This window comes from Zootoca vivipara, chromosome 15 (genome assembly GCF_965207765.1).
Source record: "Zootoca vivipara chromosome 15, rZooViv2.hap1.1, whole genome shotgun sequence".
In the NCBI taxonomy this organism is placed as follows: Eukaryota; Metazoa; Chordata; class Lepidosauria; order Squamata; family Lacertidae; genus Zootoca; species Zootoca vivipara.
The window spans coordinates 9,798,506-10,067,532 of record NC_142598.1 but is presented as its reverse complement, the minus strand read 5'-3'; the positions used below and the strand labels follow the sequence as shown (position 1 = coordinate 10,067,532).

The 269,027-nt window shown below is 46.6% G+C and overlaps 4 protein-coding genes, 2 long non-coding RNA genes, 1 other non-coding gene and 1 pseudogene across 16 annotated transcripts in view; 2 read left to right on the top strand and 6 right to left on the bottom strand.

Annotated features, from left to right (window-relative positions):
* Positions 1 to 5,268: 5,268 nt before the first annotated feature.
* On the bottom strand, positions 5,269 to 46,652 carry RGL3 (ral guanine nucleotide dissociation stimulator like 3). 5 transcript variants are annotated; one of them, XM_060268685.2, is made up of 17 exons: positions 46,370 to 46,652; positions 37,708 to 38,196; positions 36,566 to 36,780; positions 34,070 to 34,278; positions 31,802 to 31,935; positions 27,674 to 27,889; positions 25,401 to 25,504; positions 24,614 to 24,698; positions 23,534 to 23,602; positions 20,265 to 20,342; positions 19,292 to 19,324; positions 18,937 to 19,058; positions 17,054 to 17,143; positions 15,637 to 15,781; positions 7,881 to 8,030; positions 6,710 to 6,824; positions 5,269 to 6,619 (listed from the first exon to the last, which is right to left on the bottom strand). In XM_060268685.2, the coding sequence occupies exons 1-17, from the start codon at positions 46,391 to 46,393 to the stop codon at positions 6,018 to 6,020; spliced, it is 2,880 nt and encodes a 959-aa protein (XP_060124668.2). In that variant the 5' UTR covers positions 46,394 to 46,652; the 3' UTR covers positions 5,269 to 6,017. The 5 variants fall into 5 exon arrangements, with proteins under 5 accessions (XP_060124668.2, XP_060124669.2, XP_034997181.2 ...); XM_060268686.2 differs by having other exon boundaries at positions 7,881 to 8,012; positions 46,370 to 46,544; XM_035141290.3 differs by having other exon boundaries at positions 38,092 to 38,196; positions 46,370 to 46,544.
* Positions 46,653 to 50,004: 3,352 nt separating this feature from the next.
* Positions 50,005 to 82,590, bottom strand: ODAD3 (outer dynein arm docking complex subunit 3). Of its 2 annotated transcripts, XM_035140838.3 has the most exons (13): positions 82,067 to 82,590; positions 77,774 to 77,895; positions 71,427 to 71,504; positions 70,718 to 70,897; positions 62,372 to 62,473; positions 61,846 to 61,971; positions 60,640 to 60,762; positions 57,412 to 57,564; positions 53,984 to 54,144; positions 53,638 to 53,794; positions 52,883 to 53,038; positions 52,151 to 52,235; positions 50,005 to 50,702 (listed from the first exon to the last, which is right to left on the bottom strand). In XM_035140838.3, the coding sequence occupies exons 1-13, from the start codon at positions 82,149 to 82,151 to the stop codon at positions 50,563 to 50,565; spliced, it is 1,668 nt and encodes a 555-aa protein (XP_034996729.1). In that variant the 5' UTR covers positions 82,152 to 82,590; the 3' UTR covers positions 50,005 to 50,562. The 2 variants fall into 2 exon arrangements, with proteins under 2 accessions (XP_034996729.1, XP_034996728.2); XM_035140837.3 differs by lacking the exons at positions 77,774 to 77,895; positions 82,067 to 82,590 and adding an exon at positions 73,906 to 74,647.
* A 122-nt stretch (positions 82,591 to 82,712) lies between these two features.
* On the top strand, positions 82,713 to 114,264 carry PRKCSH (PRKCSH beta subunit of glucosidase II). 4 transcript variants are annotated; one of them, XM_088658686.1, is made up of 18 exons: positions 82,713 to 82,801; positions 85,215 to 85,331; positions 87,117 to 87,233; positions 88,310 to 88,405; positions 88,506 to 88,563; positions 89,890 to 90,007; positions 90,279 to 90,408; positions 91,459 to 91,543; positions 92,010 to 92,088; positions 94,404 to 94,490; positions 95,199 to 95,354; positions 96,837 to 96,933; positions 103,946 to 104,015; positions 108,820 to 108,909; positions 110,499 to 110,573; positions 111,704 to 111,803; positions 112,999 to 113,139; positions 113,890 to 114,264. In XM_088658686.1, the coding sequence occupies exons 2-17, from the start codon at positions 85,244 to 85,246 to the stop codon at positions 113,128 to 113,130; spliced, it is 1,578 nt and encodes a 525-aa protein (XP_088514812.1). In that variant the 5' UTR covers positions 82,713 to 82,801; positions 85,215 to 85,243; the 3' UTR covers positions 113,131 to 113,139; positions 113,890 to 114,264. The 4 variants fall into 4 exon arrangements, with proteins under 4 accessions (XP_088514812.1, XP_034996727.1, XP_034996726.1 ...); XM_035140836.3 differs by having other exon boundaries at positions 113,666 to 114,264; XM_035140835.3 differs by having other exon boundaries at positions 95,199 to 95,360.
* Positions 114,265 to 124,663: 10,399 nt separating this feature from the next.
* On the bottom strand, positions 124,664 to 202,110 carry ELAVL3 (ELAV like RNA binding protein 3). Of its 2 annotated transcripts, XM_088658688.1 has the most exons (7): positions 201,286 to 201,636; positions 157,635 to 157,857; positions 139,775 to 139,878; positions 138,211 to 138,364; positions 136,768 to 136,993; positions 129,787 to 129,825; positions 124,671 to 126,679 (listed from the first exon to the last, which is right to left on the bottom strand). In XM_088658688.1, the coding sequence occupies exons 1-7, from the start codon at positions 201,292 to 201,294 to the stop codon at positions 126,331 to 126,333; spliced, it is 1,104 nt and encodes a 367-aa protein (XP_088514814.1). In that variant the 5' UTR covers positions 201,295 to 201,636; the 3' UTR covers positions 124,671 to 126,330. The 2 variants fall into 2 exon arrangements, with proteins under 2 accessions (XP_088514813.1, XP_088514814.1); XM_088658687.1 differs by lacking the exon at positions 129,787 to 129,825 and having other exon boundaries at positions 124,664 to 126,679; positions 201,286 to 202,110.
* Positions 202,111 to 232,856: 30,746 nt separating this feature from the next.
* On the top strand, positions 232,857 to 233,701 carry LOC118097815 (large ribosomal subunit protein eL6 pseudogene; annotated as a pseudogene).
* A 6,064-nt stretch (positions 233,702 to 239,765) lies between these two features.
* On the bottom strand, positions 239,766 to 244,682 carry LOC118075330 (uncharacterized). The gene is made up of 5 exons (XR_015947287.1): positions 244,565 to 244,682; positions 244,068 to 244,182; positions 242,779 to 242,913; positions 242,487 to 242,631; positions 239,766 to 240,304 (listed from the first exon to the last, which is right to left on the bottom strand). It is a non-coding gene; the product is annotated as an uncharacterized LOC118075330 (transcript).
* Positions 244,683 to 255,104: 10,422 nt separating this feature from the next.
* On the bottom strand, positions 255,105 to 258,808 carry LOC148683372 (uncharacterized). The gene is made up of 2 exons (XR_015947286.1): positions 258,528 to 258,808; positions 255,105 to 257,339 (listed from the first exon to the last, which is right to left on the bottom strand). It is a non-coding gene; the product is annotated as an uncharacterized LOC148683372 (long non-coding RNA).
* Positions 258,809 to 258,892: 84 nt separating this feature from the next.
* The window catches only part of LOC148683371 (uncharacterized), a 14,909-nt gene continuing 4,774 nt past the window's right edge, over positions 258,893 to 269,027 (bottom strand). Inside the window, exons 9-13 of the long non-coding RNA XR_015947285.1 lie at positions 268,923 to 269,027; positions 260,936 to 261,034; positions 260,717 to 260,779; positions 259,313 to 259,525; positions 258,893 to 259,111 (exon numbers count right to left, since the gene is read on the bottom strand). The exon at positions 268,923 to 269,027 is cut by the window's right edge and continues 33 nt beyond it. This is a non-coding gene — a long non-coding RNA (uncharacterized LOC148683371). The remainder of the gene's footprint in view (positions 259,112 to 259,312; positions 259,526 to 260,716; positions 260,780 to 260,935; positions 261,035 to 268,922) is intronic.

Genomic DNA, 269,027 nt, shown 5'->3' with positions numbered 1-269,027 from the left:
GGCTAAGCCCTGGAATACAGCCATACCTCAGTTTAAGTACGCTTCGGTTTGAGTACTTTCAGTTTAAGTACTCTGCGGACCGTCTGGAACGGATTAATCCACTTTCCATTACTTTCAGTGGGAAAGTTCGCTTCAGGTTTAGTACGCTTCAGGTTAAGTACAGACTTCCGGAACCAATTGTGTACTTAAACCAAGGTACCACTGTACAGTATTTGATGTGGCGCTGTGGTTAAACCACTGAGCCTAGGGCTTGCTGATCAGAAGGTCGGCGGTTCGAATCCCTGTGACGGGGTGAGCTCCCGTTGCTTGGTCCCAGCTCCTGCCAACCTAGCAGTTCGAAAGCACGTCAAAATGCAAGTAGATAAATAGGAACCGCTACAGCGGGAAGGTAAACGGTGTTTCCATGTGCTGCTCTGGTTTGCCAGAAGCGGCTTTGTCATGCTGGCCACATGACCCGGAAGCTATACGCCGGCTCCCTCGGCCAATAATGCGAGATGAGCGCGCAACCCCAGAGTCGGTCACGACTGGACCTAATGGTCAGGGGTACCTTTACCTTTAACATGCGTAAGTGCCTCTAATCATGTGCAAAGGGCGCACCCTTGTCGCTATTAAGTGTGCATTGCAGGCCTGCCAGAACAGAAGGGTGACTTCCAGGTAGGCAGCCTCTGTGGGACATTACAGTACTTACATGGAGAATTGGATGGAAAGAAGTCACGGCCAGCTCAAGGCATTTTGTTGCCTGCGGTGGAGGGCAAGATGGCCTCTTTGGTCTACGTATAGGGCAGCTGAATCCTTCAGTGCCCTCCACTGTGCCTGAGGGCAGCAGGAAAGTGCACCCACCTCTTCCAACACTCTGTGCCAGTCCCCCAGCATCTGCCGCCTGAGGTAGGCTAAGGGTAGGCTAAGGGTAGGGCCGGCCCTGGAAGAGGGAGGGAGGGAAAAGCTGTTTTCCAATGAACTGTGGGTAGGGTGCCCAGGTTGAGAGAAGAAAAACGACAGGGCTGGTGCATTTGCTTTGCTTTGGGTAGCGCAATTGGAAGGCCTGTGTTCGGATGGCTGTACGACAGCCATTTCTTCATCTCCTTCCTTAAGGTGTAGACATGAGAAGTATGGAGAAATGGCTGCCATACAGCCATCCATTTTTTCTGTTAATAGCAGTTCATTTGACCCTACCATTGGGCAGGAAGGAGTCCCTGGGTTTTTATTTAAATGCTACGTTCCATAAAATGATGGTCTTATTTCTGAAAAAAATGACTTATAAGTGAAGGGTCTCTTGGGGTGCAGCTAAACCTATGGATTTTGTCTCCATTTGTTAAATACAGTGGTACCTCGAGTTAAGAACTTAATTAGTTCTGGAGGTCCGTTCTTAACCTGAAACTGTTCTTCACCTGAGGTACCACTTTAGCTAATGGGGCCTCCCACCGCCACCGAGCGATTTCTGTTCTCATCCTGAAGCAAAGTTCTAAACCCGAGGTACTATTTCTGGATTAGCGGAGTCTGTAACCTGAAGCGTCTGTAACCTGAAGCGTCTGTAACCCGAGGTACCACTGTATAGGATAGCCCAATCATGGGGGGTGGCAATTGTTCATAATATTCATTTTGTGCACGCTTCTGTTAATCAGGTTGGTTTTGTTGTAACATGGACGTTATGTGTAGTCACTTGCGAGGGTCTTGTGGTTTTTTTTAAGCCATTCTCCTTGGTTTCCAAAGAAAAACACAGGGATGTGGGTCATTTGAGAAGTGAAAGTTCAGCAACCAGAGGTGAAGGGGCTCTGCTGGAATCATAGAGCTGGAAGGGACCATCTAGTCCAACCACCTGCAATGAAGGAATCTTTTGTCCAAAAATGCCTGGGATGGGGGGATGGGGAGCAGAGAGGGGGCTCCCTGCTCATACAGCTACTCTGCCTGTTATTTCGGAAAAGCCCAGTCATTCTGCCTACTTGCAGCCCCAGGTTTGCGCGACTGCATTCTACAAACGCATGGCGACATTTTCAGGGAGTAGAAAACAGGGAATGGCAAGGCACATGGGCTTGTCTCACATTTCCAGAGACCACTCCCTGTGCATGTGCGTGAGCGAAACCCCAAAGCAGGTCACTAGAGCAAGCAGCCTCTGTGCCAGCGCTAGATTTGGGAGGTGTGGGGCTGGGGGAGAAAAGTAGGCACAAACAAAAAGTGTTTGGCTGTGATAAGCTTCTAGCAGCTCTGTGCTCTCCTGCACAGCGGTTGTTTATCCCAGCCACTCTGTACTTTTTGAAAACATCCTCACGAAGTTATTCAAGCCGTAGCTTCTTATCTGATTCCCCTCCTCATTGGGTTGTTATATACGGTAGCTGCTGCTGCTGCTGCTTCCACCCCAAAAAAGAACTTTCCCCCCCGACCCAATTTAGTTTTTTAAAAGCCGGAACAACAACAAAAAAACCCTATTCTATTTTCTCTAAAGTATATGTGATATATTATAGGTCTAATGAGTTCAGAGCTCTGCTAGATTGGGTCAAATCTGTTTCTAGTCAACTCTCTGGTCTACCCAATGCCTCCATCCGCTCTCTCAACATCATGAGTAATTTTATATTTTATAAACTTCTATCTCGGCCCCCAGTCCTCATCCCCGAATCAAAAGCCCTTGAACAATTTAGACTTCCCCAGTGGTCTGATCGCTTGATCATTTTGCTGGCGCTCTTCTGCTCCCTTTTCTGTACCTACAGCACCTTTCTTCAGAAGAGGTGCCAAAAAACTGCACACAAAATATTCTAAATGCAGCAACACCATACAAAGGCATGACAGTACTGTCTGATTCTCCCCCCTCCACATCCCTCAGCAACCCCTCCCCCCCATTTTTTAAATTTATTTAATCCTAATTCTTAGCCTCATCACCACCACCACAAACTGAATTGATGTTTTCATTTATGTGTTGACTTGATTAGTACTGTATTGCACTCCTACACTGTTGGTCATACATAAACCCCATGTATATGCAAAGCTAGAAAATAAATAAATGCAACAATGTAAGTTGCTCCACCAGGCATCGCCTTGTTTATTTCGCAAATCGATTTGTTGTTTTGTTGCCTAGTAATCCATTCTAACAAAAGCTCTTTGCCGTATCCTTGAGTTTTCACCACCTGGTAAACGTAAGATTTGGGCTAAGTCGGTGCCCCTCACTTGGCTGATGTAGTTACATTGCTAGTATACAGCCTGATTTTACATTCAGTTGTACTTAAATGAAACATTTAATATTTTATTGTATTCTGATGCTGTTCCCTCTTCTGGGATTGTGTGAACAATGAAGCCCGAGTTATGAATAATTTAATTAATCAAGTTACAGGTAGGTAGCCGTGTTGGTCTGACGGAGTCGAAACAAAATAAAAAAAATTCCTTCCAGCAGCACCTTGGAGACAAACCTATGACAAACTTAGTTGGTCTCTAAGGTGCTGCAGGAAGGAATTTTTTTAATTAATCAATTAATCAAAACTTGACTATTTTGGTATCATTGCAAATTTGGCTCCTCACTGCTTACAAGAATATTTGTGAATAATATCAATCGTTATAATAACTCACAATTCACTTTCCTCCATTGTGAAAACTGTCTATTTATTCTTTCTTGTCCTGTTGCTTCCTATCCTTTAACACAGGCATCCCCAGACTTGGCCCTCCAGATGTTTTGGGACTACAACTCCCATCATCCCTGACCACTGGTCCTGTTAGCTAGGAATGATGGGAGTTGTAGTCCCAAAACTTCTGGAGGGCCGAGTTTGGGGATGCCTACTTTAACATATCTCACTGCCTTCCAGTGATTGGCTGGAAATTTATAGTTAATTATATTAAACCATAGCTAGGGATTTCGGGACCAGGGGTTGATTATATGCTCATTAACTCAAAACTGTAACAGGGAAACCTGAACTGTATGGCAGTCATAGTTGAATAGCCCCTTGATATTGCTAAGGCTGAACAAAGAACTTACCGTATTGGCCCAAATATAAGTCGCATTATTATTTTTTCCAAATTCTGACTGTGAAAAGTTAAAGTGCGGCTTAAATTCGTGACCTTACAAAAATGGGCTTTTACGATATCGCTGCTGAAACAGACATACAGTAAAACGGAACAAAAAATGTTTTATTGCCGATTTGCGAGCTTGAGACTGTTCGTTTGCCATTTACGGGTGTGAGTGCTTGCGGCATTATAGCAATTGAATAGCGAGTTGCAATTTGAGCGATTGTACGGTAACTTTGTGGGCTTGCAAGATCAAAGGCTTAAATTGGCTCGGAGTTACAATCCTACCAACCGCAGCGATTTTCAGCCTGTAACCCAATTTTAAGGGAGTGGCTTAAATTTGGGTATTGTCTCCCCCCACCCTGAATTTTAAAGGTGCGGCTTATTTGCGGGTGTGGCTTGTATTCAGGCCAATACGGTAAGTATTTCCTTGACTGCTTTGCAAATTCCAGTGTCAGGGGCTGCTGCAGAGGAGGAGGAGTGGTGGTGGAGACTGCTTCCCCATCCTGACCCTTCCAGGGAAGAGGAAGAGGAAGACTGTATAGATTTACAACAGTGGTTTGCGGGAGGTCACAACCATACCAGCCAAGTTGCTGTCAGAGAAATAAGGGACCAGGCCGGAAATAGCAGACCGGAAGTAGCGCTGCTGCCATTTTGGAACTGGGCGGAGCATGCTCAGAAGTGACTTTTGATGCTGCTTTGCCCAGTTCCAAAATGGCCGCCGCGCCAGAAGTCGCACTGCAGCCATTTTGGAACTGGGCAGAGCAGCATCAAAGTCGCTTCTGAGCATGCTCCGCCCAGTTCCAAAATGGCCGCCGCGCCAGAATAAACCGGGGGAAAACAAAAAAATCAGTTTTTTCAGCTAGGAACAGCTGGGAAAACGGGGATTTCCCAGGGAAAACGGGAGACTTGGCAGCTATGGTCACAACTCAGGGGCAGATGAGTGGAAAAGTAGGGAAATCATGGGAGAGTAGGAGCAGGCAGAGCCACAGCAGCAGCTGGCTGGCACATTGTCATTGGAAGGATTCCAGACCCTCCATCTCCCAGAACCCGGCAAGCCTTAAAAGTAGGAGAGCAAAGAGCTCAAAGGCAGAGGGCATGTAGCAGCACCCATAGAGGTGATGCATGAGGAAGTGGGAGAGATTGGGGGGGGGGGTGGAAATTCAAGAGGCTGGGTTCTATAGCCTCTCTCTGTCAATACTGAAATAAAAAAAATGATGGACTATGCCGAAATGGCGAAATGAACTGGGTAGCTCAGAAATCAAGAAGACAAGAACTTTAAGAAAGAATGAGAAAAGTTTATAATTTATTTACGAGACCACTGTAAGCAGGTTATTTTAACCACACTTGTAAAGTAATGGAAAGTATGGATAATTTAGAACAGGCATCCCCAAAACTTCGGCCCTCCAGATGTTTTGGACTACAATTCCCATCTTCCCCGACCAGTGGTCCTGTTAGCTAGGGATCATGGGAGTTGTAGGCCAAAACATCTGGAGGGCCGTAGTTTGGGGGATGCCTGATTTAGAAGGATTAAAAATTTGGATAAGTACTGATTTGCAGTTGTTATTACTAGGACCCCTGGAAGCGATGGGGGGAAGTCAGGAGATTCAGTGTAATCTCAATATTTGGATTTGGAATTGTTTTCTGTTACATGTTTATACTTAAAAACAAAAAACAAAATTAAAAAATATATTTTAAAAAATAAAGTCACTGATGGCAAATGTCATAAATCAAAAAGAGAAGAAACAAAACACCAGGACACTGGCATCGTGTGGCACCTCTGATCTCCGCTGGCAAGACTCTGCATACCTGGATACCTGCACATCAGCTGTGTTTTGTACTGGATGGCCTGTAAGCCCATCTCTCTTGGCTCTACAGTTCTAGGATTACTGAGGGGAGGCCGGGGAAGGCACAGCTATGGAACCTCACAGTGGCCAATCCATTAACGTCATAGCTTCCTCGTGGGGCACTCAGTTATCCTGGCCATTTGCCTGTGGTCTCATGGAGGGGGGGAGTCTCTATTCGTGACTATATTAGCTGTGGCCCTGAGTGCCCAGTTTTAGGTCAGGACTGCTCAGAGCGTCTAGAGTTTGGGAAGCTGAAAGGCGAGGGATGTCACAGTGACTAAAAGACCCTGACCAACGGGATGCCCCTGAGGAGTAGCAAAGGGGCGACTGGCATGAAGAAGCAGGAGTCTTTGGCCTCTGCGAGGAGGAGGGCAGAACAACATGGGATAGAGCTGGACCGAAGGGTGAGTGGTGAGAAAGAGGCAGGGGGGAAGGAGGAGAGCTCGGAGCGTCACTTGGCGGCTGCTGTGTCCCTGTGGGTCTGGAGGAAGGTGATGGAAATGGGGGTGCCAGGAGACACGAAGCTAGCCAGAGCTGTGGGGATGTTGGGCCATGTGGGGACAGGCTAGAAGGGCCTAGGTGTGGAGAGCTGCAAGAAGATGAAGAGGCAGCGAGAGCTCCGGCGCCACGGTCCTTGCGTGTGTGGGTGCCGTGGAGCGTGGTTTTGCTACCAGGCTGCATTGTCCCAATGGAGTTGGGGGCTCCTTCCTTGTGGCAGAGGAGGAAGTCGTGGGGGCCAGCGGGGTTCATAGCGTAGAAGGCATTGGCGCCGTCGGGGATCAGTAGCTCTTGAAGGATAAAGAGAGAGAGAGAGAACATGAGTGATGCCAACAATGTTGCGCCCTCCACCCGGCTCCCTTGCATCCCCCTCTCCTCACCTTGGCCATCTCCCAACAGCTGCAGGAGCCGGTAGTTGTGCAGCGAGTGCCCTTCCAAGTTGTGCTTCTGCAGTGCGCGCTGAACTACAGCCGTGGTCTTATCCTGGCTGGTGATCTGCGGGGGAAAGTCATCCGCTTATGAGCCGCAGGGGAGGGCACAGGGGAGGCCCAGCAACGTGGCAACACAACGTAGAAGGTGTTCAGAGAGGGGCAGGGGAGAATATTAACGGAAGTAGTGAAAACCTACTTCATACCTAATGCTAGCCGAATCAAAAAAGTGTCGGGCTAAACCAGGGATGGGGGGAGGGTTACCTGTGGCTTTCTTGGCATTTGTTGGGCTCCAACCCGCATGAGGTGGGATGAAGCCAATTGTAATGGGCCAGGAGTTGGCTTCACCTGCTGAGCAGCAGCCTGAAGGAGCAGAAGGAGAAGTGACTCCACCTGCTGCTGATCAGCCTTCTTGCTCCTGATGAGAACCAGCTTGGCTCCAGCTTTCTTAAGCAGGGTTTCCAGCCTCAGGCAGTTGCTGGAAACAACATTTGTCATTCCTGGCCAGATCTAGCTGCTTCTTGCTTCTTGTGACCTCGGCTTTCTTGACTCCCGGACCGTCTGACTACACGAACTGAGATACTCCTTGTTATGTATTCAATTGTTTGTGTCTGCCTGAGCTTGAGTCTGGACTAAGGATTCTGAGCTCCTGTGTTCTGATTCAATACAGGATGTCCAATCATAGAACGTTTCAAGATTTGGGCCTTTGCCAGTGGCCCTTGAACTATGAGTCGTGATTCGCAGCTTGGAAGTTTAGACAGCCAATCACGTTAGGAGCGGGAATGGCCCAGGCTTTCAGGAATGTATATAAGCAGTTGCTATGCCCCTGTTTCCCAGTTAAGTAGTTCAATAAAGGTTCTTGCTGTTATCACTGCGTCCTGCTTCATGGGCTTCTCCCTCTTCATGGGCTTCTCCCTGGCTGGCAGCACAGGACTATGACACTGTTTGCCTCAGGTGGTGGATCTGACCCTTGCCCTGCCCCGCCATTGTGTCGCTACCTGTTCCTCTGGGACTTTGCCCATGCTGCTGAAGCAGTGTTGTTGCCCTCACTGTGCAGGGCCTCTATACGCTCCCCCCCCCCGGCTGGCCGGAAATCTTCACCCCCAAAGGCGGACAAACTCACCACAATGCTGCGGTAAAGGTTGCCATTTCCATGCACATCATCCATGCTGACGCGGATAATGCGTGACTCTGTCCCTCTTTGCTTGGAGATGGGAGATGGCGGGGGCTGCTCGAGCGGAAGGCAGGGCCTTAGCTGCGATAAAGACAGATTCTGGTGAGGGGAAGACAATCAAAAAGGGACCAGGAGATGAATCTGTGAGTTGTGACTCCCTCCATCACTTTCCGTCCCACATTTCCATTACCTCTCTGGCCAACAACACCATCAAAACATCTCGCTCAGGGACTTCTGGTCTGTCGCGCTGGCAATGAGGTGCAGAAACCTCGACCTCCGAGGTTTCTGGCTTCGTGGGGGGGGGGGGGAATCCCGTGAGGGCCACACAGATTCCCACAAGAACCCCGGGTAGAGCGTCCCGGGGGCGAAGTAGCCCGGCAGAGCCCCAAGGCGACTCCTCCGCTGCCTGGTAAGCTCGTGAGAGCCTCGAGAGTCAGCGGAGTGGCAGTTGCGGGAGCCATTTTGGGCGCCATTGTTACCTCCACGCAGCAAAGCTCCGTGCCTCCAGCCTGCAAGCGGTGGATTCTTCCTTTAAAAAGATCAGATCTGGAATAAGTAAGTCAAATTTTCGATTTGGATTAAGAAATTTGGCGCTGGGAGGAGGCGTAAAAGGGAAGTCACCCCCCCCCCAACTGAGTAATGGACGATGCAGTAAAGCCATGGAAAGCTCAGAAATTTTGCTTTAAAAAACCTTTTCCTGATGCAGAGTAAGGAAAAAGGAAAAAAAGTGCTTAAGAACTCTGCAAAAGACTGTGATCTGTTAAGGGGAAACCCCCCTGTGAACTTGGAGTCGGGTCAAAGGAAGGACCGGCTAGCCGTCTTTATGACGTCACTATGGGAAAGAATGTGCCTGTCTGTATGAGACTGAGACTGAGAGCTACAGACAAGCAAAATAAGAAGTTTTAAAAAACAGATTTTAAAGGCTACTCAGTGTTGAATTTGAGACTGAATAACAAGAAAAAAGTAAAGAAAGAGGTTGGATCCAGTTCAGATGGGACCTTAATCTTTTTATATTTGGGAAATATAAAATAAGGACAATAACAACACCACCTCCTGCTCTGCAACAAGTATGGAGGCGGAAAGCATCAACAGGAAGGAAGAGAAGGTTCTGGACTGTGAGAACAACAGCACAAAGTGGGACTTGATTTTGACAACAATTTTGGAAATGACAGAGGAGATGCGTAAGCGTAATCGCAAAGGTGTTCTAACAAGTTTGGATGGAAAGACTGGTGAACTAACAGAAAAGAATTTTCTTTTTCTTTTTTTAACATACTTTTTATTAATTTTACAAAATACAAAAAAACAAAAAAACGGTACATACTTAAACCCCTTTTCCACCTCCTTCCTACCCACCCACATGGGTCCTCCCCTGCCACAGAAGTATCCCATGTTTGTGAACAGTCAGAAATGGTCCATTTTATGCTTGGATTTCTGTCCTCCTCCCCCTCCCCTGACCCCAAAGCCCCCCCCTGCCACCAGGGAGCTCCAGCAAACCAGGGCAGTACGCAGGAGGACATCCATCCAACCATCTATTGTTATACCAAAAAAAGAGAAAAATAGAAATAGGAAAAAAAGGGGAAAAAGAAAGGGCGAAGAAAAAAAAGAAAAAGAAAAAAACAATACAAAACAGAAAAATTTTTCTTGCATTCATAGTTGAAAAACCATATTTTATGGGCTTCCCCTCCCCCCCTTCCCCGGTTTTCATCCCTTTTTTATCATCTGCAACAGTTTCTTACTTTATAAAAATACACCTTTGTATCTTATACAACTTATAAATCAATTGTTAACATTTTCATCTAATATTCAAATCACTGAAAATTCAAACTCCCATTTTCTCTTCCCGTGCCTAATTTTTTTTTTCTCCCTCTATAAGCCTCCATATTTTCACATTTTCCAAAATCCATTCACTTTTAAAACTATAACTATTCTCAATTTAACCTTACATCCCCGATTACCGGCTCCACCCCCCCCAATCCAGCAAATTCCAAAATCAGCAGACCAGTTATAAACCTGTTAATCCATCCTTATAATCACAACATCACTTTCCCTTCACCCCACCCCCTGTTTACAGTCTCTTGCCATCCAGGTCACCATACAGGACCCCTGAATTTCTTCTCTTCTCTGCATATTTTTTCCTTCTTCCCTGTGGGCGTTCTGGAGTTCCAATAATACCAATCGTGCCCCCCTCAAAGGCAGGGCACTCCATCCAACTTTTTGTAGAGTAGAGTCATCATTTTTTTCATGGTGTGTTTCATTTTGTGTTGAATCATCACAGTCCTCATCTTCATCTTTTCCTTCCCCATCATTGTCATTCTCACATTGCTCTTTTTCAGTGTCAAAAGCTTCATCTCCTAGAAAATCATATTCCGCCATCACCTCCTGAAATTTCTGCTGTAACTCCTGTCGTCGTGTCTCCTCTTGACATAACTCTATTCTTGTTTCCCACATTAAGGTCAAAACAGACCGCTGGAACTCAGGGGAACACTTTTTTGTTGACATATTTCAGTCCTGCCAAGGTCAAAACTTATCACGTGGGGTGGAATATGATCACAGTTTATTTTCTCGACTCCATTTTAACAAGCTGGCTGCATTCTTCAAGTCTTGTTGACAATAAAGTTCGAACTCACATTTCACAAGCACTTAAGCCAAAAAAGAAATTCCACAAAGTCCAGAAATACAAAGTGAAGTAAAAATTGACTTATAAATCCTGATCAACTCACTGGATTGCCTGGGCTGCCGGCTCCCGAGGGAAAGAAAGGTTTTTCTTAGGCTTTACCTCATTGCTGCAGGGCAGTCATAAACCACAGTCTCTCTCCCCTTTTCACCCTGCATCAAAGGGGATATTCTCTTTGATGCCTTTGAGGGATCCTTTTGAATTACAAATCTTCTGTTTATGGCTTCGGGTTTCTATTTACTGTCTCTTTGTTGCCGTGGGGGGGGGGTGGCTTCCTCTTTTCTCCCCTCTCTCCCAGACCAAATTGTTTTATAATCCAAATCGTGAGGTTACTTACAGTCTTTTCCAATCGTTTTATTTTCGGAAGAATCCAGCGCTCTCCGCCTTCGGCTTGAAGCTTCTCCCTGCTAGAATAACGTTGCCGCTCAAAATGGCCCCCGCGACTTCTACCCTCCTCGCTCCGGAGCTCTTATTAGAGCTAACCGAAGAGTTGGGGAGTCCGGATTGGGTCTGTGCCGAGCAAATTGCCCTCGGGACGCCCTTCCCGAGGTTCTAAGGGGCGCAGCGTTGCTCTCGCTGCCCTCCCCACTCCTAGCAGAGACGGGCCGTCTCGGAGACGAGACGAAACCCCGCCGATCGACGCTGGCGCTGAACCCGGAAGCTAGAAAAGAATTTTCAACTAGATGATTCACATGAACTTAGAGAGGAAGAAGAGGGAGAAGATGAAGAAAGACCAGGGGATGGACTAGAAGAAGACACATGCTGTGACTTGACTATGGGGAAAACTCCGGAAATGACAGAGGACAACCGCAATCCTGAAGGAGAGAAGTTTGCTGACTCAAAAGAACTGATTTATGAGACAGAAGAGGAAGAAATCACTGTTCCACTGGTGGGAGGGGTGGAACAGGGAAGGGATGGAGAAGAAATCATTGTTTCACCAGTGGGAGGGGTAGAACAGCAAAGGGACTCGATTCAAAAGCCCCCCCAAAAGGGGAAAAATAAAAAGGTTGTTACCCCAGTGAGAGAGGGGGAGAAGGAAGTAGGTGGGGGGCTGAAAGAGATTGAGGATAAAATGTTGGGAATACAGCAGGGGAGAGAAAGGGGTGAGCAAAATTTAGAATGTGACAGAACAGGAGTGGGGTGAGGAGGAATTGAGATGATTTTTATGGGTGGATTAAACACGGTCTGAACTCAGAATGCAATAAGGTGCTGGCTGTAATCTCTGGAGACACCGATTCCAAGGAAAGGGGGGAGATCTAGTTTTTAGGGTGGCATGAAAGGGAAGAAGATTTTGGAAATTAATTATGAATATTTTTGGGTAAAAGGTTAAAGAATATTAGGTAATAAAGGTAAAGAGAAGTAAGTTTGGGTAAATGATTAAGAAAAAAAGAGTTATAAATTGGAAGAAATAAGGTAATTTTAGATTTAGAAACTGCAATAATTAGTAACTGGTAAGGAACTCAAGAAGGGGAAATGAGGAAGTCCGAAATATTTAGATCAGAAATGGGAGAATAGGATAATGCTATATGCCTTTTTATTTTTAATATGGGTTTTTTCTTTCTTTGTATTTTTTCTTCACATTCCTATATGTAATGAATAAGAATGATTCAAGAATAAGGCTACGAAATGAGATATAAGATGTAATTTTATGATGTCTAGATGAGATGTAGAAATGATAAGAGTAAATTATAAACAAGGATTGTAAGAAGGGGAAGTGAAGATATTAGAAGAAGTAAGAGGTGATATACATTGTCTTTTTTGTATTTTGTATTTTCGTATCTTTTTTATATCCTTTTATATTTTTTTCCTTGTTTTTCTCTTTTTTTGTATTATTTTTTCTTTTCTTTTTTTTCCTATGTAAAATCTAATAAAAAAACACCATCTCGCTCAGAATGTATCGCTTGCTGATACAACGCTGATATGTGCATCGATGCTAAATGAAAGCTGGCTCTCCCCTGGGTTCCCAGATGTTGTTGGATGACAACTCCCATCAACCCTGACCACTACCGTAGCTCTGTGGCTAAGTACCCCATGGAGAAATCCAGGATCGGCAGCCGCGCGACACTGGAAGTTGCATGGACGCAACTTCCGGTGTTGCTTTGCCCATCTATGGGCACCGAAAATGGCCGGCGCCGGAAGTTGCACCTACGCATGTCCGGAAGTGCGTAGACACGACTTCTGGTGCCAGCGTCGGCCATTTTCGGTGCCCATAGATGGGCAAAGTGACACCGGAAGGTGCGTCTATGCACTTCCGTAGATGCGACTTCCGGCGCCGGCCATTTTCTGGTACCCATAGATGGGCAAAGCGGCACCAGAAAAATGGCCGACGACAGGAACAAAAATAAGGGAAATTAACGGGAGAGGAGCTGGAACGGGAGACCTCCAGGAAACGGTAATCAAAACCTGGGGTTTCCCGGGAAATACAGGATACTTGGCAGCTGTGGGAGTTGTGGGTCAACAACTTTTGGTGACCAAAGGTGAAAGCATGGCTGCTCTTCAGGGCCGGCCTATCCAACAATATCAAAATAAGCTCCCATAAACAAGAGGGGAAGACTCAAGAATAAAAACAGACCTCAGAACACTCCAAGCAGCCTTTGGAAGGCACAGCCTATAGAATGATTCCTGCTACTCCCCGGAGGTGGAGGAGATGAGTGGGGGTGATAGGTGTGGAGGAAACAGAATGTCATGGGAGGTGTGCTGTCTTCCGGGCTCCCTATCTATCTGTCTGTCTATCTATCCATTAAAATTGTACACTGCCTTTCATCCTAAGATCCACAGGGCGGTTCACAGCATAAAAATACAAATCGAACATGCAAAACAAACCAATACCCGCCCCCCACGACACATTGAAAAGGTATTTATTTACAAAATACATATATCTAGAGATCTGCTTTTCCCAGGTGTCAGAGATGAGAATCTCACTATGTCTGTTTAGATTCTAAACACCCTAGAAGTGAAGTACTGTACTGTACTAATCAGTGGCTCCTTCAAGGGCATTTGATGCAAGCTTGAATACCTACCAAGTGCCCTGGACATCCCATTTTTTGCACGAGAGCACAGAGGCCGTTTTGGGTGCTGCGCTCTCACTCCTCCCCCCCTCAAAGAAAACAACAACACTTTATCTGGGCGAGAGTGAAGCACGGGTCATATGACTTGCCTGGGAGCACATCCCAGAAGATGCACACCCTAGTTTCAGCTCTCAAAAGTTGGGTGGCGTGAACTTGCACCAGGATGCACCCTAACATTTTATATTGCTGAAGTGGGGGTGGGGGTGGGAGAGTGGGACGGAGACTTCCCTAAATATTGTCTTTATTGGTCAAGCATACCATTTTTTCAGCCACAGGTGTAAAAAATGACTGGTAAATCATTACAGTCGTACCTCATGTTGCGCCCACTTCAGGTGGCATGCTTTCGTCATGCGTCCCGCAGCAAGCCAGAAGTACTGGAATGGATTACTTCTGGGTTTCGCTGCTCGTGCCTGCGCAGAAGTACCAAACCGCGCCGCGCACCTGCGCAGACACGATGCTTTTCACGTTGCGGGCTTTTCCCGTTATGGACGGGCCTCCGGAACGGATCCCGTCCGTAACACAAGGTACACCATTCTTGTATTATAATGATAGCTTTTAATATCTTTTCCTTTGACATGTGTTGTTTTGATAGGCTCATTTTTGGCTAGAAATGAAATCAGCCTACCACACCGATGTCGTCTCTTTGCACTCTTTGTGGCGACTGCATTACGAATCCCCAAGAGAATTTGCCTTCTGCCGCTGCCCCTTGCTCTCCTCTATATTTCACCACCATCACGGGTGCAACTGGCAGTAACACAAGTGCAGGCCTTTTGGGTGTGGGCACCCAGGCCGTGGAGCCCCCTCCCCAAAGAGGCTCTGCTGCCCCCTTTCCAGATGCTCTGTCACGGCTGTTTTATTTTGACAAGCATTTGGTTTATGATGTTTTTTTGCTCCCCTTCTGTTTTATAGCAACATACAGATTTCTGCATTTTATGTTACACCCTGCTTAGTTGTCTCGGTCACATAACGAGATATTCTAAGATTGTGAGTTGTTTCAGGGACCAAAAGAATGGGCCAGAGTGGTGCATGCTCTGGTTATCTCTCGCTTGGACTACTGCAATGCGCTCTACGTGGGGCTACCCTTGAAGGTGACCCAGAAACTACAACTAATCCAGAATGCGGCAGCTAGACTGGTGACTGGGAGTGGCCACCGAGACAACATAACACCGGTCTTGAAAGATCTACATTGGCTCCCAGTACGTACAATTCAAAGTGTTGGTGCTGACCTTTAAAGCCCTAAACGGCCTTGTCTCAGTATACCTGAAGGAGCGTCTCCACCCCCATCGTTCTGCCCGGACACTGAGGCCCAGTGCCGAGGGCCTTCTGGCGGTTCCCTCACTGCGAGAAGCAAAGCTACAGGGAACCAGGCAGAGGGCCTTCTCAGTAGTGGCACCCGCCCTGTGGAACACCCTCCCATCAGAGGTCAGAGAGATAAACAACTACCTGACATTTAGAAAATACCTAAAGGCATCCCTGTTTAGGGAAGTTTTTAATCTGTGATATTTGATGTATTTTAATGTTTGTTGGAAGCCGCCCAGAGTGGCAGGGGAAGCCCAGCCAGATGGGCAGGGTATAAATAATAAATTATTATTAGTAGTAGTAGCATAACTGAAGGAGCATCTCCACCCCCATTGTTCTGCCCGGATACTGAGGTCCAGCGCCGAGGGTCTTCTGGCGGTTCCCTCGCTACGAGAAGCCAAGTTACAGGGAACCAGGCAGAGGGCCTTCTCGGTAGTGGCGCCCACCCTGTGGAATGCCCTCCCACCAGAGGTCAAAGAGAACAACAATTACCAGACCTTTAGAAGGCATCTCAAGGCAGCCCTGTTTAGGGAAGCTTTTAATGTTTGATTTCTGTATTTTAATGTTTTGTTGGAAGCCGCCCAGAGTTGTTGTTGTTGTTGTTGTTGTTGTTGTTGTTGTTGTTGTTGTTGTTGTTGTTATTATATAAAGAAAAATAAGCTACCTTGCTAGTGGGGAGTCCCCGAGTTGGTGAACAAGGGGTGCTAGGCATATCTTCAGAGGAAAGGCTGCTGTAGGAGCCCAGCGGTGAGATTCCGGGCTTCTCAGGGCTTGGAGCAGCAGCAGAAGCTTCTGAGCCTAGAAGAAGTCTGCAAAGGAAGAACAGAGGCAGTTACTCGGGTGTGGGGGCATCATTGTCACCAAGACACATGACACTGGGCATAATAATAATAATAATAATAATAATAATAATAATAATAATAATAATGCAAATCTTGGGCTGGCATGGAGACCAGCAGATCCATCCATTGCCATACACTCACGGTGCGGCTTCAGCCATTGCACTGCCTCTCAACTTGAGTACTCCGAACTCTTGGGAAAAATCAGGTTGCCAACTTTTATTTTTCTTTTTACGTGGGACTCCTAGGACATGCAGTGAAGGGGAATTGAGCAGGCGATGCTTTCTCCAACAGCATACCCCTCCAACGTTCCTCAGATGAAAATAGGGACAGTTCTCACTGCCCGCAACAGACCGTTCTCGATTCCCCATTTTTAGTCGTCTCCCCCACACCAAAAGCATTTCTTATGAGAAGAAGGGCAAGTGCTATCAATACCACACCAACAGGGCACACACTATCTGCTGCCCTGGGAAAACTCATTAATCTCTATTTTATTTTACTTTATTTTATTCTTTGGAAGATTTACAAAAAGAAAATGTAGGATCAAATCAGAAGTCATGATGGCTTTCATAATTATAGGACTGTTCCTGGAAAATCAGGACACTTGGAGGGAATGCAGCGGTGTACCTGTAGGCCAGGCAAAGATTTGTCTGCCTGACAGCTGTTTTTGAAGATGCAATAACCTTGTCAGAAAAACATAGCTACTATGAGGAGGGAGGTGAGTAATCCCTTCCCTTAGGTAAAGCAGCCATTCTTCTAGATCAGGAATGGGGAACCTCAGCCAAGAACGCTGGCAAGCTGGTTTTTAATCCAAGGGTGGCCCAACTGCAAAAGTGTAATCATGCCAGGGCATGTGATTTTTTCGGAGGCAGACCAGGCCTAGTGGGAGGCAATGCCCAACCTCTCCATCTTCACTTGCTCTGCCTCAAATAAACAGCACAGGGTTCTCCAGGAGGCCGGAGGTCATTGGACAGAAGGGAAGCTTGTCCCAAGCATGGCAGGGGAGGAGCAGGGGGGCACGCAAGAGAAAAAGGCAGGGAAAGAGCAGAGGGGCCAGCCCGCCCATGAGGTGGACTGAAGCACCTGCCTCGGGCAGTAGAATCCCATGTGACCCTGGCAAGCGAGGCTTCGGCAGGAGGGAGCACCTTCCCATCTTGCCTTGGGTGGCAAAATGGGACGGGGCGTCCCCAAGGAGCAGGCACAGGAAATGTGCCCCCTCACGGAACCAGAAGGCTGACTTACGAACTGAAGCGCTTGGTCAGGCTGCGGTGCAGCTTCGGCGAGTTGGGACAGGAGTCAGCTGGTGGCTCAATCACACGGGAAATCCGGTAGCTGCAGAGGGAGGAGAGTAGAAGCATGGGGTATATATCCACCCAAGCATGGCCTCCCATTCTTCTCTGTTGGTGTTTCTCTGTTCCACTGTCCCTTCTGACACCCTGCTGCCCTGTAATTTCTCAAAAAGGACCTGCTTGGCTCTTTCCCTTGGCATATGCCTTGTGCCACCCTCACAGTTACACAGCCTGGTTTTTTTTTGGGGGGGGGACGACTGCAGGAAGGCCAGAAAAAAAGTTGTCTTCCTCTCTTCCTATCCTTTTAGCTTCTCTTGGTCCCGCCACCCTCTCAGGCACGCTTGGTGGGGACATGGGAGAGGGCCTTCTCGGTGGTGGCTGCCTCCAGACAACTCCCTCCCTGGAAAAGCCAGGCTGGCTCCCTCCTTGTCATCCTCCTGTCAGCTGGTGAAGACCTTTGTTGGGAGCTGAGTGCTTTTAAGGAAAGGATTGTTGCCATGCTGTTTATAATTGTAATTATTGGTATGCGAGGTGTGTGTGTGTGTGTGTGTGTAGTTTTTTTTCTTTGTTCTTAGTCAGGCATCCCCAAACTTCGGCCCTCCAGATGTTTTGGACTACAATTCCCATCTTCCCCGACCACTGGTCCTGTTAGCTAGGGATCATGGGAGTTGTAGGCCAAAACATTTGGAGGGCCGCAGTTTGGGGATGCCTGTTCTTAGTGGTTCTTATTTTTATCTGTAAGCTGCCTTGAGTCCCATCAGGGAAGAAGGCAGGGCATAAATAAATGCATAATAATAAATGAATAATTAGCTGTGTAGCCCACAGTGTGAACTTTCGGGGAATGGATTTAGATGGGAGATTGTTCTTGCTCTTGAGCTTGGGCGCCTAGGGAGGGCAGGACGGGTGCACATTCCCTGTGCATTTTTAGGTATCTGAGAAGTGAAGAGTTGCTATCCTGGTGGGAAAACAGTTTTGCTATAGGTCGGAGATATGTGACATTCCCTATCCCACTCTGTCACCATGGAGATACCAGGAGCCAGTGTGGTGCAGTGGTTAGAGTGTCTGACTAGGATATGGGAGACCAGGGTTCAAATCCCCACTCGGCTTTGAAGCTCACCAGTCACTACCTCTTGGAGAAAAAGGTGAGATATAAATGCAATCAATCAATCAATCAATCAATAATTTAGCTCCCCATATAAAACCCACAGGACCAAATAGACTCTATGTTAAATACACGTTTTTACAAACTTGCTTAGAACTGGAAACTTTCTTTTCCAGTAGAAGCAGCTGCACTGTGGCTCTGGTCTGGACTGGGAACACAGTGTGTGGAGATGAGGGAGTTAACCCTTCCTTCCTCATAGCGTTTTCCCATTAAAAAACACACCTCCTCTGCCCAAAGATGCTATTTACAGTAAACAGCGAAATGGTCCAGGGAGGAAACAATTAACTCAATCTCCACATACAGTGGTCATGATCCAGCAAAGGGCTGCGCAAAGTTACTTTTAATGGAATGGGGGAGGAGAAAGGGATCAACTCCAAGTACACTCGTAATGTGGACTTTTGGCTTTAGCTTAAGATGCTCCGATTGAACTCTGAAGTGGTACAAGTGATAATACTCCTAACTATAGACTTTCAACAACAAGAGCCCCTAGGTTGTATTCACTGTAGGAGTAAGTAGCACTTTGTACAACTGGAACAACTTGTGCAATCCTCCAGAGCAGATCAGCAAGAGGGAAATAGGGAAAGTCCTATTGCACAAGCAGTAGTCATTTAGTTGGCTGCCACCCACTATCAATCATTCTCTTCCTTGGCAGAGAACCCAACACCTTTGCCTACCTCTGCTCCTCAGAGAGCTGCTGCTGGTGGTGAAAGGCAAGACGGAAGGATGGGTTTGGGCAAAGATTGTACTCTTGACATGAATCCTGCAGCTGGCAGATCCAGGAGAGGATCACTGCTTCCTGGGGGGGGGGGGGGGGGAGAGAGAGAGAGAGAGAGAGAGAGAGAGAGAGAGAGAGAGAGAGAGAGAGAGAGAGAGAGAGAGAGACATTTCGCAGTTCCTGTGGTTTGAAAGGCAGTGATCTTCAGCCCAGTTCCCCATCCGATCATTCCCTTCCATTCCCAGCTCTGGGCACTGAGCTAAGAAATGCAGAATCCCACCCACCCACCCCCAGCATTCCCATCTTGGATTTACCTTGCGCCTCTTCTCAAAGTTAATGAGGTTGCTCTGTGGGATTGAAAAATAAGACAGGGATTGTGAGCAACACTAGGACACACCAACCATACTGCGGCGCTGTTTGAACCACCCTACCTCAGTGGTTTTCAAACAGGGGTGCCTTGAATGATGGTCGAGGGTGCAGCTGGCAACACTGACCTCCGTAGCTCTTTCCTTCCCTCCCTCCTCTGATGCCCTCTCGCTTCTCTGCCTCCCAAAGGCTTGCACAGTTGTTTGTTGCAGCGGCCCTGGCTACAAGCTCCCCAGGCGAATGGTCCCTCTAGGGCTGGCCAGGAGGTGCTTCCCAGGCCCCTATGGGGCAGGGTAAAGAGACACCTCTCTTTGGGGCAAGGGGCACAGCTCAGAGACCAGGGGCGGAAGCAGCAGCTGCCCTGAGGACTCCCAAGGAGAGAGGCGAGGAGGATGAAGGAACACTCCACAAGGGAGGGTGTTTGAAAAGGGGTGAGAGGCTGCCAGCTCTGCAGGTAAGGGGTGGCAGAACTGGGCTCCTGAGCCCCACAGGGGTGCCGCAGAAAGAATGGAGTTGGTCAAGGGAGCCGCGGACTCAAAAAGGTTGAAAACTTCTGCCCCATGTGGCTGCCAGCATTTGAAAAGCCTTTTGAAAAAAAGGTGCCGGTACGCACCATGAAGTTGTTACAGTAAGTGTCACACACTTTTAATGGAGGGGGAGTGGCAGTACTCCCTTACCCTTGAGTACCCCCAGGTAAAAAGTACTGGAAACCCCAAAGGAGGAGACAAAGGCTTCATTCACTGAACAAACTGAGTTATGTGACTCCCGAACCACCCCAAAGAGGTGGATCTGAAACACCTGCCCAACCCAAATGGCCAGGGATCTACAGGAAGTCATTTGCATTTCGTCAGAGGATGCTCAGCCACCCCAAAGAGGACAAGGGATGTTCTCGTGCCACTTCTTATTCCCCAAGATGCTCACCTCCACAAAATCTGGTAGTGCTGTGTCCAGCATGATTAGGTCCGTTAAAAAGGTGCCCAGATATGGGATGGTGGGAGCCTGCAACAAAGCACAATGGGACTCATGCCATCAGCCCTTTGATTGCCCAGTGCACCACCACCCCTTATGAATTGAAAACATTTAGTGACACTTCATTAGCAAGATGAAGTGTTTCCCTTCTTACTAGCAATGTCACTGCAAGGGATTGCAAAAGAGGTGGATGTGTTCAAATCTCTCTCTCTCTCTCTCTCTCTCTCTCTCTCTCTCTCTCTCTCTCTCTCTCTCTCTCTCTCTCTCTGTGTGTGTGTGTGTGTGTGTGTGTGTGTGTGTGAAAACAAAGCTGAAATTGGCAGATGTGTGCATTATCAGATGTAATGTAAAATCTCAAATATTTATAATTGTGGAGAGGAGAGAAGGTTAGGAGCAGTTGCAAACCCTTTAGCTGACAACTACTCTTGCTAAACTACTCTCCACATCCTGGAGAGTAGTGACTAGTGGGGTGCCACAGGGTTCAGACCTGGGCCCAGTCTTATTCAACAATGACTTGGATGATGGGCTTGAGGGCATCCTGAGCAAGTTTGCAGATGACATCAAATTGGGAGGGGTGGCTAATACCCCAGAGGACAGGATCAGACTTCAAAATGACCTTAACAGATTAGACAACTGGGCCAAAGCAAACAAGATAAATTTTAACAAGGAGAAATGTAAAGCACTACACTTGGGCCAAAAAAAAATGAAAGGCACAAATACAGGATGGGAGACACCTGGCTTGAGAGCAGTACATGTGAAAAGGATCTAACAGTCTTGGTAGACCACAAACTTGACATGAGTCAACAGTGTGATGCAGCAGCTAAAAAAGCCAATGCAATTCTGGGTTGCATCAACAGGAGTATAGCATCTAGATCAAGGGAAGTAATAGTACCACTGTATTCTGCTCTGGTCAGACCTCACCTGGAATACTGTGCCCAGATCTGGGCACCACAGTTCAAGAAGGATACTGACAAGCTGGAACGTGTCCAGAAGAGGGCAACCAAAATGGTCAAAGGCCTGGAAATGATGCCTTATGAGAAACGGCTTAGGGAGCTGGGCATGTTTAGCCTGGAGAAGAGAAGGTTAAGGGGTGATATGATAACCATGTTCGAATATATAAAAGGATGCCATATAGAGGAGGGAGAAAGGTTTTCTGCTGCTCCAGAGAAGCAGACACAGAGCAATGGATTCAAACTACAAGAAAGAAGATTCCACCTAAACATTAGGAAGAACTTCCTGACAGTAAGGGCTGTTCAGCAGTGGAATTTGCTACCAAGGAGTGTGGTGGAGTCTTCATCTTTGGAGGTCTTTAAGCAGAGGCTTGGCAGCCATCTGTCAAGAATGCTTTGGTGGTGTTTCCTGCTTGGCAGGGGGTTGGACTGGATGGCCCTTGTGGTCTCTTCCAACTCTATGATTCTATGATTCTAAAAACAAAAACAAAAGAGCACTATGTGGGACAGCTGCATAGTCTGGCATTGCAGAGAGTTGGACTATAGATGATCCTCATGGTCCCTTCCAACTCTAGTTTTCTAAGAGAAAGGGGAATACCAAAGGGTAGATGCCGCCACGCTGAAAGATGGATTTCTTGTGGGTGCATGATGAATATTATGTGGCACTCGCAACACGGCCAGTTCTACAGATCAAAGCTGTCAAGTGGCATATGTGAGAGAAGGTGATTCTCTCAAGTAAAAAAGTTTCCCTTTCTCTTCTATCCCACTTCTTCAAAGTCATCTTTGATGACATGTCATGGGCAGACTTTCATAGAACTGCACAATCAGAGAATTGTATATTTGGAAAGGATTCTGAGGATCGTCAAGTCCAATGCCCTACAATGCAGGAATCTCAACACGCAGTTCCCGATCCAATTTGAAACCATACCTTTGACTAATCTTAAGTAGTATTTTCACACAAGAGGGAGAATGTGGACACCCTGGTGGAAGTAAAGTGGTACCTCTACTTACGAATAACTCTATCTAAACCGCCATCTTGGATGCGGTTTAGATAGGATTTTTTCTACTTACAAATTTTTAGATAGGGTTGCTTCGACTTACGAATTTTTTCTCCCAATGCATTCCTATAGGATTCGACTTACAATTTTTTTTGACTTACGAATGTGCGTTCGGAACACATTAAATTCGTAAGTAGAGGTACCACTGTAATTCTTTGGTGAGAGTCTGGTTTTCAGGAACTAAAGTGTGAGGGAGGTTACATTAAACATGTATTTCTTACCACCCCTTTATGTATATTTTGTGGGATGGGATCCATGAGAGGCAGTCAAGTACAACATTCCTTGTAATGCTAGAGAAGGCATGCGAGGGAATGTTTGGTCCAGCTAGTTGAAACTTCCTGTTCCTCCTGGCTGGAGCATCCTTCCATTTGCATGTGATAGAAGATGGGCACGACCTAACCTGTCCAGGTAACAAAAGGACAAGTCACGCAGCACACCTCCCTTCTTTATTTTACTTCCTTCTTTGTTTGACCAGCTTCTAGCTAGGACTGATCTGCTAGCTCTCAGCTAGCAGAAGCACTGGGATTATTCCCCCATATGGGGTAGATCCACATGTACATATTTGTAACTAAGTCTGCCTTCAGGAATCCAACTGTGAACTGGTTTGAGAAAACTTATTGACTTTGAATAAGATTGCCGCATCTTTATTCTTTTAAAAGGGATTCAAGGGGACTTACCAGGAACGTACAATTCAATCGGAGACAGTGGTAATAGTGAGAGGCTCACACGAGCCTGCAACCAGCTATCTGCTGTGCATATAAAAAAGGGGGAATGTAACTCTGCTACATAAAGGAACTTGCTAGTGCAAGTTAGGAAAGATATCAATAAACAATACAGTGGTACCTCGACTTACGAACGACTCGACAACTGAATTTTTCGACTTACGAATGGGGCAAATGGCCGCACATCCGAACGGAAACCGCGGCGGTTTTAGATAGGGTTTTTTTGACTTATGAATTTTTAGATGGGACTTACAAATTTTTCCGTTTCCAATGCATTCCTATGGGAAATCGTGTTTCCAATGGCGCTTTTTGACTTCTGAATTTTTCGACCTACGGAGGTGCCTTCGGAACGGATTAAATTCGTTAGTCGAGGCACCAGTGTATATCCTCTCCTGCCACCCTGAACATTCCCACATAGTTCCTTCAGAGTGGGTGGACAGCTGGCTGTGTGTGTGTGTGGCTCTCACCACTACCCTGGTCTGATGTTTCACCTTCGGAGATGCCCCGGCTGGGGGTTGTGTGCTGTTCCGTCCATCACTGGAGCCCTGGATACCTCCTTCCTGCGAGAGACACAGAGACAGGCTGCAGGATAAGCTCAGCTGATGTCAGATGTGCCTTGATCCAACTGTACAGAACTGACCCTCCTAACAGGGGCTAGTCGAAGAACTCAAAGGCTTCGGGGCATTTCAGCAGGTGCCTCTCGTTGCTGCACCCAGAGGCTGCACCCAGCTCACACTGAACAGAGCACAACACTTTCCCTGCTCCAAACATGGTGACTGAATGCCATGGGTAACACTTAACACAGCACGGCAACTATCCTCAAGTCCAGCGGCGGAGCAAGCTGATTGGGCGCCTGGGGCAGCGCCTGGGGGCGGAGCCGGCTGCCCATGGGGGCACCGTGGGTCCTCCAAGGAGTCTGCCTGCCTCCTCCCACTCAGCCGCCCTACAGCTGAGGGGAAGGCAACGGGTCGGCTGTTTGGGGCAGCGCGGAGCCTGCGGGCGCCCAAGCCACCGCGTCAGTCCCAGGAGAGACACATAGCTTGGACACGCTGCAGGCCCCGCGGTGAGTGCCGCCCACCATTTTGTCAACCCCCCCCTTGCTACGCCACTGCTCAAGTCCCCACCCCACCTCAGAGACATCACAAATACTTCATTGCAGGGGGGGGGAGGGACCTCGGCCCCAAGGAGTTGGCTCCTACCGTGTTTCTCCGAAAATAAGCCATACCCCGAAAATAAGCCATAGTGATGGGCAGTTTAACCTTGTAGGTTAAACTGTACCATACTTAATAAAAAAAATAAGACATCCCCTGAAAATAAGCCACCGTGTGTTTTTTGAGGAAAAATAAATATAAGATGGTGTCATATTTTTGGAGAAACACGGTATGCCCCGGGCTATTGAACCCTGTCCTGATCCCGACAATGCTGGACAAAAAAAAATACATTCTTCTGGGCACATTATCCTGCATAAAAAGACACAGACACACACAACAACAACAACAACAACAACAACAACAACAACAACAACAACACCGTTGCTCTCCTCTTCCTCTCAAACGACACAGTTCTGCTACCTGCAGCAAGATTTCTCGGCACTTCAGGTAATTGTTGTCTTCGGAGAAGATCTGCAAGAGCTTTCGGAAGGAGCCCCTGGTGTCCCTGGGAGAGAAGTCGCGCTCAGTTTATGCAGCTCCCTTGGCCAACTTCCAAGAGACTGTGATCTACTCACAGAATTAAAAACTGGCAGTGATCTACCCCCTTTGGGGGGATTCAGGTCAAAATTGTTGAGCTTTTTTTGGGAAGGAAAGCCCTGTTTTGGGGGGGTTCACGTAAAAGTTGTTGAGCTTCTTTAGGGAAGAGGAAAGCAACATTGAGCTTTTTTTTCCTAGGAAGGAAAGCCCTGTTTTTGGTGGTTCAGATCATTTTAGGGGTACAGGGCAAAGATGTTGAGCTTTTTTTTAGCGGAGCCAAAGCTTTTTTGCTTCTTTGGGGGGAGCCAGTGATCTACCACTGATCTACCAGAGACGTCCAGTGATCTACCGGTAGATCACGATCTACCTGTTGGACGTGCCTGGTATACAGCTTTGGGTTTTCCCCCCTCCCCCCTTTATTTCCCCTTCTACACAGGTTCTGTTTCTCTTTTTCCTTTTCTCTCTTTCATTTACGTCTCACCGTGTTTAGTGCACATATCATTATGTACTTTTTGAGCTTTCCATAAAGTTGGTTAAAAAGAAAAAAAGCGCCACACTTTTAACCAGGGCTTTTCTTCTAGGGAAAAATGGTGCCAGTACTGTCTACCATTGAGCACCCCCGGAAAAAAAGCTCTGCCCTTTTCTCAAAGGCTCCCACCAAAGACCTCACCTGTGTACAGCAGCCCAAGTCCGCTTCAGTCGGTAGATGGAGTTAGACTGCAGGGCAGAGAGGATGGCATGCAGCGAGGAGAAATTCCGGAGGGCCCGACATCGCTGGAGGGCAGGCATGCCATTTGGGGAATTGGGAGTGGGGTAATGACAAATATTTCAGTAAGAAAGGGGTAGGCTTTAACACCAGGCATTGGATCGATTAAAGATTTAACTGCAAATGTGCATTTTGAGTATGGCTGCAAGCTTTCAGTTGATAATCAAACCATTTTTGACGTGTGGACTGTGACTCAAGAGAAAACATGGCCATTGTGCTGTAAAAATTGCAGAAAGGGTAATTGGTGCTAGCATGCCTACAATAGAGACAATCTATGCTACCAGAGTTAAGAAGAGAGCAGAGAGAATTGCAGCAGATCCTTTACACCCCTGCCATCATCTGCCAGATTTACTCCCATCTGGACGTCGCTACAGGTCTTCATAGGGACCCAGGTGGCGCTGTGGTTAAACCACTGAGCCTAGGGCTTGCTGATCAGAAGGTCGGCGGTTCGAATCCCTGCGACAGGGTGAGCTCCCGTTGCTCGGTCCCAGCTCCTGCCAACCTCGCAGTTCGAAAGCATGTCAAAATGCAAGTAGATAAATAGGAACCGCTACAGCGGGAAGGTAAACGGCGTTTCCATGTGCTGCTCTGGTTTGCCAGAAGCGGCTTTGTCATGCTGGCCACATGACCTGGAAGCTATACGCCGGCTCCCTCGGCCAATAATGCGAGATGAGCGCGCAACCCCAGAGTCGGTCACGACTGGACCTAATGGTCAGGGGTCCCTTTACCTTTACAGGTCTTCATATACAAAATCGGCCAGGCACAGGAACAGCTTTATCCCTTGTGCTGTTAAATTGTTAAATTTGTAGATGTGTAGCTGAAGGGGAGGTCAATTATGGGTGGGTTTCTTTGCTTATTTGTATTGTGAGTGGAACAGTGTGTGTGTGTGTGTGTGTGTGTTTACATTGCAATGTAGCCAAAACAAATTCCAAGTATGTTGGAAAATGTACTTGGCCAATAATAAATTATTCTTATTCCTATTCTTATTCTTATTGTGCAGGCTATTACCATAATTATACATAAGAAAGAAGACCTTATCTTCTAACAATAGCTGGCAGTTTTTATTTAGTAAAAGAAAGTCAAATAATCTTGCATTTGTCAGTATCTCAACCCTCAACCCCCACCAGGGCCGTCTCAAGCAGGTCGGGCGCCATGGCGCTGAGGCGCGGAGATCGCTCCGCCGCCCCCGCAGCGTGCAGCATGGCTTCCACGCAGCTTAGCCGCGCAGCGCCGCCCCTGCCAGCCCGGTGCCCTGGCGCCCCACGCCACTGGGACTACGCCTAGAGCCGGGCCTGACCCCCACAGTACTGAGGTTTTGATAAGGTACACGATTATTTACATTCAATTAAACTGACAGATCAGTTAGAAGGCAGATGATAATTAAGCATTCTTCAAATCAATTAGCATCCCTCACTTTAATGCCAATTGTTTTGGCTATATTTTGATATGTCATCATAAGTTTACATTGTCAGCCTGTCTGTTACTTTGGCAATGAAAAGTTGAGGGGGTCTGTGCCTTTGGCTTGGGCAGCTATTATATAGGCTCATTTTTGTAATAGTCACAAATTGTGGTGAACCGGTGAGCTGGCTGGAGGTACAATCCCATATCGTGGTTTGTGTGCTGCCTTGGTTCTCAAACGCCTTGATACTCAAACAACTTGGAACCCAAACACTGCAAACCAGGAAGTAAGTGTTCCGGTTTGTGAACTTTTTTCGAAAGCTGAACATGCTTCATTTTGAGTACCACACTTCCATTTTGAGTGTTACGCTGAGGTCTGTCTGTTTTTGCTATTTATTTTGAGTTTTTGTTTTTGCGGCTCTTTGTTTTTCTTTTTGAGACTGTGCGGAACCCAGTTCAGCTACTGATTGATTGATTGATTGATTGTGTGACTGCAGTACATTGTTTACTGCTTTCATTTTATGGATCAGTGGTCTCATTAGACAGTAAAATTCATGTTAAATGGCTGTTTTAGGGGTTGTTTTTGAAAGTCTGGAACGGATTAATCCATTTTGCATTACTTTCTATGGGAAAGCGTGCCTTAGTTTTGGAACACTTCGGATTGGGAACGGACTTCCGGAACCGATTAAGTTTGAGAACCAAGGTACCACAGTATAGGCAGGGCTAAGGAAACAAGGAAAACTAAGACCAGCTAGCTCACTGGACACAGAAGCTCTTACCTGGGCAATGTCGATCCATTTCTCTAGCAGGTGTGCCCGCTGGGGAAAGCGCAGAGTCAGGTCTCCCAGTACAGATGCAATGACACTGCTAGTGACTGCATTGAACTGGGCCACAGTGGCTCGGACACTGGGAGCCACGTGCTGATTCTCCTTCTTGTCTCGTTGCGACCACACGCAGCCCAGGCAATGGAAGGGCCGCACTGCTCGGAAGAGCTCCTGGAGAAGGAGAAGGAGGATGAGAGAGAAGACCACCCCAATGCCACTCATTGCAACCACTGCAGAAGTAGGGTAGGATTTTGGATCTTGGATCAGGTCTCCAAGATCCAAAGTCAACTCTCTGCCATTGAAACATAAACATTATACAGGGTAAAAGGTAAAGGTAAAGGACCCTGGGACGGTTAAGTCCAGTCATTGGCTCCCAGTACGTTTGCGAGCACAATTCAAAGTGTTTTTGCTGACCTGTGGTTAAACCACAGAGCCTAGGGCTTGCTGATCAGAAGGTCGGCGGTTCGAATCCCTGTGACGGGGTGAGCTCCTGTTGCTCGGTCCCAGCTCCTGCCAACCTAGCAGTTCGAAAGCACGTCAAAATGCAAGTAGATAAATAGGAACCGCTGCAGCGGGAAGGTAAACGGCGTTTCCATGTGCTGCTCTGGTTCGCCAGAAGCAGCTTTGTCATGCTGGCCACATGACCTGGAAGCTGTCTTCGGACAAACGCCGGCTCCCTCGGCCAATAATGCGAGATGAGCGCCGCAACCCCAGAGTCGGTCACGACTGGACCTAATGGTCAGGGGTCCCTTTACCTTTACCTTTTAAAGCCCTAAATGGCCTCGGTCCAGTATACCTGAAGGAGCGTTTCCACCCCCATCGTTCTGCCCGGACACTGAGGTCCAGTGCTGAGGGCCTTCTGGCGGTTCCCTCGTTGCAAGAAGCCAAGTGGCAGGGAACCAGGCAGAGGGCCTTCTCAGTAGTGGCGCCCGCCCTGTGGAACGCCCTCCCATCAGATGTCAAAGAGGAAAACAGCTACCAGATTTTTAGAAGACATCTGAAGGCAGCCCTGTTTAGAGAGGCTTTTAATCTTTAATCGATTATTTTATTCTTCTGTTGGAAGCTGCCCAGAGTGGCTGGGGAAACCGAGCCAGATGGGCAGGGTATAAATAAATAAATAAATAAATAAATAAATATTATTATTATTATTATTATTATTATTATTATTATTATTATTATTATTATTATGGTGATTATGGGGTTGCGGTGCTCATCTCACTTTCAGGCCGAGGGAGCCGGCGTTTGTCCACAGACAGCTTTCCGGGTCACGTGGCCAGCATGACTAAAACGCTTCTGGCGCAAGAGGACACTGTGATGGAAACCAGAGCGCACGGAAATGGCGTTTACCTTCCCGCTACAGTGGTACCTGTTTATCTACTTGCACTGGCGTGCTTTTAAACTGCTAGGTTGACAGGAGCTGGGACAGAGCAACGGGAGCTCACCCCATTGTGGGGATTTGAACTGCCAACCTTCTGATCGGCAAGCCCAAAAGGCTCAGTAGTTTAGACCACACTCCCACCCATGTCACAATATACAGGGAAGTGATATACTGGCACTGTTAGGAAGGCTAGCAAATAGAAGGCGGCATAGCCTGTGTCTATGGAAGAAATCACAGAGGGACAGATTTGTTCATTTCTCTAAACCAGTGGTTCCCAACAGGTGGTCCGCGGACCCCCAGGGGTCCGCGAGCTATGCCAGAGGGGTCCGCAAGATGCTATTAGAATAAAAAATATATTTTGTATGATAACAGATTTTTTGTTTTGGCCGCTTCCTGCATGAGCAGAGTCTAGCGCAAAACTAGAATTAGATAGAGGCAGTAGTTCTGCTGTATGCTGTTAGGTGGTACTTTACAAACACTACTGTTTTGCAAAGAGGCAGCGCACACATTCTACTAACGCTCACCTCCCCAAGATGCTTTGTGCGCATCGGCTTCATTTGTGCACTACTGCGCAGGTACCCTGTCTTCTCCATTCCCCTCCCTCCTCCCTGGCGCGCGCTGCCTCTTTGCAAAACAGTAGCGTTTGTAAACAAAGCGTTGTTTTTCGCGGAAGCTACAGTTCGCGTAGTTAAAAATGGACCGTTGGTTAAAAAGTGGTTCGTTAAAACGACAAAGGCCTACAGATGAAGAGGAAGATAATGCATTTGATGTTCAAGCAAGTAAGTCAGTGACTCTCGAACCGATCTTGTCAGTGTCCATTGAACCTAAATCATCGGCGTCCCTTGAACCTAACCCTTCCAAGATCAGTGTTAAGCTTACTGGAAAAATTAGATTAGGAATTAGGAATTAGATTTAGGATTAGGAATTAATGGGGGTCCTTGTCACAATAGCGGCTCGTTGAGGGGTCCTCGAGAAAATTTTGTTGGGAACCCCTGCTCTAAACTATCAATTGTACATTGTCTAGACTCTATTGTACAGCTCGATGATTAAACCCCTTGTGGGAAGAAACGCTGGTTATACCGGAACAGCGTCCAGATGTTGTTTTACGAGTTGTTGTTGCTTCTGCTAATACACGATTGACTGAAGTGTTGGTACTGACTTTTAAAGCCCTAAACGGCCTGAACCCAGGATTCCTGAAGGATCAACACCACCCCCATCGTTCAGCCTGGACACTGAGGTCCTCCTCTGAGAGTTTTCTGGCATTTCCCTCCCTGTGAGAAGTGAGGTTACAGGAAACCGAGCAGAGGGCCTTCTCGGTGGTGGCGCCCGCCCTGTGGAGTGCCCTCCCATCAGATGTCAAGAAAATAATGAATTATACAACTTTTAGAAGACATCTGAAGGCAGCCCTGTATTCAGAAGTTTTTAATGTTTGATGTTTTATTGTATTTTTAATATTCTGTTGGGAGCCGCCCAGAGTGGCTAGGGAAACCCGGCCAGATGGGCGGGGTATAAATAAATTATTATTATTATTATTAAGAAAAAGACTGAAAGAAAAAAGACTTCTTCTGTGATTTATTTCTATGATGTATTTGTTTGCTTCTCCACACTCCTTTCTCTGGAGTAGTTGCTTTGGTGATATATTTTTGCACAACATTGAACCATAAAGGCTGACCCAGTCACTGTTTCCTTTCACCAGAGACCAATAACAAATGGCATGGCTTCGGAAAGGGCAGAGTGTGGAATCCAGATGTAGACATATTTAGTTGTGACTGAAATCCCATTGACTACAATGGGTTTGTTCTTAGCAGAACTAAGTCTAGATCTAAGTCACAGACTCCTGGCTTCTATCACCCACCTCTCTGAGCCATTACCTTTCAACTCCTATAGCTGGAAACAGGGTGGATGAAAATCAATATATATATATATATATATATATATATATATATATATATATATATATCTGATATATATATCAGATTTTAAAATTTTAAATTGGAATTTTAAAATTTTTAAAATCGGATTCTTTTGATTTAAATTGGATTTTTTTAAAATAAAATGCTTTTGGAGGAAAAATCTTTCTAAAGATAGTTTTCTATTTAAGTTACATTATAGTCCAAAGGCTATTCATCAGGAAATAAGGATTTGTTTTAAGTTTTTCACGTGTGCTAAAACTCAGTCTAAGTTGCTTTTTTTAATTGTTTAACTGCATCAGTTAACAAACATGGATACATATGCTATAATGTTATTGTTTTAGTTAAATAAATTGTTTGAATTGTTATTAAGGAAATGATGATATTTCTCCTTCCAATAAAGTACAGCAGAAAAGTTGTCCAAATATAAACAGTTAACTTATTAAACCTCACAATCATTTCATAAGCATCTGTCTATGTATTTCTAATAGTATAACTAAGTCAGTAATTTTTGATATAACTGTAAAAACTACTCTGAACATTTATTATTCCAAAAATGAAACCTTCATCTGGTTGCCAAAATTAAGATTATACCAGCAAGAATGAGTCTTTCTGCTTTAAAAAAATGATTTAAATAAAGTATTGATGACTAGTGATTTAAATTGATTTGATTTAAATCAAATCCCCCCCCCAGCTGGAAATAAAATTCAAGAGCCTGAGAGCCACCCCCCACCCCCATTAATGCTGTTTTCTTCTTCCCAAAGCTATTTGCCGTCCCTGACCCCTCTTACTCACTGCATCAATCAGGGTCAGCTGCTCAGCTACTTCATCCACCGAGAAGGAAAGGAGGGCTGGTGTCTCCTCGCGGTCACCTGTCCCAGCTGCTTCTCCGATCACCTGTGGCAGCCCCATCCCTGTGGGCTCCCCTCCTGCAGGGCAGTGAGACAAGGGCCACTTGATTGACTGTGCGCAAGGCAAGCCCAACCCTGACAAAGGAAGAAGAGGGCCACACACTTGTGTGCAAGGAGGTCCTTTCACTGGACCAAGAGATGTGCTTCCCCCAGGATCTCCTAAAACGTTTTGCAGAATTCAGGGACAACTCATACGACATGTGCTAGCTTTGCATCCTCTGAGTGCTGAGTCCCAGAATTGCAAGAGATCCTTAGGTGCCCCTCGGTGCCCCTAAAGAGATCATCCCCCTGCCAGGTGACTGCTTGTCTTGCTTCTACAATCAAATCCGTACCAGAAAGTGTATCACTGACAGATTTCAGAACCTGCAGCAAAATCTGGTGTGGCCTACGAAACATCCTTGCCCTCCCGAAAAAGTCTATAAATACCACATTATCAAGGGGAGGCATGATCCAATGCATGCAGAAAATTCTGATGACAACAACAATAACTATATTATTATTATTATTATTATTAATATTAATATGCCACTCATCTGACTGCGTTGCCCCAGCAACTCTGGGCATCTCTCAACAAAATATTGAAGACACAATACAACATCTTCTGGGCAGCTGTTTATCAGCTCCATCTGGTACGCAGGCTGAGACCCTACCTGCCCGCGGACTGTCTCACCAGAGTAGTGCATGCTCTGGTTATCTCCCGCTTGGACTACTGCAATGCGCTCTACGTGGGGCTACCTTTGAAGGTGACCCGGAAACTGCAATTAATCCAGAATGCGGCAGCTAGACTGGTGACTGGGAGTGGCCGCCGAGACCACATAACACCGGTCCTGAAAGACCTACATTGGCTCCCAGTACGTTTCCGAGCACAATTCAAAGTGTTGGTGCTGACCTTTAAAGCCCTAAACGGCCTCGGTCCAGTATACCTGAAGGAGCATCTCCTTCCCCATCGTTCTACCCGGACACTGAGATCCAGCGCCGAGGGCCTTCTGGCGGTTCCCTCGCTACGAGAAGCCAAGTTACAGGGAACCAGGCAGAGGGCCTTCTCGGTAGTGGCGCCCACCCTGTGGAATGCCCTCCCACCAGAGGTCAAAGAGAATAACAATTACCAGACCTTTAGAAGGCATCTTAAGACAGCCCTGTTTAGGGAAGCTTTTAATGTTTGATGGATTTCTGTATTTTAATATTTTGTTGGAAGCCGCCCAGAGTGGCTGGGGGAACCCCGCCAGATGGGCGGAGTATAAATAATAATTATTATTATTATTATTATTATTATTATTATTATTATTATTATTATTATTATATTATGTTCAGAAGATATTAAACCCAATGGAGCAAGCTATCCTAAGGAACGTGACAATATTTGGAGCATCCCTCTTGGGCATGGGTAGGCAAACTAAGGCCCGGGGGCCAGTATACCTGAAGGAGCGTCTCCTTCCCCATCGTTCTGCCCGGACACTGAGGTCCAGCGCCGAGGGCCTTCTGGCGATTCCCTCCCTACGAGAAGCAAAGCTACAGGGAACCAGGCAGAGGGCCTTTCGGTAGTGGCGCCCACCCTGTGGAATGCCCTCCCATCAGATGTCAAAGAGATAAATAACTACCTGACATTCAGAAGACATCTGAAGGCAGCCCTGTTTAGGGAAGCATTTAATGTTTAATAGACTGTTGTACAGTGGTACCTCGACATCTGAATGCCTCGACTTACGAAGGTTTTTACTTATGAAGTCGGCTAACCTGCAAGTATTTTCTCTGCGCATGTGCAAAGCGCAAATTCGCGCTTCGCGCATGCACAAAATGGACGTTTCGACATCCAAAGGTTTCGACTTACGAAGAGAGCCGCGGAACGGATCACCTTCGTAAGTCAAGGTACCACTGTATTTTAATGTTTTGTTGGAAGCCGCCCAGAGTGGCTGGGGAAACCCAGCCAGATGGGCAGGGTATAAATAAATTATTATTATTATTATCATTATTATTATGATTATAATTATTATGCAGACATGCCATCGAATAGGCTGAATAGGATGGCCCTGAGGACAATTGCATGTGGCTGAGGAGCTGAGGTCACAGGTGGGGACGGGGGCTGGACCTGAGCCACAAACTTTGGGAGGTCGGTTGCTCTCGGCCCTTGTGCCCCCAGGGCGAGAGAGATCCTTACCGTCTGCCTCAGCTGCACCTGCCCTCCTGTGCTGCTCCTCGTCGTCTTTGTGGGACTGCCACAGCCCCTCTGCCAGAGTACACGCTGGGGAGTCACGAGCAGATTGGCGCAAGAAGCTCAAGGTTCTCTGCAGGCTGGGGTGCTGGGGGGGCTCCCAGAAATCTCCAGGGTGATGCTGTAGCCAGAGTTCCAATACGTGCAGCACTGCCCTGCAACCGGAAGGGAAACAGAGTCAGGCACCAACCATACACATACGTATACTCACAGACTGCTTAGTCTCTTATCCAGGGGTAAGCAACCTAAGGCCCGGGGGCTGGATGCGGCCTAATCGCCTTCTCAATCCGGCCCACAGACGGTCCAGGAATCAGCGTGTTTTTAAATGAGTAGAATGTCTCCTTTTATTTAAAATGCATCTCTGGGTTAATTGTGGGGCATAGGAATTCGTTCATTTCCCCCCAAAATATATATATAGTCTGGCCCACCACAAGGTCTGAAGGACAGCGGACCGGCCCATGGCTGAAAAAGGTTGCTGACCCCTGTCTCTCCCCCCCTCCCCCGGTGCCCCTAACCCAGGGGTCCCCATTTTTCCCCCCCAAATCATAGTCCGGCCCCAAACAAGGTCTGAGGGACAGTGGACCGGCCCCCTGCTGAAAAAGTTTGCTGACCCCTGCCCTAACCTCTCCTGTCCCGAATAAGCTGCCTGCTGTTCAACAGCAGAACGGACTCCCTCGGAAGTCCTTAAGCAGAGGTTGGATAGCCATCTGTCCTGGATGCTTGAGTTGAGATTCCTGCACTGCAGGGGGTTGGACTAGAGGACCCCTGGAGGTCCCTTCCAACTCTACGGGTGGATGACTCCATGCTGCCTTCACCAGGATTTCTTCCTGAGGGTGCCCCCTCCTTAAGCGTCCTGCCAGATTATGCTGCTCGGACTTCACCAAGCTTCACTGCCCATCAGGCATCTCATTGCAGACAACTCCCTCTTTGTGCAGAGGCCACGTTCCAAGGCACCGTGCGCTTAAGTGAAATCACATACATTTGAAACCCCCTTTTGGGGGGTCATTCCTGGGTTCGGCACGATGCCCGTGTGCTCAGTTGCACACATATTAGACACACCTAAAACCGTCACTGCCTGTACAGTGGAACCTCAGTTTTCGAGCATCTCGGAAGCCGAATGTATTGGAACCCAAATGCTGAAAACCCAGAAGTAATTGCTTCCGTTTTCGAATACACCTCGGAAGTCGAATGGCTTCCGAGGCACGTTTCTCAATTTTTTCAACTGAATTCTCCGACCGCCCATTTGGCCCCAGTTGTCAAACATTTCGGAAGTCGAACAGTCTTCCGGAACGGATTACATTCAACAACCTAGGCTCCACTGTATTTTCTTCCTATATCCAGTGCTTCTTTTTCTGGGGGTACGCATACACCTAAACATGTTGTGAATCTTTGTACTTTTGTCCATTTATTTGTCTTTATTTTTCCAAATTTGAACTATAAAATGGTGGTTTTCTTGAGTCAAAATGAGAGTACCCCTAAACATTTTTTGAGGGGGGGGGGAAGCACTGCCTATATCCGTCAGTCTGCATTTCTTAGTACAGAAAGTATTGATCTGATGTGTAGAGATCTTTCCTATTCTACTGAATTTAAGAGGGTTCTGGAAGCTTCTCTGTGTGAAAGAAACAAGCAGAGGTTCATGATGTTTGGGTTATTCCTTCAGAGAGAAGCAGAGCACAGCTGGCTTAAACTGGTTCTGTTATCTCTTCTGTCAAGGTCATGCAGACTATAAAAATAGGCTAGACAGTGATGGCCAAACTTGGCCCTCCAGCTGTTTTGGGAATACAATTCCCATCATCCCTGACCACTGGTCCTGTTAGCTAGGGATAATGGGAGTTGTAGTCCCAAAACAGCTGGAGGGCCAAGTTCGGCCATCACTGGGCTAGAAGGAGCCTGGGTTTCACTTTCGCTTTCTATCTCTTTTCCTTCTGGTGTGGTGTTGTGTACATAGTATACTTAGTGTTAAGGTTTAGACTTATTATACGTTATTGTAAGTTTAAATCAAGTCTGCTGCAACTGGATTTCTTATGGACAGTGCCAATCCTGGATGTATTGGATTTGTGACCACTGCTAATTGGATTTTCACTCTGCTAAGCTAACTATATGTTGGGAGTTCTGCTCTGGATCAATATTGAGTAGAATTTCAATGACGATATCACCTTCCCATACTACTGCACCCATGTCTATACAGTATATTCCCTTTCCCAAAGAACACTTATTTGCATGAAACAAATAATTTCGCCCTGAACATACACGTCTACAGGGCGAAAAGCAAGGCGGGCATCTCTCTGATACCCTGCCAGTTTAGAATTGCTTTTCCCACCCCAATTTACCGCACTGCTAGAATCAAGAAACAGCCCTTCTCCAGCTTCCTTATTCTGGAGCACACATTGTCCGGCATTTTCCTCCTGCCCAAACCACCCACCTCCTACCCCCGTGCCTCACTTGTCCGGTCCCCGTGGCAGCAGCAGCTCCAGCACCTGCGCAGGGTTGGCGAAGGCCCGGTAGGTGGCCAGGAAGCTGGGCACGTAGCCAAGGTCACCCTCCACATTGGCAGACACCAGCCACTCCACCAGCCTGGGGAGTGTAGCAGCCCGCAACAGGCGCTTCTTCAACGTGCGGTACTGTACAAAGGGACATTCTGGTGTGCCGGGGACATCCTGTTGGAAAAGGGACAGGCACGATGAGGTGGGGGAAACTCACATAGCTGACACACAGGGGAATCTTCCAACAGTACCTATTGAAGAGGTGCTTATCGTTGTCTAATACACAAGGTAGAGTTGCCACTGCCCTTCAGTAAGAACTGCACAGTTAAAAAAAAACCCTATTTGTGAAAAATCAGATTAGTTAACATGGAAAATCTGATACTTGTGGAGTTATCTTGCCTTTGATACAGGAGATTCCAATGATTCCCATCACTTCTGAAAAAATCTTGGTTGCTGCTTGCGAGTTACTTATCCATGGCACTCTTCCACCATCAAATTATTATTTTTTAAAAAAAAAACACTAATTGGAATGTGCTTAAATATCTATTGAGCAACCTAAACATACTGCTTCTGTATTTGTTAAGCAACGTTCTGAGGTCAACGTAGAACTGGCGAACATAAGTTAATAGTTCTCTAATATAATCTCATGGCTAAACAAACATTCTGTCTAAGTCAGGCCTCTGAAACAAATTTGCAATAATAATAATTTACTATTTATACCCCGCCCAGCTGGGCAGGTTTCCCCAGTCACTCTGGGTGGCTCCCAACAGAACATTAAAAACACGATAAAACATCAAACATTAAAAACTTCCCTAAAGAGGGCTGCCTTCAGGTGTCTTCTAAAAGTCATATAGTTGTTTATTTCCTTGACATCTGATGGGAGGGCGTTCCACAGGGCGGGTGCCACTACTGAGAAGGTCCTCTGCCTGGTTCCCTGTAACCTCACTTCTCGCAGTGAGGGAACCAGCAGAAGGCCCTCAGAGCTGGACCTCAGTGAATGATGGAGGTGGAGACGCTCCTTCAAGTACTGTATACTGGACCGAGGCTGTTTAGGGCTTTAAAGGTCTGCGCCAAAACTTTGAATTGTGCTCGGAAACGTACTGGGACCCAATGTAGGTCTTTCAGGATCGGTGTTATGTAGTCTCGGCGGCCGCTCCCAGTCACCAGTCCAGCTGCCGCGTTCTGGATTAGTTGTAGTTTCTGGGTCACCTTCAAAGGCAGCCCCACGTAGAGTGCATTGCAGTAGTCCAAGCAGGAGATAACTAGAGCATGCACCACTCTGGCGAGACAGTCCGCGGGCAGGTAGGGTCTCAGCCTCCGGACCAGATGGAGCAAGGGAAAGAGAGGAGAACTCCCTGTCATGCTTGCACACATGAGGCAGACATGACTTTCCGCGCATGTGTCCCCTCTGCTGTCCAATAATAAAAACCAGTTTAGCATAGAAGGAGGGATCCAGTATTTCCTATAAGGGAAGCTGCCACATACCAGCTGACGGGATCTGTTGGCGATGGGCTCTGCCCTCACTCGGTGAAGGACGATGCTGTAGATGGCCCCATCTTCTGCCTCTTCACCCCACTGCTGAAGGGGTGTCTGGGGAAAGGCAGAGAAGAAACAGGAGCAGAACTAAGACACAGCTTTTTGGTTTCTTGGAACCATATGCATACAGCAATGTAGAGCAGGAGTTCCCAATTGGTGGTCTGCGGAACCCAGGCGGTCCATATAACCTACCTAGGTGGGGCCGTGGCACCATTCACATATCAAAAGCTATTCCTTCCAGCAGCACCTTAGAGACCAACTAAGTTTGTCATTGGTGTGAGCTTTCGTGTGCATGCACACTTCTTCAGATACACTGAAAGAGAAGTCACCAGACCCTACGCCAAACTCTACGCCAAAGGATAAATGGACATAAATCGGATATCAGGAATCACAAGACAGAGAAACCAGTAGGAGAACACTTCAGCCTCCAAGGACATTCTATACAAGATCTCAAAGTAGCTGTCTTATTACAGAAAAATTTCAGAAACAGACTGGAAAGAGAAGTTGCTGAATTGCAACTCATCACCAAGCTTAAAACCATGGAGAGACCTGGTCTGAATAAAGACATTGGATCCTTATCTCATTATACATGATAAAGCTTTCCTTAGTCTTTAGCCATCTCACCCCTTGCTTTTTCCTGCAAGACCAATTGCAGTCGTTAACAGTCGTCAACAGGTTTACTACTCCTATCAGCCAATCACCCATTCCCACCACCCTTCTGAGTAATACCCCTCCCCACCCTCTGACTATACATAAGGGTCTGGTGACATCTGTTTCAGTGTATCTGAAGAAGTGTGCATGCACACGAAAGCTCATACCTATGACAAACTTAGTTGGTCTCTAAGGTGCTACTGGAAGGATTTTATTATTATTTTTTGTTTCGACTACGTCAGACCAACACGGCTACCTACCTGTATCAAAAGCTATGTTAGAGATATCAAAATTTTCAAAAGTAGGGGGTCCAGGGCTTGGCTCCTGAAAAACAGGGGGTCTGCAGTACTTAGCTAATTGAGGACCAGTGGTGTAGAGCAGGGATGGCCAACTCCCAAGAGACTGCGATCTACTCACAGAGTTAAAAACCGGCAGTGATCTACCCCCTTTTTTAGGAGTTCAGGTCAAGGTTGTTGACCTTTTTTAGGGAGGGGGAAAGCCATGCTTTTTTTTTGGCATGCAGGGCAAAAATGTTGATCTTTTTTTAGGGGAGCCAAACTTGTTGAGCTTCTTTGGGGGGAGCCAGCAATCTACCAGTGATCTACCACAGACGTCCAGTGATCTACCGGTAGATCATGATCAACCTGTTGGACGTGCCTGGTGTAGAGCAAGGTCTAAACTGAGCTGGATAGAGTTGAGCTGGGAGCCAGGAAAATGTTACTGTAAGGTAAAGGGAGGCTTCCACCAGTAGATGTTGGGGAGCAGAGAGCAGTAGTGAGACGCTGGAGCTGTGTGTACCATGTGGTTGTTCTTGTACCCCCTAAACTAGCCCCAGGTGTGATGATGGCAGCCAGAACTGAAGTACTATTCAACAGCCAGTCTAGTCACATTCCCGCGCATGGAATTGCAAGAGGTGCCATCTTGCCTCAGGCAGCAAAATATATTGAGCTGGCCCTGGTCTTATTTTGTTGTACGGTGTGGCATTTATGTTGTTTTGTTAGTATTAGCTGCTTTGAACACCCAATATGGAAACCTGGGGTATACGTTTTGAAAATAAATAACAAATAAACTTGAGCAAAGTACGCAAGGGAATGGAGTCTAATGGTTTAAGAGAGAGAGAGAGAGAGAGAGAGAGAGAGAGAGAGAGAGAGAGAGAGAGAGAGAGAGAGAGAGAGATCCCCGGTAGGTGTGTATCACTATCAGAGAAGGAAGACTGGTAGGTTTTCTTTTCCATCTCCAAAACAAATGAAAAGACTCAGGGCACAGCTGCACAGGAGATTTCTGGGGGTGAGAAAAGAGACTTACGCATGGAAGAGGGGCATACCTCTGTCCTGATTCCTATTTAGTGCTGAGCCAGCAAGTATGGCCATTATTGTTTATCACACTGATTCAGGCATCATACTCAGTGGCTCAGAGAGAGGGCACTGTCTGGGTTTCTGCAATGTTTTCACCTTTCCATAGGCTGCTGGTGTCACGGGTGGTGCTTGCGAACTCAAGGCCGTTATTAATTGACCAAGGTTCAACAGTCAGTCAAAGAGAAGAAGGCTTCGTCTCCTTCACTTTGATTACCCGTCCTTTCCCAACTCAACCCTCAGCATGAAAGGCCAGCCTAAACCAGGGGTAGGCAACCTAAGGCCCGTGGGCCACAAGTGGCCCACAGGGGTCATTTAGCTGGCTCACGAGCCGCCCCCAAACCGAGCTGCCTGTTTGGCGAGTTTCCGCATGCTGTGCTAAACTGGCACAGCACGACATGGGGACTCGCTTCCGTGGCGCTGGAAATCGCGTCTGCGCAGGCACAAATGCTGGAAATCGTGTCTGTGCAGACGCACACGCTGGAAATTGCAGGCGCTCACGTTTATGCGCGTGCACAATCCAGCCCACGGAGGGATCTCCGCTGGTGTGAACCAGCCCAGGCAAAGTAAACTTTGCGGACCCTGGCCTAAACCAACCACACACAGTGTAGCTGCAGGGAGCTGCTATTCTGGCTGGGGCTACCCAGCTCTTGCCACCTAGTCATACCTCGGTTTAAGTACGCTTCGGTTTGAGTACTTTCAGTTTAAGTACTCCGCGGAACGTCTGGAATGGATTAATCCACTTTCCATTACTTTCAATGGGAAAGTTCGCTTCAGGTTAAATACGCGTCAGGTTAAGTACAGACTTCCGGAACCAATTGCGTACTTAAACCGAGGTACCACTGTATTTGCAAAACAAAGATCCGCTACAACAGGGGTCAGCAACCTTTTTCAGCTGTGGGCCGGTCCAGCACACATTCTACTCATGTAAAACGCCAGTCAGGCCCCACAAAAAACCCAGAGATGCATTTTAAATAAAAGGACACATTCTACTCATGTAAAAACACGCTGATTCCCGGACCGTCCGTGGGCCGGATTGAGAAGGCGATTGGGCCGCATCTGGCCCATGGGCCTTAGGTTGCCTACCCCTGAGCAAGTCACTTTTAGTCTGGCCCTGATTTAACACTGCTAAGAAACTTGTGTTGGCATCACGGGTTACTGCTGTTGTGAATGGTCATGGTGCTTGTTTTGCATACATTTTAAGCTGCAATCGTTGCACACTGTACTTTTGGCATTTCTCGATCATTTAGCCCCATCGTAAGCTTTCCATTTCCCCCTCTGCACCCATGTGAATATACACTTTATAAGGGTGACACCTCATACATCTGATGAAATGGATTCTAGTCCGCAAAAGCTTATGCCATATGAAATCTGTTGGGTCTTTTTTTTTTACCCGCTTATGATCCTTAATAGCACAAGGGGTATCAGAGGAAGTGAGGAGAGGGACTCCTATCTGAGTAACTTGCCCCCATCTGTCCACCTATTGCTGGCCCCTTGAAGCAAAGGCACTTTTCATATATTTACTGCCCTCCCCTCACTGCTCTTTGCCCTTTCTGTGTGCCCCCCCCCATTTTATTCTATCAGGGGTCCCCAGACTTACCGGCGTTTGGGCCGGTTCCCACCGCGCCGACCGCGCGGCGGGCCGGAGGACGGGGGCGCTTACTGGCGCGGCGGCGCACTTCCAAGGTAGAAAAAGCGCCGAAAATCCGTTGTGCGCATGCGTATGGGCCTCCCCCGACCCGGAAGTGCACCAGAAATGACCTCTTCCGGGTCGGGAGAGGCCCATACGCATGCGCACAAAGGATTTTCGGCACTTTTTTCCTGACCCGGAAGAGCACTGCCACGCTGCGCGCCGTAAGAGCGGGCAGCGGCGGGCGTCGTTGCGGGCCGGATTGGCAGGCCAATTGGGCCGCATCCGGCCCCCGGGCCGTAGTTTGGGGACCCTGTTCTATCCTATCTTTTTGGTGCCATCATAGCTGGAAAGCTACATATTTTCTCCCCTCCTTTGAAATATGTCCAGTGCAGCTAGGAAAGAAACTAGAGCTGAAATGCAATTTCAGATAAAAAATTTAAATCACTTAAATTCATAACCACAGTTTCATTTTTAGCACTTTCAAATTTGAGGCATTTGAAAAATAAATCTATGGTAAGCTACATTTAGTACTTTTCCAGCCCAGTTCCATTCACAATTACTTTGTAGTTCAGTGGGATATACTCCCTAATAAGTGTGTTTAGGATTGCATCTTACTCTCTTAAAATATTTAAACACTACCGAGGGAGAAATGTTTCAATCAATATTGCACAAATCTAGGCTGGTTGGAGGGTGTTGCATGCAAATTTGAGCTGGGAGAAAGGTTCTTCCCCAAATTTGGTTTTTTTTTTTAATGATTGATTATTTTTATTAATAGTCTCAGCCAGAGTACAGGAAACCAATTATATGTTAATATTGCCTTATACAAAGTTAGCCCTTTGGTTTTGAAATTTATTTTTTTGATTGAGTATCTTAAGAGTTTTTTTTTGGGGGGGAAATGTCAGTTGGCTTAAAAACAGTCACCCGTCTACTACAGAACTTGAGAATCCACTTCTTTAATAAAAGCAGCAAAAATGGTTACAATTTCAGCAGTGTCTGATTACTGATTGATTTTTCCAAAATATCTGAATATATTTAAAGACTCTGCAGGGCTGTGCTCTTCCACGTCACTTCAATGGGGTTTCCAGGGGGAAACTGTCCACTGGGTTGTGCTCAATGGCTTTGCTCCTAGGATTCACTCCCTGAATTTGTGCCTATGGAGCGGCCTCTTTTTCTGTCCTTGCTCTTGTGCTTTTGTTTTGCTTTCTTTAACACAGTGATGGGCAACCTTTTGAGCTTGGTGTGTCAATATTCGCCAAAAAACCGAGCATAACTCGGGTGGTGTGTCACTTCGAGAAAAAAACCATAATTTCGTGATATTTATAGTTTAAATAACAAAAATGTATAATTGTAACATATAACTGTATTTAATAAACCAAAAACTAATTATTTAAGCAAACCAAACCAAAAACCCCTTATTTATCACAAAGTGCCCAGAGTTGTTGAGCTTTTGGGGGGGAGCTGCTAGCCAAATTTTTGGAGGTTTTTTGGGGGGTGCAAAGGTTGCTTTGCTTTTAGGGGGAGGATGCCCCAAAGCTGCTGCGCTTTTTTGGGGGGAGGGGGAAAGAGAACAGAAATAAAAGACGAATAATACCTTCGCTGGAACTAACACTCAGCACCGACATAGTCTGCCAAAGCGCAAAAAAAACCAGCACAGAAAGGGTTAAAAAACCAGTCTCTTGCTACCAGCAACAGTGGAGACAAGCTCTAGCGGAGGCAAGCTGTAGGAGGAGCGGGAAAACAAATGGGGGGAACCAACAACAACAACAGTGCGATGGGCCGATGGGGCAGTGAGGGCTCTGTGTGTCACGTATGACACGCGTGTCATAGGTTCGACATCACTGCTTTAATAGCAACCTGACATAGCACCTTTCCCCACTGCCTGTCAGAAGCTTTACCTGAAACATTATCCTTAATGCTTGCTGCTGTGGGCTTAGAAAAGCACATAGGCGACTGCAATCATGCTACCAATGTTGTCTGTACACAGGAGAAAAATACTCTTCCTCTCCTGGAGTGATGATATCTGGATTCTGGACTCAGAGTGGAATCGAGGAGTTCCATGCCCTGCCACCAAGCTGAACCCCCTTCTATCCAGGTAAGGTAAGATGGGGGAGACCCACTAAAGCAGGCATGTGCAACAGGTCGATCGTGATCTACTGGTTTATCATGGGATGCCCCTTGTCGATTCTTGGACCCCCTGATAAATCTCAACAACTTTGGCTCCCTAAAAAAAAGCTCAACAAATCACTGCTAGTTCTGCCGTTTCCTGGGAGTCGGACGTGACTGCGCTAAAGGATGAAAGTAGCCCTGCCTGGGGACAAGAATTCCGCCCGCTTGGTCTCTGCACCCCATCCAGTTGCTCCAGCTTCGTTCCTGTGACCTTCCTTGACATTTCCTGCTCAGCAGAGCCACCGGACCGGTCCTGCAAGAGGTGGAAATGTAACACCACAACCATCTGAACTGCTCTGTGCCAGGTACCAGTGGCTGAAGGCAAAGGCAGCAACAAGTGCCCTTCACCAGCTCTCACTAGAAGGGGCACAAAAGGGAAAAAGGGGCATCTCTCTTTCTTATAATAATAAAGAAAACCCACCCTTTATCTCTCCCCACCCCTAAATACTGTGGCTATACTTGGAATACTTGGAAATATCATTTATACTTGGAAACATCATAAATACGAAATACTTGGAATAAATAAATACTAAATACTAAAATAGGGACCCAGGTGGCGCTGTGGTTAAACCACTGAGCCTAGGGCTTGCTGATCAGAAGGTCGGCGGTTCGAATCCCTGTGACGGGGTGAGCTCCCGTTGCTTGGTCCCAGCTCCTGCCAACCTAGCAGTTCGAAAGCACGTCAAAATGCAAGTAGATAAATAGGAACCGCTACAGCGGGAAGGTAAACAGCGTTTCCATGTGCTGCTCTGGTTTGCCAGAAGCAGCTTTGTCATCCTGGCCACATGACCTGGAAGCTGTACGCTGGCTCCCTTGGCCAATAATGCGAGATGAGCGCGCAACCCCAGAGTCGGTCACGACTGGAGCTAATGGTCAGGGGTCCCTTTACCTTTACCTTTAAATACTAAAATAAATACTGAATACTAAAAACTTGGAAACATCATTTATAACTGAGAGAGTTGAACTAGGAAAATAATAAATATATCAAAATCAGTGACTAATAGCAACATTATTGATGCACAAAATGCATGATTGCCAACTAGCTTTAAGCGTTTCGCAAAGCCACAATGTGTGTGTGTGTGTGTGTGTACACATGCATGTGCTGTGGATCCTGTTTTCAAACTTTATAAGAAGTATGAATTCCATATTATAAATATTAGGATATTTAGAAATCCATCTGCAAAGTCCCAAAATGTGTTCCTCTTTTTAAACATGCAGTAATATTGTTTCCCTCTTTGTATATCTTTTTCCTATTCTGCATTATTTAAAGATACACATGTCTAGCCTATCTCCAGTGAAGAGGTGGTGTTATGAACAGCGGAGGGTCTGGATTCGGATCCTGAATTTCACTCTACAGGAGAAGCATCGTGAGAAGCAGGGCTGTGTGTGTGTGTGTGTGAATTAAAAGAATGTGAGAGCAAGGGATTAGATGAAGCTTGGCCTCTGGAGTTAGTTCTTTTGCTTTTCAGTTCGTTCGTATGCTACGCACTTTCCTGTTTCTCATAGAGCAGGCACGTCCAACAGGTAGATCGTGATCTACTGGTAGATCACACTGGACGTCTGTGGTAGATCACTGGAAGATCACTGGCTTTTCTCCTCCCTAAAAAAAAGCTACACAATTTAGACCTGAACCCCTAAAAAATGGGCCTTCCTCTTCCCTAAAAGAAGTTCAACAACTTTGACCTGGAGCCCCCAAAAGGGGGTAAATCATTGCCAGTTTTTAACACTGAGAGTAGATCGCAGTCTCTTGGGAGTTGGCCACCCCTGTCATAGAGAGACGCTTTCAATATCCGAACCTCACCACAACCCTACATAAAACCCCTCCCTCCCTCCCTCCCACCCTGAGCCACAGCTGCGCCGTGCAACACTTTCTCTGCAGTTTGCATTGGGGGGGGGATGGCGAGAGGGTACCAGCCTTTGCTGTTACTTCCAGAGCAGTCCTAGATTTGTGCTTTTCCGGGAGGAAGCCGCGTTGACTTCAATGGGTGTAGGGTCTTGCAGCCCCTCCCGTCTAAGGTCGCAGCCCCTGGAGGCTTCCCTCCGCTGCAAAGTCCCATTCATCAGCTCCAACTCGCCGCAAAACCCGAAAACCCGCGGGCACGCGCCCCTGGCTCCCTTAAGCGAACTTTGCGACGGCTTAGCTGCCTTGCGGATCGGCTGCTTCTCAGGCAGCCTTTTAAACCCCGACGATTAAAGCGTGATAAGAGGGGGGGAGTGTCTATTTGGAGAACAGTCGAAGGAGGAGAATGCAGCAGGGCTTGGGTTCAAGAGCTGGGGGGGGGCAGGGAGGAAATTCTGCACACAGGAGTGGGAAAAAGTGCCCTTTACAAAATTCCCTCTTCGTCCAGGAGCAAGCAGCTCTCTTTTGTACATCTGCGCGGCACCCCTTGCACCCCCAGTCTCCCTGCCCCGCCTCCCTACCTACCATTGCAATCTCCGCTTTGCCCATCCTCGTCGGGTCTCCTCGGAAGCAGCAGCCTCGGCCGGTCCCTCTCGGAGCTTTGCATGGGGCAGGCGATGTGGGCAGGCGCCTGGCCCGGCCCTGTTGCGAGGAGGGGCTGAGAGCTCCTGCCCGGGCTGGGGACTCCTCCTCGGGAACCGTCCGGTTTGCCAGCGAGCTCAGATGCAGCAGGAGGCGGAGCCGCCGTGCAAATCTCCTCCGGCCCGGCCCGGATCCGGCAGCCTTGCAGTGCTGGCTTCTTGCGCCTGGTGCCCGGCCGGGGACCTCTTCGTTTGAATCTTAAGGATGGAGGGGAGAATCCCAAGGGAGCCACGCAATAGAGGTTTCTTGAAAGATTCCCAAAGCGCCTCCTCTCCTCCCTCAGCATTTCTACTTACTTTTCATTTCTTAACACAAGGCTCCTCCCCTTTTTCCTAGGAAGTTTTATTAGGTCAAATAATAATAATAATAATAATAATAATAATAATAATAATAATAATAATAATAATAATAATAATAATAATATATTTACAGTATACCCCGCCCATCTGCCTGGGTTTCCCCAGCTACTCTGGGCAGCTCCCAACAGAATATTAAAAACATGATAAAACATCAAACATTAAAAACTTCCCTAAACAGGGCTGCCTTCAGATGTCTTTTAAAAGTCAGAGTTGTTTATTTCCTTGACATCTGATGGGAGGGCGTTCCACAGGGAGGGCGCCACTACCGAGAAAACCCTCTGCCTGGTTTAACTGAACTAAGGCTTTGATCTAGATAACAATAAGAACATAAAGAAAGAAAGAAAAAGGGGGGGGAGTAGAAAAAGAGAGAAATAAAGAAAAAGAGAGTGTAGAAAATAGGCCGAAAGAGACAGAAAAAATAAAATTCTGAAAGTAAATAACTTCCAGTTCTTCATTTGTCTCATATATATAAACAATATTCATTTTGTCCAATCCAATATTACACAGAACTCTAGATAGTAATTCTTAATACTTGGCAAGGTGGGAACCGTAGTTCTGCAATGCTGACTATTCCTGTGGTGGGGCTTTTGAATATTAGCTGGGATTTACAGATGTTATTGCAAGCATTTTTCACACAAACCCTGCAAAGTATCACACACACACACACACACACACACACACACACAGTAGCTGACGGGAAGAGCTGAGAGTACCAGTAGTTGCTTGTCTAAACCTATTTAGGTTGCCTGTGGCAGAGGCAAGATTTGAACCAGGGCTTCCTTGCTTACAACAGTAGTTTCTCAGCTGCTTTGCTAAACTGGCTGTCTTCAGGGAGTGTGTGCATTTGCCATTTTGGGGTGTTGGATTTAGGGCAGTGTGGGGGCTTCCGATCCCCACCCCTCACAGAATGCTGAGCTGAGTGGGCGCAAAACTGTGAAGACCCATTTGGGGGTGCCAAATTTTGGCCTCGTCAAATAACAAACGATTACCAAAGTCCACCCCGGGCATTCCCTTGTTGCCAGCTGATCTGTGTCCCCGGAAAGCAGAGAATATTTGTTTTTCACAATTCTATGCTGCCCAGGAGTGTTTCCAGGGCAGCTTCTGAATAGGCATCATGACAATAAAACTGTAATATGACAAAATGCAAACAGGAGTCGTAAAATGAGCTGAACACCTGCTGGTGGCTTAGCAACTCACCAAGGCACTTCACCTGCCTATTCCCTCCCTGCTCTTGGCCAATGGGGAACATTTGCTGTGTCCAAGAGAAGGTCAGTGAGAGTCAATAAGAAGAGCCACAACGATTTACAGCGCAATCTACTCCAAATTTGTCCCACCGAGTTCACTGGGGCTTGTAAAGAAGGCTGTGTACACATTGCTCCAGTGTGCTCCCACCACTGATGTCTGAAGTGCACATGATATTAGCCAAAATCCATAGGTACCCTGTAGTTTCTTGAGAAACCATCTTCCTTCATTCCTTCTCCCCTTCCATCCAACTTGAAAATGCAAGATGCAGTTAAGCTGAGCTGTGTTCAGTTCAGACAGCATCTGTGCATGTGCAGATGGTAGATTCCTCGAACAGGAGCTGGGGAGGAGGGTGGAATTGCAAGTCAGGTAATGTGCACCAGGTGGGCACCCCCATCTCCTCTATGGCGTGTCCAGCCACCTGCAAATGTGACTTGAAACACAGTAGAGGGGAACACCCTTGCTTTGTTTTAAGCCACTAATATGCACACAGCCCGAGTGAATATTGCAGCCTTAATGAAGAGGGGGTGGGGGGGTGGGGACATGCTACCATGGAGCAAGGCGAGTATCCCGAGTGATTGGATAAATCTGATTTGTTTTTAATGGAAGACCCAAGGGTCTTTGTAGACTGAAAGGAAGAATAGAAATCAAAATTGACCAGAGATATTTGACAGTGGAAAGGGACTCCCTCGGGAGGTTGTGGACTCTCCTTCATTTGAGGTTTTTAAGCAGAGGTTGTCTGGCCACCTGCCATGGATGCTGTACTTGAGATTCCTCCATTGCAGGGGGTTGACCGTTGGTGTCCCTTCCAACTCTACAGTTCTATGATTCTGCGAGTGCATGATTCTGCCACACAGGACAGAAACAAATACTGTACAAAGAAAATGTATATGGTATCAGTTACTGGAGCAGTTGCTGAACTGTTGCCCATGAGACCACACGACTTTATCTGAGCACACCCACTACCACCTCCTTCTGCATTTTTGTTCAGGGTGTTGCAGCCCACTCCCTCCCCCCACCTCTGCTCTATCAGAGCCTTTTCTCCCCCCCCCATGGGGAAATTCTTAGCCTTCGCAGCAGCATCCCAGCCAATCAGGGATACATAACACGGGATCTAAACAACCAAGGAAGGCTGCCTGCTCTTCTCTATTCGTTTGCAATACAAACAAACCTGGAGCAAGCCCAGTTAGGAGGAGTGCACCATGTGGATTAGAGATACGTGAGATCCCAGAATACAGTTTCTGGTCCTTTAATTCACCATTTTTCAGTGGGTGTCGTTGTCTGAAATGACAGCCACACACTGTGGATCTGGCATCACCACTGATGGTCAGACAGCAGAGAAGCTGAGGGACACCTGTCTGGCTAACATCAACCAATCAGGTTATGCTTCTTTTTAAAAAACCTGTATCCAGGAGATTTACACCAAAAAGCCAACCCTAACCCAGGTGACGCAAAGGGACCCAGGTGGCGCAGTGGGTTAAACCACTGAGCCTAGGGCTTGCTGATCAGAAGGTCGGCGGTTCGAATCCCTGCGACGGGGTGAGCTCCCGTTGCTTGGTCCCAGCTCCTGCCAACCTAGCAGTTCGAAAGCACGGCAAAGTGCAAGTAAATAAATAGGAACCGCTACAGACAGCGGGAAGGTAAACAGTTTCCTTGTGCTGCTCTGGTTTGCCAGAAGCGGCTTTGTCATGCTGGCCACATCACCTGGAAGCTATACGCCGGCTTCCTCGGCCAATAATGCGAGATGAGCGCCGCAACCCCAGAGTCGGTCACAACTGGACCTAATGGTCAGGGGTCCCTTGACCTTATGAACAGCTTAGCCTCCCAACCATCTGCTTCCTTAGCCTTTGCAATCCCAGCCTGATCTCTGTTTACAGTCCACCCCATCTCTGACAAAAGCACAGACAAGGAGGCAACTCAGCCTGAACAGGGTTTATTGCATCATACACAGCAAACACAGCACATAGGAACCCCATTCCGCAACCAGAGTGTAACCGACTCTGAGCCCCAACCTCCATCCAGATATACCAGGGGGGGTGATTGTGGCTGGAGCAAGGGGGGAAATCAGTCAAACTAAGGGCACGGTGGGGAATATCTCTGCTCAGGGTTGAGAGATTCTGGAAAAAAGAGTCTGAATTAGCTGGGAGGTGGGCTAGGTGCATCCTTCCTGACAAACACCAGGGCCAAGCCACCCCACCCCACCCCACCCATGGAAGACCCCCATGCTTTTCACACAGGTGAGAGCTGAAAGGCAGGGAGAGCAGGAGCTACGCACTGGCTGCAGCTCACTGTAGGTCCCTGCCTGCTCTCTTCCGGCATGGGAAACAGATCCACAAAGCGGTCATGTTTCTCCTTTCCTGGGGCCTGCAGACTTGGCGGGAGTGAAGTGTGGGACTGGCTCAGTGGCTGGGAGGCACCTTTAATAGCCAAGGACTCTGGAGCACTGCAGGACCAGGGGACGTTATGGGGTGGGGGCTACATAGGATGCAGCTTCCCATCCTTCTTTCTGTAGCGGGTGCGGCGTTTGGTCTTCGATTCTATTATCTGCTGGGACTGGCGCTTCAGGGCTGCACGGGTCACCACATCCGCATCATCCTCTCCGCTCTCCTCCTCATCTGCAAAGAGACCAAAGAGTTTGTGGCAACACGAGAACGGGTCTCCCCTGCAGTGGCTCCCCGTCTGTGGAATGCTCTCCCCAGGGAAGTTCACCTGGCGCCTTCATTAGACACCTTTAGGCACCAGGCGAAAACATTCCTTTTTAACCAGGTGGTTGATTTGATTGACATCCTATGACCTTGTGGTTGGTGTGTGTGTTTTTTTGGGGGGGTATTGTTTTTATTTTGAGTATATATTTTGTGGTTTTCTATTTTGTTTTTGTTTTGTGAACCTCCCTGAGACCTCCGGGTATAGGGCGGTATATAAATTCAAATCAAATCAAAAGTTTATTGTGAGAACTAAGCCTTTACACAAATATCTACGTGATAATGTTAACATTTATTGCATGTAGCCTTAACAATAACATCAGCCCATAAAATAAAAATAAAATACAATAAAAACAAATTATGAAGACGATAGGGGAATCTTTTCCTTGTCAGCCAAAAATCTTTCCCTAGCTTTCATGGCCTTCATGACAACCAGTATATAAATTCAATAAATAAAATCATCATCATCATCATCATCATCATGCAGGAGGCCACAAGGCTAAGGCTCCTGCACTATGACATGGGACTAGCATCATAACCAAGTCCACAGCCACGGAGAAAGGCTGCCCCTCAACAAAGCCCATAGCCCAAAGGCCAAGAAAGCTAAGTTGTCTATACCTGTGATATCACAAAGGGTGTGCCAATGCCCCATAGCCATGTGTTCAAGGCCAATGATGTCATAGGCAGAGAAGACCTGTGCTACACAGCTGCCACCTACACAGAACCTGTAACTTAAAACTACCAAAGAGCCCGGTGTGCTACGACAGGGGCTGCGTGAACTCTGTGCAATGAAGGAGAGAAATTCTGTGCCCAGGTAGTCCAAATTCCAGATTTTTTTAAAAAAATCTGTAAAGTATGCAAACATGCATATTTACTCTGGTTTTGTGTAACGTCCAGCATTTTGTAAAATACATTATCATTTTGCTCATCTCCCCTCTCCGCTGAAAATCCCATTAAGCCATTTATCCGGTTTCAGAAATTTTAGCAGGCATTAAAACTGACCTGCACACCCACAAGTTACAAATTCTCTTTTCAAAACAACTTTTTTAAAAAATCCAGGAAGCTGAATTCTATGCCCACAAACACATTCTATGCTCCCATGAAATTGTGGCACGGCTAACACGACAAACAGTCCACAGCCACAGTCCACTAAGCTTCTTGTGCATTGCTTTGCATTGTACCCACCTGCAGAAGTTAGCCCGGTACATGGAACCCAAAACTATCAGCTATAGAAGCTACAGAGCACAGAAGTAGACAGGAGTCAACAGAATTTGCCTTCAGGGAAGGCTCTTGCTGTGCAATGTAGCTTTCATCCAATGGCCATGTTTTAGAAAACTTGGATACCTGTTGCTGAGACTCACCATAATACATGTCTGGCTTCTGTGAGGTGGGTAGTTTGACCCTCGTATTGTAGGTAGGCAGCCTTCTCTCAAGTTTAGAATGGAACTGCAACAACACAGGATAGAGGTTAGACTGGGACCATGGGAAATAAGGAGGGGCAACTCATTTCCTTGTGTATTAGGGCAAAGCCCAGCAGACCTCGTAGCCCAGCAATTCTGGCCTGACTTGAAATGTATTGTCTTTGCCTAAGTGTCACCTGATCGGGTCGGGGATTAAATAGAAGAATCTTAATAACTGGAATGCAGCCATAATGGCTGAGCAATTTATGTTCTCAGAATTCAGAACCTAGCAGAGTTTGAAAATGGAGGGCTAAAGAGAAGTGCAAAGAGTTTGGAGCCAGTCTGAATTTAGGCAGGGCAAGGATAGAGCAGAGCGTGCTCAGCTGAAATAGGATTGTGCCTGGGAAGCACAAGTTGCTCCCTTTGGAGAACCGAGGCAGAATTAGCAACTGCACTGACTGCTTTAGGTGTCTGCTCCCCAAATGCTCTGCTTGCATATTCGGAAATAAAGCAAATAGAAAAACAACAACACAGGTCTCCGTGCCCTCTTATCCCAAAGGAAGCTAAACCCCATAATTCCATGTGGATTATCACTTGCCTGGTGAATTGGGAAATATGTCATTGTGAAGAATCCCAACAAAGGTGACTGAGAAGACAAACTAGTCTGGCCCTCTCAACCTTATCTGAACCCACCTCTATGTCTTCAATTCTCTGGAGAAGTTCCTTCTTGTCTCGATCCTTGAGAGAATCCATAAGGAACAGCAGCTTCTCCTCTGTCTGGGCCAGGAGGTCAAGGACATAATCACTGGCTTTCTCGTTCAGTTTGGTAGAAGCAAAGCGGCTATCTTCCTAGGGAGAAGAAGAGATGTTCACTAGCTTCTGCCCAACAGAGCACAGCAGGGAAACCTATGGACTTGCTGGAACAGCTACTTGATCAGGGCCACACAGGGAGAGAACAAGGGCAAAATCCAGTTACCCTACTATAAGCATATCTTTGAGTGAGGTGAACAGAACCCAGGAGTTCTGCCTCACAGCTCCTGCTGTAACCATTAGCCCCTGCTTTCTTCCTCCAAAACTTCTGTTCCTCTCCTTCTCAGTGGAGAGCCTCAATAAAAAAGTTAAAAAATTTAACTCTGTGCCGCCCTATATTATAATTATGACTGTAAGAAACACTTGCCAAATATTGCTTTCCGGCGGGTCAGTGCTATGTATTGGCGGCCGCCAGGCTCGTTTGCACTGAGCTTTGGGAAAGAGGAGGAGAAATATTGCTTTCTGGCGGGGCAGTGTTTTATATTGGCGGCCGCCAGGCACGTGACAATGCAAATCGCCCTTCCAGTCGCCGCACGTCGCGGCACACCAGCCAGCGTCTCGCGGCACACTAGTGTGCCACGGAACAGTGGTTGAGAAACGCTGCCGTAGAGCCAGGACATGCTCAGCTGTGCACTCACCAGCTTGATGTGCTGCACTTTGGAGGCCAAATGCTCCACTCCAGTTTTGGCATTGAGCAGAACCTTGTTCACCTTGGACAGCTCTTCCCGGGTTGCATCACGCCTCTTCTCTTCTTTTTGCAGGTGCGCACGTAACTCCTTCATGAGGTTCTGGGCCCTGGGGGTGGGAGAGGGGGTGGGGTGGTTCACAGAAGAGAACCCTTGAGTCCCCCAGCTCCTAACCCTCATGTGCTCCTACAAAGTGGGTGGGGCGGGAAGCAAAGACGGGCACACTCTCTGCATGGCAGATCGCCAACATGTGCTCTTGCCTGTAAGCTAAGTGATACAACTGGAGGAACCAACTTACCCCACCTTCCGTGCCTCTCCCGAGTACTTGGTGTGCTCAAGTTCACGTTGCAATACATCCCTCTCCTCTTTTAGTCGGACCAGGGACTCTTCATTCACATTCTTCATTTCCTCCAGGTGCCTGAAGGTTTCTTCTTGAGCCGCGAAGCAGGCCATAACGTCCTGTCAAGATTTCATAGGGATGAATGGAAATATCAGAGCTGTATCTATCTGGCCCCTGCCCGCTCGGCATGCAAATATGAGGCAGATGGGGAGCGATAGGATCCACCACAGCTCTGAGGCAACCCTGCAGATCTTATTGGTCATGTCTGGCCCTTTTGTCTCCTACAGTACAGTGGTACCTCCAGTTACGAACTTAATTTGTTCTGGAGGTCCGTTTGTAACCGGAAACCATTCTTATCCTGAAGCGTGCTTTCACGAATGGGGCCTCCCGCTGCACGTGCGCTTCTAGCACGCGATTTCTGCTCGCACCCCAGGGCAAAGTTCACTTCCGGGAGCAGCTACTTCTGGGTTAGCGGAGCTCGTAACCCAAAGAGTTCACAAGGAGGACGGTTCGCAACCAGAGGTATCACTGTACATATCAAAAGGAGTCTCAATAGGGAAACCACTGTTGCCAGCAAAGTCTCCTGTCTCTGCTGGAGCCAACTGCTGGTATCCAAGCTCCCAAAAAGATGAATTCTTACCGTTCAAGCAGACCAAGTTAAGGGGAGAGCAACCAGCAGCACAGGGGCATGAGACAAGACAATGCAAACTTAGTACAAAGAAGCTGGACCTGCCAGCACACCATCAAAGTGTGGCCATCTCAGAATGGGGTATCCCTCTGGCTTAGAAGTTAAGAGAAGCACAGAGAAGTCTGGAGCACAGAGAAGTCTTGCAAAAGACAGTTGTCCCAGTTCTAGAACCAACCTGAAGCTTTCCTGTCTAGTTTGGGTGCCTTTGTGATCCTCGCTAGATCAAATGGATTTGCAATGGGTCCAAAAGGCAGCTTGAGAGCAAATGCAAATGCTCTGTGTCATTCATGGGACAGTCATGCTTACAGGCAAGTGCTGCTTACAGGACAAGACACAGCTCTGAAATTTCAGGCATGGAGGAAGCGGGTCAAAATTTTCCAGCTGGGTGGGCAGATTTTGTGGAAGGAAGGCTGGAGGTGGATATGGGAAAAGGTGGAAGTGGGATGATTATGTAAAGATTAATTTTAATGGTTGGATATGTATGGTTTGAACTGGGTACGATAAATGGAATTCATTAAACTGCCCTGAGGATTCGGCTTTAGAAGTAGGGGGGATTGTTTTTAAATTTAAAAGGAAAAAAAACCAAAAATAAGATAGATTATTTATGATTCAAAATATATTGCATTCCTGATAAAAAATAATAAGTTAAGAGAAGAAGTATGATATATAATTATGATGAATTAGATTTTAATTAAGGTGAGGATTTGGAATGAATAGAAATTGATTAAACAAATATATAATCATATGTATAAGGTAGTAAAATTGGGAATATGTAAATGGATATATGACGTATGAAAATAATTATGAAAACTGCTGTAAGGATAATTAATAGGGAACCCAGAAGGGGAGGGAACAGGGGAAGTCTAAAGATTTATGGTAATGGTTAGAATTAAGAGATTTTTCTTTTTTGTGTGTATTTTTCTTTTTTCTTTTTCTTTTTTAATTTTTCTTTTTTGTTTTTTTATGCTATTTCTTTTTTCTTGTTATTAATGGAAAATGAATAAAAATTACTTTTAAAAAAACAACAACAAAATTTTCCAGATGGAGCAGACAACAGGAGGGGCATCCAATGATTTTCATCAACATGCCAGGCTTTATGGGCTCAATTAATCCAGCCCTGCCACAAGCACATCCTCTCCAATGCCTCAGCTTTACTGGAAAAGATCCAGATTCCATGTCCTTGGCCTTTTGCCCCCCAGGAACCTGCAGCACAAGTGCCTCTAAACTACGTCAGTGGGTGGCTGTCTGCAGGTCTGGCTCCTGCCAAAAAGCAACAATTGATTGTGCATAGATAGCTTGGCTGCAAGCCTGAGCCTCCTACGGGCACAGCAGCATTCCTGTTGGGTTCACAGTGTGGAAGACCTGAATGGGGATGGACATCCGGTTTTCCTAGAAATGCTTCCCCCCCCCTCTTTTTTTAACCAGGGCGTCTTTGGAATATTTAAGTAGAGGCCAAGGTCATGAGAAAAATCAACTAAGGGCAAGGAATAAATTTATGAATGGAATTTGCCCAGAATGGCATAAGAGCACAGCCTGCGATAACTAAGGATAACTAAGTTTTGATTGGCTGGCAGCAGCTGGTACATGGAGAGCAGAGAATGTTTTGCCGTCACACATGAATAACTAGTGCCCCGAGCAACAATTGGACTTGTGGCGTCAACTGCATATCAGCAGGGAACAGTCATGGGATGTGCTGGAGCTGCTGCGAAATGGGGGCGAGAAAAGATGCAGATCAATTCTGAGTTTTATTATTTGGTCCTCTGCCTGAAAGAAGGGAGAGTAGTAGCCAGGAAGCTGTTCTTCCAATCTGAGAAGGGCGGCTAAATTCACTTCTGTTTGCAGTTCGTCTGGGGGCAACAAAATTAACAGCGTCACCCCCCCACCCCCCAGGAACTCCTTCTTTTTGAAAGAAAATTAAGCAGTAATTGCACGGTGGCGTGTCCTGCACTTGCTTTGTTTCTGCTTCATTGGACAAGCTAGAGGTTGAATTTGGGCTACTTTGCAAATTAAATTTGGGTTACTTTGCAAATTAAAGGTAAAGGCAAAGGGACCCCTGACCATTAGGTCCAGTCGTGACCGACTCTGGGGTTGCGCGCTCATCTCGCATTATTGGCCGAGGGAGCCGGCGTATAGCTTCCAGGTCATGTGGCCAGCATGACAAAGCCGCTTCTGGCAAACCAGAGCAGCACATGGAAACGCCGTTTACCTTCCCGCTGTAGCGGTCCCTATTTATCTACTTGCATTTTGACGTGCTTTCGAACTGCTAGGTTGGCAGGAGCTGGGACCAAGCAACGGGAGCTCACCCCATCACAGGGATTCGAACCGCCAACCTTCTGATCAGCAAGCCCTGGGCTCAGTGGTTTAACCACAGCGACCCCACCGCCTCACAACAAGCTGCCTATTTCTCGTTCTGAATCTTGGGGTGCAAACCCTGACAGTGTCGGAACACTGGCTGGGCTTCCTGAATACGTTGCCAGTGAATGTGAGGCAGGTCAAACACATTTAGAGCAGCCTCAGGTCCGACCTGATCCGCACCAAAACAACTAATGCTGTTGACTGGATTAATCTCAGACTGGGGAGCTAGAAATAATAAGCATCTTAAGTCTTGAAAGGGACTGGGAGGGTGGCTGATCTAATGTTGCCCTCTCTCAGCTAAGGAAGGAGTCTGGGAGGAGGCAGCAGCGGGCAAAGTTCTTACATTTGCATTTGTGACGCCAGTGGCTACTCGGATCTTCTCAAAGGCCTCTGCTGCAGTGAACATGGCTTGTTTGCTTTTCAGGATAGTTGCTTTCTTGGCCTGGGGCTCCTTGAGTACGTCCTCACTTCCAAATGGCAAACGATCCTTCTGAGACTGCTTGAAACAAATAGAGTGCATGCATGTGGACAAGGTACAGTACACGTAGCCCAACAAACAATCCCAAAATGGCTTCTGTTATGCTAAGGCCTTGCCAGTTGATTGTTGATTTGCTTTTAATTCCTCTCCTGCCTCATTTTATTGTATGCTGAACTGACTAGATTTCTTTCTATCCCCCCCCCATTTCCCCTTCTTTTTTCCCTTTGTTTGTTTGTTTATACTTTTCAAGTTTATACATTTCACTAATTTTACAATCATTTTGACATTTCAAAACTTGACTTCCTTCCCCCTCTTTCTGCGGTTCCTTAAATTTGTTTTCAATATCTTAATTTTGATAAGATATTGTTTTCAATATCTTAATTTTGTTTTCAATATCTTCTGCATATCCAAATTAACTTAATTTTCTCATTTACTCATCTTCTTTAAATATAAAGGTAAAGGGACCCCTGACCATTAGGTCCAGTCATGGACGACTCTGGGGTTGTGGCGCTCATCTCGCTCTAAAGGCCGAGGGAGCCGGTGTACAGCTTCTGGCGAAGCAGAGCAGCACACGGAAACGCCGTTTACCTTCCTGCTGGAGTGGTACCTATTTATCTACTTGCACTTTGATGTACTTTCAAACTGTTAGGTTGGCAGGAGCAGGGATTGAGCAACAGGAACTCACCCCGTCGCGGGGATTCGAACTGCCGACCTTCAGGTTATTACAATAATCCTGCCAATGTTTTCATCTGTTTAATGATTTGCCCTCCTTTACTGCCTCTCCCCTTTACAATTGTGTCAAGGCCCTGGACAGCTGGTGGCGACCAGAAGACCTTTGATCACCTTCCCTGGAGGATAAATGAGATCACCCAGCCAATGAGATGTTAAATAAAAAAGGGCCCGAGAACTCCCTTGGAACGCAGTCCAGGTGGCAGTATGTGAAAGGGCCTCTGGGTAATCAAGGCACACATCTTCAAGATAATCTTATCCTGCTCTTTCCCCTGGCAGGATCTTCTAAATCAGGGGTGGCCAACTTCCAAGAGACTGCGATCTACTCACAGAGTTAAAAACTGGCAGTGATCTACCCCCTTTGGGGGGTTCAGGTCAAAGTTGTTGGGGTGTTTTTAGGCAGGAAAGCCCTGTTTTTGGGGTTCACGTAAAAGTTGTTGAGCTTCTTTAGGAAGGAGGAAAGCGACATTAAGCTTTTTTTTAGGAAGGAAAGCCCTGGTTTTGGTGGTTCAGGTCATTTTAGGGGTACAGGACAAAGGTGTTGAGTTTTTTTAGGGGAGACAAAGTTTTTTAGCTTCTTGGGGGGGGGGGAGCCACTGATCTACCGGTGATCTATCACAGACGTCCAGTGATCTACTGGTAGATCACGATCTACCTGTTGGACATGCCTGTTCTAAATCACTGGTCACATCCACATTAGCCCACCCTCAGATTAGTCAGGACACCCTGATTAAAGCCTTTCATAAGAGGGAATAAACAAAGCAGCCACACTTCATAAAGGAGGATATTATTGCTCAGCTGCTACATAAACTAATTATTTCTTAACTGGATGCAGAGATCAACCGGGTGCTCAGAAAAATCACCCACGGAGCCTCTTCGCAAGAAACTTTTTTTATTTATTTAACTATCATCAGCCCCAGCCAGCATGGGACGATACAAATTGTAATACAGTAACATCTGGCAAGCCACAAAGTTCACCAGTCCTGGGTTAAAATCCCTTTTGTTATTGTCCTGTTAAAGCTAAATAGGACTGATGTCAGATTTTTTAAATTTTGCTATAGAATCCCACTGACAGTTCACAGACAGTGTTATGATTTCTGTATTTTCACACAGATGCAGCAAAACCACAGAATTGGCTAGCGGGGGCAGATTTATAGTAATAAGACCTAACTCCTCTTTTCCCGTTAGGTAAAGGTAAAGGGACCCCTGACCATTAGGTCCAGTCGTGACCGACTCTGAGGTTGCGGCGCTCATCTCACGTTATTGGCCAAGGGAGCCGGCGTACAGCTTCCAGTTCATGTGGCCAGCATGACAAAGCCGCTTCTGGCGAACCAGAGCAGCACATGGAAACGCCATGTAGGTACCTATTTATCTACTTGCACTTTTGACGTGCTTTCGAACTGTTAGGTTGGCAGGAGCTGGGACCAAGCAACGGGAGCTCACCCCGTCACGGGGATTCGAACCGCCGACCTTCTGATCAGCAAGCCCTAGGCCAGGCATCCCCAAACTGCAGCCCTCCAGATGTTTTGGCCTACAACTCCCAAGATCCCTAGCTAAGAGGACCAGTTGTCAGGGATGATGGGAATTGTAGTCCAAAACATCTGGAAGTTTGGGGGTGCCTGTCCTAGGCTCAGTGGTTTAACCCACAGCGCCACCCGCGTTTTTCTCGTTACAGAAGATTTAAAGCACATTCAGGCCTGTTCAGAGTCAGAGAGTGGCTGCTTGCCCATTTCAGACATTTGTGATCTTTAGTCCACTTCTGAGATTTACGGTAAGTTCTTGCTGTTAGCACCAGGAAAAGCAGAAGCTATCTGTAAGGGGCAAAACGTACAGAGAGCCCCCTCCCATCCTGAGGAGCAGCTCCTCCACCAGCAGTAGTGCCAGCGGGGAGGGGAAAGTCAAGTGAGGAAAGAGGAAGGAGGAGACGGGGCTCTGGCAGCATAGGAGAGCCCCTGCTGCACGTGGGAGAGGAAGAGAGCGAGGTGGAAAAGGGGGAGAAGGAAAACAGGGAAAGGAGGCCCTTTTTGCCTCCGGTTCCGGAAATACGCAGGAGAAAACGCAGAAGGCGATTTGGCGTGCCCAGACTCTTATGCTGGAAGAAAACGCGGAGCGCACCATTCCAGGGTTCTGGTTCGGACTAGACAGATGTATCCTGTATAGCTCTAACACTGTAAATAGACTGCACATAATAAAAGCATGAAAAGGCCAGAACGTGCAGCGTCGTTACTCTAGAGTAGTCGCAACGCACACCCTGTGACACTATCTGACAGGCAAAATATCATTTTGGCCAATAGTCAGTCTAAAGATGGGACAGACCTGGGGAGTGTCAGTCACGTAATGGAGAGAAGAAAAATCCTACAGTACCCGCCTGTCTGTACGCTCATTCTGCGCTCTCTTTTCCTCAGTCAGCTTCTTCAGATCCTTCATCTTCTTATCACGAACTTTCCGTTCTCGGTAGATGACATCTTCTTGGTTCAGGAGCTCTGCCTGCATTTTGGCGGGAAGAGAAGGTGAGCTACTGTCCTGTCCTTGTAATCTCTAAATAGGATGCCCTGTGAACATCTCTGCACCTCTTAGGCCTGTTTTTGGACAGACCAATACACCCACTGACGTGGTAATCTTGGGGAGCTCTGGATTGTGATGTTCCCTGAGGACCACTTCCTGGTGCTCTCTCCTAACCTACTCAACACTAGATCATAATTAGAGTTGTGTGGTTAATCCAATGGCACCCGACTCTTATTTTATTTGTTTTAAATAAGAGTTCTAGGCTAATATGTTTGCTTAAAAAGCCTTAAAAGTCTCCAGAACAAACCCCAAGTTACTTGAAAGTATGACTCTTAAGATCGGAATAAAATATGTGAAATGAAGAATATGTGTGAAATAAAATTAATTATAACTGCAAACATGCAGCCCCTAGTGAGAATCTCCTTACAGTGGGAGGTCTTGTATTATTTAATTATTATACTGGTTCAACATGCATATACAACCATACCTTGCTTCTTGAACGCCTTGTGACTCAAACGTTTTGGCTCCCGATTGCTGCAAATCCGGAAGTGTTCCGGTTTGCAAACTTTTCTTGAAAGCTGAACATCTGACGTGGCTTCCGATTGAGTGCAGGAAGCTCCTGCAGCCAATCAGAAGCCGTGCCGTGGTTTTTGAATGGTTTGGGGAGTCAAACGGACTACTGAAACAGGTTCTGTTCAAGAACCAAGGTACGCAGGGCCGGCTCTAGGTAGACCCCCGGTGACGCAGGGCACCACGTCGCCGGCCCGCCAGGAGGGCGCCGCAAGCTGCGCCCGCCCGGTCTGCCGGTTCGACAACCGCGCTGTGCTTGCCCGTCCGCCGCGGCGCAGCGCAGCAGCGCCTGTGGCAGCCACGCTGCGCGCTGCGCCCGCCCGCCCACCGCGCTGGGAAACGGGGCGGGGGGGTGCCAGAGGGATCCGTCGCTCCACGGCGCCAGGGGCGCTTAAGACGGCCCTGAAGGTACGACTGTATTGCTCCTCACCACACAGTAGCCACAAACCATAACTGCTACTTCATCCTGTATCCAACACTGTGCTGACTCCCTACCCTGGTTGTATCACGAGCAAGTTGGGCTTCCGTGTGCACGCTCTCCAGGTCCTTAAGCTCATTGCGCAGGCGTAAGATCTCAGCTTCCATGGCATCCAGCTTGTTCTGGAAGTGCAGGCTCTGCTCCTAGAAAAGGGATGAAGCATTCCAGGGTGGTTGTGGAGCAAACAGCCTTGATGCCGCATTAATCTTTGCAGAACACAAATCATTGAAGACACATAACTCCCTCAGTGGCTCCTAACCCACTTAACTCAGCGCAAATAGGACCTGGGAGATCAGGGTTCAAATCCCCACTCAGCCACGAAGCTTACTTTGTGACCGTGGGCAAGTACAGTCTATCTAACCTACCTACCTACCTGTCCTTTGGATGGGCAGGAGGCAAATGTGCAGGTGGATGGATTGCATAAGAAGCTCTGGTCCACCCATACCTGCCATTTAGCCCCCCGGAACATTACTGATGAAGAAACTTGGTTCTTGGGCTGGAAAAGGTTCCCCACCCCTATCTTAGAATGTGTCTGTGTCTCACCTGCATGTGCGATTTTAACTTCTGGTACATGCCGGTGATGCGTTGGGCCTCATCAGTCTTGAATCGGGCCTTTTCCAGTCGGTTCTCCAGCGTCCGCAGTGTCTGGATATAAAGAACAGCAACCTGAGCTAGCAGCCAGTAGGGATGAAGAGTCTCCAAAACCCCATCTAGTTCAAAGATGTCCTTTCCCCAAATTACAGCTTCAGGGATGCAGGCAACTTCCAGGGTGTATAGTTTAATCCAGGCATCCCCAAACTGCGGCCCTCCAGATGTTTTGGCCTACAACTCCCATGATCCCTAGCTAACAGGACCAGCGGTCGGGGAAGATGGGAATTGTAGTCCAAAACATCTGGAGGGCCGAAGTTTGGGGGTGCCTGGTCTAATCTTTCCATTCCCACGCCCTTCAGATTGCACACGGTAGACTGACAACCATCCTACGTGCTTTATGAGTCAGTGGAATTTTTTTTTACAATGACGTCATTGACTTGTAGGGAATCTTCAAGGTGAGCAAACATGGTGATTGCTCCATGGTGACATAACAAGGGGAAAAATGGACCTGGCACATTGCCAGCTTGGAAGGGAAAACAAAATGCTGGTATAGTTCAGCCAGCAAGTGGAGCATAGTCCCCAGCACAAGACCTCAGGATCTGGCAGGATGGGTGGTGGGTGAGAAAAGCCATGTTTGGCATGTGGGGGTCTTCTCCTCTAATAACATTCATGCACAGACAGGATCGAGGGAACAAGAACTTGGTTGAATACGACCACCACCATCCTACTTCCTGTACTCAAACAAGTTTTATTTAAGTAATCGGAATACGTTAGAAACCCCCAATTTCTGAGGCAAGATCCAAGAATCTCTTCTGCTTGTTATACAAGTGGTAGATATTGCAAATTTGGGTGATACCTTTATTCAGATTCCTGTGATCGGCTGGTTGCAACTGTTTGTTTTTCAATTGGTTTAGCTACAGTCAGTGCTTTTTCTGGGGGGATGCAGGGGGACGCATACCCTAAAATATTTTGTGAATCTTTGTACTTTTGTCCCCATTTACTGTATTTATTTTTCCTGATGCAAACTATTAAAATGGTGATTTTATTGAGTCAAAATGAGAGTACGCCTAAACATTTTTAAACAAACAAAGCACTGGGTACAGTAGGTGCTAAGCCAGGCATCCCCAAACTGCGGCCCTCCAGATGTTTTGGCCTACAACTCCCATGATCCCTAGCTAACAGGACCAGTGGTCAGGGATGATGGGAATTGTAGTCCAAAACATCTGGAGGGCCGAAGTTTGGGGATGCCTGTGCTAAGCATTAGGTTTTGTATAACTGGATGTGCAAAACAGTGCTTGAATCTCTCTCTTAGAAAAATAATGAGATATTGAGAAACCAGTATCTCTTAGAAAGCTATCAAACACCAATATAAGTACCTACGGGTGTTTAAACAAAGATACTCTAGTATTTGAAAAATTAGAGCACAGCGATGTTGTGTCATTATACAGCAACCAAGTTATGTGCTCTTACCATCTAATAAAATAATCCTTTCAATACTTCAATCTGATAACACATTCGTGCATTTGCACACGGTTAATATATTACAATAATTGCATCTGATAGAGGACGTTTGCCTACATTTTCAAGAATGCTTATTTTTTGAAGCTACAGTGGTACCTTGCAAGACGAATGCCCTGCAAGACGAATTTTTTGCAAGACGAATGTGTCTTGCGATCTGATGGTGACTCGCAAGACGAATTCGTTTTGCGAAAAATTCGTCTTGCAAATCGCGGTTTCCCATGGGAATGCATTGAAATTTAATTAATGCGTTCCTATGGGCAAAACAAGAAATTTCAATGCATTCCTATGGAAAACTGTGATTCGCAAGACGAATTTTTCGCAAAACGAATTGACTCGTGGAACGAATTAAATTCGTCTTGTGAGGCACCACTGTACCACACAATTTTCCTCTTGTAGATAAAAACATCCCACACATGTGCACATACAGTTAGCTGCAGGACATGCTAAGCTTTGATTTGAACCTTCATATGAACATGTGAAGCTCCCATGCCAACCCAGACAACTGTTTTGTACCCCAGTACTGTCTGCTCTGAATTGCAGAGGGTCTACAGCCTTGTTATCCAAAGACCTCTTGTGTCAGATAATGCCAGGAATCGAACCTGAGAGCTCTTGCTCATTCACAGCCAAAATGTACTGAGTATATTAATCACAGGGTGGCAGATACATACTTTGTTCATGGGTTTGTGAAGGTGTGTATCAGTGTAGCTCCTGCCTGTATATTCAAGTTCAGAAATCATTCATATCAGTGGAAGAGCATCCCTATCATATCACTAACAGGAGCAGTAAAGAGGTCTGGTGGATGAATTAAGGCTTGGGAGCTCAGGCACTGAGCTTTTGTCCTCAGTATCTCAGGGAGCTACTCCTTTCCCCTTCTCTCTGCCTTGATGTCCTCATCTGAGAATAGGGCATGTACGGCAATTTCTCAGTTTCGGGCAGCTCCATTTCCAAGACAGAATCAAGACCTTAGGAGGCTCCAAGCCCCCCATATGTCATTCAAAATAAAATCAATAGTAAACCGTAAAACAAAATTTCAAAACAAAAGAAATCAAAATATAGAGATATTGCACCAGAAGACAGGATCTGATTTCCTTGCATTATTTTGAACTACATTAGTAGGATGCCTCCTAGTTAGGTGGGGATCAGTAATAGAGAACAGAAACATGAGGGAAGGTGTGTAGTGGAGTGTAAGTCTAACCAACTTCTGATTTCCCTCCGCGGTGACTACTTCAATTGGTCGTTTTTTTGTTTTGCTTTTTACTTTTTACAAAAAAAAAACCCACAGTATTTTTCGCTCCATAAGACGCACCTGACCATAGGACACGCCTAGTTTTTAGAGGAGGAAAACAAGAGAAAAAATGCTTTCTTGAATTGTCATAGGCATAGCAGCCAATTCCTAGAGACCTAAGTGCCTTTGCCCCCCATTAAATAGTCGTCGTCGTCGTCCCCATGTCGATTGGCACTGACATTCATATAGTGTGCATGTACTTTGTCTTGAGATCAATTGCAGTGGTTCTCAACCTGTGGGTCCCCAGATGTTGTTGGACTACAACTCCCATCATCCCTCAACTCCCATCATCCCTGAGCTCTGGGCTTGCTAGCTAGGGGCGATGGGAGTTGTAGTTCAGCAACATCTGGGGACCCACAGGTTGAGAACCACTGCAACTGATCTCAATTGAGAAAGGTTGATACAGTATGTGAGGTGGGGCTTACCTGCCCCCCCAATATTTTATTCAAGTTGGAAGAGGGAGGGAGGGAGGGAGGGAGGGAAGGGAGGGGTGAAAGAGAGAGAGAGAGAGAGAGAGGAAGAGAGGGAAGGAAGGAGGCAGGGCCGTCTCTAGGCCTGGGGTGGGTGGTGCAATGCGCCAGGGCACCTGGCCACCAGGGGGCACTGCCACCGGGGTTGGGATGGAGGAGGAGGAGGCGGCCGCCGATGCTGCTGGTTTCACCTCCGGAGGGCGGGGAGCGGGAGACAAGCCCAGGGGCTGCTGCGGGTGCCTGCTCTGCAAGGCCGCTCCGCCCCCACAGGTGCCACGTGATGGTGGGGGAAGGAGCCCGTGCCTGCTGCCTTTGGTCCCAGAATTTCTTCGGCCGAGGGGCGTGCGCCTCTTCAGGGGGTGCAGAGTGGAGGCGCCCACCGTGCGGGCAGCGAGAAATTGCTGCAATTATAGTAGTGGGTGGGAGGAAAGGGGCCAGAGGAGCCACTCCGCTACGAGGAAAGGTTTTGGGCTCTTTTGGTTTGGGGAAAAGGCGCAAGAAAAGTGACACAATCATGGGGAAAGTGGGTAGAGGAAAGTGTTTTCCTCCCTCTCTCACCTAACACTCGAACTCGCAGACATCCTGCGAAGCTGAATATTGGGAGATTCAAGACAGAGATAAGTGGAAAAGGCACTTCTTCACACAGCACAAAGGTCAGCAACTTTGGGAAATGGGGGGGGGGGCAAAGGGATCTTTGAACCATGGCGCTGGATAGGCTTAAGACGGCCCTGGAAGGAGGGAAGGAAGGGGTGAAAGAGAGAAAGAAAGAAGGAGAGGGAGGGAGGGAGGAAGGAAGGAAGGAGAGAGAGAGAGAAAGGGAGGGAGGGGAGAGAGAGAGAAGGAAGGAAAGAAAGAAGGGGTGAGAGAGAGTGAAAGAAAGAGAAGGAAGGAAGGAAGGAAGGAAGGAAGGAAGGAAGGAAGGAAGGAAGGGGTGAGGGGGGGGAAGATGGAAGGAAGGAAGGAAGGAAGGAAGGAAGGAAGGAAGGAAGGAAGGAAGGAAGCTGTCACGGAAGCAGCCCGAGAGCCGGTTTTCTGCTGTGCTCTGGCTCCTGCGTTGGCTCTGGCTCTGGCATTTGCTCCATAGGACGCAGGGACTTTCCCCCTTCCTTTTTGGGAGGGAAAAAGTGTGTCTTATGGAGCGAAAAATACGGTATTATTGGTTTTCTTGCTTTAAAAAATACACACACACACAAAATAAAAGTTAACATAAAAAATAAAAGAAAAGCAAAAGAAAAGAATAACATATATACAAATTCCCCCTCTGGCTTCCCTCCTCCAAAACTCAACATTCTTTATTTTTACAGACTTTTTACCATTGCATCTTTCATATATTATCCCTGATATTCCTAATATATCAATTCTATCTATTTCAGCTGTACATACTTAATCTATGCATATTAACATGTTATCTTTAGACCAATTTTTTTCATATAGTCTTCAAAACATTGCCATTTGCTCCTTAATTTCTGATTTGTCTGATGTCTTATGGCAGCTGTTAACTTTGCCAGTTCTATATATTCACATAGTTTATTTAACCAGTCTTTTTTTGTGGGGATAGTACCTCCTTTCCAGTTTTTTGCCAGGACTACGGTAGTTTGGCTGCAGCTGTAGCATATAATAATAATATTTTCTTATCCTGTGGGGTATCTTTTCCTAAAATGCCCAGCAAATATGCCTCTGACTTTTCTTCAGTATAGAGATTTTGAACATCTTTTTAATCTCTTCTTGAATGCATCCCCAGAATCTTTTAATTTTGTTTTGTTTTTTAATATTGAATGTCTAATACTTCCCAAAAACATTTTCTTCTTGTTGTTGTTTTTTGTTTTTGTTCCCCTGTTTTGCTAATGCCCAAAGCACGTGTTTAGTCTGCCTATTGGGCAACCCACTGCTTTCCATTACAGCTAAGTAGCTAGAATGGGGACAATTAAGGAAAATAATGCAGTGGTTCTTTGCCTCCCTCTTGCGGCGTGTTCACATAAGCTGCCAGAAAGAAATGGGGAGTCAAATTACACATTACATTATATGTTAGCAACTGGTTGTTTTTTCTTTGATAAAGAGCAGCAACAGGAGGAGGAGGGGCTCATCAAGATTGCTACCGCAGCCTAGGAGGAGAGGGATAGAAATTCAGTGCTTTATTCCTGTTCTAGTTCTGGTACAGATCAGTCCTGCTCTCCCACAGCTGCTGCTTGCCTTGGAAGGAAAGCTGCCATTCTTAGATGACATCTGATTTAGGATAACCAGATCTAAAATGTCCTGCACTATAAATGTCAGTTAACGTATTATTATTATTATTATTATTATTTCTATTTTCAATGCTCTATTCTGCCTTGGTCAGACTCCACTTGAGTACCAAGTCCAGTTCTAGGCACTACAATTTAGGAAGGATATCGACAAGCTGGAAAATGTGCAGAGGAGGTCAACAAAGATGATAAAGGGTTTGGAAACCAAGCCTTATGAGGAATGGTTGAAGGAGCTGGGCATGTTTAGTCTGGAGGAGACTGAGAGATGCTAGATGGCCCTTAGGGTCCCTTCCAACTCTACAGTTCTATGATTATGAGAAAATGGCGCAAACCCCAAGAACTGTCAGTCGTGGGTTCTAGGAAGAAAAAGTATTTTTCCAAAGAGAGCTTCAGCATGCCAAGGACATGCAAACATCACACTGATGCCTCCACACTGAGAGCCAGTGTGGTGTAGTGGTTAAGAGCGGTAGACTCATAATCTGGTGAACCAGGTTCACGTCTCCGCTCCTCCACATGCAGCTGCTGGGTGACCTTGGGCTAGTCACACTTCTCTGAAGTCTCTCAACCTCCCTCACTTCACAGAGTGTTTGTTGTGGGGGAGGAAGGGAAAGGAGAATGTTAGCCGCTTTGAGACTCCTTAGGGTAGTGATAAAGCGGGATATCAAATCCAAACTCTTCTTCTTCTTCTTCTTCTTCTTCTTCTTCTTCTTCTTCTTCTTCTTCTTCTTCTTCTTCTTCTTCTTCTTCTTCTTCCTCCTCCTCCTCCTCCTCTTCCTCTTCCTTACCTGTCAGGGGCCTCCCTACAGGGAGCCTCCCCCCGTCATGCTGACCAGCACTTCGCCCAGCGAGAGCGGTAGCAGCGGGTCAGGCGGGGGGAATGAGGAGGGAAGCGGAATGGAGGGAACGCTCAGCGAGGTATCAGAGCCCCTGCACCGCCCTAGCCCACAGCTGGAGGAGGGAGCACAGCCGCTTCCGGCGCCCGAATTGAGGCGTGCGCCCAAATGTAGGGTGAGAGGGAGGCGTTTTGGGGTGCCCAAGCTATTATGCTGGCCCTGAAGCAGACAGGCGCCATTGCCGGATTCTGCGAGTGACTAGGAGGTCATCTCTGCTATCTCTGCCCTGTAAATAGTATGCACAATAAAACCCTCAAAAACAGAACAGACTGGAGCGTCTTTACTCGGGAGTAGCTGCAACAATCCCCTGACATTACCAATTAGTAACAATCAGAGAGCAAAAGAGACCAAACATGAGAGATCCTGAATTCATCCTTGCATCTCAGGGAGAGAAGCTGCAGGAGCAGATATGACACATCAACCTAGCCCCTGTGATAAGAACTTGCTCTCTGTGTTACCTGAGAGAGCCATTTGCAAAACCATCAGTTCTTCTTCTCAAGAGATCTGAGGACTCACGGAATCCAGGCATTTTGGCTTCCCCACTCCACTGCACTAATCTGTTACTATAGAGAGGAGAACCTAGGACACCTTCAGGCACAAATGAACTTAACATTCTTCTCAAGTTTTGTGACAATTGATCTGCTTTCTTTTTAGTTAAAACCAGGACTCTGGTAGAAGGAAAGACTCCACTTGGAATACGACAACTAACAATACCTGCAGGAGTCCAACTTCTGCAGAATGCAATCAATGATTGCATATATAAAAGGTGAGATGAAATATAAAAGGTGAGGTGCCCATGACAAGAGTCCTTTTCAAGCATTCAAAGAAAGAGAGAGAGAAGTTTCAACAGCATTGCAGCAATGATTTGTGTTTGTTCTTATTTTTATTATGCACTAGCTGCACCCGGCCACGCGTTGCTGTGGTTCAGTCTGTTGAAAGTATAGAATGCCCCTCCCCCCCAGTTTCAGAGTCCCCCTTCATTTTGCAGACATTAATTCCCCCCCCAAAAAAGACTCACCCACCCACGCGCGTTATGGTAAATCCCCCCACCCCATCCCCACTCAGAGTCCCCGTTTCCCACCCCAGCCATGTGACATCGTGACACCCGTCTCTGGTCCCCCGCCACGTGACGTCATCTTCCTCCCGCATGACAGCACCCGGCACCCCGACCTCTCTCTCTCTCCCCCTTGCACACCGCATGCACATCTTGGGGTGGGGGGCTGGCCGGTTCTCCCAGCGGGTCCTGGTGAGCGAAGGGGCAGGATCCAGCCCCTGCCCTCGGAGGAGCCACCAGACAGCCACTCCCAGCAGCCTCTGCGCACTCACGCATTTAGTATAGCGTGTGTTGCTTTGATGTCCAACAGATGGTGCTGTTTAATAGAAAATCATGTTTTTACCTGTCACAGGTGTGACATCTATAGAATCTAATTATATAAAAACACTCCCGTATTAGAATGCAACGTTGTGTCAAAATTTCAAAGCAATCGGTGAAGGGCTTTCAGAGATTTGAGGTTATGAACAAACGAACGTGTAGATTTTTATTTATACAGATTATGTATTGCAGGCTTCCTCAACCTCGGCCCTCTAGATGTTCTTGGCCTACAACTCCCATGATCCCTAGCTCGCAGGACCAGTGGTCAGGGATGCTGGGAACTGTAGTCTCAAAACATCTGGAGGGCCGAGGTTGAGAAAGCCTGATGTATTACGTATTTGTATTATATCTTACATATTGCAATTTTCTATTGTGAACCACCCTGAGATCTACAGATAAAAGATGGTATACAAATTTAACAACAACAACAACAACAGGTAGATTCTAGCCCAGTGAGAGGGAACCAAAGGTGGAGCTTTTCAGCCACCTCCTTCCAAAGGATTCAGATTTGACTCACCTTAGCTGCCTCTATATTCCGTTCTTCCATTTCTTGCATTTCAGTGATCTCTTTTGTTTTAACTCCATACTGAAGCTGTAGGTCTTCGAGCCTGCGTTTCCGCATCTCCACCTGATGCTTCAGGTTGTTTAACTGATTGATTTTCTCACATAGCCGGTGATTGATGATCTGAATAGCACCCTTTGGAACAGAGAGAAGAGGAGAAGAATTAAAGAAGCCTAAATGATTGTGCAGACAGTCATCCAGGTGAGGGGGAATTAGACTGGAGGCAAAGAATAGGTTTTAATAAAGCTGAAACTGATCTGAATTGAGGAAGGCTTTAAAATTTGTAAATATATTTGAACTGGATATGCAGTAATAAAAAATATATGAAATAAATAACCACAGAAAGGAAGGGAGGGAATTCGAAGGGAAGGTAAACTAGATTTGTAAAGTTTTTGTTTTTCTTGTCAAAATATTTGTATAAGCTGAAAATGAATAATAAAATTATAAAAAAACCAAATTGAGGAAAGCTTTTCATGTTGTGGAAATGTTTTCCCCTGTATTATTTCCTCTGAGCAAACAGATACTGCAGGTTTTTGAAATAATGCACAAACCTGAAAAACTTGTTGCCCAATAGACACATTGTTTTTCCTTTGTGTTGCAGGGTTTTGTTTTTTTGCATTTTCATTCTGTGCAATGATGTAATGGGACAGGGATCACCACCTACCTCTCCAGTTTTATTTTTCACAGACCCTTGCTCAGCTGGATGATTGTGGAATGCAGCCTTGATGACTTTTTCTTCTCCCTGAAAAAACCCCCAAATAACTGTTTTCATTTTCGGAAAGTCTGACATAAATCCAAGATGCATACAAGATGGGAGCATATTTCTTGGAACAGAGCTTGCCTTCTACAAGTCAGAAGGTAGGGCATGTTAGGAAAGGCATGTGCGACACCCCCTCTTCCCCACCAAAAGCCAAAGTCCCTTCTTCCATCTTTTTAAAAATGCAGAGGAAACACTGGGAATGCTTTAAATGCAAACATGCAAGAAATAAGGCAACATTTTATTGGACCAACTCTGAAGAAGCACGCAGATCTCCAGGTGACAAACACCTCTAGTAGATAGAATAGAATAGGGAACTGATTATCAGCAGTGTTGCATGAGTCCAAATTTTTTTTGGAAGTTCAGATAATGGTCTAATCAAAAATCACTCATATACAAGCAGAAGAATAAAGAAGAAGAAGAGGAGGAGGAGGAGTTTGGATATCCCGCTTTATCACTACCCTAAGGAGTCTCAAACTGGCTAACAACCTCCTTTCCCTTCCTCCCCCACAACAAACACTCTGTGAGGTGAGTGGGGCTGAGAGATTTCAGAGAAATGTGACTAGCCCAAGGTCACCCAGCAGCTACATGTGGAGGAGTGGAGACGCGACCCCCAGATTACGAGTCTACTGCTCTTAACCACTACACCACACTGGCTCAACAAAGGTTGATAATGTCCCAAGTTATGTATCCAGCCCACTCTTTGTATACAATAACAAAATAAGAACTGAGGGTGTATAAGGGCCTTTCCCATCTTGCTATTGGTGGGCACATTATTAAATCTGGTGCGACAAACTCAGTGTGACGTCAGGTAGACCCTCATCTTTCTCTAGACTTGGGAGATGGGAAGGGGTTGTTCCTCCAAGGCTTAGCAGAATGATAGTTACATTTGATGAGTTCTAGCATTTGTACATTTGATGACACAACCTTGATGGCAGAAAGTGAAGAGGAATTCAAGAACCTTTTAATGAGGGTGAAAGAAGAGAGCGCAAAATATGGTCTGAAGCTCAACATTAAAAAAACCTAAGATCATGGCCACTGATCCCATCACCTCCTGGCAAATAGAAGGGGAAGAATTGGAGGCAGTGAGAGATTTTACTTACTTGGGTTCCATGATCACCGCAGATGGTGACAGCAGTCACGAAATTAAAAGACGCCTGCTTCTTGGGAGAAAAGCAATGACAAACCTAGACAGCATCTTAAAAAGCAGACACATCACCTTGCCGACAAAGGTCTGTATAGTTAAAGCTATGGTTTTCCCAGTACAGTAGTGATGTATGGAAGTGAGAGCTGGACCATAAAGAAGGCTGGTCGCCGAAGAATTGATGCTTTTGAATTATGGTGCTGGAGGAGACTCTTGAGAGTCCCATGGACTGCAAGAAGATCAAACCTATCCATTCTGAAGGAAATCAGCCCTGAGTGCTCACTGGAAGGACTCAGTGAAGCTGAGGCTCCAATACTTTGGCCACCTCATGAGAAGAGAAGACTCCCTGGAAAAGACCCTGACGTTGGGAAAGATTGAGGCCACAAGGAGAAGGGGACGACAGAGGACGAGATGGTTGGACAGTGTTCTCAAAGTTCTCAGTGTTCTCAAAGTTACCAACATGAGTCTGACCAAACTGCGGGAGGCAGTGGAAGACAGGAGTGCCTGGCGTGCCCTGGTCCATGGGGTCATAAAGAGTCGGACACGACTAAACAACTAAACAACAACAGCAAAACAAAACAAGCATCTGTTTTGGAACAGGACATACATTTAGTGGGAATTCAATTGGAACCGAACATTTTGTTTTCTCCTTGTGTGTCCAACCAAAGCTTAGTTGGGTGGTGGATCAGAGTTGGCAGATAAATACCATACCATGACTTGGGAATGAGCAGGTCTGACATTTCCCCAATGGTTACGTGGTGATAGTGAAGCAAGCTTTGGTGCACATGAACGGATAGCTGTTGGTAGAGCATGAGACTCTTAACCTCAAGGATGTGGGTTGGGCAAAAAGATTCCTGCATTGCAGGGGTTTGGATTAGATGATCCTCGTGATCCCTTCCAACTCTACGATTCTGTGAAAATATTCCTACTAATTATGCGTTTGAAGTTTTCAGCCACCACACTTGTTGCTTACATGTCTGCAATAATGTGACCAGGGATGGGGAACCTCAGACCTCTCCCATGGGACATGCCCTAACCCATGCCTCTTACTAGTCCAACTTTGCACACTCCTTGTGTGTGTTTGCTTGGCTGGAGTCAGGCTAGTTAGGGGTGTGCAAGTGTGTGTCAAAACTGCCTACTGTACAAAGGTATAATTCACATTTGTTGGTCTGCCTACATTTGCCTCTGCCCCGGAAAGGGAATGTGGACTTCAGGCTGAAAAAGGTGATAACAGCTACTAACCAGTGTTACAGCCTCACTGAGAACATCTTCAGTGCTTCCTTCGTTCATTCTTATGCTTGACAGCCGTTCCAACGTCTTAATCAGAGTTCCTTCCTTACTACTTTGACAGCGTCCCAGAGTGTCACAGCAAGATTCAGAATGGGCTGCTAACAGACTTTGAGCAATACTTTTGGGTTTCTTTGCAGTTTGCCGTAGGTCAATGACTTGTGTTCCATGGCTTGTCACTTTCATGCTTACTTTCCCTGACATATTAAACTTCCAGTAATAGTTTACTAGCAAAACAAACACATCACTGTCATCTGAAACAGCCCTGATGCATTTGTGATGACACACAATGACAACATAGATTACTGGCTGTAACAAAACAGTGTATGCTTCCTCATGTGTTTTCAGGTCTCTGTGCTAAGAGACAATATTGCATAGGACTTGAGCTGGTATACTTGAACTTCAGGTTAGCACAAGTATATCTTCCATGCATTTTCTTTGACACACTGTACACATTTTGAACATATCAAATTAATCATGTGCTTTTTCTTCTCAATATTTGTAAATACAATTTGTTTTGCCGGTAGCAGAACCATTTTTGAAAGTCTGAGGCAGGGATGTCCAACCGGTCGATCGCGATTGACAGGTCGATATTCTGGGTCATCCTGGTAGACCGCGGGCTCCTTGTCAATCACGTTCAATCAAGCTCCCTGCCCATGGCAGTCTCTCGCTGTGCCGTTGCTGCAGCTGCCGCGAACTATTTGGAATGCGGAAAACGAAAGTAATTTTTGCTCTCACGTTGCGTGCAATTTGCAGTGCTGCAGTTTTTTGCGATTTTTATTTCCCCTCTAAAAAAGGCTCAACAACTCTGCCCCCCAAAAGCTCAGCAACTCTGGCCTCCCCCCCTCCAATGACAATGGGTAGATCGCTGCCAGTTATTTTATACTGAGAGTAGATCACAGTCTCTTGGGAGTTGGACGTCCCTTGTCTAAGGTATCCAGCTTTACCTTGTTATCAGGCAGCAAAATCAGTATCACATACAGTCACATCTGCAATCGTTATCTGAAAGTTCAGAAACTGAAATAAAGATGTTGATTTGCTTGAATTCTAACCATTCATGATTTTGTTTTTAAAGAACAATATTTGCTGCATGACACTTTCCAGCTTTCTTGGTAACTCGAACATTGGGAGTCAAATATCTCAAATTGCCCAAAGGTTATAGAATGTCATTGTCTGGTTTCAGCATGTGCACATAAAGGTGATATAAAAACATCTAAAAATCCATGTTGACTGCTTTGGCCCCTGGACAAAATGTCCAGAATTCCTAAGAAGAATCCCTTTTTATAAATGATTTTTATTAATTTTTCATTAATAATATTCCAATTGATACAATGCCAAATCTTGCCACACCATAATACAAATAATAAAGCCAATTATACATTCCAAATTATATATTTTAAAAAGACTTCCCATGTTCTGGCCAGTCGGAGAAAGTTTTTGCTTCTTGTTCCTGCTTTTTCTCTCTCGTTTATTCCCAATATCATAGTTCTGATCTTAACCCTTTATCTTATCTTGACAGTCACTGGTTTGAGACTTCCAATCATATTTAACAAATCTATATACAGTGGTACCTTGGTTTATGAACTTAATCCGTTCTGGAAGTTTGTTCTTAAACTGAAACCGTTCTTAAACTGAGGTGCACTTTCCCTAATGAGGCTTCCCGCTGCTGGTGCCCTTCCACCATTCGGATTCCGTTCTTAGACCGAGGTAAAGTTTGCAAACCAAGACACTACTTCAGGTTTTGCAAAGTTCATAAACAGGACTGTTCTTAAACCGAGGTACCACTGTATATATTAGCATGCAAGAGGAATTTTGCTCTTCCTGTTGTTGTCCGTCAATTATTTTCGGCGCAGTTCCCCTCAGAGGGCCCCTTTTCATTCCACCATCTTATCTTCCAGAACTCTGGGCAGTCTTTTCTTTGTTTAATTAAAATTAAGACACACAATCCTTCAAGTATTTTAACAAACTGATGTTTTTCCAATCTGAATAAGGGTCTTCCGTGGGAGGCAGTTCCATAAGGTATATTTCACAGCTCGAAATTGTTTGTGTCAGAGATGTGAGGGACAGGGGATACCGAGAGGTCCCTCCCAGTTTGGTTCCTCTACAATCCAAGCTTTGCTTCCCCCGCCCCCCACCGGGCCTAGGGGAAGCTTACAAAGATCAAAGATTCACCTTCACTTTTATATTCATCCATATACTGTACGACAAAAGTCCATTCAAACAGATGTAGTTTCTTGAGTGAAATATTCCCCAGTTGTAATCCATCGGTTGTTTTCAGCCCCCCTGGGAGGGCCCCCTTTTTTCCCTACTGCGCCATCATTTACGCCATTTTATCACCCCACGCAGAAAACATATCTAATAATGTCTTGCCAGTTCTAATTAGAGCCTTCCACAAAGGGCAGCACCATAAAGCATCAAATTCTCAAGTTTTTGTAGTGTTCCTTTTGCATTCTGTTTAATTAATTAAATCTTTCTCAGTGAGGCTTGCCAGATCATGAAGTAGCAAGTGTAAGAGAGAATGAGACGCTCACCTCACAAATGCCATAGCAGAACGACAAAAGTCCTTTCCGGATCAAAACCTTGGCACTCAGTGACTGAATTATTTAGCAGGTCCTTTTTTTGTCTCCTTCTTTCCAGAACACGCCTGTTTCCAAGTCTGAATTCAAGTACAGTGGTACCTCTACCTACGAATTTAATGCGTTCCGAACGCACATATGTAAGTCGAAAAAATTTGTAAGTCGAATCCCATAGGAATGCATTGGGAGAAAAAAATTGTAAGCAGAAGCAACCCTATCTAAAAATTCGTAAGTAGAAAAAAATCCTATCTAAACCACATCCAAGATGGCGGACAGAGCTCCATTCGTAAGTAGAAACATTCGTAAGTAGAGTTATTCGTAAGTAGAGGTACCACTGTATTTGTTGAAAAACAGGGATACTCCCGCTCATAGCGATGGGATTGGAAAGTTTCAATTTGTGCAGTGCTAAGCACCCAGCATCCCTGCCCACACATTCCATTGTAGCGGACGGCAGATATTGCACGACCCTTGGGTGAAGGCGTCCCCCCCAGCCCTGGGGGGTCGTCAGGGATAATTACCCCCATATTACCCCTGACTGGAGTCCGGTGCCATGGGAAAGCTGCCATGGAGGTCACACCGGACGTCACCTGAGAAGCATCCCTGATAGACTGTGCAGTGACTGCTAACAGATTAAAAGTACAGTGGTACCTCGGGTTACAAACGCTTCAGGTTACAAACGCTTCAGGTTACAAACGCTTCAGGTTACAGACTCCGCTAACCCAGAAATAGTACCTCAGGTTAAGAACTTTGCTTCAGGATGAGAACAGAAATCGTGCTCTGGCGGCACGGCGGCAGCAGGAGGCCCCATTAGCTAAAGTGGTGCATCAGGTTAAGAACAGTTTCAGGTTAAGAACGGACCTCCGGAACGAATTAAGTTCTTAACCAGAGGTACCACTGTATGGACGGTATGTGCTTTTATACCTTTCCACCCAAAAACACTCGTGCCTAAGCAGTGCTTTTTTTCTGGGGATACGCAGGGGTACGCATACCCCTAAACATTTTGTGACTCTGAGTGTGGCATAATTGAGGGGCAGTATTTCAATATGAGAAGGAAAATGAGAGTACCCCTAAACATATTTATAGAAAAAAATCACTGTGCCTAAGTAGGAACTGTAGAGCTGGGGCCCTTATCTGAGAGTGAAAAGAGATCTTGGTCTGGGACGAGTGCCAGCATGAGCTGATATCATAAATTCTGCTCATTATTTCTGCTTCCTAGAAACAGGGGGAAACATAGCTATGAGGCTCACCATTAGGAGATCTGCCAACGTTTTGTGCAACTTCTTATTCTCCTTTCTCAGTAGCAAAATTGACTCCTTGTTCTTCTTAATGTTCCATTGGGTGCTCTCATAGTAACCTTTCCGATCACCTTCTGTAATGAGTACAAATAAAACCGCTCTGCTTATTGCTCATCCAAACAAAGAAGCAGCAGCAAAGCCAAATTGGTTGAAGTAGTTGCCAATTTGGGTAACTTTTTGTCATCTTCATATCCTCTCATAGATATGTGATTATGGCAGCTACATTAGGCTATATAGTTAATTAAATGACAGAAATTATGCTTAACTACATGGCATACTTTGAGAGTTGAATTTAGTATTTCTCTAAAATCAGGTGTAACGAAGGACAAAAAGGGCTTAATACAAGGCCTCTTTTTATAGGAAATCCAATCTCCTTTTAGAGGTTTCAAGCATTTTGCGTTGCTCTATAACTCTAGTCTGAAAAGAACAGCGTTTTTTAATATTTCCCAGTAGTTCCTCCCCATCTACAGTGGTGCCTCGACCTATGAAGATGATCCATTCCGCAGTCGTCTTTGTAAGTTGAGGTTTTCGGTTCTCGAGGGGCCGTTACGGCGCAGGCGCAGAACGCGCGCACCAGGAGGACTTCCGGAGGCTTCGACTTCGTAAGTCGAAAACTTTGGAAGTCGAAGCCTTCGGAAGTCAAGGTATGACTGTACAATGGGTTATATCCAATGCTGCCGTTCTGCTTGCACAACAGATAACTTGCTTGAGCCAATAAACTTGCCTCTCCTTTGCAGCCCCGTGGCCCCCCAAAATCTGCTCTAGAGGACTGGGGGGACCATGTGGAACAGATTTTAGGGGGTGCGTGGAGAAAGGAAGTCCTGTTGTATGAGTGGAACTCAGAACATGCTGTGCTAAATACAACCCAATGAAACTAGCACTTCTTACCTAGCATCTAACTAGACTTTGCAGTAGCACATGTGAGGAGTAACAAGTAACCGAAGGGGTTAACTGTGTACTGTGTAGCACCTGACCACTGAGGAAGATATCATGTTACAGAATGTGCTAGAAGTGTTTCTGTGTGTATCAGTTGGTTTCGTTTTTGCCTGGGAGACGGTCGCAAGATGTCTGCGCTCTCACCAGGTTGTTTGTTATTTTCTCTGTAGAATAAACTCCAGTAGTTATTAGAACACTTTGGACTCTGTGTGTTCTTAAGAGGCTTTTTATCCAACGGCTATACAAGCTTCCGATGTGTGTGAGAAGAAGAAGAACTCTGCTGTGTGTTTTACTGCCAGCCCGGGTCTACGGAGCAGAGGCGCTAGAGAAAGCGTGCCGGGCGGTAATTAGTGGCTCCTAATTGAGTCATAAACAACTCAAAGGAGTCCTATATTTGTCACAGCTACAGTATGCTCTCACATTCTCCCTCTCTGCTGCTCCTAAGAGGCAACACCTTGGCTGTGTGTCCTGGAAGACTCTGCTTGCTAACTACAAAAGCTGAGGCTGCTGAACAGACTATTGGGCTGGGGTATTTTTTAGGAAGGTTTATTTGCTATTACTGATATTATTATTATTTTGTATCTTTATTTTTATATATTACGATTTATGTGGAAATTGTTCAATTTGGCTGTGTACTTTTTCATATGTTTTATTTATTGTTTATGACTACTTTATGTTTGTAATTATGTAACATCTTTTCATGTTGTAAGCCACCTTGAGCATGGTTTCAACTTTGGAAAGGTGCCATACAATATTTATTTTTAAGAGTGTTTCTCCCAAACCACATCAGTGGCTGAACTGTGCCAGTTTCTCACGGTTCCCTCACTGCGAGAAGCGAAGTTACAGGGAACCAGGCAGAGGGCCTTCTTGGTAGTGGCGCCCGCCCTGTGGAATGCCCTCCCCATCAGATGACAAGAAAATAAAAAACTATCTGACTTTTAGAAGACATCTGAAGGCAGCCCTGATTAGGGAAGTTTTTAATGTTTGATGTTTTATTGCATTTTTAATATTTTGTTGGAAGCCACCCAGAGTGCCTGGGGAAACGCAGCCAGATGGGTGAAGTATAAATAATAATAATAATAATAATAATAATAATAACAACAACAACAACAACATGCAACTGGTTAGTTAGAAATCCAAGTGGGAAAGCTCTGAAATGCAACAGCAGGAGTCTGGTCATCTGCAGTGTATAAGAATTAGCCTGAAGCCTTCAAACAGGGAAGCTTGACAAACATTCATGTTCCCACACCCCTTTATAATTTATACCACAAATGAGTAGATAAAAGTGAGTGGGCTACTACCATGTTTCCCCCTTTTTAAGACACCGTCTTATTACTTTTTTTTCTCAAAAAACCACAGGGTGGCTTATTTTTGGTGGGATGTCTTACTGGTATTTTTATTACGAGTCTGAGGGAAGGGAGGTGTGTGCGTCCCTGGTGCAGCCCTCTCTCCCCGGCCCTGGGATGTTCGCGAAGGGCTGCTCTCTCTCTCCTCCAAGGTGGGGACTCACTTAATAGCAATCTGCTACACTGGAGCTTCTTAAATCTAAACCAGTATAATGGAATCTATCTGTGTGATACAGTCCTAGCAGTAGCCTATACCTAAAGCAAGTAAGGATCTCTACCAGCCAGCTGCCCAAGACTGCAAGACTGTCTGAAGTTCCAACAACATAGCACTTTGCAGTGCTATCACTGATAGCAAAGAAGCTACCTGCTGAGAACAAAGAAGCCAGCTAAGCAGCATTTAAGATTGCTGACTTGGTAAATGGTAGCAATTGAGAAGCAATTGAGCCAGCGAGGTGAGGAAGCACGTGTTGTTAGGACCGGCAGTTTAACTTTTGTGTAAAGCAGCGTTTAGCAGCTCCTTTTAGCAGCTTGCAAACAGCGAAGGAAAAAGTCCTTAATAAATAAAAAAAGTCCCCAAGGCAAGGACTGCGATCCAGACTACTTACAAATCCTTAAAGGGGCAGCTCCACAGACAACCAAGCAGCATAAGGTAGAAAGAAAACTGCAGCAGGATTTTTAAAAGGCTGCTTTATGCCCGGTAAAAGCAATGAGACAACAATCAGACACTGGAGATTCCCGTTAAGAGGAAATCAACGTGCATTGAATGGAAGGGAATTTAGGGAAAGGTGGGGGGAAGCGAGAGGTGGGCTGTGTGTGTGTGTGTGTGAGAGAGAGAGAGAGAGAGAGAGAGAGAGAGACGCAGGGGGGGGAGAGAGACAGACGCGCGCACGGAGGTCTCTCCCTAAAAGGGAAAACAGCCTTTGCATTCTTCAATCGCCCCTCTTTTCTTCCTCGTGCCTTCATCTCCTCCCCACCCCACTTTTCTCCCCTTCACCAAGTAGAGCTTACACAGCTTGGCTAAAAAAATTATTTTTGGATCTTTTTATTTAAAAAAATGCTCTCAGAAACGGGGAAGGGAAATCACAAGGCTTCGGCAGCCAGCAGCTACGGCTGTCCGGTGCATTTTTACAAGCTTTTAAAGGAAATACGTGTCTGTGGAGCGACAGCAAAATGGGGAGAGATTTTTAAGGGGGGAGTTGGCTGGCGGGAGGGGGGTTATTGCTAGTGGGTGAAGGGTCTATCAGTATGTCTTATTTTCGGGGTATGGCTTGTATCGCGCAATTGCTTAGAAATCCTGCTATGGCTTATATAATGACTACGTCTTAAAAAAGGGGAAACACGGTAGTAATGTTCCACTCCCCCCATGGGCAGCTTTAGGAGGGAGCCCTTCCCTTTTTGCCTTCCCACTAACAAAATAGTTGTAATGACATAATTTACAGGTTGTTGCAAAAAGGAACGAGGCAATGGAATATTTCCCCTGAGGATTTTGCTGAGTGATTGCAACATCACAGGGTATAAGGCAACTTCCTATCTTCCCAAGTCAGACCATTGGTCCATCTTGCTCACCATTATCTACTTGGACTGGAAATGGCTTTATCTGGTTTCAGGAAGCTTCTATTCCCAGCCCTACCTGGAGACCCCGTGGGTTGAACACAGGGCTTTTTGCACAAAAGGCAGGTGCTATGATCCTTCTCCAATACAAAGCACACCACAGTTGTTGCTTTTGTAAAAATAAAAAAAATTGCTGTGACGAACAGAAAAACACTTTCCGGGTCAACCTAGCACCTATCTCGTGGTGGCCCTGCATGACAATTTGCAATCAGTTCAATATTATGCGCACTTACTTATAAGTAAATGTTTACTCCCAAGTAAGTGTGCATAGAAAAGCAGCCTTACTCAATACGGGATGCCTCCTGGCCCACTTCCGAACGCTTTCTCCCCTCGGCAGACAGGCATCCCTTACCTAGGAGTTGTATCTTGTTCTGCAGCTCTGTAATCTGGTCGTGGACGGGGGGCTTAATCCCCTGCAGGGCTTGTGTCACTGGCATGGCGGAGTATCTCTCCTACCACCTCAAGCAGGGGCTGCTCGTCCTTTCCCCACCTTCACACGACCGCCGCCCCCGTCCCCAAGCCTCCCTGTCTTCCCCGCTGCTTCCCCCTCACTCGACCATCAGCTGCATCCTTTCGCCTGCATCCGTCTCCATGGCGACCAGCTCCTCCGATGCAAAGCGCCCATTGGCCGAGGGAAGCGGCCTGCGAAAGGCATGGCGGGAGGAAGGTCAAGTTGTCTCGCTTTTCCTAGGCCGCAGCTGAAATCGATCCGTAGCCAGCCTCGCCGTCGCCGTGCGGGGAAACGCGAGCAAAGGTATTGGTGTCGTCCCTTTGGAGGGAAAAAGGGAACGAGGTCATTTATGATAGAGGTAAACCCATGAGGCAATGCCATTGAAGGGCGGAACAAGCAAAGCGCACTTCCGCCACTCTCGCGATGGGCACCTCAAGGAAGGGGAAGTCCTCGAGACAGCGCTTGAGGGAAAAGGGACAGGGGCCGCTTCCGCCATACACGCCCCCACACGCGCGCGCGCTTCGAAGCGGATGTTCCCGTCATCCCCTTCCGCTTCCTCGGACGGTTGGACTTGGGACCCTTTTTCCGCGAGGATTCCCGCGCCCCGTCGGTGAGGGAGACTGTTGGGCTTGTGAGGTGAGTGCGGGTTCCTGGAGGGAGAGCGCCGGAGGCTGCTCTTGAGGGGCGCTGGAGGACGAGCCGGGGAAAGGCGAGTTCCAGGGCCGCTGCGCGGGGTGGGAGGTGGGGCGGGCAGGTCGCGCTGCACCTGCCTTTGGGAGCGGGGCTGATCCTGCCTTGGCTTCTCGGAGACTTGCCACGTTGCAGAACCTTGTCTCCTTTCAAATGGGGGTGCGGAGTGCCGTGCTGTTTTTGTCGTGGTTCTGTGTTTTTAAATATTGCTTATCATTTTGAATTAAAGGTCGGCAATAGGAAAACGCAAAAATATTCACCATAGTAACAAACGGAAACAAACAAACAAACAAAAAAACCCATCCTAATTTAAAAGGCCACAGATGGTTTCCAGTGAAGACACCTCCTTGTATTATTGTCATTATTTATTAGATTTGTATGTTGCCCTTTGTTCCAAGATCCCAGGTTCAGTGAGAACATAAAATGCATAATAAAGCAAACAAGTGGAACCCCCCCCCCAACATAACCGCATTTGGAAGACCATAGATTGTGAATCAGCCCAAGGCTTGGTTGAAGAGAAACGTTTGTTCCTGGTGAAGGCACCAGGCGAGACACCCTCATTCTACAGTCAGGGAGCCACAGGCTTTGGTTGCCACCTTCCATACTTCTCAAAGGATGGACATGAAGAAGGGCCTCGTATGGTGATCCGCAGAGTCTGGGGTGGTTCACATGGAGAGAGGTGGTCCTTGACGTATTGTGGTCCTGAGCAGGGCTTTAGGAAAATGGACCAGGGCAGTTTTATATTAGGTGGGCTTTCCATTTTTCATAATAATGAAGGTTGGTTTGAGTTTAGCACTCCAAATGCTGGAACGCTAGTTTGTTCAGAAAGGGCAGACTTCCTAATTTATACCTCTCTGAGATTATCTTGGACAGAAATTGGGAAATTCGATTTCAGGCTATAAAATTGGCCAGTTGTTAGGTAGGTGGAAAGTGGTATGCTGTGATAAAGAAATGCACACATTCAATAGAATTAAAAGCTTTGCTACCTGGTTCCCAAGATGGAGTTTCACCTTTTAAAAATGGCCGTTGTAGCATGGTGGACAAAATGTTGACTGCCTCAAGTCCTTTGACAGGCACAGAGAAAGACCAATGCAGGATAGGAGGCAAGTTACTCATTTGTGCTATGATTTGGCAAACGAGAGAACATCTCTTCCAAAGCACTGGGATAAAGTGCTGCTTTTCTTTATTCAGATCCCAACCCAATTATTTTCTCAAGCCCACAACTGATTGGACAATGATGTTCTCTGAAGACCAGAGCATGTAGTTTCCATAGAGATGCCACCTGGGACTTTCCTACAGATGGTGCTATGTGCTAGCTGTAGCATAGATAATAGCAGGCAGTGGCGATGTAGACTTCCATTGCAAGTACAGTGGTCCCTCGACTTACGAAATTTTGAGTTAGGAATGAAAAAAATGGCCGCACGCTTTCGTGGGAAACTGCTTTTTTCGACATACAAACTTTTCAACCTACGAATGTGCATTCGGAACAAATTAAATTCATAAGTCGAGGGACCACTGTAGTTGTATATGTTATTGCCAGAACAGGTGGCCTATTCTAAAGAGAAGCCTTTATTTACTTTATGTATTAAATTTCTATAAAAACACAAACAGACATAACATAGTAACAAACTGAAACAATTCCTCCATGGGGTTATTAGCCCCACCCATGGCAACTATAACAAATGCTCTCATGTTTGTGGAGACTCAGAGTAGGTGCCTGTTGATTCCCACCCAGAATCCTGTTTCATGTTTTGACAGTCCCCAGTGACCCAGGTCTTGGGGTGTGGCCCCTTTGGAAAATGGGAAGCATTTTTTGGGTGGGGGGGGGTGCACCAAAATAAAAACAACTGGAGTAGTTTTTAAAAACCAGTGATGGAAAAATACAATTTCTAGTAAGGTGTGCAAAATGTTTTATGCACCCGTCTTGTGTGGAGTTGAAAAGAATTCACTACAGCATCACCTTTTAAGGTACTTAAAAGATTGCGGGAGGCAGTGCAAGACAGGAGTGCCTGGCGTGCTATGGTCCATGGGGTCACGAAGAGTCGGACACGACTAAACGACTGAACAACAACAACAACAACAAAAGATTGCCTTAATATCACCTCCTGAGTTTTGAGCCCTGAGAAAGATGATAAAATGTGTTTAAATTTCTTTTTGAAACTGGAATATTTTCTAAATTGTAGAGCATGCTTTGTCAAATAAAATATCTGAATTCAAATTAAGTTCTTGAGATGTGAAAGGAATTGTGTTTTGGGTTGCGGGTGGAGGGGACAGAATCCTGCATCTTTGCCCCTTCACCTATTTCTGCTAGCATGGAAACTTCTGTAGCAACAGTCCTTTGTTTTTCCCTTTCCTTCAGGAGCTGCTGCTGCCTTTTGCCTGTGGATCATGCTGCTGCTTACCCTGTCGTTGTACTTGCTTTTGGGCCTAGCATCTCCTGTGGAGGTGAAGCGCCCACGGGGTGTCTCCTTAACAAGTGAGTTCCCAGCAGATAAAATGCCAAGCATTGTTCCACCAGCAAGCAACTCCTTCTGTTGATGTGGAGAATGGAAACAAGATGTCTGTATTATAAATTTTATGAATCCACTTTCATTTCTTAGCAAAACCCTACATTTGGTATATTCACTGTTTGGTTTTTCCTGGTTGAAAAATGGAGGAATGAGGGAGGACTCCAAGGGTTAGGGCTGCCATTGCTTCCTGCTCTTAGTTCTGCACTTCATTCGGTCCCAGAGTCCTGGCATTTGCAACTATGCACACATTTACACAGTTACTTCCTGTAGAGAAGGGTTGTCTTCTTCACGACTTGCTGTTCCTTTCTGGTAAAACTGTTAAACTTGGAAGCATTTCCTAATTTTCATAATTCTTTGAGTAGACTCAATTCTTTTGCCTGGCAGTGGCAGCGGCCCCAGCGACTTGATCTTGAGGTCTGTAATCACATTCTCATTCTTCAGATTCCACAGTTCTTCCCCTCTCCCCATTGGAACTGTTTTGCATAAAATGCTGAGACTTTCATTACATGAAACATTGAAGTGTATTTAAGCCTCCCTTGTGCTGTTTCTTCCTCATGTGGTGGAAAAGAGACTGTGCATCTGAATGTGTAGCTATTCTGGACTAGTTTAACTATGAAGTGAATTCATCTTATTAGCAGGTGCCCTGATTGAAGGGCAAAGCACTACACTACTGGTTGCATTTTCTAGGACAGTGTTTCTCAACCTTTTTTGGGCCAAGGCACACTTGTTCCATGAAAAAAATCACGAGGCACACCACCATTAAAAAAGTTAAAAAATTTAACTCTGTGCCGCCCTATATTGACTATATAATTATGACTGTAAGAAACACTTGCCAATTGCTGTGTTGGTTGCAATCTCCTGTAATAAGGCTTCACAAGCCGCTTATTTCTCTGCCAGCACAATCCTTTGCTCAGCAAGTTTCAGGTTGAGCTCATCCAGCCAGCTTCTTTAAGTTTGTCTAAAACCACCCTCCCGCTGTTGAGAGCTGCGCTCGCCCCGCGTCGTGACCCAGCCGGCTTCTTTTCCGGCGGGTCAGTGTTGCGTATTGGCGGCCGCCAGGCACGTGACAATGCAAATCGCCCTTCTCGTCGCCGCACGTCGCGGCACACCAGCCAGCGTCTCGCGGCACACTAGTGTGCCGCGGAACAGCGGTTGAGAAACGCTGTTCTAGGAGTTGGATTGCCAGAATGTGTCAAATCGTTATCCAGTAGTGGCTTTGGGGAGAAGATGGTGTTTTAGTGTCTGCTTGTGAAAGGTCAGTCATGCTTCATGAATGGCTCCTGAGCCTCAGATGATTACAAATCTTCCTAGCACCTAATACAGCCTTCTTTGTGTAGAACAGTGACAAGGTTGTATAAAGTCGAAACTACTGTTCACAGCTAAACATTATTTCAGAGGCTTTGAATACACAGTTCCTTGAAGCTTTCTAAAAAGCAAACTCATCCTATAATGTTGCAGTTTCCCTCAGTTCAAATGTCAATCTTCCCCTCTCCACCACATCACTATGGTTATCCATGGGTGATTTAGAGAGAGTGAGTGTGTTTAAGGATTTGGTATTGTATACGTGGCTGGGGATGTTACAAGACTATGCCATGATATTGCTATTGGTGTTCTGTTTTTCTCCATCACCCCAAATTTGTGTTGTTTGGCTTGTGCCTTGAATGTTGGCATTGAATGCCTTTCTAGATTGGTGTATTTGCATTCTGCAATTTTTGTTCTTGGAACCAAGTGTCTCTTGCTGTCCTTCTCAGGCCATCACTTCTATGATGAATCAAAGCCATTTACTTGTCTAGATGGCTCAGCAACAATAGCCTTTGATAGAGTCAATGATGATTACTGTGACTGCAAAGATGGATCAGATGAGCCAGGTAAGCCCCACTCTCACACCTTGCCTCTGCTAATGAACCTTGCTGCTTATTTAATTAGATACTTGCTAATACTGTACTTCATGGGGTTACCCGTTCCCTGAATGTATGAAAACGTACAAGGCATGAAATGCACAAAGTTGCAAAAGCAGAATAGGTTTAGCCCGGATTAAAAGCAAGCATATTAGTTGAAGAGAGGGACAGCACAAGCCATAGCTGGGTGGGAGCTTTTAGATTAGACATCAGGACAGATTAGACGTTCCTAACTCAATAGAGGGACAAGCACTTGCCCATGGGGGCTCTGGAATCTGCATCTGGATTTTGGGGGGAGGGTGTTGGTTCTTTTGCCTTACAACAATACCACTTAATAGAATCATAGAATTGTAGAGTTGGAAGGGACCACAACAGTCATCTAGTCCAGCGCCCTGCAATGTAGGAATCTTTTGCCCAATGTGGGACTTGAGCCCATGGCCCTGAGATTAAAGAGTCTCACGCTCTACCAACTGAGCTATCAGCAATGCCTGAATGATAGGCAGGCCCTGGTCCAGCTGAGGTGCAAAGTTGCTAGTGGGAAATGAGACAGAGATGGATCTGTATTGTCTTCCTGCTTGCAACTTTGGCAAGAATCTGCATTGAAAGTTGAGAGCGGGAGAGATGAAATTGATACATTAAATTTGTTAGTCAAGAGTGAAAATGATATGTCCTAATGCCACTTTTGAGTAAGGCTTTTTGGACCAGATGTTATGTCTGAATATGTTACATAGGTTTGCTGCAATCTGTTTAGAATTAATGGGAGAAGCTGAAGCATGAGGAAGATTGGGTGTGAATATTATGTTTGTGTATGACTGAAAGTGACCTTTGGATAATCTTTTTATTGTTGCAAATTCAACTCTTCATAATGGTAAAACAAGACAAAGTGGTCATAGTGACTAACTTCATAGCATGGGGAAATCCAACATTGCCAGTTTATCCCTAAATCACAAAATTTGCGGGAGGGAAGGGTAACATTGGGATCTTGTAGATAGCTGTAAGCATCTAATTTGTTATGGTATCCGCTAGTATCTTATCTCTCTGCCCAGGAACTGCTGCATGCCCTAGTGGCCGTTTCCACTGCTCCAATGCTGGCTACCGACCTCAGTACATCCCCTCCTCCCGTGTCAATGATGGCATTTGTGGTAAGCTTTGCTAGCTCATGCGGGTGGGAGACTTCGGGCTGTGGGCAGCCAAGCCCAAGTGAGTGAATGTTAATGGCTCGCCTTGTCTTTTGCCTTTCAGACTGCTGTGATGCAACAGATGAGTACAACAGCGGCATCGTGTGTGAAAACACGTGCAAGTAAGGCATGGCCTATATCCTTTCAGGAAGCTTTTCCTCTCCTTGGACTGTTGATTTAAAGGCAGCTCCAGACTGGGTTTGGGCTAGTTCAGGAAAGGAAAGAGGATAAATGTACACTTGGTCCCAGGCAGCAGCAGCTCCCCAAATAATTTTGCACAGCCTCTGGGAAACTTGGATGCTCCCCATCTTCAAAAAAATAAATCCACTTAACAGTTCTGTTGTTTAATTACAGGACGCTACAATAATAAATCTCAATATTAAAAACAGAACACCAACTCAGCCTTAATCAATTGGAGACATTTTAAAAGGCAAATTTTATTGATAGTTCACTGTATTATCTTGCATAATAGAATGTCTCAGCTTTTCGGTGGCTACAGCCAATTGCTGTGCTGTAGGTTGTAGGTGTTTGGGTTTTTTAAGTATGTTCCTGGCCTGTCTGTGCCATATTTGGGTCCAGTACAGCTCACAACAGAACATTTCAAACATGACCACCAGAAAAATATGCAGCTGCAAAATAATGATGCCAGCTAAAACCAAACTCCAAAATATAAATTAATTTAAAATTTTTTAAAAATGCATGAAAGCACCAGAAACTTTATCTTCTTGTGCAATGCAAGTTTTCACTTTTAAAGACAGAGAGAGAGGTAACAATTCTTCATTCCCCTGATAACTTCTTTTCATGTGTTTGTCATCGGTGCTGGCTAAACATAATGCGGTCCTACATTCTGTATTGTATTATATTGATCTTGATGTTTGTAAATATCATGAAAGAAAAAAGGGGGCGGTAGCTGTATGGGTTTGCAGGGGTAGAGATTCTGAAATACTTTGATGCAGTATTTTCCAATGATTATTTTAATGCTATTTTTAGTTTATTTTGATATATTTGTTATTTTAGGGTTTCTTTTTAACCTTTTACTGTAAGCTGTCCTGAAAATGTATTTGAAGACTAATAACTCTGTAATAAATTCACAAAATAAATGGGGCAGAGTAGTCATATTTGTAGTCATACTAATAGCTCTTGTCCTGCTGTCACATCATTCTGCAAACTTTTATGAATATGGAGTTATTCAGACTAAGAGGACCTGCATTGTGTGTCTTAATGTGAGCACTGCCTCTGGCTGCACAGCCCAAGTTGGTCATCATTGACATTGCCTGGGTTGTAGCTTGCTGCTGTGCTGCCATTTCCTGCCATATACTCCGTGCCTGAAAAAAGCTTGCTCCCCACCTCTTCTAGATTAGGGTCTCTCTTGCTGCACTGGCTGGTGCTGTGGGTGGAAGGTGTCTTTGGGGCTCAGCTCCAGCTGTCTCTTTCCTTCCCCTGTGCAGAGAAATGGGCCGAAAGGAGCGGGAGGCACTAAAGCAGATGGCTGAAGTGGCCAGAGAAGGCTTCGAAATCAAGCAGGCCCTGATGAAGGAAGCAAGTAAGAGGAAGGAAGAGAAACAGGTGAGGATGCTGGCCTAGGAAGTGGAAACACTGTGCTGACAATACAGGCAAAGAGTGCCCATTGCCACAAGTGCTCGTGAGCCCGGGCATCGTTCCTCTCACAGGAGCATTTTGGAGTCACTTGAAGAAGCCAAACTATGGCTCTTTTCAGGTAGGCATTAGAAGTGAGCTCTAGTGGGTGGGGGAGCCAAGGAGATTCTGTGCACATCTTGGGCTTGGACTGTTGAGAGGACCTCTTCTCTCTCCTCCCCACCCCCCCAAACACGTATAGATAAAGCTCACTGAGCTACAGGAGAGCAAGAAGTCGGTGGAGGAGCAAGTGGAGACTCTGAGGTCGCTAAAAGAAGCTGCCGAGAAGCCTGAAAAAGAAGCCAAGGATATCCATCAGAAAGCCTGGGAAGGTGAGTGCACTTCTACCATACGAGGGGATTTCATGGCACTGAAAGCCTCTGTGTCACCCAATAGCCTCGTTTTTAAAGCAGGAGAACTTGTGGCCCTCCAGATGTTGTTGAATTACAGCTTCCAGAATCCCTGATCCTTGGCCATGCTGCTTGAGATGGATGGGAGTTGGGAGTCCCTTAGCAAACGGGTGGACACAGATTCCCCAGCCCTACCTTAATAGGTGGTTAGACAATTTTATGTTGGGTGGGTTTTCAGCAGCTATAAGCTCTGAACCAGAGCCTCTGTGTTCAGATACATAGTGTCTAATACCCTCATGTCCAGGAATGGCTTCCTGGAAGTATCTGCCTTGCCGCTGATGGGGAGATGGGGTGCTAGAGTTGCAGCCGGATGTGCCTTTGTCTGTGCTGCTCGCATTCTTAGTTCCAAGCCCAGCTTTTGCAGGGGCTCGGGGTGTTTGCCACGTTAACAGTTCAGCATGGTAAAAGCAGCACAATGAAATGGTTGGGTGAAATACTCAGTGCTGCATCCAGAAACGGATTGAAATTATCCTGCACCTCCTTAACGCCGGCAATTAAAAACAGACCAATATCAAGCTGTTGCAAGACTTCTGGAAGATGTTTGGCAGGCCTTCAGGAAGAGGGAGCTGCACAGTTCTCGGGTAGTCATCAAGCCACTTAAATTGTTTTTCATCTTTGTACGTTGCCATGTGTTGAGAATGAATTTGAAATGAAAAATAAGCAGAATATACGTTGGGCATGACTATTCCTTTTTTCTGTTAGGGCATGGATAGGATGTGTTTTCTTGGCGGTTCTCAAAGACTGTATTTAGCAGGGAAATAAGTCTGCAGGGTTCTAGCTTTTAATACATGTGTGTCCACCTTATTGTTTCTTTGGAATGCGGGCTTTGGGGGCAGGATTTGAGGTGCACAGAAATCCTAAAGCTGTTCTCCTAGTTATAGAGAGAATATGACTTTAGAAGTTATGCAGGGAAGTTATTTTGGTTTTTTTGAATAAATGAATGGAACTTGTTATTTGCCCTCTTTGCAACAGAACAGAAAGCGGCTGAAAGAGCAGTGCGGGATCAAGCCAAAGCAGAAGAAGCCTTTCAGGAGCTGGATGATGATGGAGATGGAGTGTGAGTCTGAAATTATTCCCCCTTTCAGTAGCTTGTTCACAGACACTCTGATCTGTGGTCAAAGGCATGTGGCAGGACAGATGTTGATCCAGCTGCTGATCCCTTTGTGTCCCGACGTCAAATTCTCGCACTTCACTATTCCTGTATTTATTTGGAGTAGAGGAGCACTTATTGCTACCATCTCAAGGGCCATGTTGGGCTCAGGAAGCATTAATTGTCTGTAAGATGTTTCAAACTGGTGAGAGGGCACAAACCCAATCCCAAGATACCCTGTTAATTAAAAGCATCCCTAAGTGATCCTTTAAGTCTTCTAGCAATAATGAGGGCTAAAAACGTGCTCTTTCCCCTAAAATGAAAGCTAGGAACCTGGGAGTGCACATGCCACAGGGACTGCTATATCAGTTTTTGTGTATGCAGAGTTGTGAAAGGCATGGCTAGTACCCTAATTGCCCTCCTGTGCCTTCAGGATATCTGTTGCTGAGCTCCAGACGCACCCTGAGCTAGATGCAGATGGCGATGGGATCCTTTCAGAATCGGAAGCCCAGGTATGGTGGGGAATGTGCACTTGTAAAGGGGGGCTTTTCTTCTCATGCAAGCAAAAACAGCTGTTCATGGTTATCCTTCATTCTTTCTGGTAGGCCTTCTGCTTTCATGCACTTCCTGTGCTTTGCGGTTCTTTCCCCTCTCCCACCAAAAGCTAGGTTAAGATGAGACCACTTGACACTTGGAGTAGGGCTGGAGTCTGGGAGCAGACAAAGTTGTAGATCAAACCAGAGTGTCCAAATACTGCCAGGCTATGAACCCCCCCAACCCCCGGGTATTGGTTCAAAGTCACTTGCTGGGGTGGGGGAAGATTTCAATAGGCATTCTACCGAAGACACACTGCTTTATTTTACCGTTTTCCAGCCATTCCCAATATGTCCTATGTGTGCTCAATAGCTCACTTCCTTTGTCAGATTTTTCTTGGATCTTTTCTTAACAGTACTGGCCCAAGACCTCCGGGTATAGGGCAGTATATAAATTCAATAAATAATAATACTTGAACCTTTATTGCAGTGGTGTCTATCCAAAGTCTTACTTTTTGACTTCTGTTTCTCTCTTCTTGTACAGTGGTACCTCGGGTTACAGACGCTTCAGGTTACGCGTTTTCAGGTTACGGACCGCGGGAAACCCGGAAGTACCGGAAAGGGTTACTTCCAGGTTTCCCACATGCGCAGAAGCCCCAAATTGTGTTGCGCGCAGACGCAGCGCTGCAGGTTACAAACGCTGCGGGTTGCGGACGTGCCTCCGTCACGGATTACGCCCACAACCCGAGGTTCCACTGTACACTGTAAAGTGCAATCTTCATTTTCCTTCCACCTTTTTAGCCCCAGTGACGAGAGGTGCACACTTTTAAGCGAAAGCTAGAATCCTTTGTAAAAAGATATCCCATAAGTGCCTTAGAAGCTCCATTTTCTCTCCCTCCTGACATGAAAACTCAGTTGCTTTACAGTGCAATGCTACAAGGGGGTCTTCTGTGCCATTTTGGCTGGGGGGGGGGGATGACTAAGTCTGCTAGAGAAGAAGGGAGTTTCCTAGTTATGCAGCAATCACTAAGCACTTGCCCCTTTCCAATATATCACTTTTCCTCAGCCCTGCCAGACCAGTTTTCACATATCTCAACCTTTTGGAATATTTATAGTACTTGCAAAAGGAGAAAAGTACTAATCACAAATCCATGTGTATTTATCCCATTTGCCGAATTAGAAGCTTGAAGTTGTAGAATCCTGTCTTCCCATTGCTATCAGATTCGGACAGTTTACATGTAGGTTTCAAACAGATTCAAATTTAAAGTGCATCAAGAAAAACAAATCTAAGGCATGTATGTTTAAGGAAATTAGCCCATGGGATAAAATCTTTCTATTTGAACTTTAGTCTTTTTCTTTTTTACTAGTGTGTGATTTATTTATTTGCGCGAAGGTGTCCACAAGGTGGCAGTAACACTGAACCTGCTCTACTTCGAGAGTGTGCTTTTTAGGCTCTTCTTGCTGGCTGCTGAACTATTATTTTACATCATTTCTTCATCCCAAGGGAGCTCATCAAGGCTATGGAAGAGACTGTGGAAATCCTCCCAATCTGTGTTCTTAGTTCTGTAGAGCTGCATGGTTGAGAGCATCACAAATGAGGTTCTTCCCCCAAAAGTGATTGGCAGAGAGAAGGGTACCTCTTCACACAATTCATAGTTAACTTAGGGAACTCACTGTTTCATTGGTTTAGATCAGGAGTGAGCAGATCTCCGGCTTGCAGAATCTTGTTTCGTTGTCATTTTTACCAAAATCCCGTAAGCCCCCAGCTGAAGCCAGGTGCAAAAGACATACACTTAAACAAATTCCTGGGCTCAGAATTTTTGTTCTTTCATACTAAAGTTGAATGGTGCGTACAGTCTTTTCATACTCACTTTTGGTTATTCTAAGCTTTCTTAATTTCAGCAGCATTATTTAGGGCAGAGCGGCGGGGTATGTGTATGTCATTTTGTTGCTGGGACTCAGAAATCCTTGCCCATCTACTGCAAATCACCCAGCAATCTACCAGTACTGTGGATGCAAATACAGCTTCTGCCCACCCCTTGTTTAAGGGGTGTCACTTGCTGAAAGAGCAGGGTCTGTTTTTTTTTAAAATGTTTCTTAGAAAAAATGATCTTGCACCGTCTGGCTTGCTTGAAAGAAATGCTACCCTCTTGCCTTTTCAAAATCTATCACCATTGTGTGGAGCAGGAGGGTGACTACTTGACTGATAAAGTGCATTGCTAATTAATTTGAACTATGGGTTAGCCCTGGGACATATGCAGCTGTGTATAAATACAGTTTTCCTGTTCTTTCAGACTTTACTGGACAATTCCTTGCAGGCGGATGTGGCCAGATTCCAGGACACTGTGTGGGCCGCGATCAAGGAGAAGTACAGACCAGAGGTCAGTGTGCCAACCTTGTCTTTCTCTACCACAGATCCAAGTACAGTAGTTTGAATGACCTTTTCTGGGGAATTGATATCTGAAACAGTTTTTTTCCATGCTTGGCTTGATGCCATTGCTGTACTTCTTAAATGTATTTTAATCTTTGTTGGAAGCCGCCCAGAGTGGCTGGGAAGACCCAGCCAGATGGGCAGGGTACAAATAATAAAATTATTATATTATTATTACATCAACTCTTAATTTTGTACATTACTTTTCCGGACTAGTCAATATGTTCTGAAAAAATTCTGTGGTGGTTTCACATTTATTATGTATTCAATTTATATGCCACCCATCCTTCCTGAAGGAGCCTAGGTTACACAGTATAAATTATGCCGTATTGGTATATTATATGCGGCTTTGAATTCTTAGTTGGTTAGAAAGGCATGACATGAATGGTAAGCATAAGTAGACTGGCGCATTTGGCAGAACTGTTTGGGCTGCAGAATTAGAAGCATCTTGGCAGGCATTAATCATGGCTCCATCTGCAGCTACTGGAGACGTGGATCTTTCATGGAAAGGCAGGCCATTTTGCTCTGGGAGTTTCTGAGTGACATCCATGGGATCCACTCTCCCTTGCTCCTCAAGAATTTCAAAAAAAAAAAAGGTTGCTAACTAAGGGTAGCAGTGAGTTACAAGATGGGCTAACCCCAACTTTTCCCACTCCAGAGCTTGGTTGATGCACAACCCCCACCAAAAGGCCCATCAGATGAAGAGCCAGGTACTCAGCCCGATGCCCACGTGGACCCGTTACCTCCTGATGAGGATTATGACGAGGAGGAGGATGAAGATGAAGAACCTGAGGAAGACGGCATTGATGAGGAGGTGAAGGTACTAAACTGAGTTTCAGGAGTCTACAACTGAAATACAGTATACAGGGATATTCTCCTCCCCTGACCCCCTCTCCTAACTTAAATTTTGCATTCAAGATCACACACACCATAGGAAAATATATTCAGATGTGTTTTTATTTTTAGCACACTTTATTCTGAACACAATATTTGCATGTATGTTTCACTTGAGAGGAGCTGCTCATGGAGCAAGGTGTTGAGGGAGTGGCGTTGAGTAAAGAATTTTGACGCAAAGAGCAGTGTTCGGAACTCCCATTGTTCCAGGCACATTTTGAGACAGGGGATTTCATTAGCGTGAGCAGTTTCTGAGCTCTGGGCGCAGTACTGCTAAGATTTCGGATTAAAACTGCAGTGTTGGAAGGAAAGGAGGACCTTTTTCTGCCTCCCCACTTCCAGCTACTCTCTGAAGACTGGAGAAGATACCCTCTTAAGAATATTAAGGGGTGGGTCAGCAGGGGATGGACTATACCAGGCACGTCCAACAGGTAGATTGTGATCTACCAGTAGATCACTGGATGTCTGTGGTAGATCACTGCTAGATCATTGGCACCCCTAAAAAAAGCTCACCCAAAATTTTCCTCCTCCCTAAAAAAAAGCTGAACTATGACCTGAAGCCCTAAACAAAAATGGGCCTCCCTCCCTCCTAAAAGAAGCTCAACAAGTTTGACCTAAACCCCAAAAAACAGGGCTTCCCTTCCTTAAAAAAACTCAACAGCTTTGACCTGAACCCCCCAAAAGGGGGTAGATCACTCCCAGTTTTTAACTCTGTGAGTAGATCAGAGTCTCTTGGGAGGTGGCCACCCCTGGACTATACCATGTGGGAAATGAACATAATATTTTAGCTGCAGTTTGTTCATTTTCAGCTTTGCATTCTTGTTATAAGAAAAGCGTGGCTAGACATTCCATTGTTGTGCCCATAACAAGGTTTAAGGTGCCATTTAGCCCAGGTTTAAGGTGCCATTTAGCTCCTGGCTTTCATATCTCAGTTTCTAACACTGCTATAGAGGGTGAGTGGAAAAGTAGCCATGCTGCTAGCAGGGGCTCGTCCCCTCCAGAGCTTTTTGCTGATCTTGGGATAGGGTGGAATATTCAAGCCTGACAAATTGCTATGCCTGGTGTAATAAGAATGGCAAGTTGCTAATTCTACAGTTTCACACATGCTGTTGCTTAACATTAGGAAGCACATGAGAGTTCAACGCGGGTCCTCTGTTTGTCTCGCTCCCTCTGAGCCCCTCTTATCCTCCAAAGCAGAGATGGAGAACCTTCCTCAGCCTTAGGGCTGCATTCCCTTCTGGGCGCATTTCAGTCACACAAAATCATTCAGGGTGTGAAGCATGGCCAGTCCCTGCTTGTCAGTTTCTCCCAGGCTCCTCTTCCCCTCTAGTTTATGGTCTATGCGGGCTGCTTTTTGAACTGAAAGTGACGATGGGCACCTGCTGCCTCAATGTCTTCGCAGGCCCCTTCCCCCAAGCCATCGTCAGATGTCAAGGCGTCAGAAGATGAACTGGAGAAGATGCCCCCTTATGATGAAGCCACACAAGCTCTCATTGAAGGTAAGCTATTCTTTAGAGAGCATCCTTTCAAATGCAGGAAACACCATGATTGTCTTTAGTACGTGCAGGCCTGTCTGTGAACTTTGCTGTGTAGAAAATGGAGAGCTATTTTCCGAAAGGGGTCAAGTCCAAGTGGAGTCATCTAGCAATGGTACAAAAGAAAGTTACTGCTTTCTTGCTTGCTTTCTGTTCAAATAAATGCCATAAAGAGGCTTATGAGCTTCAAGCAAGATCGATGTTCTACCGGGTCAGAAAACAAAAGCCATTTGCTCCAAGAGGAGGTGAGCTGCAGCTTTTAACACATGGCTGAAAAGCGGAGCTGCCTTGTTTTGAGAAAGTTCTGGGGAAAAATCAGAGCTGTTCAATATTTCTTTTTATCATGCAAGGAAGGTAATTGATCCAGTTGACCTTGTCCCATGAACACTTGATGCTGATAACTGGTCATGTCCTGATTGCTTAGAGCATTCTTCCCACACAGTAGTCAGTGAGGCAAGCAGGAGTTTATAGGTAGCTGCTCGCTTTAACAAGTATCTGAACATGAGAAGGAGAGGTGTGAAGTCAAGATGGGGCAACAAGCTCCTCTTAGAACGTGAGAGCCCTGCTGGATCAGTCTAGCATCCTGTTCCTGCAGTGGCCAACCAGATGCCCATGAGAAAACCTGCATGCAGGACCAGAGCACAAGAGCAACTCTCCGCACTTGCAATACCAAGCACCTGGTATTCAGAAGAATACTCTCTCCAACAGTGGAAGCGGCGTATAGCCATCATGGCTTTTAGCCACTGATAGCCTTATTTCTCTACATTGGGGGTGAGATGAGTGGTTTAATCCTGTCATGGAACCATCTAGTGCCTCGTGGGTGAGAAATGGGCACCATACAAACTTTCTGCATGGCACCAAAGAAAGGGAGAGGGACAGACCCAGATGTGAACATGTAGTTATGTGTTTCGTTTGCTGTACTCAAGAATTTCCACAGCGCACCCTTTTGGCTACTCTCCATGCTGTATATTCAGTGTGTATTGATTTTTCAAAAAAAAAAAGTCTGTATTTGAACGTTGGAGTAGAATCTTTTTAAATTGTTGCATCGCTTGACCATTTTTGCTCTGTTGGGAAAAGTTGAGTCACGTCGATGGAAAGGGCAAAGACACTTTAGCATCACCTTGAGTCTAAATATAGCACGGGGCAGCGGGGGGAGGAGGATGTTTGTGTTTAGTGTTCCAGTAAGTTCTTTCCAGATAGATGCCATGTAGCCACACCTCCAGTTTCTACTCCTGAATTCATGTGGCTTTCCAAGCCTTTGGTACCCCAGTGAGGTGATCTAACTTCTTCAGCAGCGGTGCGATGACCTCCGGCCCTCCAAGGCCTCTTTATCTGGCCCTTAGGATTCTCTGCAGGCCACTCCTCCTCCCAAGGCCCCTCTTCTCTGCCTAAACAGAATGTGACCTTGTACTGTTCAGAATACCTCTTGCCTGCTTGGATGGAGAGATGGAGATTCCCCCCCCCCCCAAAAAAAAGAACCCACAAGGTTGTTCAGGTGGCTCTGGCTGAAAAAGGTTCACCAACCTGCACTTCAGCATCATATTTTACTTTAATGTGAAGCTCTCTTTTCCAAGTGACCCAGGTGTGCTTGGTCTTTTGGAAGATTGAGTTTACCCAAAGCTATGCAGTGGCACCTTTTTCAATAAGCCTGGGAAGGTGGAGCTTTGTTTTTTTGTTTTTTGTACTGTTGCTGAAATGTAGGCTGGGGCTTAAAGGAACAGCAGACCAAGTTGACCCAGGGTGCTTGAGAGATTCTTCCAAGTCCGCCCAGTTTCCAAGCAGGATCTGTCGATGCTGTAGAATGGAGCTTGTCAAAATGTACCAGACGTAGCCAAAAGCTGTTTTTATAGCTGTAATGAAATGAACTGGGCAGCCAAAGGCATGTCTGCACTTTGTGTTCTGGGAACGTGCGCCATCCGAATAGATCACCGCCATTAGCATTGCTAAGCAGGCACCATTTCTCAGATATCTAATGTCCATGAAGCAAAAGGCAATCAATAGGCCGGACTTGCTATTTGAAGCGGCTCGTGTGGGCTAAAGGGGGGGGGGCGCTCTGTTTGTGGTTTTCTCCTTGCAGCAGTGGAGAGCCATCAGAACGCACAGTATGGGTATGGGATTATGACATGTTTGTTTGCCTAACTTCTGATTTGCCTTTCCTCCCCTTTGCATTAGTTATAGGTACTGAAACGATTCCATCCTGCTTTTCAGTAATTCCAGCTAGTTGGGGAGTGGACAGTGACATATACCTGAGATGTATGGGCAGTTTTCAGTTGATAGCCACTAGGTGGTAGTGGTGGTGCATCCCAGATTCCCATTATTTTGTATAAATTCTTCCAGAGAGGTGTGCTAAATTTGTTGTTGTTGTTTTAGTTAATTTTAATTAAATTTGTATAGCGCCCCTCCTTTGAAGATCACAGGGCAGTTCACAACAAAAATACAAAACGAGAACGCATTTTTCTCCTTATCCTCCCAACCCTTGTAAGGAGCTACTCGGGGTTGAAACTCTGGGGCAACTTTTACAGATATATGGGCATATTTTATTCTAAACTGAAAGATTAAAAAAAATGTTGGTGCAATCGAGGGGAGATCTTAGCCATGAGATGGGATTCCAGAGCCAGCAAGCTTTTCCCCCAGTAGAGGAAGAGTAGCTTTTTGAACAGAAGGGAGTCACTGATGCATGGTGCAGTCCAGGCATATAAACAGCAACAGTTTGGGTTGCTCTTTTCTTCTCCCTCTTTTGTTTAATAGACAAAAGCAATTTTCTGGTGGATGCACATTGGTATTATTGGAGAGAAGTGGATTGAATAGCTCTGCTCTTGAGAGGCTGGATTAAGAAAAAGGAGTGAGACCGTTTGAAAGCCTTGATCTGGATAAGCAATCCTAGTTTCTGATTAAAAACCTGCTGAAAACAAAAATTAAAGTCCACAGCCTAGGAATTGACTGGCTGTTTCAAATCCGTATGTGTTATTGACCACCTATTCTCTGCTCCCACCACAGTTTAATGGACCTTGTAGCAATGTTGCAGTGACTGTAAGAAGCTGCAGCTGGCAGAATTCAACTAGCTCTAGATCATAGGTAGCCAATACAGTGCTTTCCAGATGTTGGACTACAACTCCCATCAGGCCTAGAAGTGTCAGCTCTGTAACTTGCCCAGCAACATCTGGAGGGCACCATGTTGGCCACCCCTGGCGCAGGCATTCTCTCCAGCTCTAGCAACCCAGTGTCTCCTGTTCCCTGGACGCCGCTCCTCTGGCTCTCCCATTTTCTTCCTGCGCAATCTCAGTCCTAATACCCCCTTGGTTTTTCCTTTCAACTCCATGTCTCTCCACCACTTACCATTGTTCCCCCAGGTTCCTGTCTTTTATTTTGTCTCACTTCCTGTAGCTGCTCTGTCTCTTGACCAGCCTGCTTGGTATTCTTTTTCCTCTTCCCTTCTTCCCCTCCGTCCCGTCATACAGGCCTCCCTGGACATGAGATACTATAGAGTTGTTCTCTCAGTGCCTTTTCTCCCCAGCCCTTTTCCTCAGCTCATTGTCATACGCTCTGGGGTGGCTTCTTGGTTCTTGGCATGACAAACTCCAATTCCAGACAAACAAATAGCTTGGGAGAGCATGCTGAATCCCCTGAGCAACTGGGCATTCTTCTTTTTTCACCACACCAGCTCAGTCAGTCAGTGGTGAAGACTTCACAGCCGCAAATGAGATACTGTAAAAAAAAAAACAATTAAAAATTGCAGGAGACTCTGAGTAGTTTGTTCCACTGCCAAACTACTCGTGAGTGAGCATGTCCTTTCCTAATGATTAGGACCCCTTCTCCCTGATGAAACTGCTCCTTGTGTTAAGATCTGTCTTGCAGGACCTTTTCTAGGTCTCCCATCAGAGGTGAGGAAGCAGGCATCTTCCCTCCCCCCCCCAAAAAAATTTTTTTTATAGATTGGATTGTGGTTCTTTTTTCCTCTGTTCTTTGCTGGGTTATGCTGTTGGTGTGCATTGTTGATATCCATTGTTGCTGCTACCGGTATTTATCACTAAGGTGCTGTATAGTGATTAAAATATAAGCTAGTATGCACCTGCAGGCTCTCAGATAGGCACAATAGATAAAAAGAAATGTGCACTGGATTTTTAAAAATAGTTTTGGATTTTTATTTTGTTATGAACCATCCCAAGAATCATGTCGATTGAAATGCTGGGTAGAAAATCTTAATAATTATAATACCTTGGTTTACAACCATAATCCGTTCCGCGGGTCCGTTTGTAAACCAAAATAGGTTGTAACCCAGGGCGCGCTTTCACAAATGGTGCCTCCAAAAAAGAAAATTGTTCGTAAACAAAAAATGGGGGGTTGTAATAATTTTTAAAAAAGGTGGCAAACCGGGACACACACTTCTGGGTTTGACATGTTTGTAATCCAAAACGTATGCAAACCAAGGCACCACTATAATAATAATAATATAAAGAAAATTCCTGGGTAGCAAGGTCACTACAAATTCTTGTGCTCCATGGCTTCATTCCTCTCTGCAGAGGGCAGATATGAGTGGCATCTCCTGCACTGCTCTTAAGCTGTGTCCCGGAAGGCCAGTGGTTAGCTCGTGGTCTGCAGTAAGAAGGAAATGGCCCTTTTAGGTAGCTATTAATAGACTGAATTTGAGCCACAGATCCATCATTTCTTGCGTTCTCCCCTTCCTTTGGACAGGGCCCAGTGTTGAAGTCAGTCGCTTTTTCGCCATTTATTGCTGCTGCTGTTGAATTTCCAGAGCATCTCCCATTTCATATATGTGAAAGGCTTCTCTGTGCTGGTTACTTGCAAGCCAACTAGATTCCCTAGGCGAAGAGCTAATGTCCTTGCAAGGGGAAAGCCATGCAGTGCAGCTGGTAGAAATCTGGGCCTCACTGGTGCAGTTCAGATCTCTTAAGTCCTGCTCTCAGTCTGGGTTCTCCTATAAAATGGAATGAATACTAGCCAACTTGGTATTAATTTGATACCAAGCAATCACTTACCTGGCCAATTTCCAGTCACCCACAATAAGATGTATAGACAAGCAGACAAATATAGAAGTACTGTAGTCTCTTTCTTTACAATCACTCGTGTATTTGATAGAAGTAACATCAACTCATAAGTCAACACCTGTCTCGGGCATCACATAACTAGTTAGCGTGCCAGAGTCTCGTTCGTTATTGGAATTAACCAGACAAATCTCTCCACCAACTAAGAGCAGCCATGCACCAGCACCCGCAGAATCGAGAAAGAACTATCGATCTGTCAATCCTTTCTGTGTCTGGGCCAGGCAAGCTTTCCCATGTGCATGGCCATTCTTAGTTGGATGGAGCGATTTGTCTGGTTAATTCAGATAACAAACGAGACTTTGGCATGCTAACTAGTTATGCAACCCCCGAGCCAGGTGTTGACTTACGAATTGATGCTACTTCTATCAAATATGTGTGTGATTGTAAAGAAAAAGACTTACTTCTATATTTGTCTGCTTGTCTATGCTCCTTATTGTGGAGCATTTGTCCTTGGCGATATATTTTACTGTGCCTTTGCATTGTGCTATTCTGTTACCCTCCTCTGCATTGTCTGTTCAATTTCTAGTCATGGCACAGTTAACTGGGCCCTCTAATCTGGGTTCATACTTACCAGTATTCAATAGCCGCTCAGTAAAGCACAGCTAGTGATGAAAGGCCTTAAACTCAAGATTGTAGCTGAAATGCATCTTAATTGGTTTATTGGTGCACAGTGCTTCATGTAAGCCGTATTATCTTCATACGGAAGATAATATTTTCCAGAAGGAAAGAAAATAACCCTGAAACAGTACAACATGGCAATTTAGAATACATTATAGATTGCAAATTGTATAGGAATAGCATTATCCATCAGAGTTCTATTTACCCTCCTTCTGATTTCCCCCAAATCATCTAGTTGTTGAACAGAATTTCTGATCTCCCCAAGCATGTTGGCATTCTGATATAAAGGTCATAGTTAGCCATCCAAAGCTATGGGCCAGGATCCTGTGGCCTTCAGCTGAGCACATGAGGTAGAGTTTGGATAGAGAGATTCCTTGGAACACCTTTTATATTGATCAGTAGCCGGGTCAGGAGGATGGGTCAGTTTCATGACATACTTAGGGGAACCAATATAAGAGAGAAAGCATGGATTACCATGTGGGGGAAAGTTTTAAAAGGCAAATGGCATCCTATTTATGCTGATAGTATGACCTCGTATTTCATCTAACTGTCATGCAAGATGCCAGGGACTCATATGTCTGCCACTGAGAATCAGCTGAACAGCTCCCAGCAGCTTGCACATGAGTGGCCCAGAGTTGAATCTTTCCATTCTCTTCATCCACTTTTGTCCATCATGGCTGCTGTACAGTTTGCTGAAGCTTGCTGTAGTGGGTTGTTTACAGGCCTTGTAGGGTCCTAATTTACACCTTGCAGAATTGCTATGGGGTTAAAAAGGTAAACGTAAAGGACCCCTCACAGTTAAGTCCAGTCGCGAACGACTCTGGGGTTGTGGCGCTCATCTCGCTTTACAGGCCAAGGGAGCTGGCGTTTGTCCGCTCCGCAGACACTTTTTCCTGGTCAAGTGGCCAGGATGACTAAGCCTCTTCTGGCGCAACGGAACACCGAAACCAGAGCAGCGCACGGAAACAGCATTTACCTTCCCGCCGGAGCAGTACCTGTTTATCTACCTACTTGCACTTTTTGGAGTGCTTTCGAATTGCTAGGTTGGCAGGAGCTGGGACAGAGCAACAGGAGCTCACCCCGTCGCGGGGATTCAAACCGCCGACCTTCTGATCAACAAGCCCAAGAGGCTCCGTGGTTTAGACCACAGCAACACCCACGTCCCTGTGGGGTTAGATTGGTTTAATTAAGCAGGGCTGTTTTAATTAAGAAGCGAACTCTGCAGAAAAGTTGGCGGGAGTTACGTTTTTTCATTCAATTTTGCAGCCAGGCTTACTTTCCTGTATGTCTTCCAGCTGCCCAGAAGGCCCGAGAGCAGTTTGAAGAGGTAGAGAAGTCCCTGAAAGAAATGGAGGAGTCTATCAGGTATGGCTTTGGGCTGGCAGCCGCAGCCCCTCAAGGGTGGGGTGGGCTTCCCTCTGGAGGAGGGGCAGGGCGGAGAGGAACAGAATCCATGTCACTTGCAAGGGTAAGTTAAGCCCTTAGATCAGAGTTAGGGGGACCAGGTCTTGCTGGCAGAGCCAAGCTTGACAGGCTGGGAAGGCCTCTCACCTTTCAGTCACAGTGACATGTTTTTGCCCCCCATCCCGTTTGAAATCAAGCCATGTGTGCAAAGGCATAACCTGGGTGGAGCATGGAGCAAGGGCTTCACTATACATAACGCTTTACAAGGACTGTTTGACATCAAACACCCTCCCCTTTTTTTTTTAGTTCAGCTTTGTCCTTACCTGCCTCATGCCTGATGTCATATATGTGATGTCAGGCGTAGGGTATGGGGAGATGGCTTGGCCAAAAGAGCCTGGCATGCCAAATGGGGAGGATTGATGGGCCTAATTAAGCTCTGAAGGCTGGAGGTTCCCTCACCCCTGCCTTGGATGAATTCTCCTCGAGGTCTGCAATATTTCTTTCTGCTTGACACTGACCCTTCCCCGTTGGCTTCCAGCAATGGCAATTTGTACCCCTTAGCCAGCTCTGTTTGTATGATTTCCCCAGACACCTAATGGTTTGGATGGGTTCAGTAGGCAAAGTTCTTTTTTGGGGGGGGGTGATGACAGGGAGATCCTTTCTTCTGGACCATTTTCATTGTCATGGATCTTCTCTATATGGCTCCTCCTCCTCCTTCTCTATCTCCTCCACCTCGCTACCCACCCTTTAAAGAAGAATGTGTGCCATTCTCCCCCCCCACCCTTTAGTTAGGGGATCTCAGCAAGCTGGTGTTTGAGGACCCATGTGCTAAAAGCGAGGGGGGGGGTGTCCATAGGAATTCTGTTGAGAACCACAAGGGTGATTTTTAAAGCGTTAAAAGGGCTGGTTTTTAAAATCCTATCCTATGCCTGGTCTTTCCTGCTGCTTCTTACTTTGTTGATGCATCCTTAGCTAGGATGTTAGGAGAGGTTACTGTTCATTATTTTACTGTGAAGATAAGAGTGCTTTGTACAGTTTCGCTTTAGGGTTTTGGGCATTGCTTTGATGCCACTTGCCATTTAAATCGCATCTCCCCTCCTTTTCCCGGTCCCAGGTGGGGGAGGGGGAGAAGTATAGAAGCCAAAAATAAACTTCAAGCTGTCTCCTATTGATTGCATACATAATTATTGCCGTAATCACGCCACTCCTGGGTTCTTAGGCTGGGAGGGCTGATGCAGGGAGCAGATGGGAGACCTCAGCATGCTTAGCTTGGCTGACCTTGGTGACAGACACTTCATTTAGCTATTGGGGGAGGATATATTTGCTGGTTTCTGCCGCCTTCTCAGTGGAAGGGGATGTACAGTGGCAGAGGCACTAAACGGACCCTGTGGCTTGGTGATTTCTGGCCGCATCTTCAGAGTCTCTTCGCATACCCATTGTGGCATGGTGGCATTTTTTGACATGCTCTGTTACTTGACTCCCAGTCTGATAAGTATTATCAGCTGTTCCATCCTTTCTCCACTTCATCTTCGCAATGGCTATAGTCACTTGCAAGTGGTTAGAATGTGATACAGCACATTGTTCAAGTCAACCAGCCAGTTCTTTCCAGCCAAAGGTTTTTGCTCAATTTCCATGCTCTGTCCCTGAGACCGTTTACCCTGTTGCTTCTGACAAATCTTCCCCTAGCTTGCTTGGAAGTGCAGCAGGAGCTTCTCTGTCCGAGAGGAGTGTGCTAAAATAAATCTTATTCCGCAAACTAGCTATGAAGGGCTTGTCTGAATGAACCTCTTGTTACATCTGTTACTCTTGCCTATAAACATGTTGTTGTTTTTAAAGGAATCAGAATAAATTATACAGATTAAATCTATGAAAATGTAATTTATTCCGGGCATAGTATTGCAGCTTCCTGTGCACTGACTTTAACATCTTCTTAAGTGGAGAGTCTACAGATTTATTTCCCCCTCCCCCCCAATCAAGGGCAGTCCCTGCAAGGAGAGGCTGTGAGCTGCCCATGGGGTGCCCTAGTCTGACCAAGACCTCTGAACAAGCTCAGGGACAATGCAGTAGCTTCTCATTTATTTATTTATTTGCTCAGATTTATATGCTGTTTAATCATAGAAGAATATGAAAGCGGTACGCATCAGGGAATACAATACATCAAATACTTAAAATATAGGCATCAGTGAGTAATAAACTGCTAAGATATATCAGGGAAAGCCTGATGTTTAGTGTGTTACTGTTGCTGCTTTCCCAATATCAATATTCCTTGATGGGTAGGTCTAGGATAGTGTTGGTGAACCTGGTCCAGGTGTGGGGTTCCAACTTCCATAGCTCTAGCCAGAGTTAGGGATGATGGGAGTTGTAGTCCAGAAACATCTGGCGGGTGCCCAGGTTCCTCACCCCTGACTTGCAGAGACTTTATGCCTCTGGAGCAACTTTCGGTCCAGAACTTTGAAAGGCATAGAAGTTGCAAGCCTTGACAGCAGGCTCTGATTCCCAGAGAGTGTGTGCAGGCAGAGCAATTAAGCTGCTTCTGTTGTGAGCTAGAGTCCTTAGAAAGTACAAAATTATGGCCACTCAGACCTAGGGGTTTTTTTTTCTGAGTTTGTAAGTGTGTGCCATGCCTGCAGCACTTCGGCTGGCAGGAAGAGGCTTGCATGACCAACAGTTTGCCCAAGCAACCTCCCCCAAACCCCCGTCTCCGCAGATAGGCAGCAAGCATGTCCAAGGAGCTATGGGCTAGTAGAGCCCTTCTTTCCAATATGCTGGTTTCCTCTGCTCAGGAAAGGGTGTGTTTTGCGGGGGCAGGGGGGACATAGAGGAACATTTAGTCATACGAGCCACCCCCCCACCCCCCCAGCCATCTGAAGTGATACAGCCAAAACACATGTTTATCCCCTCAGGGAGAGCTAGGCCTAAAACAGCAGGTGCAAAACAAGAGCTTTAATTGAAGTCCCTCTTCAGAATTAGCTCCACATGGGGCATTTCCCACCCAGCCGTAACTCTGCTGCGCTTGCAGTGCAAACTGCCCCTCCCCACCCCAGGGAGATCTCTGGCTTGTCCCATTAGGAAGGCTTTTAAGGGGGGTAGGGGTTGGAGAAAATGTGTCAGCTAAGTAAGCAGCTAATGGAAGTCTGGAGTCACAGCTGGGACCTGTTTTTGTTGGTGTCATCTTTCCATGCTCTCTTTTTTTAAGTAATGAAAGGCATCTTTCCTTTCTAAAGGAAGGAGGGTGTTTCACGGTCCCTTTCATTTAGGGCTACTACCTGCCCTCCCCTCAAAAGTTTCAGCATGGCCGAACATACTTGCTCACCTCTATCCTTAAGAGTCTCACAGCCGTGAGTTGCTGCTACCCCACTTTTCCCAGGTTGCAGACAGGGCTTAAGGCTCTGGGGGGAAGTCTGGGTTAGGACCCATGTGCCCACCTTGGCATGTCCTGCCACAACAGACCGAGGGAGGGAGGAGAGGACAGGAGAACAGGAAGAACGACAAGGGTGGGGTTGAGAAGGAGAGGGTTTTCCTTCTTCCTAAAAGCTACGTTGATCAAACCAGGGCAAAGTGGCTGCTAAGGCAGGTCCTTTATTAAACAAAGAGCTTTGCATCTCTCTGTGCTCATGGGAGAGAGAGAGCCGTAATTAGGAGTAGCCTTGGTGACAGGGTGGTAACCATTGGTGACAGCCTCCCCAACCAGTCCCTTTGCTGCTCCGTGGGGTCCCCTGGGAGGACAGGCAGATAAGGGCAAGGAACAAAGACAGCCACTTAGCAAAGAGCTTGGGCAAAGGCCATTGACCCCTGACACAGGCTGGACTTGCCTTCTACCAGCAGGAGAGGGCGGAGGAAACTTGACTCCTGGTGGTCAGTGAAGCAAAAGGGACATGCTGCCAGGAGGAGCTATAACTCAAGAGCGGGTAACACGGCCCTCTGCCTCTTCGCTGCAGAATCCCGAAAGCTCTTGCCCACCAGGGGAGGCCATGCTTCACTTAGATTGACCATTGAGCTGGCTCAGCAATATGGCGGCGTTAGTTCCTCTTCTTTTAAAAAATTCATTTTTCATAAAAATGAGACCGTTTGTGAGAAGCATGAAATGTTTTTGCCATCTTTGTCTCACGCCAGTCTCCTGCTGGCCTTTCTGGGATAACGTGTGTTCCGAGATGAGGTTTCACCTCCACAGAATGCATGTATCCCGCAAAACCTTTCCTTGATTGCAACAGCTTCTTGCTCTTTGTCCTTATCAACTGCACAGCCTCCCACCCCTGGAAATACCCCTTAATGTTAGGAGCCTGCTGTCTAGAGAAAGTCACTAAGAGGCTGCCAGGAGGTCCGCCTGCTCGTTTTAAATTTCTATCCATGCTTCTTGTCGCTTATGTGCAACTCGGAGCAGCCTTCAAATTTTTCAAATCACAATATCCCATGTGATAAAATGTTCCGTTAAAAATACAATAAACACTTATTTCCTTCTCTTCTGGTCTTGGAGCTAAAAGCCACATTTTTCCCCCTCTTACGCTTTCTCTGTATTTTGCTGTATATGTGAAATAGTAGGAATTTAAATGTATGGAGACAGATTTAGTGGTCAGAAACTCTCAGCCTTTGTTTGACTGGATTACTTCTGCCTTCTGAGCAAAGCGTCCCTCCTGTATCTCTGTTAAAATTGACCCAGGAATATTCCAGTAACCCTAGCCCCATTCTTATTCCATCAAATGTCCTGTTAGCCCACGTGCAGTTCTTTTCTTTTTAACAATGTTGCCTTCTTCCTTCCCTCACCCAGGAGCCTGGAGAAAGAGATCTCCTTTGATTTTGGACCTCATGGTGAATTTTCTTACCTCTACGGCCAGTGCTATGAACTCACCACCAATGAGTAGGTACCTGTGTCTCTTGCTTGACTATTTTGTTTCCTCTGGGAGGGAGTGGCTCTCTTCTCTCTGCTCAGCCCTATGATATCTGGAGTGCTCTCTTTGAACTGTATGTCTTACAAGCTGTCACTCCAGAGGTGCCAAGATGTAGGTGGGTGGCCTGCTGCCCACCCGCCAGGGTGAGCCTGTGAAGCGGCAGGAGATGGAGATCTGGCCAAAAAGGTTCTTCGCTCCTGTTCTTGACTATAAGGCGAGCATTATTAATGGGAAGGAAGCTGGATTTTTACTCCCCCAAACTGTAGCTTGGTAGTATGCCATAGCCCAGGCACCCCCAAACTTCGGCCCTCCAGATGTTTTGGACTACAGTTCCCATCTTCCCCGACCACTGGTCCTGTTAGCTAGGGATCATGGGAGTTGTAGGCCAAAACATCTGGAGGGCCGCAGTTTGGGGATGCCTGGCATAGCCCTCTAGAGCAGGGGTCCCCAGACTTACCCGGCTTTGGGCGGCGGGCCGGAGGGCAGGGGAGGGCACACGCAGTGGGCCGGAGGGCGGGGGAGTGCGTGCCCGTGCGCATGCACACACTTACTGGCGTGGTGGCACGCTTCCAGGTCGGAAAAATCGTCGGAAATCGTTTGTGCGCATGCGTATGGGCCTCCCCCGACCCGGAAGTGCACCGGAAATGACCTCTTCTGGGTCGGGAGAGGCCCATACGCATGCGCAGAAACTATTTTTGGCGCTTTTTTTCGATATGGAAGTGCGCCGCCGCGCTGCGCGCCGTAAGAGCAGGCAGCGGGCGGCGGGGGTCGTCGCGGGCCGGATTGGGAGGCCAATTGGGCCGCATCTGGCCCACGGGCCGTAGTCTAGGGACCCCTGCTCTAGAGCAAGGTGGCTAGCTTTTGGAAGCTTGCTGGGGCAGCTCAGGGTGAGAAGAAAAGCACCCCCTTCAAAATTGAAGATGGAGCCAGGCACTCAAAATTTAGGCAGCTAAGGCTCCCTCAGAATTCATTCTTTACTAGTTCTTGGGGAAGTGAGGTTCTCCACTCAGTCAGCAGAAGAGAGGTGCTATTCTTTGATCTAGATAGACAGTCGTACCTTGGAAGTTGAATGGAATCCGTTCCGGAAGTTCGTTCAGCTTCCAAAACGTTTGAAGACCAAAGCACGGCTTCTGATTGGCTTATAATCTGCCTACAAGGAAAAATACTGAGCATCCAGAATAGAAGTCTTTGACACAGAGAGAGAAAGAGACACAGACTTCTATTCTGGGTGCTCAGTATTTTTCCTTGTAAGCAGATCATTTTTAAAAGGTTGCACATAGTTGTGTTCTGCGTGTTTTCATGGGAAGCTCACCTCGTACATTCTTAAATCTGGTGTTGATAGCAAAATAATCTTGGAAGCAAGGGATAGATCAGGGGCCTAATCTTCTTCCTGCCATGCTTTCCCATTCCATCTAACCCCGAGCAGAATCCTTTCCAAATATATTTTGCCTTGGGTGCCATCGTTTTAGGAGCCAGGTCTAATGGTCTAATTATTGGCACTTCAAAACATATGGCCCAGGGATCTCATGTATTTCTCTTATGTTCTTTCCCTCCTCAGATATATTTATCGCCTCTGTCCCTTCAGCAGAGTGTCTCAGAAACCCAAACATGGTGGCTCGGAGACCAGCCTTGGGTAAGAGACAACAGTGCTCCAGGATTTGACATGTTTCATAACAGTCTGAGGTCACTAGCCTCCCAAGCTAAGCAGGGAGATTTCGCGGTGTTTTAGTGGCTAAGCAGAGGCTGAGCTACAGATCAGGAAGTGCATAGTTTGAACTTTGGCTTTGCTCTTCAACATGCTAGGAGGCATTATGCCAGCCAAATTCTTAGCCTTAGGACGCCTTGTAACAATCCTCATCTTGGGGGTGATGATACTGACCTACCTTACAGGTCTGTAAGGATTAGGATTACAACTATGATTATGTACATTGGGCACTTTGGATAAACACACACCTCTTTGTCCTGGCTTTTAACACTTGAGATGCATATTTTTAGGAGCCACCTTATTATACCTGAAGGAGCGTCTCCACCCCCATCGTTCTGCCCGGACACTGAGGTCCAGCACTGAGGGCCTTCTGGCGGTTCCCTCGCTGCGAGAAGCCAAGTTACAGGGAACCAGGCAGAGGGCCTTCTCGGTAGTGGCTCCCGCCCTGTGGAACGCCCTCCCACCAGATGTCAAAGAGAAAAACAACTACCAGACTTTTAGAGGACATCTGAAGGCAGCCCTGTTTAGGGAAGCTTTTAATATTTAATAAATTATTGTATTTTAATATTTCTGTTGGAAGCCGCCTAGAGTGGCTGGGGAGGCCTGGCCAGATGGGCGGGGTATAAATAATAAATTATTATTATTATTGTAACTGTAAGTTGTTTTTACGTTGTGACCCGCCCTGAGACCTTAGGATGGAGGGCAGGTAATATATAAGGAATAAAATAATAATCACTACTATCAGTATGAATAATAAAACCCTGCCCCTTAGCCTCAGTCAGTGTAAGAATACCTACCCAATTAGAAACGGGGAAGAAAACTTTATGTGTGTGGTGTGCAGTTTTTAAAATACCTTTGCTGCATATTTTAACTTCCTGGAAATGGCCAGCTGCGCTGATAGGACCTCACTTGGTGGCTATATCCTTGGCCCCGAGACCAGCCAACCCTGGAGCAGATTCATCCTGTGGAGAAGTGGCTCCATCTGGTTCTAAATGTTCCCTGAGTTTATGATTAGCAGGGGCTTCTTGGGGTGTTCTGAGTTGTTGCTTCCTTTCCAGCACGTGGGGCTCCTGGAGCGGTCCAGATGATAACAAATTTGGTGTCATGAAGTATGAACACGGGACAGGCTGCTGGCAAGGCCCCAACCGATCCACCACAGTAAGTGATTCACGTAGTCCCGAGAGACCAGCAAGCTTGGTCGGGTGACCAGCAAGATACAGCTGCCTTTTCAAGGCCCAGCAGCAGCATGAAGTGGCCTGTCACCCAGCTGACAGTATGCCTCCCTGTCTGCAGGCTGGGAGAAGCAGTTTGGTTTCCAGCACACCCGAGTTCTGGCTCAAAAAATCACAAACCTTTATTTTCTACTCCCAAGTGTGCCCATTAATGTGGACTCCCTGATCCCAGTTAGTGAAGGAAACCTGCTTGAGAGTGGGAAGAGGGCAGTTCAGCAGAAGAGTTGCACTTTTTAAGAAGTAAGTAGGAAGTAGAGTTGGCTACCTGTAGGAACATCTGAAAGATTGGGGCTGGGCTGCCAGTTTTAGCAGACCAGCTTGAGGGGATGGGGCAGTGGCCGTGGTTGTTATTCATTCATTCATTCATTCCTTGCCTCAGTGATGTCCTAGGATTTCCCTTAGTACTTTTAAAATTTTTATTAGAGTTTATAAATACAAAACTTAATCTCAAATATCTTTTTTGCTCAACATTAAGATAAAAACATGACAAAAGAGAGATAGATAAGGAAAAAAGATAGGAAAGAACCTTCAAGAGAAAATAGAAAAGTTCAGAGATTAAAGAACTTCTGATTCTTCATCTGTCCGCTATATATAAACAACAATCACTTCATCCACTCCAACATAATATTAAGATTTCCCTTGGGAAAATTTGATGGATGAGGGATGTTTGTGCGAGTTTAGGATCAGGCTGATCTGCCATGCTTGGATCAGAGTAGGAATTATCCCATGCCACACGTAACAGGCCCGTGAATTGCGGTGGCAGTGATTTGTCTCACCTGGCAGAAACTTGAGTTGGCTATCGTGGTTGGCTGACACTGTTGCTAGTATGTTGTAAAGCTGGTGTGGGGAACCTTTGGCCCTCCAGGTGTTGCTGAACTACAACTCATCCATGTCTGAAAGCATGGCCAATAACCAGGGATGATGGGAGTTGTAGTTCAGCAGCATTCCCCAAGGAGTGACCAAAGAGGTTCCCCATGCCTGTTGCAAAGAAATGACAGTGGGTAAGGGAGGGTTTATTCCACAGTCAACGGTAAGAGTGATGGGCTCCTGCACAACAGCTGCAGTCCTAAGCCACAGACTCCATAGTGGGTAGCCAATGCCCTGTTTTCTCTCCTACCAAGGTGAAACTTACATGTGGCAAGGAGACAGTGGTCACATCGACGACAGAGCCCAGCCGCTGCGAGTACTTGATGGAGTTTATCACCCCAGCGGCCTGCCATGAGCCAAAAGACCTCGGCCACGATGAACTCTGAGGCTGGCAGGTGAGTTCCTTTGTCAAGTCTCAAGATGACACAGTAGCCATGGGCGCTGGCAAACGTGGAAGGAAAGCCATGTTCTAAGTTGTACAGACTAAAACTTTTAGTTTGGCAGCAGTTACACATTGGAACCCCCTGCCTGTTGACACCGGGAAGGTGTCCTTTAATCTCTTACTTTTCCTTTTAATTATTACCGAAACGTTTTTAATTGTGCTTACTGTTTTCATTGATAATTTTAATATTTCTTGTAAACTACTTAGGTTTTTTAATACAATCAAGTGGTGTATAAATTTAGCGTATGTAAAGAATGTAAATAAAGCCCCACTGGGAAAGGGGAGCAGAGTTTTTTGAGAAGGTTCCACCACTTGGCAACTACCCAAGATCAGGCCATTTGGGAAGTCGTTTGCCTCTCTTGCCCCTTCTGATTAATCAGAACTTCTTTTTTAAATGTATTGAACGAAGACCAGTATCTCTTCTCAGTTCTGTTCCCTTGGCTGATTTGTCCTGTCTGCGATTTCCCCCCCCCCTGCAGATTTGCAGAAGAGCTGTTGTCAGTGGGACCAGGTTCTAATCGACATGATTCAAAGAAGCACTGCAAAATTTACTTCTCTTCCCCCCCTGGGGCTCCCCCACATGGACCCCCGACACCTCCACTGTTTGTGCTGCTCTTCCGCAGTGGACTCTGGAGCTTTTGAATAATTATGTTTACCCTGTGAAACACTGGGGATTGAGTGTGCCCCCCCTTTTTCCTTCCAGGGCACCATCTGCCCAGATCATGCACATCACACAGGACTGCTCAGCTGCTTGGGCCATTTTCTTGCTGGGGAAAAGGCTTTCTCCACCTCTTAATGGTTGCTTCTTTGTGGAGGAAGAGCCCTTACTTTTCAGCCATGCAGGGACTTCAGGTCTTTCCCCCTGAAGCCCTCTCTCCTGCCAGCATTTTCCTGTTCCGAGCCAGATTTCCACTCTGAGACTTTGCACAGCTGAAGGAAGAAGACTGGAAAAAGAACCTGCTCTTTAGCTTGCCCCCTGCACTGCCAATCACAGCCTGGTTGTTGTTGTTTTTTAAATCTGCTGTCTGATGTTGAACTATTATTAAAAAAAAACACCACCACATTCCCTTCCAATAAACGTCTCTGCTCTCTTCTGTCTGTGGCCTCAAAGGTGAGATTCGGAGAGTTGTTTGGAAGGGCTTGTATAAAAGGGGGATGGCATAACATGGCCAGTTTTATGTCTGCCTTCCGTTCATGCAGCTGTTATCAGTGGCCTCCGCATGTGTCATTTCTCCTCTCTCCAGGAGGGGCTGGCAGAAACTTTGACAGGATGCATTAGACCTAACAGATCCTCCTCTTCCTTCCTCCTCCCCCCCCTCCACCTTTGAGGAACTGGGCCTCCCAGGGCTGCTATGCTCCTCTTGATAAAGGTTTTGGGGGAGGGCAGCTCTGGTGCCTTTCACCTGCTCCCCTTGATTGCTGTCAAAGCCGGAGCATTTCCATAACAAAAAGGGAGGCTACTTCCCTCCCAGCCACCATTGTTTCCCATCTGAGCTCCCATCCCAAAAGGCGCCTGGTGCTGGGAAGAGGGGGTTGGGGGGTAGGTCTGACAAAAGGCCCTTCTGGTGACTGGGGGACATGTTTACTGTATGGGTTCAGCCTCCCCTGGGCAAAGAAGTGGGGAAGCATGTGCTGTTGGTTATCGATGGGGGAGGGGCACACCACCTCATCCCTCCTCCAATCTTTCCAGAGGGGGGAAGGAGGTGTTTCTCCCACACCCATGGGGTGACGTAGGCGTTTTTCGCTGGCGAAACAAGACTTTAAATGGAAGCATCTGTTCTCCAACCAGATCTCAATTGGTATGTGTGTATGTGCACCCCTCAGTTCCCTTCCTTTGAATCATATCCTCCGATTGGTGAAGGGTGGATGGGCAAGACTCTTGTACCCCACCTCCCACAAGCACCATTCATTTCCCCCCCCCCTTTCCGGCCGAAACACACTTCAAGTAGAGTAAGCTTGACTCTCATGCACAGGGCAAAACTTGAGTTATCACCTCTTCTACCAACCCCATTCATTTGTTTCCATGCTTGGTTGTCATAGCGTGACAAATGGACCTTTTTGATTTATGCTAATAAAAAATGTCCCTTCCTAAGGGGCCTTTTCATTGTTGCTGAAAGAGTGACTTAAATGTGCAGTGAGTATCTGTTAGTGGGGACAGACCATCCGCTGCTACATCTCTCAGGTGTCAGTGTTCAGCTTCCCTCGACATAAGTGAATTGTAATCACTATAGAAGAAAGTAAAAGACAGAGTTTGGGCAAACCGCTGGGAATTGAGATTAAAACAGGCTTCAGTTTCTGGACGAAGGATCCTTTGCTGTATGTTAACTGCTTCCTGTTTACTTTTTCTCATAGAACTCAAATGGGATTCACTGCAGGTAGAGCCCCACCAGCTGCAGAGCCCGTCTCATGTTGTTTCTTTTCAGTTGCATGACAGACCACAGGTACCACCTAGTTACTGCTGCCGACTCCCCCAGTACGTATGAGTAGCCCAGAGTAAGTGGAGCATCTGCTTCAGTAAATGTACAAGCCTGTATCTTCTGTGTGTCTGCCCCAACAGTTAACAGCCATGAGAACATGCATAGCTTAGTCCTTTGATTGCATGAGCCAGCTAACATATACTTTCTCCTCCCTGGCTAACACAAAATTTACAAGCATTCTGGGACTTTCCCCGTCATGTTATGCAAACCAGCCTTCAATCCAAAACAGGCTTTTTGTGCTATGTTCATATTACATGTGTAAAAGGTAAGGTAAAGGACCCCTGGACGGTTAAGCCTAGTCAGATGTAACTATGGGGTGTGGCGCATGGATATTAACACTGGGCTATGTCCCAGTACATCAAAATACTTCTGATTTTTTGGGGTGTTGGTTAATCTGCTTCTCAGCCCTTTTTCTCGCCTGAAAAAGTTGCTTTGCTTCTGAAGCAACTGTGGGCATTTGCTCTGATGTAGATAGGTAAATTAAACACACTGCCAAAATATTTGTTGGCAAGAGGAAAGAGATGTTTCCTTGCAAAGGGCATGGGACTTTTTTCCTATTCCGAACAACACGCAACAGTTCCTATGGATAATGTGTGCTTGTTGGTGCCTTCCGGGTAGAAGGGAGGACAACTTTTATCATCCCCTGTCCTGCCTTGCTAGAATTATCACGTAGACAAACAGACGGACACGTCATAAGATTCTGAACTTTTTATTTTCTGGCATGAAAAGTACAAATAATTAAACAATTCCATGTAAAAGATTCATACAGCCGCCGTGCCTGAAATCCCAGTAATAAATATTCTAAACTAAATGCAAAGTGTCATTTTTTTCTTTTTTTTAACAGCAGTTTTTTAAACCCTTCCCACATCAACAGACTCTCTCATGATTTATTTTTTTAAATATTGTTTTTAAAAACTGTCCCAATACACATGTGAAGCTTAAAGAGGCTCTGGGGGCCAGGTTCTCCAGGCCTGTCATCTTTTCCCCTGAGCCCCACCATGCCCCAGGACTAAATACATTGGTGGGGAGGGTGGAGGGCATGTAAAAAGGTTATTAGGATCTCGCCATTACAACAGACAGACAATTCTTTAACCCTCTGCTCCCTTCAATGTTGCACCCTGACCCATCATTTGGAAGCAAATTTGCCTAGCAAACATAAGGAAATGCCACGAGCCCTGCTCACTCACTCGCTCGCTCGCTCGCTCTCTGGTGTCTGCCTTCGTCGGCATGCAGAATTCTCTCTTCCTCCCCACCCCTGCTCCAACCCCCATTTCAATCCACTTCGCTTTTTTTTTAGTAAACTCAAACTGGCACTTATTGCTACTTGAAAAAATATAGTCGAGAAGAGGCTAGATTGCTTGTGACCATTTTAGAAGCAACAGATCACAAAAGAGAATTTCGTTTTGCCACTAAATGCCCTCGTCGAGATGCAGGGGAGGGAGTCAGATGCAGGGGTGTGGTTGCGGGAGAAGAAATTAATCAGGATCTGAGCCGGGTAGCCAAAGGAAAAGTGTCTTGACCAAATTAGCTGGAACTGGAGGCAGAGCTCCCTAAAGTAGCTGTGCTTTCCAATTTGCAGCTTAACTCAGTGGCTCTTGTTTCAGAACAGTTCTTTAAGCACGCAAGTTATTTCAGTGGCTGCATAGTCTGCGAAGGGAGCCAGACTCTAGGCTGTGTTGTGGGTAGCTCTGAGCAAAAGAATTTTAGTGGGTTTCCATTTCCCACCCACCAAGAGAACTTTGTAAGGGAGGGGGGGAGAGTTTCCTCTACCTTTTCCACTCCCACTATCACGCACACATGTGCTTCTCCCTGCATATATTGAGTGGTATTGAGAAGAGAGGACTTGCTACAACTACAGGGCTGTGCTATTTTTGCTGCTTTTTGAGCTCCAAGGCATGGGTAGGCAAACTAAGGCCCGGGGGCTGGATGCGGTCCAATCACCTTCTAAATCCGGGCCGGGGAACGGTCCGGGAATCAGCTTGTTTTACACGAGTAGAATGCATCCTTTTATTTAAAATGCATCTCTGGGTTATTTGTGGGGCATAGGAATTCGTTCATTATCCCCCCCCCCAATAGCTGCCAAGTTTTCCCTTTTCTCGCGAGGAAGCCTATTCAGCATAAGGGAAAATCCCTTTAAAAAAGGGATAACTTGGCAGCTATGCCCCCCCCCTATATATATATATATGACTCTCCCGATCAGCACTTCCCAGACTCATGTACAGTTCGGAGCAGGGGTCCACTTTGGAATCCACAGTCCAGCAGATTTTGTGGCTAGCTAGTGTAAAGAGTTTGCAGCATGACCTCTTTTCTAAGATTATTAAAGGCTAATCCCAATGATAGAAGTTCTTCAGCTGCTGCAGTGGTTTCTTAAGGAGGCCACATGGCAGGGCACAAATCAAAGGAAGCAAGCCACTTGACAATGGAAGATATGGGGGTGGGTGGCTCCTAGCCTTCATCTAATCTGTGGTTTCCCAAACTTGGGTCTCCAGCTGTTGTTGGACTACAACTCCCATCACCTCTAGCTAGCAGGACCAGTGGTCAGGGATGATGGGAGTTGTAGTACAAAAAACATCAGGAGACCCAAGTTTCGGGAATCCCCCAAGATGAATTTTGAGGAACAGTCCTCTCAAGGCCTGTGTTGCTGTGCTGGAGAAAAGGCCACCCTGACCCCTCTTGGATTCGAAGCAGCTTCATTCAGTAGCCAAGAATGCAAGTTTTTTTTAGTTCAGTGGGCTTTTCGAAAAGAAAATGCTTCAAAAGAGTAGCATGAGCTCAATTTTTTTTTTACATTTGTTCCATCAGCACATAGATCTATAGCTCCCAGCAGTCCCAGTCTAAAACATCTGGAAAGCACCAGCTTTGAGAAAGCTGACCTAATGCCATCCTGCGTATTTAAATTTCAGAATTTATTTTCAAATGTGTTACTCGCATCTAAGCTTTCATATATATATATATATATATATATATATATATATATATATATATATATATATATACCTTTTAGATTTTGTATACTTTGCCTGATTTCAGTTTCCTTTATTGGTGTCTCTCAAAGTCCACTCCCTTTACCACTACTAACCCGAGCCTCTCCTCCCCTTTCTGCAATGTTGCCAGGGGTTTGGTGAATTGTATTTGAAATTCTTCCTGAGTTGGGAGATTCCCGCTTCCCAGCCATCCAGCAGGTTATTTGTCGTGACTAGAGATCTCCCCTTGTGCTTAAAGATCTCGATGAATCAGAGCCAGAGTGGGTAAAAAACATCCTTTATGCCAGCCCGTCTCAGTTGCCTGTGGTGCCTGCTCAAATATTTAAAATAAAAGAAGCAAACTCTCACTGAAATAACTTTTTTTAACATGTGGGAGGGATGCTGAGTGGCAGCATGTAAAGGGCAGAGGGTACAAAACACAAGAATAAATAGAGAAAATGACAAGCTACATGTTTCCCCCTCCCGCCCTCCCCTTTACTTTCTATTAGGATGAAGACTCAAATGTATTTTTCCCAACAAGACAAAAGTAGATGATGTAACATCGAACCCCACAAACAAACTTGCCTATAAAGTTTTTTTGTTCTAAATGCCACATTTGTAGGTTGTTGGTTTTTTTAAAAGAAGAAAAAATTACCTCTGTGCACTTTGCCCTGTTGGAGAGCCTGTCATTTAAGCTTTTATTATTATTATTATTGTTGTTTCAATTTTTGTTTGCTATTTAATAAATAAATTAGGAATAATCACTTCTCAGCAAATTAAAAAATATTTCCCTTTTAACTTGCAACTCTGATGAGAACATAAATATACACAAATGTACTTTTACAAGGCAGTAATAAATATTTAAGTTAACAATAAGTTAAAAACTACAAGAAGCTAAAATTCGCAAAAAGATACAAGAGTTAATGGTGCCAGGTTTTTTTGTTCTTTTTTTTCTCATTTTATCGCAAACAGAAGCTGCCACAGACTCTTACAAAACACAAGTGAACACATTTATTGTCAAAAAATCAAGAAATCCTAAACTAATTTCTAAATCATTAAACAATTAAAACTCGAACTAATGCTAAAATGTTTTAATTATCATTAAGTTCGTCTTTTAAATGTTGTTCATTTTGTTTCCTTTTTTTTTTGCTTGAGAGCAAAAGAAAATTAAAAAGTCCCTTGCTCCACAAGTGCCAACGATGACTTCATTGTTTTCAGCAAACCAAAATAAATAAATAAATAAATTTTTTAAAAAGAAGGAACGGAAAATAGCCGATGTGCATTTTCAGGGTGTGATTTGTGAACACAGATCCAAAGAGATGCCTCGGGAAAAGGCGGTAGCAGGTGCGTCCCCTTTTAAAAGTTAAGGTTTTTTTAAAGAGAAACTTCCCTTCTCGTTCCCTTTGAAGTATGTGGAGGGGGGAAATAAAAAAAGCAACATGGACATGGATGTTAGTGTAGTACAACCCTTACAAACAGATTAATCCCACTTGAAGGCTCCATTCTGAAGGGAGACAACCATAAAATAATTTAAAAAAAAAAAAAGCAGCAGCCCTATAGAGCAAGATTCAGATGTTTTTAAAAAGTCTTCCTGACTCTTTTGGCTTTAATTTGAGAAACTGGACAGTGCCTCCACGGAAATGGCTAAAACTCCAAAGGTATTTGGCTTCTGTGGCTGCCGGATGAGTGAAAAACTTGAGTAGATTTCTCTCCACCATCACCCCCCCCCTACCCCAATTTCTTGCTTTTATACCAAATAAATAAAAAACAAGCTGGGCAGTGCTGTGGAGGAACTGTCCCAAGTGAATGTTTTGGCCTGTCCCCACTCAACAAACATGCACACTCGAAAGGGATGAAGGCTCCCTCTGGAGGGCCATGGAGCAAGAGGTGTCTTGGTCCAAAGGTGGAACACTCACCTGTGCCAAGAACCTCATCTCTGCCCCTCTACCCACTCCATGATAGCACCTCCTATATCGCAGGAAACTTACATACAGTAACAGAGATGACACCCTCAGGCGTGTTAATCCCGTTGTTTAAGAAAAACGTGGGGGGGAATTACAATGGGCAACGGTCAATGGGAAGAGTTTGGGTATTAAGAACTGTCAGGGAAACTTCCACCAAGCCTTCGAATCGAGCCCTACGTGACAAAGGTGTGAGATATTGGAGCAGCAAGTTCCTTCCCTTCAAGGGTTGCGTTTCGTACGGTGTTGTTTTAGCTTTCCGCAAACTAAGCATGGCCTCGGACACACAAGGTCTATTTGGTTGAAGATTGGTGGTGGGTGGGGTTATTTCGCCCTTAAATTTGCCAACATGTTTAGGACATTTAATCGGATAGAGATGGAATCGAGGAGGGCCGGGTGGGATAGGTGGCTGGGTACACAGTCCCTGCAGGGTTTGCTCAGGGCATAGCCCTAAGCATTGTTCCATCCTCCTATCATGGTTAACAGGCAGAGATGATGCTTATGATAGTAACAGAAGCGGAAGTTGCCTGAAAGGTCTACACTCCACAGTGGGGTGATTCCTAGTTTTACGCTGCCTTCTGTTTTGAGCAAGAGAGCACACTTGTCCTTTTTCTTAAGCATGTGCAGAGGCACTCTGGCTACGTCAAACAAGCACTTGCTGCCTGCAGTTTTTGCAGATGACCCAAGAACATTATTGGGAGCTGCGGGTGCCTTGACCGAAGGAGGTGTCTCTGTTTAGCCTCAAAGGGCAATTTAACTGGAACTTGCTGTTGTCTTTCACCAAACTGGCATCCAAATCTCTGCTGGGGAACCTAGTTAAGTACCTTTTCCTTCCAAACATGGACAAGGGGTTTCCCCCCATCCCTCCCCCCCCCCATGATGGATCAGATACCACAAGACGTCGGGTGGAGGGGAAACATGCCATCAGCTCAGAATCAGAGCGGGGTTGTCGTGCTGAAAGCTAGATGTCCAGCAGACAAGAAGCGTCTTTGGCAAGGATCCAGAAAGGTGGGCTGTGAGGCGCTCACCGTCCTGCAAGATGAGCACAAAGCAATCATACTGGCCCATGCCGTGACCACTGGCCCATGCTGCCCCGGGCTGCAGAAGAGACCAAGAACCCAAGCAGGAGTGTGCATCTCAAAAGACTGGAAGGTTTATTGCTGCCAAGAGGAAAAGAGAAGCCCCCTGAGAGAAATCTTAAAGCATGGGAATTGCAAGGCCTTCCTACGGGTCAGATTGCGCCACAAGTGCCTCGCAGCATTGGGGGGGGGGGAGAGCTCCGATCCCTTCCCCTACAGCCCAGCGCACCAGAGAGCTTCTGCTGGAAAGTCAGAAGACACCCTCGGTTGCTGGAGTCCACTGTGGCAAAGTGCAGTGTTGCTTTACAGAGGTGATTGGCTTTGTGGGGGACGTATTCTCTCTCGGGGGGGATGGATCAGCCACAGCAGAGCAGGCACTAAATCTAGCAGAATGGCTGAGGGTGAAAAGGTTGTGCCGTTTCAGAGCTGCCAAGGCATGTGGCTAATTCAGAGTGAGGGCAGGTGGGAAGCGGAACTGTCTTGAGTGAGCCGCGAGAAAGAATGAACACGGAGTTATCAAATGCCCAGATGGACACTTGACTGTTGGGTCTTGCCAGTGCAAGGAAAGCGGAGGAGGAACATAAAACTGTGCCCCTTATTAAAAAGGAAGGCGTGGCACAGCCATCCCTTGTGGCATCACCATTTTGCCCAACCCCCCCACCCCGTGGATAGCAACCACCAGGGATCATGTTGGACTCCTCCGCCCCACAAGCCGGGCCATGCAGTTCCCCTGGTCGAGTGTGACTCGCACTCAGCTGTTTTAGGGAGCCACATGGACAAAGCGGAGTAAAGGCATTGCCAAAACAGCCCCGAGATCTCCATTCAACAGTGAAGGGGGTCAAAGAGCTGACCTATTTGGTTGCATTCAGCTGCCTGGAAAGGGCAAGTGGCAAATGTTCTGCCTCACGTCCACTCAAATTGTAGGGGAAAGAGAAGAATTGGTGCCTCCCTAGCAAGTGCTTGCTGCTCCCTATCTAGTCCTTCCTCAGAAAATGCCAGGACCCAAGTCAGCCTGTCTCCACTTCTGTTGTACTCTTCTGAAGTATGAGGCCAGGTTGGTGGGGGGGGGCATTTGCAAATTCTCCAGCTGCATGACCTCCTTTGGACCAGTTTTCCCTACCCCCCCCCCCACCTACCCGACTTATCCTTTGTCTCTTAGCGAACCGGCTGGGTCCAAAATTAAAGGGTTCTCTTTATGTTAAGACTATTGGAGCTGTGGACTCGTTACAGTATATGGATGTGGAATACTACCAAAAGTCAGTGTCAAACAAGAAACACCCCTCAAAATGAGAGGGTCCCCGCTTTTCCTTCATGATCCTCCTGATTGCCCCTGCACTTAGCCCATCATTAGCACTACGCTGAATGGACTGCCTGGGAGCCTCCCAAATTGGATCAAGCTGCCTTGCCTTTGGGAAACTGAATGTTAAATCTACTTTCCGTAATTGATGTCCACTCTGCGGATCTAACTCTTCCTCTTCTTTCAAAGATGTTTTGCAGCATCATGCATAACAAGCCTTGGAGCGGCAGCAGTGGGCACTGACACCTGAGACAGTTCAGGCTTTGCATCCTCAGCAACGGCTAGAGGAGTTGCTTGCTACCGTGCTCCCATTGAGGACCAGGTTGTCTCTTTGCTAAGGGTACATATCAGGCATACATTGAGAGGTGGGTGAATAGAGCCCCTCTTTCCCCACCTAGCAGTAGCAGGATTTTCCTGCAGAACCAAACCTATCTGGCACAAATCAGCTCCCATACTCTAGCAGCACTAACTGTTTTGGGGTGCTTCTTTTTTTAAAATTTCACTCGATGGCTTTTCCGATGAAAAAGCCATAAGAAATCTTAGCGGGGAAACAACTCCGAAAATGGACGCGTGTAAAACTAATGCTGGTATTAAGCACACGGCCTAAACCATTGTTGTTTTTTAAAGAAATAAATGGTTTCCTAGGCTTTTTGTCCCTTTGGCAGGGGCTGGGTGGGTAGGAGAGAAGTCTGGTGGGGATGTTGCAAAAAGCCATAAGGTGACTGCGGCCCCTTCTGCCCTGTTCCCAGCCCCTAACAAGGCACACAAAGACAAGAAAAGCAATAAAATTAAATTTAAAAGGATGGGGAGGGGGGAAAAGAATTCTGAAAGCAATTTGCTTCTTCCTTTGCCCAGCTAAGGGAGGGACAGAACAATCCAAAACCCTTGGGATCTGAGGCACTAAGTGCTGCTTCTGCACAAGACTCTCAAAGACTTTCCAGGCAACTGGGGATGGGGGCAGGAAAAAGACGATAGGTCAAGAAAAGCAGATACCTTCCCGGCATGCTTCTGGTGTAGAGAAAGCACATGGGCCTTACTCACTGCTGTTTGGGGTGCTATGCAACTGGCAACAGCTGGCACCTGTTGGGACACCTTTTGCAAAAAAGCCACGCCTTTTCTCTCCTGCTCCCAGCACCTCTCTATACCAGGCATCCCCAAACTGCGGCCCTCCAGATGTTTTGGCCTACAACTCCCATGATCCCTAGCTACCAGGACCAGTGGTCGGGGAAGATGGGAATTGTAGTCCAAAACATCTGGAGGGCCGAAGTTTGGGGATGCCTGCTCTATACTTTCCTTTCGCGCTTTTAAAGCTTTTAAAAATGCCTTCAGTCACTGAGAGCCGCCACGGCCGTGCTGGTGGGCTCAGTTGCTTTTCCTGGCATTTAAACCCTCCCTGCAACAAAGCCAGGCTCAACCCCAACTGCTGCACTACAAACCTGGGTGGAATTAGCAAAGGGAAGGAACCGTACTGGCTCAGAACTAATGGCTATCCCCCAACTCAATCCCATAGGAAAGCTGATGCCACCATCCCAGTTCATTTCTATGGAGACTCTTGGGTGGCTCCAAGCTACCTGTATATGTGAAATTTGATACAATACGGACATCCCCATCACTTGTCTGGAAAGGCCATTGGGAATGAATGACTGGTGTGTGTAGAGCAGTAGCACTTAGTGACTTGCTTTCTTTTTCTCCCTTTGAATTGTGTGTGTGTGTGTGTGTGTGTGTGTGTGTGTGTGTGTGTGAAGTTCAAGAATCCCAGTAAAAATTTCCAACAAGCTCTCTCTTCCTTTTTTATAAAAATAGATTTTTTTAAAATCTTTCTAAACGTTTGCTGTTGTTTTCATTTTGTTTCCCATCTCAGCCTTTTTAATGTATCATTCCCCACCCCACCCCTTTCGTTCAGTCATTAGATTGATCCAACATTGAAAAAAAGAGAAAGGGAAAACTTACCCACCAGCCCGTTCCCACTCCTGCACCTCCCCCTTTAATTAAAAACAACTTTCTAGCTTATCAGATAGTCAACTAACACAGTTTGGGGGTGGGGGTGGGGGTTGGCTCCCTCCTCTCTCTCTCTCAGATGGCCCCATGCTTGGTCTTAACAAATTCTTCGCCTAAAAATTTATAAAGAAAGAAGGAAAGAATGAAAGGCTTGATTTTTTTGGAGAGGAGGCAAAACAGCAGGTTTAAATTGTACCACCACCTGATTCAAGTCCATATTTCCGACCCGAAAAGAAACTTGACCCATTCTAGTCCACACAACCTGATTAATCGACTAGGAATCTTGGACACTGTGCCAAGGTCCCTGGCCTCTCTCGCTTGCTTATCTCCATGACCCACGCTCTTACTTTAATCCCAAATTATTCCAGGACGTAAGCAAATTATCAAACCTGATATGCAAACTTACAAAACAGAGCAGAAAAAAAAATACATATGGGGCCTTTGCTTTTTCCCCAGGGAATGAATGAGGCTTCTCTGGGGACAGGCAGGAAGGACCCCTGTTCAGGACATATGGGGTTGGGTTTATTTCCCAAATACAACATCATTCTAATTAAGGGCCAGGCAAGGTGGTAGGATTAACAAACAATATCGCTAACATTTTAGACCAAGGGATGAGATGAGAGCATTGTCCGCCCACCACATTTATCCTTTTTTTTTTTTTGCTTGCATCCAAGGAGGACAAAAGTGGTGAGCTGGATTGTTGTAACTCCCCCCCCCCCCCCAAGGCTAGCTCAGAAAAGCAGTCGTGACAATTCTTGGATTTCCTGATCCGCAATATTGGAGGTGGGGGGGGTCCCCGGGAGTGTTTCTATATCACACCTTACAGGAGAGAGAGTGGTTTTTCGTCCCCCCCGGGGCCAGGAAACCTGCCCATCCAAAGGAACAATATAAAGGGTCAGAATTCAAAGAGGGAAGAGGAAGGATGGGAGATTGGGGAAAGCTTCTGACTTGGGTAAAGTATGTTAGAAAAGCCTAGGACAAGGGACCGGGGGACGGGGTGGGGGGGGCGCAGTAGGGTCACAAAAACAGAGAGGTGTTCTATTCTGAGTGGATGTCTCCCCTGCAGGTTGCCAAGAGCAGGGATCGGTTTAAAAAAGGTGGCTGACATGTTGCCACGTCCGTGCTCCCCGCTGGGCTGTCGGGCACAGGGGAGGGAGAGCGGGAGAAGCCTCCTGCTTCCCAGAGAAGATCACGGTGTCTGGCGGTTTTTGTTTTGTTTTGTTTTAAATATTCTGCAACATTGAGTCAATGAACATTTCCGTTCTCGTGGCGAGTCGGGGAAGAGGGCTGTTTTCCAGCATCCTTGCCGCTCCCCCCCCACACACCCCCAAGCCCCTCCCGCCATCTCTCTCTCGCCCCGCTCGCTCGCTCATGCCTTGTGTTGCTTACTGGTCTTGAAGGAAACCTGGAGGATTCGGTCGCCCAGTCGGTAGCCGTTGAGGCTGGCGATGGCCATGGCTGCTTCGTCGTAGTTGGTCATGGTGACAAAGCCAAAGCCCTTGCACTTGTTGGTGGTGAAGTCGCGGATCACCTTGACGTTGGTCACTGCTCCGAAAGGCCCAAAGAGCTGCCACAGGACACTCTCATCGGCCTCTGGGGAGAGGTTGTACACAAAGATGCACCAGCCGGCACTGGAGGCCCCTGTCAGGTTGACTCCCGCCAGGCTGGTCATGCTGTCGATCGTGATGGGAGAGAACCTGGAGATCAAGGAGAGAGGACTACTTTGGGTGTAAGGCTGGCATTCTACCAGCATGAGCTCACTGCAATATGGACAGGTGAAGAACAGTGCCGCCTACTTCTCCGTTCACTCCTACAAGCCTTGGCTCCAAGGGGCAGGAGAGAAAGGGCACAGCCAGTTCCTACTCAAAGCCCCGGATCCTTCAGGTTGAATTTGATGTACAGTCGTATCTTGGTTGTCGAACTTGGATCTGTTCTGGGAGTCGTGAAACAGCTCAAAAACCAAGGCATGGCTTCCAATTGGCTGCAGGAGCTCCCTGCACTCAATTGGAAGCTGCGGAAGCCGCGTCGGACGTTCGGCTTCCGAAAAACATTCGCAAACCGGAACACTCACTTCCGGGTTTGCGGCGTTCGGGAGCCAAAACGTCCGAGTACCAAGGCGTTCGACAACCAAGGTACCTCTGTACAAGCCTACCTTTGTAATTTCCCCCCTAGATTTTGGTGAGGTGACATTTTAATTCACACTCCTTCAAGGGTATTTCTGCCTGTGCTAGATGTTTGCCCAGTTTGAATCAGCCTGCCAGTGTTCCACGAGCCTCCCTGTTTGACCTTAAGGTTTCTTGGCTCTAACAAGAAAGTAACTTCAAGGGTAAAACAGAAGGGCTCCTAACGAAGGAGGTTGTGACTTTTCCTGTGCATGAATGAGTTCATCGTGCAAGTCCTGAAATTGGAATCCCATGCAGAATCTGGCACAATGGGAATCTCAGTTTCCATTTAAAGAAAAACAAACAAAGGAAAACCCCGCACCAAGTTATAAACTTCATGGCAGCAAATAACATCTTAGAAATGATTCTAATGAAACAGAGGAATTCAACGCCGTGCTCTTCCGATTGTTCCGTCAGCTCAAGCATTTCAGCTTGCCAGACGAAATGACCCCACCTCTCCTCCCCTGAGCACTGTTATGGGGGTTCTCCCAAGCCCCCCAAAGCCAATTTTGGCACAGGGAAGGGAGAGAGAAGGAGGGAAAAGCCCATTGCACAAGGGATTCCAGTGATGGGACCCATTAGGTGAATCCTGCCCAGGATGAGGGGCAGAACTTGCTGTGAGATGGGTGAGGAACAGGTATAGTACAAACTTCCCTATGTCATCCCCCCCCCCCCGGCCACCTATTATTTTCTGACACGTTGCTGGTCTCCACCTGTGCTCCAGTTATTTCCTTCCCTTTCCTTGTCCACCCCAGTTTTGGGGGAGAAGAAGGAAGAAAGAAAACTGAAATGTTTGGATAACCTGGATCTGTGGGTTGATAAAGGTAAAGGACCCCTGGACAGTTAAGTCCAGTCAAAGGCAACTATGGGGTTGTGGCGCTCATCTCACTTTCAGGCTGAGGGAGCCGGCGTTTGTCTACAGACAGCTTTCCAGGTCATGTGGCCAGCATGACTAAATTGCTTCTGCTGCAATGGGACATCGTGACGGAAACCAGAGCGCATGGAAACGCCGTTTACCTTCCCGCTGCAGCAGTGCCTATTTACTTGCGACTGGGATGCTTTCGAACTGCTAGGTTGGCAAGAGCTGGGACAGAGCAACGGGAGCTCACCCCGTCGTGGGGATTCGAACCGCCAACCTTCTGATCGGCAAGCCCAAGAGGCTCTGTGGTTTAGACCACAGCGCCACCCGTGTCCCTCTGGGTTGTTTCACACCACAACTCTATATGGATGTGTAATTTTTGTTGTTGATCCAGAACACACTGTTATTCGTGGCTGAACGGCTCACCAACGCTACCTGCCTGCTGCAACTAAGCTTTCCAAATACAGGTGGAAGTGAATGTCTTGGAGGTGGTTCTGGGCAGAGAATATCTTCAACCTCCAGCCCGCTGCAGTAGAGCAGTCGTGCAAGTGTCTGCTAATTTACTTGACTTCAGCGGCAATCATTCTATGCTCATTTACTTGGGAGGAAGCCCCGTTGACTTCAGAATAAACACATGCACACGACTGTCCTATTGCATAGAAAATTCTCTGTTTGTGAACAACAACGCTCCCCTCTCATCTTGTTGGGAACAGGAGGAGTGAAGGAAGGTAGTTCTGCAGAAGAGTCAAGCTTCTCCTCCTTGCTGAATCTGAGGAAACGGCTGGGCATTGCCAGGAATCTCCAGGGCAGACTGGACCACGCATGAAGGATGCTGGCATAGCAACCAGTTAAAACGACACAGGCTCAATTTGGGGCCTAGGAATGTTGGCCTGAGAAGCTAAGGAGGAATGGGGAACTACAGAGAGCTCCATTTAAGCTCCTCTGAACTTTCTAAGGAAGATTGGGACGTGAAATATTAACAGTAATTGTTGTAACAAGTTTGACTGCCTTCTAGCTCTCAGAGGGTTGCCCATATATATGTCTTTGGTAAAAAAAAAAAGTTTGTCTGCCCAGTGGTTTTCCGCCTTCCCAATTCACCTTTGGAGCAACCGTCTACTTTCTGTCCTTCAAGCAACGCAACTAAATGAAACCAAGAAGCACCCAACACAGTGACAACAGATAAACACAAGACCAAAAAAAAAATTATATAAGGAACAGCCAGTCATCTGAGCAAAACAGCAAACCTTTCTCTCGAACCAAACCCAAAACAGAACAAAAAGAGAGGCACGAAAGGTCTATAGTGTGTCCCCCGAGACACACAAACCCAAATTCTACAGGCCTAAGGCAGAAGATGGAGGGATTCTATTGTTTAAACTTTTATAGTACTTTTAAATTCCCATGCTCACTGAGGGAGGTGGGGGGGGGGGTAAGAAAAAAGAGGGGAAATGATTACAAATTAAAAAAATAGTATTTTGGGGTGGGGGTGGGGGTATTGAACCAAGCAACCACAAATAAAGTTGTCTACTTCTTTTTTCTTTTAAGATTAAGAAAAACAGTCAGATACCTTAGGAGACTCTACCAATATTATGTCTAATATTGACGCCCACCTTTGCTTTCTAAAAGGATGAGCGCGGCTGCACTGTTAAGGCCGAGGTGGGGTGGGGTGGGGTGGGGGGGCTTTCTCGCCTCTGGGGCTGTGTTGACAATCACCTTTTTAAAATCCAGCCTTGTGCTGTGGGCCAAGGTGGGGAGGGAGAGGGGGGGGGAAGTGGCGAGGAGCGTAGGCTTTTGGAAGGCTATTTACCTCTTGACGCCGTATGCCATGTTTAGCAAATTGTCGAGCCTGTGGGAGGAAGAGGAAGACGAGGAGAGGCCATTGTTAGTAGACGATCTCGTAACAAGAGGGTCCTGCGGTGCCATCTGGCTTGGCTATTAGTGCCGCAGCAAGGCAGCGCTTGCATCCTGAGACTAAGCACAGGTTGCTGTTTGTATATGTGCACTCGGAGGCCCTGGAGGAATTTAAATGTCTTAGGTTTGGAAATATAGGTGTGCGTATATATATATATATGCTGAACAGCAATGGGAAAGGATCTCCATCTATTTTGTTTGTTTATCATCTGTTTTTCACATACTGAGATGCATGGGTAATGGGCAGGCACTAATTAATTAAGGGCAACGGTGTCTGCATTTCAAAAATGATGATGATGATTATGGTAATAATCAATCATTTTTTTTAAAAGAAAGAGAGAGAGAGAGAACACCTAGAACAGAACATGGCAAACATATTTACAGTTACAACTTTGCCACCCCCTCTTGTTAGGACTTACTTTCCTCTGCAGAGCTGTGTCCAGATTTCATGCAGCAACTCTGAATTTTCTTCAATTCATTTGCTTAAGAATCTGCATGGTTACCATTGTGCCATGGAATCTCGGCAGCTTGCCTTGCTCTTTATTTTTTTAAAGGCAAGAGTTTAGTCTTAATAGTTGCTAGCAAAGATTTGAAAACCTGCAGGTTGCCTGAGCTTCCAGTGGTCAAAGCTACCAGCATTAGTACTTTCCCCTATTGGCCTTCCTGCCTCTATTGTCCTTTAAAATGGTCCCTCATCTCATCAGCTACACATATCTGGATTCCCAGAATCTCACCTTTTCAAAGAATGTGGTGTAGAAAGGCAAAATCTTGCTCAAACTCCCCCAAATGGTGCAATTGCATAGAATACAGTATACACATGTAAGCAGCACAATTTTTATAACTTAGGAATAGGACTCTGGAGTATTTTTCCTAGTGCAGATATCCAGGCCTTACTTATGAGGTCCATTTCTAATAAACTAGACCTTTTGCCTGTTTGCACATGTGGGAGAGAGCATTTAATGGGTGAAACATAACACCTCCCAGATCCATGGGTGTGTTTATTAGCATGTATGTTGTGGCTCCATCATAAGCGGATGTTTAATGAGCCAAGACACAGAAAATATCTAGGTCCGCATGTTCCATGAATATGTATGACTTTTGCATGTGTGTCATGTCGTACGCCATGCAGACTACATGCCTATGAACATCATCTGCGTATGGGTTCACTGGATATGTATGAGCAGGGAGTTCAAACACAAGTTATTCAAACCACAATTCAGTCCGTCATTACTTCACCAAACCGAACCAAAATCTATCCTGCCTGTCGGGACCTGAATTGGCTTTTGGACCAAAAGAAGAAGTGGGTTATAAGAAAAGCCTTCCAGCAGCACAAAATTCCTCGTCTAGTAGGCAGAGGGGCTATTTTAATTTTCATAGTGTATTATAATTGCTTTCTTTCTGATAAAAGTATGTTTTAGATACTATAGATAAAAGTTGACCTGGATTGTGGGGAAAGTAGCTGGGTTGATGATGCCACTTTTTGGGAAGGGCTTAGACACATGGCCTTCTGGAAACATTGTGTTCCTCACTTCTACGCAGTACAGTGGTACCTTGGTTCTCAAACGCCTTGGTACTCAAACAACCTGGAACCCAAACACTGCAAAGTGTTCCAGTTTGCGAACTTTTTTGGGAAGCCAAACATGCTCCGTTTTGAGTGTTACGCTTCCAATTTGAGTGCCAAAACTTCAGTTTTGAGTGCCACGCTTCCATTTTGGGTGCCACGCTTCAGTTTTGATTGTTACGCAGAGCTCTGTCTGTTTTTGGTATTTCTTTTGCATTTTTGTTTTTGAGGCTCTTTTCTGTGTGTTACTGTGTGGAACCCAGTTCAGCTACTGATGGATTGACTGTGTGACCGCAGTACATTGCTTTCATTTTATGGATCAAGGTCTCATTAGATAGTAAAATTCATGTTAAATTGCTGTTTTAGGGGTTGTTTTTAAAAGTCTGGAATGGATCAATCCATTTTACATTACAGTGGGTGCTCAGGTTGCAAACGTGATCCGTGCGGGAGGCACGTTCACAACCCGCAGCGGCGCATTTGCACACGCGTGGGTCCCGATTCGGCGCTTATGCGCATGCGCCGAAACCCAGAAGTAACCCATTCTGGTCCTTCTGGGTTTGGCGCGGTGCACAACCTGAAGTGTCTATAACCCAAGGTACGGCTGTATTTTCTATGGTAAAGTGTGCCTTGGTTTTGGAACGCTCTGGTTTTGGAGCGGACTTCTGGAATGGATTAAGTTTGAGAACCAAGGTACCACTGTAATTCCATTTGGTGGTTTCTCTCTACCTGAAGGGTTGGAACATACCTGCATTAGCTGATGGGGTTAAAAGGGAAATTCACCACAGGCATCTCTGAGAAAGGAGAAGGAATCACCAGGTTCTAAACCTGGATGTGGCAGCTTACATTAGAATCTGAACTAGTCTACTAGCAACCCAAGGCCATTTTGCTCTCCATGGGAGAAGGCAAATGGAACAATAAAAGAGCACTCAGTGGCTCCATAGAACGTGCCTGGAAGCCAAAAAACCACTCCTTTAAATTCTTCACAACTTCAACCAAAACAGGGTAGGGTTCTAGCCTTGCTTTGGGATACAAGAAACCCTTTGAGCTTTGAACAGCCCATTTACCCCAAGGAGTTCTCCCGGGGCCCTGCCACACTTTAGGCCCAAAAAATAGACAATATGTAAAACTTTCATATGACCCGTAGCGTGGCATAGCATGTGTGTGTTTGTGTGTGCATGGTTAACCCTGCCCTACTTCCACCATCCTGGAAAAAAATGAATTCCTCCCCACTGCAAAGGTGCTATTTGCTCCAGGCCAGGAAGAGAAGTTGCCATTGATGCATGTGCAAAAAAGCAGGTGGGGGGTGGGGGGGTGGGATGGTTTTTGTTGGGGCGAGGCACATTCAGTGCAATACACAGGTGTACCCTCTGGTCCAAGTCGGTTCTTCTCAGACCCAGCCCAAAATCCTTTGAGCTTCCATCCCAGCTAGAAGTGGACGCAGAGTATGGCCAAGGTGGTTGGGTGGAGGAAATAAATATGAAGAACTCCTTCCACCTCAAGGACATGGGATGTTGAGAGGCAACAGAAGGTAAAAAGGTAAAGGTAAAGGGACCCCTGACCATTAGGTCCAGTCGTGACCGACTCTGGGGTTGCGCGCTCATCTCTCATTATTGGCCGAGGGAGCCGGCCTATAGCTTCCAGGTCATGTGGCCAGCATGACAAAGCCGCTTCTGGCAAACCAGAGCAGCACATGGAAACGCCGTTTACCTTCCCGCTGTAGTGGTTCCTATTTATCTACTTGCATTCTGACATGCTTCCGAACTGCTAGGTTGGCAGGAGCTGGGACCGAGCAACGGGAGCTCACCCCGTCACAGGGATTCGAACCGCCAACCTTCTGATCAGCAAGCCCTAGGCTCAGTGGTTTAACCACAGCGCCACCTGTCCTTCCACCTCAAGGACATGGGATGTCGAGAGGCAACAGAAGGTAGGATGGTGCAAGATACTGTTCGAAATACTCAGTTTCCTGTTCTCCAACACCAAAGTGGCAACTAACCTCTATATATAGATTTTAAAACCCAGTGTTTTTAGGCTCCGGTTACAATATTGATCGATCTAAACCTATGGCCTTTTTGGTTTTGAAGCAACCCTACAGAGTGACAGAGGGGCGCATGAGTGCAACAGAAATGTCTTCTGGTCAGATGATAAGAGAGCAACAGGAGATTATCCACCGGTTCAGCCTCATGGAGACGGGCAACAGAATAGTTCAGGAAGTCCACCTCCCAATCACAGCACTTTCCTTCTCCAAGAAACAAAGGAAACACCTATAACAGTCCTCTGGGGAAGCAAGGCTAGGAGAATCTCTCTTCCCTGCTGGCACTCAAAATGTTTTTAAGTCCAAAAGGCACAGCTGCTCACTTGCTCTACCACAAGCTTCCTCCACAAACCCCGATATGCTTCTAGTATCCAAACCACCTTTCCTACTGGGTCGAATATGCACAGCCTATGCCCAAATCCATCCTGATTAGCACCACTGCCTAATACAAGCCTCAATGCATTTCTCCTTGCCCCTGCTCTTTGCCCACCTGTGCCAGTTGGCCACCTCATTCTACAGCCCCTTCCTGCAGCAAGTGCTCTAATCTTGCTATTTAGCATGAGATGCACAAGACGACAACTCCTGCTTAGTGAGCAACATGAAGAGCTCAAGACCCAGGTTAAGTTCCACATTAGCTATGAACCAAATGTGTTATCAAAGCCTGGACATTTCCAGTGTTCAAAACTCCCATTGTTCTAGGAGCGTTTTGCGGTGGGATTTCATTAGCGCAAGCAGTTTCCAAGCTCTGGGCACCGTACTGCACCTAAGATTTCAGATTAAAAACGCAGTGTGGACAGAAAGGAGGACCTTTTTCTGCCTCCCCACTTTCAGCTACTCTCTGAAGCCCGGAGAAGAGACCCTCTTAAGAATATTAGGGGGGCAGGGGAAGGACTAGACCAGGCATCCCCAAACTGCGGCCCTCCAGATGTTTTGGCCTACAACTCCCATGATCCCTAGCTAGCAGGACCAGTGGTCGGGGAAGATGGGAATTGTAGTCCAAAACATCTGGAGGGCCGAAGTTTGGGGATGCCTGGACTAGACCATATGCAAAGTGAACATAATATTTTAGCTGCAGTTCATTTTCAGCTTTGCACTCTCGTTATAAAAAGGGGCTCCTAGACATTCCGTTGATGCGCCCATAACCTTCCTGACAGTAAGAGCTGTTCAGCAGTGGAATTTGCTACCAAGGAGTGTGGTGGAGTCTCCTCCTTTGGAGGTCTTTAAGCAGAGGCTTGACAGGCATATGTCAAGAATGCTTTGATGGTGTTTCCTGCTTGGCAGGGGGTTGGACTGGATGGCCCTTGTGGTCTCTTCCAACTCTATGATTCTATGATTCTAACCTAGGTTTAAGGTGCCATTGAGCTCCTAGCTTTCACATCTCAGTTTCTAACCCTGGCCATTTCTCCCTCTCAGCTCTCCAGCTGTTAGGTGGGACTACCAGCCATCCTAGAGAGTTAGGAAGATGAACAACTTCGGAGATTTGGGGACAGTATGAAGCTGAGTAAATATGTGATGAGTAGGTACCACATAATGAGCATTATTTTTCCTGCTTGGGCATGAAGATAAATCTGTGTTCATCGATGGATGCTGCCACACATGAAAGAAGTCACATCGAAAGCAGACATATGCACCATCTTCACACCCAGCAGGTGTACACAGGATGTTTTTTGATGCCATGTGGGGAAAATACAACGTGTGAAGCAGCAGGTAACAAAAAAAAATCCATGAAAAACGGAGAAAACATACATGTGATACTGATCGGGAGTTCAGGTGCAACCAGGCATTCGACACCAAATGATGGGGAGTGGGGGTTTAACAGCCTCATGGCTTTGCAGTGGAACCTTGGTTTATGAACACCTCGGTTTACGAATTTTCGGTTTACGAACGCCGCGGACCCATCTGGAACGGATTAATTCACTTTCCATTACTTTCAATGGGAAAGTTCGCTTCAGTTTATGCACGCTTCAGTTTATGAACAGACTTCCGGAACCAATTACACCCATGCTTTGGGTTAAGTACGCTTCAGGTTGAGTACTCCGTGGACCCGTCTGGAACGGATTAATCCACTTTCGATTACTTTCAATGGGAAAGTTCGCTTCAGTTTATGAACAGACTTCCGCAACCAATTGTGTTCATAAACCGAGGTACCACTGTATTTCAGTTTGCCTAAGACTTTTCAAATCCAAACGGGCTAAGGGGCTGCTGTGGGATTGCTGCAGACCTTCAGGTGACCCTCATAATCTGCCCCTCCCCATCTTACCTACAAATTGAAGAAAAAAGAAAATGGGGTATATGAGAATTCATGGATCACGATTCCCAAAACAACGTACAAAAAGAACTTCCTGTTTCATACAGGATCTGTCCCACACAAAAGGAATCTGTACGCTCATCTGTCCCGACCCTGCCCCCTGCGGAACACAATGCAACTGGCAAATGGCACACATTGGTACTTAGGAAAATAGCACTACCTCTGCTTACACCGGATGGAAATGTGGCTGCCCTCTAGATCCAGCAGAACCTCCAGCTATATAGACAACCGTCCCTTTACTGAATACTGAGATGCGGCTATTTCTGGGGTGGAGCGGCAGGGTCAGCTGCTGCTATAACTGCTAGGGGGAAATGCAGCTAGGCACAAAGAGGCCCACTCACATTGGACGTGCCTGGCCACACCACCACTAATCCTAGCAGTTTTCAGGTGAGCATTACTGGAGCACACAGACTGCTTCTAACCATCTGGTACACCAGACGCCCTGTCATCTTTTCCAATTCAGCACAGCAACCATCTGAAAGATACTCATAACTTGGTCCCTTCCTGCCTCAAAGAGCTCAGCATGAGGTAGCCACTGAATGGTACTGTTCCTGTCTGTCTCGTTATTAAGACCCAAATGTGAGGCATGGGCTCAAGAGAAGGAGGGAGTCCAGGAGCCCCCCAAGGTGCACTGATCCACGGTATATTAAGGAAGTGCACAGAGCAGTACCAGAACAAGGCTCAAGCCCAATGGGTCAGCTTTACAGAAGGCAATCTCTTAAGGAACAGCCAGTGAGATTGTGCTAAAGGGACACTGGAAGGAGGCAGGGGATTCGACCGCACATCTTCGCCTTGTGTTTACTTAGGGACTAGCAGCACCCATGGACACTCAGATCTAACATACAGGCAAATGATGAGGCTGGGTATCTGAGTCCTAGGTTTCCCCCAAGCATAGGGTGGCAGCTGCCAGGGACCTGGCGAGGAGAACAAGCTGAACTCTCAGCCCTCCGGCAGAGGAGAGGGGAAGGTGTCTCACCTGAATCGCTGAGTCTGGTGGTGCAAAGGTCCCGTGTACCGCCGAGCTGTGGTCTGGTACAGATGCGTGAGCAAAGCTTGTCCTGTCTTCTGGCTGGGGTTGTTGGCAAACTTGACTGTGATGGGTTCGCTGGCTCCCAGGGGCTTCTGCCCGTTCAGCCCCTTGATGGCCTCCTCAGCTTCTATCCTCTTGTCGAAGCGGATGAAGCCGACTCCTCTAGAGACACCTGGAAGAGCAGGAGTCAGAATGGCACGGGGGTTGTATGAATGCTGGCGGGGGCATCTGCTGAGTTGAGAATGCAGGGCTACAATAGGGTACAGTCAAACCTCAGTTGTCAAACGTAATCCATTCTGGAAGCCCGTTCGGCTTCCGAAATATTTGACAACCGAGGCGCGGCTTCCGATTGGTTGCAAAAGCTTCCTGCACTCAAGCGGAAGCAGTGTCGGACATTCAGCTTCCGAAAAACATTCGGAAACCGGAGCATTTACTTCCGGGTGTTCAGTGTTCGGGAGCCAAAATGTTCCAAAACGGAGCCGTTCAGGAACCGAGCTTTGACTGTATCTCTTATCTGAAGACAGACACTTATTGAAATGTGGTTTTTTTTTTGCACCTTGTATTCTTTTTAGACATCTGTTTAATTTTCCTTTTTTGTACCCCTGAATGTTTGAAACACATATAATATATAAAAGACTGGATAGCCACCATTGGATAAATCAGACAACTTTAGCTTTAGCTTTAAAGATCTGGGCTAAGTACCCCAAAACAATCTTGGTAGTTTTGAGAGTATCATCCCTCAACAAATATTGGATTACAGACTCTTTGCAAGTCAATATTTTGAGCTGTAATGGAACCTTGGTTCTCAAACGGCTTAGTTGACAAACAAATCGGCTCCTGGATGCCAAAAACCCGGAATAAGTGTCCCGCTTTTCAAATGTTTTTCGGAAGCCGAACGTCCGGCGCGGCTTCCGCTTGAGTGCAGGAAGCTCCTGCAGCCAATCGGAAGCCACACCTTGGTTTTCGAAGGGTTTTGGGAGTCAAACGGACTTCCAGAGTGGATTAAGTCTGAGAACCAAGGTTCCACTGTAGAGGCAGGAGTGTTTCTGGGTATGCAGATGCAGAATGCATATGAAATCAGGGTGAAACTCCACTGATCCTCAACGTGAGAATCAACCTTTGTTTGCCTGTGTGGACAAGGCCTGAGCCCATGTACAGGTAGTGCGATAGAAAGGATATGCAAATCAGAACATGAGCCCATGCAAAGGCACATGATGTGCTACACTGATAGCATTATAGGCACATGCCTAATTAGGCACAACCCTTCCTGCTCTGATTGAAGGACCCCTAGGACTATGATAAATCCTCTCCTCCCTCTGCTCGAGTCCCTTTGGCAATCTTTTTCCACCAGTGGCGCTGGTGGCAGGGTACTTATGCGCCTCTTGTTACCTGTGACCTGATCAACAAGGATGCGGGAGGTGATGATGCGCCCATACTGCGAGAACAGCTGCTCCATCTCTTTCTGGCTCATCGTCTTGGGGAGGCCGCTCACGTAGAGATTGGCATCACGGATGGAGGCTGAGCTAGGCCGGGCGTAGGACACCTGGTGGAAGAGAGGGCAGAATTGCAAACACTCTCGAGAAAGAGCTTTCTGTTTCAACCTCCCACTTCAACCCCAACAGCTCCAACTTTCTTGTGGGAGTAGGATACCTACTTTATTCCTCCCCTGCCTACTTTCGCATCCATCTCCCATCCTCTTCCTCTGTTAGCTGGGCCAAGATTCCAGCTGTAAGCAATCTGAGATAGGAACCTCTCTTTCCACAGTGCCATGCATATTAATTGTGTGGTAACAATAATAATTAACAGCACTAACAATATTGCCACCCAGACTCTGCCTTTACACCCCTTCATAGACTCTGGCCTCCTTCCATCTTTTGCACTGATTCGTTGAGGTCAGGGTTTCCCAAACTTGGGTCTCCAGTTGTTTGCGAACTACAGTTCCCATCATCCCTGACCACTGGTCCTGCTAGCTAGGGATAATGGGGACTGTAGTCCAAAAACAGCTGGAGACCCACGTTTGGGAAACCCTGATTAGTTGTACGGCTTAGACTCATTGACATCCTTTCATGCAACTTTTCTAGGCACGTCCAAGTTTTAAAGCTCTGCGTCTGAGCAGTTTGTTTGTCCCAGCGCTTTCCCTGGGAACAGCAATGTCTTACTGCAAACGTCAATCTGCAAAAGAACCTGTTTGCCGTTTGCCCGGATTCAGTGGTAAAATGTGAGGTCTCCCGGGGAAAGCGCCTGGAACAACAACAAAAAGGATGTCTGGATGACCCCTTATTTTGTGCTGAAGGCCCTGAGTGGGTGGATATCAGGCTTCAGGGACTCGGCTTCCCCCCCCCCCCCGGCCGCTGCCGCTGCCCGGCAGTGGATAAACAGAGCAAAGTGAAAGGAGTCTCTTACCAGTTAGAATTTTTAACAATCATAGCGAAAGAACAAAGAATCTGTTCCTCAGATTGAAGGTGCTCCCAATTAAGGTTTCCACCTACTTCCTCCCTAGTCAACCACGTCACTACCGCGTCTTGCAACCTGATCTCGCAACCACTGTACTTTCTGAGCAGCCACCTTATCTGATCTCCTTGACCTTAGGCTGAGCAGATGGATGCTTTCCAGTGAAAGAAAGTCTGTTAACTCTCTCACTCTTCCAGTTCTTCTTCTCCTAGCTGTTCATCACCCAGTTTTTCCCCAACTTCTGCCTTCTGAACTATGCCCCTCTGCAAACCACTGTTCCAAATCTATACTGTCCCATGGCTCCTGGGAAGATTCAGGATCCTGGTCAGGGGGAGGGGAGGCTCCCACCATTCCTCCTCAGCACCGTCCCTGGCAGTGAAACACAACTGTGCATGAAAGGAAAGAGGGTCGGTGTCCCTTCTGAACTCAGATATGCATTCCGGCCTTCCTTTCATGAAGGCACCTTGAGGGCAGCTTCCCCACCCACCCCAACCCTCCTCACCTTGATTGTTTTTGTCTGTAGTTTGAGCCCATTCAACGTGTTGATTGCTTTATCAGCATCGTTGGAGTCAACATAATTGACAAAGCCGTAGCCTAAGCTCTGCCCTGGTGGGGAAGAAGAAAAAGAGGTTACAGTGGGTATAAATAAAAATTTATTATTATTATTATTATTATTATTATTATTATTATTATTATTATTATTATTAAACTGGTTTCAGCTCTAGCCTGTGCCAAAGTAGCAACTCTTCCATCAGCTATTAGAATGAGTGTGATTTGAAAAGTAGTCCCAGAATCCCGTTTTGGACTAACAGGAGCATTAGACAACAAATTAACATTAAACAAAAGCACTACTAAAAATCAAGCTACTGATCGGAGGGGGCCTCTTTTTATTTCAGCAGGCACAGACACTTATTAATAGAAGCAGCAGTTCGTAAGCAGCAGTCCCTAGTCCAGAAGGCCTTAATAGAGAAATAAGTGGGGACTCAAAGAAAATGTGTTGGGTCTCTGGGCTGCTGCTATTTAGACTTCCCACCTGTTCAGAGATTACGCAGGGGTTCCGGGGTGCGTGTGAGGAACGGCTCATTATTTCCTTGGTCACTTTTGTGAAAACACACAGCGCTAAGGTTTCTAAGCACAATTCAAAGTGTTGGTGCTGACCTTTATAAAGCCCTAAACGGCCTCATCCCAATATACCTGAAGGAGCGTCCCAACCCCCATCGTTCAGTCCGGACACTGAGGTCCAGCTCCGAGGGTCGTCTTCTGGTTCCCTCGCTGCAAGAAGCGAAGTTACAGGGAACCAGGCAGAGGGCCTTTTTGGTAGTGGTGCCCGCACTGCGGAACGCCCTCCCAGTAAGATGCCAAGGAGATAAAGAATTACACAGCTTTTAGAAGACATCTGAAGACAGCCCTCTATCGGGATGTTTTTAATGCTTGATGTTTTTATTATGTTTCCAAACAAGCTGTGAGCCACCCAGAGTGGCTGGGGAAAACCCAGCAAGATGGCCGAGGTATAAACAATAAAGTAATTATTAAGGGGATCATACTTGTTTTTTAAACCTCATTGCATGCATCCGCTGACTTTAATCTCCACTTCCAGGTTGCTATAAACCATCAGGGCAGATATAGTGAACCCACAAGCCAGATCAAACTGTGCAGCCTTTGAAGTGGCTCACCACCACCCCGAAATCACAACACTGGGCTAGGATGAGAGGTTTAACCCACTCCACCCAGCCCAAAGTTGCAACGGGGCAATGTCTGCCCTGCAGCAGTGAGCTTGGTGAGGCTTAAAGCTTCTCCACCAAGCGTCTATGCAACTTCCGGTGTCGCGCAGCTGCCGATCCCGGATTTCTCCGCCGGGTACTTGGCAGCTATGACCAGCATCCCTCTGTTGAATATATGCTTTATGGACCTAATAGGTATTTAAAGTCATTTGCACATGTTGCCATGCAGAATGTAGGCACCCTATATATAGAAATGAGCAAACCCGTGATATTTTAGGGAGCAGGCTAGCAGGCGGGGTCCACGACTTATATCATAGGAGCCTACACAACACAGAAACACTGTTGCTGTATGTAGGGTTTTTTTTTAATCTTATATTTTGGAAATGTACATTCAGTTTTTCCCCCTTTAATCATGTTGGGGGCCCCCAAGAGAGTGGGGCCCTAAGCTATACCATGTTTAGATTATATGTAAATCCAGCACTGAGCTTGTGTGTGGTGAACCATATGGTTGGTGTGTGGACGTTAACCACATGACCCTCATCTGCGCATGCTGCCATGCAGTCCTTGGAGGTCAAAAAAAAAAAAAAGGTTAGCCACCTCTGGGTTAGGGCCTCAAGCAGGCCAACTGCTTCCCCGCACCTTTTCTTTTCCCCAGCTAGCACCCTCAGCATTGATGGAGGCTACTAAGCAGGCTCAGTCCTCCTTGAGCTGCTACCTGGGGAGTCTATTGCGGAATTCCGAGCACAATTCAAATTGTTGGTGCTGACCTTTAAAGCCCTAAATGGCCTCGGTCCAGTATACCCGAAGGAGCGTCTCCACCTCCATCATTCTGCCCGGACACTGAGGTCCAGCACCAAGGGCCTTCTGGCGGATCCCTCGTTGCGAGAAGCCAAGTTGCAGGGAACTAGGCAGAGGGCCTTCTCGGTGGTGGCGCCCGCCCTCCCAACAGATGTCAAAGAGGAAAACAACTACCAGACTTTTAGAAGACATCTAAAGGCAGCCCTGTTCAGGGAGGCTTTTAATGTTTAATAGATTACTGTGTTTTATTTTTCTGTTGGAAGCCGCCCAGAGTGGCTGGGGAAACCCAGCCAGATGGGTGGGGTATAAATAATAAATTATTATTATTATTATTATTATTATTATTATTATTATTATTATTAGGCAGAAACTATTCTGCCTGTAGGTGGCCCTGTTCCACTGCCAAACTGACAGATACAGGACCACCCAGTTCAGCATTTGATTATGCTGATGACAATGACTAGCTGGGGGAATTCTCAGAAATGTTCCTCACATGCTGAAAAGGAAACCGCCTCATCTGCTTAAATTTTGAAATTTAAACTGAGAGGTGGTTTGCCTTTTTTTTTTAAAGTGCTGCGGACTCTTAAGCAAAAACTTCCAAGTAATACTATGTGCACATTCTCTCCCCCCCCCCTCGCAGCTTTGCTAATGTCACAACCAGGACAATGGTTGAGTTTCAATCTGGGAGCCTCTCACAGATGGGACCACAGCTCACAGCATCTTTGCCTGGCAGTTTTGCAGGCTGGAGCAGAGAGGAGCTGAGAGCCCATCAGGTCCCCCCACCTCTATGGCTTTAAGTCAGGGGTCAGCAAACTTTTTCAGCAGGGGGCCAGTCCACTGTCCCTCAGACCTTGTGGGGGGGCGGACTATATTTTGAAGAAAAAAAAATATGAACTAATTCCTATGCCCCACAAATAACCCAGAGATGCATTTTAAATTTAAAAAAACACACACACATTCTACTCATGAAAAACAAGTTGATTCCCGGACCATCCGTGGGCCGGATTTAGAAGGCAATTGGGCCGCATCTGGCTCCCGGGCCTTAGTTTGGGAACCCCTGCTTTAAGGTAACAAAATGCGGGGGCTTCCAGCATTCAGGCAAACCAGTATAAGGGTTCTATTAGAAAAGTGTGTAAGATCCGCTGATGTATAACAGAAAATGCAAATTGTAGCGCAGCACTTTTTAATTATCTAACAAGATTTTGTCAATTTTCTTTTTTTGATTAATTAATATCAAAATCAACCGTGCCATGAGCTTTGTGCTGCTGACTTCGCAAAAGTTAAGACATCCTAGCAAAAGCTGCACCTTCAGACACAGACCGAAGATGCCTTCAAACTGCATAATTACCAAAATGTTAGACTTGCAGGGGACAATCTCAAGAGTTATAGATTTTTATATATGAGATTATACAAAATATGCCTCTGTGCTATAAATAATTCAGATTTCATTTGATGTTTTGTACAGCTCAAAAAAAAAACAATTAAAATAACATATCCAATTTGACAAATGTTATTAATAGAAACTCCAAGGTCTATCACTTTAATGCATGAAACAGCAGCTTTAAGATACCCAGATTTCAGTGCCTGAATTAATGTTAACTGTAATTGTAGAAATTACATTTTGCCCTATTTGCCTAAGGGCAAAACGAGATATAGCTTGCATTTCCCAGCATCTTTTTGATTGCCCAGGCTGAGAGCAGCTGCAGGGGCGATTAGGATTGTGGCAAGTGGAAGGAGGGAGGGTTTTTAATCCCTTCCCATGTCAATTCTCTTGATGCTAATTTCCCCCTCCCCCCCTGGAACCATCATTAGTTGTAGAAGAAAAATTAATAATAATAATAATAATAATAATAATAATAATAATAAATTATTTATATCCCACCCTCCCCGGCCAGGGCTGGGCTGGGCTCAGGGCACCAAATATAAATTACAATAAAACATAATAGACAAAAACAGTTAATTAAAATACAGCTTAAAATGCAGCCTCATTTTAGTAGTAGCCCATTTTAGTAGTAGCCCATAGATCAAAACCATAAAGGGAGGAAACATCAGACATTCACTCGAGCCAGCTATCCATGCTGGTCCGTCCTACATGGGCCAGCAAAAAAGCCAAGGGAAGATTTATATACTAAATCCCATATAAGGGGTCAGAGTGATTCTAAGCCGAAGGCCAGGCGGAACAGCTCCGTCTTACAGGCCCTGCGGAAAGATGTCAAATCCCACAGGGCCTTAGTCTCTTGCGACAGAGCGTTCCACCAAGTTGGGGCCAGTGCTGAAAAGGCCCTGGGCTCTAGTTGAGACCAATCTAACCTCCTTGAGGCTCGGGGCCTCCAAAGTGTTGTTATTTGTTGACCAAGGTCCTCCGCGGGGCATACCAGGAGAGGCGGTCCCGTAGGTACGAGGGTCCTAGATGTTTGTATATTAGTAGTTTGGGGGGGAGGGGTGAGCAATTTACATCAGAGAAATGGAATCGGGGACAAAGGGTTGAGTCCTCATTTCTTGCACCACAATCCCAATCCTAACTTTTATCCCCCAATGGCCGCTTATGTGTTTAGGAAAAAATAGAAAAAATTATAAACTACTCAATAAAAAAGAAATATCCAAGCAGTGTATATGAAATAATATACAATATTTATTAACAATACACTGAAACAAGCATATGTAGCTATGTTTTATGTCTGAATAGGCTTGCTGAAATTAAAAAAAAAGTTTTTAGCACGTGTCTACAGCAGTATGGCATGGGTGTCAACAGGCAGTGAGTTCCAAAGTATTGGTGACGCCACGCCAAAATATCAACTCCTCATGAATTTGAAACAACCATCTGGGCCCTTGGAAAAGTTCTGCAGATCAAAATGGTTAAGAAGGCACATATGGTCTATAGTCCATGCCGTGGACTATGCAGAGATGGCAAAACTTGACTGGAAAACTCAGAAACCAAGAGGATAAAAACTTTATAAAAGAATGGGAGAAAATTGTAAGTTAATTAGGAGACCACTGTAAGCAGATGGAAAGATTAACAGGATTTTGATTTCACTTGTAGTTTAACAATTAACCTGGACTATATTAACATGGGGCCCCCCAATATAGTCTATATTAACATGGACTATATTAACAATTAACATGGACAAAAACATTTGAAAAATTGGAGTATGGAAGAATATGCAGTATTAAATGTTTATAATAGGACGCCATGGAGGGGATGGGGGGGGGAGTCCTGAGATTCGTAGGTATGTCTTTATACGGAAATAATAGTAGTAATAATAATAATAATAATAATAATAATAATTTATTATTATTTGTACCCCGCCCATCTGGCTGAGTCTCCCCAGCCACTCTGGGTGGCTCCCAATCGAGTATTAAAACAATACAGCATTAAATATTAAAAACCTCCCTAAACAGGGCTGCCTTCAGATGTCTCTTAAAAATAGGATAGCTGCTTATACCTTTTGACTCTCTGTTTATAACTTTGTATTTGTAAAACTAATAAAAATGATTTTTAAAGAAGAGGAGGAGGAGGAGGAGGAGGAGGAGGAGGAGGAGGAGGCACACATGGAGCAAGGTGATTCTTCTGAGTAAACTGGTAACAAGCTTCTAAAAACTTCATCTACTATAACATGAACCCCCAAACTTGGCCCAGTAACAAATTAGTAGGCAGTGCAGATCTTTGAGCAGAAGTATAATTTGCTGGCTGGATCTCACCCCTGCCAGCAACTATGCTGCAGCATTCTGAACTAGTCCAACCTTGAAATCACCAACACCTGGACTCCTCCTGTGCCCAAACTTTGGTTGCAGCAGTCGTGTAAACGAAGCTGGTAAAAGATGCTCCTAGCCACCGAGGCCACCTGCGTCTCCAGGTAGATTCAGGAGCACAGCCGGACTGCACATCTGCCCCTTCAGAAGGAACGCAACCCTGTCCAGGTCAGGCAAAGTTCACAAACATGACAGCCGCTCACCCCCAGAGCTCTGTCTTCCCCGGAGTCAGACTTTGTTTATTTCTCCTCATCCAGTGCACCACTGCAACCGGGCACTGGTCCAGGGTCTGCACAGCCTCTTCTGAGTCAGATGTGATGGGGAAACAGAGCTGAGTGTCCTCGGCACAGTGATGGCACCCTGCCCTAAATCTGCTAATGACCACTCTCCCAAGTGCTTCATTTAGATATTAAATAGCACTGGAAACAAAACAGCGTGGCTTTCAGGACGCCTTCTAAATCCTGCCCGAGGGCAGTCCGGGAATCTACATAAGTAGAATGGGGCATAGGAATTCGTTCATTATTATTTTTTCCCAAAATATAGTCCGGCCCCCCACAAGATTTGAGGGACAGTAGACCGGCCCCCTGCTGAAAAAAAATTGCTGACCCTTGTCTAGTGCTGCTCTCCAAATGAACACTCAGAGGCAGGGAGCAGAACCACTGTATAACAATGCCCACAATATAAACCAACAGAGCCATTCCAGGGGGATACCATGGTCCAAACGGTATCAAAAAGCCAGAGAGAAATTGAGAAAGAGAGAGAGAGAGAGAGAGAGAGAGAGAGAGAGAGAGAGAGAGAGAGAGAGAGAGGTCACACTCCCCTTGTCCCATTGTTAATAAAGGGGCAATCAATTGGGGCAATCAATTCGTTCCCATGACTAAGTCTGAATCCTGATTTGAATATGTCTGTACAGTCGTACCTTGGAAGTCGAACTGAATCCGTTCCGGAAGCCCGCCCAACTTACAAAACGTTCGGAAACCAAAGTGAGGCTTCTGATTGGCTGCAGGAAGCTCCAGCCATGGAAACCCCACTGGACTTCCAAAAACAGTTTGCAAACCATAACAGTCACTTCCGGGTTTGCAGCGATTGGGAGCCAAAACGTTCGAGAACTAAGCTGTTTGAAAACCAAGGTAAGGCTGTATTATCCATGAATGCCTGAACTTGCTCCACCGTAACCATCTACCAGCTTCCCTAAATAGGGGCTGTTTGTGGCTAGGTGGTAGCTAGTTTGTCCAAGCCAATGGGTCCAGTACTAGTTTCTCTAGAAGTGGCTGGACCACTGCCTTCTTCAAGGTGATAGGGACCACCCCATCATGCAGCAAAGCATTAACCACACTCTGGACCCAACCAGTCGTAGCTCAACTGCTAGAGTTAGTAAGCTAAGAGAAACAGGGATCAAGGGGGCAACAAGGCTGGGCAGAGAGCTGAAAGCACCTGTAAGTGGAAGGTGATCTCACCACACATCAAGGGTTGACCATCGGAACCTGCCACAAATGCAGAGTTAAAGCAACTTTATCATCAAAATGTGCAGCCAGTTGGTCTCAAGCAGGTTCTTGAGGGGCTCTAGGGTCTTTCCCTCCCAGTGCGAGTCAGCAGTTCCAAACTGCACGGAAGAGCTCCAGCGATGAGCTGCTTGAGGCACAAAATGCATCTTCTCCAATGCCTCGTAGGCAAAATTATGCGCAGTAAGTCTTCGGCTGACACCTCCAGGAACCTTTTGCACCGCTTGAGCTCTAGACTTTGTCCAGCCTGATTCATAGCCCGCAGCTCCTCCAAATACCAGGGAGCATACTGGGTTCCACAACACCGAAGAGGACACTCAGGAGTGACTGTGTCTCATCTCACCGTTCCACAATGAAACCAAGGCTTGGACAAGATCATCGGCCTTCTCTGCTGCTAAGCTCCCCAGAACATTCAGGAATCCATCGGTTTCCATCAGACTTCAGGGCAGACCCTCCGAATGGGCCCACCGCAGTTGCAGGGGGGAACTGCCATCACCAACCCAAACTTTACCAGATGGTGGTCCGGCCATGACAATGGTTTGCCCTGCACACACCCCAACTTCAGGCCACGCCTCGCATCACTCTGGGTAAAGTCTGTAAATTAAGGGCAGTGTGTTGGACCGATGGCCATTTGAGACAGCCCCATGGTGGTTGGGGAGGTATAGTTAGACCTATAGCAGCCTCTGTGTGGCTATTAAAGTCACCCAGGGCTTCCAACACCATGCTAGAGATCACTTTGGCCAACTCAGTCGGGGAGGCTGCTGGGCAGAAAAGTGTGCTCCCCTGGCCCAAAACCAGGTGCAAGGTCCTCTAAGCCCGCCTGAAGATCAATAGCTTTTTGGTAAAGGGGATGGAAGTCCTATGGACGATGGTGACACACAGACCCAGATTCTCTAGTTGGGCCAAGGTGGCAGAGCTGAGTTGGTCAGACCCACCCAGCTCGCCCACCCAGGTCTCAGTATGCACACCAAGTCGGCCCCTACATCCACAATCAAATGGTGGTTAAGCATGGTCTTATTACAGAATTAAGTAGTAGCAATGCCCGATGACAAACCTAGACAGCATCTTAAAAAGCAGAGACATCACCTTGCCGACAAAGGTCCGTATAGTTAAAGCTATAGTTTTCCCAGTAGTCATGTATGGAAGTGAAAGCTGGACCATAAAGAAAGCTGATCGCCGAAGAATTGATGCTTTTGAATTATGGTGCTGGAGGAGACTTTTGAGAGTCCCATGGACTGCAAGAAGATCAAACCTATCCATTCTGAAGGAAATCAGCCCTGAGTGCTCACTGGAAGGACAGATCGTGAAGCTGAGGCTCCAATACTTTGGCCACCTCATGAGAAGAGAAGACTCCCTGGAAAAGACCCTGATGTTGGGAAAGATGGCGGGCACTAGGAGAAGGGGACAACAGAGGACGAGATGGTTGGACAGTGTTCTCGAAGCTACGAAGATGAGTTTGACCAAACTGTGGGAGGCAGTGCAAGACAGGAGTGCCTGACGTGCTCTGGTCCATGGGGTCATGAAGAGTCGGACACGACTAAACGACTAAACAACAACAAAATGCCCGATCAGAGAGTTCAGCCCATAAGCGATCAGGTACCGGTACTTTTGGAAGCAGAGCAGCTGAGAAGCCAAGCGCCTAGACCTCTGCCCCAGATGGTAGCCAACCCCTCTTTCCAAACAGCAGCTCCCCTTACCCACGACGACCAAAAATAAAACCGCGCAGAAAGAATGTTGGGCAATGCTTTCAGGCACCTTCCATGGCAAGTTTAGTTCTGCCCCTAGAGCAACAGACAGCCACATTCTGACACTCAGTGGGCAAGAAGAAGGCCCACTCCCATTGAAGAAGGTTGGTTTCTATTTAATGACGGTGGTGTCTTCCTGCCATTGTGTAGGTTGCCTCTCAATACCTTTATCACCGCCATGTGTGAAGGGGTACATCCGAGTTCACAATCGAAACATTTCAACTACGTAATTGGCACTAAACACACATTTCCCTGCTAACTTGCTTGTGACAAAGCTCGTACTTTGTGAATCTAAATCTGGAATCTACATGACAGTCCCCGAGGGAGAAAATGACTGGCATTCACTATAAAATATGCCACCCAGTCCCTCTTTCTAGTTTTTGAGATCTTTTTTTTTTAATTGAGAAAGTATCTTACTAACTTTCTGGACTGCCCCTTTCAACCTGCTGCTATTTCCAGCAAGAGCACATTCATTCTGCATCCATGAAACGACTACAGGTCAGGAACAGATAATTTACAGTACGTCAATCCATGAGTGGCATGTTAAGCTGGTTGAATTCATGAATTTAGCAAGAATGACAGCGGTAATTAGGAAGGGCTCAAAACAGAAACTTAAAGAGGAATGGAGGTATGTGGAAGAATATCTGTGTAAAGAAGGTATAAATGCAAAACTGGTGATTTGCTTAGACTCACAAGAAAATAAATACAGAGTTAGGGTATTTAAAAGAGATAGACTTTAATTATATTAAATAAGGAAGAAGCTAAGTAAATGTAACATATTTGAAAAGGGAAGCGATATTAAAATGAATGGAAGTTGTTCATCTTTTTCTTTTTTCCTTTTTTCTCTTTCCTGCTTTTTTTTCTTTTTTCTTTCTCTCTTTTTTCTTATTTCCTTGTTAGTTTTTTGTGTTCCTTTATATTTGGGTGGAGTTTGATACGCTTTGATATGCTTTGATATGTTTAGTTATGATTTGCTATATCCATGTGTGCGTTTGTTTGATTTGTGAATGTTTTAATAAGAAATACCATATATTCCGGCGTATAAGACGACTGGGCGTATAAGACAACTCCCAACTTTTCCAGTTAAAATATAGAGTTTGGGATATACTCGCCATATAAGAAATACGACCCGGCGTATAAGACGACCCCCGACTTTTGAGAAGATTTTCCTGGGTTAAAAAGTAGTCATATACGCAGGAATATACAGTAAAGCTTATTTTAAATCTTTTTTTAAAAAAAATTACAGTCAGGATATTTTTCTTATTATTAAAGATTTTCTTGGTTTACAGAAATATGTGCAATGTTGGGCAGAACAATCCAATGGGGAAAGGGGGGGGATGAATTTGTGGTGCAAGAACCACTAAATCCAGAACTCTCTGGGCTCATGCCAGAAGGTGGCAGGGGGCAGAGTTTTCTCCTGCCATCCTGCACTGCTCCACCCGTTTTGTGTTTTTCCTTCCAGTGGTATCAATCTGAAGGCAAACGGCGGCATATCCAGGAAAAAAGCAGGCTTTAGACTCAGCGAATCTGAAGTCTCCCTCCAATACCCACCTTCCCCTCCTCTCTACCGCTGCAGCACTGGTGGTTGCAGAAAAGCAATGCCGCTACAGCGAGGCACCTCTCTCTCCAACTGCAGAGAGCTCCACTATACCCTACTGTTCCTGGAACACCCTCCCAGGGAACTTAGTTTTGCACCCTAAAAATACAACCACTTGCAATTCCAATGTACTTTCCATGCCCTGCTGACCCAGTTGTATCTCAGCAATGCCTGTCAGTGTGCATGTGCATCCTTCCCTTAATGCTATAAATTCTCTGTCGATATTTCAGTTTTCTTTTATTAAACTTGATAATTTACTTAAAAGTTAGATTTTGCCTGGATTTCTAAGTATATACAGTGGTGCCTCGCTAGACGAATTTAATTCGTTCCACAGGTCTTTTCTTATAACGAAAAATTCATCTAGCGAATCCCATAGGAATGCATTGGATATTTTTTTTTGGATTTTTTTTTTTTTTGCCGGTAAAGGTAAAGGGGCCCCTGACCATCAGGTCCAGTCGTGTCTGACTCTGGGGTTGTGGCGCTCATCTCGCTCTATAGGCCGAGGGAGCCAGCGTTTGTCCGCAGACAGCTTCCGGGTCATGTGGCCAGCATGACAAAGCTGCTTCTGGCAAACCAGAGCAGTGCATGGAAACGCCGTTTACCTTCCCGCCGGAGCGGTCCCTATTTATCTACTTGCAGTTTGATGTGCTTTCAAACTGCTAGGTGGGCAGGAGCTGGGACCGAGCAATGGGAGCTCACCCCATTGCAGGGATTCGAACCGCCGACCTTCTGATCAGCAAGCCCTAGACTCTGTGGTTTAACCCACAGTGCCACCTGGGTCCCTCTTTGCCCATAGGAACGCATTAATTGAATTTCAATGCATTCCTATGGGAAACCGCGATTCGCTAGACGATTTTTTTCATAAAACGAATTCGTCTAGCGAGGCAACCTCCGCTCGAAAAATCCTTTTGTTAAGCGGAAATTTCGTTAAGCAGGGCATTCGTTAAGCGAGGCACCACTATACTACATCTTCTGAGTTATGTGACTGGTCACACACTGCCAAGGTGTTGCACAGAAGCTGAGTTTTGGACTAATACTAGCAAAGAACAGAACTCGACTTCGAGCCAAAAAATAATAATTGCTAACTGTGCTTAGCTAGGGCTTCCTTCTTGCTTTTATAGAATGTTGGTAGCGACACAACAGGGGGATACATTATATACTAAAACTAACACTAAAAGTATTAAACTTACCGCGTGTAATACTCTAAGAGAAAATATGATGAAAATGATGTACAGATGGTATCTTACACCGGTAAAATTATCTAAGATTTATCACAAACATGATAATAAATGTTGGGAATGTAAAAAAGCAAGAAGGAACCTTCCACCATATGTGGTGGACTTGCCCCCAAGTAAGAGACTTCTGGGAAAAGATTTATAATGAATTGAAAAAAGTGTTGAAAAACACCTTCGTTAAGAAACCAGAAGCCTTCTTACTTGGGATAGTTAGAGAGGAAATACCCAAGAAAGATGTTACATTTTTTTCTGGATGCCACAACAGCAGCAAGAATATTATTAGCCAAGAATCGGAAGAATGTGGAATTACCAACGATGGATGAATGGCAGAAGAAGATGATAGAATTTATGGAACTGGCAGAGCTAACTGGGAGACTCCGAGACCAGAGGGAAGAAGTGGTGGAAGAAGATGGGGGGAAATTTAAAGTGTATTTAAGAAATAAACATATTATTGGAAAGAATTAATAGAAGGTTAGGAGGTACAGGGAGGTTGTAGGGGGGGAAAGGTTTAGATAAATATTGATATTGAGGTGTAGTTATAAATAAACAGAGTGTGAGATTTTGTGTTATGATATAAGATAAGATTAGAAAAAGAATAGTTATATGGTAAACAAGGTATAAGATTTAGAAATTACTAAAGAGGATTTACAATGTAACGCAGTTGGAAGGGACATGAAGAAGTCACCGATATTAGAATAGATATAAGTTGAAGTTTTGGAATTTTTGTTTTTGTTTTTGTTTGTATTTTTTGTATTTTGTATTTTTTCTATTTTGTATTCTTTGTATTTTGCTTTTTTTGTATTTTGTATTCTGTATGTTTCTGTTTCTGTGTCTTTGTTTGTTACAAAATAATAAATATATTTGGAGAGAGAGAAATTGCTAACTGTGCTTAGCTTGGGCTTCCTTCTTGCTTTTATAGAATGTTGGTAGCAACACAACAGGGGGATAGGTTACATGCTAAAACTACCTAGAAACAGTAAATAGAAGTTATCACATCTGGATCTGAAGGGAGGGGAGAAAGAAAACCCCGGATGTCAGCAGCCCAGACTTGTGACAATCGCCCTCCTGGATTTGGCAATTAGATTAAAGGGCAGTTTTTGGAGCAAGCACAGGGAACTGAATCAGGTCAGTGGGCTGGAACCAGATCTTCTGCAAACCCCATGAGCCATTTTGACAGGAGGATGAAGCTGCCCACCTGACAGTCACCTGATGTCACCATTATGTCAGGTGAAGCATTCCCGTTTGCTGATATTCTGCATGCTGTACAGTTTGATTACAAACTGTACGGGCAGTTTGCCAGCCACAGACAATCAGCTGACCTTGGAAAGCGTGCAAACCCTGCTTCCGGCAAAGATCTTCATCTTTGCCTTCCCCACACCTGATGTCTTATATGATGTCAGGTGGGAGGCAAGTGGCCATGGCCTGGGGATAACAGCCTTGCAGGCTAAATTAGGATCCCCATCAGGCCTAACTAGAGTACAGGGTGTGCAAAGTTTAAGTTCAAATTTCTGCTTAATTTGAAATTCACTGAGTAGCCTTTGATAATCAAGATGGCATATCTTCCTGCGCAAAGGAGGCCTCTGGGATAAAGGTGTGCTACAAAAGTCCTCTTGGCTTCATTTGTTCCTAACATCTGCAAAAGGAGAAGGCCTCCTCTCTGGAAATACGGTCAAAACTCGGTTGTCGAACATAATCCATTCCGCAAGCCTGTTCGGCTTCGGAAATGTTTGACGACCAAGGTGCAGCTTCCAATTGGTTGCAGGAGCTTCCTGCACTCAAGCGGAAGCCGCGTCTGACATTCAGCTTCTGAAAAACATTTGAAAACCAGAACATTTACTTCTGGGTTTTCAGCGTTCGGGAGCCAAAATGTTCCAAAACGGAGGCGTTTGGGATCCGAGGTTTGACTGTATTTCACATGAAAGGGTAGCATGCAAACTAAATGGTAATGGTAAAGGGACCCCTGACCGTTAGGTGCAGTCGCGGATGACTCTGGGGTTGCGGCACTCATTACTGGCCGAGTGAGCCGGCGTACAGCTTCCGGGTCATGTAGCCAGCATGACTAAGCCGCTTCTGGCGAACCAGAGCAGCGCATGGAAACGCTGTTTACCTTCCCGCCGAAGCGGTACCTATTTATCTACTTGCACTTTGACGTGCTTTCGAACTGCTAGGTTGGCAGGAGCAGGGACCGAGCAACGGGAGCTCACCCCGTTGCGGGGATTCGAACCACCGACCTTCTGATTGGCAAGCCGGAAGTAAATAATAATAATAAAAACAAGTAGCTAGTTCTGAGGACCGGATGGCTTGAAACCAGACTATTTCTTTATTCAGTTGTGTACTTGAACCTCAAGACAATGCCCCCCCCCAAACGAGTCTCCGCTCCTCCACATGCAGCTGCTGGGTGAACTTGGGCTAGTCACACTTCTCTGAAGTCTCTCAGCCTCACTCACCTCACAGAGTGTCTGTTGTGGGGGAGGAAGGGAAGGAGATTGTTAGCAGCTTTGAGACTCCTTAGGGTAGTGATAAAGCGGGATATCAAATCCAAACTCCTCCTCTCTTCAAAGGGGGCTGTCAAATTTACTTGCTGCACAAATGTGCTGAGAATTCAGACACAGCTTTGCCATTTGTAAATATCAGGTGCTCAAATCTGACCTTCCCTCTTAACGAACACCAGCAACAAGCCAATGCAACAGGTAATCTGAACTGGTACCTCAAGGTCTGGTTTCAGTAGCAGCCTGTGGAGCTGCCCTCCCAACCTTGGCATCAGTATAGCTTACCCAAGTTGGAGACAGGGAGTGGGAGAACAGCTTTGGCGTCAGGGCTGCATGGGGCACATCATCACGAGGTGCCGAGGTGCCCAGGCAGTCACAATCTCACTGCCACCCTGTGATGCCCCGGCCCCTGGTAAACTGCAGTTTTAATACCGGTGTCAGGAGAAAAGTTCCATGCCACCACATGGTCTGCTATTGTCTCTTTTCATCATATTCCATCCACAGCTAACCTGTTATTATCATTATTATTATTTTAAGGGTGAATCGCGATAGTAAAAGGAAATGACGACATGGCGACATTTAGGAAGAACTTCCTGACAGTAAGAGCTGTTCGGCAGTGGAATTTGCTGCCAAGGAGTGTGGTGGAGTCTCCTTCTTTGGAGGTCTTTAAGCAGAGGCTTGACAGGCATATGTCAAGAATAAGGCCTGGAAATGATGCCTTATGAGGAACGGCTTAGGGAGCTGGGTATGTTTAGCCTGGAGAAGAGAAGGTTAAGGGGTGATATGATAGCCATGTTCAGATATATGAAAGGATGTCATATGGAGGAGGGAGAAAGATTGTTTTCTGCTGCTCCAGAGAAGCGGACACGGAGCAATGGATTCAAACTTCAAGAAAGAAGATTCCACCTAAACATTAGGAAGAACTTCCTGACAGTAAGAGCTGTTCGGCAGTGGAATTTGCTACCAAGGAGTGTGGTGGAGTCTCCTTCTTTGGAGGTCTCTAAGCAGAGGCTTGACAGCCATATGTCAAGAATGCTTTGAAGGTGTTTCCTGCTTGGCGGGGGGTTGGACTGGATGGCCCTTGTGGTCTCTTTTATGACATACCAAATCCTGAGAAGCACAAATGCACTACAGTTCCAGGCCTGCGATCCATTCGCCATCTACAAAGAGCTCCTTAGGCTTAAGGCTTCCACGACAAACAGAAAAGCTCAATTCATGTACCACAACAAGCTATAAATGAAATCCCCACCACCCTAAGCGTAATAACTGGCCTGCTAGATCAGACCAAAGGTTCTTTTAGCCCAACATCCTACTACTGTAATAAGATGCCTCTGGGAAGCCCACAAGCAGGGCTGGGTGACTATAATGCTCTCTGCTGCTGCTTCCTATTAACTGGTCTTTAGAGGGATGCTTCCACTGGTCTGGAGGAGCAGTCAGCGAGGAGGAGCACAGCTACACAACCAAACCCACCTGGCAGATGAGTTCCTGCCATTTGCCAAGGAGGATCAGGGAAGGGATGCGGGCCACACAGTGCCAACCTTCCTCCTCCTCATAAGTGGCAGTCACTTTGCTACCAGGAAGCCGTCCACCACCACTACTGAGTGCTCCTGAGATTTCATATTGCCCTTCTTCCTAGCCACCGAAAAATCCCCATGGATTTCTCTAATCCCAGTTTAAAGCCATCTAACCGGGTGCCCATTGCCACTTTTTATGGCAGCAAATTCCAATAATAATAATAATAATAATAATAATAATAATAATAATAATAATAATAATTATTTATACCCCACCCATCTGGTTGGGTTTCTCGAGCCACCCTGTGTGGCTCCCAACTGAATATTAAAAACACAATAAACCATCAAACATTAAAAACTTCCCTGAACAGGGTTGCCTTCAGTTGTCTTCTAAAAGTCGGATAGTTGTTTATTTCCTTGACATCTGATGGGAGGGCATTCCACAGGGCGGGTGCCACCACCGAGAAGGCCCTCTGCTTGGTTCCCTGTAACCTCACTGAGTGAAATGCCAGAAGGCCCTCGGAGCTGGATCTCAGTGTCCGGGCTGAACAATGGGGGTGGAGACGCTCCTTCATGTGTACTAGGTCGAGGCTGTTTAGGGCTTTAAAGGTCAGCACCAACACTGGGAGCCAATGTAGGTCTTTCAAGACTGGTGTTATGTGGTCTCGGCGGCCACTCCCAGTCATGAGTCTAGCTGCATTGTACAAAGAAACACTTTTTCTTTTGAACACCTGTTGCTGGATTTTTTCACCTTTCCCAGCAACACAATATTACTTTTTAAAGTGGACTGGCCAGAACCATATACAATATTCCAAAGTAGACAGTACCCTAGATTGACATACAGGCATTACAATATGAGCAATTTCATTTTTGTCTCTGTTTGCTAAGCTAGGAACCGCAGACTCAAAGTTAAGAGGGTCAAATCACTCCAGGATGCTTGGGAGTTGTTAAAAAAACCCCACAAGATTAGAAGCTCAATGGGAGTGTGTACCACAGATCAGGAAAGGTACCATGAGGGTCAAACAACCTATTTAAGGCAAGAAGGGCTTCTTAAAAAAAAAGTCTTGGCCAAAAAAAGGTAAGAGAAAGTATTTTCCCCCATGGCATATAGTTAAAGCCACTGGTTTAAAACCCACTAAGGCAGGAGGGTCTACCACATTCTAGTATCATCTGCAGTGAAGTGTAGGTGGGTTCCCACGAGGCAAGACACAGTAATAACAGCAAGAACCTTTATTGAACTAACAGAACTGGACAACTGGGGCAAAGCGACTGCTTATATACATTTTTGAGGGCCTGGGCCACTCCCACTCCTAATGTGATTGGCTGTCAAAACTTCCAAGCTGCGAATCATGACTCAGAGCTTAAGGGACAACGACAGAGGCCCAAATCTTGAAATGTTCTGTGATTGGATATCATGTATCGAATCAGAACACAGGGGCTCAGAATCCTTAGTCCAGACTCAAGCTCAGGCAAACACAGACCACTGAATACATAACAAGAAGGTTCTTCCAAATGTTTCGTCTAAATCCTTAGTCCTGTAATCTGGAGAAAGAGAAAGCAGGTTTGTCCAATCTTCTATGTAACAGTAACATTTGAAGATTGCCCCCTACTTCTCTTTCCACTATGCCAAACACATCCACCTCCTTCACGGGATTTGGGTCTCCAGGCCTCTTTTTCCACACCTGCCGCCTTATGGCGTTGACGTCTTTACCGAGCTATCTTCCACCATTTCAGGTTAAGTCACTGCCACTTCTGACTCCATCACTGTACATGGAGTTTTTGGAGTTCTGTTTGCCCCAATGCACCTCACTTTACGCTATCCCACTCGCCATTTTGGTTGACCATCAACTCAGTTTGAATGGAACCAGTTGGAGCTCTTCAAAAGATGCTTGGTTTTTTTATTATTATTATTGCAGGTATTATCATACTACGATTTGTCGTGACATCTGAATCAAACCAGAGCCAGGATCTCTCCCTCTCTCTCCCCCCCCCCACTACCATATTGTCTTACCTGTGATTTTGTCTCTAACCAGCTTGCAGGATTCAATCTCTCCGATACTTCCAAAGAGGCTCTTGAATTCTTCCTGCGTCATGTTCTGGGGTAGGTAGTTGACTATGAGGTTAGTTTTGGAGTCATCAGTGGCGCCGTTGGCACTAATCAGTGGCCCATTGGGGAGGGAACTGTTGCTTGTGGGACCATTGGACACTTGGGTCTCCATTGTGCTGATTATCTGCTGAAAACAAGAGGGAGTGAGGGGAGGGGGTTACTGTTATGAAAGAACTGAAAGCAGAACCCAACAATCAGGCTTGGGTGTTTCTGCTTGCAACTTCAGGGATGCCGGGATGGGAAGGGTCAGGTTGGCCATAGGTTGGCCTGGATGGATCAGAGTTCCTGTTCTGATCCACCCAGAAGCTCCCTTGAGAAGCTTTGTTTTGTTGGAGAGGCATTTTGCCTGCTGGCTACTCAGGTAGAAGAAGAAGAAGAAGAAGAAGAAGAAGAAGAAGAAGAAGAAGAAGAAGAAGAAGAAGAAGAAGAAGAAGAAGAAGAAGAATAGTAGTTTGGATTTGATATCCCGCTTTATCATTACCCGAAGGAGTCTCAAAGTGGCTAACATTCTCCTTTCCCTTCCTCCCCCACAACAAACACTCTGCGAGGTGAGTGGGGCTGAGAGACTTCAGAGAAGTGTGACTAGCCCAAGGTCACCCAGCAGCTGCATGTGGAGGAGCGGGGAAGCGAACCCGGTTCCCCAGATTACAAGTCTACCGCTCTTAACCACTACACCACACTGGCTCTCTTACCCTACTGAGTCAAGATGTCGGGGATGAATACATGTGAGGTGCAGCACACAAAAGGCATTCTGCAACTATTTACCGTATTATTGAATTTGCACTTATTTTTATTTATAGCCCATTCCATGTCAAGGACACAGGACAGGAGACAATACATTAAATCACAAAAAAAAATCACCAAATTACACCGGTTAAATTGCATATTCCCTGGTCACCCAAAGCCCATTTAAACAAACAAAGCAGTATTGTTTTTTCAAAGACTCAGAGTTGCCCGGGAATGCTGGAGTTGAGGATAGACATGGAGAACACCCTTCCCCATTAATAAATGCACCAGCCATGAAGAAACGTCGGGTCAGATGAGCCACATGTTTGCTTCCTTACACACACACAACCGAGGTTATCAACCCTGCTATAACCTTGTGGGATCTGAAACACCGAGCCATTTGAAAGCCATTTGCAACACAGGGGTGGAACAGCAGGTGTATGAAGCAACGATTTAAAGGTGGAGGGAGGGGGGAAGCCTTTGAGCATGTCAACAGTTCCGCAGGCATACAAAATATGCGGAGGGGATTCCACTGATCCCTAAACGAAAGTTCCTGGGATGAGTGCGTGGAATACAGGCAAGAAGAAAAATCTCCCCATTGGTCATGTGTATAGGCTGATCCACATGAAGTAGGAGAATTTCAAACTATCCCAAAGTACCTCTGACTGGCAGAGAGAGAGAGAGAGAGAGAGAGAGAGAGAGAGAGAGAGAGAGAGAGAGAGAGAAGAGAATACTACTGCACCAGAATGTCCTGAACTTCCACACTGTCAGCCACAGCTCCCCATCCATCCATAGATATATCCCACATAGGGACACTGGTGGCGCTGTGGTCTAAACCACTGAGCCTCTTGGGCTTGCCAATCAGAAGGTCGGCAGTTCAAATTCGCTCGATGGGGTGAGCTCCTGTTGCTCTATCCCAGCTCCTGCCAACCTAGCAGTTCAAAAGCACACCAGTGCAAATAGATAAATAGGTACCGCTGTGGCGGGAAGGTAAACGGCGTTTCCGTGCACTCTGACACTCATCACAGTGTACCATTGTGCCAGAAGTGGACAAACACCAGCTCCCTCAGTCTGAAAAGCGAGATGAGCGCCGCCACAACCCCATAGTCACCTTTGACTCCTTTACCTTTTATGTCCCACATGCATACTGTAGATGATGATGATGAAGATTATGATTATTATTACCCCACCCCACTCTGGGCGGCTTCCAACAGAAAAATGAAATAATCTATTAAACATTAAACGCCTCCCTAAACAGGGCTGCCTTCAGATGTCTTCTAAAAATCTGGTAGCTGTTTTTCTCTTTGACATCTGATGGGAGGGCGTTCCACAGGGCGGGTGGGTAGCATAGCTGCCAAGTTTTCCCTTTTCTCACGAGGAAGCCTATTCAGCATAAGGGAATTTCCCTTTAAAAAAGGGAGAACTTGGCAGCTATGGTGGGTAGTGATATATATGTTCCCCATCACAACAGTCAGAAGAAGTCACATAGTCTTTGGCAATTTCATATGGCTCATATCACCATTTTTTCATTTGCATCAATGAATCCATTAAAATATGCAGTACACCAATTCAACAGTAGTATGTTGCCTAGAGTTGGGCATCTGCAAAACCATCCACCTTCTAGGCATTCTACAGGTGCCCCCCTCCAGCAATAGGGGCACAATTCAGTTTCCTCCTCCCACATCTGTCCTGATTTCCACAAAGCCTCTGCGCCCGGGCTCAGTTCTCTTTTGCCTTCTGGCAGACTTCCGTTCTGCAAGCGGTGCAATGGCGCCCTGTTAAACTATTGATCAGGCCATCGATTCTGCTATTATCCCCAGCTTCAGGCCAGGATCGCATAGCATCAAAGAAAAACGCTTCGCTGCCTGCAGGACCTGCCATTAATTCTGCTTCCAAAGACAATCAATGACATGCAATCTCACTATCAATACATATTCCCCCCCCCCAATGGCTTTGAGAACTCAGTGTCAAAAATCCAAAAATAAGAGAGGCAAAGGACTCAGGCTTGCAGACAGCACTCCACCATGCTGGTTGTTTGCACCATCATTTTTAACATCTTGAAATCAATACTAGGTGGGTTTGTTTCTCAGAGTACTGGTGTGCTGAGTCTCGAATGCTCTGACATGTGCATTTGTAATTTCACCACATCTTGGTTCAAGATACCTTAGGCTATATGATGAGAGACACACTGAGACTTCCATCCTGGGCCAATTGCCTTTAATATGCTCAAAAGCCCTGCATGAAAAGGATCCTTGGGATTTCAATATCCCATGTTGTTCTATTTTTGGTCGGACACTGTGGCCTCTCCAGACTGGGCGTTGTATTGGGGATTCTTGGCTCACCTCTCATCTCCCTCTTTGTGAAGCGAGTGGGTTTATGCTCTTTGTTTTTGTTCTTTAATCCTACGTACATAAAGCTGTCACGGCCAAGTGCTTTCTTTCAAAATGGCTCCGCATCACACAGCCTCGAGTCGCTCTCCCTAGTTCTGTGCAGCAGCAAATAATTTGCTGACCAGCCTCCACCAATGATTCTGCACAACACATGCAGCGTAAAAGCCAGGCACCCTAGAAGCAGCCGGCTTCCCTGCTTCGGTTTTCAACTCAACCCAGCCCCACCCTAAAGTATCACCAGCAGGAAGGGAAGAAAGCAGCACTTCCAAGATGCTGCACACAGAGCAGACATTACACAGTATTTAAAAAAAGGATATGATACCCGCTCAGGGCCGATGCGCATGTTGTGGCAGAGAGCATCCCCAACAGGAAGCGGAAGCTACTCAAAGCTCCCCATTAGGAGTGTGAGAGCTCTGTTTGAAACGCTGCTCATGGCATTTTTAGGTGGCCACCTGAAATATACTCGGAGTCGAGAGTGAATTTCATGCTCTTTATTCAGCTCGTAGTCATCAAGGAGAAGAAGAATGCCCTTTTCCCAAAACCATCTGCTTATATACATTATTTACACAATGGGCCTTGCGTGATTGGCTACTTCAGGGCTACACCTGTGGGCCAATCAGTTTGTGGATTGACTTCTGCCAGCAGCCTGATTGGCTGCTCCTGCAGGCCAATCAGGTTGCGGATTCACTTCCACCTGGAGTTGGATTGGGTGGTTCTTGCAGACCAATCAGACTGCTGATTCTGGATCCTATTGTTCTATGATTCAGCTCAGTACATAACACCACCTCAAAATGTAATCTGTGAAGCGCCCCCAAAATATAGAAACACAGAGATATGAAGGAGACTTAACTGAATAGCAGGCAGCAGCAACTCATAGTCAGACATTTGTGTGTGTCTGTTGTCTTGTGAATAAAGCCTCAATATGCTTCAGAGGAAGCAATTCATATATGAAGAAAGGTAATCATAATATTTTTTTATTTAAAAAAAACCCAGGAAAACTGAAGAAAAATGGGGCACCCATTTCTTTTTATCATCATCAATCACCATCACCATCATTACCTTTCCCCCAGAGACTCAAGATAGCTTACAAAAAAATTAAAACAGCATGAATAAGAACACAGAAAGCTAAAAAAAAACATATAAAAAGTAATAGCTAAAAAGTCATTAAGCCGTAATGGAATTAAAACAAATCTATTAAACTACAGATAGTAAAAGCAGCACAGCTCTTTCGTTAAACTGTCACTTCAAAATAGAACCAGATGGGAGGGAGCCAAGTGTAGCTTCTCTGGGAAGGGAATTCCAAAGGGAAGGGAATGCGCTGGATTATGGAGAAAGCTAGAGAATTCCAGAAAAACGTCTACTTCTGCTTCATTGACTATGCAAAAGCCTTTGACTGTGTCGACCACAGCAAACTATGGCAAGTTCTTAAAGAAATGGGAGTGCCTGATCACCTCATCTGTCTCCTGAGAAATCTCTATGTGGGACAAGAAGCTACAGTTAGAACTGGATATGGAACAACTGAGTGGTTCAAAATTGGGAAAGGAGTACGACAAGGTTGTATATTGTCTCCCTGCTTATTTAACCTATATGCAGAATTCATCATGCGAAAGGCTGGACTAGATGAATCCCAAGCCGGAATTAAGATTGCCGGAAGAAATATCAACAACCTCAGATATGCAGATGACACAACCTTGATGGCAGAAAGCGAGGAGGAATTAAAGAACCTTTTAATGAGGGTGAAAGAGGAGAGCGCAAAATATGGTCTGAAGCTCAACATCAAAAAAACCAAGATCATGGCCACCGGTCCCATCACCTCCTGGCAAATAGAAGGGGAAGAAATGGAGGCAGTGAGAGATTTTACTTTCTTGGGCTCCTTGATCACTGCAGATGGTGACAGCAGTCACGAAATTAAAAGACGCCTGCTTCTTGGGAGCTATGGTTTTCCCAGTAGTGATGTATGGAAGTGAGAGCTGGACCATAAAGAAGGCTGATCGCCGAAGAATTGATGCTTTTGAATTATGGTGCTGGAGGAGACTCTTGAGAGTCCCATGGACTGCAAGAAGATCAAACCTATCCATTCTTAAGGAAATCAGCCCTGAGTGCTCACTGGAAGGACAGATCGTGAAGCTGAGGCTCCAATACTTTGGCCACCTCATGAGAAGAGAAGAATCCTTGGAAAAGACCCTGATGTTGGGAAAGATTGAGGGCACTAGGAGAAGGGGACGACAGAGGACAAGATGGTTGGACAGTGTTCTCGAAGCTACGAACATGAGTTTGACCAAACTGCGGGAGGCAGTGCAAGACAGGAGTGCCTGGCGTGCTATGGTCCATGGGGTCACGAAGAGTCGGACACGACTAAACGACTAAACAACAACAACAACAAGAGCAGCTTCCAAGAAGGCCGTCTTCCATGAAGGTGCCTGTAAGGGTGGGTGGGACTGAGAGAAGGGGCTCCCCCAAACATCTCAGCGCCCGAGCAGGGAGAAAATGGTCTTTCAGATAGCCTGGGCCTAAGATACCTAGGGCTTCACAGGTGATAACCAGAATCTTCTTCCAAAGTTTTGGGGTCACAACAAGCAGCAGAAGACATTGTGGGGCAGCAATGTTCACTTGACCTGCTTACCAGGAGGCAGTGGTCAGGTCAGGTCAGTGCGCCCCCCCCCCCACTTCACTTCTGGGAGTTAGCAATGCAAGGGGACGAACAGCACCATGCAGGGAGCCAGATTTGCAGGATCACCACCCTACAGTGATTCCCAGACATATTTTGTTTAACCACCACTAGTTCTGCTATTGCAGAAAGGTTACATCGGATCTGTAATTCCATCCTTTATAATGCAGATTGACTTGTTAAAGTATACTGTAACTTGTTTTCATCTTGGAAGTCAAGTCATGAGCTCCTTAAGGCTACAAGCCTAAAGGGCAATCCTGTGGCAGGTTCAGTCTGCAGTAATGCCCAGTGTATTCAACAGGATTCACTCCCCACTAAGCATGTTTCGGACTGTGGCTTTAACTACAGAGCAAGTTCTTATTGAACTCCATGAGACTTAATTGTGAGGAGAAGATATGCTGAATCAAAACCATGCCGCAGAGTATCAAGACTTGGCACTGTAAAAAGGTCGTTCTGGTATCACAAACAGGACTCTGGCAAAAGTAGAAATTCCAATTCAATGGGGGAAAATCCAGGCTAGCATTTCTTTGCCGCCGATGACATTGCGTGGCTGCTGTGAAGACTCTGCCTACCTGAGGAGCACCAAGCATTCCTCGTCTCCTTAGGCAAGATGTGTTCTTATGACCCAGCACCCTCCTCACTCTTCACTGTGCTCACTTTTCATTTCCAGAATAATTTTTAAAGCTTTGGAAGTCCAGCTTAAACAAAGCGGAATGTCAAATGCTTTTCACCGGAGACAGCATACGCAAGGGGGGAAAATAATCAAATTATTTATCTAACCAGAGAGAAAGAAATGGATGCAAGGATGGAGCTGGCAGAAGTAATTCTCCAGGAACATTAGAGCCTTGAGCGTTTATCCATACATTACCTAGCACGTAATCTTATGGTAACTGTGCGAGGTTTTTTTGTTGCTGTTTGTTTTTTCCTTTTGCCCCAGACATGGTGCAAAATTGCTTTCGAGCCCAGGATATGTTCTGTGGACAGAGATGCACCTGCAGAACACTGTGCTGTCCTAGAGATTTAAGAAAAATAAGCATTGCCTCCCTCCTGGATGCAAGATGTTCATTTGCAAAGGACAGCAGCAGGTGATCCGCTGCTCCTTCTTAATAGCTGTGCACAAGAGGGAGATTTTGTAATGCAGGGATGAGCAAAGCTGCAACTGCTGAAATTTCCTTTTTTGACATAAAAGGAGAGGAAGTCTTGCTGTCCTTTGCACCCAGCTACAACCAGGTTCAGGAAGGTTACTAAGTTGGGAACTGATGGCACGTAAGCAGCAGAAATTTGCATGGTCCTTTCATTTCGGGACAGGGAGTCAACTATGTGATGCAGTGATTTGAGTATTGGGTTTCAAATTAAAAAGCACCACCTCAAATTCCTACTTAGTGCTGAAGCTTGCTAGACCTTGAGTGTCAAGCTGCTAGCTCTCAGTGTCATCACTTGAGTTCTAAGATGGAAGCAAAGTTGTGCAGAAACGAAACAAGTGAGCAGAAGAGATGGCTAAAGTACAAACTCTGAGCTTCCTGTAAGAGTGGGGTACACATTACTATCATTAATCATCATTACTGTCAATTTGTATACCACCATTCATCCGAAGATCTCAGGGCGGTTCACCACTAGAAGGTTTGGCCAGTGCTTTTTTCCTGGGGGTATGCAGGGGTACGCATACCCCTAAACATTTTGTGAACCTTTGTACTTTTGTCCATTTACTGTATTTATTTCCCCCGATTTGAACTATAAAATGGTGGTTTTCTTGAGTCAAAAGGAGACATTTTTTTTAAAAAAAGGAAAAAAGCACTGGGTTTGGTTATACTGTAATATTGAAACAGCGTATAATTTGAAAGGCTCCAGGAAGGTCAGGCAGAAAGGAGATTAGGCAGGAAGGTCTTGGGGAGCTGTTAGCTCTCCCATTTTGGAACAGCTACCTCCTGTTTCCCTTCCAGACAAGATATTGTGCTCCCCCAGTTACCCACAGGCTGGGATCACACAGCCTAATCTGGTATCAGTTTCAAGCTCTGGCCCACTTTAGCCCTGCTAAGCCCTTAATTGGGATGATCCTCACTCTCTATCCTCTTTAGAGCCACACAATGAGATTTGCCCCCCTTACTCCCCCTCTCTTGCCAACAAACATATGTTGGCAGGAGAAAGCATGGGGCTGGGAATTGGATTGAGATATGCACACCCCCAGGGTCTATTCTCTAGCCCCCTGTCCACCCGGACCCCCTTTCCCACATGACAGCCATCTGTCCTAGGTTGCTGGCCCCAGGGGCCAGCAGGCCTCGTTGCCATGGCAGCCATTCACTGTGTGATGCCATGGCAGCTTAAGCTGCTACCCCTAATCTGGTTGCTAAAGGACGGACGGACGGGGTCTGTAAACACCATAGGTGCGGCTCTTGAAGCTGTGATTAGAGAACTGGGACCCACACATTCACCCCCTCTTGTTCAGCCCCCTGCCCCTATGGAGATAGTGCCCTTTTTACAGGGTACGGGTGTTTTAAAGTGATGTCTGCATCCTTAATTGAGGTGCTGGAAAAATCTGGAGTTAAGTGAGGTGCTGGAAAATCTGGAGTTAAGTGAGGTGCTGGAAAAATCAGGACCAGATAGTAGCAGCTGATGAGAATTAGACCCTTTTGTGCCTGAGACCTTGGGCAGCCCCTGCAAATTTAGACAATGCTGGGCACTGATGGAAAAAGAGCCCAGCCTGGTATAAAGCAGGGGAATGAGGATGTGAACAACAAACCCAGGCATTCTGTTCTGCGCCAGTATTAACAACAGCACTCTTTGCTAGGATGCCTCGACAAATCTCGCAAAGGAAGAGAAGCCACCGTTACAAGGAATTGCTCTAGTTTGGGGTGGAGGAGACATAAAAGTGGGACGTCAGCACAGAATTCTACGTATTGTATGTTAGGTAAAGGTAAAGGGGCCCCTGACCATCAGGTCCAGTCGTGTCCGACTCTGGGGTTGCGGCGCTCATCTCGCTCTATAGGCCGAGGGAGCCGGCGTTTGTCCGCAGACAGCTTCCGGGTCATGTGGCCAGCATGACAAAGCCGCTTCTGGCGAACCAGAGCAGTACACGGAAACGCCGTTTACCTTCCCGCCGGAGCGGTCTCTATTTATCTACTTGCACTTTGAGGTGCTTTCGAACTGCTAAGTGGGCAGGAGGTATGTTGCTGCCCCCCAAATAGCCACAGACATGCAGAAGACTGGCAAGATTCTATAGCACACATGAAATATGGGCAGACAGCAGGATCCTTCTAAATAACCGTTCAGATCCCGCTCAAAAATCTTAACCCTAGTTTTCCATTTTCGCAGTTTCGTCCTCATCCAGCAATGATGGTTCCCCTAAAGGTCAGCACTGTATCTAAACAGTTTTCCAATGTTCCTATATCTACACTATGCTATGATCAAGAAATGGTTTTCAGGATGGCACCCTGATCCTCGACAGCTGGAGTCAGCAACCCCAAGATTACAAAATGAAATAGTGTTTGTAACTGAAACTGCTTTTAGATGTTTCTGTTTTCGCTTTGTTCTAAATTGCGGGTTTGTTTACCACACCAGGGGGAAGGTGGGATATAAATTTGATAAACAACAACAACAACAACAACAACAACGGCATGAGGGAGCCAGCTTTGTACCTACTTTAATATTATCTCATGGTGACACACCTTTGTATCCGGCAATAATAAATGCTATGCATCAAGCATCTAAAAAACTATCTAGGTGCTGTACCAAAATATTCAAGATGGCAGGATACTGCCCACAGGCTGACTATGGAAAAATAGCAACACATGCAATGAAGAGGGAGGAAAGAAAAGAAAAAGGAGAATTGGAAAAGGAGACAAAAAAATCATACTGTGCTGAACAATTAAGAAGATACTATCTGAAATAAATGGGACACAAGACAGTTCTTGGGAACAGAAGACTAGGTTGATTTCACTAGCAGTTGGGAGGGGATCAAAGATTAACACCAGAAACAAGAAAGAGGAAGGGAAAGATCCTGCTTTCAAAATCTGCCACTGTGACCTCCTGGGACTAAAGGATGGTCTGGGGCTTTTCCTGATGGGGGCAAGGGAAGGGTGGTATCCAAGGCAGTTTAACTCAGACAAAACCCATTAAAATTAATGAACATGACTAAGTTAAGTCTATTATTTTCAGTGGGTCTACTATCAGTTAAACTTCGTTGAACACCACCCAAAGAGATGAAATTATTCTATTGTTGCAGACCAAAACCTACTAGGTAACTAGCAGCTTCCTCCATTTCACCGGAGCAAAATTGCTTAATGGGATTTAGTTTAGTTTAGTTTTTTGTTTTTATGTGGTATTTGCACGGCTGCCATCGGGGATGTCAGAAGTGGCACCCATTTATGATGTTTTGCTTTCCCAACTTTGAATGGTGATCCCGGAATGGAACTGCAAAAAATCCCTTTACAGCTAAGCACCTTCCTGACCGTACAGGAGATGCTTCTCAGTGTCCCAACCTAGTGACACCCTTTTGCAATGCAGAGGAAAGCAGGCCAGGCTTGGAGGAGGGATTTAGACTGCAGGGGCCAGAAGCCCCGGAAGCTCCTCAGGAAGCATCGGATGCAGACCCAAACCAAAGTCAGGCCAAAGTTTATCCTGTAAACCAGGTTTCCTCAACCTCAGCCCTCCAGATGTTTTTTGGCCTACAACTCCCTAGCTAGCAGAACCAGCGGTCAGGGATGATGGGAATTGTAGTCTCGAAACATCTGGAGGGCCGAGGTTGAGGAAGCCTGCTTTAAACTCTCATCATAGCTGCCAAGTCTCCCGTTTCCCCCGGGAAATCCCCGTTTTTCCAGCTGTTCCTAGCTGAAAAAACAGATTTTTTTGTTTTCCCCCGGTTTATTCTGTCGCGGCAGCCATTTTGGAACTGGGCAAAGCAGCATCAAAAGTCACTTCTGAGCATGCTCCGCCCAGTTCCAAAATGGCGGCAGCGCTACTTCCGGTCTGCTATTTCCGCCCGGTCCCTTATTTCTCTGACAGCAACTTGGCAGGTATGGCTCTCATGTCATCCTAGGACTTCCCGAGCAAACGGCCACACTGAGCAGCGTGCATTGCAGCAGAACAGAGCAGTCTGCTTGACCAATAGTCATGATGATGGAAGTTGGGGGCATCCTAAATGAAGCTCAATGGGAGATTTTGGACACAAGGCACTTGCCACCTCAGATGAATCAGTGGACCTCAGAGTGCCGTTGCGAAGCGAAAACACTGTCCCGCACTCTTTGGAAGAACAGTGAGGTGCAAATCCACATAATATTCGTGTATACACATTCTCCAAATGCCAATCCGAATGCAGCTAAAACAGAGAGAGAGATGGGGGAACACTGAGGTTTACAGATACACACACATCCCTTTTATTTAAAAAAAAAACCCAAAAGGGTGGCAGATCTTCCAAAAAAGTCCAACAAGGACTCAGCATCCTATATAATAAAGTCCCTGTGTCTCTGCGTCCAGTATTAGCCTGTGTCCCTGGGTTTGCCCTAATGCGCATGTGCCCCACGGACACAGGGACTGGACGAAGAGGCTGGACGTACACACACGTGCGCTCCCTCCCCCCCCTCAACCCTCTGCCTCCTGTCCCCCTGCGGCGGCGGACCAAGATGCCGCCATCTTGGTCCGCCGCTGCCTCCTCCTGACAACCCTACCTGGCCTGTGGGAGGAGCGGCGGGGCCGCGGCCTTCCCTCCCTCTCTGCGCTCGGCCGCAGGACACGACGGGAGAGCGCTTTGTTTAATTGCGTTCCCGGCGCGCCCCACGGCCGAGCGCAGAAAGGGTGGGAAGGCCGCGGCCCCGTCGCACCTCTAGCACCCGTTTTCTTAACGGGCTGAATGAGACTAGTGATCAATAACATGAAATGGTTGGGGAGACAGAAAAGCAAGCCAGGGGAGTAATGAAATGAAGTATTCGGGAAGAAGCCATAGCTGAAACCCTGAAAGCGAGGGGGGGGAATTCCACCCAGCAACATTTTATAATAATCAGCCCATAATCTGATGAAGCGTTTTCAATGCTAAGCGCCGTTCCACAAATTAATAATGATACGTAACATTCATTTAAGTGCTCTGCGTTCAAAACACTTCACATACTTTGAGGAATCGGTACAACAACCATGTAAGGTAGACCAGTACAATTAGGCCAAGTGACAAAATACTGGCCCTCTCAGGGCACCACATTAGTCTGTGGCTAGGGTTGGCCTATTTTGAAGAGCAAAAAAGTGGACAGCCTGAGCCGCTGCCACCCTGAGCCGGGAAAAGAGGTGCACGGGGCTGCCACTACCTTGCCCACGCACCTCTTTCTCTGACGCAGGCTGGCAGCAGCTGTGGCGTGCAGAGCAGCCCGAGCCTGTGCCGCCTAAGCCCCAAAATCCCGGACATTTCCTTTAAAATGTAAAACTCCGCCCGGATGGGCATGTTGGCTCCCAAAAGGAGGACCTCTCCGGGTTTCCCCAGACGTATGGCAACCCTTTCTGTGGCTGAAGCAAGATGAGAAGAGCAGGGAACTTTCGAGTCCAGGGTCTTTGCCACCATAATGCATCATCAATGGAACATCAGGCCAGGGATGAAGCCTGTGGATGTGCTGCTGGCCTCTAAGGCTGCAGCCTGAATGGCAGGACATATTCCCCCCCCCCGAGAATTTTTCTGGCTGCCAATAATAATAATAATAATAATAATAATAATAATAATAATAATATTTATACATACCCCCCCCAAAAAAAAAATTAGGCTGGGTTTCCCAAGTCACTCTGGGAAATATAAAATACAATACAATCTATTAAACATTAAAAGCCTCCCTAAACAGGGCGGCCTTCAGATGTCTTCTAAAAATCTGGTACAGTGGTGCCTTGCAAGACGAATTTAATTCGTCCCGCGAGTCGCTTCGTATAGCGGCTCCCATAGGAACGCATTGAAGTGCGGTTTCCCATAGGGTGCCTCGCAAGACGGGGGGATTCGTCTTGCGAGTCTCCATTGAAATCGCAAAACGCTTTCATTTTGCGAGTTTTTTTGTCTTGTGAGGCATTCATCTAGCGAGGTACCACTGTAGTTGTTTGGGAGGGCGTTCCACAGGGCGGGCGCCACTACCGAGAAGGCCCTCTGCCTGGTTCCCTGCAACTTGGCTTCTCGCAACGAGAGAACTGCCAGAAGGCCTTTGGCGCTGGACCTCAGTGTCCGGGCAGAATGATTAAGAGCCCCCGTCTTCTTCTGTATAGGGGGGGGGAGAAAGATGCCCTGGCAGGAGAAGCTGGCCCCCGATGCTCTCAATGCAGTGCAAAGGGGGTGGGGGAGTGGGGTGCCTTCTGACAAGGCACAAATGCTTCAGCTAACAGATACAACACCCCCCCCTTTGCTTCGTGTCTTTGTGCTGTAACAACCCCATCCAGCTCCAGCTGCTAGAAAAGCAAGACTTTTCAGTGTTCCCTGGCTGGCCGTGTTGGAGCTCCGCACAGTCATGGCTCAGATGCCTGCGAGGGCATTTGGGCTGCCAGAGTGCACTGAGAATCGGGCGTCCTCTCCTCTCCTCCTCCCTCCCTGTCGCACAGAGACATACACCCAGCCACTTGCTAAGTGTGACTGCAGAATGTGCCCTACTTGCTCAGCCACCGAAAAGATGCATAAAAAAGAGAGAGAGATCGCATTTATTATCATCCCAGGATTTGGGGGAGGAACTGTCAAGGCTGCCTGCAGACTGTGCCAGCTTAAACTACCGTACCTTTGAAATTCATTTTAGAATCGAGAAGTCTAGTTCCAAGAGACACCGTAGAAATCCTCCATCCCCTCTGTCCCCCAACACACCTCCTCACTGCCCAAGCACTGGGCAGTGCTCCTCATTCGCAGGGGAGGGAAGATCCCAAGAAGTCTACAGTCCAATGGCCTGGGCCTTGCATGCCCAGTTTCACAAACTCAGAAGTCCTGACCCCATGCATCTCTCCACCAAAAAACGAGGGTATCACCATAACATGTTATTGTGCAACTACCTCTCCTTTCTCCTGTCAAAAAACGCAAGAAGGGCCTTCTCACTTGCCCACGCCTGTGCTGGAGGGGCTTTACAAAAAAATCCCAAAAAGCCCAAAGACTCTGCGTATGCCCATTAGGGGAAATAGGAAGCCCAGAGCACTTTTTCTTCAGATGTCCCCTCTATGAAGAAGCTCGAAGGGAGTTCCTGGATCCCATACTGGTGAGGTTAGTAAGCCTCCCGGAAAAGCAATTATACAACTTGTTCCTGCAAGGCAAAGACCAGAAGATAACCAGGGCGGTCGCCAGATTCTGTGCCCAAATATGCAGACACAGACTTTCTCCCGAGTCCGTCTGAATTTCCCAAAATATGGTACCCCGAGCGAACTAGGCTCAGTTTTCTGCAGCTTCTATTTTAAGGGTTAATTTTTTTAGCATTGTACATATAATTAACAATTTATTTTAAATGTTTTTCAAGGTATCATATATACGTTATGCTCCCTGAAATTGTTCTTTCAAAGGGATTCATTTTATCTTCTTTTCTTTTTTTCTTTTTATATGTTATTTTTAAGAGCTGGTCCTTGACCGTAAATAAAATCATATCATGTTATTGTGCAAAAATAAGGGGGAAAGCAGACACACAAATGCCCACCCCTGCCACCTTTATTCCTCCCCTCTCCCCGCACGGAGACAAGCACGGCATGCAAAACAATGGCCTGCCCAGCCGAGCTTTCGGGACAATGCAGCATTGAGTGCCCAGGCGACAGGAGGCACAAGGACTGCCAGCCACCGAATGTTGCTATTCTTACATGCATCCGACACGCCCACCCCAACAATGACACACACAGTTCCCTCCTCTCCAGAAAGGGAAACTGCAGGGAGAGTGGAAGACAATCGGGGAGGAGAAGTAGGAGAAGGTTGGCTGGGAGTGTGGGTGGGGGAAGGAGAGGAAGGTTTGCTTTGTGCCCAGGGGGACTGGGTCATTCATGACTGGGCAGCAGCTGGGAAGAAAAGTCAGAATTCCTGGTTCTCTTTCTGCTTTGTGAGAGGTGGAGCAGGAGGGGATTTCTGCAAAGCTGGGCTCCTGGGATTGCCCTCTCTAATATTTGAGCATTTAGACTGCATACACTATGTTCTTCTTTTTTTCGTAGTGGCACAGTTTCTATCTTTTTGCCAGATCATCTTCCAAAGCAACTACTCTATTCCGAACTTAAAAATGGAAAGCGTAATGCTGGTGGTCAACAAAAGAGGTTTAAAGGCTGTCTCAAGGCAAATCTTTAAAAATGTGGTATAAACACTGACAACTGGGAAACACTGGCCTGCGAGCGCTCCAGTTGGAGAACAGCCTTTACCAAAGGTGTCATGGGCTTTGAAGATACAGTACTCGATCTCAGGACGCAAGGGAGAAACATGCTAAGAGGAAGGCACGCTTGGCAAATCCACACAGTGATCAACTCCTGCCCGGGAACCTATGTCCCCACTGTGGAAGGATGTGTGGATCCAGAATTGGCCTCCACAGTCACTTACAGACCCATTGTTAAAATCGTGTTTATGGAAGACAATCTTGTTGTTGTTGTTGTTGTTGTTTAGTCGTTTAGTCGTGTCCGACTCTTCGTGACCCCATGGACCATAGCACGCCAGGCACTCCTGTCTTCCACTGCCTCCCGCAGTTTGGTCAAACTCATGTTTGTAGCTTCGAGAACACTGTCCAACCATCTCGTCCTCTGTCGTCCCCTTCTCCTAGTGCCCTCAATCTTTCCCAACATCAGGGTCTTTCCCAAGGATTCTTCTCTTCTCATGAGGTGGCCAAAGTATTGGAGCCTCAGCTTCACGATCTGTCCTTCCAGTGAGCACTCAGGGCTGATTTCCTTTAGAATGGATAGGTTTGATCTTCTTGCAGTCCGTGGGACTCTCAAGAGTCTCCTCCAGCACCATAATTCAAAAGCATCAATTCTTTGGCGATCAGCCTTCTTTATGACAATCTTACTCGGCTACAAGTGATCTCCAACGAAGAAGAAAGACTATGTTCTTCCTAATCAGAAGCAAAATCCACCGTTTTCGGAGATATACATTTTCAATCTTTTCTACACTGATTTATTTCTCTATAGGCTTCCTGAGCAAGATACTTGTGGCAATATGGGCATCCTGGGTCTTCCTTTGTGGCGTGGCTCTTAAGCGCCCAAAAGATAAGCAAGGGTTCGTATTAACATCGCACATTAAAAGCATATCTCCAGAAAATATTTGGGAAGTGAGAGCTACACAGCATGTGGAATCGGGCTTCTGTGTTTCAAGACCGGTGTTATGAGGTCTCGGCGGTCGCTCCCAGTCACCAGTCTAGCTGCCAACAATGTTTTGCACTGAACCCCCTGCTAAAATGAAGCTTTTTCTTCTGTTCTGGGAGGTGCTTTCAAAGTGCCAAAGCATTCGAGGTCATGAATTCAAGAGGCAATATTCAATGTTAGTCAGACTTATAGGAGACCCACTGAAATGAATGGGCCTCAGTCACTTATGTCAGCTTAGTTCAATGGATCTACTCTTGAGTATTGCTGTGTACACATTACCAGTTTGAAACACATCTAGGTCATTCTTTTCCCCAGTGGTAGGAGCACTTTAGATGCCAAGTCTACAGGAGCTATGAATAACACTGGATATCACCCAACGTGCTGATTTTAGCTTTGAAAGCTCCCTAAGTTTGGAATAGTTAAAGAGTTCACCTACCATATGTTAACACACATATTATAGTATATTAAATTTGATGCATAAATGCTGCTTCAGGTCTTGCCTGCTTCTTTAAAGTAAGATTAATGTAAAGGTAAAGGTAAAGGGACACCTGACCATTAGATTCAGTCGTGACCGACTCTGGGGTTGTGGCGCTCATCTCGCGTTATTGGCCGAGGGAGCCCGCGTACAGCTTCCGGGTCATGTGGCCAGCGTGAGAAAGCCACTTCTGGCGAACCAGAGCAGTGCACGGAAATGCGGTTCCTATTTATCTACTTTCACTTTGACGTGCTTTCGAACTGCTAGGTTGGCAGGAGCTGGGCCCAAGCACATTAATATGCTAGATTAATATACTAGAAGCATAACTTTTTCAGTAAATGCATATACTGTGGGATCCGCCCCCACCTTCCGGAAATTCACTAGATCTGGGTTTTTTTTAAAAGGTAATCTATAAATATGTTTTATTCCATCAATCATGATTTCCGAGAGAACTAGGGTGATTTCTTATTTTCAAAATTAGACGGACTGCTGCAAACTTCTGCGTGTTTTATCCTTTCCTTATAACTTTACTGGTTTGAGAACCCTCATGGTCAAAAAGGCGGCTTTGCAAATTGCACTGTAAACAACAGCAATGGGGTTGGTGTAGGTCAGCGGTGGCCAACTTCCAAGAGACTGTGATCTACTCACAGAGTTAAAAACAACTGGGAGTGATCTACCCCCTTTTTGGGTGGTTCAGGTCAAAGTTGTTGAGCTTCTATAGGGAAGAGGAAAGCAACATTAAACTTTTTTTTTTAGGAAGGAAAGCCCTGTTTTTCATGGTTCAGGTCATTTTAGGGGTGCAGGGCAAAGATGTTGAGCTTTTTTAGGGGAGCCAAAGTTTTTTAGCTTCTTTGGGGGGAACCGGTGATCTACCACAGACCTCCAGTGATCTACCGGTAGATCACGATCTACCTGTTGGACACGCCTGGTGTAGGTGATGCCTTCACATACTTCACCCAAGCAGGCCCACACCTGATGGGAATGGGAAAAGCTATTGTGCTGAGCATTACATCACAGGCCGCCGTGTGGAATATCTGACTCCTAGAAGTGCACATGCCCTTCCCAGCCCTGGACCATGCAGAGAGATTTCTTCCAGCTTGGACTCCATGGCCTCACATTGTCATCGAGAGCCCCACCAACCAAGATATCCTGAGCTTTACTGCCTTCTAGCCCATCCCCATTGAGTTATTCTCAGGATTTTATTGTGCACTTCAAAGAGGAAGCCTTCAAAGTGTAATGTACTTAACAGCTCCATTCCGGGAACCTTGTGATTATGCGAAAAATCACACCTTATTTTTAAAAGCAACGTCTTCCATTCCTCACCCTTGTATTAGTGGGGGAAAGCCTGGAAGGAGGAGGAGGAGGAGGAGGAGGAGGAGAAGGAGGAGGAGGAGGAGGAGGAGGAGGAGAAGAAGAAGAAGAAGAAGAAGAAGAAGAAGAAGAAGAAGAAGAAGAAGAAGAAGAAGAAGAAGAAGAAGAAGAAGAAGAAGAAGACATCCAAACAGCTCCATTGCCACCACAGCCCAGACAGGGCAAAACCCAGTAGGGGACTCTGTAAGACTTGATGACAAAGCTGATGGTTTACTGAGCTGCCAAATTGCTGATGTGAAATGTCTGAAGTTCACAATAGTGAGAAAAACTAAAAGCAGATGTGGCGTCCCACACAAGGCCCACTGAGCAAAATGTGGGTAAGGAACAGAACCATCACAAGGCTGCTCTCAAGAGTTTGCACCTAGCCACACAGGCAACTATTCGCCCTTTTCAAAATAGGGAGGGGAAGGAATGCAAAACTGGATCTACTGGCAGATTGCTGGATGATCTGAAGGAGTTCAGCAAAACCTGTAATTGCTTAGTAACATTGAACAGTAACCTGTAACTCATCCAAATACAGTGGAACCCCGGTTTATGAATTTTCGGTTTACGAATGCTGCGGACCCACCCATCTGGAACGGATTAAATCACTTTCCATTACTTTCAATGGGAAAGTTCTCTTCAGTTTATGAACACTTCAGTTTATGAACAGACTTCTGGAACCAATTACACCCATGCTTCGGGTTAAGTACGCTTCAGGTTGAATACTCCGCGGACCCGTCTGGAATGGATTAATCCACTTTCCATTACTTTCGATGGGAAAGTTCGCTTCAGTTTATGAACAGACTTCCAGAACCAATTGTGTTCATAAACGAGGTACCACTGTATAGGCATGTCTGTGTGTGCAGGACCTCGACCTATGGCCAGGGTCATACGAAGGGGGGGCGGTTTGCCCCGGGTGCCACCCGGGAGGGTGGGTCACAAGATGGCCCGCTGCCTCCCCCCAGGTGTAGAGCGGTCGAGCCCGTATGGGCTGCTGTTCTCGCGCAGCGTCCATACGGGCTGCCACACATGCGCAGTCCATACGGAAGTTGCACATGCGCCGCTGGGCGGTTCGCCCCGCCCTGGGTGGCGGAGAGAGTTCCTCTGCCACTGCCTATGGCTCATGAATCCCAGGCGGTCATCCACAGAAGTTGGAAGGGGCCCCAAGGGTCAGCTAGTCCAAACCCCTGCAAAAGCAGGAACTAAATCATACATACATACAACTAAATCATACATCATTACCTCCTGTGGGAGTGAGTTCTGTAGTTCGTTCTATGCACTGCATGAAGAAATACTTTATTTTATCTGTCCTAAACAGTGTTCGAAACTCCCATTGTTCTAGGTGCATTTTGAGACAAGGAATTTCATTAGCGCAAGCAGTTTCTGAGCAGTACTGCACCTAAGATTTTGGAGTAAAACCACAGAGTGGAAGGAAAGGAGGACCTTTTTCTGCCTCCCCACTTTCAGCTACTCTCTGAAGACTGGAGAAAAGACCCTCTTAAGAATATTAGGGGGGTGGGCAAGGGAAGGACTTGACCATGTGAAAAATGAACATAATTTGTTAACTGCAGTTCATTCATTTTTGGCTTTGCATACTTGCTACCATAAACTGCCTAGACATTGCATTGTTGCGTCCATAACCTAGGTTTAAGGTGTCATTTAGCTCCTAGCTTTCATATCTCAGTTACTAACACTGGTCCTAAATCTTCCAACATTCAGCTTCTTTGGTTGTCCACAAGTTCTAAGTTTATGACAGAGGAGGAAGACCTTTTCTCCATCTAATTTCATGCATAATCGTTCCAGCTCTGAGAGCCTTCTGGTGGTTCCCTCACTGCGAGAAGTAAGGTTCGAGGGAACCAGGCAGAGGGCCTTCTCAGTGGTGGCACCCGCCCTGTGGAACGCCCTCAGATGTTAAGGAAATAAACAACTATCTGACTTTTAGAAGACATCTGAAGGCAACCCTGTTTAGGGAAGTTTTTAATGTTTGATGTTTTATTGTGTTTTTAATATTCTGTTGGGAGCCGCCCGGGGTATAAATAATAAATTATTTTTATTATTATTAACAACTTTCCATCATGCCACATCATATTCATCTTTTCTCTAAACTAAAAAGTCCAAATGCTGTAACCTTTCCTCATCGGGGGAGTCATTCCTCCCCTTTGACCACTAGCAAAATGCTGATGTACTCACACATACGATAGCTCCATCAGTAGACAACCTCTGGGTTGTGAGTTTGAGCCCCATGTTGGGCAGAAGATTCCTTCATTGTAGAGTGTGGAATGATCCTCGTGGTCCCTTCCAACTCTAAAATTCTGTGATCTATACAGTACAATGGCTCATTTTTGCAACAGAACACCCATCTCGATGCAAAACAATCCCAGGCATAATTGCATTTCTGGGGAACAGTCCCACGATACACTGTCGACTTTCAAGATTTAGCATACCTCGCAATCAGGCCCCCAACTTCCTGTCGCTTCTGTGTGGCTGCACAAGAGCTGCTTAAAAGGTAAAGGTAAAGGGACCCCTGACCATTAGGTCCAGTCGTGACCGACTCTGGGGTTGCGCGCTCATCTCGCATTATTGGCCGAGGGAGCCGGCGTACAGCTTCCAGGTCATGTGGCCAGCATGACAAAGTCGCTTCTGGCAAACCAGAGCAGCACATGGAAACGCTGTTTACCTTCCCGTTGTAGCGGTTCCTATTTATCTACTTGCATTTTGACGTGCTTTCGAGCTGCTAGGTTGGCAGGAGCTGGGACCAAGCAACGGGAGCTCACCCCATCACAGGGATTCGAACCACTGACCTTCTGATCAGCAAGCCCTAGGCTCAGTGGTTTAAGCCACAGCGCCACCTGGGTCCCCACAATCAGGCCCCAAACTTCCTGTCACTTCTGTGCAGCTGCACAAGAGCTGCTTAATGCAGCCAGAAAACTGAGATTAGGAAAATAGGAAAACGAGACACTGCAGAGCAAGAGACAAAATGAAGAAAAGCTGGGGAAAGCAAATGAGCTTTCTGTGAGCAAAGGAAGAGCTCTCTCTGAATGGAACCGAGGCTGGCGCCACAAATGGAGAGGAACGGCAGCAACCTGGATCCTTTGCCTCTCTTCTCAGCATCGAAACACATGATTTGCTCACATCAACAAGGAGCATCATGACGAAATGGATGTGACTGCTACTCCCATAGCCTCCCAGCTGGTCCCCCTCCCAGCTGAGGAAGCTCTCCCTCCCTGCATCTCCATCAGCCGCTGCTGCAGACTTGAGCTTCGCCCATAACAACAGATACAGTGACCCGCACTGAGATCTTCTTGCCAAGGGATGTCAGGTATCCAGATTAACACTGAGTTCCACAAGCAGTTGTAGCTACTCGTTCAGCTGGGACCTAAACAAAAATATATATTCAGGCCAAACATTTCAGACTCATTTGGTCTATTTTTTGCCCTTTGGTCCACAATTTACAAAGAACAGAAAAAAATCACATTCACCAGCTTTTGACAACGTTAAGAGCAGCCCTGCTAAACCAAGCCAGTGACTTGTCTAGTCCAGCATCCTCTTCTCAGAGTGGCCAGCTAGATGACTAAGGCAGGGTTTGCCAGACTTGGGTCTCCAGCTGTTTTTGGACTACAACTCCCATCATCCCTAGCTACCAGGACCGGTGGCCAGGGATGGTGGGAACTGTAGTCCCAAAACAGCTGGAGGCCCAAGTTTGGGAAACTCTGGCCTAAGGGAAGAAGCCCAAAAGCAGGATCTGAGCGCAAGAGTATCCTTCACTCTTACGGTTTCCAGCAACTGGTATGCAGAAGCTACTAGCCATCACTACTACTCAACAATAGAGCATTATCCTCTAAGAATCTGTCTAAACCTCTTAACACTTTAAACAACCAGTCTGTGTTAAATGACCTTGACAATGCACTCCTTCTGAAAAATATTGAAGGGAATACCACATTATATTAATTCCAAAAAAAATTAAAAATAAAATCTAAGCAGGACACTTGCATTTTGAAGAAAAGGCCACGGGGACAAGCTGATCTGGAGCACACTCCCAATTGTGGGTGGGGACCACATTTGCCATTTTCCTGCTGAAAATTGTCCTGTTCCTTTAAGGCACCCTAGTAGCAAATACAGTACGTCGAGCCAAGAAGGTACCATTTTCAGCAGAAACTGGTGCAGGATCCTGATCAACAGCACGTTCCAAATTAGGGGTCAATGTTTTGCTTTTCTTCAAATTAAAAGAAGCCAATTTATATAGGCTTTTTAATAAAGTGTGGATAGCATGACATAGTCTAGCTCCCAAAGAACTACTGTTCCAGCAACCAAGTAGGGGATAATTTGCTGGCATCCTTCTGTCTTGAGAGACATTGGAGTGGGCCTCTGGGGATGAAGTCAAATCGCTGCATTAGCAGCACCAAAGTGACCTCTCCAGGGTGCAAGACTGGGCAGAGTGTATGGGGGTCCTGGGCTGCCCAGATGACAAGTCTCCCTTGGCCTCACAGTGGCAAGGACCCACTGTGAGCATAGGTAGCTGTATCTACTCCAAATACCGCCTCCTCTGACTGGCAGCAGTCCTCCAGGTCTCTCTCATCTCCCTGCTACCTGATCATTTTTACTGGAGATGTTAGGGATCAAAACTGGAGCTGGGACCACAGCTATATCACTGAGCTGTGGTCCCTTCCCAAACCCATGAGCTGGGCAGAGAATAACAGCTGCACTCCGGAGGAATAATCCACGTGGAGTGCATTGTCTGTGAGGCTGAGGTGGCAACACACCCCTAAGCAGTCCCCCTGGAATTGCATCCTGGAAATTGCAACAGCACAGAGGTTAAAGCCAGGAAAGGGCCTGTGTTGACTCAACAATTTGACCGCCTAGCACCTAAGTCTTCATGGGAAACGTGGGGGGGGGGAAGCTTTCCTCGTATTATAAACACAGGTTTTGGTACTGCAAAGCCAGCCATTCCACCACTGCCTCCCCAGGGACGTGGGTGGCGCTGTGGGTTAAACCACAGAGCCTAGGGCTTGCCGATCAGAAGGTCGGCGGTTCGAATCCCCGCGGCAGGGTGAGCTCCCGTTGCTTGGTCCCAGCTCCTGCCAACCTAGCAGTTTGAAACCACGTCAAAGTGCCTCCCCAACCTATTTCTGTGACAGAAGCCCACCAAGTTGAACCACTTCAGAAATGCTTTGCCACTTTCCACACATTCTTGGGGACCAGCATGTTTGTTCCAGTCTCTCTCTGTACAAACGAAGCTTCGGAAAACAACCATCTGTAATGAAGCTTCAGCACCTGATTGCCTTCTTTATGGGACTTTCAAACCAACACTACCATGGCTGGGGACTTGATTTGTGCGACTGGAATATGTGGGGATATTGGTGCCGTGATTAGGGCAAAATAACACCAAGCTGATGGGGACGTAGAGGAATTTCTTACTTCGTTTCCTTTGGAAATTCATGCGTGGCTTCAACTAAGTTGTTGTGCAAGCAAAATGAGGCCTGCTTGTTCAAAGGGCCTTTGCCCCCACCCTGGGTAACCATCCAACCATCCGGAGGGTTAGGGGAATCCCCAGGACAGGTTTAGGAGGCGTGTGGGGAGGAGATTGGGGAAGTACCCTACTTACAGTGGTACCTCGGTTTACAAACACAATTGGTTCCGGAAGTCTGTATTTAACCTGAAGTGTACTTAACCTGAAGCAAACTTTCCCATTGAAAGTAATGGAAACAGGTAGGAGATTTCTATCATTGCTGGTGGCAATGCGAGAAAATCCAAAAAATTTGGAATGATATATATGAAAAGTTGAAAAAATGCTGAAAATTACATTCGAGAAAAATCCCGAACTATTCCTACTGAGTATGGTCCCAGAAGATATCCCTGAAGGAAAAAGAAATATATTATTATATGCCAGTGCAGCAGCTAGGTTACTCTTAGCTCAAAACTGGAAAGGAGAAAAAACACCTATATGAATGGCAGGAGAAACTGGTGGAGTTTATGGATCTGGCCAAGATGACCGCAGCAATTAGGAATGTTCCCAAACAAAAATATATAAATGAGTGGAAACAGGTAGAGGATTATTTAATAAAGGAAAACTTTAATATCGATTTGGTGATATGCTTATACTGAAAGAAAAACAGGGAAGAACAATAGCTACGAGGAATTGAAACCAAAGTTATGAGTGAGAATAAGATGGAAGCAAGAATGATTGAGTGTAATTAAAAGGGAAGCAATGTATGGACAGTGAGGAGTCAATTTTAATCTGTAATGTTATGTTTTTGTTTTGTCTCTATCTTTTCCTTTTTTCCTTTTCTTTAGAATTTATAATTTTTCGATTTATGAGTTTGAGCTCAAACTTGTATAATACTTTATTTTTTACATTACCGTTTATAATATAGTTTGTTATTATTTGTTTGTATTATTTGTTTTGGTATGGTTATGATTTGATCTGTTTTTGATTTGTACTATGCTTTCTTTTTTTGTATATAATTGTTTCTGAAATCGAAATAAAATGAGTGGAAAGAGCAAAAAGAAAAAAAGGGAGGGAAAGTAATGGAAAGTGGATTAATCCGTTCCAGACGGGTCCGCGGAGTACTTAAACTGAAAGTACTCAAACCGAAGCGTAATTAAACTGAGGTATGACTGTACTGCTATGTTGAATTCCACCCTCTGCATTTCTCCCCAAGCCAGCTTTGATTCAAATTGAGAGAGTAACCTAGTTGCATTTCAAGCCAGCAATATGTACACAACCTAAGCTCCTCCATTTCCATTTGAAAAGGACCCAACACTTTACAATTATTCCAGCAAGGCAGGAAGAACCTGAGGCTATATCAGGCTTGCTCCCTTGTCGAACTGCACAACCTAAGAGTTGCTTGGAGACTACGACCTTTGAGTGGCACCTCAAAGCAGAGCGTGTCAATGAAACTGGGATGTAATGCCTGCTTCTGTCATGAAACTTAAGACTTGTCCCATGTGCTCAGAGCAAGACAACAGCCATGTTTCTCTCTGCCCTAGTCAGTTCAATAGGTGACAAAAGAAGATGCCAGCTGCTGCAGCCTAAATGTAGATTGGAACTAATTACCAACCTCCAATTATCTCTGGTTTGAGAATCGGGATGTCTGTCTGTGAAACACGAACCATCTTTTCCTGGCTGAGTCAGTCACACCTTTGCCAAAGGAACACCCAGCTCAGCCCTCTAACTGACAAAACTTTCCCCTTTGGGGTTTGCAGCCCAAATCACAAATGCATATCATTTTACTGTAACTCAAAGTATTTTTCTGCACACTGCTGTATTTGCTGCCTGCACTGAAATGTAAGTAAACCCTTTTTCTGTTTATCTTACAAAAACATGGTTCATTCTCTGCAACGGTGGTGAAGAGGGAAGGCCCAAGAGATCACAAATAGAAGGGATAAAAGGGTATAACTGCCCAATTCCTAAGCTTTAATAAACTGCAAAACATCTAAGTGTTTTTTACTCTGCTAAAAAGGCTTTGCTTTAGTATTTCTTCTTCTGAATAGGTGGTTCAGATTTAAACCTACAGATTTGATCCTCAATCCACTTCCCACACCCTCAATCCCTGATATGACTCAGACTGTAAATGCAAAAAAACTGTATTTAAAAAAATGCTTGTATGGTATTCACACTTGCACACATGCCTTTTTTGCCATGTTTGGAGGCTGCAGCATGGATGGGCTAACAACTGCAGCATTTCTCAAGGATTCCTCCCCTCCTCCAGTGCTTTCTGGGCTACCATTAACTCTAGGGAAATCACAAGAATGGCTGCACTGCTTTCAGCAATGGGGCGAGGGGCAAGTGTCCCCTAGCATGTTAACCTGGAGCATGTGTGGGTCCAAGCCACTTCAAGATGACATCTTGAAATGTGGCCTCCTAAACCACAGCCTCCTAAACTATGCAAGATGGAAACAACTTCAAGACCAAACATCTCAGTGTCTACTTGCCTTTCCATCTTCTGTCAGCATATTTTAAAAGTTTCAGAATACATTCCATGGCCTCCCTAAAAAGTTGTGTTCCATCGCCAAATGGCTCTTGCAAATTAGGAATCTTTTACCTTGAATTTCCTCTGCTTGGCTGCTACCCAGGACTCCCCTGCTCAGCGCCTGAGGTCATTCACAACCTGGCCTAGGGTTGCTGCCACTACTGGGCAGAGAGGGCTTTGTGTTGTTGTTGTTGCTGTTGCTGTTGTTGTTGTTGTTGTTGTTTAAATTGCTGCTATTTTTTACCTATGTCATTTTAAACTGTGAGATTAATACTGCATTCTTAGTTTTAGATTTTGATTTATGTGGAAATTGTTTTCCATTTGGCCGTGTATTTTTTTGATGTGGTTTATTTATTGTTTGTGACTTTTGTAATTACGTAAATCTTGTCAGGTTGTAAGCCGCTTTGAGCATTGTTCTTAACTGTGGAAAGGCGGCTTACAAATAAAATGATGATGATGATGATGATGATGTATTCTGCCCTTATCCTTTTCGATTTTGCTGGAAGGTTTCAATGCTTTGGCCTTCAGCTACCAAGTGTACTATAAGCACAACTTGAAACTTAGAATCATAGAATCATAGAGTTGGAAGAGAACACAAGGGCCATCCAGTCCAACCCCCTGCCAAGCAGGAAGCACCATCAAAGCATTCCTGACAGATGGCTGTCAAGCCTCCGCTTAAAGACCTCCAAAGAAGGAGACGCCACCACACTTCTTGGCAGCAAATTCCACTGTCGAACAGCTCTTACTGTCAGGAAGTTCTTCCTAATGTTTAGGTGGAATCTTCTTTCTTGTAGTTTGAATCCATTGCTCCGTGTCTGCTTCTCTGGAGCAGCAGAAAACAACCTTTCACCCTCCTCTATATGACATCCTTTTATATATTTGAACATGGCTATCATATCACCCCTTAACCTTCTCTTCTCCAGGCTAAACATACCCAGCTCCCTAAGCCATTCCTCATAAGGCATTGTTTCCAGGCCTTTGACCATTTTGGTTGCCCTCCTCTGGACACGTTCCAGCTTGTCAGTATCCTTCTTGAACTGTGGTGCACAGAACTGGACACAGTATTCCAGGTGAGGTCTGACCAGAGCAGAATACAGTGTTACTATTACTTCCCTTGATCTAGACGCTATACTCCTATTGATGCAGCCCGGAATTGCATTGGGTTTTTTAGCTGCTGCATCACACTGTTGTTTGTGGTCTACCAGGACTCCTAGATCCTTTTCACATGTACTGCTCTCAAGCCAGTGTCTCCCATCCTGTATTTGTGCCTTTCATTTTTTTTGCCCAAGTGTAGTACTTTACATTTCTCCTTGTTAAAATTCATCTTGTTTGCTTTGGCCCAGTTGTCTAATCTGTTAAGGTCATTTTGAAGTGTGATCCTGTCCTCTGGGGTATTAGCCACCCCTCCCAATTTGGTGTCATCTGCAAACTTGCTCAGGATGCCCTCAAGCCCATCATCCAAGTCATTGATAAAGATGTTGAATAAGACTGGGCCCAAGACAGAACCCTGTGGCACCCCACTAGTCACTACTCTCCAGGATGAAGAGGAGCCATTGATGAGCACCCTTTGGGTTCGGTCAGCCAGCCAGTTACAAATCCACTGAATGGTAGCATTGTCTAGCCCGCATTTTACCAGCTTCTTTACAAGAATATCATGGGGCACCTTGTCAAAGGCCTTGCTGAAATCAAGATAGGCTATATCCAGCTTAGTCAAATAAGTTTAGCCAAAACTATTCCAACATTAAGTGGAGAGGGAAGATCCTGCACATTCGTGCTCATCCCGTTGGGCTAAATCCCTCCTTAGTTTAGAGTTCATGAGCAGTCTTGCAAGTCCTTGAATACATCTTACTGGACAACTGATGCAAAACAAATTCAAACCGACATGAGATTAAGCCAAATCTCATTTTACACGTTGCACACAAGGACTACCTATAATGAGCACGTTCCTTTATAATTTGGTAAATGCCTCTTTATAGTACTTAGAGGTTATGCAGGGAGTGTGGAGAAGCGTCTTAGTATTATAAGGGGCCATGAAGCATTTTTTTACATATGCAGGACCTTCAACACTTGTTTTCTCCTGCTCTGGAGGGTAGAAGACGGACCAATGGATTCAAGTTCCAAGAAAGGAGATTCTAACTAAACATCAGGAAGGAAGAACTTTCTAAGTGCTGTTTGACTGTGGGATGGACTTCCCATGGAAGGTAGTGGACCTCCTTCACGGGAGGTTTTTAAGCAGAGGTTGGATGGCCATCTGTCAGGGATTCCTTAACTGTGATTCCAACATTGCAGAGGGTTGCACTAAATGACCACTGAGATCCCTTCCAACTCTACAATACTGTGATTCTATGAGCACTTGATGGGTGCTGTTGGTACCCAACTACAACATGTGAAGTTAGAACCAGCTCGTCACCACTTTCAAAAGTGGTCTACTATTCAGAGGTCTGTTTCAGAGTGACTGCCGAGACCATATAACACAAGTCCTGAAAGACCTACATTGGCTCCCAGTACGTTTCCGAGCACAATTCAAAGTGTTGGTGCTGATCTTTAAAGCCCTAAACGGCCTCTGCCCAGTATAACTGAAGGAGCGTCTCCACCCTCATCGTTCAGCCTGGACACTGAGGTCCAGAGCCGAGGACCTTCTGGCGGTTCCTTCCCTGCGAGAAGTGAGGTTACAGGGAACCAGGCAGAGGGCCTTCTTGGTAGTGGCGCCTGCCCTGTGGAACCCCCTCCCATTAGATGTCAAGGAAATAAACAATGATCTGACTTTTAGAAGACATCTGAAGTCAACCCTGTTTAGGGAAGATTTTTAAGGTTTGATCTTTTATCGTGTTTTTAATATTCTGTTGGGAGCCGCCCAGAGTGACTGGGGAACCCAGCCAGATGGGCAGTGTATTATTATTATTATTATTATTATTATTATTATTATTATTATATTTCAAAGCCAAACTAACCATTAAGTTAAACATACACTTTAAAGCAGGCATAGGCAAACTTGGCCCTCCAGATGTTTTGAGACTACAGTCCCCATCATCCCTGGCCACTGGTCCCGTTAGCTAGGGATGATGGGAGTTGTAGTCCCAAAACATCTGGAGGGCCGAGTTTGCCTATGCCTGCTTTAAAGCATGGGCATCAACTCTAAGGAACCCAGACCCCTCCACTGCTCCCCCCAAACTGACCATGCCGAGCTGCCTCAGCCTCCTTTTCCACCGCTGCGGCATAACAGCACAGGTAAGACCCCCAATTGCCCACCCTTCTCCCTTTCTTCCGAGGCTCCTTCCTTCCTCTCCTCTGGCGGCCTCAGCCTGGAACCAAGCGCCTCGCAAGCCCCCTGCCATGGAGGGGACTTGGATGCCTGCTGGTGTCCAGGAGTGGAGAGGAGGGAGTGTTTGCAGGCTGGGCCTGCCGTTGTCCCCCCCGTGAGCCCCCTGGCTCAGCCTCTCAGCCCCAGCCCCAGCCCGAGCAGTGCCGCCTCTCATGCCTGGAGCCAGGTAAGGAAGAAAGGTGGGGCAGCCTCTGCCAGGGGAAAGCTCCCCCAATATTTTGTTCAAGTTGGCGCCACTGGTGGCAACACTGATGTTGCAACCATTATTTCCTCCAAAGGAACCTGCTATGGAGCCCTGATGTGGATTAGGACCTGCTATGTCCCCCCCGCCCCTCAACATGTGAGCCCAGGTGGCGCTGTGGTTAAACCACAGAGTCTAGGGCCTGCTGATCAGAAGGTCGGCGGTTTGAATCCCTGCAACAGGGTGAGCTCCCGTTGCTCGGTCCCAGCTCCTGCCCCCCTAGCAGTTCGAAAGCACATCAAAGTGCAAGTAGATAAATAGGTACCGCTCTGGCGGGAAGGTAAACGGTGTTTCCGTGCGCTGCTCTGGTTCGCCAGAAGCAGCTTTGTCATGCTGGCCACATGAGCCGGAAGCTGTCTGCGGACAAACGCCGGCTCCCTCGGCCTATAGAGCGAGATGAGCGCCGCAACCCCAGAGTCGGACACGACTGGACCTGATGGTCAGGGGCCCCTTTACCTTTACCTTTATGTGTGTCCCCCCCCCCCGCCGCCCCTCAACATGCACCACCACAATTGCCCGGACACCGCTGTTAACTACAAAGAGAACTACCGGGGGCAAACTGAAGTACTGTTGATGCTCAGCAGGAAAATGGCATGGGAAGGAAATCCATCTCCTCTCCTCATAGGGTGGTGGCAGCCTGGATTGGGATCTTCCAGGGTTTGCTTTCTGCAACTGAAACATGGTGGCTCATTGCAAACGCACACTTTTATGACGTCCATTTTTGACCTACAGTTTGACCCTCTGTGCGAATTCTAAGTTTGGAATGACCAGCATGAATTCTCATGGGTCTTTTAAAGCACGAGAAGCGTCATCGTGAAGGAAGAGACCGTGATCTCTACCGGCCAGGTAATCGCACAATGGATTAATGTGAGGAGGGCCTTGCGCGTTCTTCAGTTTTGGCGAAGAGGAAAATAAGAAAGATGGATTTTCCTTCTGACGATGGCTGGCGGCTATTGTTAGCTAAATTATAAGCTCTCACAGTTGAGATGCTGTCGCGCTTCCTCCACAATCCAAGGAGGTTTTCCAGTGTGCAAATGTATTCAAATCTATTCATATGTTCAAAAAATAGACCGCTGATCCATTTTAAAAAACCTTAATTGGTTGGCAACCAATTAGGATTTTTAAAAATGGATCAGCAGCCTTCAGAAAAGGAGCCATTTTCAAAATGTTCCTGCTAGAAACAAGAGTCAAGTTTTGCACTGTCCACGAGTATTAAACCACCACAGGTCCAAAGAGGTGGAAAAAAACCACCAGATTATTTCCCCCCTTCCTCCACAAACAGCTCTGCTCAGTGAACTCTGTGCTGCTTCGGGATTCTCAGGAACAGTCCAAGATAATTTGCCGCCAAAGATGGAGAAATGATGCCGCCTCCTAGTCAAAACAGGTAGTACTAAAGAGGCTGCTCAAGTTATTTCAGCACTGAAGAAAGATACCCAGCCAGTGCCTTTGCCCCTCCCCAGTAGTAAAGAAATACAGTAATAAATTAAATAACTACTTGCTTCGCTTTCACGAAAACCCAAAGTCTCACTGTTTCCAATGAATTGGCCAACCCAAAGGATTCTGTTCAAGCCCACTGAAGTCTTAGCTCTCAGGTCCTGGATCAAGTAACCAGGAGGCTGCAGAAGGTCTGCTTTATAGTAGCTTACAAAAATGTATTCCTTGCTGCCATATCTTGTTGGATCCCTTGATCCCAATTGCACCCAGTCAAACGACCTTGGCCCAGTATACCCGAAGGAGCTTCTCCACCCGCATCGTTCAGCCCAGACACTGAGGTCCAGCTCTGAGGACCTTCTGGTGGTTCCCTCACTGCAAGAAGTGAGGTTACAGGGAACCAGGCAGAGGGCCTTCTCGGTAGTGGCGCCCGCCCTGCGGAATGCCCTCCCATCAGATGTCAAGGAAATAAACAACTATCTGACTTTTAGAAGAAATCTGAAGGCAACCCTGTATTGTTTTACAATTTTTTTATGTGCTGCAAACTGCCCAGAGTGGCTGGGGAAACCCAGCCAGATGGGCAGGGTAAAAAAAGGTAAAGGTAAAGGTGCCCCTGACCATCAGGTCCAGTCGTGTCCGACTCTGGGGTTGCGGCACTCATCTCGCTCTATAGGCCAAGGGAGCTGGCATTTGTCCGCAGACAGCTTCCGGGTCATGTGGCCAACATGACTAAGCCACTTCTGGCGAACCAGAGCAGCGCACGGAAACGCTGTTTACCTTCCTGCCGGAGCGGTCCCTATTTATCTACTTGCACTTTGATGTGCTTTCGAACTGCTAGGTGGGCAGGAGCTGGGACCGAGCAATGGGAGCTCACCCCGTCACAGGGATTCGAACCGCCGACCTTCTGATCAGCAAGCCCTAGACTCTGTGGTTTAACCCACAGCGCCACCTGGGTCCCTATGGGCAGGGTATAAAATTATTATTATTATTATTATTGTTGTTATTATTATTATTATTATTATTATTATTATTATTATTGATCAGAAGCTGAACATAGGGGCTACAGTCCTAGTCATGGCAGCTACATTCCCTCCCCTTCCCTTCACACTCCCCAATTCTTTAAGGGAGGGAAACCCAGCTTCTCTCTCCCCCCCCCCAACCTATCCTGGGGGAGGAAGTTTGAGCAATATGGTGTCAAACTGGGTGGACCATTTCCTCGTAGCATAAAATGGGGGAGTAGACACCCACTCACATATGGTTCCTCGGATCCTCACTAATCCAGAGTCTTTAAATCTATATAGTAAACAGATTTTTGCTCAGCTTATCTGCACAGGAAGTAACTTTCTCAAATACATTCTATATAGTATTGTTTGCCTCTCCGTCCTTCCACTGTGCTGCCCTTTGGAAAGTTCAATATTATTACACAAGCGGCCCAGAAAAAGAGGGAAGGTTGTCTGCATTTTGTTAAGTGAAAAATAGCTCTTTAAAGCATAAAAGGTAAAGGTCAGGAACCCCTGACCATTAGGTCCAGTCGTGACCGACTCTGGGGTTGCGGCGCTCATCTCGCGTTATTGGCCAAGGGAGCCGGCGTACAGCTTCCAGGTCATGTGGCCAGCATGACAAAGCCGCTTCTGGCAAACCCGAGCAGCACATGGAAACGCCGTTTACCTTCCCGCTGTAGCGGTTCCTATTTATCTACTTGCACTTTGACGTGCTTTCGAACTGCTAGGTGGGCAGGAGCTGGGGCCGAGCAACGGGAGCTCACCCCGTCACAGGGATTCGAACCGCCGACCTTCTGATCAGCAAGCCCTAGGCTCAGTGGTTTAGCCCACAGCGCCACCTGGGTCCCTCTTTAAAGCATACATTAAAGCATACATTTTGTAAAGGGAAAATGTAAATCTTCTCTTTCCAGACCAGCACAGGTATCTGAAAGCAGAAGCAAGGATCTGTCTTCCAAGCATACATACACTGGGGTGGGAGGGGAAGGGGGGGCCTATCAATCTCACCTTACAAAGCGCATGTGTGCATACATGAATATGGCTCTGAGATTATAATTTGAGAAAATGACATGCAAAACACACACCAGGAAAGCTTAATGTCTCACTCAGCATTAGATCATGCACTAACTTTGTTCATGAGTGAAGGTCTGCAATATGAAATTATCATGCAACCAGCAGCCCATAGATCTGCTCCCTCTGAGAAACTTTAGACTGGCAAGAGCACAGACTAGCATTTCAGCTGCTGGACAGGGATTTCGGTAGAGTGCCGGTCAGGTCCCTAGCTTGACTGAAGGGCTTCCGCTCAGCCAAGCCTTTTTAGCTTCTAAACCTGTTCTCAGTAGGTCTGCAGCATTAAACCAATTAACTGGTTGGGAGCAATTAAACCCCTTTCAAGTGACTGGAAAAGCAATGCCCGCTTAATCATCTGTCAACACACTGAGCTACGTATGCATATTTTTAAGTATTCAAAACCAAAAAGAAGACACCTTGCAACTTTTCTTGTGACATATTAGCAGACAGCACATATGTTGTCATCATAGCAGAAAGCGGAAGACTTTCGCTGAACTTTAAAAAATTTAAGATGTACAATTGTGTGGCATGCAGATTTTGGTGGGCACACCCCCTACACGCTGCTTGTTCACAGCAGCAAAGGGATCATAAAGGCCTAGGCTTATTTGGCTGCATAAGGTTTAGTTGCTGGAAGCCTCCGATACTGTGCTAGGGGGGGGGGGAAATGCGGAGTCTGCAATGCATTGTGAAGTTTCAGCCACATGTGCACTAAATGCTGCTTCTGATGCTACATGCTGCTTTGTGGATACCTGGATTTGACTACAGGAAATGCAAATGGGCACCTCATTACTCTCACATTCTGAGCAACATTAGTACCTCTCGGATCACCCCCTTCCTTTTCCACACCACCCCCTTCTTGCTTTTTTTTAATCGACAGATCAGGAAGTGCTCTCACCATTGAAAAGTTTCAAAGCCTAGCATTCTGGGGTCAGTCGAACTGGATTCAGTGCATGCCAGGATTGATATGAAGAGATGGGACATCACAACTGACTGTCAGTTAACACACAAAATCACAATCTTGGAGTAGATAAACATCTTGTAATGATGCACAAGCACAAGGCATGGTGCCTAACAAATCCTATAGAGAGGAGGCACATGGAATTGTGTGTAGCATCCTTGTGCTTCTTCTCCAAGATCTGGAAGATGTGCCGCGCCAATAGGGAACTGTCCTTCAGCACAGAAGAGAACTTGCCCACACACATAATCCATCAATCAGATAATGTACTGGACCCGGAGACAGGGGAGTGCTGGGTTCATTCCCATTTGACCTCAAACCTCAGCAAATGACCTTGGGCCAGGCTCCATCTCAGCCTACCTATTTTACAAGGTCGCTGTGACTATTATTTAAAAGGAGGAGGGGAAGCGAGGAGATCGTATATACCCCCTACCCTGATGTCCTTGGAGCTTAACAAAGGTACGAGGAGCAAGAATATATATATTAAAAAACAAACATCGCCATCAAATGGACTGCACCCTCATGCACGGGAGAGCGGCCGCCATCGCTTGCACATCTGTCAACACTTGGGTTGCGATCTGGAGCAGATACCAGAGTTTCCCTACTGTTCAGAGAAGACAGCGGAAGGCAAGCTGCTGAGTCATTTCGATTTGTCCAGTGGAGCTTTGCAGCAGTTATATAACAAGCAGTGCTCTTTCCATTCCTCTCCTCCTAGAGCTGGCAGCAGAACTCAGAGGAGTTCTGGCCCCCCAGCCTCACTCTTGCCGGTGCCCGCCTGCTTGCCCACTGCTCCCAGGCATCCCCTTAGACAACAACCCCCCCCCCGCTCTCTTCTCTCAGGGCAGCACTGAGGAGCCCTGGTCACCAGAACTGGCCAAGTCGCTTGCCCTTTAGATGATGGTCGTTGCTGAAAGCACGAGGGAAGCCGCTGTGATGGAACAGCTGGGGGCGGTAGGCAGGGGAGGAAAAAAAGGGAAGAGATTTGAGGGCAGAAAGGAGGAGACCCCCCCCTTTCTGCCTGTCTGTGAGGCAGGGCCAAGGGACCTGATGAAAGCCGCTGAATAATGGATAGGCAGAAGGCACAGCGGCGGGGGAGGAGAAATCGTGCGCCTGCTCCCTCTCACGCAAACATGGCAGCAAGCACTGAATATTTCATGCACAGCGTGAAATTGAGCATTCAGGGTGCTGTGAGGCCAGGCCGCGATGCTCCCTGCGTGATAAGGCCCAGCTGCCTTGCTCAGTCCGACGGTGCCCATTGAGTGGGTTTAAAAATGAAGGAGGGGCTGCAGGGGGGAGACGTTTTCCAGCTACGCCTCAGGAAATCCAGGCTGCAGCCATTGCCAACTTAGTAGTGCAACTGCCCAACGATGCGTCTGCACAGCACCATGAACATTATGGCTGTTGCGCTGGGACGGGGCTCTCAGAAGCAGCTCTCTCCCATCACCCTCACCAAAGATCTCCAAAGCCCCAGAGGGGGGCAAAATAAACTCTTGGGTCAAACTGGGGTCACGATGAACAATAAGGTGTAAGCCTACATCTCTAAAATCTGAAGGTTTGAGTCTCTGGCTACGATCCTATGCACACTTACCTGAGAGTAAGCCCTGGAAGAGACTCTGAAAGACCCACAGATTTATTGTGGCATCCACTTTCAGGGGCTACGAGAGCCCAACCTGATTAAAAGTGCTTGGATTACAGAACACTTTGTGCGTCTGGTTAAAATGCCTCCAAGCCCAGGGCAAGGACAAGCTTCAGGATTGTGGGCTCTACTTTGTTGTTGTTTTCATTCAAATCCTAAGTAGAACCAACCAAAGCCAAATGCAAAATGCAAAATAGAGGTTCGATGGTGAGGGCCCAGCCAGCGGAACATGGTAGGTCAGGGGAAGAGCCTACTGGGACCCAGGACTCAAGCATGGAGATGATCTGCACATAAACATACAAATCTGTACCGGAGTGAGTTACTGCAGCTCAGGGGATTGGCCTACTTTAGAAGGCTGGAGGGATGCCATTTTGTTGTTGCTATTAACAATTAAGAGTCAGAAACTCTTGCCATTCGTTCTGCTGCAAATCATCCAGTGATCCACAAGAAGATCCAGATTTGCTTTATTGCCCTCCCCAGCTATGAAAAGATCGTCCTCCTTCATTCTTTTCATCTTTAAGTTGCCACAGATTTTGTTTTAAATGCAGCAAATACGGCTCTAGGTTTTCACTAAAAACCATGTGGGCAGGATCCGGTTAAACTAAACATCTGAAGCCAAAGGTGGAACGAGCTTCCAATGGTCAGGGTTGGGTATCAATCACTGCATCCGTTGTGTAGTCCCGATGCCCTCTATGTCCTTCATGCTTTCTGTTCCCCTGCTCGGCATCATATATAAATCCTGGACACCAAAATCCTGAGCACAGAGCCTATTGTGCAAAATAGACACATTTGAGCAACTTGATCTTCACATCATTTGTTTCGTTCTGAGAATCTGAGCTTCCATGGTGCTGAATCTGAAGTGTCCTGGGATAGAACTTAAGGAGTTGTGGCTGAAAGCCACGGAAGATGGCAGCCTCTTGAGCCATGGCAGTCACAGGGCCAGAGTGCTTTGAGTCGGACTTTAGAAGACAGACAAGGAAGGGAAGGAAGAACCAGGGATGCATCCAGGTGCAAGAAGAGTGAATGGCTTGAAGCGGCAGGGAAAGTCCCACCAAACGGAAGTTAGCGAGGGCATCCCTTCTGCAAGAGTTCCTGGTGGCCGCATCTGCCTGAGCCCCCCAAAAGGAATGTGGTCTGGGGCACAATTGGAACAGGGGCGCAGCAAGATGATGAGCTATGGAAAAAGGCTAACTAGAAACGACTCCAAGTTCATGCACATGCAAGCCCAGCTTAGCAACCAAAGGCCAGAAGAAGCAAGCGCCCTTTTCAACCACCATGAGAAAGATGCCCAAACACAAAAGGCTGCAATTATTCATGGAGTACCTATAAGCAGGTAGCTTTAGAAGACACACAGACACAATGGGGGGAACCTCCTAGTGCATAATGGAACCAGCTGTCTATAATATTATTGAGCATATAAAGCACAGTGCTTTGGAGTGTTCTAAGTGTTTCATATTTCCAAAAAAACTGTAGGAACCTTTCAAGGAGAGGCATCTGTTGGATGTGGTTTAGTTACAGAGTGGCCGATCCAGACTACAAGGTCTATTCCCTCCCTTGCGACTCTAGTTCCAGGAGCAGAATTAACAAGACAACCCTCAGAAAACTGCGTCTGCCAAGAACCATCACAACCACTGAAAAGATGAGACAAGAGACGCTGATCATCAAAAGCCAACTGAAAACAACCTTGTAGTTGTTTAGCCGTGTCCGACTCTTCGTGACCCCATGGACCAGAGCACGCCAGGCACTCCTGTCTTCCACTGCCTCCTGCAGTTTGGTCAAACTCATGTTCGTAGCTTCGAGAACACTGTCCAACCATCTCGTCCTCTGTCGTCCCCTTCTCCTAGCGCCCTCAATCTTTCCCAACATCAGGGTCTTTTCCAGGGAGAAAACAACCTGAATGGCCCCCCAAAAACCACCCTGGGCTTGCATGAAACAACCAGAGAGCGTGAAGAGCTATATTAAAGACCAGCTACCCCAAGGAGAGGTGAAAATCACAGGCACAGCATTCTCCCTAAGACAAAAAAAATATGCACCACACAAAACAGCTAATGGCAACCACAATAATGTCTCAAGAAAGCACAGAGGACATAATCTCTGCACATGATCATGGGGTCCTTATTACCGTAGGTGTGGATATTTTTGAGTGGATGTGGAACATCATCAAGATGTTGTAAGAGTGGAAGACCAGCAAATCTATCAGGTTGCTGCAGGGCCAACCCCAAAAGCTCAAGGTGGTAGGCTATGAGGAACACTTAAAACCCAATGGCAGGCACCTCCAGATGGTGATGTCAGGTGGCATCCTGGCGCCTGGCGTCTTAACTTGGTCACAAGTGGTTGACAGGCAGGTGCAAAATGCACCTGCCAAATTTCGAATGCTGATTACAGGTGATGTGTTAAAATTAATCCTGGAGCACGTGCTGCCTGCCTGTCTCCAAGTGACTTGCTAGGTCACCTGTGAACTCCTGATGGCCTTAATCAGAAGATGGGGGACACTGCTAAAGAACCCCTCCAAATGTTGGATTACAACTCCCATCATCCCTACTTGCTAGCCATACTGGCTGTGGATGATGGGAGTCAGAGTCCAACAGCATCCAGAAAGCCACAGGTTCCTCACCTGATAATCAGATCTATCCATACCATGCGGGTGGTGCTGTGGTCTAAACCACAGAGCCTAGGGCTTGCTGATCAGAAGGTCGGTGGTCCGAATCCCCGCGACAGGGTGAGCTCCCGTCTGTCCCTGCTCTTGCCAACCTAGCAGTTCGAAAGCACAATGTGCAAGTAGATAAACAGGTACCGCTCCGGCGGGAAGGTAAACGGCGTTTCCGTGTGCTGCTCTGGTTCGCCAGAAGCAGCTTTGTCATGCTGGCCACATGACCTGGAAGCTGTACGCCGGCTCCCTTGGCCAATAACGCGAGATGAGCACCGCAACCCCAGAGTTGTCCGCGACTGGACCTAACGGTCAGGGGTCCCTTATCCAGGTTCAGTGTGCAAATTTCACATACACAAATAAATTCCAAACTGGCACACTTTGTACTGAAACAAGTATTTGCTTTTGTAGACTTTTGTGGTTTTTCCTTGGTTTTTCCTTTTGTGGTTTTTGCTTTGTTTGTCCTAAGTGTCCTAAGGAGAAGCCTTAGGAGAAATAGCAAGGCATGCCTAGAACCCAGAAGTAAGATAGTAACACTGGGATAACCAGCCAAGTCAGTGATACCTACTCCATGTTTCCGTATGAAAGACCCTCCAAGATTTCAGTGGTGAATTTCTCAAGAACGTGCACTTTGTACCAGATTCAAGATATTGCACAAGATTACGTGCTCAGGGAGTCACAGACTTCTGGCGTGTAGCAGTCTAGCCATATACAGTGGTACCTCGGTTTATGAACACAATTGGTTCCGGAAGTCTGTTCATAAACTGAAGCGTTCATAAACTGAAGCGAACTTTCCCATTGAAAGTAATGGAAAGTGGATTAATCTGTTCCAGACAGTCCGCGGAGTACTTAAACTGAAGTGTTCATAAACTGAAGCGAACTTTCCCATTGAAAGTAATGGAAAGTGGATTAATCCGTTCCAGACGGGTCCGCGGAGTACTTAAACTGAAGCGTTCATAAACTGAAGCATGGGTGTAATTGGTTCTGGAAGTCTGTTCATAAACTGAAGCGTTCATAAACTGAAGCGAACTTTCCCATTGAAAGTAATGGAAAATGAATTAATCCGTTCCAGATGGGTCCGCGGCGTTCATAAACCGAAAATTCATAAACCGAGGTGTTCATAAACCGAGGTTCCACTGTAAACCACAAGCAGCCCAAGTGACAAGGTCATTTGTTGGCTACTAATTACAAAGCCATTTGGTAACACTGAGAAAATGCCAACTTTATTCAGCTCAAGTCTTACTCAGAGCAGACCCACTGAAATTAATGGACACGGCTCACCCTGTAAGCTGCTGTGGAGTTCTCCCCCCACCCCACGGCATGGGAGCACTTAGTTGAATGCCACGCTTCCCCTGCCTCTAGCCCTGATTTACTAGGGTCAGGGAGGAGGGGGAGAACGGAGAGGCTGCTGCCACTTGCGCCTTAAGACGGTGGAGAAACAAGAAAAGCGAGGAGTGAAAAACAGCATGTTTATTTACAGAGCCTGGGCCAGGCTTCAGCCATGCCAACTGGTGAAGCACAGCAGCTGCGACCATCTCACACAACACAATTAAGTCCCGTTCCCCAAGCTGCGCATAACGACTAACAGAAACGACGAGGAGGTCTGGCTCCCAGCCGGCTGGCTCCCTCCTTGGCTGGAAACAGGGATGGAACCCCCAAAAGGGCCAATTTCGTGTCTGAACTTGCTACTGGGGGGGGGGAATTCCTGCTCCACCCCACCCACCTGCCCCTGGCTGCTAGCACCACACTAAAAGCTTTGGGTGAGGCCTTCTGACATGGGAAGGGATTAGGCCCTCGGCAGAGGAAGAACCTTTTGAGTCCTTCCTGCAATGAGGCTAAAACATCCTGGGCCATTTCCTGTGTCTCCTTGTAATCGCCCCTTCTCCCTTAGCCTTTCTTTCCCATCAGGACTGATCCAGGATTGGCTTTTGCCCCTAGGGGATGGGTGGGAGAAAAGACCCAGGAGCTAAAGGGGTCTTTTGGTGGGCAGATAAAGGTGGGCAGCAGAGAGCCTTAGAAAGCATACGTGGCAAAAAATAGGGGGATAAAGGGGGGGAGAGAGAGCAGAGCCTTCTGGAATGACTGACAGACCGCACACTCCTTGCCAGCTTAAAAGACAAGGCTTAGAGCATCTACTGGTCAAGGCCATTTTAGCTACACCCTGCAGGATTTCAGTTCTGCTCCTTAACTGGAGGTTTTAAAGCAGAGGTTTATGGATGCTTTAGTTTAGGTTCCTGCATTGCAGGGGGTTGCACTAGATGACCCTGCTACTCTATGTTTCTACATGATCTGTATTTCATCTCACAGCCTTAGGAAGCCCACGTGATAGAATTATTCACCCAGAGGTTGACTGAAGACACAGAGCATGCAGTTCCATAAGGAAAACGCACACACAGCACAAAATCCAAGAGGAGCCAATTGGTTCCAATGGACTGCGTGGTTGCCCTTGGCTCAGGGTTCAAATCCCAGTCACCATCAGCTGATCAGAAGCCAGACTCAGTTTAGCCATCTGTGAAGTGGAAATAGCAATGACCTTACATAAGAGGAAGATCAACCAATTTAATATTTTTTGTTAGCCAAATCCCAAGGGGGCAGCTGTGAAAGTCTGGTGGAACAAAAGACAACTAGCAGCCTCGGAGACTGATTTATGATGCCATAAGCTTTTTGTAGGCCAAATGTTATTAATAAGTAGACATCACACGGGCACCCACACAAAGGCATCACAACTGCGCTGCTTATTTTAAATAGGGTGCCGGTAACCACATTTGTGCCACGTTTTGGAAGACAATACTGCTACTGCCCAAATGTAGAAGGAGCTATTGCAGATCTCTCTCGCTTTCACTCTCGCACACACAATGCCTCAAAATCTAAACCAGGGTGTGAAGGGTTGTAGGCGACAGTCTCTCTTTTCTGCCCTGTAAGGCATATTGTGGAGATTGCTGGAGTTTCACTAGGAATAGGGGGTGGTGTCTCAACCTGTCAGGCATCAAGCGGATAGCTAAGGCCTTCCCCCTCCTGCTCCAGGCCCCACAGATCCCCATCCCAAACTGCCCTGCAGAAACGGCATGCCCAACCTTGGCACAGATTGGCTTCCCTAGTGCAGAAGTCAACCCTTTAACCTGCCCGTGTGAGTGGGGACAGCCTATTCGAGCTGCCATTTTCTTGCACTGTAACTTTAAGAACCCAGTTCCCCCTCCTCTCCATCTCTCTCTCTCTCTCTGCTGCATTGCTGACCCTGTGGCTTTTTCTCTCTCTCTACCACCCCCCCTCCTGCCTTTACACCCACAAGTGAGATGCGGTGCATACAGCTATTACAGAAAGAAAGCACCACTCCAGCCCTACACTCCCCCCCTTTCTCCCTCCATGCCCATGCTTCCCAGAGGGTGGGGTGCACATTGCAGTACGGCAGGAGTGCACAACTGAGCAACCGCTACAAGGTCAAAATGGCTTTGTGTCATCTACAAAGGCTACGTTTTCACCTTACGGTGGTCCGCGCTCCCCTCCTCCTCCGCTTTTTAAAACCCTAAATGTGGCATGAGCAGGGGCACTCATATCTGCCCCCACCCCGCCTACCTGCAACCAGGAGCATATTGCACAGAGGGAAGTCTGGTCACAGAGTAGACCCACCCATGCCATGCTTCCCTTGCACACGCATACACATACACACACACACACGGAGCCCACTGGGTCTTGCCACCTTCCTCCCTGCGGCTCACCCAACCTCGCCATCTCACACCCCTATTCTCCCGCCGCCTGAGACACGCACGCTTCCCCCCCCCATCCCTTTTTCGCATTTCCACCCCGTCGTCTCCTCCTCCTCCTCCTGGCAGCATTTGCAACAGCCTCAGTACAAGCCGATTGTGCGTCGGGGGAGGCACTTAAACCCCTCCCTGAAATGCTGCCGCCAGCTCCTTTTGTTCGCCTGCAATTCCCCCTGCCTGCAGACTCGCTCTCCAGCTCGCGGGGGGTGGGTGGGTCGGTGGGTGGGGTGGGGCCCAGATGGGAACATCTCTCTAGTCTAGGATAAAGGACGAGGTGGGGGGGGGAGCGGGAGAGCGCGATGCTGCTTTTCAAAAGGATGGCATTTGCAAGCGCGCAACAAAAATGCAACGCGCCAAGGAGGGCTGCGCGTCCCTCCCCCGCTTGCGTGCAGAGGGGCGGCGGCAGCGGCAGCAGCAGCGGAGAAATGCAGGTTCTAGACGAAGCCCCCTTGCAACGGCATCGTCGGCTCCCCCGCCCGTCCCGTGGCAAGCCGGATTGCTTTCATTTCGCCGCTTGCCCTTCCCCTCTCCAAGGCCCCATTGACGGAGGCAGCGGGGCTGCTGCAGCTCCTTCCTTGGCTCCGAGCAGCCGCTTGGAGATGCGCGCCCGAGGGCGGCATGCGGAGAGGGCCACCAAGCGCCTCCCGGCCCCGTCAAGCACGAGGTGACCCGCGGGCGGCGATCCCACCCAGCCCAGAAAGCGGCGTGCCTTACGCGCGCCTGCATGGCGGCGGCGGCAGCCAGCCAGACGTGCGCGAAGCACCAACGGTTGCCCGCGGCCAGCTCGAGAGAGACACACCCCGAAGCGACCGAGGCGCACAGAACGCCCAGACACGGCCTCCCCTCCCAATTCCTACGCGCAATATCTCTCGGATCTCTCCAGAAATCCGTCGGGTTGCATCCAAAATTGCAATCCGTTGAGCTAGAAATCTGGCTTAAGCTGGGCCACCCTGCGGAGGCAACACGGGGGGGGGGAGCGCAAAATGTCCTTCTCTCCCCTTCTTGCACGACCTCCACGGTGATGGATGCGTGCAGGAAAAGACTGTTGTATCTGCATAATTGTTCCTCCCTTCTCCTCCAAGGAAAAAAAAACCACGCGCATAGGAAACACACACCCCATTAGAATAGATGCTTTGGTGTGTTATGGTCGATTCCATCATCCTCCGAGACGCAGCTACCGTAGATCCGCTTCGGCCATGCACTCGAATACGCACACCCTCCCCAAGGAAAACCCGAGGGAGGCTCGCCCTTCGCTCCAACCTGCACAATGTACTATAGCTGACACAGTCCAGATACGTGTGTGTGATCGTGTGAACACGCTCTTTAGCCCTTCTCCGCCCGCCGGCAATCTTTCAACTCGGCGGTTCGGCGTGGAGGGCGTCGTGTGGATCTTTTCACGCTCCCGAGTCTCCAAAGAGCCCCCCGTGTGCGCGCGCGTGTCCCTGGCGAAGGGGGCGAATGCGCCCGCGGAGAGCCTCCGCGGCAGAGATTTCGCCTTCTCTTTCACCTCCCCGTTCAAGGCCAAAGCTCCCCCAAACGAGCAGCGGGGAGGGGCAGGGCTCTCTGGAGCGCCGTCTCGGCTACATTTCCCCCCTTCCCCCATTTATCCATCCAGCCCGCCGCCGCCCCCGAAGCATACAAAGGAGCGCCTGAGCCGCGAAATACCTACAGTGACCATGCTTAGGGCGCGCCGGGATCCTGCCGGGCAGCGGCGGCGGCTCCGTGGACGGCTCTAGAATCGGGCTTCTTCGCCCCCTTCTTCTTCTTCTTCCTCCTCCTCCTCGGGTGGGGCGGGTCGGAACGGATTGGCCCCGGGTACGGGGCGGGGGTCGCCTTGCCTTCCCGATCGATGGCGAGTTGGACCCCCCGGCGACGGTGGCGCATACAAAATAGGGGGGGGGACCGTCCGGGTGAGGTGGGGGGGAGGGAGGAAGTGAGGATAAATTGCTGCCGGGGGGGCGGGGGAGAAGCGGAGGGAATAAAAACCCTTCTTTTTATATAAAAAAACCCAGCTTCCCTCCCGAGGAGAAGGGAGGCGGCGAAGGAACGGAAGAAGAGGGAAAGGAGAAAGGATGGGCGTCGAAGCGGGATTTAGCCCGGAGAAGGGATCCGTGAGGAATGTTAAAAGGAGAGGAGAACGGAGCGGAGAAAACAGAAAAAGAAAAGAACGCGGGAGGGGGGGAGTAGAACGAGAGAGAGAAAGGGGCGGATTATTATTTTTAAGGGGGGAAATTAAAAGGGGGGGAAACGGAGGAGGGACGGACGGGAGGCGAGCGACTCGCGGAGATTCACACAATGGTCCTTTAAACGCCCTTGACTATTTACACCCGGGGATTTTGGCGAGGGAGGGGGAAAGAGGGGGATGGGCGGGCGCTCTCTTCTCCGGGCCCCCCCTCGGGGCCTGTCCTTGGCCGCGAGCGAGGCGCTAGTCCGTCGGGGGCCCCGGCCGCCGCAGCTGGGCTCGCTCCGCCGCCCGCGCAGCCCCTCAGTGGCCCCCCACCTGCCGGGCCAGAAGCTTTTATGAGCCCCCCCACCCAAGACTGACAGGGCCCCCGCTCATTGGTTGGCAGCGGCGAGCCATCACGGAGGCGCGCTCCTCCCTGCTCCGCTTAGAACCCCCCCCCCCCCCAATACACACACACACTGTGGAGAAGCTGCGTGGGGAGGTAACGATGGGCAAACGAAATGCGCGAAGGAGAGAAGAAGAAGCGCCCCCCTCTGAATCTTTGCTTCTTCTCCCTTTCCTTTATCTCCCGACGGTGAACCCTTCCCCGCCCCCCCCCGCCCCCCGCTGCAGACGCCCATTCAGATGGGCATTTAGACCACCCAGCAGCCCAGGGAGAAGATAAAGCGAGGAAAGGCGCCATTTAGGGGAAGGCGTAGAACAGGTGGTAGAGAAATGTCTCGCGCATCCTGCCCCAGAAAGCGGGGTGGTGGGAGATAAGGGAGATGGTGGAAGGAGGAGGAAAGAGCTGGGATAGCTCCGCCAGTACAGCATGACAGCTCTTAATCTCAGGGTCGTGGGTTCAAGCACCACGTTGGGCTAAAGATCCCTGCATTGCAGGGGGTTGGACTAGATGACCCCCGGGTCCCTCCCAACTCCGAAATTCTGTGATTCTAAGAGAGAGAGAGAGAGAAGACCCACACACACACACACACACACACCACAGTAGCTTCCTTGGAACAATGAAGAAAGTGCTGGAGCAGAACTCTCAGATTATGTGAAGCTGCACGGGATCCACAAGTTGCCCCCCCCCCACAGACAGCAGCATCCCTGCAACATTGAAGAGGATGCTGTGCTGAGCACACCCAGTGGTGGACCATCCATTAGTTGCCCTCCAACATCCTCTGCAATATTGGCAAGGGACACACTTGGAATAAGAGCCAGCCATGCCAGGTAAACTGATTCTGGTTCCAAATGAAATTGCTCCGACTGAAATCCAGAATGTACATTCCAGACCAGGGGTACCCAAATTAAGGGCCGGGGGCCGGATGCGGCCCAATCACCTTCTAAATCCGGCCCGCGGACGGTCTGGGGAATCAGCATGTTTACATGAGTAGAATGTGTCCTTTTATTTAAAATGCATCTCTGGGTTATTTGTGGGGCCTGCCTGGTGTTTTTACATGAGTAGAATGTGTGCCTTCATTTAAAATGCATCTCTGGGTTATTTGTGGGGCATAGGAATTCGTTTATATATATATATTTCAAAATATAGTCCGCGCCCCCCCCACACAAGGTCTGAGGGACAGTGGACCGGCCCCCTGCTGAAAAAGTTTGCTGACCCCTGGGCCAGACTCTGGTTCTCTTGCAGGGGTTTGAGGTGGTGCCCATACATGCATGCTGAATTGCCCAAAGGGAGAAAGGGCAGATCTCTCTCAAAAGAGAATCACCTTTAGATCTGAAGCTGAAAGTTGATTCCCTGGTATTCAAGAATCAGCGGGCACAGAGAGCAAGATGGCAACTGTGGAGTAAGCGAGTGTTCACAGCTAGGTCAGCAAACTCAAAAATAGCTGCCCTCACAACTGAACATGCACTTGCCCATTTTGCATGTAAAAGCATTAGATTGGAAGTTGCACACACAACTGAGTTATTTAATGGCACATCATACCCAATCAGGTGCCATATTCCTGTGCTCGAAACAAAATTAAAAAAATTCCTTCCAGCAGCACCTAAAAGACCAACTAAGTTTTTATTTTGGTATGAGCTTTTGTGTGCATGCACACTTCTTCAGATACTTCTTCAGATTCTTCATACCAAAATAAAAACTTAGTTGGTCTTTAAGGTGCTGCTGGAAGGAATTTTTTTATTTCGTTTTGACTGCGTCAGACCAACACGGCTACCTACCTGTAAATATTCCTGTATTGTTCAACTTAGGTTCTAGTGTGATCTCTTGGCACTAGCTTGGTAAGCCCCAGACAGAATTACTCATCCAACTAAAAAACAACTGAGCTCCTTCTATTATAAAGAGACCCACAGTTATTCCAACATTGAAGGCTTCTAAATGAAACATACCTGATAGCTGTTTGTCTGCCTGAGGCAAGTCTGAACTTAGCTTTGGGTTGTTGTTTTTTTAAAATATATATAACTGAGAATATATATTTTTGTCACAGACGTCCTGAACATTATTACTTCCCTACTCTAGCAAGTATCCCAGAGATGTGTTGCGCACCTGAGAATCCATTCAGGCATATTGGAACTACAAGGGTTATGGGGGGGGGGGGCAGACTGGGCAGCTACTGCCTAAGGACTTTGATCCTACCTGCCTAGACAGCTCCCCCCAGAAGAAGCCCGCCCTCAAGCAATTTCTCGGTCTTCCCTTAAATAATCTTGAAAATTGTAGTTTGCTGAAGATGCTGATGATTTCCCTCTTAGGGGGAGGGGTTGCTAACCCCCTTCACACAAAACTATCATTCCCAGGGCTACCCATGGGGAGGGAATAGCTATTGAATCCATTGAAATCTGTAGTGTAAATCTGGCACTACAGATTTCAATGGGTTCAATAGCTATTCCCTATTCAAGAAGAAACCAAAAAGTTCTGCTGCGATACACTCAATTTCCCCATGCTGTGGAAGGCAATGGGCGCTTTGTTCCCTTTTCCACAAATGGGAAAACCGAGGCAGACTGGAAAACAGGCTGCCAAAGTAGTTCTGCAGTGGGATTTGAACATAGCTCTTCCAGCAAGCTGTGATTCTGAAACTGCTGGGCCATATTGTCCTTCTCCACGGCCCATCATGCAGTTCCTTCTCACCCAAGAGAAGGTTGAACTGGGATGGAAGAGAGACCATGGCTGTAGGTCAGAACACAAGGCCTTTCACAGATCTTTGCTCCTTCCCCTATAAGTTCTCATTTAAACCACAAGGAGAACAATCACCCCAGACTCAGGAGTGCGTTCCAGAAGTCCTGCACCCCGAAACATCCTTCCCTATTATCATGTGACTTCCTTCCAAAAGTAGCCTCTTCCTGTATCGGTAGATCAGACTCCACATTCTGAGCTGTGGTTGAGAAAGGAACGAAAACAAGGCTCTCTTCCACAGACACACACCCTGCCAAACTGAGATCAGCACCCAGGAGTCATGTTCCAGCAGCAACAACCTATTAGACCTCTGGAGAGCTTTTGTTTTGAAAACTCCCTCTCTCTTTCTGTTTCTTGAAAGCTTCTTTAGAGGTATGTCCCCCTGCTCCTCCTTCTTGCCCTATCCTCCGCTTCGCTATGCAACATTGGTCAGACTGTTGAGGGAGGGTTACACATAGCAACATCCTTTCACCAAAAACCAACAGCTGTTTTCTCCATCTAGCTTCCCTGTGGACGGTCTCTTCAATCCTCTGAGCCTGTGTAGCCCTGTGATTCCTCTGTGGTGATCAACAGATCATACCCTCCCTCCCTCCCCACCCTCGCCCTGCCAACTTCCACCTACCAGAGGAACTCCTGTGCAGAGCAAAGAGAAAGCAGCCTGCAAAAATGTCAAGGCTCTCTCATCTGCAAAATTCACTGCTTCCCACCATTCTGGCACCCTGCAGCTGAGCTTCTAGCCACTCGGAGGATCAATGTGAACCATTTTAAACAGATGCCATCTCTCTGGAACCCCCTGAGTCCCGACCTCTGTCCCTTCAGTCCCTCTATCTCCCCGCCCTTCCCCGGCTTTCAAGTGGGTGGGGACATTTGCCATAACTGAGGGAAGAGGATTGGTTTGCAGTGAAGCCCCCTACCTCATTTGCACTCAGGAGATATCGTGCTGTGTCTTGTGGGCATCTGCTCATTTTCAGTAGCATCGCCATTTCTGATGGAGGGTGAGAGAGAAGAGAAGATTACAGTTAGTCTCAGCGGAGGGAGGGAGACACACACACACACACATAACTAGGTAACGGTTTTGTATCCACGTCCGGTGATTTATAGCTGTGCCGGGCCTATTCCACTGGGGAGATGTGCAAACCACACAGCTTGCGCTGCAGATGAGAGGAACCAAAACCAGCCACGCCCACCCACCCTCTTCTCGCAGGCTTTTGCTCTCATGTAGGAAGAGAGGCATTCAACAGGGTCCTTTAAAGGGCAACTCCAAGAGGGAAATAAGAGGAGAGAGGACTGCCAGCAGGAACCCCTTACCATCCACCCCAAGGCAACACAGCAGAGGCCTGGGAAATCACTTTCAGTTTCAAGTGAAAAGGTTAGAGCAGTTGCGAAGATGCAGCTGGCGCTGAAGTGGGTTCTGCCAGTGATGCTAACAATCCAAACACCTCCGGGGAGCAAGGTAGTTGCAGAGAATCTCACCTGCTCATCATGGAGGAGAGTGATATCCCTTTGCTGCAGAGGGTAGGGAGTTGTGGACTGGGCACAAGGAAAGGTAGCTTTCTGTGCAAACGTCACCAGCGCCCTTGTCGACCAACCTCCCACCCCCACAATCGAAGAAGAAGAAGAGTTTGGATTTGATATCCAGCTTTATCACTACCCAAAGGAGTCTCAAAGTGGCAAACATTCTCCTTTCCCTTCCTCCCCCATAACAAACACTCTGTGAGGTGAGTGGGGCTGAGAGACTTCAGAGAAGTGTGACTAGCCCAAGGTCACCCAGCAGCTGCATGTGGAGGAGCAGAGACGCGAACCCGGTTCCCCAGATTACAAGTCTACCGCTCTTAACCACTACACCACACTGGCCACACTATGATAGGCTTAAAAGGTAAATGTAAAGGGACCCCTGACCATTAGGTTCAGTCGTGACCGACTCTGGGGTTGCGCGCTCATCTCGCATTATTGGCCGAGGGAGCCGGCGTACAGCTTCCAGGTCATGTGGCCAGCATGACAAAGCCGCTTCTGGAAAACCAGAGCAGCACACGGAAACACCGTTTACCTTCCCACTGTAGCGGTCCCTATTTATCTACTTGCACTTTGACGTGCTTTCGAACTGCTAGGTTGGCAGGAGCTGGGACCGAGCAACGGGAGCTCACCCCGTTGCAGGGATTCGAACCACCGGCCTTCTGATCAGCAAGCCCTAGGCTCTGTGGTTTAACCCACAGCGCCACCTGCGTCCATCATATTGGCTACTTACCTGGGTTCCTTATCAGCTTAAAGCTGACGGGCAATTTGTAAGAAGCTGTAGCTGAGTGACAAAGCTTATGCATTGCATGTAGAAGGTACCAAGCTCAATCTGCAGCAGCTTCACTTAAAAGCGTATTAAGTGACATTGCTCAAAAAGAAGTCTACCGGAGACCCTAGAGAGCCATTGCCAATCAGAGAAGACAGCACTGTGTGCTAGATGGGCAAATGGTCAGACTCCATATAAGGCAAATGACCAGATCCCAGAAAGTTCAGTAGGACTCCTTCTTTACTATGTTCCACCAATTAGTGTAAATGTTTCTGTTCTGAAAAGCTTTTGTCTTCCCTAGCACATGACATGACAAACTCTGTTTAGCTTTTTTTATCTGCTGAGCTTGTTTCTGTTGTTATGTTGTTGTTGTATTTTTTATTGATTCTTCAACATCATCTTTGTTAGACCGGTCATGTTGTGTGGATGCCTGATTATCATCTTCCAAAGCAACTACTCTATTCCGAATTTAAAAATGGAAAGCACAATGCTGGTGGTCAATAAAAGAGGTTTAAAGGCTCTCTCGAGGCAAATCTTTAAAAATGTAGCATAAACACCAGCAACTGGGAAACACTGGCCTGTGAGCGCTCCAATTGGAGAACAGCCTTTGCTAAAGGTGTCATGGGCTTTCAAGACGCTCAAACTCAGGACAAAGCGGAGAAGCATGCTAAGAGGAAGGCATGTTTGGCAAACCCTCACCGTGATCAACTCCCGCTCGGAGACCTGTGTCCCCACAGTGGAAGGACGTGTGGATCCAGAAATGGCCTTCATGGTCACTTACGGACTCACCATTAAGACCATGTTCATGGAAGTCAATGTTACTTGGATACGAGTGGAAGAAGAAGAAGAAGAAGAAGAAGAAGAAGAAGAAGAAGAAGAAGAAGAAGAAGAAGAAGAAGAAGAAGAAGTGTTTTTTTAAAAAATAAAACCACTGTATTTTAATTGTTGTAAGCTGCAATGTAAATGCCTTAGGAAGGTGGGATACAAAAGAAAGATGAAACCCAAGTTTTATGAATCAACAAAGGGATTTTGGAATACTGAACTTCTCTGTGAACTCTCTGCTGCATATTCTCCAGGTCATGAGTCACCCCAACATGAAAGCATCTTCTACAATGCAGATGGATCAGGACATTTGCTTGGTCTTAACAGCTACTTCCATGGCTGTCATTCCTAACGGGGATGTGGGTTGCTTCTCTGATCTTCAAACCCGAGTGGGATTTTATCTAGTTAAATCACTAAGCCTCCACATCTTCGGGACAAGTACTGTAACAGCACTATGCCACACCTCACAGAACCATTAAGTAAAAATCTCCCTTTTCTGTGTATTGGGCATAGAAAATAATGCTTGATTTATACTGAATTGCCAAGCTGAGTCCTCTTGTTCTCAGTTCACCAAGGGTTTTGCATGCATTCCACAGCCATTCGCTTCTGTTGTTGGACCAGACAACTCCCTGGAGGTATCCCCTGTAATGATGATCACTTTCTCTTCTTTCAGACCATAATGACTCAGCTGCATAGTCTCTTTGTCTAAATGTAACTGGCCTGCTTTGTTTGGTTTCCAAAAATAACTTGACTTAGGAGGTCCTTCACTGTACCTGAAATCATGTGTTTCTTCTATGAGTGATGGTGTGGTTTTTCCTTTTGGGAAATGCCAAGCTGAGAATGCCCAGAGATGTCAGCGCCTGGAACCCCAACCTGCCCTTAAAGGTAAAGGTAAAGGACCCCTGACAGTTAAGTCCAGCCATGAACGACTCTGGGATTGCGGAGCTCATCTTGCCTTACAGGCCAAGGGAGCCGGCAGGAGCCGGCGTTTGTCCGCAGACAGTTTTTCCAGGTCATGTGGCCAGCATGACTAAGCTGCTTCTGGCAAAACCAGAGCAGCGCACGGAAACACTGTTTACCTTCCCGCCGGAGCGGTACCTATTTATCTACTTGCACTTTGACGTGCTTTCAAACTGCTAGGTTGGGAGGGGCAGGGACAGAGCAATGGGAGCTCACCCTGCCATGGGGATTCAAACTGCCTACCTTCCGATCGGCAACCCCTAGGCTCAGTGGTTTAGACCCAAGTACCACCCGTGTCCTTGCCCTTGCTTTTACTCAAAGAAGCAAGAAGGCATGGCAAAAATGAGATGATATCTTCTGCTGGTCAGTATAACTGTTCAGTAAAAGGTAAAGGACCCCTGGATGGTTAAGTCCAGTCAAAGGCGAATATGGGGTGCGGGGCTCATCTCTGCTTTCAGGCCGCTTCTGGCACAATGGAACACCATGGTGGAGACCAAAGCACACAGAAACGCTGTTTACCTTTCTGCCACAGCAGTGCATTTATCTACTCACACTGGTGTGCTTTCAAACTGCTAGGTTGGAAGAATCTGGGACAGAGCAATGGGAGCTCACCCCGTCGTGGGGATTCAAACCGCCAACCTTACGATTGGCAATCCCAAGAGGCTCAGTGGTTTAGACCACAGCTCCACCCATTCCCTAACCTTTACCTAACTGTTCAGTACCCTTCAAGTGACTGAAGTGAATGCTTGGGTGTGCTACCCTATCCTGACAACTTTCTTATAAATCCCACTTCTCCCATTTGTATCTTTTCACTTGTGTTCCCCTCCCTCCCTCTTTTTTTCTCCCTCTGTCCTTCAGTCAATCCTTGACCTTAGTTGTACCCTCAGCCTTCTGCTACTTGTTGGTAACACTGTGGCACCATAGCTCCTTTCTTCCCTCCCCTCCCACCTCCATTCTCTGTCTAGGACTGCCATTCTCTCACCCAGCAAAATCCTGCATTCTGTGGTCTCTTGCTTGCTGCAGCTCCTCACCTTTACTGAAGCCCAGCTTGTCTTCCTCTGACGTGGTTACTTCTCTCCCTTCATTTGAATCACTTTTCATTTCCAGAGGGGTAGCTGTGTTATTCTGTTGCAGCGGAATCAATCCTGAGCCTTGCAGCACCTTAAAAACTAACAAATGGCATAAGCTTCATGGACTAGAGTCCAGTTCATCAGAACTTCTACTTTTAGTGTTCATTCTGATATGGCTTTCTTACACTACCGCACTATTATTCGCAGAGCTGTGAACGTATCAATGAATTGGAGAGATGTACCCAGAAAAGAAGGACATTATGAGAAGCCCCAAAGCACCTGCTTTAACACATCAAAAAATGTATCTTGGTGGTGAATGAATCCCTTCCTCCCAGTGCAAAACATCTGGAAGAAGCTATGTATCAAGAGGAGCTGAGGCATCTGTCTGTCTTGAACCCAGTGCCATCCAAGTGTTACCAGCTCATACCTATTTAGGTAAGTAAACCAAGTGGGTAGGGCAAGAGTGGGGAACATGGACCATCTGGACATAGCCAGTGGTCAGGGATGGTGGGAGTCGCAGTCCAATAACATCTGGATGGCCAGAGGTTCCCCACCCATCGGGTAGGGCTTGTATATACCCCGTTGTCATCAAGCAAAGGCTCTATTGGAATGCATGGTCTGACCACATCCCGCAGTGGAACAGGAGCCTATGCTGCTCCCCAACACATCAAAATATGGGTGTTTATTCCCTAAGCACATGGCACTTAGCATTTGTGGCACAAGCACCCAGTTCCGCACATGTAGGTAAAGTTACGGTGCAGCTCACTTTCCCAGCACAATGTTGAGTGACTTTACCTGTTGTAACATACTTAAAACAGGGGGCAGGTGATGCCTCTCTGCTACTTGCTCCTATGGCTCTGGGAATTGAAGAAGAGGATGGAGTGGGGCACATGAATCAACAATGTCTGGGGCTTCCAAGCATGATTCAGCATAACACAGGATGTCCATGGGGGTTTCTGAGCAACAAACATGCCCTGAGAGGAGCGGGGGGGGGAGAAGAGGGTCCCAGTGGTGCCCCCTCCCCCAGCTGCTACCATAGGGGCATCTGAAGGACTAACTTTCCCCCACCCACCTCAAAGCAAGGATAAAACCAGAGGCGATGGATCCTCTGCCATTTTCTTGCTCACAATCAATTTCAGCACCAGAGACAGCTCCCAATCTTTGGTTAATCCCTTTTTTCTTCTTGTGCAGGTAATCTATTTCTCACTGAACAATAGGCACTTTGCCGTTGCAGAATTCTGACTTCCTTTGCATGCTTCTTGGCAGAGGGGTGGGGCGTAGACCCCCCCCCCAAAAAAACTTCTGCTGCTGTAATTAAGTAGATCACATTAACTTAACGGGTATTCCATGGATTCTGACTCTCCCTCTCTTGGAGAAGTTTGGAGCTTAATTCTGTAGCAGCAGCTTGCTGGGTTTGGGATGAGCTTTACCTGTTTTGATGATTAATTTGCCCGCAAGGCTCAAACTGAAGCAAAGTAACAGATTAAAGAAATCAATAGAAGTAAGCCTCTGATGTAACTCTTCTGCCTGAGATGAGAACAAAACTCAGTAACATTCTACTTCTACTTCCCATGTCTCTAAAGGAGCCTGCTCAAGATAAGTTCACGCTGAATAGCTACACTCACAGTGCAGTCTTAGATCTAGAAGTGGGGTGGCTAACCAGCCTGGCTCCATGTTTTCTTGGGCTTGACTCCCATCGGCCCCAGCCAGCATGGTCAATTGCTAGCGATGGCAGGAGCTGCAGTCCAAGAATGTCTGTTGAGCCACAAGTTCCCCACCCCTGCTCCAGCTAGAACTTATGACAATATGTGGAGCAGGTGGGGAGAAAGGATCTCTCCTCTCCCTCTCTCTTCCAGTCTACAGTTTATAATTTTCTAACCTTCGATTGTGATAGATCTGCCGTGTGTTTGTGTTTGTGTTTGTGTGTGTGTGTAAATATACTTAGCTCACAGGGAAGGTGCTCTAAATCCTCAATCTTTTCTCTGTTCTGCACCTCTATATCCTTTTGTACATGGTTCCACCAGAACTGTACAGTATATTGTACCAAAAGTGACCCTAGCATAGTTTTCTTGGCATTGCAGTTTTATTTTCACTTGCAGTTTCCCTTTCCATCTTCTAATAATCCCAGCATTTAGCATGCCCTTTTCCTGACAACAGCAGATTGACTTGATGTTTTCAGTTAGTTTCCCACCACAATTCCAATACTGTATCTCTTTCATTGATAGTCACAGCCTATGTGAAGTCGGGATATTCTCTCCAAGACTCCCATCACTTTGTGAATCTCACCTGCCTTTTAGTTGCCTGTTGGAAGAGGGGGCTTGCCTCTTATTCCTTTCCCTCCCATTACCATGGAGCCCAATTTCATCCTTAACACACTGGAACCTTTCCTCCTTGAGTCTAAACATCCATGTTTCCCCTTGTTCGGGGGCAGCAGAGTGGGCTTCCTATTCCAAGCTTATTGTATTCTGTCTATGGGATGCTGGCTTTGTTTCTTCCCTCTGAAGCCTGGATGTTGGAGAGAGGAAAACATATGCCGGCAATTATCCCAGCAAGGGTTCATTTGCCCCTATCTCTTGGGGCTCCTCTAGTCAAACTGGGGACAGGAACATGTCTTCTCTCTAATGAGGAGGCTGGGCCTGTGCCCCTTGGGTCACATCAGGGAGTCAGGTGCTTAGCTGTGACCCCAGAAACTGGCTTGGAGCAAGGCGTATATTCCACAAGGAGCCATATGGCTAGACTGGGGAATATTAAAGGGGATGGTAGGGTTAAGGAACAAAGGAGAAGCAGCCCTACCTGCAATGGGGCAGGGAATGGAGAGGACATAAGAGACAGGAGTGAGGGCAGCCAGATTTCAGAGCTGTTGCAAACTAGCCTGTCTCGGTGGGTTAACAAGTGACCTTGCTTTAAATGTCTTACATTAAAGTAAGTACTTTAATATCTAAATGGTCATTTTCACACATTTACTTGCTTAAAGAATCATATGCCACACCTTCAATGCAGGTTTATGTTCCCAAGGGTGGCTTATAGAGCAATAAGAAATAAAAAAAACCAGCAGTAAGCAAACAGCAACAACAATATACAAACTAATGCTGCAAATGAGCCAAATATAACAAGACCAGCCAAATTAGAAAGGCAGTCAAATAAATCTAAGTTAAAGAACACTTTAACTTAGCTTAATTTGACTGCCTATTCAAAGTTAAAGAACACTTTAACTTAGAGTCCTGGAAAACATACATGTTTTTGCCTGGCACTCCAGGCTGGTGCCCCTTCTGGGGCAATAAGCTTGGCAGCTGACACAGCGGTCAGAAAGGGCCCCTCCTCCAGTTTTCCCTTGCTACACCTCAGGACAAAAATGACATGGAAAGCATGTGCTGCATTTCCCCCTCCCATGATGTCAATGTATAACCTGTTTAAAAGGTCGGAAATTGGTTTGTGTGATGTGATCTAGTTCAATGTTCTGTTTCTCAAAGTGGCCACCCTGACAGCCCCAGGATACTTTCATTCCCCTGCTCCTCTCCTCCACCACAGTGCCGGCCCTTTCCCCTGACCCAACAACAACAAATAACAGAATTCAGAGTTGGAAGGGCCCTTGGAGGGCATGTAGCACGACCCTAACCCTGCCCCTGCTGAAAGCAGGATTCTCCAGGGCTGAAGGATGCCAGGTGGCCACCCAGCCTCTGCTGTAAATACCACTTGCCTTTCTAGTCCCCTGTGGTTGGGTTAGATCATGCGAGGAATTTCCCTGCCTGGCCACCTGTCACAGAGTGTGGGAGGTCAGGCAAATCCTGAGTTAGGTTACTGAGCCCCTCAGGGGTGGGCAGCAGACCAGCAGACCTCCTCCTCCCACTGTCTATGAATCATAGTAGGGACAGCTTTTCCTTTTGACATGCAAAGTCTGTTACCTACCACTGAATTCTCTCTGTGTGTGAGAGAGGGGGGAAGCTGGAATCAGAGTAGGTCAGCAATAAAACACCTGGCGTCAGTGGAGTTTACTCCTTATTCAAAGAAAGCAAAACAGTGCAGGCCTAGTGGTCACAGCAACTCTTTCTAGTAGGTCTTGTCCCATGAGGCACTGCTCTCTAAGGTTCCCCCTTAGGTTCGTTCCCCAGCAGCCTAAGGATCTGTTGTCTTGTCTTTTTTTGCTTCTCCCTCTTCATTCCTCGCCATGTTCTGGGAGACCAAGCAGGAGGGGAGCTGGTCATAGCGGAAGGGGGGGGGGATTCCTTGGCTTCCTCAGCAGCCTGCCTCTTGACACACACACCCTCTGCTTCTGCCTTCAATTCTGTACTGCTTTCTGCCACAGCCTCTTCCTGCTCACTAAACCCTGTTATCTCTTCAGCTTCTGACACCTCCTCCCCCCAGTCTGCTCCTTCTTCTCCCTCTGACCAGTCATTGTCATTTCACCACCCATCCCCTGGCTCTGAGCCGCCTTCTCCTGGGGGTTCCTTTCTCGCTTCCCTAGCTAGTGCCTCCCAACATACCTCTGCATCCAGCCAGGCCATGACGGTGTGGTACAGGAGCTAGTGCTTGTGTAGGAATGGCTGTTCATTGGTTTCAGTTTCTTGCCAATGCATCCATATAAATGTTAGACCATTTTAGTAACATCAGCTGGGAGACCATTACTGGTCAGGTGTCTGAGAGAACTACCCATAATCTTTCTTCAGCTCTGGCTGTGTTAATGAATTCCAGTTCTGCAGCTTGCTGTTTCATCTGTCCCTTCAACCTACGTTAACATGCACTAGAAAATTTGTGATGCTGCAGAAGCCAGTGGCTGTGATTGGCTGAGCTACCCTAAAGTCACAGAGAGGTGGGGCAGACAGAAGGGTCTCTGCCTTTCACTGCCTGAGCTGCTCAGATCTTGGAGAGTAGAAGGACTTGGGAAGATGGGGAGAAAGGGCTTGCAGGGGCTTGCAAAGGCAGAACTGCAAAGGAAGGGGGGCTGATCCAGAGGAATGAGGCAGCAGTCTGAGAGGAAAAAGGAAACTGGAAGTGAAAATGGTCAGAGAGGAGACGGGCACATGACCAGAAACTGCAGAGGTCCATGCATTGGTTCAAAATAACCAGCCAAATCTTTGACTGCTGGACTTTGATGTACAGGACTGTACATTACTATGGCAACCTTCAGGTCAAAGGCAGAATGCCCAAGGAGATGTTACTGCTCTCCTCCTCTTATTAAAATCTCAAATGTATGTATGCTCACCTTCTCAGGGCAGAGGGTGTCCTGCCTATGCATGGGGCAGAAGTGAGCCTTGTTAGCAAGTGCGCTCTACGTGGAGCTACCTTTGAAGGTAACCCGGAAACTACAACTAATCCAGAATGCAGCAGCTAGACTGGTGACTGGGAGCGGCCGCCGAGACCACATAACACCGGTCTTGAAAGATCTACATTGGCTCCTAGTACGTTTCCGAGCACAATTCAAAGTGTTGGTGCTGACCTTTAAAGCCAGTATACCTGAAGGAGCGTCTCCACCCCCATCGTTCTGCCCAGACACTGAGATCCAGTACCGAGGGCCTTCTGGCGGTTCCCTCGTTGCGAGAAGCCAAGTTGCAGGGAACCAGGCAGAGGGCCTTCTCGGTGGTGGCGCCCGCCCTGTGGAACGCCCTCCCATCAGATGTCAAAGAGAAAAACAACTACCAGACTTTTAGAAGACATCTGTTTAGGGATGTCCCTGTTTAGGGAAGGCAGCCCTGTTTAGGGAGGCTTTTAATGTTTAATAGATCACTGTGTTTTATTTTTCTGTTGGAAGCCGCCCAGAGTAGCTGGGGAAACCCAGCCAGATGGGCGGGGTATAAATAATAATAATTTATTATTATTATTATTATTATTATTATTATTATTATTATTATTAGACATCTGAAGGCAGCCCTGTTTAGGGAGGCTTTTAATGTTTAATAGATTATTTTATTTTTCTGTTGGAAGCCGCCCAGAGTGGCTGGGGAAACCCAGCCAGATTGGGGGGGTATAAATAATCTATTATTATTATTATTATTATTATTATTATTATTATTATTATGTAAGCCCAAGTTGTGACCATTGTGGATTGTGATAGGTGTCTTAATGGAACTGTGAGCAGAGTTAAGCTGGCTCGTTGGTTTTAGTTTAGTTTGTTTTTTAGTTTGAATTCAGTTGCACCACTGTAGGTTTTAATTTGTTTTGTCTTTAATGACTTATGCATCCCGTGGAGAATTTATTTCAGAGATGACAAAGAGATGTAAATACTTGATTGGCAACTTGCTGCATGTCAGCTCTTGCGGGTAACCAGCCTCCCACAACTGTCCGGATCACAGCCCTAGCCAGCACACGTAGCTGAACACTGCCACCAAGATCAAAGGAAGGTGAATCAAGAATCCCTGCTTTTGCCAGGGCTTGCCGACTCTCTTTCCACTTGCTTCACCCCCTTGAACATGAAAATAAATGAGGATAACTCCAAGGTGTAATCAGGTGGCGTTCAGCACCCTGGACAGGGGGGGCCCTGATCTGACCTGCAGATCATCCAGAACAGGTGCCTGGTCCATGCTTGAAAACTAAGCACATTTCAAAGCACATCAAGGCTGAAGATTCCCACCAGCATGAATCTGGTCTTGGCTGAATCCTCAGCAGCAGGAGCAGCAGCCCCTCCTCCAGGGCCATTTTCGATTGCACAGGGAATCCAGCTAGAACTGCCTCTTGTGGAAAAAGCCCAGCATCCTCCTTCAGCTTTGTCAGCAGACTGTGGTTTAACATTAGCGTCTGGCACTAGCACTGGGGCCTAATTTCCATACAAAGCTGTCCATGTTTATTCTTCCACTGGCAAAGATGAGCAGGCTGAGCTCTGACGGCTAGCGGAGCAAAACCTCCAGGAAGGGCTGGGGTGCAACGGAGGCTGCAGCACGTTGCAAGCGGGCCGAGAGCGAGGCACCAGGGTCCCAAGCCTGCAGATCTGCAGGGAGGCGTAAAGGGGTGCAGCAGAAACCTGGAACAGGGTAGCCTGAGGGGAATGAGGTTAAACTATCTCCTTGCCGCCAACCCCTGCCGATCACTCCTGGATAATGTTATTTCAGCACAAGTTGGGAGCCTGCTCTGCATATTTTTATGAGAGATACCGGCAGCACATCTACTACGCACACTAGTAATTAACAGCAACAACTGGTACCCAAGGATTCCATTCAGACAGAGCTGCAGGGCGCTGCTGCATTGAAACGCAGGTCGTGTCACACAGTCAAGGAGAAGGTGATGCACCGGGAGGTGATTGATCAAGGCTTGCTGAGAAGGTGGTGGCTCCATTAGGGAGGTTGTGCATGGGAAGCTGCTAAAGCAGTAGAACAGTGGAAGGGGGAAGCCTCAGGGGTTTCACGCTACTGACACAAAGGCAGAGCTGCAAAGGGGAGCTGAAGAATTGGCATCCAGACTCTTGCTGGGTGGCGGCACAGCAAGCACTCTGAATGGCTCTATCAGAGCACCTCGGGAGGCTGCGAGACTATGCCCAGGTCTTCAGGGACAAAAAGACCTTTGGTTCTGCAACAGACCTAAAAAGGGGGGTTGCCAATTGGCTTTGAGTCAGGTGGACTTTGACCTCTTAGCTAAGTCTCTCTCCTTTTTCTTCTTCTAAAGTTAGCCTTGACAATAGGCCCCGACATCTCTCACAGAGGTAAAGGAAAGGCTGCTTTGTCATTTGCATTAATCGTGCCATTTATCATTTTTCTATTTTTTTTATCATCGTGTCATTTTGTTGTTGTTGTTGTTGTTGTTTAGTCGTTTAGTCGTGTCGTCCGACTCTTTGTGACCCCATGGAAAACTCCTATCTTCCACTGCCTCCCGCAGTTTGGTCAAACTCATGTTCGTAGCTTCGAGAACACTGTCCAACCATCTCGTCCTCTGTTGTCCCCTTCTCCTAGTGCCCTCAATCTTTCCCAGCACCAGGGTCTTTTCCAGGGAGTCTTCTCTTCTCATGAGGTGGCCAAAGTATTAGAGGCCAAAGTATTGGAGTGTCATTTATAATGTTCAATTAATCAGCTAAAATCTCTTCAACTGGGTGAGTGCTCAAGAAAGAATTTAAAAAACAACACTTGCTCTATGCCTTTCCTCTAAAGCAGGCATGTCAAACCTGTGGCCCTCCAGATGTTTTGGCCTACAACTCCCATGATCCCTAGCTAGCAGGACCAGTGGTTGGGGAAGATGGGAATTGTAGTCCAAAACATCTGGAGGGCCGCAGGTTTGACATGCCTGCTCTAAAGCATCAATCACACACACACACACACACACACACACACACACACACACACAGGATGCCACAGAATCTTGGTTCAGCCAGCAGTCCAAGGGATGACTTCCCACACTGAAAACATTCTCCACCTGGCCTAATGTCCTGCAGCCCTGGATTTGAACTCCTCCATAGAGCAGATGATCTCCACTGCTTCCTTGGGGGTGCAGATCAATTAATAATGGGGAAACAACCACCAACGCTCTACTTCCGTACAATGCCAACTACAGGTTAATCAATCTTCCACTCCCAGGCATCTGGTGCTAGAGCAACACCCATCACCTGTATTCTCCCATCACTTTTTACTGCTGCGACCGTGCATTCAAAAGGGCGGCCAAACTTTGCAAGAGAGGGAGGGGAAGGCATGCAAATACAGCAGGGGCCCCTCTCCTTGCTGGGCCATCCTCCTTTCCCACCAGAGCCGGGCAAAGGCACCAAAGAAAGCAAAAGAGGCAAGAGGAGAAGGCCTGCTTGGGCTGCCGGTGACTGTGGCTTGCTTAGCTGCAGTTGTCAAAGCAACCAAGATGCAGCACTTAAAAGGCAGAGGCTGTCAGAGGAGGAGAAAGGCTGGGCAGAGGCTTCCATTCCCTGCAAGGGCTGGTGCTCATCCTGCACAACCTCCTGGAACCCCAGCCCTGGCCGCTAAGTGGTTCTGACAGCTGCAGCTCCAGTGCTGATGTTTGGAGACTTAAAATAGTCACAGGCAGCCCAACTCTGTGCCTGGGGTTCTCTGCCACCGACCCCCTCCTTTCTCTCCTCCCGGGGACCAGGGCGGAGGGTGGGCTTCTGCTCAGGCCTGCCAAATACGCTAGCTCTCAAAAGTACTGACTCCTAACATGACAGACTTATTATTTATATCTAAAATAAAAAAGGGCACGACATTTTCGGCCAGAGTGAAAGTTGTGGGCCATGCACACCACCCGCAGTGTAGGCAGAGCCACTGCGGCGGTTGTCCTGGGCGCAAAATTCTTAGGGGCGCAAAATTTCAAAAGGAAAACAAAGAGAGGAGTAGTAATAAATTAGAAAATAGCACGCCCTCCCCCTAACACAGAAAACCTCCCAATGTTTGCATGGGCGGACTAAGGAGTGGGTTTGGGTGGCAGCCAGTTGCCAGGGCACCCTCCGCATGGGTTTTAGAAAGGCACCTGTTCCTGACCAATCCCATCTCAGTCTCTGTCATGCTCAGCACTCATAGGACGCCACAGCTGCCACTTGGGTAGGTCGCTGAGCTATTGCCTCTTTGTTCTATCCTATCGGTTGGCGGTGCCACGGAGACTTGCCACTTGAGCCCACCCCATCATCCTATTGTGGCTCCAGAGTATGAGAGCTTTTAATATCTGATTATAAGAGTGGATAGTAGGGATGAGACCCTACATAATGTAGGAGGGGGTCGATCCTTTGTTACTCTAATTGTTCACTATCCGGGAAGAGTGATGGGTGTTTCTATATTACTGGGAGCTAATGAATGAATAGCTGTCCTTATGCTGAGGATGAAGATTGTTCAACTGAATGTTTCTTTTCGTCTTCTTTCTTTTTCTCCAAGGTGCTCATCTCCTGGCACAACTCACAACTGAGTCCAGAAGGGTACCACACTTAAACCTCTGAAAGGTCCATGAGAATCAACAAGGTTGCACCCCTTCCAGGGAATTTCAGGGCACAGCTGTGGCAGAAGCTGAGTTAAAGTCAATCCAGATAAGAACAGCCGTGCTGGATTGGGGCAAAGGCCAATCTAGTCCAGCATCCTGTTCTCCCAGTGCATCCCAGAGCCAGAAGCAGGCAAGCAGGACCCAAGTACAACAGCACTCTGCCCTCTTACAGTTTCCAGCAACAGGTATTCCAAAGTACACTGCCTCCAACAGTGAAGGTAGTGATCACTGCCTGTCAACCAAGTGTGCCTGGAGTTGATCCGAGCCCACCTCCTTGCACATCTTGCCTTAAACTGGCTGATATTTGGAAGAATGATCTGGATCCAAGGAAGGCTTCTTTGGAAGTGGCCTAGCAAACACCTAACCCCCCCTTTTTTCATTTGCATTTTCAAAAACAGGAACAAAGAGTATATTTATCCCCCTCACTTCTCCCTGTCCCATTTACAACTTCGTACCAAATACAGCCTGTATACATATACCATACGACTTCCCTTCCACTCTTTTCCTGGTTCCTTTTGCTTTTCTACTACTCTGCGTAATCCACATCTTTTTAATCATCCCATTTGTTATCTATTTATTTCAATTCTGCTGGATTTACTCGAGGCCTGCTAAGCTATGTATTTGTTTTAAAATATAGTGGTACCTCGGTTTAAGTACACAATTGGTTCCGGTGGTCTGCACTTAGCCTGAAGCTTACTTAACCAACTTTCCCATTGAAAGTAATGGAAAGTGGATTCATCCGTTCCAGACGGGTCTGTGGGGTACTCAACCTGAAGCGTACTTAACCCGATGTATGAGTGTAATTGGTTCTGGAAGTCCGTACCCAACCTGAAGCGTACTTAACCTGAAGCGAACTTTCCCATTGAAAGTAATGGAAAGTGGATTAATCCATTCCAGACAGGTCCATGGAGTACTTAAACTGAAAGTACTCAAACCGAAGCGTACTTAAACCGAGGTATAGAATCATAGAGTTGGAAGGGACCACAAGGGCCATCCAGTCCAACCCCCTGCCAAGCAGGAAACACCATCAAAGCATTCTTGACATATGCCTGTCAAGCCTCTGCTTAAAGACCTCCAAAGGAGGAGACTGTATGACTGTATTTGATAAACGAATTAGCAAACTCCTAATTCAAGGCTGCTGGGACCATACCCACTTTCATCTCCAGACATGCAGGTGGTAGACTGCACCTCACCAAGGACATTGTCTTTGTCCTCAGGCCAGAAGAACTGAAAGAAATTCGAGCAATAGTGATGAGATGCCTCTCTTGGGCCATCTTGCAATTGTACTGTCACTGAGGTGGTGCCCAAGCCGGAATGGATGCGAGCGATTTTATCTGCAAAGTGCCAAGCAAGTAGATCACAGCAAGCTGCCAACAGTTCATTAAGATCACCCCAGGGGGGCCAACATAAAGCAGAATGTGTAGCACTCTTAAAGAGTGCCGCTGGACAGCACAGTGTGGTGGGAAAGTGCTTTCTCTTTGCCACCTTCAGTTCAGAAGGGCGGAAGCCCAGGGCCAAAATCAGAAGAATCAGGAGGGATGCATCTTGGGAGTAAGTAATACACATCGCATCTAAGAAGTGGGTAGAATCACAAGGTCCAGAGTCCAACATGGCCTGCCTGCAGTACTGGTAGGGTCCCAAATGAACATTTGCACCCAAGAAAAAGAAGACAGTTGCACCTTGGACCCTGAACTCCTTGGTACTCGGACGTTTTAGCTCCCGAATGCCGCAAACCCGGAAGTGAGTGTTCCAGTTTGCGAACGTTCTTTGGAACCCAGACGTCTGACGGGGCTTCTGCAGCTTCCGATGGGCTGCAGGAGTTTCCTGCAGCCCATCAGAAGCTGTGTTTTGGTTTCCGAACATTTTGGAAGTCAAACGGACTTCCGGAACAGATTCCATTCGACTTCCAAGGTACAACTATATGTTGCACGACATGGATGGGGAAATTGCCTTGTGTGATGTTGTTACAATACAACTCCCATAATCCTTGGCCACTGGCCATGCTTGTTGGGGCTGTTGGGTGTCCAGCAGGTCCGTGCTGCCTCATGAAAGAACTAGCTGGGGTGATCGGTCCTTCTCTCACCTCCACCGCTTCCCTATTCCAGCCACCAGCCTAACACTCAGGCCCTCGTGCTAAGGAAGGAAATCATTCACTCTAGAAGGGAAGAGTCCCTGGTAAACACATGCAGAATCAGAGACTTGTAGAATCGGGTCACTTAGTCCTGTAATGCAGGAATATGTGGATTTGATGCTCATTTTGTGAGTATGGGCAAGGCAGGAAATGAGCCCCCCCCCCCCCGCTCCCACCTTGCAAAGATGTCATTCCTCTTCTGGGTTGAGAGAAGCAACCCTCTTCCAATACAGTGTCTCAGTTGTCATTCCATCCCCCATCCGGCTCTTCATTTCCACTTCAAAGAGCCACTTTGCTGGTTCAAAACCCCATTGAGGGCTGAACAGGCCCTCCCAAGCTCTGCTGTGAATGGTTGCTGGCTACTTAGGGCTATCAATCAGGATTAAGGGAGGTCTGTACCAGCCAAGGGCAAGTGGTTCTGGAGCACCTACTGGTGGGGCTGGAAAAGAAGTAGGTAAAGGAGAGGATAGGGGTTTGGCCAAGGGGATGTTTTCATTTTATTTTGATCTCTGTAGCTGAGCCCAGCAGTTCAGAGTGAGCTATGTACATATTTCAAACTGTATGCTCATGAAATGCTGTTGTCTACCAAACAGTCTTGTAAAATCAATATATTTAGGGGCATTCTACACATCACATAGATTCGGGGAGATTGAGGGAGATGCATAATCTTCTCCCTGATGCACTGAGCTGCTGCAGGCAAGGAACTCTTTGCATGGAAAAGATTACACCCCCTCACACAATGCAGTATGAAGTGGATCAGTCCACAATTCTGCCCCACTCAATCTACCCCACCCTATTGCACATCTCTATGCACATCTTCTGTAAGAATGATTCCAAAGCACATCTGCGGGGAGGAAGGGCGGGGGACTGCAATTGGGCCGATCCTGCCCTGACAGTCGTAGGCTCTGTGCTATGGTCACCGACATGGAGCCCAAAGAGTCCTCTTAGTTTGAGTTGCCTCATCTGGAAACTGAGCAGGACGGAGGACCGGGGGTGTTTCCCACCTCCTACGCAACACAGGGAATAACCTGGACAATTTCTTTTCTGTATTGCCACATTTATATCTCACTTTCCCTCCAAGGAGGGAAACTGCCAACCTAGCAGCTCGAAAGCACATCAAAGTGCAAGTAGATAAATAGGTACCGCTACAGCGGGAAGGTAAACAGCATTTCCATGTGCTGCTCTGGTTCGCCAGAAGCAGCTTTGTCATGCTGGCCACATGACCTGGAAGCTATACGCCAGCTCCCTCGGCCAACAACACGAGATGAGCGCCGCAACCCCAGAGTCGGTCATGACTGGATCTAATGGTCAGGGGTCCCTTTACCTTTACCTTCCCTCCAAGGAGCTCACGGTAAACTACATGGCTCTCACATTCCAGTGGCAGACTTTGGGCTTTCAAATTTCAGCGGTGCCTTGTACGATGCCAAAATCCAGCACCCCTCCAACCTCTCACCCTTCATTGTTCTTCATTGTTGTAGGCCCCTTCCCCTGCAGCACTCTCTCGACTCGGTGCCCAGTGTGGGTGAACCAGTCGCACTCCCCTAAATCTGCCTCTGCCCACTCCCTTGCAACCATCCTATGCATGAGAAAAGTTGGACTGAGAGCCAGACAATGGTCCCAGGTCCCCCACTGAGCTTCAGGGCTAAATAAGGATTTCAGCCCTGGCCTCCCAGATCCTAGTCCATTGCTCTAACCACTACATCGTATCGTTTCACTTTGCTGTAACCCAGGGCCGTCTTAAGCGCCCCTGATGCCGTGGTGTGCCGGATCTCTCCGGCGCCCTCCCACCCCGTTTCCCAGCGCGGCGGGCGGGCAGGCACAGCGCGATCTCTCCGGCACCCTCCCGTCCCATTTCCCTGCGCGGTGGCTGGGTGGGCGCAGCGCGCAACACAGCTGCCACAGGCACAGCTGCGCGGCGGACCGGCGGACTGGCCGGCGCCATGGTGCCCTGCGCCACCCAGCCTGGCCGTAGGGCCAGCCCTGCTGTAACCTGCCCAAAGCACATGGACCCAGAGCTGTTAAGGATCAGAGATACCTCCTGCTGAAAACGAGACCCACCTGGTGTCTGTCCCAGTTTCCAGAGCTGTGTTAGTCTGATGCAGCACTGGGGGTTCCAACTTGAATAAAATATTGTGGAGCTCAGGTAAGGCACGCCCCACATAACCCATCACAAAATGTGGCACACACATACTATTTGAATGGCAGCGCCCATCATCTTTGCGGTGGGGAGGCACAGCTCCCTCAAATATTTTATTGGGGGGGGGGGCTGAAGGGACCTCAGTCCCTAGGCGTTGGTTCCTATGGGGAGCACAAACAACCAGGACTTGGCAGCTTGTGTCAAGGGGAGAGTTTGCAAGGTTTCCTTACAGCTTCCATACATTTCAGTGGAGCTTGCACCAGACAGCTTTCCAGCGGCTTGTGCGAATAAGATTTTGGGGCAGGGAGCTGGGGTTTCCACCTGAGGTTCTGAAACACTCCAGACTGCTCCCAATCCCAAGGAAGCGGAAGGCGGAGATGGCCAGAGGAGCACACCGAGGGCTAACTCTCCGCAGCTGTCACGGTGGGTGAATTATTGATAGTGGCTAATGACCGGGTAATTGAGGCTGAGCCGAGAGCAGCAGGTATCAATTATACATGGGGGAGTGGGCAGCTGGGATTGAGAGGGCGGGGAAGACGGACTTTGGCGCTTAGCACCAGCCGATCACCTTAGAGGAGCCAGGAAAGCCATCTAGCCTAACCTCTCTCTAGGAGGCAAGAGATGCCCGTCTCCCATTCACAATATAAAAACTCAAAAATACATAACATGGTAGCAAACAAAAACTAAAGCTCCTGCCCCAATTTAAAAGGCCACAGATAGTTTAGTAATAATAATAATAATAATAATAATAATAATAATAATAATAATATATTTATACCCCGCCCATATTTCCAACAGAAAAATAAATTGATTAAACATTAAAAGCCTCCCTAAACAGGCCTGCCTTCAGATGTCTTCTAAAATCTGGTAGCTGTTTTTCAAATTTGACATCTGATGGGAAGGCATTCCGCAGGGCGGGCGCCACTACTGATAAGGCCCTCTGCCTGGTTCCCTGCAACTTGGCTTCTCGCAACGAGGGAACCGCCAGAAGGCCCTCGGCGCTGGACCTCAGTGTCCGGGCAGAACGATGGGGGTGGAGACGCTCTTTCAGGTATACTGGACCAAGGCCATTTAGGACTTTAAAGGTCAGCACCAACACTTTGAATTGTGTTCAGAAACGCACTGGGAGCCAATGATTAGCCAAAGGCGTGGGAAAAGAGATATGTAAAGATATGTAAGTAATGAAGGAGCCAGGTAAGTCTCTCCGGAGAGAGCATTCCACAAGCAGGGAGTTGCTGCAGAAAAGGCCTGTTGTCACCCTCTAGACCTCTTGTGGAGGAAGCACATGAAGAAGGGCTTCAGAAGATGACTGCAGGGTCTGGGTCTGTTCATATGGAGAGAGGTGGTCCTTGGTGCTTCAGAGCCATGGTCATGCCTGAAGCTAGACTAGAATGGGTCCAGATAAACAGTGTTTGTTCTCCCAGCATACCTAGATGACACAACCCGGATGGCAGAAAGTGAGGAGGAATTAAATAACCTTTTAATGAGGGTGAAAGAGGAGAGTGCAAAATATGGTCTGAAGCTCAACATCAAAAAAACTAAGATCATGGCCACTGGTCCCATCACCTCCTGGCAAATAGAAGGGGAAGAAATGGAGGCAGTGAGAGATTTTACTTTCCTGGGCTCCTTGATCACTGCAGATGGTGACAGCAGTCACGAAATTAAAAGACGCCTGCTTCTTGGGAGAAAAGCAATGACAAACCTAGACAACATCTTAAAAAGCAGAGACATCACCTTGCCTACAGAATTAGAATACGATAAACCTGTGCTCACCGCAGCCTCCAAAGGAAGTTCAGCCTCCTCTGAGCATCACAGGGAGGGGTGTTCCACATACTGAAAACAAGATGGAACCCATGAGATCAAAGACCCACGTGAGACAAGACCCACATGATATGGGGAACTGGAATGGGCCGGCCCTAGCATTAGGCAGTGAGACAGTCAGCACAGGCAGTTCATTTTGGGTATAATGAAAAGGCAGCTAATTGGTACTTATTTGATTTATTATGCTTGTTTTGTTTACTGTGTTTAATTTATCGTGATTGCCTTTGTTAATGTTACTGCATTTAATTACTTACAGTTGTATTTTTGACTATTTTTAGGACCTTGTGGGATTTTCTACTGCAGATAACAAAATAACTTGACTGCCCTTGGGTCCACCTTACTGAGAGGTGCAATGTGGGTGAGAGAGAGCAGCAGTATTTACTGATCCTACCAACAAAGTGTCTAGACTTTGGTAGGGTTGCCATATTTCAAATTCCGGACACAAAAGATGTGGAGCTTTTTTGGCAAAGTCACTAAAAAACCCCTGACGGTTTTGACATATAATAATAATAATAATAATAATAATAATAATAATAATAATAATTTATTATTTATACCCCGCCCATCTGGCTGGTTTTCCCTAGCCCCTCTGGGTGGCTTCCAACAGAAAAATAAAACAAAATAATCTATTAAACATTAAAAGCCTCCCTGAACAGGGCTGCCTTCAGATGTCTTCTAAAAGTCTGGTAGTTGTTTTCCTCTTTGACATCTGTTGGGAGGGCGCTCCACAGGGCAGGCGCCACCACCGAGAAGGCCCTTTGCCTATATACTTAAGGTAAATCGCTAAAAAAACAACCCTACTCTTGGGTCAGCCCTAAGCAATCCCACTGTAACGTGTCAATCTAGCCTAGGGACTATTTGTATACTTTTGTCCAAAATCCAACAATGGAGTACAGTGGTGCCTTGCTAGACGAATGCCCTGTAAGACAAATTTTTCGCTTAACGAAGAGATTTTTCGAGCAGAGGTTGCCACGCAAGACGAATTCGTTTTGTGAAAAATTCGTCTAGCGAATCGCGGTTTCCCATAGGAATGCATTGAAATTCAATTAATGCGTTCAAACCTATCCATTCTGAAGGAAATCAGCCCTGAGTGCTCACTGGAAGGACAGATCGTGAAGCTGAGGCTCCAATACTTTGGCCACCTCATGAGAAGAGAAGAATCCTTGGAAAAGACCTTGATGTTGGGAAAGATGGAGGGCACTAGGAGAAGGAGACGACAGAGGACAAGATGGTTGGACAGTGTTCTCGAAGCTACGAACATGAGTTTGACCAAACTGTGGGAGGCAGTGGAAGACAGGAGTGCCTGGCGTGCTATGGTCCATGGGGTCACGAAGAGTCGGACACAACTAAACAACTAAACAACAAATGGGCAAAATAAATAAATTCAATGCATTCCTATGGGATTCGCTAGACGAATTTTTCGCAAAATGAATTGATTCACAGAACGAATTTAATTCGTCGAGCGAGGCACCACTGTAACTTAAAAAGGAAACCGCTCAATCCCTTTTATTTACTAAAAGATTTCTACCCCGCTTTCTCTGACCATATAAAGAACCCTCCTGCCTAAGGGAGCAAGCAATCGTAATTGAAACAATATTATTACAATAAAATAAAGAACAGGCTTTAAAAGGAAGAGAGCAGTCAAAACTCAAAAGCAGCTGACAGAAAGCAAAAGGAGACTCTCTCTCCCTCTCCCTCTCTCTCTCTCTCTCCCTTTTGACCTGGCACCTGAAATGAGATTCCCCCTCAGGGATGAGGTGACTAAGTGGGGCTGGAGAGGAACTTTTCTGATGACACCAGATTGTTCAGTGTGGCAAAAGCAAAAAGGGATTGCAAAGCACCGCCAAAGAATCTCTTTCGCTCTTAATATGGCAAATGTGATTCAATGTAAGCAAGTATCATTTGATGCACAATGGGGCAACCCTCAGCTTCTAATATAACTAATGGGACCTGAATGGTTGGTGACTGACCAGGATAGCTGCTGGATAAGCTTGATGAAAATGTTATCGCAGGCAGTAGCAGCTATGATAAAGGGTTTTATTTCCATGTTTGGGATCTTTAGGAAAGGGATTTAAAAATAAAACCGCCAATATTGCAATGCTGTTTCTGAATCCCTTGCAGAGTTGTGGTTGCCACGCCTCAAACAAATATACTGTAGAGCTAGAAAGTGTTCAGAAAAAGACGACCCCCAACGATCAACTTCCCTATGAGGAAAGGTTATGGTGTGTGGGGCTTTTTAGCTTAGAAAAAACGTAAGCAGAGATGGGGCAAGAGGTTTGTAAAATTATGCATGATGTAGATGCTGTACCGTGAACAGAGGAAAAGTCCTCCCCTATCTTTCACAGTATTAGAACTCAAGGTCATCCGATGAAAGTTGGGTGAGGTTCAGGACAGACGAAAGGAGGCACTTATTCACACAGTCCATAGTTCATCAATGAAATTCACTACCGCAAGTGGTGGGGATGAACACCAACTCAGGCACTTTAAAATACGACTTTGTGAAGGATAATATTATCAAAGGCTGGTAGTCATGATGGCCATTTCATCTCTATCCTCAGAGGCAGTGTGTGCCTGTACCTTGTCGCTGAGGTTCAGGAGTTGGAGAGTTGCGTTGCACTCATGTCCTGCTTGTGAGGTTCTGATCGGCATCTGGTTGGCCATGAAAACAAGGTGCAAGACTAGACAGGCCTCGGGCCTTTTCTTATGCTCCTGGAGGAGAAATTTCCACAGCCCAGGTACCACCTCCAATGAATCTTGGGACTCTCTTGCCCAAATGTTGGTGGTAGGAGACAGAGCGGGGCTCCGTTTAGGGGACACAAGTGATAAGGTAGATTCATACAGGAGAATAGCCTTTAAATGTTCCAGCCTCAACACTGTTTAGGGGCTTTAAGAGTCACAAACAACAGATTGTACAAGATCAGAGTACAGTGGTACCTCGGTTTATGAACACAATTGGTTCCAGAAGTCTGTTCATAAACTGAAGCGAATTTTCCCATTGAAAGTAATGGAAAGTGGATTAATCTGTTCCAGACAGTCCGTGGAGTACTTAAACTGAAGCGTTCATAAACTGAAGTGAATTTTCCCATTGAAAGTAATGGAAAGTGGATTAATCTGTTTCAGACGGTCCGCGGAGTACTTAAACTGAAGTGTTCATAAACTGAAGCGAACTTTCCCATTGAAAGTTATGGAAAGTGGATTAATCCGTGCCAGACGGGTCTGCGGAGTACTCAACCTGAAGCGTACTTAACCCGAAGCATGGGTGTAATTGGTTCCGGAAGTCTGTTCATAAACTGAAGCGTTCATAAACTGAAGCAAACCTTCCCATTGAAAGTAATGGGAAGTGAATTAATCCGTTCCAGATGGGTCCGCAGCATTCGTAAACCGGAAATTCGTAAACCGAGGTGTTCATAAACCGAGGTTCCACTGTAATGCAATTTGGAAAATGAGCCCATCAAATAGAATGGAGAGAATTTACTGGTTTGGCCTGGTTTTAGACCCCTCTAGCTGTCTAATTCTGCAGCACCTGGAGTTTGCAAACTACGGTATCCTTATGTGGGGTTGCCCTTGGAGTGCCCGGCAGTATCGCAGCGTGCCTATTTGCAACATTTCTTCAGGAAATGGTGCAGCCAGCCGATTAAGGTGGGCAAAAGCACTCCAGGAAAACAGCAACCGCTAGAGCACCAAAGACCAGTGCTAGGTCCAGGAGATTTCCCAAGCTGTGGAACTGGTTCTTAAGAAGAACTGTCTGGAGGGCATGCATTTATTTCATACCCAGAGATCTGCCCCAGTAGCTCCAGGGGAAAGAGAAAAACTCCTTCAGGCATGGAGGTTTATTCATTCTGGCCCAATGGGCCCCGACTAGCACAGAACAGCCAGGTGTAAATTACAATGAACTGAGTCTTTGACTAGGGCAGACACAGACCTTAGCCTGGGGTGTGGGGCATATTGGAGAAGACTTTGCAATGGCCACCCCCAGCAGGTTTGAACCCAAAGCAATATGCTGCTCCTGTCTGAAGAGGCTTCCCTAGTATGCAACACTCCAGAGACTCAGTCAGCAGGCCTCCAGTTGCCTCCAGCTGGGGTAAGATCATAAGGGGCCGGTGGCCTGCTTTATCCCGTCTCCTGGCCTGGCACTCAGAGCCAGTCGATTCTGATGCTCCTCCTCTGGGGGACGATGAGGCGTCTCCCTACCCTTGTCCATCCTATTGCTCAGCATCCACAAAGCTGCCAGGCTGAATCAGGAGGTGATCGAATGCCCTTCATTCGCCCGCTGCCACGTCTCTACTCTCTTGCTCACTGCCTCCCTCCCCTTCCCTCCTCGCTCTTCCCTGCAAAGGAAATTACAATTGTGATTTATTCAAACTCACCCACCCACTGCCTCTAATCTCTGAGCCTGCAGCACTGGGAGTAAATTCAATCAGGGGAATGTTTTATAACCAAGGAGAGCCTCTTGGCTAGGCAGCAGCAGCAGCAACAACAACTCAGAAGCCTCTCCACCCTATGGGACATGGGAAAACGAGACCCACATCTTTGCCCATAGGCCTCAAACCCTATGGAGCTCAGCCGTTTAATTCTGCGCAGCTGGAAGCATGGAAAGCACATGGATGGAAAGAGTGCCTCAGTAAAGATGTCTCTCTGCCCCGTGACCGCAGCTAATTCCCTTCTCTAGTGTGGACCGTCACAGATATTACTGGTGTGGTCAGCGTGTCTGCGCAGGAACCCTGCAGTATCCACACGTGTGTCCCATCCGTGAGCTGTGCTTTCAAAGCCTCCGGGAAGATAAATGCTCTGGGGTCACTGCACGCAGTGTGTCAAAGAGATCTGCAGGATCCAGCCCAAGCCCAGAAGATACCCTCCAGTTGGGACTCTGGAGCCTCAAATCCCAGCAGCAACAGTGAGGTCATCACAAGCCAGAGGAGCAGATGCCTCTACCTTCCGGCCTGGTCCATTTCCCCTTCTCAGCCTCTTGAAAGCATCCAGCAGATCGGAGGGTGGGGAGCAGAAACATCCGCTGGGAGGTGGAAATCATCTCCATTTTCTCATCCTCTGATCCAATTTCCTCCCAGAAGAGGCAACGTCTGGTATTCACTAATGGCCCGATCCGTCTTAATTAGCTAAAGGGGAGGGGAACCTGCGAGGGGAGGGGAGCATGCAGTTCTCCCTTCATAAAAGAGGGAGACAAAGGAGAGTTCCTTGCCCATCGCCGGCTGGAATTTGTGTTCTGCGTTTATGAATGAATAGGCAAGGGCAGCACCTGCTTGTTCTTTGTTCCCTTAACAGATTTACTTTCTCCTTGACAGAAGCCTGAACAGGATGGGGCTGGCCAGTAATTTGGATGAGAGGCTGTGGATGTGGGGAGGGAAAGGCAGCTTCAAAGTGACGTTACTGTAGCGCACTATGGGATGATGTACTGCAAGAGTGTAAAAGGTGGATCACAGCGAGGCCAGTAAGAGCCAGTCATATACTTCTGGGAATCCCACAAGCAGGGCATGGAGACAACAGCTCTCTTCCGCTGCTTACCTCCAGCAATTATTATTTGGACGTATCCTGCATCCAAACATAAGAGATTCCATTTGCTTGCCATAGGAGCTAGCCACACTGACAGGGTTATCCCCCCACGAAGGTGTCTACTTAGCTGTCCAAACCAACTACCAACACATTCTATGGCAGTGAATTCCACACACTGCCATTTATCTGAAAAAGACCTTTCTTCTAAGTGCCCAAAATTTACTACCAGCTAATTTTTTTCGAGGGGTGACCCTGCATTCTATAAATTTTCTCTGCACACTGCAAAATTCTGCCTCCTCTCCCCCCCCCCAAAAAAACTTGATCTCTTGGAGCTACGTACTCGGTGAGAACAAACAAACTCTGGACATGCTCCAAAGTATTCAGCCCCCAGCAACTAGCAGAAGAAAAAGTCAAGCTCTTATTTGGAATGGATAACCTTCCTAACCTAGCTGGCCCCCAACTTGGGGGGGGGGGAAGCCATCTTCAAAAGCTACAAAATACCAATCTGATTTCGAGTCAATAGGGTCCACCAAACACAGTTTCAATACAGCACTGGTTGTTCATACACTACTGTATGTATGAGATGTTTGTGTAGCTTGCTTCTCTCTTTTTTCAAACGAGAAAGTTTAAATTTCTTTTTGTTCACCAGGGAGGTGAGTGTTTGCTTGCAACAGGTGCCTGCTTCCCCTTTGATTGCTATAAAGGCTCAATCACAGAGAATCAGTGCTGGGTTCCCCTACTGGTAACCCCTCTGCAGCCCCACAAATCCAACTCAATGGTGTAACGTTGGAAAATGTTGATAACTTCTCCTACCTAGGCAGTTACCTTTCCACAAGGTGCAACATTGAAGCTGAAATCCAGCATCGCCTGAGCTCTGCGAGTGCGGCTTTCTCCCGATTGAAGTGCAGAGTGTTTGAGGACCGGAACATTCGCAGGGAAACCAAAATGCTTGTTTACAAAGCTATTGTATACTACCAGCCTTATTATATGCTTGTGAACCATGGACCACTTATAAATGCCACCTCCAGCTCCGCAAAAAGATTCCATCAACGGTGTCTCTGGAAAATTTTACACATCACTTGGGAAGACAGGCGAACTAATACCGGTATCACTGTACTGGAAGAAGCAAAGATCACCAGTGTTGAAGCAATGATTCTTCAACATCAACTTCGTTGGACTGGTCATGTTGTACGGATGCCTGATGATCGTCTTCCAAAGCAACTACTCTATTCCGAACTTAAAAATGGAAAGCGTAATGCTGGTGGTCAACAAAAGAGGTTTAAAGACTGTCTCAAGGCAAATCTTTAAAAAAGTAGTATAGCTTTCCCCTTCTCCGAAGATGGCGGGCGAGAAGAAAGCAAAGAGGGTTCGGAAGGTTCATACCAGCCGCAACCCAGTGCTGGCCCGGGGAATCGGGAGGTATTCCCGGTCTGCCATGTATGCTCGGAAGGCCATGTACAAGCGCAAGTACAAAGCTCCAGAAACTAAGATAGAAAAGAAGAAGAGAGAGAAAGAGCCAGCTACTATCACAAAGCCTGTTGGAGGTGATAAGAATGGAGGCAACAGGGTGGTCAAACTTCGCAAAATGCCGAGGTACTACCCAACAGAAGATGTTCCCCGCAAACTCCTGAGTCATGGCAAAAAGAATTTTGCCCTACACAAGAGGAAGCTGCGGGCTTCAATAACCCCAGGAACTGTTGTGATCCTTCTCACTGGTCGCCACTGAGGCAAGCGTGTGGTCTTTCTGAAGCAGCTCGGAAGCGGTCTGTTGCTTGTAACAGGCCCCCTTACTATCAACCGGGTCCCTCTGCGCAGGGCTCACCAGAAGTTCGTCATTGCCACTTCAACCAAGGTTGACATCTCCAGTGTGAAACTTCCAAAGCACCTCAGCGACCTTTACTTCAAGAAGAAGAGGCTGCGTAAACCCAAACACCAGGAGGGCGAAATTTTTGACACCGAGAAAGAGAAATACGAGATAACGGAGCGACGCAAGGCCGACCAGAAGCATGTGGACTCCCAGCTCTTGCCCATCATCAAGAAGGTGCCTCAGCTGTGAGGCTATTTGCGTTCAACATTTTCGCTTTCCAATGGCGTTTATCCTCACAAATTGGTGTTCTAAATTGTCTGGAGACACCACAGTAAAGTTTGGAGAAAAAAAGAACCCTAAAAAAAAAAAGTAGTATAAACACTGAGAACTGGGAAACACCGGCATACGAGCGCTGCAATTGGAGAACAGCCTTTACCAAAGGTGTCATGGGCTTGGAAGACACTTGAACTCAGGACGCAAGGGAGAAACGGGCTAAGAGGAAGGCACACTTGGCAAATCCACACCATGATCAACTCCTGCCCGGAAACCTACGTCCCCACTGTGGAAGGACGTGTGGGTCCAGAATTGGCCTCCACAGTCACTTACGGACTCGTTGTTAAAACTGTGTTTATGGAAGACAATCTTACTCGGCTAAGAGTGATCGCCAAAGAAGAAGAAGAGGAAGAGATATGCACTACAAAGCATGGTAGATACTTGCTCTATTGTACCTGCTTGCAAGCTAACAATGTATTTGGCATTTCCTTTGTAACTGCTGTCTGCTTTGTTTCACTTCATCCTCATTGGGGAAGTCTCACCAGGGGCAACACGGAGCCCTTGCAGTCGGGATTCCACAATGCTGTGGGAGTTGGGGTGGCTGCATCTTTAACCTGAGTGTTCCTTCAGGAAGAATAAAGCCAACAGCCCCACCTGCTGGCAGGCAACAAAATACGTAGGCTAACACATAGAGCAATTAACTCTAATGTACATTGAATGAAGCCATGAAGTCTAGAAGGGGGAGTAGGGAAGTGTTTACTAGGCCTTCCATTTAAAGTCTCCAAGGAAAAGTACTGCTTTTGAGTTGCTAACAAGGTGTTAATAGCTTTGGAAGAGTAAGTGGCTGCTAAAAAGCTCTTTAACTAGGATGTAGCATACCAGCCTCTCCAACTGCAATAATTGCACACTTTTCTGCTCATCACTGCGTCCCCAAACCTTCCTATAATGAATACCAATGCAAATCTGGGTGCTGTTTCAACTGAGCTGAAGTGCCTTCTCTGTTTGGCCACAGAATACCAACGGTCACTACTGCCAAGCCGCTCAGAGACTGCAGAACTCCAAAGATACCCATCAACACAAGGGTAAGGCTGGTGTTACCAGGGAGGAAACAGCTTAGGCATTGGGGCAATGGACCCATAAGCCAGTGCTGTTAGAGATAGGGCATTTCCACATGTTCCCACTCCCTTTTGCATCATTCAGCTTGCTACCATAAAACATGCAGGACGCATGTTGCTTTTTTAGCAGAGACTTTTTTGGATGTGATGCTTGTAGCGTCGAAACACCAGAGCTGGACTTCTTCCCCAGGCGTGAATCAAAGCTGCTCTTGCATCTTGGTTCATGGAAAAGGGGCAGGTGCCGTGAACTGGAGGCAGAGCCTGACACTCTGCAAGAGGGAGAGAATCCAGGTTGCGGCCAAAGGAGAGCAGCTTTTGAGGTGCCCTTGGTGCTGAGAGCAGCAGTTCCTTGAGCCTGCATTATTCATGTGGCCTTGTCGGGTAGTGAATTATTTATTCAGCACTATTTGCAGGGAGTGGCAAGAGGCACCAAGGTGCTTTTATAGCAGAAAGTGGGTGGGAGGGGAGAGAGAAGGGATGGCATGGGCTATTAACCCCAGCCCTGCAGGAAAACACTGAACAGGAGGCGAGAAGTAGGATGGAACAACTGGTTAACTTTCAGGACCACTGCAGAGAGGATTAGAGAATAGCTGGCAAGCATGAAGCTTGGAAAGCAAACCGCTAGCAGCCCTGGAACAGTGGCACATAGGAAGGAGCAATACCTAGTGGTTAGCCTCCACAACAGGCCTTATAAAGCCTGCTATAAGGGAGAATATACGTCTCATGAGCTCACTTATCAACAGCGTACCAGGAAGACTCTTGCCCAGCCCGTCAGGTAAAAGGATTTATACAGGCTGCTTGCTGCAGGACAGTTAAGGGTGCAGAAATGTCCTCTTAGCCTGGAAATGGAATGAAGTTGGCACAGCCCAGCAGGCACACGCTACATGAAGGTTAATAATACGAGCCTGCCTCAGGACTGTTGTTAATGTTGCTGAGACAATAAATGCAAAGTGCTGAGAGCACTTAGGGGGAAATGCTGTGTAAAGTTTATTATTCATAGAAACCACTTTGTTCCTCCATTCCAGTTGAGCACAGGCTCAGGGCTGCGGCCAGGTTTGGAGTAGAGAAGCACCATGATCACCGAGGTTGGTCTAGACCAGGCATAGGCAACCTTGGCTCTCCAGATGTTTTGGAACTACAACTCCCATGATCCCTAGCTAACAGGGCTAGTGGTCAGGGATCATGGGAGTTGTAGTTCCAAAACATCTGGAGAGCCAAGGTTGCCTATGCCTGGTCTAGACAAACACTCAAGGAAGGGCAGCAAAACTGGCCATATCCAAGTATTGCCCTATATTAAAGTTAAAAGGTAAAGGGACCCCTGACCATTAGGCCCAGTCGTGACCGACTCTGGGGTTGTGGTGCTCATCTCATGTTATTGGCCAAGGGAGCCAGCGTACAGCTTCCAGGTCATGTGGCCAGCATGACAAAGCCGCTTCTGGAAAACCAGAGCAGCACACGGAAACGCCGTTTACCTTCCCACTGTAACGGTACCTATTTATCTACTTGCACTTTGACGTGCTTTCGAGCTGCTAGGTTAGCAGGAGCTAGGACTGAGCAACAGGAGCTCACCCCGTCGCGGGGATTCGAACCGCCGTCCTTCTGATCGGCAAGCCCTAGGCTCTGTGGTTTAACCCACAGCACCACCCGCATCCCAATTATTAAAGTTACTGGGGTCCAAAGACAGGGGTACTTTCCTTTCCAGATGCAGGGGTTTCACCAAAGAACAATCATTTGCTACGGCTCACCCCAAAGGGTGACCAAACTGCGGGAGGCAGTGGAAGACAGGAGTGCCTGGTGTGCTCTGGTCCATGGCGTCATGAAGAGTTGGACATGACTAAATGACTAAACAACAACAACAACAACAACCCCAAAGGGAGTAGACTGAGGAGACTGAAGAGGAGGAGGAGGAGGAGGAGGAGGAGGAGGAGGAGGAGGAGGAGGAGGAGGAGGAGGAGGAGTTTGGATTTGATACCCCGCTTTATCACTACCCGAAGGAGTCTCAAAGCGGCTAACATTCTCCTTTCCCTTCCTCCCCCACAACAAACACTCTGTGAGGTGAGTGAGGCTGAGAGACTTCAGAGAAGTATGACTAGTCCAAGGTCATCCAGCAGCTGCATGTGGAGGAGTGGAGACTCAAACCCAGATCACCAGATTACGAGTCCACCGCTCTTAACCACTACACCACACTGGCTTTCTAAATACCTCCAAGGTCAGCTGCAACACCAAAAAGGCAGGAAGGTGGCAGAGGGCCTTACATGATGAATGGGTTTTAGAAAGGGGTGGGGAACACATGCAAAGAACACTTCAAAAAAGAATTGTGGTGAGGGATGGGGAAACCTGAGTGTGGACTCCAGCTCCCCCTGGCCCCAGGCAACATGGCCCATTGACCATGCAATGATGGGAGCTGTAGTCCTGCAATATCTGGAGGGCCCAGATTCCTTGCCCTAAAGGTTCCGTCATAGAAAAGCTCTGCCCCAAAGGAAAAGGAGGAAGCTATGTAAACAAAATCAGAACCCATGCCTGAAGAACACAGCACTGCTCAATCCACAAGCCCCAGGCTGGATGTTGTGGGTAACTGGGGTTTAGTGGAGTTCCTTCCTCCACTTCTCTTGCTAGCACCTTTTCTTAACAAAGCGGCTGTTGCTCTGACTCCCCCAGCTGGACAAGACTTGAATTACACAGGAAGAGCCACTTGCTATCCTCGTTGACTGACAGTAGGATGGAGACTGCTGAGAACTATGGGGATACGAATTTGACTTCCAGAATTGGGGGGGGGAGGCAGGATATAAATGCAGGATGCGACCGCTGGCACACATGTTCTATTGACATACAACCGCTGACTTGCAGTCCCAGAAGGTGGCAGAACAGGCTTACACACACAAAGATCCAGAATGCACAAAAGAGGAGTTCCCTGTATAACATAGAAAAGTAGGTAGCTTTGAGAATTCAACAGAGGAAAAAGGCCCAGTCTGGCAAGGTCACTTTTCTCCTGCTGGAAACTGGGGTTGGGGAAAACCTGAAGGGCAGCCAATCATGGACCTGAACCAATGGATTCAATGTACAAGAAAGGAGATTCTGATTAAACATCAATATGAACTTTCTGAAAGTAAGAAAGTTTCCATTTGACAGTGGAACGGACTCCCTTGGAAGTTGGTGGATTCTCCTTCCTTGGAGGTTTTTAAGCACAGGTTGGAGGGGCCACCTGTTATTGATGTTTCAGCTGAGGTTCTTGCATTGCAGGGGGCTGGGCTAGATGACAACTGGGGTCCCTTCCAACTCTACAGTTCTATGAGTCTTACGATCCTATCCCACTCCAGTACAGGGAATAACACAGCTGTATGTGCAGGAGAAAACAGGGAGACATGATAGCTGGGTCACAGATACCAAAGTGGAGTTGCAGTACTGTGTGAAAATGACCAGAAGCCAGGCAGTTTTGTTTCCTACAGAAGCAGGCTTTTCCATCTACGGCCAAGGACCAGAACTGGAACACTACGGACATATATTGTATGGCACTTAGTCTGCATCCAAAATATAGGGGTTTTAATCAAATATGTGGGAGTCTGTGTTTTGGTAAAGGAAGAGTTGGGGACTCAGCCCCAGCCAGTATGGCCAAAGGCCAGGAATGATGGGAGTTGCTGTCCAACACACCAGGGACAATCTTTCCAGACAAGCTGCCTGGAGCACACTCTGCCATGCTCATCGGTACATACAAATAGGTACTACTAAAGAGTTTCTCCATGTGAATACCAGACCTTGAGAGAGACCCCTAACAAGCTTTATAGCTTAAAAACCTATCACCAACCTTTCCACCTTTTACATATTTTACTGAGGGTTAAAAGTGGATTTTAAAAAAAATGATGGCTGAGATTCTCAGTAATTGGTTCATGCAAATTCCTACAGCTCCTATTCACAAAGGACTCTCTGAATATGGCCGGCTACAGTGGATGGGTACAGAGGCCCGCAAGTCAAGGGTCTGTCTTGTGAAAAGCTGACGCAGGAGCATACCCACCGGCAAAAACCTGTGCTTTAGCAGGTGCTACAATTCCAGAAAAAGGGGATACGAAGGCCAAATCTGGCTTGCCTTCCAATGCAAGAGCCTTGCAGGATAAGAAAGAGGCAGTCTCCAACAGCAGATTTATGACTCTTCTTATCAACCTACTTTTGGTGAGATATGACCTTTCACGAGAATGGATCAAAAAAGTGCAGATCAGCCGAAGAGTCATCTTGAATTGTAGTCAATAGATACAAACCGGTCATGTGAATCTGATATAGTTTTCCCACTGATGTCAGCCTCTCTGTAAGTAGTGGTAGGCGAATGGACCCTCAAACCAAGCATCAAATATTCAGACAAGCAAAGGTGCTGTTTAGCAGTAAACAAAAGTACTGGTAGTTTAATTGGCTTCTTGTCTATTAATACAGCATCATTCCACCCTCCCTTGGAGAGATAGGACAGCTGTAGCACCACAATCTCCAGTTACAAGATGAGCTGATTTGATGCTGTTCGGAACAATTCCCCACCGCTCCGCCCCGATACCTGAGAACACCTGCACAACAGAACTAAAACTTGTTGAAGCCTGTCACCATCTGCTCTTAAAAAGCTGGTGCACAACACACCGATGAAGGGACGCAACCCTCTGTTGCAGTAGGCAGCACACATCACATCTCCACAGGGCCGTCTTAAGCTTAAATGGAGCCGTGGTGCGGGGATCCCTCGGGCGCCCCCCACGTTTCCCTCCGAGCGTGCAGCGCCTCTCCCTCGGGCCCCTCTGCGGCCCACCTTGTACTGCCAGTGGGCAGCCTGCAGACAAGTTTAAAGCTCCATTTAAACCTTTCCATTAACTCCAGCAATGTTCTGCCTGACATTTCCACCAGCCCCTTTTGCCACTGTACCAAAATTGGTGGGGTCTGACGAATGGCCCAGGGGTTAGCTACCACTGACTTAAAGTATCTGGATCAGGAATTTTTGCCTAAATAGGGTGGCTGAGTATTAATACAAGGCAAGAAAAATTTGGATCAGAATATATACAAACGAATGAAATGCATATGCTGTGCAAAAATATTTTAATGGAATATGGCACCAATTAAAAATAAATAATATGTATCTCTCTTTTTATACAAATATTTTTTTTACAAAGTTGTATAATATAAATACAGCTAACAACGAACTGAATACATGTGACTCATGAAATAACACAGAGCACACAAAATGTCAACAAACCGAAAAATTAAAACAATGAACGCTTACAAAACCCTAGTGTTATTTATTACTTGCATCTTAATACTACTAGTGCCTGTCCTAATTAGTTTGGGGGACCCAAAGGTAAAGACGGCTCTGCATTTCCAGCTGTGAATGTACAAGAAGTGCCCTCCGTTGGTTAGAAACCTGTAATGGGGCAATCAATAAAGAGGTTCATAGTCAGGATCAGGCAGCTTTGTGGCTCTTTAGCTTGTGGAACTGTCCAATTTCTCAAAGTGCTTTCCACAGTGCCCACAAGCAAAGCTGTACTGGGCTTCTGAGGTATGCTTCTTCATGTGCCAGTTGAGAGAAGATTGCTGCCAGCATTGGTATCCACAGATCTCACACCTGTGGAGAGAAGCCGTCATCACCTCGCTGCATTCAAGAACATGGCAGCAGTAGAGAGCCCACAGGCAAGGCAATAGGCCATCACCGCTTGCTGCCAACCTTTCACACTGCATGCACATAGCACCCTTAAAAATCAGAGAATGGGTGTCAACCAGTTACTGTGTCTGACCAGATGTAGCCAAAGAGGGAGCCGTGTCCACAAGAGGTGCGACTGTTATTATACCCAGAGACGGTTCTGTGCTGCCTCTCCAAGGCACCTTTAACATTACGTTCTTAACAAGGTTGAAAGGAAAGAGCCATTCAGGTTAATTCATTGCTTAAATCCAGCTCCATATTGTAGCTAGCGCTGCCCTTTGTAGAGGGGACCCAGGTGGCACTGTGGGTTAAACCAGTGTTTCTCAACCTTTTTTGAGCCAAGGCACACTTGTTCCATGAAAAAAATCACGAGGCACACCACCATTAAAAAAGTTAAAAAAATTAACTCTGTGCCGCCCTATATTGACTATACAGTGGTACCTCGGTTTATGAACACAATTGGTTCCAGAAGTCTGTTCATAAACCGAAGCGTTCATAAACTGAAGCGAACTTTCCCATTGAAAGTAATGGAAAGTGGATTAATCCGTTCCAGACGATTTTTTGTTCTTATGTCCACTGATGGTAGTCATTGTTTGGAGGGGGGGGGCTTTTATCCATTTTGGGAGTCAAACAGCCGCAGCCATGGAAGCGCTCCCATGGCTCCGCGAAGGCCCGGCCTCCGGGGGGCATCGGAGCGAAGGCCCGGCTCCGGTGGCGCCCACGTTGGTGGCGCTGGGATTGGGGCCAGGCTGCCGGGAGAGAGAAGAGAGGGACGCGGTCAGGAGTCCCGGAGGCAGCGGAACCCCCCAACCCCCCGTCCCTTCGCTTCTCCGTCGCTCTCACCATTGCGAAGGGCGGCTCTGTCGGCTTCTCACAAACTCCCTCAGCCGGCAAGTGTCGCCTCCGTCGTCGTGGCGGCTTCTCCCTCCTCCTCCTCAGGCGACGAGAGAGGGAGCCTCGCTGCCAGCGCCTGAGGAAGAACTCCTAGCATGCGCTTGCCCTGCACGGCACCTGGCTCACACCCCTTCCTTTTCCCCATGAGCGGGGACAGCGCTACCTCCCCGCCGAGCAGGCTCGGGGTTTCCCGCCTTCCTCCACCGCCCCGAGAGACAGGCGCTGCTTCGGCCACCCCTCCTCTGTGCGCAGAGGGGCCGACACCGTCGGCGTGGCCATGGCGGGAGGCGAGGGAGCTCAGGTGCGGGGTCCGTCGGTGGCCTTCCTCCACCCGGACCTGGGTCTCGGCAGTGTCATGGCCACGCTGACGGTGTCGGCCCCTCTGCGCACAGCGGAGGGGTGGCCAAAGCAGCGCCTGTCTCTCGGTGCGGTGGAGGAAGGTGGGAAACCCCGAGCCTGCTTGGCGGGGAGGTAGCGCTGTCCCTGCTCGTGGGGAAAAGGAAGGGGTTTGAGCCAGGCGCCGTGCAGGGCAAGCACATGCTAGGAGTTCTTCCTCAGGCGCTGGTAGCGAGGCTCCCTCTCTCGTCGCCTGAGGAGGAGGAGGGAGGAACCATAGAGATAAAAGAGAGAGCGGAGAGTGGTGGTGGTGCGGGCGGGGCAGGCAGGCGGGTTATGACAGGAATCGCCGCCATCTTGTGAAGGGCGCGCTCAAACGCTGCCATGCTGAGAAGGTTCTCCGCACATAGGTACGGTAGTTCTCCTCTCTGTGACAATGCAAATCGCCCTTCTCGTCGCCGCATGTTGCGGCACACCAGCCAGCGTCTCGCGGCACAGTAGTGTGCCGCGGAACAGCGGTTGAGAAACGCTGGGTTAAACCACAGAGTCTAGGGCTTGCTGATCAGAAGGTCGGCGGTTCGAATCCCTGCAACGGAATCCCTGCAGGGGTGAGCTCCTGTTGCTCGGTCCCAGCTCCTGCCAACCTAGCAGTTCGAAAGCACATCAAAGTGCAAGTAGATAAATAGGGACCGCTCCAGTGGGAAGGTAAACAGCGTTTCCGTGTGCTGCTCTGGTTCGCCAGAAGCAGCTTTGTCATGCTGGCCACATGACCCGGAAGCTGTCTGCGGACAAACGCCGGCTCCCTCGGCCTATAGAGCAAGATGAGCGCCGCAACCCCAGAGTCGGACACGGACATGATGGTCAGGGGCCCCTTTACCTTTATCTTGCCCTTTGTAGAAGGCCATGTGATAGCACTGCAAGCCTCCCCTCAATCAGGGGTGTGTGTGTTCGACAATGGACTTCCAGGTGGTTCTTCCGCTTGAAGGATTTCCCACAGGTCTCACAGGTAAATTCACGGACTCCTATGAGAAGGAAATGAACAGGTCAGTACAGCCTGCAGACCTGGGACCTATTGCCTCCCACAAGGTCCTGGGTTGAGCAGGTAACACCCATCTCTTGCTGAATTTTCAGTGTTCCTTCAATTAGGAACTTCTCAATTATAGTGGTACCTCCAGTTGTGAATGGGATCCGTTCCAGAGGTCTGGCCACATCCCGAGGAATTTGCAACCTCCCGAGGAGGACCTCTTCTGCGCATGCGTGCCTTTCTGCACATGCACGCGTGGTGAAGTCCAGAAAAATACTTCCTGATGAAATGAAAGGTTTATAGGATGAAAACAAGAAAAATTGATTTTAGTGTTGACAAAAGGACAAAAAGACAGTTAAGTTAAAAACGTATTAATTTACTTACTGTATGACGAAGCGGTGGAAGTCAATACTATTTCTTTTCTTTTCTTTTCTTTTTTTCCCTTTCCTTTTTTCCCCCCTCTGCTTTCTCTAACTTTTCTGCTCTTCACTTTTTCTCTTTCTTTTCTCTCCTTCTTTCTACTTTTCTGTGTTTATCTATATAAATTGTCTATATTCTTTGATTAAAGATTTCTTTTTTTGTCATGAATGTTTTGAAACATGATTCGTAAACATCTTTTTTATGGATATGTGTGTGCAAATTGTACATATGTACTTTTATTTGAAATATTCAATAAAGATTCCTTTAAAAAAACAACAACAGAAAAATACTTCCGTGTTTGCTGCGTTCGCATCCCGAAGATTATGTATCCAGAGCGGATACATAAGCGGAGGTACGACTGTACTTGTTTTATACTTGCAGCCAATGTTTCTCAAACTTGGGTCTCCAGCTGTGGTTGGATCATCCCTAGCTGGCAGGATCTGTGGTCAGGAATGATGGGAGTTGTAGTCCAACAACAGCTGGTGACCCAAGTTTGAGAAACGCTGAACGGTGTTATTTGTTTTTATAACTGTATATTAAGTATATTGTTGTAACCCAGTGTGAGATTGTATGGCAAAGTGTGCAACAGGCTTAAATGTCGCAGACAGGACCCAATTTGCTAGGACCCCTAGGGGATGGGGCAAAGAGTACCACTGCATCGGAGACAGCAGCAAGGAGCAACACATGATGAGCACCTAGGGGAACTTGAAAAGGCGCTGGTCCCAACAGCAAGTGCAGTGCTAAGTAATGCTGAGACTGCAAGCTCTGTCATTAAGGTCACAGCATCTCTAGCACTCCATATGTGAGACGCTTTACAGACTTTGATTTAAAGGATGTCACAAGTGCAGGAGGAGCAAGCCTGGGATGTCCCATGTAGTCAACTCCAGCAATTTATGGAAGACTGTGGTTACGTGCTGATGGGAGCAAGAGCTCCTCTGAGGCAGGATACAGAAGCAGAGAGCCTGGCCTTATAGCTGCATCACATCCAAGGAGGCCTTGGAACTAGCAACATACCTGAGTGATTTATCACGTGCCTCCGGAGATGGTTGGGCAGGTAGAACTTCTTGCCACAACCTGGGTGGGGACACACCTTCGTCTTTCCTTTTTGGTGAACAAGGTTAACATGGCTCTGTGCAAATAAAGAGATGGGATGAACATGGCTCCTTGAAGATACAATATTGGGAAGCTCCGATCGCCCTATTACAAAGACATGAATCCTAAACTAAATTAGAACAATCCTCCTTGTCGCTCAGAGCCTTCACTGGTTTATAAGCTAGCGAGTAGGCCTGGAGAAAAGGGCCTCACCATTTATTATGCCCCATCAAGTCCATGAAACATTTAAGCTCAAGGTTGCTTAAATGTGTTTTGCAGAGGCCAGGATATCACAGGCAAACAAAGGGTTAAAAAAAGGAAGCAACTAGGCATTTGGCACAACTCTGCTACTTCTGCTATTTGCCACCCTCTCCAACTTGGAACAGAATAAAATGCAGGGGTGGGAGTGGGGACTGTACCTGGCAACTACTAAGTGCTACATAGAGCTGGGTGCATCCTTCATAGGGACAATGGAACATTTCCAGCATTCCATCTGCATCCATCACACACCTCATTTTCCTCCTCCTCCTCCTCCTCAAGGAAGAAAAATAGAATTAAGGCTGCCAGCAAGGACCCATAACCACTGTATCTTTTGCCCTTGCATCCCAGGAGACCAAACTGAAAACAGCAACTTCAGAAGAAATTCCTACCTATATATCAGACTGTGCTCTACATATAGACGTAGGTCCCTCAAATTCAGGGACCTTCTCCTAATGTATCATAGAACAAAGTGAATCTCCCAAATCCTGAAAACCTCAATTTCATAGATGCGAAGAAGAGTATGAAAATGCAAACAATCCAGAAACAAGTGGCAAGTGGACCAAGGAAGGGCTTGAAAAAAAAAATCAAGTATACCCAGCTTACTCTAATTGAAAAGGTAACTCTACACGTTTGTTAAGTGTAATAATTAAACCACACAGAGCTTTGCATCCAGACAATGGGTGGTCATGGTAGCAGTACTGGGAAGGTGAGCAGGATTCCCAAAGTTGGCATAGCTGCATGCACAGGACTGTAAGAGACAGAAGAAAAGCATTTCCCCCAATCTACTTTCCCGGGAGAAGCAGAGAGTCCAGGAGCCAGAGCCACTCCCTCCCCCTGAACACAGCAGCCACAATCCTCTGCTGCTGCTCACTCACTTTTCAGATTCCTTTGGAATCTCACAGATAATGGAGGACATGTTGTTGCCATCTGTCTCCTCCTCAGGTTTAGGCTCTGGTTCCAGCCCCCCACTCTCAGGGGCTGGCTCTGGGTCACAGGGTGTCTTTATTTCTGTTGGGGGCTGCGGCTCCTCCTTTTTGAGCTCAAACAACTTGATTTCTGTCGGCAATCACAAAACAACATTGCAATTCTGAATGCTGGAACCCTTTGCCTGGAGATTCCAGAGGTTATACAGAGCCGGGGGGGGGGGGCAAATAGAGGAGCTAGCCAAGGGCCAGTCATGTTTAAAATGCACTCCTTCCAGGAATCTTTTGTACCCGGTCGGGCAGGAATGGCAACACAATTCTAAACAGGCCAGAAGCTCATTGGCGTTGTGATCAGTTTTCTGGGCTTGGCCTAGAGGCTGGAGGGGCTCAACGGTGGAAAGCAGAAAGGAGCAACTACCTACCACATTCCACTCCAAAAGTACACACATCCTATATTTACATGAACCCTTACTTCAAATAACCACTCACACTGTCACACCTGTGGTCTCAAGAAGTCTAGATCAGGCATCCCCAAACTTGGCCCTCCAGATGTTTTGGGACTACAATTCCCATCATCCCTGACCACTGGTCCTGTTAGCTAGGGATGATGGGAGTTGTAGTCCCAAAACATCTGGAGGGCCGAGTTTGGGGGTGCCTGGTCTAGATAAAGAAGCTTTGCAAAGGTTGGCTGTTTTCTGCTTTTGGGGCACAAGTGGCAAACATAGGTATGCTTCAGGGATAAGACACACAGATCCATCATCATCATTTTTTATTTATACTCCGCCCACTCTGGACAGCTTCCAACAAAAGATTAAAAAAACATTAAAACATCAATCATTAAAAACTTCCCTAAACAGGGCTGCTGCCTTCAGATGTCTTCTAAAAGTCAGATAGTTGTTTATTCCCTTGACATCTGATGTGAGGGTGGGTGCCACTACTGAGAAGGCCCTCTGCTTGCTCCCTTGTAACCTCATTTCTCGCAGTGAGGTGCTCCTTCAGGTATTCTGGGCCGAGGCCATTTAGGGCCTTAAAAGTCAGCACCAACACTTTGAATTGTGCTCAGAAACATACTGGGAGATAATGTAGGTATTTCAAGACCAGTGTTATGTGGTCTCGGCAACCATTCCCAGTCACCAGTCTAGCTGCCACATTCTGGATTAGTTGTTAAAACACATACCTTCCTATTTTCATGTGCTACTGTTCAGATGATCTACTTAAGTTTGGACATAATGTTTCAGGCTACTGTATGCCTCCTGACAGTAATACTTCACACAGGTGGACCCCAACCATCAACTTCCTCTACCGTTCGTGCTTCACTAGCAACTACTTCCTTGTAATCCAGCTCCTAGAGACCAACTTGGCTCTTCATGCCACAGCTGTAAAGCCATGGCTTTGTTACTCTGCTTTTGTAGAATTGCTACGAGGGAGAGCGAAGTATTGAACTAAACTGCAGGTGTGCCTCTTACAAAACGTATTTACAGAAGGAAGCAGCAGCAGCAGCAGAACTAAAAGGGGATACTTGTTGGGAAGATCCAGGAGACAGATTCATAAGCATATTATTATTACATCATCATCATCATCATCATCATCATCATCATATTTACATTCTGCCCAAAATATTAAAATACATAAAAAGCAGAGCGCTTGGAATATATTTCTTTTGGTTTTGGAGGTGAATGGCTGGGAGAGAATCCTGCCCTCCCTCACCCATAGCAGGAACTGCCACTCACACACCAGGTTACAGCTAGGCAGTTTAGTGGAAATGTGCCTTCTGACCACACCTGGCCCACTCAAGAATAGGAGGCAGAAACTACCTTTTTTTGTTTCAATGTATTCCACACTTTCCATGGCCTCCATGCTACTGGGCTGTCCATTCTCAGGCTCTGTCTGAGCATAAGCTGTCACACCCTCAATCATGGCACAGAGCAGCTCCTCTCCTCCAGTGTTTTGTGTTGTGCAGGCTCCTATGATGTAAGTAATGGGCCCCGCCTGCTAGCCGGCTCCCTAAAATATCATGGGTTTGCTCATTTCTATATATAGGGTGCCTACATTCTGCACTGACTGGTTGCATGGGAACATGTGCGAATGGCTTTAGATACCTATTAGGTCCATAAATTACCATATAATATATATTCAACACAAAAAGCAGCGGCAATTTGTTGTTGACAAAGGACAGCTGGACATATAAAGGGCCCCATTACCTTCAGTAGCTTGGGGCCTCATCAAACCTAAATCTGGCCCTGGCTGTTCCACCAGGAATCAAATACAGTAGCTCATAAAGCAGCCAATACAGTCAGAAAACACTTTTCGCAATCTTGATTGAAAACTCACAGAAAACCCGGGTGCTGCCACTTTCGAAATACTTTTGGAATTCCACAATTAAAAACAGTCGACTGTATATGACAGTGATTAGTAGAATCCAGGGCCGGCTCTAGGTAGACCCCCGGTGGCACGGTGTGCTAGGGCGCCGGGCCGGTAGGCAGGGCGCCGCATGGCAAAGCCACGCGGAAACCATGCTGCGCCCTGCGAGGTCGGGGGCGCCGGAGCAATCTCTGCCCCTCAGCACCAGGGCGCGCGACCTGCTCGAGACTGCCCTGGTAGAATCCCTCCCCCATGGGTACAGCTAGTAACCTTTAAGTCACAGCAGAAGGTGTCAAATCTCCCAAAAACTCACCATTGTCACACACATTCTCAGACTCACTGAGTGGCTCAAGAGGTGAGCACAGGTCCTGGAAACAGCGGTGCCCTGCTTCACACTGTGCCCTGCTTCACAGCTGTTGTGTACATCTCAAAGGTGGGGTCCAGCTCTGAGAGATGGGGCTCATAGGGACAGCGGGTTTTTTTTGTCTTCGTACCAGTTCACATTCTGCCTTCTTCCTTGTGACATGGGAGGGGGGTTAGGGAGGAGGAGGAGAACATAAGTTTGAGAAGCAGAGAACAGAAGGGCCCTTCAAACAATTGAAATATAAAGCATACAACACCAACCCCTGAAGAAAGAATCCGGAAGTGATCCACGTAATATTTATTAAATACTCATTCATTTCATATGCAAAGAAGGCAATAAGGAGCCCTAAGTCATTTTAGTTCAAATACAGTGGTACCTCAACTTACGAATGCCTCGACTTCCGAAGGTTTCGACTAATACGGAAGTATTTTTGCCGTGCACGCAGTCTGTGCATGCGCAAAATGGACGCTTTGGCATCCAAAGTTTTCGACTTCCGAAGAGCGCCGCGGAACGGATCGCCTTTGTAAGTCGAGGTACCACTGTAAATTAACTTCAAAGATGCTGAGACTTACATGTTCACCTCTTGAACATGAAGCTTTGAAAATAATATAACGGAACACCACATCAAAATACCAGTTTATTACCATACCACAGGCTGCACTGTTAATGACAATAAAATGTGGGATGCCTACAGGAACCTCTGTGAGATATTTCCATATTGCAGGCGGCGGCAGCAGCTAAGCCAAGACACGCTCCTTGGTCTCCCTTGCAACACTGGTAGTCTTGGAGCAGGAAGTAAAGTGGTACCTAGGAAGTCTAATGGAATCCGTTATGGAAGTCCATTCAACTTCCAAAAGGTTCAAAAACCAAATCACGGCTTCTGATTGGCTACAGGAAGCTGTGGAAGCCCTGTCGGACGTTCGGCTTCCAAAAATAGTTCGCAAGCTGGAAGGAACAGTCACTTCTGGGTTTGCAACATACGGGAGCCAAAACGTTCAGGAACTAAGCTGTTCAAAAACCAAGGTATAGCCGCACCTTGTTTTGCGACCGGGATCCGTTCCAGAGCAGTAGCCGCTAGCTGAAAAGGACGCAGGGCAAGGCGATTTAGTGTTTCTGCGCATGCGCAAGCAGCAAACCCGGAAGTAACCCATTCCGGTACTTCCGGGTTTGCTGCGGATGTTCGCCAGAATGGACGCTAGACGAGGCGGACATTCGTGGAGATATTATTGTATAACTGTAAAGCTAGCCAAGCACCTCAACAATATGTTGGAGTGCACATCTCTAGTTACACATCTCTAGTTACAAACGTGAATCCTCTGTGAAATACTTCCTGTGGCCATCTCTGTCTGAAAGCTAAACAAACTTAATGGGAATAATTATGATTATTTGTTTATTTATTTATTTATTTATACCCCACCCATCTGGCCGGGTTCCCCCAGCCACTCTGGGCAGCTTCCAACAAAATATTAAAATACAAAAATCCATCAAACATTAAAAGCTTCCCTAAACAGGGCTGCCTTGAGATGCCTTCTAAAGGTCTGGTAATTGTTCTCTTTGACCTCTGGTGGGAGGGCATTCCACAGGGTGGGTGCCACTACCGAGAAGACCCTCTGCCTGGTTCCCTGTGACTTGGCTTCTCGTAGTGAGGGAACCATCAGAAGGCCCTCGGCGCTGGACCTCAGTGTCCGGGCAGAACGATGGGGGTGGAGACGCTCCTTCAGGTATACTGGACCGAGGCCGTTTAGGGCTTTAAAGGTCAGCACCAACACTTTGAATTGTGCTCGGAAACGTACTAGGAGCCAATGCAGGTCTTTCAGGACCAGTGTTATGTGGTCTCAGCGGCTGCTCCCAGTCACCAGTCTAGCTGCCGCATTCTGGGTTAGTTGTAGTTTCCGGGTCACCTTCAAAGGTAGCCCCACATAGAGAGCATTGCAGTAGTCCAAGCGAGAGATAACTAGAGCATGCACCACTCTGGCGAGACAGTCTGCGGGCAGGTAGGGTCTCAGCCTGCGTACCAGATGGAGCTGATAAACAGCTGCCCTGGACACAGAATTGACCTGCGCCTCCATGGACAGCTGTGAGTCCAAAATGACTCCCAGGCTGCGCACCTGGGAATGAGAAAAATTCCCTGAAGGCTGCAACATTTGACAGAAGGAGCCACATGTCATGGCCTGATTAACAAGTCATTCCTACCTTTAACAGAAAGCTAAAAACTTCATCACCCTGCCAAACTCTGGATATCAGCACTTCTCTCATTTTGCTGTCAAGCCTTCAAATCAAATCAAATTTATTAAAACGGTCACAGACCAGCTTCAACTCATACAGCAATCAAATAACAGAACATGAGAAGGATACAGAGAACATTACAAATGAAACATCAATTTAAAGTTAGAGAACCTAAATTAAAATCAAATATTTGCATACCCCCACTAATTTCCTTTGAGAAGTTCTTGTTTCCTGCGTCTAATGGCAGATACACAAAATTTAGCTACCAAGCCTTTCTTTGGCCCAAAACATTATACAGAGAACTAGATGCCATCTACCACCCCACAGTTAACTATTGGCAAGCAACTCACAGGTCTAGAATATAGACTTCAAGCTTTCGTAAAGTAATACGGTAAAGGAAATACCTACTCCTTTTGGTTTCCATGGTAATTTTGAAGCATGAGAACAATGTGCCAAGCTATCTTTAGGGCAAATAAAAGGTCTAATGCAACATTTCTCAAATCACACAATTTGCTAAGGCCATTTCATGGCATTAGAACACTTTTAAATTTTTGTTTTTAAAGACAGAAGAACCACACAATTTTAGGATTAGAATATCAGTTAATGTGCCACATTTTTTATCTATTTCAGCTCAGCATTTGCCTCTTTAACATTAGACATCTTAATTAATGCAAAATATAAAGAGATATTTGTCAAGCATACTCGCCTCAAATTATTTCTGAAATTTGTATACAGTCATCATCTTCTATAATCAGAGAAGACTCAAACCAGGAACATTCGGTTTCAATTTTTAAATGTCTGCAGAAAACCTTTCAAATCTGACAGGCCAATGTAGGCCTACTGTTAAATATACCTTTCCGCAATAGTTGGCTGATTTCTGATTTTAACATTGTTATGTGGTTTTTATTCTATGACTTTACATACAATTGTTGTCAACTGCTCTGATTTTTTCTATGAATAGCAATACAGTGGTGCCTTGGTTCTCAAACGCAATCCATTCTAGAAGTCTGTTCGACTTCCAAAACGTTTGAAAACCAAGGGGCGGCTTCTGTTGGCCCCGGAAACAATGCCGACAGCCAAAATAGATGTTTAGCTTCTGAAAAACGTTCACAAACGTTTACTTCCGGGTTTGCGGCATCCAGGAACTGATTTGTTCATCAACTAAACTGTTCAGGAACCAAGGTACCACTGTATATAAATATATTTTATAAATAAATTATAAGCCTACAAGTAGGAACAGTTAAACAGAAGGGGGCATCACACACTGAAGATGTAGCTACTGTATATCTATCTCAGTGTCAACTTTATGCTATTAAACAGAGGTGGACAAACAGAGCAAGGTGGATTATTGATTATAAATATACCATAAATTATAAATAAATCACATTTATATACCATATACAAAATTTATATACCATATATCAAATTATAAATATACCATAAATATACCATCCAACTCCTTGGGTTCTTTTATTGGATCATGTAAGGGACCTTATTGCCAAGAAGGATACATGTTTGAGGTTTTTAGTTCAGTGAGCAAAAACAGAGATTATGGGAAATGCTAACATCCCAACAAAAACATAACTTTATGGGAAATATAAACAGCATCTCTTAACAAAACTAACAAATGCAATTTGGTTAAAAGTGGGGAAATTCTGGATTGTTATTTTATTTTTTAATAAAATAAAACCGCTTCTAAACCGCTTCTGGCGGAACGGAACACCGTGACAGAAACAAGAGCGCATGGAAATGCTGTTTACCTTCCCGCCAGGGCTGTCTTAAGTGTATCGGGCGCCGTGGCACGATGATCCCTCGGGTGCCCCTTGCGCTCCGCCGGGCAGGGCCAGGCGCAGCGGGCAGCTGGAGGGCGCGGCGCGACAGGCAGGGACGCTGCCAGCTGTGCTCTGCCTGCTTGGCCGAAGCGGCGGAGCGGCGCTGCAGTCCAGGGAGCCCTAGCTGCCGCCCCGACAGAAGGTTTGCCTACAGAGCATTGTGGGGCAGCGCCTGCCCACACTCCTTCAAGGGACAGCGACCACAGACAGTGCTGCCCCACAATGCTCCACGGCACCTCATTTGCATTGTGGGGCAGCGCTGTCTGTGCTCGCTGTCACTTGAAGGAGAGTGTGGGTGGAAGGTAGCCCTGTTCCTCTTCCCTGCCGCCCCTCGGCGGAGGCAGCTCCGCCGCTGCCGCCTCGCTTCAGCCAGTGAAATTTGGAGCACATAAATCGGATATGCTTAAGATGAATATACTGCCATCTTAAAAGCAAGCCTGTCAGTTAGCCTGTTCATTTAGAGAAGGTTCAGTTCAGTTGTATATCTATGGATGTTTGCCTGTTAATAAAATACCTGTTCTAAATTACTTGACTGAATCTGGAACTTCGTGTTGAGGACAGCATATGATGCCAGGATATACATTCTGTGAAAGTACTATGGAATATTTGAGGGCTCTGAATCCTTTATCTCTCACACACAAGGCAGCTGAGGAAAGGAAGCAGAGGCAGGGATGGAGACGCTGACAGGAAAATGTTGGTTTTCAACAATGGCCAAGGTTGAGCAGAGATTGAGGGGGGGGGGCTGAGGAGGAAAAGCGGCAGTTTAATGCAAGGTTTCACTATAGCGAGAAGAGAACTGAGAAAAAACTCTGTTATAGTAGCATTTTAGTGTTAGCTTCTCTTTTGTACCCATCTCTGCTATTTCTCCTTGTTGACATTTTAAAAAGTAGAAACAAACTGTCAGTTTGCATTTCTTGGTGCAGAAAGTATTGATCTGATGTGTAGAGAGCTTTCCTATTCTAATAAATTCAAGAGGATTCTGGAAGCTTCTCTGTGTGGAAGAGAAACAAGTAGAAGGTTTGTGATGTTTGGGTTATTCCTTCAGAGAAGCTGAGTACAGTTGGCTAAAACTGGTTCTGTTATCTCTTTCAGTCAAGGTCATGTTGACTATAATAGTGAGGCCAGAAGGGGCCTGGGTTTCATTCTCTCTTTTCCTTCTGGTGTGGTGTTCTGTAAAGTTTAGTCTTATTGTAAGTTGTTGTAAGTTTAAGTTAAGTCTGCTGCAACTGGATTTCTTATGGACAGTGCCAATCCTGAATGTATTGGATTTCTGACCATTATGCTCATTCACCTTCAGTAGCAGTGAAGCTCTGCTGGATGAAATATACAGTAATTGCCTCTGGTCTTTTTATTATTATTATTGAGAATACTGCAACGTGTTTAAGTTTTTACTCTGCTATACATTGGAATCTACTCTGGATCAATATTGAGTAGAATTTCAGTGGCGCAAAAATCCCTTCCCAATCGGTTCGGACCTCTTCCACTTCTTTCCATTTTCAGTGTCTTTCCTTTCCATCAGCCCTGCCATTGTCACTGCTGTTGTATAACCTGCTTTCTCTTCAGCTCCCCTAACTGACCTTCTGTAACGGATTAGCCTCAGGATGGAAGATTTATTACACCCTGGATTAGAAAGAGTTAATCCACCTCCAACTTAACTGACAGCGCATCTTTAGGAGGCGGGATGGTGCCCGGTTTAAAAAGGAGGGAATAACCGTTTTGGCAGTTGGAAGGGGAAGAGTGGGGAGTGTGGTGACGAAGAGGGAAGAAGACGGGTGTGGGGCCAGGATAGTGGTGGTTTAGGTTAGGCTTAGGATAACTTGAAGTTAAAAGTCTGACAGTTAATGTATAACTGTAACTAAGCTTGTAAACTTATGCATCGTTAAGAAAATAAAAACCTATGTTCTCAAGAAAATAAAATTCATCTTCTTTTTGTGCCAAGGAGTATCGTCTTGGTTATTCCAGCAGCGTATTAAAACTCACAGAGGTGGAGACTCAGAAAAGGGCAAAACGTACCTAAGGAAAAGGGGATAGTTTGTGTCCTAGAGTCACACAGGAAGGGCAGTATGGTGAAAACTTAGAGTGCCACAAGTTTGCCAGGGTGATATGGCAGACTGATACAGTGGGGATCTGAGTTGAGGGAGTCCCTGTTCTGTAGGCAAGAGGTTGTTCATTCAAATAGCCCTGAGTGTTTGTGAGATCAGGCCACGAAAGCTGGAATTAGACTCTCTTCACTGAGAAGCCCAGAATTGAGGGGTTTATTTTAAGGGGTAAGGAATAGAGTGGGGATTGCTTTACCCCTGTACCCTTTCGTCTCATAATCTATTGGCAATGTCGGCGAGGGGGTTCGTCGCAACCTCGTCTTCATGAAAAGCCAGGATTGTGATATGGCAGTACAAATCCTCCAAGGAAGGGGGCTGTACGGTGACAGGTGTTCATTTTTAGGAAACACATATTTGGTAGGATGGAAGAATTTGTCTATTTTTGTTTCTCCGAGTTTATATTTTATATTTATTTTTGTTTCTTCAATTTTATCATTTTTCTCATCTAAAATTCAATTATCCACATTTCTACATTAGTTTGCCATTTTAAAATACCTCATGAAAATTCAAAATTTCTCCTAATATATGCACATTTTATATGAAATTTTTGGAAGGCATTATTTACAAGTTCTAAAGGAGATTGATTGTATTCATGGAGAAGAGGAAACATAATAAATGTTGCAGATCTGGTGGTGAACAAGAGATCCTGTTTAACGTGAAGCAGGTTAGCAAGCATAGACTGGTTTGAACAAAACTCCATGCAATTGGACTAACTCACATAACAAGTGTAATGCAAATGTTTTTCACCTCATGGAGCACTGCGACATGGAAAAGCTTATTTTGGGGAATGCCTTTTTTCTTCCTTTTTTACAATTTTTTAGTGATTTTTGCAATTTACATTTATATTCAAATAATCATACATATAGGATTCCATGAATCCTTGGACTTCCCTCTAACTGCATCATTTAAAATTCTACATTTTCTTTAAAATCCCTATTTTCCCATAGTTCTTGTTACATTACAAGTGTTACAGTCCTGCCAAAGTTTTTAGTTGTTTACAGTGTTCTCTGAGGTAAATTATAATTTTTTCCCATTCTTTAGTAAAATTTCTATCTTCTTGATTTCTGATCTTCCTGGTCATTTTCGCCATTTCGGTGTACAGTGCATTAATATTTGTTTTTTTAAATCAATGCCTTAGTACTATATATTATTAGCCTTATATTATCAACAAAACTCACACACACCAATACTATAGATCAGGGGTGGCCAACTCCCAAGAGACTGCAATCTACTCACAGAGTTAAAAACTGGCAGTGATCTACCCCCTTTTTTGGGTTCAGGTCTAAGTTGCTGAGTTTTTTCAGGGAGGAGGTAAAATGTTGAGCTTTTTTTAGGGGAGCCGCAGTTGTTCAGCTTCTTTGGGGGGAGCCAATGATCTACCAGTGATCTACCACAGGTGTCCAGTGATCTACCTGTAGATCACGATCTACCTATTGGACATGCCTGCTATAGATGCTCAAGAAGTAGAAGTAGTATGAACTATTCTTCCCACAATTATTCTAATCTTAATCGCACTTCCCTCTCTACAAATTCTTTACTTAATAGTAAATTAATTCTTTACTTAAATAGTAAAGTAATAGTAATAGTAATTCTTTACTTAAATAGTAAATTAATTCTTTAATAGTAAAGAATTAAGTGGCACTTAACCTGAAGCAAACTTTCCCATTGAAAGTAATGGAAAGTGGATTAATCTGTTCCAGGCGGGTCCGCGGAGTACTTAAACTGAAAGTACTCAAACCAAAGCGTACTTAAACCGAGGTATGACTGTAATCCATCATCTTTATCAGCCATTCTTCTCTGGTCAGGACTCTGTCTTCCTTCCATCTCTGGGGAATGCCTTTCTAAGTGTCATCATAATGTGAAGCTTAACCCAAAGCAGCCAAGAAGGCAGGTGCTGTAGGAAAGATACTGAAACCTGTTTTTCCATGAGGACCAGACACATGGCTGAAGACTTCCCTCTTCCCTCTCGCACCAACACCTTCAATATTAACAGGTGTTTAGAGACTTGGCCCTCAGGCTTCCATTCTGCGCAGTACTTACCATATAGGTGGAACTTTGGATCTGATCCAGCACTTCTTGGTTGTTGCACTTCAGGTTGAAATTGATAGGCAAGTTGTCTCCAGCCTTGAGTTCCATAGCTGTGACTGCCAAATGGAGATAATTTCCGGATCCTCCTTGGGTCTGGTATGTTGTAGCTATCATGGTCTTGGTTGCCTGACGTTCATTTAAAAGTTGGGGATCTTTGGTTTTTACTTACAGAAAGTGGCAAAGGTTATCTAGGGGCTTATCCACACTTACCTTTTGCCCTGTGCATTCTAGGTATGGGTCCACACTTTCCCGGTCTGTTTCCCAGCACTTTTTATTTTAATAATTTTACAATTTCAAATAAACATTTTACAAACTTTAAAATATCCAATGGCTTCCCTTTCTCGCTTCTCATGGTTCATTTTACATATCATACATCCCTGCATATTTTACTAAAACCATTCAAATCAGTTTTCCACTTTTACATTCATCAAAAATTAACAACACTCTGAAGATCCCAGGCCCCAGAGAGATTAGGCCAGGGAGGCCGGGGTACAAATAAATTATTAATTATTATTATTATTATTATTATTATTATTAATGCTGCCAGCGTTTTCAGCTGTATACAGTTATTTTCCATATATTCAATAAATGCGTTCCAATCTTCTTTAAACGTATGTTCTTCTTGCTCTTATTCTTTATGTTAAATCTGCAAGTTGTGCATATTTTGTCAACTTAAGTTGCCAATCCTCTTTGGGTGGGACCTCGCTTACTTTCCATTTGGGGGATAACAAAACACTCTATGCACTGAGCTATGGACCCTTCCTTAAAAATTCCTAAGTACCCCCCCATGAACCGTTGCTTTGGTTCTGTGTGCGGAAGATACACACAGTAACTGCCAGTAGCACAATTCATGCATTTGAAGGGAACTTGGCATGGCCTCGGGGGGACTCACTGTCATTCTGAGCTCTTGGCTGTTTGCTGGGGTGTTCAAGGATCAGCTTGGCTGTCCCATCATTCTGAGTGGTTCCTTCAGCTGCAATTGGCTCTGTCGCCACAGGTACACGGGAAGCTGGGGAGCCATCAGGATTGGTGACAAACACCTAAGCAATTGAGAAGGAAGAGGTGAATGAGTTGGAGATGCAGCCGCCTCTGCACAGCCAACACTACTTTTCCCAAGACAGCCATGGATTTAACAGATTTCCCACAGCTCCTTAGGTTCGCCACTGTTGATTTCTAAGAGCCTGGGACTGGGCCATGAAAGGAAGAGAGACTCGGGTGAACATTACTGTAATGGGGTTGTTGCGGCTACTCTCGAGTAAAGACGCCCAAGTCCATCCTGTCTTTAACGGTTTTATTGTGCATAATATTTACACTGCAGAGATAGCTGAAAACATGACCTCCTAGTCACTCACAGAATCTGGGAGTGGACGTTTATCTACTTGCACTGGCGTGCTTTCAAACTGCTAGGTTGGCAGGATTTGGGACAGAGCAACGGTCACTCCGTTGCAGGGATTTGAACGGCTGACCTTTCAATCAGCAAACCCAATAGTTTAGACCACAGCACCACCTGCATCCCTTTTGCCATATAACCTGTACATTTGGTTTGGCAAAGTTTCATGGCTTCCCTCAAAGCACTCAGTGAACAGCAATGTTTTAAGAATGCTGATAATTACCGTATATTCCGGTGTATAAGACGACTGGGCGTATAAGACGACCCCCAACTTTTCCACGCAGGAATATTTGCTAGAGATCTCTAGATCCTACACAGGAGAACTCTGGGATCAGGTTAAGTTAAACTGACTAGAACACAGCTTGTATTTCTTATGTAAAATGTCACCAGTCCGGAAACAAACACTCTTTGCACCATAAACTCTCTCAAGTGTTTTGTTTTGTTTACAAATAGTTAAGCAAATGTGAAGTTGTTGTAAGTGGTTCCAACGTATTTCGCCCAATTGCCACACCTCTTACAGAGTAATTGTTTCCTAGCACTCAAAGAATAATGATTGGTGGTTGGAGGGGAGATGATTTAGAGAAATGAACAAAGGGCTGTTCAAGAAAGTGACAGAAACAAAGTCAGGAAAAGAAGGGTGGAAATACATGGAAACCTGTAGCGCAGTCCTTCATCGTACAAATGTGCAAGTCTCTCACTCCTCCACACATAGCTCTCAAAATATCTGGTCACAATGGACATTCCTGAAGAAGGAAGCCATTTCACTCTGGAATTTCTCCATTAATGCATCTTTGAATGCATTCATATACAATGAAATAAAAAAAATGTTTAAAATAACCTTTGTTAAGAAAACAGAAGCTTTTCTATTAGGAACTATTGGTACTGACATCCCAAAAGTCCCTCTCCAGCTGCTAGGGGACTACGATCACCCCCGCTGTCATCAATTTGCCTGGCGTCTGCGAAGCTGAAGTCCAGAGAAGTTGCATCTGGGGGTTCGTGGTCCTCAATGGCAGCGTCTGGAGGATCGGTGTTGTCATCGTCGGGTCCGGGGGGTCGGTGTCCTCAGCGTGATCATCTGGAGGTGGTGCGGGTTTGCAGAAAGTGTGATGGATCCAAGCGGCACGTTCCGACACTTTTATAGTGGTTGGAGTTGTCAAAAGAACCTGAAAAGGGCCCTCCCACTAAGGCTCAAGATGAAGCGCAGGCTGGAGTGCAGCGGAGGTTGGAGCACAGCGCAGGCTGGAGTGCTGCAGAGGCTGGAGCGAAGGCTGGCCCTGTCAATTTCGTTTCAGGTGTAGTTTGATGGCGATGGGGTCATCGACGATCTCTGAGGTCCAAGTGTCACGGAGTGACGCTGTAATGTCCGGTCCAGTCTGTAGTGTCCGGTCTGGTCTGTGGCAGGGAAAGTGCCTGAATGACTGTCTTGGGAGGGAAGAAGAATTGCTGTTTTATATTATATCAGTCCTGCGGTCGGAGTCAAGACGTCGCGGGACTCGGGCACCTCCAGGGGCTATTTCCTCTGCCACGACCAGTAGAGGAAGGGGGGCATTGTCCCAGGTGCCATCCCTAGGGGAATTGACAAAATCCCCCCAGATCGATGTGAGCCTCCCAACGCCTCCTCACCTTCATTCAGGGTGGACACAACAATGGTGCTGGCGGATCCACCGCCTGAGCCGCCTGCCCAGTGGCTTCCTCTCCGCCTGCACCTCGACGCTCGTTCTTTGGCTCGGTTGCCTTTGTGGTGCCCCCCTTTGCTATCATCTTCTGAGAGTTTTGCCCCCCCCCCCCGCTATTATCTTCTGGGGTGATGTCTGGCTGCTCTTCCTTTTTTTGTAGCTGTGGGACAAAATAGTATTAATTAATAAATTAATATAAACCGGGGGGGGGGGAGTCGCCCTCGAAAGGCCTCCAGCTGCCTTCCATTCTGCGGTTCCATTCCATTCTGTGGGACAAAATAGTATCCTATATAATAAAGTCCAAGTTGTCCCTGCGTCCAGTTGTCCCGTGTGTCCCTGGGGTACTGCGCATGGGCCCCAGGGACACAGGGATTGGACAGCAGAGACGACGTACACACACGCGCGCACGCTCTCCCCACCCCCCCACCCCTCTGCCAACTGCTGCTCCCGGCCGGACAAGCGCCTCAGTGTGCTTGCGCTAAAGAGCGAGGAGGAGGAGGAGGCTGCTTTAGCCCCCTTCCCCCCCCCCCCACGACCAGCAGACCAAGGGGCCCAGTACGTTGGATGCCGGTCTGGTGGGACATGACGGCAAGCAGCCGCCAGGAACTGCCACCTCTCGGGCCGGGGGCAAAGGCAGGAAGCGGTGCCGGGGAAAGAGAGCCGCCACTCAGCGCCTCGCTTGCCTTCGCCCCGGCGGAGGCTCCTTTGGGCCAGGCAGCGGCGCCAGGACTCGGGCCGGAGACACCGGGGAAGCGGCGGAGACACCGGGGAAGCGGCAGAGTCACCGCTGCCATGTGCAGCTGAGGAGGCGGCGGGCTGAGGAGGGCGGCCCGGGCCGAGGCGGCGGGCGTCGAGCCGAGGGGGCCGCCGGGGAGGCCGCCTCGAGCTCCGGGCTCCTTCCTTCCTCCTCCTCCTCCTCCTCCTCCTCCAGCAGCAGCAGCAGGAGCGCGACAATGGTGGGACCCCCTCCTCCCATCTCCCGGCAGCTCCGGCCGCCCCTCGCAGCTCCTCACGGGCGTCACCGTAGCCTCTGGCCGGCTGCTGGAGGAGGAGGAGGAGTAGGCTCGCTGGCCCTGGGATCCACCCACCGCCGCCTCCTTTCCGCCCCTTGGCTGCCTGAGCCCCGACACCTCTTCTTTTCTGCCGAGACACGCGCTCTAGCGCCCGTTTTTAAACAGGCTGAATTCCACTAGTTAATTAATAAATTAATATAAACCGGGGGGGGGAATCGCCCTTGAAAGGCCTCCAGCTGCCTTCCATTTTGCGGTTCCCATTCTGCCAATTGCCCCTTAGGCCTCTGCCACCTTGTGCATCTCAGCAGGGCTTCCCTCCTGCTCTGCCTGCTACGTACCTCATTTTGGGAGTCCAGGGAGGGCAGGGAAGTGACGGAGCTCCAGGGTGACATTTCCGGGAGCTGCGAGGAAAAGATGCAAAAGACAAGCAATTAAAAAACACAACCAAACATTAAAACTCAAGGCACCCAAAACTGAACCAACAGAACAGCTTCCATTCTGCGGTTGATATGCCCCCTCCCCTCCTGCCAGGCGTCGCTTAGGCCACTGCCACCTACCCAATCTGGGCTCTGCACATCTTGATGTCTTGGAGTCTCCTCCTTCACTTTGCCTCCATCATCCAGGGGGCTGCCTGGCCCTTCCTTTGGCTCCTCCTCCTGCAGTGGTGGTGGGGAGAGAGGAGAAAGAGAGCAGCCCAAAATGAGACCGGGGGGGGGGGGACCCAGAAGCCAAACTCTCCTTTTTTTTTTTATTGAAAGAAAAGAAAACATAGGAAAATTCCATGATGTTACAAGCATTACAAAATAAAGTCTATCTACATTACCAGTTTTTCCGTTTCTTATCTCTTTTTCCTTGTTGCAATATTCCTCAAATCATATTCTTGGTTTGACTTCCAGTCGCTGTCCGCTGTGGGACTCATTTAGTTTCTCTATGTACAATCCCTTCTCCTCGAATTCTTATTAATTCTTTTGTACACATTATCACCGATCATACCCGTTTATCTGATTCTTTAATGCATACCAAACAATCCAAGACTGTCCTAAAGACTTCGTCATTATTATAAATTTCTTGTAAATATTTTCTGAACTTATCCCATTTTTCCATAAACTTTTGTTTCGAATTCCCCCTTAGTTTATCTGTTAACTGAGCCATCTCAATATATTCTAATAGCTTAGTTCGCCAATCTTCAACCGAGGGTATTTTGTCCCCTTTCCAGTTGGCCGCTATCAGCAGGCGCCCCGCCGCTGTGGCGTATAAGAAAATCTCTTTATACTTTATTGGTATGTCTTTCCCCAAAATTCCTAAGAGGAATGCTTCCGGTTTTTTTACAAAATTGATTTTCATAATTTTTTTCATTTCCTCGTAAATTTTGTTCCAAAATTCCTTTATCCTACCACAACCCCACCACATATGCATCAGATCTCCTCTTGCTACCCCACACTTCCAGCAGGTCTCTGACACGTTTGAATACATTTTAGACAGCTTATAAGGTGTGAGGTACCAGCGGTACATCATTTTGTACAGATTTTCCCTTATTGCATATGACGCCGTGAACTTCATGTTATATTTCCATAAAGTCTCCCAGTCTTCCATCATTATCGTATGACCCAGGTCCTGGGCCCACCTGATCATAACGTGCTTTACTGCTTCTTCTTGAACTTCCCATTCGAGAAGTAGATGATACATTTTGGAGATGATTTTAGTATTATTATTTAACAGATCTCTTTCCATTCTAGATTGTTCCGTATTAAATCCTTTCTTTTTATCCTCCTTAAAGGTTTCTCTTAGTTGATGGTAGTCTAACCAACTCACTAACTCATCTTTTATTTCTTCGTATCCCTTCATTTCAACTTGTTCATCTCTCCACCTCAGCAATGTTTGATAGGTTGCCCATTTTTCCTTGGTGTTTTTCCGCCTTACGGCTTTGGCCTCAACCGGTGATATCCACATCGGGGTTTTGGATTCTAATAAGTTTTTGTATTTCTCCCACACCTTATATAAAGAACCTCGTATTATGTGGTTGGAAAAGGCCCTATGCGCTTTAATTTTATCATAATAAAGATAGGCGTGCCATCCAAATCTCAAATTGAATCCTTCCAGATCTAATAAGTTTGGCCTCTGTAGCACAAACCAGTCTTTTAGCCACATTAAGCACGCAGCTTCATAATATAATTTCAGATCAGGGAGGCCAAAACCTCCCCTTTCTCTGATATCTATAAGCAGCTTATGTTTTATTCTCGGCCGTGCGCCTTGCCAGATGAATATAGAAATTTCATTTTGCCAATCTTTTAAACACCCTGTTTTTCGAATTATAGGAATATTTTGAAAAAGAAAAATGAGCTTTGGCAGCACGCTCATTTTAACGACCGAAATTCTCCCTAAAAATGATAATTTTAATTTACTCCAACTCACCAAGTTCCTTTTAATTTCTTCCCATGTTTTAATGTAATTATCCTGATATAAATTTATGTTTTTTGGAGTTAGCCAAATTCCTAGGTACTTGATTTTTGGAAAGAATTTTAATTGGGTTATTTTTTCAATTTCTAATTTTTCTTCCACGGATAGATTTTTGGCCAGCATTTTGGTTTTTGCACTGTTTAATATAAATCCCGCCACCTTTCCGAATTGATTTATAATTTCTAATAGCTTAATTATGCTTTCTTTCGGGTTTTCAGTCGTAATCATTAAATCATCGGCAAAGGCCCGTAATTTATATGTTCTACTACCAAGTTTTATCCCTTTTATCTCCCCTTCATTTCTGATTTTGTTATTCAAAATTTCCATTAGCATAATGAAAATTAAAGGGGACAGGGGGCAACCCTGCCTTTCTTGTGTAATGTTATTATTTAATAAAATTCTTGCCTTTTGCTTGGTATAAATAGCTTGTATTCCCTTACAAAAAGGTTTCCCCAAGTCCATTTTTTCCATAGCTGCCTTCATAAATTTCCATGAAATTTGGTCAAACGCTTTTTCCGCGTCGACTGCAATTAGCGCTGCGGGCTTATCAATATATATATCTAAATATTCAATAATGTTGATAATATTCCTGATGTTGCTCTGCATTAAACGTCTTGGGAGAAAACCCGACTGGTCCTCATGAATAATTGTTACCAATATGCTTTCCAGTCTATCTGCTAGTATGGCAGCGAACAATTTATAATCGTTATTCAGTAACGCAATGGGCCTATAATTTGATGGAAGAGTTAAATCTGTTCCTTGCTTTGGTATGAGCGTTAAATAACTTTCTCTCCATGATTCAGGCATTTCGCCCTTCTCTAGTATTTTATTCATAATTTCCTTCATCGGGTCTATCAGAATTTCTTCCATCTTTTTGTAATATATTGCGGGTAGTCCATCAGGACCTGGTGTCTTTCCTGTTTTGGCTTTCTTTATAGCCTGGGAGATTTCAAAGATGGTAATCCGGGCGTTTAACCTTTCCGCGTGTTCCTTAGAGATTTTTCCAAGATTGTTTTGTTTTATATATTGTTCTATTTCTACATTTGATTCGTTCCCTTCTTTATATAGTTCTTTATAATAATCAAGAAAGATTTTTTCAATTTCTTTGGGGTTAGAAGTAAAATTTTCTCCTAACTTCATCTTATTTATGATTCTCTCATTTTGTCTTTTTTTCAGTTGCCAGGCAAGTAATTTGCCTGGTTTATTTGCTTGTTCAAAATTTTTTTGTCTCATCATTTTCAGTTTCCATTGAATCTCTTCATTTATGATCGTCGAGTATTGCGTCTGCAATATTTTAATAGTTTGTTTAATTTTATCGTTTCCGGGATTTTGATATAATTCTGCTTCGTTTTTACCAATCTCTTCCCGGAGTTTTTGTCTCTTTCTTTCCTTTTCTTTCTTTTGAATTGCGTTTTGTTTAATAAAGAAACCCCTTATCACTGCCTTTCCGGCGTCCCACACCGTTAAGGCAGAAGTTTCTTTATTTAAATTAAATTGGAAAAATTCTCTAAGGGTCTGTTTCGCTTTGTCCACTATCGAATCATCATGTAATAGAGATTCATTTAATCTCCATCTCTTTAACTTAGGTACTTCCTTCTTTAACCAAATAAGCACAGGGTTGTGGTCGGATAAAATCCTGGGTTGTATTTCGGCTTCCACTATCGCTATTGTTAATTCATTTGGGATCCAGATGGCATCTATCCTGCTTGCCGTCTTATTTGGCTCCGAGAAAAAAGTGTATTCTCTTTCCATTGGATGTTTTGCTCTCCATGCATCGGTCATATTCATTAATTCCATAGTTTGGGTGAATACTATCGGCAATTTAATTTGTTTAGATCCTTTCCAATTCTTTTTATGTGTTCTGTCAATGTCGGGAGACGTAACACCGTTTAAATCTCCCAATAAAATAACCTTTTCTCCCACATATTCAATTATCTTTTTCTCAAGCTTCTGATAGAATTTTTTCGGTCTTTTGTTGGGTGCGTAGATTCCTACAATAATAATCCTTTCTCCTTGCGTTAGAATTTCTATGATAACAATCCTCCCCCCCGTATCTCTAAATAATAGTTTGGGTTGAAGATAGTCCTTTGCATAAATTACCACACCCCTCTCTTTTTTTGTTTTGTCAGCTGAAATGAACTCCCGACCCAACTTTTTATTAACTAAGACTCTTGTGTGTTTTTCCGTCACGTGAGTTTCTTGTAAGCAAATTAAATCAATTTTCTGTTTACACAACTCATGTTCAATCTTATTTCGTTTTTTTTCTCATTCAAGCCATTTACGTTCCATGTCAAGAATTTGAGATTCATCTTGACTTGTTTTATTACAGTTATTACTGATTTTTATTATTTGTTTATTTTTATTGTTTTATCTTTATTTATTTATTTATTTGTTTATTAAAGTAAAGGAATTAAAGTAAACACACTATAAAATACACTTCTGAGAAAAAGAAATGGTCTCCTATGAATATCAAACACCGGCAATAAACACCAACAATTTGTTAGAAATTAAGTTTTTCTAGGTTTCCTCTAGTTCCCCTGGATTGTCCGAATCCTCCCCTCCTACACTTGACCTTCTTACTATCCCCAACTGCTTCGGGTATTTCCTCCAGTATTTAGCTGCATCACCTGTTACCACAAATTTCCTCCTTTTACCTTTAAAATAGAAAGAGAAACCTTCTGGATACTCCCATCTATGAGTTATCGCCTTTTCTCTCAACGCTTCAATAAATGGTTTAAATTTCTCTCGTTTTTTAAAAAATCTAGTTGGAATGTACTTGTGTATAATTATATCACAGTCATCTATTTGTAATTTTTTCTTATTAGTTGTTTGAAGGACTTTATCTCTGATATCCAAGTTCTTAAAAGTTATCAGGCAGTCCCCAGGCCAATTATTCTCCTTTGCGATAGCTGATTTTATTCTGAAAGTTCTATCTATTTGCTGTTCCATTTCCTGTTCTGGAATTTCCAACCATTTAGCTAATTCAGTAACCACTTTTTTCCCAATTTGCTCATCAGGTTTCTCCGGAATTGCCCTCAGCCTCAAGGTCTTCTCTCTCCTATGCATCTCTATCATAGAGATTGCATCCATTACAGCCTCATAAGACTCTTTCATTTCCACCCTCTCTTTCTTTGCCTTCCCCCCCTCCCTCTTCAGTTCTCTATTCTCGTTCTGCAATTTCCTCACTGACTCCTCTAAACTTAAGGTTTTCCCTTTCAACTCTTGCACCGTTTTTGAAAGCTCTACATTTTTTCCCCCCAATTCTTTCATCTTTTCGGTTAACTCCGTTATTATCTTAGCGTTACCATCAATTTTTTCCCCAAAGGAATCCAATTTCTCATTCATTTCTTTTTTCATATCTACAAAGTCCCTTTTGAGACTTAAAATTAATTCCTTCACATCCATATTCAAGTCCATATCTGCTCCTGAACCCCTTCTAGCTTGATTATTGGCATTTCCTAAAAGGCTTGTTGTGGCAGTAACATTTTTTTCCCCAGCCATTTCTGTTGTGATTCCTACCACGTCCCAATAGTCTTACAAACATTAATTACAGAGTGAATAAAAAAGTAATTAGGGTGCAGTGCATATAAAACCACCCCTAAAAGACGTGGGGAGTTAACAATATACGTTGTTTAAGTCAATTTAGGCACGGTTGGTATTTACGGGGGTGACTTTTGACTCCAGGAAAACCAACAAATTTAAACTAACAGCTCAAACTGGCTGTGCCTTGACGCTGTTCAATACATACAGTTCAATACATAGAGTTCCTCTAGTCAGCTCCAGGTAGCGATAAGTCTTGAATATCTTGAATATCTTTTTAGCTCTTTTTAGATCTTCCTGGGGGTGGCACTGTTCTCAACGTAACTTAATTCTTTATCTGGCTTCACTTCCTGCAACCGCTATGACTCCACAGTTTACACAGAAGGTTTGATTGTCTTTCTCAATAGGAGGTTCACTGTCCGAGGGACCTGGTAACAGGTTCTTATCCAATCCAAATCGTTTAATGCCCCATCTCAGTCTCTGCTCATGTCAAGTATTGAGGAGGGGGGGGGAGTTTTTAACACCGTTCCATTTCCCCCTCTAGTTTCTTCCTCATTCCACTGCTTGGGAGCAGGCAATGCAGGGGGGAGCAGACAGTGCAGACAGTAACTAAGCTGGGGGTGTATGTTCCAAAGTGCGTTTCAAAGTGACTGTTTAAATGTTACAGAGTAGCAATTCCACTTCCTCCAAAACAGCCCTTAGAAATTGCTACTGGTTACGCCGGTCTTTGGACAGCCAATCCTATACAGCAGGTTAGCGTTTCTCTCCTCCGATGATTTTGCTATTTTGGTATTTTAACTCAAGCTAAACACAGCGGGGCGACTCCCTGTATCGCCGTTAATTAGCCTCCGACCTGCTTCCGCGTTTTCGGTTCTCTCCACCGCTCTTCAGCTTTTTAATGTAAAGGAACTTCTAAACTTATGCAGTTTGAAGCTCGGGCATGGGGAGGAATAAATACCTTAGGTCGGCTTGATGTTCTTGGAGATTCCTCCGCTTATTTGCTCCGTTTCTCGGGCTTTCTCACCTCAGGCGGGATCCGTGGGCTGGCGTTCTAAGGGAATTCCGCTCCACCGCTCCCTTCGGTGCGGCGCTGGATCCCCCCGACGCCGCAGCCGCTTCAATCAGGTCCCGGACTCCCACCGGGAACCTTTAGGGGGGCTTTGAAGCCCAATACCCCCCCTTTCCGCCGCTAGTGAGTGCGCTCTACGGGAACAACCCGAAAGCGCGACCGGAGCCGATCCGCGGGAAACCAGAAGCCAAACTCTCCTGTCCGCATTGAGTTGCTAGCCAGGGAAGCCCTACAGCCCTGGAACCATGGTGGGCTGGTCCATCAGGACGAGTGGGGCAGCAAGCACATGTAACGGATTGACACGGTTTTGAAATATTTATTCCTACCTGGCTAGAAAAGAGTTAATCCACCTCCAGCTTGACTGACAGAACATTCTGGTGGGGGCGGGACTGTTCCCAGTTTAAAAGGAGGGAGCAGCAGTTTTGTCAGTTGAGGAGAGGGAGAGGGAGTGGGTAGGCGTGAAGAAGAAAGTTGAGAGGCCAGGATAGTGGGGATCTAGATGAGGTTCAGGAAGGCTCGATGTTAAATGTTTGACAGAGATTATCTACAACCAAAACGTATCTTATAAAAACATGAAACGTTAAATAAACAACTATGTTCTAAGGTTAATAAAATTCTTCTCTTTTGTGCCAAGAAGTATCGTCATTATTTTTCCAGGAAGGTATCGGGACTCACAGAAGTAGTAACTCATTAGAGGACAAAACTTACCACAGGAAAAGAGGCGAAAGTTTGTGTCTTAGAGTAACACTGAGGAGGCTTAGAAAGATAACCTGGGGTGTCAACAAGTTGCCAGTGCGGAAAGGGCAAACTTTTACAGTAGGGGGAATCAAGCCGAGAGAGAGAGACCCTTTACTGGTGGCAGGAGGTTATTCTATCAAACAGCCTAGAGTTTTTCTTTGATACCAGGCCACGTGAGCAGGAAGGAGTCTCTCTTTACTTATAAACCCACAAGAATAAAGGGGTTTTATTTGGAGGTGGCAGGAGAAGAGTGTGTGTGGCTTCACCTCTGGATTCCTGAGTCGCATTTTTGTAATAGAGAGGGGGACATTCGTCGCACACAGCCTGCCCTTAGCCTCCCCCTGCCTGTCTGCCCCCTTGCTGACAGCTGGTCCAGAAGGTGGCCTGGTCGGCCGGCCATCTTCCTCCTCCTCCTCTTCCTCCCCAGCCTCAGGGTTGCCCTTGTGCAGCTAAGCAGCTTCCCTCCTGCTCTGTCTGCTACATACCTCATTTAGTAACTCCAAAAAGGGGTCAAGCAGTTCCGTGAGAGAACTATGGGTGCTCCCATGAGGACGAGTAGGGCAGCAAGCACAGCCTGCCCTTAGCCTCCCCCTGCCTGTCTGCCCCCTTGCTCACAACTGGTCCAGAAGATGGCCTGGTCGGCCGGCCATCTTCCTCCTCCTCCTCTTTCTCCCCAGCCTCGGGGTAGCCCTTGTGCAGCTCAGCAGCTTCCCACGAGTCCTGGTCTGTCTGCTACGTACCTCGTTTAGTAAATCCAAAAAGGGGTCAAGCAGTTCCGTGAGAGAACTATGGGTGCTCCCAGGCCTTGTCAGCTCCTTCTCTTCGCTGCCCACCACCGGGGGGGG

What these genes read in the sequence shown, in the direction of transcription:
- RGL3 (XM_060268685.2), bottom strand. Translation starts at nt 46,393, where the DNA reads ATGGGCAAAGCGGAGATTGCAATG. An exon ending in CTGCCACGGGGACCGGACAA is followed by an intron (nt 34,279 to 36,565) that starts GTGAGGCACGGG and finishes TTCCGGTTGCAG; the next exon opens with GGCAGTGCTGCACGTATTGG. An exon ending in ACCTTTACCGCAGCATTGTG is followed by an intron (nt 6,825 to 7,880) that starts GTGAGTTTGTCC and finishes TTTCCCCCGCAG; the next exon opens with ATCACCAGCCAGGATAAGAC.
- ODAD3 (XM_035140837.3), bottom strand. Translation starts at nt 74,154, where the DNA reads ATGTCAGGGAAAGTAAGCATGAAAGTGACAAGCCATGGAACACAAGTC. An exon ending in ATGAGCGTACAGACAGGCGG is followed by an intron (nt 57,565 to 60,639) that starts GTACTGTAGGAT and finishes TGTTTCAAGCAG; the next exon opens with TCTCAGAAGGATCGTTTGCC. An exon ending in AGAGAATTGAAGACATAGAG is followed by an intron (nt 52,236 to 52,882) that starts GTGGGTTCAGAT and finishes GTGTTGTTGCAG; the next exon opens with TTCCATTCTAAACTTGAGAG.
- PRKCSH (XM_035140835.3), top strand. Translation starts at nt 85,244, where the DNA reads ATGCTGCTGCTTACCCTGTCGTTGTACTTGCTTTTGGGCCTAGCATCT. An exon ending in TTTCAGAATCGGAAGCCCAG is followed by an intron (nt 92,089 to 94,403) that starts GTATGGTGGGGA and finishes CTGTTCTTTCAG; the next exon opens with ACTTTACTGGACAATTCCTT. An exon ending in CACACAAGCTCTCATTGAAG is followed by an intron (nt 96,934 to 103,945) that starts GTAAGCTATTCT and finishes TATGTCTTCCAG; the next exon opens with CTGCCCAGAAGGCCCGAGAG.
- ELAVL3 (XM_088658688.1), bottom strand. An exon ending in GGTTAGAGACAAAATCACAG is followed by an intron (nt 139,879 to 157,634) that starts GTAAGACAATAT and finishes CTTCCCCACCAG; the next exon opens with GGCAGAGCTTAGGCTACGGC. An exon ending in ATGGCATACGGCGTCAAGAG is followed by an intron (nt 126,680 to 129,786) that starts GTAAATAGCCTT and finishes CACCCAAAGTAG; the next exon opens with TCCTCTCTCCTTGATCTCCA.